Source organism: Chiloscyllium plagiosum, unplaced genomic scaffold (genome assembly GCF_037043375.1).
Source record: "Chiloscyllium plagiosum isolate Xiang-an unplaced genomic scaffold, Cpla_swu_hap1 HiC_scaffold_26, whole genome shotgun sequence".
Lineage (NCBI taxonomy): Eukaryota > Metazoa > Chordata > Chondrichthyes > Orectolobiformes > Hemiscylliidae > Chiloscyllium > Chiloscyllium plagiosum.
In genome coordinates this window covers 48,454,193-48,686,681 of record NW_028270164.1, presented here as the reverse complement: position 1 = coordinate 48,686,681, position 232,489 = coordinate 48,454,193, and the positions used below count along the sequence as shown (strand labels likewise).

Here is a 232,489-nt window from a genome sequence, read left to right as displayed (position 1 = left end):
CCCCCACCCCCTCTCCCCCCAACCCCATCTCCCCCCACACCCTCACCCCATCTCCCCACTTTGGCAAAATACCTCAAACTAAGGGGCAGCAGGTGAGGACAGCATTGTTGGCATCTGTTATCTGGATAGAGGTATCACTAAGTTCTCCTTGAAAAGTGTGTTGTGTTGAGCTGCGATCTCCAGATAGCTGCTGTTTTACAGTGCATTTTTGTGATTGTGAAGATAGTGTTTGCAGTGACAGTTTGCGTCCAATCAGGTGCTGTTGTGAACTGCAGATGTGCAGCATGGAAAGACAACTTGTATTACAAGTGCGTCTAAAACTGGCTTCTTCCAGCCTTTCTCACGATCACCTACAAAGTGTTTGAACTTTGCATTGTTTTATGGTTTATTCTATCACATCCAGCCTTTGTTTTGGTTTCTTTCTTATCATTTTTTTATATCAGTAGCTGTGCAGAGTTCTTTAAAACTGCTCTTTTTTCTTTTGTTCCTTTTGTTTATTTTGTTTAGTGAATACACATTCTTGAAGTCAACGATAGTAGCCTCACTTTCTGAATTGTTTGTAAAAGGAGCACTCCCTGATAATGCGCAGCATTGTTTGCGTTTTTCCACAAGTGCACAAAGGGTTTGTACTCAGGCCCCAATCGGGGAAGGTTGGCTGCAGAATGGCCGTGGCTTAAACCAGTGATACTGCTACCATGTGCAATTGTTGATTACAAAACAGAGTGGTTGATGAACAGCACTCTGCTTACAGTCTGGACATGAAGTTGTGAGCATGTTTTCAAGGCTGCACCAGAAGAGTTGAGTCTAATGGCCAGCGCTGTGCCATATAGATTAGATGCTATCATGTTTAAGTCTGGTCTGTGCCATTGTTGGACTGAAGCTAGCATTAGAAGGGCTGATTGCCCTTGGTGCTGTGGGCTTAAGAGCTAAAACTCTTCCAAAATTCCATTCACTCTTAACTGTTGCAAAGTGATTATCCATTGCCATTGGTAGCAAGATTGAGTTACCTGACATCTTTCACGGTCAAAAGCTTTCCTGAGTTTGCTGTCTAAACGGTGCAGGGGGCTTTTCATTATGAGAAAAGTTGACTTGTCCCTGTGGACGTGCAGATGTTCTAGGAGAGAGAAATCTAATGTGTCAGCCTTTTCTTTTGATACCATATTCATAAGCAAAGAGTTGGAAGCTTTTATGTGCAAGTCTTGCTCCTGAGCACAAGATCCATGCCTCAGTGAAGGAGTGCTGGACTGTCAGATGCCCCATTCTTTGAATGTGATATTAAACCAAGACTTCAAGCAGCTGAAAAGAAAAATGTTATGTCAAAGAGGAGTAGGTTGGAACATTTAACCACAATCAGGCATAGTTTCACTAACTGTTTAGGCTAAGAAGCCAGTATAATTGAAGCATTCTCACAGGTAGCAACTGGAAAGCAAAATGCACAACTTTTTAATGCTTTGAATTAAGTCTTAAAGCATGAACTAATGACTGGTTTATGCACATGGCTTTAAGACATGTTGAAATGTCATAACTTTGAAACAAATGAAGATAGATAATGTTTAAAAGCAAAGTGAAGTAATCTGACATTCTACAAATATATAATTAGTTTTTTTGAGATGGGATCCTGTTAAGCAATGATTGAGAGATTACTACGTTTTCAAGAGCTTTCTCAGTGAGATGAGTGTGAGTTCTCTTAAATTTGATGGGTTTGACTTACCTACAGTCTGGAAGGGATTTCAATAGTGCACCTTGTGCAGAGGGAGAGAATCACTCTGGATTTTAACTCTGCATATTCTGGCTGCAGAAGTTGCTGTCATTTTCAGATAAGTAATGATTGCAAACACTGGGACAGTTTTACTGCATTACTGTCCAAAATCCAGCTTTTTTTAATCTTGTCTGTAATGAAAATCTTTCATCAGTGTTATTTTCTGTCAGCTTTTGTTTTCTTACAACTTTCTGCACCTACATTCATTGTCCATGTACACCTATCACATTGTGAATGTTCTGACTCCTGTTAGAAGTGTTGCAGTGCGCCATTGACTATTTCCATTACAGATGTGAATATCATTTTTGAATAGGTGCCTTATATTTTTTAAAAAGGCCTGATTTTCCAGTATATATGCACATCCTAAGTCAGTTTGCTATCCATGCTGTGCTCCTGATCCCCTCATCACTTTAATGCAGCACTGGGCCTTGATCTATTGAATGAAAAGTCATTGAACTAAACCTTTTTGGATCAGGATTATTCCTTGTTTACAGCCTTCTGCCTTGGGTATACTATAGCTTTGTAGTTGGATGGTTAGAGCTGCAGGGTGTCACTCCGATTCACATGGGTAGCAAGGAGGTTTGTTGAAATCCTTTTGGATTATGGCTTTAACCGCCTCAACCGAAAAAGGGCGGTTGTGCATGAAATTTTAGGGCATCTCGCCAGTGTTGACCCAGTGATGTAGAGTCAAATAAAACAGGCCAATGTGCAAGGAGCTGTCATAGACTTTGTGATTGCATCTGTGATGTGCTCTGATTAGGAAGAACTTTCTCACTGTCTGCAAAAGTAGAGCTGCTGCAATGGTCTCTAATGGAGAACCAAGGTGGATTAAGGAGGTTTGGTATAATCGAGAATAGCTGAATAGTTCATTAATTTCACAAATTATAAAAAACAACCAATTTATTCTTGTTGTATTTCTGGACTTTGTGTAACGAATAGTCGATAGTGTTAATTAAGTGATTCAAAGCTGGGTGGGAGGGTGAACTGTGAGGAGGATGCAGAGGTACTTTGTTATGATTTAGACAAGTTGAGGGCTATCCACTTTAGCAAAAACAGGGAGGCAAATTGTTATCTGAATGGTGATAGATTGGCACAGGAAAGGTCCATCCCATATTCCCAATGCCTCCGCTGTATCTGCCCCCAGGAGGACCAGTTCCACCACAGAATACACCAGATGGCCTCCTCCTTTAGAGACCGCAATTTTCCTTCCCACATGGTTAAAGATGCCCTCCAACACATCTTGTCCACATCTCGCACCTCCGCCCTCAGACCCCACCACTCCAACCGTAACAAGGACAGAACGCCCCTGGTGCTCATCTTCCACCCTACCAACCTTTGCATAAACCAAATCATCCGACGCCATTTCTGCCACCTCCAAATGGACCCCACCACCCGGGATATATTTCCCTCCCCACCCCTTTCTGCCTTCCGCAAAGACTGTTCCCTCCGTAACTACCTGGTCAGGTCCACGCCCCCCCCTACAACCCACCCTCCCATCCTGGCACCTTCCCCTGCCACCGCAGGAATTGCAAAATATGCACCCACACCTCCTCCCTCACCTCTATCCAAGGCCCTAAAGGAGCCTTCCACATCCATCAAAGTTTTACCTGCACATCCACCAATATCATTTATTATATCCGTTGCTCCCGATGCAGTCTCCTCTACATTGGGGAGACTGGACGCCTACTAGCAGAGTGCTTTAGGGAACATCTCTGGGACACCTGCACCAATCAGCCCCGTGGCCCAACATTTCAACCCCACTCCACTCTGCTGAGGACATGCAGGTCTTGGGCCTCCTTCACCACTGCTCCCTCACCACCCGACGCCTGGAGGAAGAACGCCTCATCTTCCGCCTTGGAACACTTCAACCCCAGGGCATCAATATGGACTTCACCAGTTTCCTTATTTTCCCTTCCAACCCCCCCCCCCCCCCCCCCCCCCCCCCCCCCCAAGTTCCAAACTTCCAGCTCAGCACTGCCCTCATGACCTGTCCTACCTGCCTATCTTCTTTTCCACCTATCCACTCCACCCTCCTCTCTGACCTATCACCTTCATCCCCACCCCCACTCACCTATTGTACTCTGGTACTTTCTCCCCACCCTCACCCTCCTCTCATTTATCTCTCCACCCTTCAGGCACTCTGCCTGTATTCCTGATGAAAGGCTTTTGCCTGAAACGTCAATTTTCCTGCTGCTCGGATGCTGTCTGAACTGCTGTGCTTTTCCGCCACCTCTAATCCAGAAAGGAGAAGGCCCAATGAGACACTGATGTCCTTATATGCCAGTTGCCAAAAGTAAGCATGTAGGTACAGCAGGTGGTGAAGAGTGGTTTGTTGAGGGGGTTCGAGTACAGGAGCAGGGATGCCTTGCTGCAATTGTACAGAGTCTTGGTGAGACCACACCTGGAGTTGTGTGCAGTTTTGGTTTCCTTATCAGCAAAAAGTTTACCAGGCTTATTCCTGGGATGGCAGACCTGATGTATAAAGTTGGGCTGGAACAATTTGGACTATATTCATTGGTGTTTAGAAAAGTGAGGGGAACTGTCATAGAAACATGTAAAACTTTAACAGGGCTAGACAGGGTAATCGCAGAAATGATGTTCCTGATGACCAGAGGGGAACAATCGCCTAGTGGTACTGACACTGGTCTAAACTCCAGAAACCCATGTTGTAATCAGGGGACCCAGGTACAAATCCTTCCATGGAATTTGAATTCAATAAAAATTTGTAATTAACTGTTCCTTCAGGGAAGGAAATCTGCCATCCTCAGTCTGGCCTACATATGACTCCAAACCCATAGTGACATGGTTGACTTTTAACTGTGGGCAGTTAGGGAAAATTCTGGTCCAGTGAATGAGGCTCACAGTCTGAGAATTTAAGTTTAAAAGAAAAGAGCCAGATGTCACAGATTAACGATGTGGGGGTAGACCATTTAGGACTGCGATGAGATGTCTTAAACCTGAGAGTGGAGAGCCTGTGGAATTCTCTGCCTCAAAGTGATTGAGACCAAAACATTTAATGTTTTCAAGAAAGAGATAGATATAGTTCTTGGAGCTCAAGGGATCAAGTGTAGGGGGAGAAAGTGGGACCAGTGTGCTGAATGCAGTGATTATATTGAATGGCAGATGAGACCTGAAGGTCCCAACAGCCTCCTCCTATTTTATGCTTCTGTCCTTCCAGCTGTACAGTCAGGAGGTGCTGTTGAAAATGAGCTCCATTCTCTATCCTTTCTCCTGGGTGTCTCACTGGCTTTCTCTGACTAGGTGGCAGACATGGATTAAATTAGATTAGATTACTTAGATTACTTACAGTGTGGAAACAGGCCCTTCGGCCCAACAAGTCCACACCGACCTGCCGAAGCGCAACCCACCCATACCCCTACATTTACCCCTTTAACCTAACACTACGGGCAATTTAGCATGGCCAATTCACCTGACCCGCACATCTTTGGACTGTGGGAGGAAACCGGAGCACCCCGGAGGAAACCCACGCAGACACGGGGAGAATGTGCAAACTCCACACAGTCAGTCGCCTGAGGCGGGAATTGAACCCGGGTCTACAGGCGCTGTGAGGCAGCAGTGCTAACCACTGGGCCACCGTGCCGCCCATGGCTTAGATGATTGAACCTTTGTCTCTGAAGTCACCAGATTGAGAGTTCAAGCCCCAATCTAGATTTGTACACACTATTTAAGATGACTTTGCAGCACAGTAGTGAGTCATTGTTGCACTGTCAGAGGGACAGTATGTCAGATCATATGCTTTTTCAAATGCTCTATTCAAAGGAAAGTACATAAACTTTTCTCCACACATGAACCCATATTACTCCTTCAATTACCATCGTTAAAGAGCAGATAATCTGCTTGTTATCTTAGTTCTGTTGGAGAACATTGTGTGCAAGGTTTCTTGCATAACAACAATCTCCAGACCGTAAAATTATTTAGTTCCTTTTAAAATGTTTCAGGACAGCCCAAGGTCATGGAAGGCACTAGATAAAACACACATTTTACTTTTGTGATCTTTTGCAAATTAAATTTGTGGGGCAGACTGTGTAAGAATATATTTTAAAAATAGACAAAACTGTGGACGGAATTAATTTAAATCATATTCTCAAACCACTTGCCTTTTCCTGCCGTGTTCTCAGAGTTGCTGATAAGACAAACCTTTGAACCAAAGCATTCGTCAGATCAGGGGTGAGACTGACTCTATGGGCATCAGAAGACTGTTTCCAGCAAGGTCATTGTTTAGGCCAATAACAATAGAGCATACAGTCCAGTGTGAAAGAGTTTCAGGCTCTTCGTTACTGTTAATATACCGTATATGTTTGGAATGAATAGACTACTGTAAGACATGAGGTAAGGTTGCGTTTGGCAGGGCAATGTCTGTAAACTAAACGATTCTAAAAGAGATTACATGCTTTCCTGTGGAAAGTAAATTATGTGGAGAGCATAAGGAGGCTACAAAGGGATATATCATTGACAGGTTAAGTGAGTAGGTACAGATCAGCTGAAAGGAGTGTAATGTGAGGAAATGTGGATTTATCTATTTTGGCAGAAAGAAGAAGCATATTATCCAAATAGCAAGAGATTACATTCAGTTATTCAGGTTATATCTTGAATAATGACAGGAATCAATGCCTTTGAAGGGATGTGGTGGGAGATTACGGATAAAAAACTTCAATATTGTGAGTAGTTGCTGTTGTTGATAATTCCTTATTAAAGGTGAAAATTAATGCCAACAGTGAATTATATGTATGAACATCACATGAAAGCATGAGACCACATCTGGAGTGTTGTGTCCAGTTTTGGCCTCTTTATTTAAGGAAGGATTTGCTGTGCTGGAGACAGTACAGAGAAAGTTTCCCAGGCTCATGCCTGAAATGGGCAGGTTGGACAAGCTGGACTTGTAGCTGCTGGTCTTTAGAGGGCAAGAGGTGGCTTGATTGAAATTTACAAATCTTGAAGAGTTGTAACAGGTTGGATATGGAAAGGATGTTTCCACTTATGGGAGAAGCTAGAAATAGGGTTCACTGTTTCAAAAGAAGCTGTTGCCCATTTAAGACTGAGATAAGGAGAACCATTTTCTCAGTGGGTTATGAATCCACACACTTTGCTCAAAAGGTGATGGAGGCAGAGTCTTTGAATATTTTTGAGGCTTGAGTGAATAGATTCCTGATGAGCAAGGGGTGAAAGACTATTGGGGATGGATGGGAATGTGGAGTTATCAGACCGCCCATGATCCTATTGAATGTTGTGGAGGTGCCAGTGTTGTTCTGGGGTGGACAAAGTCAGAAGTCTTACGCCACCAGCTTGTAGTCTAATTTGTTTATTTGAAATCACAAGCTTTTGGAACGCTGCTCCATCAGGTGAAGTGACTTCACCTAATAAAGGAGTAGCACTCGGAAAGCTTGTGATTTCAATTAAACCTATTGGACAATATTCTAGTGTTGTGTAACTCCTGACTTTACTGAATGTTGAAATAGAAACACCAAGTAGCTTGCTCCTGCTCCTAATTCATATGTTTTATTTATATTCTTTTTTTGAACTAAGTTGCAATTTAGACACTTGGGTATAAGCTTTGAAGAGCTCCTAGTCCAGGACCCAGGAAAACTTGGTGCCAGATCCAAATGAGCATCATGACAAGGGAAATCATTGTCAGCATTTGTTCCTGCGAGTAAGGAGTGCTTGTCTCTGTCCTGCTGAGCATACAATCCAGACTGCTGCCCGTGTATTGACATGATGACTGTGCATTGGATGTTGTCCTGGTGATGTCAGTGATGCCTGCTGAATTGAAAACCTGTGAAACCCAGCACCTTCTAAGAATGGGAAAGAAGAGAGGTTAGGGAAGCATAACCTCAGATTTGGGAACGGTTGCTGCTGATGACTTTGGCTGTCAGGAGGGAGCTGATACCAGCAGTGAGTTATGTCTGTGGACAGCCGATTGATCTTGACCAAATGACTGTCTCTTGGCTGCGAGGTTGTACAAGTGGGTCACTGCTATGCAAGTGCTGTACTGTAATAGCAACACCCAGTTCAAAGCTCAACGGAGAGAGGAAATCAGAGAAATTTATTTATGCAGTTTGTCATGGAATTTTTATTATGGTATATTCATCAAAGTGCACCCCTCAATGTCACTCTTGCTTATTAAATGTACACATTTACTTTGTTTAACTGTTACTGGTAAGATGTGAACATTTATTATGGCTTAGATTTGCTTATCTTGTTACTATCACAGTGTCTCGTCTATTAAACTGGTAATGCTGGTTACACCCATACTGTTTGTGCAAGATTGAGAGTAAATATTTAACAGGCTTCCTGCTCATCAACTTGCAGTAGTTGGTACAACTGGCAAAGTTTTAGATTAGACTATAATTATGATTAAACAATGTACTGTCCATTAGTGGCTCTAGCCACAGCGCACACAGCATTTATCAATCTGTGAGTTTTTCAGATGTTTGTCAATGTATTTCCTCCCCGTGAAACATGTCAAAATTTGAAGTTTGTTGTGACCCCTCTCCATGTGAATTGATAGTGGAGATGAGGAGGGGGATGCTGCTATAAGAGTGAGAGAATAGCTGTTGTAACTTAGTCACAGCTCCATGACAAACATTGCCTCAGAGCTTGGGGCCCCTCCACTTTGTGAAGCCCTGTCCTAGGATCTGTGTCCACATAAGATTTGAGAGATGTGTTTGTTGAAAATAGGAAGAAGCCTTTTAAGGCCTTGAGCTTGTTCTGCAGTTAAATTTCCATCATGGCTGATGTATATTTTACTTCCATTGTTCCAATTTCCTTAATACAGCTGCCTCCCAAATATCAATGTCAGTTTTGGAACTTTTGTTTGACCCCTCAGCTTCAACAGCTGGGAGAGGGTTCCAGATATCCATATCCTTTGAATGTAGAAGAATTTCCTGACATTTGTCCCCGAGTTGCTGCTCTAAATTGGTGATGTCCATTACTCCAGATCCATCCCACTAGACGAAACAATGGATTTCTGTCGATCAAAACATTTGATCAACTTAAAAGCCTTAATTCGATCACCCCTTAATCTTCTGAATTTGAGGGAATAGATTTCGGTGTAGCCTGCTGTCAAAATTTAACCTGCGAAGGGAGTTAAAGGAAGTTTCTGCTTTATTCATACTCGGGGTGTGGGTGTTGCTTGCTAAGCCAGCAATTGTTGCCTGTCCTTAATTGCCCTGCAGGAGGCGCTGGTGGACTGCCTTTTTGAATCATTGCAGTCTGTGTGGTGTAGGTACACTCAATGCTGTCAGGGAGGATAAATCCCAGGCAGGACTTTTGACCCAACAATGGTGAAAGAATAACAATGTATTTCAGAGACATGATGATGGGTGGTTTGGAGAGTATTTGTGGGGTGGCATCCAAAATATCTGCTGTTGTGCTTCTATGTGGTGGAGATCATGGATTTGGAAGGGCACTTGGTGAGTTTCTGCAGTGTATATTGTTGATGAGACACACTACTGCCATAGTGGATTGGTGCTGATGGCAGTTGTAGGTGGAGTACCAATTAAGTGGGCTGCTTTGCCCTGAATGGTGTTGAATTTCTTGATTTGGACTCCACAACCAACTGATGAAGGAGCAGCGCTCCGAAAGCTAGTGCTTCCAATTAAACCTGGTGTTCTTTGATTCTTAACTTTGAATTCCTTGAGTCTTGTTGAGCTGCGCTCATCCAGATGAATGTCTTGAGTCTTGTAGATAGGCAGGCATTGGAGAAACAGGTGTTGAGTTACTTGCTGTAGAACACCTAACCTCTGACTTTCCTTTGTAACCACAGCATTTATATGGCTCATCCAGTTCAGTTTCTGGCCACTGACAACCCCAGCATGTGGATGGTGGGGTTATTGCAATGGTCACATCATTGAATTCTAAGGGATTAATTGTAAGGGATACTAAGGGATTAAGGGAGATGGTTATTACATGTGGCTGAATGTTACTTGTTTTTCCACATTTAGTCAGGGCATGCATAATGAAGAGCTGATAGAAAGAATTTGAATTTATAGATCAGCTGCTCAGGCCCTTCTATTCTAAAATGTTTTCACAGCTTCATCAGTAATAGCTACATCAAGTACTACAGGGACAGGAATATTCAAACTGCAATTAATACAGTGTAACAAACATGACAGCCACTTTATACACAGCAAGTTGCCACAAAACAGCAAATGGCCCCATAGCCTTCTGGTCTTGATGTATGATTTGAAAGAGGATCATTGGCTCAGACTCCAGAATGTGCTGATCTTTCAAGGTCTATGTTTTAACTGAACTGTTCAAATGTGAAGATTGGAATACAATAAGCATAGTGTTTTTTGTACCTGCAGGTGAGTTAGTAATCAGAGGATTCAGATTGCTATATGCAGAAAGGAAAATTCTCTCTGTGACGCATCCCATCATAATGTTTAACATGATATGTTGTTCAGCGTTATTTCATTGCCTTCGAACACACTGGATTGCTCCATCCTTCAGTCCCCTGGCCGCTGAGAGTAACTGGCCCAACAATCAATTCGACCACTTTACTACAGTGATTTCACCCAGTTTTCAGACCTCGGGCGTGCCCTGGGAAGGAAGGATAAGAGAAGGAAAGCTTCTTTATGCAGCGAGTTGTTGTGATCTGAATTGTAATATTTGAAATAGTGGCTGATTGTGTAGTGATTTTCAAGAGAGTTGCTGAAAATACAGAACAATGGGGGTAAGAGCAGGGGAGTGGAGCACCTGTGATGCCAAGACATAGTGTGCTGAGTGCTGAGAAATGGAATTTGATTGGTTGGGGGTTGTTTTTTGACTGATGTGAACATAATAGGCCAAAAGGGCCTTTTTCTGTGCTGTCAATCTCTCTATTTTGATGAGCAGGTACATTGGACCAAGTAACCTCCTCTGCATTGTATGAAGTGGGATCCCTTACATCCATCTTGACAGTTGGTTTAATGTTTCATTGGGAGTACATTGCCACACCTAATCTGATGCAGTGTTAGCCTGAATAAATGCTGAAATCCTGCTCTAGGGCAGGACACCATGAGTTTCTGGCTTGGAAATCAGCTACCGTTAAGGCTAGCAGTATGTGAAGGGATCTATGAGTGTGATCAGAGCACAGTCACTGATGGAATTTCCATTGTGAGTACTCTGGACTCCCTCTCACTAACAATGGGCTGTGAGGACCATGCGACCACTCACTGTGATATTTGATGCTGGCCTTATGTTTTATTCAAGGTTAAATCTTTGCAAAAAGATCTTTGGAAAATCCTTCTGTTGTGCTGATTTTTTTTTATAAATAAAAAGCTTGATTATCAATTAGTGCCCGGCTTTTTAAGTAGGACTTTTTAAAATTCCTTTCCATTTGCACTTGAGGTTCTGTGACTGGGTGTGATCAATACTGAAGTCAGAGGCAGCTGACTGGCCCTTGGCTGCGACTGAACTGAAATGTGTCCGCTTCTGTGGTGTGATTCTGCTGAGGAATCACTGTGTGTAAATGGGAAGGGAAATCTCACTGCAGTGTCACATGATCCTAAACAGAACAGGCAGGATCAGAGCTCCTGGTTGTGCAAGCATTTTGGAATTCGTCCGAATTGTTAGCTGTACTCTTGGTTTATGTCCAGTTTCATGTTTTGCTTACATCCCATCAATTGCTGCAATGTTAATTCATCCTGAGAACCTCTTTGAGACTTAGTGACACAAGGCACAGTCTAAATGTAAGTATTAATCTGCTTTGTACTTGCATACCACTGGTTAAAGATTCTCTGGTTTGAGGGACGCATCCTGGGTGATGGAGGTTTTGTTTTTAAGACTAATCTCCCTTGAATGGGAATTTCTAAACCTGACGTCGTGGAGTCTTTGTGCCTTTATAGAATTTTTAACTGTTGAGTGCCCTGGGTATGAGAGCTCCTTCAATGTCAGCAGTATTGGCCATTTGAACAGGCCAGAAAAATAGTGGAGGGAGGATGGCTGCCAGTTAATTAATGTGCACCACTGATTCCCTGTAGTGAGGCAGGATGGAGGCTGCAGATAACCTGGAGCAAGGGGTCTCTCAGGATGGCTTGGGGCATTAGATTGGAGAGGTGGATGTGGATTACAGGGTAGGCCTTGATGTGACATGTAAGGGGTTTAACCAGGAGGAGATAGAAATCTCCTGGGCAATTCAAACAAACAGAAGTGACAGGACATTGCACTGAGGTGATTTCTAACTCCTTGGCATGGTCGAGATCCCTCTAATCCCACCTTTTCAACTCCAGATGTTGGAAAAGAAATAAAATCAGATTTAAATGCATAGAGGATATTGTAAATTTTGTGCAAATGTCTTTATTCTCTTTGAACACTTTTTTAATTCATTTGCACTCGATTCACTTTCAGTGTGTGCTACTTGGCGGTAAACTGTCTTTGGTTTGTTCAATCTCAGACGCTGTATCAAATTGACAGAAGCCTTATGCTGCAGAAACCTAAAGGTTCTTTTCTTTTTCCCCTGTACTAGCTGTGGAGTTTGGCCTTGTGAACCTGTCGCCATGTCTGAGGCATCTGCTGTAAGGTTCAGGGTATTCACACTCAATTGCTGGTAAGTCTTGAGCCTTTCCTTCTGGTTATTACACCACCAGATCTACATTCAGATTGCACATGGTGTTTCAGTGCAATGTGAGCTCTACCTCATCTTTGTTTCAGCTCCGTTGTTCGGTTTATTCAGGCAGTTCCTGTCTTCCCACAACATTATATACGAGCAGGTGTTTTGGAAACCTTTAGATAATATGCAAAAGATGCAGAGTAAAGATGACCTTTTTTTTGTTTCTCAGCGTGTTATGGTCTGGACTGCACTGCAACAGATTTGATAAGATTCCAAATAAAGAATTGATTCAGTGCATGAAGGTGAAAACGTTGCAGTGCTATGGGGAAAGAGTAGGTGAGTGAGATTTGAGTAGATACTTGTTTTGAAGATCTCACACAGACGCTGAAAGCCCATTTGACCTCTCCTGTGTTCTTTAATTCTAATTGGGTAAACTTACTAATTGCCACAAGAGGACCTTTTTAGCCCCATATGTTAAATTTATTGCACCATTCTTTTGCATTATTTAGTGATTTGAGTTGGTTGGATCTGCAATTCTAATTTAGAATTAGATTTGTCACTCCTTCATTTGTTACTTACTGGGCTACAGTTCCACAGGATCCAGCAGCTTTCCAGTAACTGGCCATCTTGTGTATACCTGGATCATCATTCTTAGGGGGGTTTGTAATTATGATGGGTGACAAAGCCATACCAGAATCATTCCTGTGAGAAAGGTTTCTATGTATCCTTTCCAGAGTCGCAGTTAACAGCAGGCCGGTTAAAACTATTTTATTTTTCTTTGTTTTCCCTGCTGCATCTTCCTTGGGGTTAGCAGCTTTGAAGCCTGCACTGCTGCGTATTTGAGGTTCACATATTCCCAGTGGAATAGCAGAGTTGGAAAGTCTATACGGAAACCTATCATCTTCAATCACTTTATATTCTTTCCAAACTACCAACCTTATGTAAAAGCTTTTTAAGCCATGGCAAGACAATACAGTTACATAGAATCTACAGAAAACAGGTCACTTAGCTCAAGATTTCCTGCATCTCCTCATCTGATCCCGTTAGCATATCATTCTGTTCCCTTTTCCCACAGGTGTCCATTCAGCTTCCCTTTCAATGCATCTGCTACTTGCTGCAAGTACTCTTTCTGGCAGCGAGTTTCACATTCCAACCACTCTCTGAGGAATAGTAACACAGTGGTTATGTTACTGAGTTCCTAAGCCATTGGCCTCAGTTAATGATTTGTAGCGATGAATTCAAATCCCACCATTGTAGCTGGCTAATTAAGTGAAGTGATTGAAAGGATTAAAAGCTCGTATCAGGAATAGTAACTTTGACATCATCAGATTGTTGTAAAAGCCTGCCTTTAAGAGAACGGAATCGGTTGTCCATTCCTGGTGTGATTCCAGAAACACAGGATTGTGGTTGACTTTTAACTGCCCTTTGCAGCAGTAGTTAGTCGCTCATTTGTACCAAACCGCTGAAAGCAAGATTAAAACAGAACAGCCAGTATCAACCACTGAATTCAGAATGACTAAGCTGATAACCCAGCCCAGCTGATCTTGCAAAGCCTAGCACATGAGCATCTGAGCTTTTGTGCCAAATTTGCAATCCCACAGACGAGTCAAGCAAACAACCTTAATGATGTTATTCTCAAGTACCAACCTTACGGCCAACTCCATCACTATCTGTGAGTTATCAAACTGGCAGCACTGACTGACCAGAGGTGGGTGCAAGTGGTAGGCAATTAATAGGGAGTGATCTTTTGAGTCCTCACCATTGAGCACCTTATGAAAATGCATGGTATTAGGTCAGTGGTGAGCACAAAAGTTTTGTGCTAATTGCTTACTACTGCCTTTCCTTAATATTCCCCACATTGAACACCACTTGGGAGAAATGCTGAGGGTGTTAAGAGAATTTAATGGGCTCTATGTGGGGTTTTCACTGAGGAAAGTGGAACTATTGCTCAGTTTTCAGATGACACAAATGTCGGTGGGAAGACAAGTGGTGGGAATGATGCACAGAGTTGAGAGAGAGATACAGACAGTTTAAGTGAGGGGGCAGTTTCTGAGCGTAGTGAATCTTTGGAACCTTTACAGCAGAAGGCTGTCAAGACTGAGTCATTAAGTGTATGCAAGGCCAGGTAGAAAGATTTTTAATAATAAGGAACCAAGGGTTTTGCAGAAAAGTGGAGTTGAAGATTATCAAATCAGCTATGATCTAGTTGTACCACATCATTAGTGCTCATTGGGGTCTACCATAACCTATCCAAACTTTATTAGATCCTTGGTCCAACCATGGAGTAAAGAACTGCATTCCAGAAGTGAGGTGACAGCAACTTCCTTTAACAGCAAGGAACCAAAGTGGGGAAACAGAAGGAAGGAACAGGCAACAGTAACTCTTCACTGGTTGGAACCATAATTAGCATGAAAAAAGATAGCTGTGGTTGTTAGAGGCCAATCATCTCAGTCCCAGGACATCACTGTAAGTGTTCCCCAGCAAGATGGATACCCCTACAGTCTTCAGCTGCTCCATCAAAGACCTTCCTTCCAACACAAGGTCAAAAGTGGTGATGTTTCCTCATGATTGCACAATGATCAGTTCCATTCATAAATCATCCATTATCAAATTAGTCTGTGCCTGATGCACCAAACGTGGACAACACTCAAACTTTGGCAAGTTAAATGTACACAAGTGTCAAGACAAGAGAGGACCGAACCATCTCATCTTTGATATTCAATGTCAATTCTGTACTATTACAGAATACCTTACCATCACCATCCTAAGCCACTGTTGACCTGAAGCATAATTGGGTGGAAACATAAACACAATTGGCTACAAGAGCAGTTTAGATGCTGGGAATCCTGCATTGAATAACTCACCTCCTGGCTCCTCAAAGCCTTCAATTATCTAAATCAGGAGTGTGTCATAGAATCATACTGTACAGAAGTGGCCATTTGGCCCATCCAGTCTGTACCATCGAAGATATACTACAATCTTATACTAGTCCCACCTCCTAGCACTAGGCCCATAGCCTTGAATTTTATGACATTTAAAAAAAAACTTGGATGAGCACTTTGAGGTTGCGAGGTTTCCAGCCTCAACTACCCTCCCAAAGCAGTGCATTCCAGAACTCCACAACCCCCTCGGTGAAAAAGCTTGTCTTCAAATCCCCTCAAAGCCTTTCACTTTAAAATTACTCCCTCTTCTTATTGATCCTTCAACTCGGGACAGCAGTTTTTTTCTGTCCTGTCTGCCCATACCTCTCATAACCTTATTCAACTCCATCCCCCCCATAATCTTCAATTCTCCAAAGAAAACAACCCAGGCTTATCCAGCGTTGCTTCATAGCTGAAATGTTTCATTCCAGGCAGCATCCTTGTGAACCTCCTTTGCACCTGCACCATTGCAATCACATCCTTCTATAGTTTTGAACAGTACCAATATGACCTCCATGATCTTATAATCTATGCCATGACTGATAAAGGTAAATGTCCTAATGGCCTTTTTAACTAGTTTATTAACCTGTCCTGTCACCTTCAAGGATCTCTGGATAAGCACCCTCTGTTCCTCCTGAGCTTTTAGAGTCTTGCCATTCATTTGAATGTTCTTTATCTCGTTCCTCCTTCCAAAGTGCATGACCTTACATTTGAGGTTTAAATTCCATCTGCTATTGATCTGACTAATCTATTTCTCTTCTACTGTAATCTAGCACCTTCTTCCTCCTGTCAACCACCTGACCAATCTTTGTGTCAAACTTATTAATCCTTCCCACATTCTCCGCTGCATTATTTATGAATATCACAATCAGTTAGGGTCACTGCGCTGATTCCTGTGCTGCAGCACTGCACACCAGGCCTGAGTCATGCAAATCTCTACAGCAGACCTCTATCTCCTGTCACTCGACCAATTTTGGATCTAGTTACACTGGATCCCATGAGGTTTTACCTTCTTTATCAGTTTCACATGTGGGACTTTGTCAACGGCTTTCCTCAAATCCATATAAATTATATCAGCTACCCTATCCATACCTAAACACTTAGTCATGTCCTTGAAAAATTCCACCAGATTCATTAGGTATCACCTCCCTCTGATGAACCCATGCTAACTATCCCTGATCAAACCTTGCCTTTAAATGGAGATGAATATTCTCCTTCACTATTATCTCTCATAGTTCCTCTGCTAGTGTGGTAGAATACTGTCACTCACCTGGATGTGTGCGCCTCCAGTAACACTCAGGAAGCTTAATATTATCCAGGACAAAGCACCCACTTGCAAGACGTCCTGTCTACCACCTGAAGCCACCACTCCCTCCACCGCAGGTGTACAGTGACAGCAGTGTGTCCCATCCACAAGTGCACTGAAGTCATTCATCAAACCTTGCCCAGTGTCAGGTCCCAAATCCACATCTCAATTATCTGCCAGAACAAGGGCAGCAGACTATGGAAACATCACTCCCTGCAAGTTCCCCTTTAAGCCACACCTTATCCTAAATTATGCAACCATGTCACTCTTCCTTCACTGTCACTGGGTCAAGATCCTGGACTTCCTTCCTAACAGCACTGTGAGTGTAACTGCAGCACATAGGCAAAAGTGGTTCAGCACTGTTTCCTGAGCAAATATAAGGATGGTCAATAATTGCTCGTCTTGTCAGTGATGCCCACTATCTCATGAGTTAACAGAATAAATGTTGTTTTTCCTGAGTTTGCTAGCAATCAGGCTTATGGGTTTAACTTTTGGAAGATTTTTGGAATAAACTCTCATTTCATTGTCTTTTCTGAACTTAGGGCCAAGATTTAAACATTCTGCAGCATTTGACAAAGAGCAATATATAATATCCAAAGTAATCCTAAATAATTTCAGTGATTTCATGAAACTCTTACATTACCATGACAATTCAGAGTGATGCATTCACAATTGATGTAACTGAGGGGCTGTTTGGTAATCCTGATTTTATTGGGTAACTGTGCTAATGATCTTGTGATTTAGGCAGCATGGTGGCTCAATGGTTAGCACTGCTGTGTCTCAGCACCAGGGCGCAGGTTTGATTCCACCCTTGGGTGACTGCGTGGAGTTTGCATGTTCTCCCTGTGTCTGCGTGGCTTTCCTCCCCCAGTCCAAAGATGTGCAAGTTAGGTGGATTGGCCATGCTAAATTGCCCATAGTGTCCAGGGATGTGCAGGCTAGGTGTGTTAGCCATGGGAAATACGGGGTTACAGGGATAGGATAGGGAGATGGGTTTGTGTGAGATGTTCTTCAGAGGGTTGTTGTGGACTCGATGGGCAGAATGGCCTGCTTTCACCCTTTTGGGATTCTATAATTCAGTAAGACTTTTACACTGTCAATGAGCAACTGCTCAACAGAAGTGGCTATATGAGAACCAACTGTGTTCCGAGATGTATTTAATTACATTGAACATCAGGGTGTCACCTGATCCCTACACAACTGGAATTCTGCAGTGTCAGTTTGCTATTCCCTTTCACTGCCTCTTGGTCCAGGCAATAAGTGTTGACAGGCTATATAATTGCAAGGTGGCAAATTGGCAATCATGAGCAGGTACCTGGTTTGACTTCTTACTTTCTTCACTCACTAATGCCATTCTGCCCTGCTGAATGCAGTAGCTGCTGATTTATAAGAATAGAGATGCACTCACTAATCAGTTTGTATGTTTCTATTCTTTCTTTGTCGTCAGCAGTCACTCAGTAATGACTACGATTGTCCATCTAATGAATTCCCTGTCACTGGGTAGGTTCTGTGGGCCTTGGTGGCTGATGAGCCCAATCGTAGAACCGCATCCCTGACCATGCATTCAGGAGGTGGAAGTGGTCCTTAGTGTTGACATCACTGGCATTCCTTTCTCTGGTTCCACTCATAGAACAGAGCTGAATACACATACTGCAGGAAAATTTCGCTGCTTGGAAACATGGAACACGAAAAGCCCTTCGCAACTGCATGCTGCATTCTCTTGATTGATGTCATTAGTTTAGACAGAACCTTTAGCAATGCTCATACAGTCCACAGGTCTCGACACCATGGGGCTGCTTCCAGATACGGACTGACACCTCTATCAGGAGAAAGTGAGGATTGCAGATGCTGGAGATCAGAGCTGAAAATGTGTTGCTGGAAAAGCGCAGCAGGTCAGGCAGCATCCAAGGAGCAGGATAATCGACGTTTCGGGCATGACTCTCCTGCTCCTTGGATGCTGCCTGATCTGCGCTTTTCCAGCAAAACATTTTCAGCTCTGACAACTCTATCAGTCCTCTACTAGTTCTCTGTAATCAAGAAAGCTTAGTTTCAATCCGCAATATTGCTGATTCTGCATTCATTTTTCTGCCAATCCTGTGTGTCCAAATGTTGCAATGCCTCTTACACAATCAAACATTACTGGGTTTTCCTGGTTTCTGTGCCTATGTAATTGAAGGTTGGATTAGAGAATTGCAACAGCATACTTTTCTGTATTAGCAACATCCTTCTGATAATGGTGAGCACTCGACAAACATTGCAAACAAGCAGGGATAGACAAAAAGCAACACGGCAAGCGTAAGATAAAAGCAGTTGTCACATCTCACTGGGTCAGGGGCCTAGAGATCAAGCCCAACTACTCCTGGAGTCATCACAGAAGTTAAATTTTTAAAATGTAGGCAGCATTTCCTAATTTACCTATCTTTTAGACCCAGCTTGACAGGAAGTGGACCAGAGTCGAAGAGTGGCACTGGAAAAGCACAGCTGGTCAGGCAGCATCTGAGGAGCAGGAGAATCGACATTTCAGGCATAAGCTTTTCATCAGGAATGAGGCTTTAGGCCAAAGGGGCTGAGATTAATGGGAGGGGGTGGGCTGATGGGAAGGTATCTGGGAATGTGATAGCTAGGTGAAGGTGGGGGTGTGAAAGTGATAGGAGGATGGAACAGATAGGTGGGAAGGAAGATAGACAGGTAGGACTGTTCGAGAGGGTGGTGCCGAGTTGGAAGGTTAGCACTGGGACATGTTGCTCCCGATGTTGTCTCCTTTACGTTGGGGTGACAGGACGCCAACTTGCGGATCATTTCAGAGAACATCTCTGGGACACTGCACCAACCAACCCCACCGCCCTGTGACCAAACACTTCAACAACTCCCCCCCCCCACTCCAGCAAGGGCGTGCAGGTCCTGGGACACCTCCATCGCCAAACTGTAACCACCTGACACCTGGAGGAAGATCACCTCATCTTCCACTTTGGGGCCCTCCAACCACCTGGGATCAATGTAAATTTCACCAGTTTCCCCATTAACCCCCCCCTCACCCACCTGATCCCAGTCGCAACCTTCCAAGTCGGCACCACCCTCTCGAGCAGTCCAACATATCCATCTTCCTTCCTATCTATCCACTCCCTCCTCTCCGACCTATCACTTTCACCCCAACTTTACCCACCTATCATATTCTCAGCTCCCTTTCCCCCATCCCCAGCCCCCTCCCATTTATCACTCAGTCCCTTGACCCACAAGCCTCATTCCTGATGGAGGGCTTATGCCAGAAGCATTGATTCTCCTGCTGCTTAGATGCTGCCTGACTGACTGTGCTTTTCCAGCGCCACACTTTTCGATTCGATCTCCAGGATCTGCAGTCCTCACTTTCTCCTAGAAAGTGCACCAGGTTCTGTACTTAATCCAAATGCCTATATATTACATCTAATTAGATAAAGCCACAGGTAAATAATTCAAAATTAATGTCACTCAGAGCCTTTAGGGAAGGAAACTGTCAGCTTTATCTGGTCTGGCTTACATGACTGCAGACCAAAGCGATGTGGTTAACTGCCCTCAGGGTAACTCGGTAAGGGCTATAAATGCTGACTAGCCATTGATGCCCTCATTGTGTGAATGAATTTTTTTAAAAACCGCCAGTGTATAATTCTATCCCAAATTGGCCTTGAGGAAGTGGCATTGAGCTACTGCATTGAATTTGATTTGATTTATTGTAGTCACGTGTACCTAAGTACAGTGAAAAGCTTTGTTTTGCGAGCTGTACAAGTAGATTGTAGCAAACAAGCACATAGACATCATAGCGCGCTTAACCAGAGTGGGGCATACACGTTACACTGCACAGAGATGCACAAAGCAGGATCAATATTATTTGAAGTTAGAGAGTCCACTTATTAGCCTAGTAATGGCAGGGAAGAAGCTATTCTCGAATCTGTTGGTATGCATGTTCAAGTGCCTGATGGGAGAGGTTGGAAAAGAGCATTACCGGGGTGGGGTGGTCTTTGATGTTAGCAGCCTTTCTATGGCAACGAGAAGTGTAACTGGCTTCCATGATGGATGGGAGGTTGGCTTCCGTGATGGTCTGAGCTGTAATACTTATGCTCCTGGGCAGAGCAGTTGCTGTATCAGGCCATTATGCATTCGGATAGTACGTATCTGTCAAACTTGGTGAGGGTCTTTGTGGGCATGCTGAATTTCCTAAACCACCCAAGGAAGAGGCGCTGTTGTGCCTTCTTCGCTGTTGCATCCATTTGGGAAGACCAGGGCAGATTGTTGGTTATTGTCACTCCTAGAAACTTGACGCTTTCCACCCTCTCCACCTCCGCTGTGTTGATGTAGTTAGAGGCGTGACCTCCTCCTTTCTTCCTGATGTCAGTGATCAGTTTTTTTTGTTTTGCTGACATTGAGAGTGAGATTATTATCATTGCACCATGTCAGCAAACCCCTTATCTCCATTCTGTATTCTCACTCATCATTGTTTGATATCTGTCCTACCACGGTGGTGTCATCAGCAAACTTGTAGGTGGCATTCATTTAGAATTTAGCTATGTTGTCGTGGGTGTACAGGGGCTGAGAATGCATCCTTGGGAGATCCCCCCCCCCCCCCCCCCCCCCCCCCACTGTTGAGGGCTGTTGTGGAGAAGGTGCATTTGTCTGTCTTCACTGATAGTGGTCAAGATGCTGAGGATCCAGTTGCAAAGAGGGGAGCTGAGACAACCGTCAGTGTGGTGTAAGTACACCCATAGTATGCTGTAACAACTGTTGAAACCAAGGAGCTTGTTATGCTACCTCAGGGGCAGTTATAAGTCAGATACTGAAATGAAACAAAGAACTGTTGATGCTGAGGTTCTGAAATGAAAGCAGAAATTGCTGGGGAAACAGCAGTTCTAACAGTGTCTATGGGGAGAAAGCAGAGTTAAAATTTCGAGTCCCATGATCCTTCAGTTCTGACGACTGGATCCACATTTAGTGTATTGCTACAGCAAGTAATGGAGGTATGAACCCTTATGTGAGTTTGTTTTGCAAATATATGAAATCCCACACTCTCGCAATAACATGTGTATTTGTAGAACATTTTATGACAAAAAAAAAATCAGTGTGAAAGAAAAATTACTGGAGATGCTAGAAATCTGAAATAAAAATGGGGGAGTGCTGGAATCCTCACCCACTGTACAGAGGGATACAGAGTTAACATTTCAGATTGATGCTCCATCATCAGAAGGAGCAAGAGTTAAAAACTTGGAGTGGTTTAGGGAGGACATTATAGAATTTCAGGCCGAGGCAATTGATTTTCTGTACTGTGTAGTGTATCCCAAGCTATGTACCAACAAGATTGATCAGTAAAGTCCTAAAGGATGGCTGAAATCTGAGTTCAGCTGCCTCTATACAAAATACTATTCTTTACTTCACACCTGAGTTAGAAAATGATTTAATTCAACAAAAAATCTTTACTGAAGATTTTGTTTCCTCTTGGAATGACTTTCCACCAACAGGTGAATAAACCATTCCGAGATGTTATAATCTAAATAATCAGCCTCTGCCATCCAAATTCGGAAACATTTGGTGCACTGCTCTCCCGCATGCCTCCAGTCATTTTATTTCTTGCCACCTTACCTTACCACTGCTACCTTAAATGAGTAATAAAAAGAACGGGATGTTAGAGCTAATCATTTAATCGAAATGGTTTTGACATAAACAGTGATGTTAATGAGTCTTCACCTTTCTCTTTTTGGAGACTGGCAATCCCAAGTAAGTCTGCTCCATTCAGTTCCCCTCCCTCAGGAGGCCAGGCAATAACTGTAGTTTCTTCATTTCATCTTTCCATCTCCATGTTGTAAAACTGCAGGCAGTGCTACAGTGTATATATTTGGTGTAAAAGTGACTGATGACAATCTGCTTTCTGTCTTTTCCAGGGGGATCCGTTACCTTAGCAAATGCTGCAGGGAGCGTTATGAAATGATTGCTCTGTTACTGAGTCAGGAGAGGTATGATGTCGTCCTGCTGCAAGAGGTGGGTTTAGTCTTGCCTGTCAGGCCGCCCTCATTGTTTTACAGCAGTTCTGCAGTCAGCTTTGTCCTTCCAGTTTTATGTCAGGCTTTTGGAGTCTGTTATGGGCATGTGTCAATGTGAAAGACAAGGAGAGAAACCGTAAATTAACAGACTAAATGCCCCTCTCAGATTCATTGCTAGGGCACCATGGGGTGGGGAGCAGCGGGTGAGGTCATCATAACACAGTGACTGACTGGCTGAGGAGAAAAATGTTAAAGAGTGATCCGTTTTAATGGATGAGTATCAAACTTCCATGAAGTTGCACGAATAAACCTAAATTAATAAATGTGATCCGAGGTCACACTCTTGGAGTAGCACTAGTGTAGGATTTCTTATTGTATTGTAGCAATGTATGTTAACCCTGACGCTCAGCTGAGTTTCTGATGGCAAAGCATATTTATGTGCCTCTCATATTCCATGATGCAAAATCCAGAGACCACTTAACTCCTGGTTGCATTGAGTGAAATAGGCAGGTGTGTGCCCAGTTTTAGTTTTCGTTTATTCATGGAATGCAGAGCTTGCTAGCAAGGCTGTGATTTATTGTCCAGTCCTAATTGTCCTTGAGAAAGGGGTGGTGAATCACCAACTCTAATACAATAGAGAGGTTTACTGTACCCTTTCATAGGACAGTTACAAATCAACTTCATTGTTGTGGAACTGAAGTCACATGCAGGCCTTCTGCACATAACATCATTACTGAAGCAGATGGGTTTTCACAGAAATTCAGTTATGATCACCATTTCTAATACTTTCTCTTGATTCCAGAACGATTTAATTAATTGAATTTAAATTCCATTGGAAGCCTGCAGGATATTCCTGAATACTTTGTAACAGTCACTACACCAGTGGGAGCAGCTGGGAATGTGCTCTGAATTTGCTTCCAGTCGGTAACAGACATGAACCAAATGACTGAAGGTGGGGATTATAAAAATACAGGACAGGAAACTCTCAAAATGCTATATAAATACAGTTTGACCACGTGTCTCAGAAATGTCTCAAGTCACTTCAAACAGAATTGCTTAGTTTTGAGTTCAGAAACTTAAATCACTTGAACATTAGTTTGTGCATCACAACACCCCACAAATAATAATGAAATGAATAGCCAATTTTATGGGTGGGGTTGTGAGAGAGGTATTGGTTGGAGTACAATGAAAATTCACTCCTTGTCATCACTTAATCTCACGAGGTTGAATTTTAGTTGAGCAATCTACCCAATAATTGACACGTTCAGCCATGCAATACTATTTTTCATGTAAACTGCATTAATAGATAATGCGCTGAAATTGTAAAAAGCTAATCCTTCTGCCCTGTCGGTAAGATAGTTGTCAGCCATGGCACTGTGGTAGCACTTTCACCTCGAGGGCAGAAATTCTGTCGCAATCACTTGAGCACATAATCATATCTGACGCTGTGTTGCAGTATAAAGAGAGCACTACACAGTCAGAGCTTTCCTCTTTCGAGTGAGACTTTGTATGGTGGCCTCCTCGAATGGAAATAACAATTTCATTGGATTATTTTAAAGGCAAGCAGAGGAGTTCTCCTTCGTGCCCTACCCAAAATTTACCCATCAACGGATATCAGATTTTCTGATTGGTTATCATGTTATGGTGTTTGCTGTAAACAGAAGAGCTGCTGCATTTCCAACTTTTGCTGCAGGAATTAAACTTTGGAAGGTACAGTGAATGCAAAAGGCGCTATATAAATGCAAGTCTTCCAAGACTTAAATGGAGCTGACATCTCAAAAGCAAAAGAGTAGAAATAGAAGCTGGATGTTATTTTGTTTTGCAGGTGTGGAGTGAACAGGATTATCACTTCTTGAGAAGCAAATTGACAAGTACCCACCCTTATTCAGTGTATTTTAGAAGGTATGCAATTATGTCTGTTCCAAAGAGAATCGCCGATCAAGGCATCTTCTGCCTTTTGAAAGGCACTGCTAGACAGAACTGCAAACGAAATTATACACTGCACACAAGAACACGAGGGGGTGGATCAGTATGAATCTGAACAGGCCGTGATTTATTTTTTTAAAAGTCAAAGCATTCAGGGCTTTACTGTCATTCTCTCGGAATGGGTTATATTGTAGGAAGGGCAGTGGTGGATACTGGGACTGCTGTACATTTCCAGTCGGTTCTGCTTGATATCATGCCAACAAAGGATGGTGGAGATAAACAGAACTTCTCTGTCAACAGGAGAATTGGGCACAGAGCAGAAACGTAGCAATGTCTGACCGAGTGGATAAAGTTCACCAATAAGTTGCACTTACTCCAATTGGTGCCTCATATCAGAGGTCTCCATTTTGATGTACTCCATGGCTATCTTGTTTGTGAATGGTGGAACAGAGGCTGGGATTGCTGGTGTATGATACTGGTTTAGGAGTGTAATATTTTTAAAAGTGGTGAGAGCAGTGTTGGGTGTTTGGGAGCCTCAAAGTAGATAGTTCACCCAGAGAATTGAGGGGGCATGGATACTCGGTTGATCTTGGTGGCAGTGTCTCATTTAATTAAATGAGGCATAAAGGTGGGAATTCTCTGACAAGATGATGCATTGAGTCCGTGGGTAGGGTACATGGCAGTCTGTGGGATGGGATGGGGAGGTCTGTAGGCAACTGACAATAAGATTACATCCATGGACTCCTTCCAAGCCCTTAGGGATGTGCATGGGGCACTCCAGCTCCTCCTGAACCTTGGAGTTCAAAAAAAAAACACATTTGCAGAGTTAATTTGGTCTTTTCTGACCAGTTGGCACCTCTGACTGCAATCAGAGTGTCAGGCTGCAGACTGTGTGTGATGTCCTTGACATTAAGCACTGTGATGTACGTGGGGGGGGCATGCTGTATTTGGACTAAATGGTGATTCCTGTTTTTGTGCTTTTTGTTTGTCATGAGTGAGAACAACTGAATTTTGAAATGAACATTAAAGCTGATGAGAGTGGGTGTGTCTGATTATTGACCAGTATTTAGAATGTGTTTCATTGACTGTCTTTCAGTGGAGCTATAGGAAGTGGACTCTGTGTCTTCGCCAGATACATAATAACTGACTCCTTCCTCTACCGCTACTCCCTGAACGGTTACCCTTACAAGGTACAGTGGTTACGTTTTGGGCAAGAATCAAATCAATCTTGAACTCCTAATCAATGGGATCTTGCTTGTTGGTAGTGCTTCCATTTATCTGGTGCAGGTTGTGTTATGAAGTTTCCCAATGACTCGGCTGGTTAAGGGAGCAAGTCACAAACACGTACATTCAAGAGGATCTCTAATGTTTTCTTTGTTCATTGCTGAATTTGGCCTAGATAGGGATAGGATGCCTGTAACTAACTGAACTGGAGAGAGGATGAGGTCACGTTCCACATCTCTGTCCAGTGATGTTTATATTTTTGGGCAATATTTTGCAATGATTTGAGATCCCTCCAATTGCTCAAAAGGCCGACAGGTGTAAAACACTGTAGATGCTGGAAATCTAAACTAAAAGCAGAATGTTCTGGGTATGCTCAGTGGGGCTAGCAGCACCTGTGCAGAAATTTAATAAACCTTCCCAGACTCTACAACCAGCATTTGGTCAGCATGCTCCACTGAGATGGGTTTCCATTAGGGGCTAATGGAGAGAAAATTAACAGGGAAAGGAAAATGAAAGACTGTGTCTATTCTGTACAGAGCAAAGTATTTGTAACATATAATCTGCCCAAGAAATTGTTTGGTGGGACTGCAAGCAATGTTTGGCACTTCTGAGATGCAGCCAGTACTGTAGATACTCTGGGAGCAAGGTCTCAGCAGGCTTCTATCCAACTGCATTGCCACGGTGATAATGCACAGATTTTTTTACAGATCAGTGGTGCTCTGATGGAGAACTAACACACGGTCCTGTCTTTTAGTTGCACCATGGTGACTGGTTTGGCGGGAAATCTGTCGGCTTAGTTATTCTGAACATAAAAGACCTTGTCGTTCACGTCTATGTCACACACGTAAGTGGGAGTTGAGAATTCCGGCTGGCTGTGTGTTGGTGAGAATGACAATGTAAACAGCAGGTCGGCTGCCTAGCTGTCTCCATGCATGAAATCACAGCCTTCTAACAGTATCTGTCTGCCTGTCAGCGGTTGCCATATGGTGGTCAAGCCTGCTTCTCTCACAACTACTACTTCATTACTTCTGTCACTTTCTCCGTTTTGGATCATGCTTGTAACCTCCCTATTCCCCCTTTCCCAGGTCGCTCACTGTCTCATCCTCCTGTCTCTCTCATCGCAAGTCTTCAACCCAATCCCTCCTGCTCTCATTCTCTGTCTCTTGACTTTTGTACTGCGCTCTCTCTCTCTCACTCTCTTTCTCTTTCTTTCTCTCTCTTTCACACTCTTTCTCTCTGACTTGCTCTCTTTCTCTCCCTCGCTCTCTTTTTCTCCCTCTCGGTCTCTCGCTCTCTTGCTCACGTTCTCTTTCTCTCGCTCGCGCTCTCTCCCTCGCTCGCTCTTTCCCTCGCTCGCTCTTTCCCTCGCTCGCTCTTTCCCTCGCTCGCTCTTTCCCTCGCTCGCTCTTTCCCTCGCTCGCGCTCTCTTTCGCTCGCGCTCTCTTTCGCTCGCGCTCTCTTTCGCTCGCGCTCTCTTTCGCTCGCGCTCTCTTTCGCTCGCGCTCTCGCTCGCTCGCGCTCTCGCTCGCTCGCTCCCTCTCTTTCGCTCCCTCTCTTTCGCTCGCTCTCTCTCGCTCCCTCTCTCTCGCTCCCTCTCTCTCGCTCCCTCTCTCTCGCTCCCTCTCTCTCGCTCCCTCTCTCTCGCTCCCTCTCTCTCGCTCGCTCCCTCTCTTTCGCTCGCTCTCTCTCGCTCCCTCTCTCTCGCTCCCTCTCTCTCGCTCCCTCTCTCTCGCTCCCTCTCTCTCGCTCCCTCTCTCTCGCTCCCTCACTCTCGCTCCCCCTCTCTCGCTCCCTCTCTCTCGCTCCCTCTCTCTCGCTCCCTCTCTCTCGCTCCCTCTCTCTCGCTCCCTCTCTCTCGCGCCCTCTCTCTCGCGCCCTCTCTCTCGCGCCCTCTCTCTCGCGCCCTCTCTCTCGCGCCCTCTCTCTCGCTCCCTCTCTCTCGCTCCCTCTCTCTCGCTCCCTCTCTCTCGCTCCCTCTCTCTCGCTCCCTCTCTCTCGCTCCCTCTCTCTCGCTCCCTCTCTCTCGCTCCCTCTCGCTCGCTCCCTCTCGCTCGCTCCCTCTCGCTCGCTCTTTCGCTCTCGCTCTCATTCGCTCTCGCTCTCTTTCGCTCTCGCGCGCTCTTTCTCCCTCGCGCGCTCTTTCTCCCTCGCGCGCTCTTTCTCCCTCGCGCGCTCTTTCTCCCTCGCGCGCTCTTTCTCCCTCGCGCGCTCTTTCTCCCTCGCGCTCTTTCTCCCTCGCGCTCTTTCTCCCTCGCGCTCTTTCTCCCTCGCGCTCTTTCTCCCTCGCGCGCTTTCTCCCTCGCGCGCTTTCTCCCTCGCGCGCTTTCTCCCTCGCGCTCTTTCTCCCTCGCGCTCTTTCTCCCTCGCGCTCTTTCTCCCTCGCGCTCTTTGTCTCGCGCGCTCTTTGTCTCGCGCGCTCTTTGTCTCGCGCGCTCTTTGTCTCGCGCGCTCTTTGTCTCGCGCGCTCTTTGTCTCGCGCGCTCTTTGTCTCGCGCGCTCTTTGTCTCGCGCGCTCTTTGTCTCTCTCGCGCTCTTTGTCTCTCTGGCGCTCTTTGTCTCTCTGGCGCTCTTTGTCTCTCTGGCGCTCTTTGTCTCTCTGGCGCTCTTTGTCTCTCTGGCGCTCTTTGTCTCTCTCGCGCTCTTTGTCTCTCTGGCGCTCTTTGTCTCTCGCGCTCTTTGTCTCTCGCGCTCTTTGTCTCTCGCGCTCTTTGTCTCTCGCGCTCTTTGTCTCTCGCGCTCTTTGTCTCTCGCGCTCTTTGTCTCTCGCGCTCTTTGTCTCTCGCGCTCTTTGTCTCTCGCGCTCTTTGTCTCTCGCGCTCTTTGTCTCTCGCGCTCGCTCCCTTTCGCGCTCGCTCCCTTTCGCGCTCGCTCCCTTTCGCGCTCGCTCCCTTTCGCGCTCGCTCCCTTTCGCGCTCGCTCCCTTTCGCGCTCGCTCCCTTTCGCGCTCGCTCCCTTTCGCGCTCGCTCCCTTTCGCGCTCGCTCCCTTTCGCGCTCGCTCCCTTTCGCGCTCGCTCCCTTTCGCGCTCGCTCCCTTTCGCGCTCGCTCCCTTTCGCGCTCGCTCTCTCTTTCGCTCTCGCCCTCTCTTTCGCTCTCGCCCTCTCTTTCGCTCTCGCCCTCTCTTTCGCTCTCGCCCTCTCTTTCGCTCTCGCCCTCTCTTTCGCTCTCGCCCTCTCTTTCGCTCTCGCCCTCTCTTTCGCTCTCGCCCTCTCTTTCGCTCTCGCCCTCTCTTTCGCTCTCGCCCTCTCTTTCGCTCTCGCCCTCTCTTTCGCTCTCGCCCTCTCTTTCGCTCTCGCCCTCTCTTTCGCTCTCGCCCTCTTTCGCTCTCGCCCTCTTTCGCTCTCGCCCACGTTCGCGCTCGCTCACGTTCGCGCTCGCTCACGTTCGCGCTCGCTCACGTTCGCGCTCGCTCACGTTCGCGCTCGCTCTCGTTCGCGCTCGCTCTCGTTCGCGCTCGCTCTCGTTCGCGCTCGCTCTCGTTCGCGCTCGCTCTCGTTCGCGCTCGCTCTCGTTCGCGCTCGCTCTCGTTCGCGCTCGCTCGCGTTCGCGCTCGCTCGCGTTCGCGCTCGCTCGCGTTCGCGCTCGCTCGCGTTCGCGCTCGCTCGCGTTCGCGCTCGCTCGCGCTCGCGCTCGCTCGCGCTCGCGCTCTCACTCTCTCGCTCGCGCTCTCACTCTCTCGCTCGCGCTCTCACTCTCTCGCTCGCGCTCTCACTCTCTCGCTCGCGCTCTCACTCTCTCGCTCGCGCTCTCACTCTCTCGCTCGCGCTCTCACTCTCTCGCTCGCGCTCTCACTCTCTCGCACGCGCTCTCACTCGCTCGCTTACTCGCTCGCTTTCTCACTCTCTCGCTCGCTTTCTCACTCGCTCGCTTTCTCTCTCGCTCGCTCGCTTTCTCTCTCGCTCGCTTTCTCGCTCTCTCGCTCGCTTTCTCGCTCTCGCTCGCTTTCTCACTCTCTCTCGCTCTCTGTCTCCCGCCCCCCTCTCTGTCTCCCGCCCCCCTCTCTGTCTCCCGCCCCCCTCTCTGTCTCCCGCCCCCCTCTCTGTCTCCCGCCCCCCTCTCTGTCTCCCGCCCCCCTCTCTGTCTCCCGCCCCCCTCTCTGTCTCCCGCCCCCCTCTCTGTCTCCCGCCCCCCTCTCTGTCTCCCGCCCCCCTCTCTCTGTCTCCCGCCCCCCTCTCTCTGTCTCCCGCCCCCCTCTCTCTGTCTCCCGCCCCCCTCTCTCTGTCTCCCGCCCCCCTCTCTCTGTCTCCCGCCCCCCTCTCTCTGTCTCCCGCCCCCCTCTCTCTGTCTCCCGCCCCCCTCTCTCTGTCTCCCGCCCCCCTCTCTCTGTCTCCCGCCCCCCTCTCTCTGTCTCCCGCCCCCCCCTCTCTGTCTCCCGCCCCCCCCTCTCTGTCTCCCGCCCCCCCCTCTCTGTCTCCCGCCCCCCCCTCTCTGTCTCCCGCCCCCCCCTCTCTGTCTCCCGCCCCCCCTCTCTGTCTCCCGCCCCCCCCTCTCTGTCTCCCGCCCCCCCCTCTCTGTCTCCCGCCCCCCCCTCTCTGTCTCCCGCCCCCCCCTCTCTGTCTCCCGCCCCCCCCTCTCTGTCTCCCGCCCCCCCCTCTCTGTCTCCCGCCCCCCCCTCTCTGTCTCCCGCCCCCCCCTCTCTGTCTCCCGCCCCCCCCTCTCTGTCTCCCGCCCCCCCCTCTCTGTCTCCCGCCCCCCCCTCTCTGTCTCCCGCCCCCCCCTCTCTGTCTCCCGCCCCCCCCTCTCTGTCTCCCGCCCACCCCTCTCTGTCTCCCGCCCACCCCTCTCTGTCTCCCGCCCACCCCTCTCTGTCTCCCGCCCACCCCTCTCTGTCTCCCGCCCACCCCTCTCTGTCTCCCGCCCACCCCTCTCTGTCTCCCGCCCACCCCTCTCTGTCTCCCGCCCACCCCTCTCTGTCTCCCGCCCACCCCTCTCTGTCTCCCGCCCACCCCTCTCTGTCTCCCGCCCACCCCTCTCTGTCTCCCGCCCACCCCTCTCTGTCTCCCGCCCACCCCTCTCTGTCTCCCGCCCACCCCTCTCTGTCTCCCGCCCACCCCTCTCTGTCTCCCGCCCCCCCCTCTCTGTCTCCCGCCCCCCCCTCTCTGTCTCCCGCCCCCCCCTCTCTGTCTCCCGCCCACCCCTCTCTGTCTCCCGCCCACCCCTCTCTGTCTCCCGCCCCCCCCTCTCTGTCTCCCGCCCCCCCCTCTCTGTCTCCCGCCCCCCCCTCTCTGTCTCCCGCCCCCCCCTCTCTGTCTCCCGCCCCCCCCTCTCTGTCTCCCGCCCCCCCCTCTCTGTCTCCCGCCCCCCCCTCTCTGTCTCCCGCCCCCCCCTCTCTGTCTCCCGCCCCCCCCTCTCTGTCTCCCGCCCCCCCCTCTCTGTCTCCCGCCCCCCCCTCTCTGTCTCCCGCCCCCCCCTCTCTGTCTCCCGCCCCCCCCTCTCTGTCTCCCGCCCCCCCCTCTCTGTCTCCCGCCCCCCCCTCTCTGTCTCCCGCCCCCCCCTCTCTGTCTCCCGCCCCCCCCCTCTCTGTCTCCCGCCCCCCCCTCTCTGTCTCCCGCCCCCCCCCTCTGTCTCCCGCCCCCCCCTCTCTGTCTCCCGCCCCCCCCCTCTCTGTCTCCCGCCCCCCCCTCTCTGTCTCCCGCCCCCCCCTCTCTGTCTCCCGCCCCCCCCTCTCTGTCTCCCGCCCCCCCCTCTCTGTCTCCCGCCCCCCCCTCTCTGTCTCCCGCCCCCCCCTCTCTGTCTCCCGCCCCCCCCTCTCTGTCTCCCGCCCCCCCCTCTCTGTCTCCCGCCCCCCCCTCTCTGTCTCCCGCCCCCCCCTCTCTGTCTCCCGCCCCCCCCTCTCTGTCTCCCGCCCCCCCCTCTCTGTCTCCCGCCCCCCCCTCTCTGTCTCCCGCCCCCCCCTCTCTGTCTCCCGCCCCCCCCTCTCTGTCTCCCGCCCCCCCCTCTCTGTCTCCCGCCCCCCCCTCTCTGTCTCCCGCCCCCCCCTCTCTGTCTCCCGCCCCCCCCCTCTGTCTCCCGCCCCCCCCCTCTGTCTCCCGCCCCCCCCTCTCTGTCTCCCGCCCCCCCCTCTCTGTCTCCCGCCCCCCCCTCTCTGTCTCCCGCCCCCCCCTCTCTGTCTCCCGCCCCCCCCTCTCTGTCTCCCGCCCCCCCCTCTCTGTCTCCCGCCCCCCCCTCTTTTTCCCCCCCCCTCTCTGTCTTTTTTCCCCCCCCCCCTCTCTCTTTTCCCCCTCCCTCTCTCTCTCTCTCTCTCTCTCTTTCTTTCTCCCACCCCGGCATGCTCTCCTGCCAGCTCTCTTGCAGTTCCTCACCTCGATCAATCTGAAGTGCAATGTTTTGTTGGTTGATGTTTTGCTCTTGGCATTTCCGCTGCTCCTTCTCTCCTGTTGTACAGCTTCACGCCGAGTACTGCAGGGAAAAGGATGATTACCTCCCACACCGTTTGCTGCAAGCCTGGGAGCTCGGCCAGTTTATACGGTAAGAAGGCTGTAAGTCCCAAGCTGCTGCTCCTTGCTGCTGGAGAGCCCAGGACGTCCTGTTGGCACTCAGACCTTCTCTTTGTTCGGCAGGCATACGGGCAAAACGGCAGATGTCATAGTTCTGGGCGGGGATTTGAACATGCATCCATGCGACTTGGGGAACCGACTCATTCAGTGCTACACAGGGATGAAGGACTCATTCTTGGAGACTGAGAAATTTGAGGTAAGCTTGTGTCAGAAGCTCTGATCGTTTCATTCATGTTCTCAATGTTCCAAAAACGCACATCCCAGATGGCCTCCTTCTTCAAGGACCGCAATTTCCCCCCCGACGTGGTCGACGATGCCCTCCACTGCATCTCTTCCACTTCCCGATCCTCCGCCCTTGAACCCCGCCCCTCCAACCGCCACCAGGACAGAACCCCACTGATCCTCACCTACCACCCCACTAACCTCCATGTACAGCGCATCATCCGCCGTCATTTCCGCCACCTCCAAACGGACCCCACCACCAAGGATATATTTCCCTCCCCTCCCCTATCAGCATTCCGTAAAGACCACTCCCTCCGTGACTCCCTCGTCAGATCCACACCCCCCACCAACCCAACCTCCACTCCCGGCACCTTCCCCTGCAACCGCAGGAGGTGCAAGACTTGCACCCACACCTCCCCCCTCACCTCCCTCCAAGGCCCCAAAGGAAACTTCCATATCCGCCACAGATTCACCTGTACCTCCACACATATCATCTATTGCATCCTTTGCACCCGATGTGGCCTCCTCTATATTGGGGAGACAGGCCGCCTACTTGCGGAGCGTTTCAGAGAACACCTCTGGGACACCCGGACCAACCAACCCAACCACCCTGTAGCTCAACATTTCAATTCCCCCTCCCACTCCACCAAGGATATGCAGGTCTTTGGACTCCTCCATCGTCAGACCACAGCGAAACGACGGTTGGAGGAAGAACGTCTCATCTTCCGCCTAGGAACCCTCCAACCACAAGGGATGAACTCGGATTTCACCAGTTTCCTCATTTCCCCTCCCCCCCACCCTGTCTCAGTCAAATCCATCAAATTCAGCACCGCCTTCCTAACCTGCAATCTTCTTCCCGACCTCTCCGCCCCACCCCAGTCTGACCTATCACCCTCACCTTGACCTCTTTTCACCTATCACATTTCCGACGCCCCTCCCCCAAGTCCCTCCTCCCTATCTTTTATCTTAGCCTGCTGGACCAACTTTCCTCATTCCTGAAGAAGGGCTAATGCCCGAAACATCGATTCTCCTGTTCCCTAGATGCTGCCTGACCTGCTGTGCTTTTCCAGCAACACATTTCCATCTCAATGTCCCAAAGCCAGACCAGAGTTCCTTCAAGTGTAATCACTGTTCTAATAACAGAAATTCAATGTAGGATTTGTGCACAGAAAGCTCCCATAATGTGATGAGGATAAGGTCATCGGTTATTGTGTGTTGCCACGTGACAAATGTTGGAAGAATTCCCTTTAATTCTTTGAAGTAGTGGAATATTTTTGACTCCACCTGAGAGAGAGGGATAGGACTTTGGTTCAACAGCTCTTTCTGAAGACATCAAAACTAACAGTGCAACAGTCAAAGTTGCCATACTAAAGGTTAAAGAAGCTGGGACTGTCCTCCTTCATGAAGCAAAGGTTGAGGGGAAATGCAATTTGAGGTGATCAAAAAAAAAAGAGAGGAGTCAGGATAGAACATGGCGAGAGAATGTTTTTACTTTGGCGGAAGGAGCAAGAATCAGTGGACAATAATTTAGTGATTGATGAGAGAAGCAATTTGAAGAAAAATAAGAATATATTTTGGCTGCTTAGGATCTGAATTGTGTTGCCTGGGAGTGTGGTGGAAGCAAATTCAATCATAGCTTTTAACAGGAAATGTGGCAATTATTTGGAGTGAGGCAGTGTGCAGGGCAAAAGTGAGGGTGTGGGGCCAGCTACTACAGCACAAATGACAGGCTGAATGCTACATCCCTGTAACTGCTTTCTCTGCTGTGCAGATGTCCAAGATCTGTACAAGGCAGCATCTTCCAGAAGCAGACGCCAATACATCGTCATGTCAATTGGCCTTTCAGCCCTTTCCTCATGAATCTGTGTACCCTCTCGACTTTCTGTGACTCTCCCTGGAGTGTGAATCAAACTCTCATTATGTTGGCTGTGAGATCCGAGCACTGCCCACTGAGTGACAAATCACACATTCAGAAATCCTCGGTGTCATCAAATGCCCCTGACTCAGAGTGACACTGGCACCAAGGAAGCCAGAGAAATTCCTGGTTTGCATCAAGAGGCTGATGTGGAATTTAGTTGGTCATAATGGTTTAAATAGCCCTGAGTATTTAAAAGGGACACTATCACCTAAGGCTGTCTGTGTCAGCTGGGGGGACTGTCCTTTCCCTTCAGCTTGCTGCATTCTGGGAATGGTGGGAAGAAGTGCAGGGGATTCTGAATATAAAGGTCAGAACTCCATGATGTTATGGTGAAGGATAATTTATTTGCCCTGACAGGTGGCTGAACTGGTTTATTTTTATTTAAACTGCCAGATAAGTAGAAACGTAAGGCCATGCAGTCTCTTAAGCTAGCTCCATCATTCAGCAAGATCAGCCTCCGATGCTCCAGGGAAAACAACCCCAGCCTGTTCAGCCTCTCCCTGTAGCTCAAATCCTCCAACCCTGAACCCTTTCAAGTTTCACAACATATTTCCGATAGGAAGGAGACCAGAATTGCACGCAATATTCCAACAGTGGTCTAGCCAATGCCTGTACAGTTGTAACATGACCTCCCAACTCCTGTAGTCAATACGCTGACCAATAAAAGAAAGCATACCAAACGCCGCCTTCACAATCCTATCTACCTGCGACTCCGCTTTCAAGGAGCTATGAACCTGCACTCCAAGGTCGCTTTGTTCAGCAACACTCCCGAGGACCTTACCATGACGTGTATAAGTCCTGCAAAGATTTGCTTTCCCAAAATGTAGCACCTCGCATTTATCTGAATTAAACTCCATCTGCCACTTTTCAGCCCATTGGCCCATCTGGTCAAGATCCTGTTGAAGTTGAGGTAACCTTTGCTGCCCACCACCAAGGTCAGGCTCACTGGTCTATAGTTCCCTGGCTTGTCCTTACCACCCTTCTTAAACAGTGGCACCACATTAGCCAACCTCCAGTCTTCCGGCACCTCATCTGTGACTATCAATGATACAAATATCTCAGCAAGAGGCCCAGCAATCACTTCTCTAGCTTCCCACAGGTTCTAGGGTACACCTGATCAGGTCCTGGGGATTTATCTACCTTTATGTATTTCAAGACATCTAGCACCTCCTCCTCTGTAATATGGACATTTTGCAAGATGTCACCATCTATTTTCCCTACAGTCTATATCTTCCATATCCTTTTCCACAGTAAATACTGATGCAAAATACTCATTTAGTGTCTCCCCCATTTTCAGCGGCTCCACACAAAGGCCACCTTGCTGATCTTTGAGGGGCCCTATTCTCTACATAGTTACCCTTTTATCATTAATGTATTTGTAAAAACCCTTTGGATTCTCCTTAACTCTATTTGCCCAAGCTATCTCATGTCCCCATGTCAGCTCTCGCCTGGCCAATGGCAGGGATCTGTCAGCTGTGGTCCAGTTGGTTGTAACCTTGACTCCAGACGTTTTATGGATTCAAGTCCCGCTCGAGATCTGAGTGCACAATCTCAGCTGACACTGCAATGCAGGACTGGGGTCCAGTCTTCCCACTTCGATAAAGTGCATAGTCTTTTCCAGGTTTCTGGCTGATACTTATCCCAACATGAGAATCTCAGAAATCATTGCCATTTGAGGAGCTTTGCAGGATGCATGTTGGCTGCCTTTGGGATGTTCTACATTAGTGAAAGGTACTTTATACAATGGAAGGTTATGCTTTCTTTATTTATTTAGTTCCACTGTTGAGAGGAACTGCGTTTTTGAGAGAAAACGCCTTTGTGAGATGGGACGTTGTTTCCTCAGACACATAATATTAATCACGGTGGGAGTGGCCTTTGGTCTGCTTGGCAAGTTGGCAGCAGTCTCTTAGGTCGGAGTCAGCTGCCAGCAGCTGTGACAGGGACAGGGTGGTAAATGACTGTTCGACCAGTGGGAATCTGTGCCATTGGTGCAGGTTTCAACTAAATGTGAGGTGGCTTTCATCAGCAGTTTCAATAACCATGTGTTTGTTCTGGGAGCCTGTTATCTCTGCAGCAGCTACAGTGACCTGTGCTTATATAGTCTCTTTAACACCATAGAATATCCCATGATGCTTCACAGGAGCCTGTTTTTTTATAATACTGAATATGGAGATCAGGATGTGCACATAAGGAGCTATGGATTTTGTGAGTTCTCATAAATGAGGAGAGCAAGGCAAAGAATTGGAATTGTGCAGAGAGATAATTTGAGAACTTGGGACCTAGACAGTTGAAGACATGACCATCAATCATGAGCAATTAAAATCCGAGATGGTCAAGAAACCAGGATTTGAAGATTCCCCTTGGGAGGGTTGTGGAATTGGAGGAGATTACAGATAGGATGGGGCAAATTGGAAGGATTTGGAAAGAAAAATGAAAATGTTAAAGGACAGGCATTGGTGGACTTTCAGGTGGAAGTTAATGTGGTTGAGCACACTCAGCTGTGATAGGAGAACAGAGCTCGATGCAACACAAGACACAGACAGCAAGGTTTTGGATGACCTCAGGTTTAAAGAGATGGGAGGTCATCCAGGACATTGCTGGAAAAGTCGAGACTGGAAGTAATGGGTTACAACCAACTGGAACACACATTAATTTGCCTAGATTAGAGTGGTGCTGGAAAAAGGGCTTTTGCCCGAAACATCGATTTTCCTGCTCCTCGGATGCTGCCTGACCTGCTGTGCTTTTCCAGCACCACTCTAATCTAGACTCTGGTTTCCAGCATCTGCAGTCCTCACGTTTGCCTACAAATTAATTTGTGTCAGGTGATGCTGTGGATGTTACAGTAGTCCATAATCTGGCCAAACAAAATAGCAAAAGGTGACAAGAAGGAGGGGTCGGGCAGAGTAAAGGGAATAACAGAACCTTGAGGTTTGCATGTAGGTGGTAACTGAATATTGCCAATGTGTCTTTCATCCTGATGAGTAAATAAATGATGTGTTTTGTACTTGAGTGTTCCATCTTTTATTCTGTAGCTGCCTGGAGCCGTGTATCATTACTGGTTAGTTGGTGTGAACTTGCTTTGGATTTTAATATCTAATGAAGACCGAACCATTGTGTTGCAGTAGTTCAATCAGCTTTCAGAGATGTTCTGACCCATGAGGACAAGTTCATCAAATGAAGTCCAAAGCTAAATCCCTGCCAGCAACTCATTGGCAGCCACCCATCACAATGTTTATGCCAAATATTAATGCTGGTTAATGGGGACTAATGGTTTGTTGATGAAAGTTCCATTCATTCATCGCCAGCTGCGCGACAGTCCCTCACCACAGATCAGGGCATACTGTTAAATTAACACATTCTCTACCCACAGCATAATGTATTGGAATACATTTGATAGATACTATTACTGCACATGTATCGAACAAATACAGAAGGCAGAAACGTGCAGCAGATCGACAGCTTCTATAGAAAGAATACACAAGTTGAAGCTTTTGGGTGGAACCCTTGTGTCTAATCAATTGGATTTGATGGAGGTTCCCACCTGAAATGGTAACTTATCTGTTCTACTCCCAGTTGGAAAATCTGGCAGTATCTATGTATGGCTTCCCTGATACTGCAGTCAATGTCGATTGATTGAGACCTCGATAACGGGAACACTCCTGCTTGTTCCCACTTCTTTCCTGTGCATTTAACTAGTTCCAAAAGCACCATTTTCAAATAAGTGAATACTGGTTAACTGTCCATTTCTTGAAGCAGTGGTAACATTGCCATAGTACCAGAGGACCATCGGGCTTCTCTCTCACTCAGGTGGTGGTTTAACCTGAGGCTCAACACATCTTAACCTTCATGGTGACCTCAACTGGTGCAGGAATTGAACCTCAGCAGTCTGCTGAAGTTAACAACATATACAAACAGTTTAAGTGCTTCCAAGTTAACAACTGTTACCCGTCAACAAAGATACACAACCCCTTCCTTGCGGTCAGGTTCAATACCTCCAATAGGCCAATATACTTCAAGCAACTTATGTGATGTCTGCAGTTTATCCTCAATCTTTCCCTAAAATGCTTGATTGTCTCCAGAAAATGTATAATCCTTGTACACAAGGTACTTTCCAGTAGTTCAACTAACCTTCAAGTCTAAAGGGCCAGCACGGATGCTCAGTGGTTAGCACTGCTGCCTCACAGCCCCAGAGACTGGGTTCAATTCTAGCTTCGGGTGTCTGTCTGTATGGAGTTTGCACGTTCTCCCCGTGTCCGCATGGGTTTCCTCTGCGTGCTCCAGTTTCCCCCACAGTCCAAAGATGTGCAGGTCAGGTGGTTTGGCCATGCTAAATGATCCCGTGGTGTCCTGGATGTGCACACTAGGTGGATTAACCATGGGAACTGTGGGGTAAGGTTGGGGGCTAGGTTTGGGTGGCATGCTCATCAGAGGATCTGTGTGAACTCGTTGGGTCGAATGGCTTCTTTCCACATTGATTGTATGCAAGTGTGGATGTTAGTAATCTATTTGAATACAGGAGGCATTGCACTTGATCTCGATGGTTTCCATTTATACAGCGTCCTGGTGTTTATCCTTCTGGCAGGATTGCTGGCAGTGATTGAGTGGGTGTCTAAGCATATTTATTTGTTTCTCAATCCCACCCATGAGGTGCTGAGGCATTTTGAAGTTCCTTTGCTTTCACCAGAGATTTACTGTTGAGATGGAAATCTTTTATGAAAGGCCGAAGTAGCTTGTGCTATTTTTAAAAGTGACATCGAATACAGGGTGATTATGTTAAGGATTCTTGTTTTGAGCTGTGCTGTGCTGTGTTTCCACACAGGGCTGTGAAGGTGGATGTACACTGCTGTCCCAGAATTGCTTTGCCTCGGTTGGTGACACTCAGTCATTCCCGTCAGGAATTCGCATTGACTACATCCTCTACAAGGTGAGATTGGAAAGTGGAAGGATAAGTTTGGAGATGGGAGACAGAGGAACAATTCATTGATATATTTGGGAAATTCTAGGGATCGGGAGGTTTCCCTGTGAAGTGTGAACACCTGATGACTACAAATGGCACACCACCTGGGCGAAACATGCCGTACTCCGACCATGAAGCTGTGTGCGCTACATTGAATGTACAGAAAGATGAGAATGCTGTCAGTGAGTTGAGGCACGTGGAAGGTAAGTCATGTACCTGTGTTCAGTGAGCCCAACTTCCTTGCACTTACAAAGTGTGGTTTAGATTTTAATGACTTAGAATCAAGATTCAATAATGTGGGGCTCATTTCTTATAGAATAGAGGAGATATTATGTAAGCTGGCATGTAGGAGTTCAGTAGTGTTGACATAAAGATATTTTCACTTGTACAAGAATCGTTTTTTAAAAATTCATTCATGGGCTGTAGGTTTCGCTGACTGGACCAGAATTTGTGGCCCATCCCTGATTGTTGTTGAGGTGGTCGTGAGCTGCTTTCTTGAACCATTGCAACCGATTTTTCTAGGTAGACCCACAGTGCTCATAGGGAGGAAATTCCAGGATTTTGACCCAGCCACAACGAGGGAACAGTGATATGTTTCCAAGTAAGGATTGAGAGTGGCTTGGAGGGGAATTTGCATTTATCTGCTAGCCTTGTACTTTGAATTGGTAGTGGTTGTGTGTTCGGAAAGTGCTGTCGAAGGAGGCTTGATGAGTTTCTGAAGGTCACCTTGTAGATAGTGGCAGTTGTGTGCACTGAGCATTGGGAGGGCTCCGTTAGCTAAGTTGTTTGCGATGGGGAGTGATGCCAACTGCATTGGTAAATTCCCACTGTAGCCAAAGTTACCATGAAGGTCTGAACCCCTCAAGTGGTGACCCTAAGGTTAACCAGCCCTTTGATCCTCTGGCACTATGGCAACTTTACCTTTTACAGAGATGGAGGGAGTGGACATTTGTGGATGTAGTGCCAATCAAGTGGAATGTTTTGTCCTGGATGGTATTGAGTTCCTGAACTGCATCTGTCCAGGCAAGTGTTCCATCACAATCCTAACTTGTGCCATGTAGATGGTGGACAGGCGATAGAGGGTCAGGAAGTGAGTTATTTGCTGCACGATTCCCCAGCTCAGACTTGCTCTTGTAGCCACAGTACTTATTTGACTAGTCCAGTTCATTTTCTGGTGAGTATAACTTGTGCACCCCACTTCCCTGACCAACCAACACAAATCCTTCCCAATCCCCAGAATATTGATAGTGAGGATTCAGTAATGAGCATGTCATTGAGAATTCAAGAAGAAATGGTTAGTTTCTCTCTCAATGTGGCTGTACATTCCCTGATGTTGGTGTGGCATTAACGTTACTTCCCACTGAGAACTCAAGCATGGATATTTGAACATGTAGTATCTGAGGAATTGTGTTGAACACTGTCCAATAATCAGCAAACATCCCCACTTCTGATCTTCTGGTAGAGGGAAGGTCATTGATGAAGCAGCTGAAGATGGTTGGGCTGAGGACACTCCCCTGAGGAACCCCTGCAGAGATGTCCTGGAGCTGAGATGACTGATCTCCAACAACCACTTCCTTTCTGCTAAGTGTGTCTCCAATCTGTTGTGGTTCTGTTCGCCGAGCTGGGAATTTGTGTTGCAGACGTTTCATCCCCTGTCTAGGTGACATCCTCAATGCTTGGGAGCCTCCTGTGAAGCGCTTCTGTGATCTTTCCTCCAGCATTTACAGTGGTTTGTCTCTGCCGCTTCCAGTTGTCAGTTCCAGCTGTCCGCTGCAGTGGTCGGTATATTGGGTCCAGGTCGATGTGTTTGTTGATAGAATCTGTGGATGAGCACCCGAGCTACAAATCTTCTCCCAAACTTTGAATGTCTCCAATCTGACATGACTTTTCCTCGATTCCCATTGACTCTAGTTTTGTGAGGGCTTCTTGTCCAAGACTAGGGACCAGAAATATAAAATATTTCTGATAAATCCAAGAAGGAGGGTGGCTTTTATGGCACAGTCCTGTCCCCGGAACCAGGAGGCCCACGTTCAAGCCCCAGGTCCACCTGCTCCAGTGGAGTGTATAGGTTTCTGAACAGGTTAATTAGAAAATTTAATCCTAGAAAGAATGTAGAAGGAGCTTTTTTTACACAGTGACTATAATGCAAAACATGTTACTACAATGAGTAATTGAAGTGATTACCCTAAATACATCGAAAGGAAGGTGGATATGTTATTGAGGAAGACAGGAATAGAAAGATGTATTGATATTCCGAAGAGGCTCCAATGGAGCTTAACTGTGGCACAGACTAGTCAGCCAGCTGGTCAGTATGTGCTGTTAAATTCCGTGTGCTTCTTTGTGTTCTTGTTTAATGAACAGAATTGTGTATCGGTCTAATATGAAGTATAGAAAACTTAGCTACAAAAGTTAAAGTGCATTTAAGCACAAGCATTTTACTGTTTTTGTTAACTCTAGTATTTTTATTTGCTGTTTTGTCCACTAATGCTGTTGTGACTTAATGCAGTCTCACTGAATCACTAAATCCTATTGACCCTGAAAACTCCCAGCTGTAATATCTAGTCTGTACTGAGCCAGTGACAGAGCAGCAGGCTGAACCCTGAAGTTGCCTGCAATACCCTTGGTTATGCGAAGAGGGCAGTTGCTTCTATTGTGAACCTGTATGCAAGGGCAGGTTTGTCTCCATTACGTTAGGTTCAAAGTTAATAGATAACGGAAAATGGTACCAAAGGCTGTATAATCACATTCGAGCGCAAGAGTATCCTCCTCACAGGTGAGAAAAATATTTTTTGCAAGAAGAAAGGAGGGAATGAGAATGCCAATAGAAAATCAGAAACCAAAGCAGAAATTGCTGAAAAAGCATAGCAAGTCTGGCAGCATCTGTGGAGTGAGAAACAGAGCAGACATTTTGGGTTCAAAATGGCTCCTCTTCAGAATTCAAGACATCGGCAAAGAGTTAGTTTTCGTGAGGGAGGAGGAGCAAGTGAATCAGATGGCGACTGTGCCCTGAGCAAAATACAAATGTGTTAAAGTACTGGAGGAAAGATATGGGTAGTAGATGTTAATGATTGGTGTTAATAGCAGAAAATATTTCCGGTCTGCTGAGAGCAAACCCATGCAAACAAGACACTGGTCTTGAAATGGATAACTATGAAAAAGTTCTCCTAAGCCTGCTGCAGTGTCCTAGCAAAGCACAGTGCGACTGGAGGAACAGCACCTCATTTTTCACTTTATGGCCTTTAGGGCTCAATCTTTGAGTTTGCTTTCAGAGAGAACTGCCCCTTGTTCTATTGTTAACACATACTCCGGACCAATTAGTATAGCCATTACCACTCCCATTGCCTTGGTTTTGTGACATCCTTGTTATTTAATCTTCCCAATCTCTAACCTAACCCAATCCAGACCTTCCCTTTCATTCTAACTGGCCCTTCCCCAAACAGCATAAAAGCCATGGTGCGTTTGAAACCTTAAAACCTTTGGTCTTTTTCTCTTCATATGTGCTAGCTGATCTGATTTTTCTCTCACACTTAGTAAAATAAAACAAACGGTCAGGGAATTTGAAAGAATGAGAGGCAATTTGATTGAAACGTACATGATTCTGAGACATTTTGACTGGGTGGATGTGAAGATGGGGGTTTCCTCTTGTGGGATAGACTAGAAGTAGGAGGTCATTATTAAAATGGAATCTAAAACAGTAGAAGTAACTTTTTTTCCTCAGAGGTCTGAGTGTCTTTGGAACTCTCCTCCTGAAAAAGTGATAGTAGAATTATTTTAAAAAAAAACAAAACTGCAGATGCTATAAATCAGGAAACAAAAACAATTTGTTGGAAAAGCTCAGCAAGTCTGGCAGCATCTGTGAAGAGAAATCAGAGTTAACATTTCAGATCTAGTGACCCTTCCTCAGAGCTCAAATATGTTTTTGGCAGAAGTGGATAGATTATTGGTAAGCAATATAGGAAACCTTAAAAGGGGTAGGAAGGAATGTGGAGCTAGGATTACAATCAGATCAGCCACTGCTTTATTAATCAGGAGCTTTCTCCTCCTTGGTTGTATCTTCGTCATAATATATTCAGTCCTGGAGACAATGCAGGTGCAATTAATTCCTAGACTGAGCATAAGTAACCAATCTGTTCACAAGCGTGAGCACTTAGCCTGGGGATATTGTCAATTATGTGAGCTTCAGGGTTTACTGACAATCCAATGAAACAGGAGGAGGAAATCTGAGATCAAAAGCTGGGTCTTTCTTTTTAAAAAAAACACTTTTAAAAGGAGGAAATTGCCAACAAATAAAGCAAGAGGTTAAGAGAAACATTTTTTCCGAGAGAAAGTTGTTTAGATCACAAAGGCAGAAGCAGACTCTTGAACAGCCTTGAAAGAGGAAGTGGATAAATATTTAAAGGGTAAAGCGTAATTCTTTCAGAGTATTAGTACAGGCAGAATGGGGTGAGGCCTCCTTTCATTGTTGTGAGACTTTTGATCCAACTGTTCGAAGATTTCAATAATTCTATAATTTCTAGCTAGATTACTTCAGTTTGTATCTGAAATTGAATCAAAATAGTATCACAATTGCAGTTCCATTTTGGATTGAGATTATTGACGTGCGTGCAAGCCATACTATTGTTTTCGCAATGAAAGTTGGAGGAGATTTAGTTTATGATTCAAGGAAGTTGTGTAGACTGCAATTTTTAAAAATTAGTTCATGGGATGTGGGTGCCACTGGTTAGGACAGAATTTATTGTCCATCCCTAATTGCCCTGGAAAAGGTGATGGAGAATTGCTCTGTTGTACCGTTATATCTAAGGAACTTGGGTACACCTACAGTGATGTTTCTGGATTTTGACTCCACGATGGTGAAATAATGGTCGTGTACTTCTAAATCAGGATGTGTAACTTGAAGGGGAACTTGGATGTGGTGATGTTCCCAAGCTTCTGTTGCCCTTATCTACCTAGACGGGAGGTCACAGGTTTGGAACGTGCCCTTAACAAGTTGTTGCAGCACGTTATGCACATTGCTGCCTCTGTGCAATAGTTGTGAAGGCATTGATTGCTGAAGGTGGTACCAGTTGAATGATTGGTGTCGGTTTGCACTGATACTTCAAATGAAGAAGTGGTTTGTTTTTGTTGTACTGAAGGAAGTTCTATCAAGGCTGGTGCTGGGGCCTTCACTCACCCTGATACGTGTTGGTGACGTGGAGAGTGATGTCCTTGGCACAATTTCAAAAATTTGTAGACTGTACAAAATTTGAAATTGTTATGAACTGAGGAGTATTGAAACTTCAAAATGACATAGGTTAGCAGATCGCATGGACAAGTGACAGATGAAGAGAATGTGAAATGATTCATTTTGGTAGGAAGAGCGCAGAGAGACAATACCAAAATAAAACCTGCAAGTTTAAAGGAAGTTTGGCAATAGAAGGACCTGGATGCAATGGCACGGCTGCTGTAAGGGTCCATGGATGTTGACTGGCATGTCAACGTATTCACCCTTGATTTCAGAAGTCGCTGCTTCACACAAGCCTCAGATTTCCACGCTGAACAAAAGATTAGAGGGAATGTTGCCAGGGTACAGGTACATAATTCATTTATCCTACTAGCACAGGTTGGGAAACCATCTTAGGCTCCATTAATTGGGGCATGATGCATGGAAATAAAGAAGTTAGTTAAACCTGTGTAAAACACTGCTTCCATCCCATCTGGAATATTGTGTTCAGCTTTTGGTGTCACGCTTCAGGAGAGATGTGATTGTGTTGGGAGAGCACAGAAAAGATTCATGAGAATGGTCTCAGATGAGGAATGTCAGTCATGAAGCTAGATTGGAGACGTTGGGACGGATATCCTTGAAGAAAAATTTTAGAAGTTCTGATGGAGATATTAAAAGTCATGAGAGATTTGAATAGAGTCGATAGGGAAAAAATTGTTCCATTTTGTGCAAGGATCAAGAAAAGGGAGGTACAGATTTAAGGTAATTGGCAAAAGAAGCAATGGTGATATGTGAGGAAATGTTTTCACATGGAGTGATTGATATCAGGATTGTGCTGCCTCTATGAGGAGGAGGCGGCAGGTTCAACTAAGACAATTCAAGAGGGAATTTGGATTGTTATCTGGAAGGTAAGAATGTAGAGGCCTACAGGTAGATGTTAGGGGAGGGGGGTAGCACTAGGTAAATTGTTCCTTTGGAGAGCTAGCACATACACAGTGACTAAATGGTCTCCATCTGTGCTGTAACTATTCTGTGATCCATGGTTCTTGCTCTTTGGTTTTCTGTGGACCTTTGGCACCCTGTTGACCACAGACTAACCATCTGATCTTGTTGCAGAGGCTGACCCGCAACTTGTGGACATTCTAAACGAGGCTCGGGCAGAGCTAAAAATCGGTATTCACGGGGCGGAGAAGGTGCGCTACTCTTCTGGCAGGATGGCCATCCTAGGGTTCATCCTTCTGCTCCTCGAGGTCGTCATGGCGATCATACCACTTGTCACCACCACACCGGAGAACTCATTTCCCAAGGTGTCCTTCTACATTCTGGGCATGGTGGCCTTTGCAGTGGCTCTACTTGCTGGCATTCTCTATGTCTTTCATACCATTGAGGTGAAAATGCTGCAGGGGACAGAGTACCAAATGAGTAACGCCATCCAGGCTCTGCAGGAGCGACTAGGCCACTGACAGCATTGCATTAGCATGTTTCAGACCAGTTTGACGGGGATCTGGTGGGAGTAATCAGACCTCCCATTGCACAATCTATAGCAAAAGCAGTTCAATGATATTTTGTGATCTTAAACCTGCATGTTAACCATGAGACTTCATACTGTCAAATACATTCCAGATGGCTGTACAGATCCATAGGGGAATGGAGGCTAGCATTTGGGGCAACTTAATTGTTTCACCATGCGTCCCCCTCCATTTTTATTCGCCATTTCCAATTAACCTTCCCTCAAGTGTGAAGACTATGGTGTGAGTTTCCACTCTGCTTGAACTCAGGTTTTCATGAGTTCCAGTTTAGAGCAGGAAGAAACTCTGTGGCCATGGAAATCTGTCCACCCCCACCCTCAGCCCTGCTCGCCCAAGAACCCACTTCTCCATGAAATGGACCTGGGTCAGGAACTGAAGAAATTGCCTAGTAGTTTCCCTGGCAGCTGGAGTAGTTTACATTTTATTGAACTGTCATAAGAACACTCGACTCTTACACTAATGTAGTTTAAGGAAGACAGTCTGCTGTTCTTGCCCATTCTTGTCTGCATGTGACTGCAGTCTCTTAGCATTGTGGCTGAGTCTTAGCATTCCTCTAAAGTAACCTGGAGAAACGCTCAGTTGTACTGTCTGTTCTCGAAGTGAACAGCAGGAAGGTCCGCCTCCACCTTTTTCAGTGTAACCTTTCCAGCTATACCTTCATCCTGAGAATAACCGGAAAAAAGGTGTTTTCTCTGAATGCTGCATTTCAGCTCAAACAGTGCTGGCTCCATGAAACCTTTGAGCAAAGTTGGATTTCCAGATCTTAAGCTAATTGTCAGGAAGCTTAGGTGACAGCATTTTATACCAGGGTTGGGGATAAGAGAAGAACGTAATTCTATTTTTAAGAGTTTATTTTCTTGCCGGCAAGGATTTTATCCAGCAGCTTCCATTTCTTCTTGCTCAAGAGCAATTTTCCTGGTCCCTATTCCACCCTGGAGTTTACCCTCTCCTTTTTTTCAAAATGGGGACATAAGGACATATAGAAGACTACTGATCCTCCTGTCTCCAGTGAACTGTGCATAATTTGTCACTGTTTTGGAGTCTCACAACAGTTTTTAATCTCCAAAGTAAATATTCAAAAGGAATGAACTTGAAATAGCTGACCTGAAAAAATGATTGGTAATTGACTGAAAATCACTCCAATATAACTCTTAATTATTATACCTCTCATAATACAGTCTCATTAAAACTGGGCATTATTTAACTTTTAATTATATTTTAAATAATTTTTAAGATTTAGTTTTTCTTAATAAGCTTAAAACAATGTTTATACATCATTTTTAAATGCATTAGAATAAAGCTCCTTTTGTCTAGAGCTGTTCCAAGTTGGGTTAGAAGGAAATATCATCTGTCTTAAGTCTTGCTTTAGTCTTTCTAGTTCCGTGTTTAACTTGTCCATTCCCCAGTCTTACCTTTTTTTAATTAGATGAACTGTTTACATCCACTAGATTCATGCCACCCAGGATGTTAAAGAAAATCTAAATATTGTTCATTGGTATAACGTTTTCATCTGTCACTTCCATTTTTAAATTAGTCATGTTTCCTGAGTTTGCTCTAATGAGTCAGTTTATTCCTTTAAAAACAGGGTGACCAAAACTGCAAGCAGTTCCAAATGTGACTTGGCATGCCAAAATCGATAGCAGTTGCAACACAGCAACTGGCCATATAATACTGAACCACAGCATTGGCACTGATTATGGATTATTTAAGCAGAGCTGCATTGGCACTGGTCATAGATTATCTGGGAACAGCCAACTAGGTAGGCCTTTTGAGAGTCGGGCATGCACTGTGGACTGAATAATTAAGAGACAATGTAATTGAGATGCTTATGAATAATGAGCATTTTGACTCTAGGAAGAATACAATCAAGATAAGCTATTTAATGTACATGATATCATGTCCGTCCCTGATTGTGACTGATTCAGACATTCTAGTTCATGGTTTCAATTGGTTTTCTTTTGCAGTCATCTAAGTACACCTCTTACTGAGCCATTAAAATGCTTTGAGAGTTGAGGGAAAATTGCAGTTTCTCAGACCGGTTTGGGACAATTTTATACTGTACATTTGCATCACTATTTTCATTCACTACGAATGAGCAACATGAGATTTTCAAGCCTTTAACCTTCATGACTTAGAGCCAGGTCTTAGTGTAAGGTATTGTCTATCAATCATTATGTCTATCAATTATCTAATGGATACACTGCACTACCAGGACTGCTGATTTTGGTTTAGTGTTTTCTTGGAGATTTCATCACATGATTTTCTGTCTTTAGCTGACCTTTCTCCAGCTCTAACGATTCATTCTCACAGTGATGGTAATGTCATTGGACTAATCTGGAGGCCCAGGCTAATTATCTGGGGCTTTGGGTTCAAATAAGGCATGGTAGCTGGTGGAATTTAAATTCACTTCATAAATCTGAAATATAAAGCTCATCTCTGCCATGGCAACCATAGCAACCATTTTAGATCATTGTTAAAAAAGCCACCTGGTTCATTGATTTTCTTTGAGGAAGAAAATCTGCTATCCTTGCCAGTTCTGCTGTGCGTGTGATCCCAGGCCCACAGCAATGTGGTTGACCCTTGACTGCCTTCCAAAATGACCATAGCAAGCCGTTTAGTTCATGGACAAATAAGGTTGGGCCACAAATGCTGGACCTACCAGTGGCACTCATATCCTGGAAAAGAATAAAGAAAAAGGTGTCTAATCTGTACCCTATTGAAAGATTGATGGTCAGTGAACTAACCTTAATAGCCAATATTATTTTTTAATAATTTTTTTAAACATGAAAATAACTTAGATGCCTCTATAGTTTTGTCCCCATGTTGCTTGCAATAATCTCCAGGAATTTAATCTTTAATTCCTAGAGACTATTGGAATACCCTGGATAGTTGGCAACTGAATGCACTACACATCCCTGCCAGTTATATTAAATCATTAGACTCTTTTATTCTACAATTCCATAAACTTCAACTGTATCAAGATGCAATGTGCCCTTGAGTTCATCAACAAACGGGAATTCATTGGAATTGTTTCTTCTTGATAAGTAAAACTTATGAATGTTTGCTGAATTATAATTTGTTAGTGAAATGGAGCCTGTTTGATGGAAGTATTTATTTTGAATGAATTTTATATTGGATTATGTGATGGATTCTGCAGTGTTGGGTTGCTTGAAGCAATGCCTTGAAGAAATGTTATTTGCTCTAATGTGTATACATTTTGTATTCCATATGTAATATCATGGATGGTAAAAGAAACATATGTTGTATGTGTTAGCAGAGCTTCTGAATGGACCGTGCTCCACTTGAATCAGGACCTGAAGAAATGATTGCTCAATAACTAGGAGCTGATCAGTAAGTTTAAAATGCTGCACATTTCTGCCACATGACCTTTCTGGATAGAAATGGGAACTGCAGCTTACAGTCTTGGGTAAGATTTAGGGAAGCAGCCATAAAACAGAATCTACTGGGACCATGTGGTTGTGGGTGAAACAGCTCAGATCCGGACATTGCAAGCACAGATTACTAGCTGATGGAAGTATCATAAAATATTGTTCTTAATTCAAAGCTGCTGAAGTATTTGTAGCACTAACCACTCTGGAACAATCCATCCAATATATCCTCTTTCGCATATTGTCTCCCCAATGGATCTTGGACCATAAACAATTAAGGCTGCGGGCTGTAACATTATTGTAGCTGTGGTTGGTTCAACAGATACTTAACTAACTTTTTCATGCAGTGGGTGATGGGTGGCTGCAACAAGCTGCCAGAGGAGGTGGTGGAAGTGGGTACAATGGCAACATTTAAAAGGCATCTGGGTGGGTATATGCTTAGGAAGGGTTTAGAGGGGTATGCTGGCAATTGGGGCCAGGTCAGATGGGATGTTTGGTCAGCATGGATGAATTGACTGAAAGGTCTGTTTCTGTGCTGTATGACTCTGTGACTGGTCAGTTTCTGTCTTGTCCCCAACCCAACTCCTAGGTGATTGGCATGGCCCTCATTCATCGGCCATTTTTGAGCACAAGAGTTCTAAAATAGTGACAGGCGAACAGTATCCTTTAACACTCAACTCGACTATAAGACCATAAGACCATAAGACATAGGAGTGGAAGTAAGGCCATTCGGCCCATCGAGTCCACTCCGCCATTCAATCATGGCCGATGCGCATTTCAGCTCCACTTACCAGCGTTCTCCCCGTAGCCCTTAATTCCTCTAGACAACAAGAATCTATCAATCTCGGCCTTGAAGACATTTAGCGTCCCGGCTTCCACTGCACTCCGTGGCAATGAATTCCACAGGCCCACCACTCTCTGGCTGAAGAAATGTCTCCGCATTTCTGTTCTGAAATGACCCCCTCTAATTCTAAGGCTGTGTCCACGGGTCCTAGTCTCCTCGTTTAACTGAAACAATTTCCTAGCATCCACCTTTTCCAAGCCATGTATTATTTTGTACGTCTCTATTAAGTCTCCCCTTAATCTATTTTGAGTTGTGTATCTCCACATTGTCGGGAAGATGGATGTTGGTGCTGGGGAATGTAGCGCTGCCATTTTGGGTGCTAAGTGTTTTCCTCAAGCAGACCCAGGGCTGGCTTTGGACACTTGCTTTAGAGAAATGTTATTCCCTGCCCCAATAACGTTCCTAAATCACAGAATACTCCTTACTGCTGCATAGTCTATTCCTCAGACTGGTCATCTGTGCGAAATTGCCAGTTTCATGGGTAGCACAGTGCCTCAGTGGTTAACAATGCTGCCTCACAGCACCAGGAACCCAGTTTCGATTCCAGTCTCAGGCGACTGTCTGTGTGGAGTTTGCACATTCTTCCTGTGTCTGTGTGGGTTTCCTCCGGGTGCTCTAGTTTCCTCCCACAGTCCAAAGATGTGCTGGTTAGATGGATTGGCCTGGCTAAATTGCCCATAGTGGTCAGGGATGCGTAGGTTAGGTGCATTAGTCGGGTAAATGTAGAGTAATTGGGTGGGGGAATAGGTCTGGGTGGGTTACTCTTCGGAGGGTCGGTGTGGACTCGTTGGGCTGAATGGCCTGCTTGCACACTGTAGGGATTCTATGACTCCTGACATGTTAGATACCTTTTTCAAACAGTGTGGCCCCTTGCCCAGTAGAAACTGAATGACATGACCATGAAGCTACATCACTGAAGAGCCCTTTCAGCTAAAGTGGTCATCAAAATTGAAAGGCTGGGATAGCTGTGAGCAGGCCTGATTTGTAACCAACTCCTTCCACATTGACGGACAAAACTCCCAGCAGGAGGAGAAAGAACAATGACCTTGGGTTTAAATTGAATTATTGGCTGTTAATTGTAACATGTATGACTGAGCACAAAGCAGCTCTTTGTAAAAGAGATTCCCCCATTTCCCCCCTCCCCCTTCCCCAACTCCAAGCTCTACAATTAATTATAGGTCACAGTGTTACTGAACTGACCAGAAAGTCTAGAATTAATGCTACAAAACTATTAAATCATTAGTAACTCCGGAGGTTCTGAATGCTCTACAGCAACCTGAAATTGAGGAACCATTCCACGTGCATTATATGCTGAGGGCTAGTTTTTAGTAAATGCTTGTTAATCTCAGATAGAGTGAAAAAGAAACCATTCTTTCTGATTTGTTTGTAACAGCTGCAATCTTACTGATTTTTATTTGCTATAATAAATTGATGTGCAGCTTGCAAGAATATGAGATAAAGTTCTAAAATTCAACCTTGTGTTTCTCTTTCTTTTAACTCTCGTGGAGTTGGCTTGTTCAAGCTATTTAATGGCAAATTTGGAACGGAGTTCTGCAAGCTCAACTGGGTGCTTGCAACAAACGTCTCCAGTGAGTGAGTAATATGTCAACAACATAACCACACAGACAGCACCACAGCAAGTCAGTGATTATAAAGCACTGAATATGCAGGCAAATGACTTCTTGGGGATCTCATTAGCATGTGACTTCAGGGCAGATATTTTAGTAACCTTAGAGGTTCATAAGCTATAGGAGCAGAATTAGGCCATTCATCCCATCGAGTCTGCTCCGCTGTTCGATCATGACCGATATGCTCCTCCCCACTGTTTTTCTGCCTTCTCTCCATATCCCTTCAACCCATTACCAATTAAAGCTCTGTCTAACTCCTTACATTTACTCACTGCCCCAGCACCCACCGCACTTTGGGGTAGTGAATTCCACAGATTCACAACCCTTTGGGAGAAGTAGTTTCTCCTCAACGCATAGATAAGGTGAATTGCACAGGCCTTTTCCCTAGGGTGTTGGAGTACAAAACTAGATGGAAGAGTTTTAAGGTAAGAGGGGCAAGATTTAAAAGGGACCCACAGGGCAACCTTTTCTCAGACACAGGGTGGTTTGTACGTGGAATGAACTGCCAGAGGAAGTGGTAGATGCAGGTATAGTTAAGATATTTGGACAGTTACATGAATAGGAAAGGTTTACAGGGAGATGGGCCAAATGCAGGCAAGTAGGGCAAGTTTTGTTTTGGAAACCTGTTTGGCATGGATGAGTTCGGAACAAAGGGTATATTTCTGTGTTTGTATGACTCTATAACCTTGCCTCGTCCTTGCATATTGTTTTTCTTCATTTATCCCCTCTGCCTTTTACACTAAAATATATCAACTCCTTTGAAGCTTAGCATATTGTAAACTATTCATTCTATGAAACTTGATTCGCAACCACATGCAAGGCGTTTCCTCTAGTGGTCTGTGAACTAAGAATTTGTGTGTGTGTAGGTTTTTAGATTAGATTAGATTACTTAGTGTGAAAACAGGCCCTTCGGCCCAACAAGTCCACACCAACCCTCCGAAGAGCAACCCACCCAGACCCATTCCCCTACATTTACCCCTTCACCTAACACTATGGGCAATTCAGCATGGCCAATTCACCTTACCTGCACATCTTTGTGACTGTGGGAGGAAACCGGAGCACCCGGAGGAAACCCACACAGACACGGGGAGAACGTGCAAACTCCACACAGTCAGTCGCCTGAGGCTGGAATTGAACCCAGATCTCTGGCGCTATGCGGCAGCAGTGCTAACCACTGTGCCGGGGTTTTGTGTAACCCCGATTAATTTCAAATAATTAAATTTAAAATAACCAGCCGTGAAGCTTTTAAACACTGGAAAGATTTTTCTATTAGCAAGCACTGCTGTAAGTTACCTTGAACAATTTTATTACTTAAGTTACAAGGATTAGATGAAAAGGAAGGATAAGATACTTTTAACAGTTACATTCAGTTTGACATTTCTTTAGGATATCGTTGCAGACCAGCAGCTTGCACGTGAGATTTTGGTTGTCTGCAGTGAAGATTTGAATTTAAAGAGAGCATCTGAAGTTAAATTGTCTTTGTAGTTTTAGAGTGGCTCTGGTTAGCACTGCTGCCTCACACCATCAGGGACCCGGGTTTGATCCAATCTCTGACAACTGTCTGTGTGGAGTTTGCACGTTCTCCCCCTGTCTGTGTGGGTTTCCTCCGGGTGCTCTGGTTTCCCCCCCACAATCTAGAGATTGGCCATGCTAAATTGCCCGTAGTGTTCAGAAATGTGTAGGTTAGAACATAGAATAGTACAACACTTCAGCCCACGATGTTGTGCCGACCGTTGATCCTCATGCATGCACCCTCAAATTTCTGTGACCATATGCATGTCCAGCAGTCTCTTAAATGTCCCCAATGACCTTGCTTCCACAACTGCTGCTGGCAACGCATTCCAAACTTTCTCAACTCTGTGTAAAGAACCCACCTCTGACATCCCCTCTATACTTTCCTCCAACCAGCTTAAAACTATGACCCCTCGTGTTAGCCATTTCTGTCCAGGGAAATAGTCTCTGGCTATCGACTCTATCTATGCCTCTCATTATCTTGTACACCTCAATTAGGTCCCCTCTCCTCCTCCTTTTCTCCAATGAAAAAAGTCCGAGCTCAGTCAACCTCTCATCATACGATAAGCCCTCCAGTCCAGGCAGCATCCTGGTAAACCTCCTCTGAACCCCCTCCAAAGCAACCAAATCTTTCCTCTAATAGGGCGACCAGAACTGGACGCAGTATTCCAAGTGTGGTCTAACCAAAGTTTTATAGAGCTGCAACAAGATCTCATGGCTCTTTAACTCAATCCCCCTGTTAATGAAAGCCAAAACACCATATGCTTTCTTAACAACCCTGTCCACTTGGGTAGCAATTTTAAGGGATCTATGTACCTGCACACCAAGATCCCTCTGTTCCTCCACACTGCCAAGAATCCTATCCTTAATCCTGTACTAGCTTTCAAATTCGACCTTCCAAAATGCATCATCTCGCATTTATCCAGGTTGAACTCCATCTGCCACCTCTAAGCCCATATCTGAATCCTGTCAATGTCCCGCTGCAGCCTACAACAGCCCTCTATACTGTCAACGACACCTCCAACCTTTGTCTCATCTGCAAACTTGCTGACCCATCCTTCAATCCCCTCATCCAAGTCATTAATAAAAATTACAAACAGTAGAGACCCAAGGACAGAGCCCTGTGGAACACCACTCACCACTGACTTCCAGGCAGAATATTTTCCTTCTACTACCACATGCTGTCTTTTGTTGGCAGCCAATTCTGTATCCAGACAGCTAAGTTCCCCTGTATCCCATTCCTCCTGACCTTCTGAATGAGCTTACCATGGGGAACCTTATCAAATGCCTTGCTGAAGTCCATATACACCACATCCACAGCTCGACCCTCATCAACTTTTCTAGTCACATCCTCAAAGAACTCGATAAGTTTTGTGAGGCATGACTTGGCCCTCTCAAAGCCGTGTTGACTGTATTTAATCAAGCCACGCTCTTCCAGATGGTCATAAATCCTATCCCTCAGAATCCTTTCTAACACCTTGCAGACGACAGACGTGAGACTGACTGGTCTGTAATTGCCGGGGATTTCCCTATTTCCTTTCTTGAAGAGAGGAATTACATTTGCCTCTCTCCAGTCCTCAGGTACGACTCCGGTTAGGTGCATTAGTTAGAGGTAAGTATAGGGTCGGGGGAATGGTTCTGGATGGGTTATTCTTCAGAGGGTCGGTGTGGACTTGTTGGGCCGAATGACCTGTTTCCCACTGTAGGGATTCTGTGATTCTATAGTTTGACTCAGTGGATGCAGAAACTTCAGGGAGTGAGTGAAGGTTCCTTTACTGGTTTCATTGGCTTGAAAACTGCTTGGATTCCTTTTCAGCACAGGTCACTTTTCTGGGCACCCTCCATGCTGTGGTCTGAAAGCCTATTCTCTCACATTGATGCATAGAGTCATACAGCCCAACCAGTCTGTGCTGGCCATAATCCCAAACTAGACTAGTCCCACCTGCCTGTACTTGGCCTATATCCCTCCAAACACTACTACTACTTGTCCTCATTTGGATCTGTACCTGCATCCATCACTTCCCCTGGAAGTCCATTCCACACATGAGCCATTCATCTTTTCTGGACCCCTCATTGGTTTATAAACCTCTCTGGAAGGGATAGCGAAATAGATCAGAAGCTGTGACTGATGTTCTCTCAAAGTTGTGAGGCTGCACAGTTGCTGTGAGCGTCAGCACACGGATCATACTGTTTGCAGCATTGACTTCTAGTTTCGAAGGTTACTGTCGTACACTGACCTTGCAGGTCTATGCAGAAGTAACCATTGTAGGGCAGGTAGACAATGGTATTACACTCCAACGTGCGTATCTCTGCAATCAGTTCATTTGTCTTATTCCTCAGGCTTCTTGCATGAAAATATATTCCATTTAGCCTTGCTAACCTTTTTTTTTCCCTTATCTAGCTTATGCTTGCCCTGCCTTCCAGATTCACTTCTAATGTTTAACTTCTAATTCCATTTCAGCTTCTTTCCCTTCTTGTCAGGATTCCATCCTGCAATGAGAAGAAACCTGCCAGCTCTTAGTGAGGTGTTTGGTAGGTGATTCAGTGAGTAATCTCCCTGTTGGAGATGGTTTTAATTGTCACCTTACACATCCAACATGTCTTGGTTTCAAACTGATGATGAGAAATGTTGAGTGGGATATGCAGCCTATCTGCCAGCATTGGATCCAGATCCAGAATGAGTGTTTTTTGTCTAAACTGTTTCTGTTTAAGATGCCACCCCACCCATTGTGTATTTTATCAGGGTGTCTGCCATTTTGGTTCTGAGTTAATGATGGAAATAAATAATATTTAAAAGTACACAATAAGTCAACACATTATTCCTCAGCAACCTTGTCTACACACTGGCTGAATGAAATTATTCTTACAGAGCACTTAGATTTCACTGTTCTTTTCAAATTCCAGCCAAGACTTGTATCCAAAGGCAGATAATACATTAGTAAGACTACTTTTAATTTCCTCTGCTATTTCTGACACATTCTGGACGATATTTGTTTGGAATATCTTAGTGCAACCACTGGGGTGGTTGCCAGTGCTTTCTAATCTGATTTTGAAAGCTGCTGTGAAGTGTTTGTTAATAGATGACATAATTAAAAGAACACCGTGTTCCAGACTGGTTTCGCATTGGGCTAATTAGGCCAGCTAATAAATCGCAGAGGAGTATGCAAATGAACAACTAATTGGTTTCAAAATAAAACTCTTGCATCTTTACTGCTACTACAGTCTGGGGAATGGTAATTTTATTTGTTCTCCTGCGCAAAGTGTGAACAAATGCTAAATGAATTGAGTATGTAAGATGCTAAAACCAGCAAATGTGTAATTGATGAGAAAGTGGATGATGGTTATCCAACACTCACTCACTCGCACGCACGTACACTCACTCTCACACTCTCTCATTCTCCATTGTATGTTATACATGTGGTCACTATACATGCCAGTAATCCTGGCCGCTCTTGCCTGGCCTTATCGAAGGGCATCGTTAGTAGGAGCAGCAACCCAGTGACTGCAGGAAGTCATGGCAACACTGCATCTGCTGATTGTGCTGGAGGAGGTGATGTGTGATTGTCCTTTAGAGTGGCAGTGCCATTTCTAATCCTGGTAATGATTGTACTTGGAAAGGTCCAACCGGTTGCAGAAGCAAGGTTATTAAACAAAGTTGTGGGTGGTCTTAAACCTGTTTCAGAGCCACTGGGGTGAATCTGGAGCTGAAGCTCAGTCATGATTCCAGACATGTTTTTTATTTGTAGGGTCTGCATTCTCAGTTGGAAAACTGAGGACAGGACATTGTTGTTGCTCACAAAGGGAATTAGCTCCACAGGGAGAGGCAAGGTGGCTCAGTGGTTAGCACTGCTGCCTCACAGCACCAGGGTCCCAGGTTCGATTCCAGCCTCAGGTGACTGTGTGGGGTTTGCACATTCTCCCTGATGTCTGTGTGGATTTCCTCCCACAGTCCAAAGATGTGCAGGTTGGGTGACTTGGCCATGCTAAATTGCTCATTGTGTTACGTGCATTAGTCAGGGGTAAAGTAGGGGAATAGGTCTGGATGGGTTGTTCTTCGGAGGGTTAGTGTGGACTTGTTGGGCCAAAGGGCCTGTTTCCACACTGTAGGGAATCTAATCTAATCAATAGCTTTATTGTTGGACTAATAAACCAGAGACCTAGAAAATGTTCTGGGGGCCTGGGTTTGAATCCCACCACAATGCATGATGGATTTTGAATTCAAATGAAAAAAAATCTGGAATTAAAAGTTTAATGATGTTGATTGTCACAGAAACCGTATTGTTCTCTCGACCTTCATGAGGAGCTATGCCGTAAAATTATGATTTGATCCAATAGTCAATGTAGGCTCTTACAGCTCTCCTCAGGCTGCTTGGAATTGGCAATGGAATGTGGGACTGAATTTGCTTCCCAGTTGCCATACTTAATTTAATCTAGGTAAAGAGATATGAATCTTACCTATTCATGAACATATGGGTAAATCAAAACTCACGCACCTCTACGTATAGGTGTATAAATGTGGACTGATGTGGCTGTTATTTTATTTATGAAAAGGATCTGGTCAGGTTGGACCGAAGGGTGTCTCTCTCCCTGCCATGCAGCTCTGTCACAGTGTTTTCAAAGTTGATGTCATGCCAGTACAGTTGGTAGAAGACTTACATTTTGTAGCATCTTTGATGACCTCTGAATGCCCCAATGCACTCTACACCCAATGATGTCCTTTACACCAGTAGTCACTGCTGTCGGTATGGTTACACAGCAAGCCACATGGAGGCCAGTAGGTTGTTTCAAAAAACATTTAAACTTCCAATAATGAACCAAATGACTAAAAAATGCTATTGACTGAAAACAATTGACTTTTTCTAGGTAACTTAAATAAAACAACAGACTGTGATATTCTCCATTCATACTTATTACGCATTGCATTCTCCATAGAATTATTGTTCATCGTTGCCCTTAGCTTTGTTGTCCCCGTTTTGTTGAGTAGTAACTGTGAATGGCTATCTTCAGACCCTATCCTCAGTTTTCGGAGTTCCTTCAGCATCAATGAAGATTGTTGCAATCCCTCTTCCCCTCCGTCACAAAAATGTCTCTTTTAATTCCCCCCACCCTGAGGGCTGCAGGAGGCATTTTGAAAACGAAAAGACTGTGTCTCCCCTCCTGCAAGATCACATGACAGGTCACTATCACACCGTAAAACATTCCTCAAAGTAGAGACTGCAATGTTCCTTTTTATTTACCAGTTATGATGCACACCTCTCCATAATCAATCATTCAACAGTCTCAGTGCAGTTGATACAGAATCCAACCATTTTTTTTAAAACAATAGCACATGATTAAATGGAATATACATCATGAACACAAGCTGGCAATTGATTTGTGTGAAAGTGAATTACTCTGAGATTTCAGTGCATGTAAGGATAAGGGGCTCTCTTATGCTAGTGGCAAGGTACATGGTATGCCGTTATATTAGCACCTTCCCAGGGGTTGGGCTGTGCCCTTGTGCTTGCACCAGGTCCAATACAACACAGACTCATCCTCCTTTGAGAAGTTCATGTCAGTCATAGAAAGCATCGCAAACCTGTGGAGAAAGTTCCCCGATGGAACTTAAAGCATTTTGAGTATCTGTGATCGGAAAACAAAATCTATTTAAAATGTATTTAAAACAAAATTAAAAACATTGTTACAACAACCAAAAACTAATTTACAGGATCTATCTTGTTGACCCATCAAAATAAATGGAGAGGGTGAAGGGATGAGGGGTCCAAGGATCCAAGACCTAGCCCCGAGACACTCAGTTGCTCACTATTCGAATATACTAGAAACAGTGATCTTAGTCAAAAGGTTGGATCTAACATAAAATTACAAAAAGGATGTTCTCAGAAATATTGCATCACTTTCTTTAATAAATATGGAAGTGGAGGTAGTTTCCACAAATACTCAAAGGTGAAGCCCTTGAAAAGTGCTATGTAGGAGAGCACCTCCTGCTGGAATATTCTGAGTACTGCGTCGTCTTTATACCCAGGTGATGGAGGCAACTGGGGTGAGGTCTTTGGCCGCAGCCCCAGGCACCACAACTGCGCGTTGTTCTTGTTCCCGGAGTCTCTGCTGCTCCAGGAAGGCGACCAGTTTGTCTCTCATTTTGACTACCTCAATCATCTCCTTAAAGATTCTCTCCTCCTCCAGATGGTCCTTACTTGTCTTCAGCGACTCTGGGAGAAGTGCAGGCAATATGTGAGCAAGATGTCAAACGATAACACTTTGTGAAGTAAAATTTTGCATTATCCAGCACCTCAGAAATTGGAGCGCTCCACCAACTAGAATCTCAGAGTTTCTCCCATTCTCTCCTCCTCCACTGCTCACCCCCATCCGCCCGCCCCCCCAACCAGTTCCTGATACAAAATCACACCTCACCATGGTGTGGTGTGGGCGGCACGGTGGCACAGTGGTTAGCACTGCTGCCTCGCAGCGCCAGAGACCCGGGTTCAATTCCCGCCTCAGGCGACTGACTGTGTAGAGTTTGCACGTTCTCCCCGTGTCTGCGTGAGTTTCCTCCGGGTGCTCCGGTTTCCTCCCACAATCCAAAGATGTGCAGGGTCAGGTGAATTGGCCATGCTAAATTGCCTGTAGTGTTAGGTAAGGGGCAAATGTAGGTGTATGGGTGGGTTGCGCTTCGGCGGGTCGGTGTGGATTTGTTGGGCCGAAGGGCCTGTTTCCACACTGTAATGTAATCTAATCTAAATTCTCTCCTCCTCCTGGGACAGGACGTGGGTTTGTCTTTCTTATTCCTGCAGACAGGGTACATCGCTGAATCTTCACTGTCTCGCCTCCTGGCTACACCTCCCCAGAGCAAAGAGCTTGTTCCAGGGAAAATGCCCTCGCATTCTCAACAGGTGGCTTTAGAAGGCCATTGGGCGGAAGAGCGGGAGCGATGACCAGGTGGTGACACAAAGGTAAATCACCGATTTAAAACTTACCTCATGGAATGGCAGAACGCACGCCAATCAGGGGCAGACACGGGACTGCTGAGCAAGTGAAGTAATACATTTGGGCGGTTGTGTTACCTGAAACAGTCCCACCCATCCTCCTCCTCCAACCAAAAAATAGGTCTATACACTGGATTGGTAAGGTAACTAGTTATTTATACTTACTTTATTTTTCAGTAGTCTCGGGAATTTAGAATAGTGGGAATGGCAGTTAGGGCAGTTGAATGTTCCTCCAGCAGAACGTAGGAGGTAAGGGTCACCACTAGTGTCCCTGCTGACTTCATCTGCGGGAAGTGCACCCAACTCCAGCCCCTCGCAAAACCGCAATAGGGAACTGCAGCTGGAGCTGGATGAACTTTGTATCATTCGGGAGGCGGAGAGGGTTATTAAGAGGAGTTACAGGAAGGTAGTGACACCTCAGGTACAAGAAAAAGGCAGATGGGTTACAGTCAGAGGACAGAAAGGGAACCACCAGACAGTGCAGGGATCCCCTGTGGCCGTTCCCTTCAATAACAAGTATACCGTTTTGGATATTTTTGGGGGTATGACTTATCAGGGGTAAGCCTGGGGTACAGGTCTCTGGCGCAGACTCTGTCTCTGTTGCTCAGAAGGGAAGGGGGGAGTGGAGCAAAGCATTAGTGATTGGGGACTCCACAGTTAGGGGAACAGATAGGAGATTCTGTGGGAATGAGACAGACACACGGTTGGTGTGTTGCCTCCCAGGAGCCAGGGTTCGTGATGTCTCAAATTGTATTTTCGGGATCCTTGAGGGGGAGGTGGAGCAGCCCCAAGTCGTGGTCCACATAAGTACTAATGACATAGGTAGGAAGAGAGATGGGGATCTAAGGCAGAAATTCAGGGAGCTAGGATGGAAGCTTAGTTAGAATAAACAGAGTTGTTGCCTCTGGTTTGTTACCCATGCCACATGCTAGCGAGGTGAGGAATAGGGAGAGAGAGGAGCTGAACACGTTGAATCTCTTGTCAAGAGGAAGAAGAAGGCTTATGTTAAGATGAGATGTGAAGGCTGTTAGAGCATTTGAGAGTTATAAGTTCGCCAGGAAAGACCTAAAGAGAGAGCTAAGAAGAGCCAGGAGCGGACATGAGAAGTTGTTGGTAGATAGGATCAAGGAAATCCCTAAGGCTTTCTATAGATATATCAGGAATAAAAGAATACCTAGAGCAAGATAACGGCCAATCAAGGATAGTAGTGGGAAGTTGTGCTTGGAGTCAGAGAAGATAGAGGAAGTGTGAAATGAATATTTTTCATCAGTATTCACACAGGAAAAAGACAATGTTGTCAAGAAGAAGACTGAAGTACAGGCTACGAGACCAAATGGGATTGAGGTTCACAAGGAGGAGGTGTTAGCAATTCCGGAAAGTGTGAAAATAGATAAGTCCCCTGGGCCGGATGGAATTTATCCTAGGATTCTCTGGGAAGCTAGGGAGGAGATTGCTGAGCCTTTGACTTTGATCTTTATGTTGTCATTGTCTACAGGAGTAGTGCCAGAAGACTGGAGGATAGCAAATGCTGTTCCCTTGTTTAAGAAGAGGAGTAGAGACAATCCTGGTAATTATAGACCAGTGAGCCTTACTCCGGTTGTGGGTAAAATGTTGGAAAAGATTTAGGATTTCTACTCATCGAGAAAGGAATAAGTTGTTTAAGATAATCAGTACTGTTTTGTGAAGGGTAGATCGTGCCTCACAAACCTTATTCAGTTCTTTGAGAAGGTGATCAAACAGGTGGATGAGGTTAAAGTATATGATGATGTGGAAATGGATTTCAATAAGGCATTTGATAAGGTTCCCCACAATAGGGTATTGCACAAAATGGGGAGGCATGGGATAGAGGGTGATTTAGCAGTTTGGAAATTGGCTAGTTGAAAGAAGGCAGAGGGTGGTGGTTGATGGGAAATGTTAATCTGCAGTTCAGTTACTAGTGGTGTACCACAAGAATCTGTTTTGGGGCCACTGCTGTTTGTCATTTTTATAAATGACCTCGATGAGGGCGTAGAAGGATGGGTTAGTAAATTTGCAGATGACACTAAAGTTGGTGGAGTTGTGCATAGTGCTGAAGGATGTTGCAGGTTACAGAGGGACATAGATAAGCTGCAGAGCTGGGCTGAGAGGTGGCAAATGGAGTTTAATGCGAAGGCATAACAAGAATACAGAGTACTGGGCTAATGGCAAGATTCTTGGCAGTGTAGATGAGCAAATAGATCTAGGTGTCTGTGTACACAGATCCCTGAAAGTTTCCACCTAGGTTGATAAGGTTGTTAAAAAGGCAAACAATATGTTAGCTTTTATTGGTAGAGGGATTGAATTTCGGAGCCTTGAGGTCATGTTGCAGCTGTACAAAACTCTGGTGCGGCCACATTTGGGGCATTGCATATAGTTCTCATCACTGCATTATAGGGAGGATGTGGAAGATTTGGAAAGGGTCCAGAGGAGAATTAGTATGATGTTGGCTGGTATGGAGGGAAGGTCTTATGAGGAAAGGCTGAGGGACTTGAGGCTATTTTTGTTAGAAGAAGGTTGAGAGGTGACTTAATTGAGACATATAAGATAATCAGAGGGTTAGATAGGGTGGACAGTGACATCCTTTTTCCTTGGATGGTGATGGCTAGCCCAAGGGGACATAGCTTTAAATTGAGGGGTGATAGATATAGGACAGATGTCAGAGGTAGTGTCTTTACTCAGATAGTAGTAGGGACGTGGAATGCTCTGCCTGCAACAGTAGTAGACTCACCAACTTTATGAGCATTTAAATGGTCGGTGCATAAATATATGGATGAAAATGGAATAGTGTAGGTTAGATGGGATTCAAATTGGTTTCACAGGTCGGTGCAACATCGAGGGCCAATGAGCCTGTACTGCGCTGAAATGTTCTATGTTCTAGACGAGTTGACTCATACACTCAGAGAAAGGCTGGTGCACGGATGATAATCTGGACAGAACTTAAGGTGTTGCAACTACAAGCCTTGAACAAATCCAGATATATTTTTCAGGTATTATTTCACAGGATGTAGGTATGGCTGGCAAGATCAGCAAAGTGTTAGCCTTCGTGCTTCCAATAAATTGGCAGTGATCCTCCGTATCAATGACCCAAGTGGATGTTGAGTGAAGGCAGATTCAGGCACTCAGGCTCCAAGCTGGCAAAGTGGGTTAACAGGAAAAGGGGAAGGTCAGGAAATTGGGGAACTGCTTTTGCGAGGTGTTCTCAACACCGCCACCTGGTGGTAACTGATCTCTGTAACGGGGGAACATTCCCTGTGCTCCAGTGCTATTGCACCACTCACAACACAGTAAAAAATACACCGAGCACACATCAGAGAAAGGAGAAGGAATGTGGGGAAATAAGGAGAGATGTTTATGGAGTGTCACCTACCATCCATATTCATGTACCTCCTGAGATCCTGTTCCAGCCGACTCTTCTGATCCTCCAGTTCCAGCTCACGTCCCCTAAGTAATTCAACACAAAATAGTTCGGTTTTCTTCAGATCAAATGCAGCCTCACTTACAGTTGTACACCAAGTTTAAGGAACGTATCTCATCAAACGCTGTCTGTTTCTCTCTTGTTAAACCTCTCTGTATTAAAATTACTCTGGTCATTGTTACTTAGAATGCTCCTTTCATTTTCCTCCTCAAATAAAAAGCAACCAGCAGGGGGCTGTGTTTCACTGTGACACTGTCACGGGGCGAGGAGGGGGGCTGTGTTTCACTGTGACACTGTCACGGGGAGGGGAGGGAGGCTGTGTTTCACTGTGACACTGTCACAGGGCGAGGAGGGGGGCTGTGTTTCACTGTGACACCGTCACGGGGCGTGGAGGGGGGCTGTGTTTCACTGTGACACTGTCACGGGGCGAGGAGGGGGGCTGTGTTTCACTGTGACACTGTCACGGGGCGAGGAGGGGGGCTGTGTTTCACTGTGACACTGTCACGGGGCGAGGAGGGGGGCTGTGTTTCACTGTGACACCGACACGTGGTGGGGAGGGGGGCTGTGTTTCACTGTGACACTGTCACGGGGCGAGGAGGGGGGCTGTGTTTCACTGTGACACCGTCACGGGGCGTGGAGGGGGGCTGTGTTTCACTGTGACACTGTCACGGGGCGAGGAGGGGGGCTGTGTTTCACTGTGACACTGTCACGGGGCGAGGAGGGGGGCTGTGTTTCACTGTGACACTGTCACGGGGCGAGGAGGGGGGCTGTGTTTCACTGTGACACCGACACGTGGTGGGGAGGGGGGCTGTGTTTCACTGTGACACTGTCACGGGGCGAGGAGGGGGGCTGTGTTTCACTGTGACACCGACACGTGGTGGGGAGGGGGGCTGTGTTTCACTGTGACACCGTCACGTGGCGGGGAGGGGGGCTGTGTTTCTGTGACACCGACACGTGGTGGGGAGGGGGGCTGTGTTTCACTGTGACACCGTCACGGGGCGAGGAGGGGGGCTGTGTTTCACTGTGACACTGTCACGGGGCGAGGAGGGGGGCTGTGTTTCACTGTGACACCGTCACGTGGTGGGGAGGGGGGCTGTGTTTCACTGTGACACTGTCACGGGGCGAGGAGGGGGGCTGTGTTTCACTGTGACACCGTCACAGGGCGAGGAGGGGGGCTGTGTTTCACTGTGACACCGACACGTGGTGGGGAGGGGGGCTGTGTTTCACTGTGACACTGTCACGGGGCGGGGAGGGGGGCTGTGTTTCACTGTGACACTGTCACGGGGCGAGGAGGGGGGCTGTGTTTCACTGTGACACTGTCACAGGGCGGGGAGGGGGGCTGTGTTTCACCGTGACACTGTCACAGGGCGAGGAGGGGGGCTGTGTTTCTGTGACACCGACACAGGGCGGGGAGGGGGGCTGTGTTTCACTGTGACACTGTCACGGGGCGAGGAGGGGGGCTGTGTTTCACTGTGACACCGTCACAGGGCGGGGAGGGGGGCTGTGTTTCACTGTGACACCGACACGGGGAGGGGAGGGGGACTGTGTTTCACTGTGACACCGTCACAGGGCGGGGAGGGGGGCTGTGTTTCTGTGACACCGACACAGGGCGGGGAGGGGGGCTGTGTTTCACTGTGACACTGTCACGGGGCGAGGAGGGGGCCTGTGTTTCTGTGACACCAACACGTGGTGGGGAGGGGGGCTGTGTTTCTGTGACACCAACACGTGGTGGGGAGGGGGGCTGTGTTTTACTGTGACACAGTCACAGGGCGGGAAGGGGGGCTGTGTTTCACTGTGACACCGTCACGGGGCGAGGAGGGGGGCTGTGTTTCTGTGACACCGTCACGGGGCGAGGAGGGGGGCTGTGTTTTACTGTGACACAGTCACAGGGCGGGAAGGGGGGCTGTGTTTCACTGTGCCACCGTCACGGGGCGAGGAGGGGGGCGGTGTTTCACTGTGACACTGTCACGGGGCGAGGAGGGGGGCTGTGTTTCACTGTGACACTGTCACGGGGCGAGGAGGGGGGCTGTGTTTCTGTGACACTGTCACGTGGCGAGGAGGGGGGCTGTGTTTCACTGTGACACCGTCACGGGGCGAGGAGGGGGGCGGTGTTTCACTGTGACACTGTCACGGGGCGAGGAGGGGGGCTGTGTTTCACTGTGACACTGTCACGGGGCGAGGAGGGGGGCTGTGTTTCACTGTGACACTGTCACGGGGCGAGGAGGGGGGCTGTGTTTCTGTGACACTGTCACAGGGCGGGAAGGGGGGCTGTGTTTCACTGTGCCACCGTCACGGGGCGAGGAGAGGGGCTGTGTTTCACTGTGACACCGTCACGGGGCGAGGAGGGGGGCTGTGTTTCTGTGACACCGTCACGGGGCGAGGAGGGGGGCTGTGTTTCACTGTGACACCGTCACGGGGCGAGGAGAGGGGCTGTGTTTCACTGTGACACCGTCACGGGGCGAGGAGAGGGGCTGTGTTTCACTGTGACACCGTCACGGGGCGAGGAGGGGGGCTGTGTTTCTGTGACACCGTCACGGGGCGAGGATGGGGGCTGTGTTTCACTGTGACACCGTCTCGTGGAGTGGAGGGGGGCTGTGTTTCACTGTGACACTATCACGGGGCGAGGAGGGGGGCTGTGTTTCACTGTGACACCGTCACGGGGCGAGGAGGGGGGCTGTGTTTCACTGTGACACTATCATGGGGCGAGGAGGGGGGCTGTGTTTCACTGTGACACCGTCACGGGGCGAGGAGGGAGGCTGTGTTTCACTGTGACACCGTCATGGGGCGAGGAGGGGGGCTGTGTTTCACTGTGACACCGTCATGGGGCGAGGAGGGGGGCTGTGTTTCACTGTGACACCGTCACGGGGCGAGGAGGGGGGCTGTGTTTCACTGTGATACTATCATGGGGCGAGGAGGGGGGCTGTGTTTCACTGTGACACCGTCACGGGGCGAGGAGGGGGGCTGTGTTTCACTGTGACACCGTCTCGTGGAGTGGAGGGGGGCTGTGTTTCACTGTGACACTATCACGGGGCGAGGAGGGGGGCTGTGTTTCACTGTGACACTATCATGGGGCGAGGAGGGGGGCTGTGTTTCACTGTGACACCGTCATGGGGCGAGGAGAGGGGCTGTGTTTCACTGTGACACCGTCATGTGGCGAGGAGGGGGGCTGTGTTTCACTGTGACACCGTCACGGGGCGAGGAGGGGGGCTGTGTTTCTGTGACACCGTCACGGGGTGAGGAGGGGGGCTGTGTTTCACTGTGACACTGTCATGGGGCGGGGAGGGGGGCTGTGTTTCACTGTGACACCGTCACGGGGCGAGGAGGGGGGCTGTGTTTCTGTGACACTGTCACGGGGCGAGGAGGGGGGCTGTGTTTCACTGTGACACCGTCATGGGGCGAGGAGGGGGCTGTGTTTCACTGTGACACCGTCATGGGGCGAGGAGGGGGGCTGTGTTTCACTGTGACACCGTCACGGGGCGAGGAGGGGGGCTGTGTTTCACTGTGACACCGTCACGGGGCGAGGAGGGGGGCTGTGTTTCACTGTGACACTGTCACGGGGAGGGGAGGGAGGCTGTGTTTCACTGTGACACCGTCATGGGGCGAGGAGGGGGGCTGTGTTTCACTGTGACACTATCACGGGGCGAGGAGGGGGGCTGTGTTTCACCGTGACACAGACACGGGGAGGGGAAGGGGGCTGTGTTTCACTGTGACACCGTCACGGGGCGAGGAGGGGGGCTGTGTTTCACTGTGACACTATCATGGGGCGAGGAGGGGGGCTGTGTTTCACTGTGACACCGTCATGGGGCGAGGAGGGGGGCTGTGTTTCACTGTAACACCGTCATGTGGCGAGGAGGGGGGCTGTGTTTCACTGTGATACCGACACGGGGAGGGGAGGGGGGCTGTGTTTCACTGTGACACTATCACGGGGAGGGGAGGGGGGCTGTGTTTCACTGTGACACCGTCACGGGGCGAGTAGGGGGGCTGTGTTTCACTGTGACACCGTCACGTGGCGAGGAGGGGGGCTGTGTTTCACTGTGACACCGTCATGGGGCGAGGAGGGGGGCTGTGTTTCACTGTGATACCGACACGGGGAGGGGAGGGGGGCTGTGTTTCACTGTGACACTATCATGGGGCGAGTAGGGGGGCTGTGTTTCACTGTGACACCGTCACGTGGCGAGGAGGGGGGCTGTGTTTCACTGTGACACTGTCACGGGGCGAGGAGGGGGGCTGTGTTTCTGTGACACCGTCACGGGGCGAGGAGGGGGGCTGTGTTTCTGTGACACCGTCACGGGGCGAGGAGGGGGGCTGTGTTTCACTGTGACACCGTCACGGGGCGAGGAGGGGGGCTGTGTTTCACTGTGACACTATCACGGGGCGAGTAGGGGGGCTGTGTTTCACTGTGACACCGTCACGTGGCGAGGAGGGGGGCTGTGTTTCACTGTGACACCGTCACGGGGCGAGGAGGGGGGCTGTGTTTCACTGTGACACTATCACGGGGCGAGGAGGGGGGCTGTGTTTCACTGTGACACCGTCACGGGGCGAGGAGGGGGGCTGTGTTTTACTGTGACACTATCATGGGGCGAGGAGGGGGGCTGTGTTTTACTGTGACACCGTCACAGGGCGGGAAGGGGGGCTGTGTTTCACCGTGACACAGACACGGGGAGGGGAAGGGGGCTGTGTTTCACTGTGACACCGTCACGGGGCGAGGAGGGGGGCTGTGTTTTACTGTGACACCGTCACAGGGCGGGAAGGGGGGCTGTGTTTCACCGTGACACAGACACGGGGCGAGGAGGGGTCTGTGTTTCTGTGACATCGTCACGGGGCGAGGAGGGGGGCTGTGTTTCACTGTGACACTATCATGGGGCGAGGAGGGGGGCTGTGTTTCACTGTGACACCGTCATGGGGCGAGGAGGGGGGCTGTGTTTCTGTGACACCGTCACGGGGCGAGGAGGGGGGCTGTGTTTCTGTGACACCGTCACGGGGCGAGGAGGGGGGCTGTGTTTCTGTGACACCGTCACGGGGCGAGGAGGGGGGCTGTGTTTCACTGTGACACCGTCACAGGGCGAGGAGAGGGGCTGTGTTTCTGTGACACCGTCACGGGGCGAGGAGGGGGGCTGTGTTTCACTGTGACACCGTCACGGGGCGAGGAGGGGGGCTGTGTTTCTGTGACACCGTCACGGGGCGAGGAGGGGGGCTGTGTTTCACTGTGACACCGTCACAGGGCGAGGAGAGGGGCTGTGTTTCACTGTGACACCGTCACGGGGCGAGGAGGGGGGCTGTGTTTCTGTGACACCGTCACGGGGCGAGGAGGGGGGCTCTGTTTCACTGTGACACCGTCACGTGGCGGGGAGGGGGGCTGTGTTTCACCGTGACACCGTCACGGGGCGGGAGGGGGGCTGTGTTTCACTGTGACACCGTCTCATGGAGTGGAGGGGGGCTGTGTTTCACTGTGACACCGTCACGGGGCAAGGAGGGGGGCTGTGTTTCACCGTGACACCGTCACGTGGCGGGGAGGGGGGCTGTGTTTCACCGTGACACCGTCACGGGGCGGGAGGGGGGCTGTGTTTCACTGTGACACCGTCACGGGGCGAGGAGGGGGGCTGTGTTTCACTGTGACACCGTCACGGGGCGGGGAGGGGGGCTGTGTTTCACTGTGACACCGTCTCGTGGAGTGGAGGGGGGCTGTGTTTCACTGTGACACTATCATGGGGCGAGGAGGGGGGCTGTGTTTCACTGTGACACTGTCATGGGGCGAGGAGGGGGGCTGTGTTTCACTGTGACACCGTCACGGCGGGAGGAGGGGGGCTGTGTTTCACTGTGACACCGTCACGGCGGGAGGAGGGGGGCTGTGTTTCACTGTGACACCGTCACGGCGCGAGGAGGGGGGCTGTGTTTCACTGTGACACCGTCATGGGGCAAGGAGGGGTCTGTGTTTCACTGTGACACCGTCACGGCGGGAGGAGGGCTGTGTTTCACTGTGACACCGTCACGTGGTGGGGAGGGGGGCTGTGTTTCACTGTGACACCATCACGTGGCGGGGAGGGGGGCTGTGTTTCACCGTGACACAGACACGGGGAGGGGAAGGGGGCTGTGTTTCACTGTGACACCGTCACGGCGGGAGGAGGGGGGCTGTGTTTCACTGTGACACCGTCACGGGGCGAGGAGGGGGGCTGTGTTTCACTGTGACACCATCACGTGGCGGGGAGGGGGGCTGTGTTTCACCGTGACACAGACACGGGGAAGGGAGTGGGCTGTGTTTCACTGTGACACCGTCACGTGGTGGGGAGGGGGGCTGTGTTTCACTGTGACACCATCACGTGGCGGGGAGGGGGGCTGTGTTTCACTGTGACACCGACACGTGGTGGGGAGGGGGGCTGTGTTTCACTGTGACACTGTCACGGGGCGAGGAGGGGGGCTGTTTTTCACTGTGACACCGTCACGTGGCGGGGAGGGGGGCTGTGTTTCACTGTGACACCATCACGGGGCGGGGAGGGGGGCTGTGTTTCACTGTGACACCATCACGGGGCGGGGAGGGGGGCTGTGTTTCACTGTGACACCGACACGGGGAGGGGCGGGGGGCTGTGTTTCACTGTGACACCGTCACGGCGGGAGGAGGGCTGTGTTTCACTGTGACACCATCACGGGGCGGGGAGGGGGGCTGTGTTTCACTGTGACACCGACACGTGGTGGGGAGGTGGGCTGTGTTTCACTGTGACACCGTCACGTGGCGGGGAGGGGGGCTGTGTTTCACTGTGACACCATCACGGGGCGGGGAGGGGGGCTGTGTTTCACTGTGACACCGACACGGGGAGGGGCGGGGGGCTGTGTTTCACTGTGACACCGACACGGGGAGGGGCGGGGGGCTGTGTTTCACTGTGACACCGTCCCGGGGCGGGAGGGGGGCTGTGTTTCACTGTGACACCGTCCCAGGGCGGGAGGGGGGCTGTGTTTCACTGTGACACCATCACGGGGCGGGGAGGGGGGCTGTGTTTCACTGTGACACCGACACGTGGTGGGGAGGGGGGCTGTGTTTCACTGTGACACCATCACGGGAGGGGCGGGGGGCTGTGTTTCACTGTGACACTGTCATTTTCAGTCTTTCAAACATCGATCAATATTGGAGCCTGTGGACCATTCGGCCCCTCACGTCCTCCTTGCCTATCAACAAGATCTGCCTCAGGCCTTAACTCCCCTCTCAATCTGATAGCCATCAATTCCCCCATATCTCTAAAATCTATCTTTAACTACATGAAGTGATCTAGCTTCCACAAGTCTCAGTTGGAGACAATTCAAGACTTTCGCTTTCATCAAAAGAAATGTGTTCATATCCCAGTTTTTAAACAGTGTTCCATTATTCTGTAGTTATGTCCCTGCGTTCGAGATTCCCTCACTAATAACAACATTTTCTGAACATTTAATCCCAGCTCAGAATCCTGTATGTTTCAGTAATATCACCTCTCAGTCTTCTAAATCCTAGTCAGTAAAGGCTAATCTGTTTAGCTGTTCTTGATAAGCTAACCCTTCATCCCAGGAATCAGTCTGTCAATCTCTTTTGAACTGACTCCAATATCAGTAAACCTTGTTTAAATATGGGGACCAAAACTGTGCACAGTTCTGTTAAGTTGCCATTTGCCTTTTTCCCCTGCACACTAACATATTGTGTTTCGTGCACAAGAACATCCAGAAACCTGTGCTGCTCGTTTTTGGAGTCTCTCCATTTAAATGTTGCTTGATTCTTCCTCCCAGTGATAGAGATGTACAGCATGGAAACAGACCCTTCGGTCCAACCCGTCCATGCCAACCAGATATCCCAACCCAATCTAGTCCCACCTGCCAGCACCCGGCCCATATCCCTCCAAACCCTTCCTATTCATATACCCATCCAAATGCCTCTTAAATGTTGCAATTGTACCAGCCTCCAATACTTCCTCTGGCAGCTCATTCCATACATATACCACCCTCTGCGTGAAAGAGTTGCCCCTTAGGTCTCTTTTATATCTTTCCCCTCTCACCCTAAACCTATGCCCTCTAGTTCTGGACTCCCCGATCCCAGGGAAAAGACTTTGTCTATTTATCCTATCCATGCCCCTCATAATTTTGTAAACCTCTATAAGGTCACCCCTCAGCCTCCGACGCTCCAGGGAAAACAGCCCCAGTCTGTTTACCCTCTCCCCTATTGCTCAAATCCTCCAACCCTGGCAACATCCTTGTAAATCTTTTCTGAACCCTTTCAAGTTTCACAACATCTTTCCGATAGGAAGCAGTCCAGAATTGCACGCAATATTCTAACAGTGGCCTAACCAATGTCCTGTACAGCCGCAACAGGACCTCCCAACTCCTGTACTCAATACTCTGACCAATAAAGGAAAGCATACCAAACGCCTTCTTCACTATCCTATCTACCTGCGACTCCACTTTCAAGGAGCTATGAACCTGCACTCCAAGATCTCTTTGTTCAGCAACACTCCCTAGGACCTTACCATTAAGTGTATAAGTCCTGCTAAGATTTGCTTTCCCAAAATCCAGCACCTCGCATTTATCTGAATTAAACTCCATCTGCCACTTCTCAGCCCATTGGCCCATCTGGTCCAGATCCTGTTGTAATCTGAGGTAACCCTCTTCGCTGTCCACTACACCTCCAATTTTGGTGTCATCTGCAAACTTACTAACCGTACCTCTTACGCTCATTTACGGTAAATTAAAAAAGTAGAGGACCCAGTACCGATCCTTGTAGCACTCCACTGGTCACAGGCCTCCAGTCTGAAAAACAACCCTCCACCACCACCCTCTGTCTTCTACCTTTCAGCCAGTTCTGTATCCAAATGGCTAGTTCTCCCTTTATTCCATGAGATCTAACCTTGCTAATCAGTCTCCCATGGGGAACCTTGTCGGACGCCTTACTGATATAGATCACATCTACTGCTCTGCCCTCATCAATCTTCTTTGTTACTTTAGATTAGATTAGATTACGTTACAGTGTGGAAACAGGCCCTTCAGCCCAACAAGTCCACACCGACCCGCCGAAGCGCAACCCACCCATACCCCTACATTTACCCTTTACCTAACACTACGGGCAATTTAGCATGGCCAATTCACCTGACCTGCACATCTTTGGACTGTGGGAGGAAACCGGAGCACCCGGAGGAAACCCACACAGACACGGCGAGAACGTGCAAACTCCACACAGTCAGTCGCCTGAGGCGGGAATTGAACCCGGGTCTCCGGCGCTGTGAGGCAGCAGTGCTAACCACCGTGCCGCCCACAAATGGATTCCAAGCTTTTAGATTAGATTCCCTACAGTACGGAAACAGGCCCTTCAGCCCAACAAGCCCACACCGACCCTCTGAAGTGTAACCTACCCACACCCATTCCCCTACTCTGTATTTACCCCTGACTAATGCACCTACTGCTATGGACAAATTAGCATGGCTAATCCACCCTAACCTGCACATCTTTGGATTGTGGGAGGAAACCCACACAGACAGTTACCCGAGGTAGGAACTGAACCTGGGTCCCTGGCGCTGTGAGGCAGCAGTGCTAACCACTGTGCCACCCCAACTATGCCTACTTCTTCAAAAAACTCAAATCAAGTTTGTGAGGCATGTTTTCCCACACGCAAAGCCATGTTGACTATCCCTAATCAGTCCTTGCCTTTCCAAATACATGTACATCCTGACCCTCAGGGTTCCCTACAACAACTTGTCCACCACTGAGGTCAGGCTCACCAGTCTATAATTCCCTGGCTTGTCTTTATCACCCTTCTTCAACAGTGGCACCACGTTAGCTAACCTCCAGTCTTCCGGCATCTCACCTGTGACTATCGATGATATAACTATCTCAGCAAGAGGCCCAGCAATCACTTCCCTAGCTTCCAACAGAGTTCTCGGGTACACCTGATCAGGTCCTGGGGATTTATCCACCTTTAACCATTTCAAGACATCCAGCACTTCCTCCTCTGTAATCCGGACATTTTGCAAGATGTCACCATCTATTTCCCTACAGTCTATATCTTCCATATCCTTTTCCACAGTAAATACTGATGCAAAATATTCATTTAATATCTCCCCCATTTTCTGTTGCTCCACACAAAGGCCGCCTTGCTGATCTTTGAGGGGCCCTATTCTCTCCCTAGTTACCCTTTTGTCCTGAATATATTTGTAAGAACCCTTTGGATTCTCCTTAATTCTATTTGCCAATGCTATCTCATGTCCCCATGTCAGCCCTCCTGATTTCCCTCTTAGGTATACTCCTACTTCCTTTATACTCTTCTAAGGATTCACTCGATCTATCCTGACATATGCTTCCTTCTTTTTCTTAACCAAACCCTCAATTTCTTTAGTCATCCAGCATTCCCTATACTTACCAGCCTTCCCTTTCACCCTGACAGGAATATACTTTCTCTGAATTCTTGTTATCTCATTTCTGAAGGCTTCCCATTTTCCAGCTGTCCCTTTACCTGCGAACATCTGCCTCCAATCAGCTTTCGAAAGTTCTTGCCTAATACCGTCAAAATTGGCCTTTCTCCAATTTAGAACTTCAACTTTTAGATCTGGTCTATCCTTTTCCATCACAATTTTAAAACGCATAGAATTATAGAACATAGAACAATACAGCACAGAACAGGCCCACGATGTTGTGCCGAACATTTGTCCTAGCTTAAGCACCCATCCATGTACCTATCCAATTGCCGCTTAAAGTTCGCCAATGATTCTGACTCTGCCACTCCCACAGGCAGCGCATTCCATGCCCCCACCACTCTCTGGGTAAAGAACCTACCCCCGACACCCCCTCTATACCTTGCACCCTTCACCTTAAATTTATGTCCCCTTGTAACACTCTGTTGTACCCGGGGAAAAAGTTTCTGACTGTCTACTCTATCTAATCCTCTGATCATCTTATAAACCTCTATCAAGTCACCCCTCATCCTTTGCCGTTCCAATGAGAAAAGGCCTAGCACTCTCAACCTATCCTCGTACGACCTATTCTCCATTCCAGGCCACATCCTGGTAAATCTTCTCTGCACCCTCTCCAAAGCTTCCACATCTTTCCTAAAGTGAGGCGACCAGAACTGCACACAGTACTCCAAATGTTGCCTAACCAAGGTTTCAGCTGCAACATCACTTCACGACTCTTGAATTCAATCCCTCTGCTAATGAACACTAATACACCATAGGCCTTCTTACAAGCTCTATCCACCTGAGTGGCAATTTTCAAAGATCTATGAACATAGACCCCAAGATCCCTCTGCTCCTCCACCTCACTAAGAACCCTACCGTTAACCCTGTATTCCGCATTCTTATTTGTCCTTCCAAAATGGACAACCTCACACTTGGCAGGGTTGAACTCCATCTGCCACTCCTCAGCCCAGCTCTGCATCATATCTAAGTCCCTTTGCAGCCGACAACAGCCCTCCTCACTATCCACAACTCCACAAATCTTCGTATCATCTGCAAATTTACTGACCCACCACTTCGACTCCCTCTTCCAAGTCATTAATAAAAATTACAAACAGCAGAGGACCCAGAACTGATCCCTGCGGAACTCCACTTGTAACTGGGCTCCAGGCTGAATATTTACCATCTACCACCACTCTCTGACTTCGACCGGTTAGCCAGTTTTCTATCCAACTGGCCAAATTTCCCTCTATCCTATGCCTCCTGACTTTCCGCATAAGCCTACCATGGGGAACCTTATCAAATGCCTTACTAAAATCCATGTACACTACATCCACTGCTCTACCCTCATCCACATGCTTGGTCACCTCCTCAAAGAATTCAATAAGACTTGTAAGGTAAGACCTACCCCTCACAAATCTGTGCTGGCTGTCCCTAATCAAGCAGTGTCTTTCCAGATACTCATAAATCCTATCCCTCAGTACCCTTTCCATTACTTTGCCTACCACCGAAGTAAGACTAACTGGCCTGTAATTCCCGGGGTTATCCCTATTCCCTTTTTTGAACAGGGGCACAACATTCGCCACTCTCCAGTCCCCTGGTACCACCCCCGTTGATAGTGAAGACGAAAAGGTCATTGCCAACGGTTCTGCAATTTCCTCTCTTGCTTCCCACATAATCCTAGGATATATCCCGTCAGGCCCGGGGGACTTGTCTACCCTGAAATTGTTCAAAATGTCTAAGACATCTTCCTTCCTAACAAGTATCTCTTCTAGCGTACCAGTCTGTTTCACACTCTCCTCTTCAACAATCCGGTCCCTCTCTCTCTCTTTAGTGGCTGGCCCCAAAGTGCTCCCCCACTGACACCTCAGTCACCTGCCTTGCCTTATTTCCCAAGAGTAGGTCAAATTTTGCACCTTAGGTACATCCACATACTGAATCAGAAAATTGTCTTGTACGCACTTAAGAAATTCCTCTCCATCTAAACCTTTAACATTATGGCAGTCCGAGTCGATGTTCGGAAAGTTAACATCCCCTACCATAACTACCCTATTATTCTTACAGATAGCTGAGATCTCCTTACAAGTTTGTTTCTCAATTTCCCTCTGACTATTAGGAGGTCTATAATACAATCCCAATAAGGTGATCATCCCTTTCTTATTTCTCAGTTCCACCCAAATAACTTCCCTGGATGTATTTCCGGGAATATCCTCCCTCAGCACAGCTGTAATGCTATCCCTTATCAAAAATGCCACCCCCCCTTCTCTCTTGCCTCCCTTTCTATCCTTCCGGTAACATGTGTATCCTGGAACATTAAGCTGCTAGTCCTGCCCAACCCTCAGCCATGTTTCTGTAATTGCTATGATATCCCAGTCCCATGTTCCTAACCATGCCCTGAGTTCATCTGCCTTCCCTGTTAGGCCCCTTGCATTGAAATAAATACAGTTTAATTTATTAGTCCTACCTTGTCCCTGCCTGCCCTGACTGTTTGACTCACTTCTGTTCTCAACTGTACCCATCTCAGATCGATCTCTCCTCACTATCTCCCTGGGTCCAACCCCCCCCCCCCCCCCCACCTTACTAGTTTAAATCCTCCCAAGCAGTTCTAGCAAATTTCCCTGCCAGTATATTAGTCCCCATCCAATTTAGGTGCAATCTGTCCTTCTTGTACAGGTCACTTCTACCCCAAAAGAGATTCCAATGATCCAAAAATGTGAATCCTTCTCCCATCCACCAGCTCCTCAGCCATGCATTCATCTGCTCTATCCTTCTGTACCTGCCCTCACCAGCTCATTTTCCTACATTAAACTCCAATTGCTAAGGTTTTGCCCACTCAATCAGCCTACCTGTATCCCCTTGCAGATTGCTAAGACAAGATGCTCACCCGGATATTTCTGTACAATCAGCAAGTGTGAATACATTACAGTCTGCCCCTCCTCCAAATGATTAATTGAGAAAGTAAATAATCACGACCCTAGGACTGATCCTTGTGACACTCCAACAATCGTATCTTTCCAAAATCAGAGAAAACGTACTCATCCTGACTCCCTGTCTTTGTGTTTAACTACATCTGTGTTGATCACTTGGCATGCCTTAGTTTTTTATTTGGATTTTCTCCTCGACTGCAGGTTCTTCCTTCTTATCAAGCCCTTTTTTGGCTGGAATAAGTTTTTGCTGAGCATCATGAAATACAGGTAGTTATATAATGCAATGGTTGGGTTCTAGTGCAACCGTGCGTTATAGAAAAATCACGCTTTAGAAACACCACTTAGTGTTGGCGCTGTAATCGCATTAGAGATAACACAAGTTTTAAAAGTTTGTGCTTTTGTTTATCTCCTGACTTTCCCTTTAATCTATTTCCACTTTGCACAACTCTTCCTTCATCCCTCTGTCATTGTGTTTATTTAAGTTGAGGACAGTGGTTTGAGACCTGAGTTGGTCTCCCTCAATTCCACTATGTTGTTATTGTTCCCCACGACAGGATTCTGAACTATGTGATCTTACACTGCCTTATTACACATGATTAGTCTTAAAGTAGCCTGTTCCCAGAGAGTTGCTGCAACACACTGCTCTTACAAACACTCACTCATGTGCTTTAGATATTGACCTTCCATGTCAACATTGCCCATGCAATTTATTCAGTCAATATGCAGATTAATATCATGTATGGCGATTATAGTGTCCTCCTTCAATATTTCCATTATTTACCGACCTTTAACGACAGTGAGGCAGCTCTTCAGGGTGCTCGAGATAGCTCTCACCCATGTTTTCTTTCCTTTGCCATTTCTTACTTCCACCCAAACTGATTCCAAATCATATTCTATAGCATCTCTATCACCAAGTACCACCATGACACCATCCATTATTAATAAAGCCACTCCACCTCCTTTTTGCCTGTTCTTCCAGCATGTCAAGTCCCCATTCTTGGTCACCCTGCAACACCACACTACTGAGGATTGATCAGGTTTAAAGGTCATCATGGAAAGCAGAGCGGCAAATATAAAGTGTCCTTACTGTATCATTAACTCAGACTCTTCACTCAGGAGTTGGTTCTTGTCTTGCACCAGTGCGATCCAGGATTGCATCAGATCTTGCTGTTCACCTGTAGGAGAAACAATGTTTAGAAACTGAACAAACCTGTCACTTTATTGGTAGATCTCAGCTTTAGCAAGTGGACAGAAATGCATCTGACTGCCTCTGAACCCATATCTGTTTCTGTCCCTTTATCTATTAACTTACCTTGATGCTCCCTGGCTGAACTATTCCTCCTAGCATCTCTTCCTCACAATTCCCTCAAACCTCCTCTTAACACATCTCAAGATAGTAAATGTACAGTGTGTGTGGAAATGATTGAACCTCACTTTGTACTGAACTGTTGACCTTGGGTTGGGTACACATGATAATCCATGAGCACTTTATTCAGGTTCACCCTGCGACCTGTGTGTGTGTGTGTGACCCTGCCTCCACTCCTTTACCATCTCGAGCAGCAGGACAGAACAATCACCTCATACACAAAGAGAGAGCCACTGAACTGCAGGTCTCCACTCCCTTCTACTTTATCCTGGAGTCACCAGAAATTAAAGATTAAACTCCCAGACTCTGGAGCTAAGAGCACAGAAGACAGATCATGGTGCTATTTTTAAAATTTTGGTTTCTCTTTCATTTTTGCCAAACCCTTCTGTCCATTGATTGTCAGAAAAATATTGGTGATGCATAAAAATGGTTGGTTGACCAGAAGGGGTGGAAGCTGAGAGCTTATATCTCCCTAAGTATTCATGCTGCTATCACAGCAACATACGTACAGAAAGGTGAAGGTCACAGTTTCTGACCAATTCTTTCCCAGCTCCACCTTGTCTTGAAAATGCGGCTGAGTGTACACTTGCAGGAGATGTCTATTGGCATTGTGGCCATGACATAGAACATAGAACACAGAACATAGAACAATACTGCACAAAACACGCCCTTCGGCCCACGATGTTGTGCCGAACATTTGTCCTAGCTTAAGCACCCATCCATGTACCTATCCAATTGCCACTTAACGTTCGCCAATGATTCTGACTCTGCCACTCCCACAGGCAGCGCATTCCATTCCCCCACCAGTCTCTGGGTAAAGAACCTACCCCTGACATCTCCCCTATACCTTCCACCCTTCATCTTAAATTTATGTCCCCTTGTAACACTCTGTTGTACCCGGGGAAAAGGTTTCTTGACTGTCTACTCTATCTAATCCTCTGATCATCTTATAAACCTCTATCAAGTCACCCCTCATCCTTCGCCGTTCCAATGAGAAAAGGCCTAGCACACTCAACCTATCTTCGTACGACCTATTCTCCATTCCAGGCAACATCCTGGTAAATCTTCTCTGCACCCTCTCCAAAGCTTCCACATCTTTCCTAAAGTGAGGCGACCAGAACTGCACACAGTACTCCAAATGTTGCCTAACCAAAGTCCTGTATAGCTGTAACATCACTTCACGACTCTTGAATTCAATCCCTCTGCTAATGAACGCTAATACACCATAGACCTTCTTACAAGCTCTATCCACCTGAGTGGCAACTTTCAAAGATCTATGAACATAGACCCCAAGATCCCTCTGTTCCTCCACCTCACTAAGAACCCTACCGTTAACCCTGTATTCCGCATTCTTATTTGTCCTTCCAAAATGGACAACCTCACACTTGACAGGGTTGAACTCCATCTGCCACTCCTCAGCCCAGCTCTGCATCATATCTAAGTCCCTTTGCAGCCGACAACAGCCCTCCTCACTATCCACAACTCCACAAATCTTCGTATCATCTGCAAATTTACTGACCCACCCTTCGACTCCCTCTTCCAAGTCATTAATAAAAATTACAAACAGCAGAGGACCCAGAACTGATCCCTGCAGAACTCCACTTGTAACTGGGCTTCAGGCTGAATATTTACCATCTACCACCACTCTCTGACTTCGACCCAAATTTCCCTCTATCCTATGCCTCCTGACTTTCCGCATAAGCCTACCATGGGGAACCTTATCAAATGCCTTACTAAAATCCATGAATACTACATCCACTGCTCTACCCTCATCCACATGCTTGGTCACCTCCTCAAAGAAAGGTGACCTTTCAGTGGTGACCTTTTAACAAATAGAAATTTGCTGTTTGTGGAATGCTGGGGCCCTCTGCTGGAAGGAAAGCATCCCTGCAACAGACCCAATGTCTTCAATTCCCACTGTCCATGCCATTTAAAGGAATAATAACACCAAAGAACCCTTGAGCCCAGTTTCTCAGTTTCAACTTCAGGTTGTGGGTGTGATTGGCGTTTATTGTGCAGCTCTGATTGCCTTTGAGAAGACAGTGGTGTTTAAGTGTGGCCGTACAGCGAACAAACAGGCTGCAAGTGTGCAGCATATTGTTTAAGATAGTCACACGACTGGCCATGCAACAATCTTAAAGGGGACGTATCATGTAACAAATAGATAATGCGCAGCAAAGTGATGTCTGAGGGAACAGCAGTGGTGAGCCACCTTCTTGAGCCACCGTTGTCAAAAGGTTTTCACCCATTGTGCCGTTAGGGAGGGGATGGCAGGATTTTGATGCAGCAGCAATGGTAACATTGTCCAAAGTCAGGACACCATTTGACTTGAAGGTGGGCTGTCCTTCGAGATGGTGGACATTGCAGATTTGGCATTTCCCGCACTAATGGGGTCCCTACTCTACCTATAAGAGTTTAGAAGGATGATAGGGGATCTGATTGAAGCAAATTAAATTCTGACAGAACTGAACAGGCTTGATAAAGGACAGATGTTTCCCCTGGTTGGAGAGTCTACAACTGAGGATACAGTCTCAGGATATGGAGTAGACGATTTAGGATTGAGAAGAGGAAACATTTCTTCACTCAAAGGGTGATGAACCTGTGGAATTCTCAACACCAGAAGGCTGTGGAAGCCTGGTCACTGGATATATTCAACAAAGAGATCAAGACATTTCTAGATTTTAAAGGCATCAAGACCATTGGAAAAAAATTGGGAAAGTAAAATTGAGGCAGGGAATCAGCCATGAACGTATTGAATGGGAGAGCATGCTCAAAGGGCCGAATGGCCTCCTCCTCGTCTCTATGTTACTAATGGGAGGGAAGGCATGGAGGAGGGAAAATTCAGAGTGAGAATCAGAATAAGCCATTCTTAACACAACAATCGTTTTCAGAGAGTGTGTGGTCTGGGAGGATGAAACATCACATGTCGAAATAAGTTACTTACAAGTGAAGGAAAATGTATTTTCCACTGATTGAGTCATCCTAGGATAAGATCCTGAAGTCAGCACCAATTAAATTACACAAATACATCCCAACCAGCATGAACAAAGAGCAGCATTGGATATTTCACATCACGTGCTTAATAGCTGCTATTTCTGAGGTAAAACACACAAAGCAAAATACAGGTCACATGACTATTACTCATCGGTTATTTAAAAATATTGGAGATTCTTAAAAATAGCTGTTGACCAGTTGGAGTGACAATGATAATTGTTTTTCTCCAAACAGTCACCCTCTTTTCATCATAAATAATAATTTGAAAGCACAACTATTTGCAACTGTAAGTTATCCATGGTCAACAGCAATATATACCATTCACTAACAAACTCTATTAATTTGAGTCAGTCCCACTTCTATCATCCTCTGCAAATGATATGCAATGTCCTCTATGAATTGGGCAGGTCTTGTAGTGGTACACATTGTCATTGAGAGTTCATCAGGAACTTTGTCAGTCCTGGGATGAGGTTCTGTATGTGGACAGCAGTGTTTCCCTGCCAAGTGTTACTACTGAGGTAAAAACAATGACTGCAGATGCTGGAAACCAGATTCTGGATTAGTGGTGCTGGAAGAGCACAGCAGTTCAGGCAGCATCCGAGGAGCTTTGAAATCGACGTTTCGGGCAAAAGCCCTTCATCAGGAATAAAGGCAGAGAGCCTGGAGCGTGGAGAGATAAGCTAGAGGAGGGTGGGGAGAAAGTAGCATAGCGTACAATGGGTGAGTGGGGCGGGGGGGGGGGGGGGAATGAAGGTGATAGGTCAGGGAGGAGAGGGTGGAGTGGATAGGTGGAAAAGGAGATAGACAGGTAGGACAAGTCCGGACAAGTCATGGGGAAAGTGCTGAGCTGCAAGTTTAGAACTAGGGTGAGGTGGGGGAAGGGGAAATGAGGAAACTGGTGAAGTCCACATTGATGCTCTGGGGTTGAAGTGTTCCGAGGCAGAAGATGAGGCGTTCTTCCTCCAGGCGTCTGGTGGTGAGGGCCCCATGGCCTAACATTTCAACTCCCCCTCCCACTCTGCCGAGGACATGGAGGTCCTGGGCCTCCTTCACCGCCGCTCCCTCAAGTTCTAAACTTGCAGCTCAGCACTTTCCCCATGACTTGTCTGGACTTGTCCTACCTGCCTAGCTCCTTTTCCACCTATCCACTCCACCCTCTCCTCCCTGACCTATCACCTTCATCCCCTCCCCCACTCACCCATCGTACTCTCTGCTACTTTCTCCCCACCCCCACCCTCCTCTAGCTTATCTCTCCACGCTCCAGGCTCAATGCCTTTATTCCTGATGAAGGGCTTTTGCCCGAAACGTCGATTTCAAAGCTCCTTGGATGCTGCCTGAACTGCTGTGCTCTTCCAGCACCACTAATCCAGAAAGTGTTACTACTGATCCATCGTCCTCATTGAGAAACAGTGGACTAATGGTTCTGATGGTTGTACTGCATTCTGTGCAGTTGGTGACACATCTTCTTCCAGCCATCTACAGTGAAGGAGCAGCTGTCCTAGTTGTATGTATATACCTATAGTTACAATAGTATAGACAATAATATCATTCATGTTCACTGAGTGGGAGCAAGGTTATAACTGTTCTACACAGGCACCAAGTTGTCATGTGGACTGCCCCTTGTTCAGGGCATTAAATGTTTGTGCTCTGACTGACTCTCCAATGCTAAAGTCTGGTCATGAGCTAGTGGCTTTATCAAAGTGAAATTTAGCTTATTTTGGTTTGCTGATGTAGTCCTTAACCTCATTGCTGATGTTTGGCCAGTGCAGCACTCAGGTAAGGTGCACTTCCTTAGAGACAAAAGGACTGCAGATGCTGGAATCCAAGGTAGACAGGCAGGAGGCTGGAAGAACACAGCAAGCCCGGCTGCATCAGGAGGTGGAGAAGTCAATGTTTCAGATGTAACCCTTGACAGTTATGTGGATACACGTCAGCATCTTTTTGTCTTAACTCCTTAGAGATGATGAGTCCAAGATGCCATCTTGAGCTGTCACTTCATCTAGAGTCATACAGGTGTACAGCATGGAAACAGACCCTTCGGTCCAACCCGTCCATGCCGACCAGATATCCCAACCCAATCTAGTCCCACCTGCCAGCACCCGGCCCATATCCCTCCAAACCCTTCATATTCATATACCCATCCAGATGCCTTTTAAATGTTGCAATTGTACGAGCTTCCATCACTTCCTCTGGCAGTTCATTCCATACATGTACCACCCTCTGCGTGACAAAGTTGCCCCTTAGGTCTCTTTTATATCTTTCCCCTCTCACCCTAAACCTATGCCCTTTAGTCTCCCCCACCCCAGAGAAAAGACTGTGTCTATTTATCCTTTCCATGCCCTTCATAATTTTGTAAACCTCTATAAGGTCACCCCACAGCCTCTGATGCTCCAGGGAAGACAGCCCCAGCCTATTCAGCCTCTCCCTTAGCTCAAATCCTCCAACCCTGGCAACATCCTTGTAAATCTTTTCTGAACCCTTTCAAGTTTCCAATAGGAAGGAGACCAGAATTGCACACAATATTCTAACAGTGGCCTAACCAATGTCCTGTACAGCCGCAACATGACCTCCCAACTCCTGTAGTCAATACGCTGACCGATAAAGGAAAGCACACCAAACACCTTCTTCACTATCCTGTCTACCTGCGATTCCACTTTCAAGGAGCTATGAACCTGCACTCCAAGGTCTCTTTGTTCAGCAACACTCCCTAGGACCTTACCATTAAATATATAAGTCCTGCTAAGATTTGCTTTCCCAAAATGCAGCACCTCAAATTTATCTGAATTAAACTCTATTTGCCACTTCTCAGCCCATTGGCCCATCTGGTCCAGATCCTGTTGTAATCTGAGGTAACCCTCTTCGCTGTCCACTACACCTCCAATTTTGGTGTCATCTGCAAATTTACTAACTGTACCTCTTATGCTCACATCCAAATCATTTATGTAAATGAAAAAAAGTAGTGGACCCAGCACTGATCCTTGTGGCACTCCACTGGTCACAGGCCTCCAGTCTGAAAACCAACCCTCCACCACCACCCCCTGTCTTCTACCTTTGAGCTCTGTCTGTCCAATACTCCCCTATATACCAGGTCTGTCCTAAAGACTTCCAGCCCATCCTTTCATTACTATATTCCAGCAACATTTGCAGAGTTGCATCAAATTGCTTGATTCGAGCAAGTCTTTCAGATGCCGTGTCTCTGCTGGGTGAAAATTTCCAAATCAAGTCGGGTTGTTGCTTTTCATTGATTCTGAAAGATTTCACACTCCACCCTAGCATTCTCAACTTTTCTCACAGCGGGTGCTGCTCCCCACAGCTTCTCAGCAATGCACATCTGTTTCTCTTGTTAATTTGTCGTGTACAGATAATATCTCTGCAAAACAAACAATGTCACTTTGCAGATTCTTTGACTGAATAGATGTAGCCCTGAGGAACATGCTTTGAAATGGCTTGAGGTTGGACTCTACTGTCACTTCGAGGAGAAAGTGAGGTCTGCAGATGCTGTAGATCAGAGCTGAAAATGTGTTGCTGGAAAAGCGCAGCAGGTCAGGCAGCATCCAAGGAGCAGGAGAATCGACGTTTCGGGCATAAGCCCTTCTTCAGGAATAAGCCCTTTCCTGAAGAAGGGCTTATGCCCGAAACGTCGATTCTCCTGCTCCTTGGATGCTGCCTGACCTGCTGCGCTTTTCCAGCAACACATTTTCAGCTCTACTGTCACTTCATCTGTCTCAAATCGGTATGATTGATATGCTTACAAACAGTGGCAATAATTGGTCCACAGCGTTGGTACATTTACATTAAATGCAATCAGTTGTCCTTGCTGTATACGTGTTGCTCCAAGTTCTGTCTCACTGGAATCACACTGCAGGGTAACATCACCATTGACATCACAGTACCCTCAGCCCTGCTGTCGTTGTTACTTGTTATTTGTTTCTAGTAAAGTCTTCTTCTGTTCCTCGATACACCGAGCTTTCTGGAGGTTCGCACCCTGGTCATGAATAATGCAAACACTTTGCTACATTGTTCTCAAAATCAATGAAAGGTTCGACTGTGTTCACATCTGTCGGTTGCTGCATCTGTGCTACAGCTCTCATTTTGCCAGGACCTGGGCAAAGCCATTTTGCGGTCAGTACATACCCTATGTTCTCAACTTCAAGCACCTTCAATTGTATTATCTCCTTGTTCAGCTTCAGGTTTCATTTGGTGAGTTCTCTGTCGCAGTTGCACCCGATAGTTGTTGTGGTCTGTGATGGCTTCTTCCATTGTGTCTCCACCTTCATAGACAAGCAGATCGTTATCATGGTCTGCATTCATCCCATTGTTTTGGGCTCCCAGCTTCATTCGTTCCCTTGGAATAAGTATCACTCCATCATATAACCTGAACCTTACCTTTGTATGCACCTGCAAAGCTCATAAATGTTGCACAATTAGCACCGATGTCCACTTAATCGTTGAATCTCTACAGTGTGGGAGCAGGCCATTCGGCCAATCAAGTCAACACCAACCCTCCATGGAGCATCCCACCCTGTAACCCTGCATTTCCCATGGCTAACCAACCCAGCCTGCGCATTCCTGGAGGAACCCACACAGACACAAGGAGAATGTGAAATTCCACACAGACAGTCGTCTGAGGGTGGAATCGAACCAGGGTCCCTGGCGCTGTGAGGCAGCAGCGCTAACCATTGAGCCACCATGCCACCCTATACTTCACATTTACTTGATAATCATTCTAACAGTCACACCCCATTGGTTGCCTTTAGACCTGAGGATGCCTACCTGTTGTGTAGTGCAGGGTGATTCATTTGAACCGTTGGCTGACATCTCTCCAGCAGCCATTTTCATTAGCTTGTTTTGCCTCTTTGTAGCTAAAACACTTACATGTGAAGTTATCACCTTCTTGCAGGTTAGAGCACTGTTTCCTCTACAATGGACATGCTTTCATTTCTTTTGTGTGCTGTCCTCTGCAATATTGTCCTCTTGCCTTCAACTGTCTGCTGGCCCGGTGTGAACATTATTTCCTTTTCTTTTCAATATGTTGTTCTCATTGGGCCTAGAATGTCTTGCGATATAATGCAAAGCCTTACCTACACTTCCATTAATACTGTCATTGTTGTGGTTCTGTTTGCCGAGCTGGGAATTTGTGTTGCAGACGTTTCGTCCCCTGTCTAGGTGACATCCTCAGTGCTTGGGAGCCTCCTGTGAAGTGCTTCTGTGATCTTTCCTCCGGCATTTGTAGTGGTTTGTATCTACCGCTTCCGGTTGGTCAGTTCCAGCTGTCCGCTGCAGTGGCCGGTATATTGGGTCCAGGTCGATGTATTTGTTGATAGAATCTGTGAATGAGTGCCATGCCTCTAGGAATTCCCTGGCTGTTCTCTGTTTGGCTTGTCCTATAATAGTAGTGTAGTCCCAGTTGGACTCATGTTGCTTGTCATCTGCGTGTGTGGCTACTAAGGATAGCTGGTGGTGTCGTTTCATGGCTAGTTGGTGTTCATGGATACGGATCATTAGCTGTCTTCCTGTTTGTCCAATGTAGTGTTTTGTACAGTCCTTGCATGGGATTTTGTACACTACGTTGGTTTTGCTCATGCTGAGTATCGGGTCCTTCGTCCTGGTGAGTTGTTGAGTGGCCACTGCAGCGGACAGCTGGAACTGACAACCGGAAGCGGCAGATTCAAACCACTACAAATGCCGGAGGAAACATCACAGAAGCGCTTCACAGGAGGCTCCCAAGCACTGAGGATGTCACCTAGACAGGGGACGAAACGTCTGCAACACAAATTTCCAGCTCGGCGAACAGAACCACAACAACGAGCACCCGAGCTACAAATCTTCTCACAAACTTTGAACTGTCAGTGTTTTAACCCATGTTGACAGCTGACTTGAGAATGAAGTGCCTCCTGTCTCAGTAGACGTGCTCTCACAGCTGGATCCAGGATAATCCTATCTCTGATGAGATCATCTTTCCATTATCCAAACTCTCGGGATTCTGTTCAATGTGTCAGTGCCGTCACTATCTGATCAACAGTTTCCCTTCTCCTTGAGTTGTGATGTTGAATACAAGTACTTTCATCAGTAGCATTAATATAGTGTTAAAGTATATCTTCAAAATCTTGCCTGTCTAGGTTCTCTGCTCTTCAGTGAAATCTTCAAGTTGAAGAATGCTTTCCCCTCCACTGTCAAAAGGGTTGCTCTTCTTAATTGCACAGTCTTATTAGTTAACTTTGTAGCTATTTTAGAGTTCTGCCACAGACAGTGGTAAACATGCTATTTCAATCTCATGACTCCTTTTAGTTCCACAGCAGCTGGGAATGGAAAATTCATGACCAATCTGACTCACCCAGCACTTAAGAAGTTGCAGGCTGTGGTTTTAATTCTTTCTTGTGTTTTTGTTCACAGCAGCTGGCTGTCTTCCAGCTCTGAAAACCCGGTCAACCACAGCCACACACTTCCGGCTTTATACTTCTAGTGATGTGCTTGATCGCTACCACAAGCTAAAGTGAAAGCAAGTTCTAGCTGACAAAGAAAAAATTAATATGAAGAGCCAGGTAGTACATTATGTACAGATGCACTTCACAAACAGGAAGTGCTCTAAATAAACACATAGCTTTTGCAAAATGATGTTTCACTTTTGTCTTTGAGACAGGCACCTTTATGTTTTTTGTTATTTATGATCAAATCGACTAAGTGCTTTGAATGTGTAAGTTTTGACAGACTTAATCCTCTCTTTAAGACAGGACAGAGTTTCCACAGAAAGGCATGCCTGGAAAAGGGCCAGATTTCATTGGGATGTTAAATCATGAATGACTTTCAGAACACCAGGGGAAATCCTTATCACATTCCTCACCCAAACACAATCTTATAAGGAGAAGCTGTGTGACTGAATTGTGGCTTTTACCTTTATTATTACGCATTTCCTGCTCAAGGTGAATTCCCCTCTGCTCCAAGTCATGGAACGTCTGTTCAATCTCTTCCAACCGTCTCTGAATCATCTGTGGTACAAAGAGAAAACACTGGGATAACACAGGCTTGGCACCATGAAAACACAGGCTTGACACCATGCAAACACAGGCCCACAGCATGAAAACACTGGCCAACACCAGGTAAACACAAGCTCCCACCATGAAAACACAGGCTTGACACCATGAAAACACAGGGCCCCACACCAGGAAAATACAGGCTCCAATCATGAAAACACAGACCCACACCAGGAAAACACAGGCTTGGCACCAGAAAACACAGGCTTGGCACCAGAAAACACAGACTCACACCAGGAAAACACAGGTTTGACACCATGAATATACAGGCCTACACTTGGAAAACACAGGCTTGACACCATGAAAACACAGGCCTGACACCATGAAAACACAGGCTTGACACCATGAAAATACAGGCCTGACACCATGAAAACACAAGCTTGACAACATGAAAACACAGCCCCACATCATGAAAACACAGGTCCACACCAGGAAAACACAGGACTGACATCAAGAAAACACAGGCCCCAACACCAGTAAAACGCAGGCTCCAATCATGAAAACACAGGCCCACACCAGGAAAACACAGGTTTAACACCATGAAAACACACGTGTGACACCATGAAATCACAGGCTTAATACCATGAAAACACACGCTTGACACCATGAAAACATTGACCCACACCAGGAAAACACAGGCTTGACACCATGAAGTACAGGCTCCAATCATGAAAACATAGGCTTGACACCATGAAAACACAGGTTTGACACCATGAAAACACAGGCCCACATCAGGAAAACACAGGCTTGACACCATGAAAACACAGGTTTGACACCATGAAAACATTGGCCCACACCAGGAAAACACAGGCCCATACCAGGAAAACACAGGCCCCCACCAGGAAAACACAGGCTTCACACTAGGAAACACAGGCTTGACACCATGAATATACAGGCCTTCACTTGGAAAGCACAGGCTTGACACCATGAAACCACATGCACACCACACCAGGAAGTACAGGCTTCAATCATGAAAACACAGGCCCACACCAGGAAAACACAGTCTTGACACCAGAAAACATAGGCTTGGCACCATGAAAACACAGGCTTAACACCATGAAAACACAGGTGTGACACCATGAAAACATTGGCCCACACCAGGAAAACACAGGCTTGACACCATGAAAACACAGGCTTTTCACCAGAAAACACAGGCTTGGTACCATGAAAACACAGGCTTGGCACCATGAAAACACAGGCTTGACACCATGAAAACACAGGCTTGACACCATGAAAACACAGGCCCATACCAGGAAAACACAGGCCCATACCAGGAAAACACAGTCCCCCACCAGGAAAACACAGGCTTCACACTAGGAAACACAGGCTTGACACCATGAATATACAGGCCTACACTTGGAAAGCACAGGCTTGACACCATGAAACCACAGGCACCCCACACCAGGAAGTACAGGCTTCAATCATGAAAACACAGGCCCACACCAGGAAAACACAGTCTTGACACCAGAAAACATAGGCTTGGCACCATGAAAACACAGGCTTAACACCATGAAAACACAGGTGTGACACCATGAAAACATTGGCCCACACCAGGAAAACACAGGCTTGACACCATGAAAACACAGGCTTTTCACCAGAAAACACAGGCTTGGTACCATGAAAACACAGGCTTGGCACCATGAAAACACAGGCTTGACACCATGAAAACACAGGCTTGACACCATGAAAACATTGGCCCACACCAGGAAAACACAGGCTTGACACCATGAAAACACAGGTCCACACCAGGAAAACACAGGCCTGACATCAAGAAAACGCAGGCTTGACACCATGAAAAGACAGTCCCCCACCAGGAAAAGATAGGATCGGCACCATGAAAACATAGGCTCTAAAATGGGGAGACACATGCTGGAGACAAGGAGAAGTGAGGCCAAACTCAGCATGTGGTCTTGGGAGTGTCACATCTCAGGTCTGTCCTTATTCTGTCTCCGTGTAGGGAGGGAAGCAGGCAGAGAAGTGACAGCACAGTAGGTGTTGTCCCTATGTGTAGTCCAAACAGTAGGTGTGAGGAGAGTCTGAAAGGGGGGTAGAGATGAGGATGAGGGTTTGAGTCCATGAAGGGAACCATGGAGCACAGGATCTCAAAGGAATCACTCATCCTGCATGTGGCATGACTCAGCAATGACCTTTGATCAACAGGAAGTCGAACGTAAATAGTAAGGGATTTTGAGCATTAACTTAAACCTGCTCCAGAATCAGTTAAAATAACGTTTTCAAGCTAATGGTGCCAGTAACTGAGACATAATTGATTTAATGGACACAGAATCAAACACAGTGTGATCCAACTGCTGCATGGTCCGACTCCATCATTTTCAACATCAAACCTAATCCTATGTGGGCCCAGGAGGGGACCCTCACCTCTGTTGGTATCAGTGAAATGATTCGATGATGAAGGGGGGCAGCAGTGGGGCAGTCTGGGATAGCCTGGCAATCGAGGACGTAGCTAATATCCAACATTACCTGAGCTTTCGCAAACCTCGCCATTTCTTCCTGTCTCGCACGCCGTTCAAACGTTTTTAGTTTCCACGTTTGCCTCTTTGCTGCAACCTCCTCTGGAGTCAGCTTCTGGGAGAAAGGGAACAATGTCTCTTACAGTTAACCTCAGTTTATACCCCTTTAAGTATTATTTGTGTACAGAAGGTCATCTAACTGATGTGTACCAGATAAAGCCTCACATCAATTACTGTCCACTGCAGGTCAGTCAGCTGGTTAGACATTCCCTGAAAGCACTCTTAGAGTCATAGAGATGTACAGTACTACAGTCAAACTCCCCCATACCGACCAGATATCCCATATAAATCTAGTACCATTTGCCAGCATTTGGCTCATATCCCTCCAAACTCTTCCTATTCATATACCCGTCCAGATGCCTTTTAAATGTTGCAATTGTACCAGCCTCCACCACTTCCTCTGGCAGCTCATTCCATACACGTACCACCCTCTGTGTGAAAAATTTACTCCTTAGGTCCTTTTTAAATCTTTTCCTCTCACCTTAAGCCTATGGCTTCTAGTTTTGGATTCCCTAACCTTGGGAAAAAGACCTTGACAATTCACCCTATCCATGACCCTCATGATTTGATTAAATCTCTATAAGGTCACCCCTCAGCCTTCAATGCTCCAGGGAAAACAGCCCCAGCCTTACCAGCCTCTCCCTATAGTTCAATCTCTCCAACCCTGGCAACATCCTTGTAAATCTTTTCTGAACCCTTTCAAGTTTCAAAACAGCCTTCCTATAGCAGAGAAACCAAAATTGCACACAGTATTCCAAAAGTGGCCTAACCAATATCCTGTACAGCCACAACATGACCATCCATCTCTATACTCAATACACTGACAAATAAAGGAAAGCATACCAAATGCCTTCTTCACTATCCTATCTACCTACGACTCCACTTTCAAGGAACTATGAACCTGCACTCCAAGGTCTCTTTGTTCAGCAACACTCTCCAGGACCTTACCATTAAGTGTATAAGTCCTGCTAAGATTTGCTTTCCCAAAATGCGGCACCTCACATTTATCTGAATTAAACTCCATCTGCCACTCCTCAGCCCTTTGGCCCATCTGGTCAAGATCCCGTTGTAATCTGAGGTAATCTTCCTCACTGTCGACTACACCTCCAATTTTGGTGTCATCTGCAACATTACTAACCACACCTCCTATACTCACAGAGCAAAAGTGAGGACTGCAGATGCTGGAGATTAGAATTGAAAGTGTTGTGCTGGAAAGCACAGCAGGTCTGGCAGCATCTGAGGAGCAGGAAAGTCGATGTTTCAGGCAAAAGCCTTTCTTCAGGACTATATTCACATTTGTATACCAAGTGTAGTCTTGTGGAATCCATGTCTCTCCATTGTCTGACCTGGTGGTCACCTCATATGGCCACATTTGGACAATATCAGCAGGATATATGACCACATTATGTCCAGGTCACCCTGTATACCTCCCACAGGAATTCAATAAGAGCAATTATGAAAATGAAACTCGGCTTGTGTTTCTCCTTCTTAATGCCGAACATGAATTTCCTTCTGTTCAGCTTAACCACTAAGTCAGGAAAATGTGATGTCAGTAAGAGCCAAATGAGACAGAAAAACAACAGGTCGGTAAAGGGACCACAGGTCCTAGCAGACCATAAGACAGCCGTCTCATTAGAGAGAGAGAGAGAGAGAGAGACGACTGGTGGTGGTTTAATCTGGGGGTTGAGAAGGAGAGTTCGTCATGTTAAGCTCAGTGACAGAATTTAACCCATGCTGTTGGCATCACACTGCACTGCAAACCAGCCATCCAACCAACTGAGCTAACCGACCCCTAACAGACAGCAATATAAGATAAAATAAATATCAATTAAAGTAATAATGTAATGAAGTTAAAGTTGATAGTCAGAATGGAAAAGAGCAGTGAGAATCAGCACAGTATAATCTCGCTGAATTGTTGGCAACGTAATGCCAATTGTTATTCAATTTTGAATAGTTGAATGCTGTGACCTTGTGTCCCTTAGCTGATGGAAACTGTGGTTTTATGTAGAATCCTTACAATGAACAGCAGAAGGCACCTGCACCCTGTCAGTCTGGGTAGGATTAAAATGCAGGGTTGGCCGGGAGAGGAGGAGATGGGGGAGTGAACCTTTCTGCATTAGTGTGATTGTCAGCAGTCTGTTTTCCACCATTCCCATTGTATATCTACTGACCTAAATTTTAACTATAACAGCCAGGATTTATTACTAGATTTCAAAGATAGGACTCCAATAACAAAACATTGTAATAAACTACATCATTTGACAGAAAGATCTTCACTGGGCTCAGGGTGTGGAATGCACTGCTTGGAAATCTGGTGGAGGCAGGTTCAATGGAGGCATTCAGAGGGTATTCAGTGATTATCTGTATGGAACAAGAGTACAGGGATATAGAGAAAAGGCAGGAGATTGGCACTAGGAGAGGAGCAGGCACAATGGGCTGAATGGCCACCTTCTACACCATAAGAATTCTGGTGCTTCACAGGATTGAAGGCTCACTATTTTAACCTAAACTTGCACAGTGGACTAACTCTCCACTGAGGTCACCGCGGTAATGTTTAACAGTACACAAACACAGTATTACTCTGGATTCCTGAAATTCCCTCTTGTGCAGTTTGGTTAGAATTGCCTCCAACATTAGGCCCGAATATGCAGCTTTGATGGAAATTTGAGAAAGAGAAGTCATCATCTCTCAGATGAACATTCACTTGTGTTAACTCAATCCAAAACCTAAGGTCAACCCACATCCCTGGTGCTGTGAGGCAGCAGTGCTAACCACTGAGCCACCGAGCCATCACCAGATGGAAATGCAGTTAGGTATAATTACAACACTTAAAAGGCATTTGGATGGGTACATTAATAGGTAGGGGCATGGACCAAGTGCTAACAAATGGGACTAGATTAATTTAGGATATTTAGTAGGCATGGACGAGTTGGACTGAAGGGTCTATTTCTGCGCTGACCATCTCTATGATTCTATAACTCTAAGTGTGGAACTAGGCTTTTCAGACAATAGGTTTATTGACAGAATGCAGCGTTATATATACCTGTTTCCTACCTCCCCAAGATTCCTCTTCACTATTTTAATCAATCTTTATAGATGTGTTATAAGACAGCTCCATTGTAACACAACCTGAAAAATAACTTAAGCCAGGACTTTCTGGCCCAGAGACAGGGATACCAATCTCTTGTAACTAGTGTTAAGAGAATCTCTACAGCTTGGGAACAGGCCAATCAGCCCATTAAGTTCACACCAACTCTTTGAACAGCATCCCACCCTGACCTTGCATTTCCTCTGGCTAACCCACCTAGCCCGCACATCCCTGGACACTATGGACAATTTAGCACAGCCAATCCACCTAACCTGCACATCCTAGGACTGCGGAAGGAAACTGGAACACCTGGAGGAAGCCCACACAGACATGTGGAGAACATACAAACTCCATACAGACAGTTGCCAGATGGTAGAATCGAACCGGAGTGCTAACCACTCAGTCACCATGCTGCCCCTTTCTAGGTTTGTTTATTAATCAAACTGTTCAGATATATTACATTGCAGAGATGTTATTACATATCTCTATGCAGGTGGCACTTGAACTGGGGTCTCCTGGCTCAGACACTACCCACTGTGTCACAACAGCACTAAAAAGCACTCTCGGTACGTTATGAAGTAATGCTAATCACCAATGCATCTTAACCATAGAATTAACATGCAACTAGCAACTTGTACTCACAGTTTTGATTGGCTCAGTATTAGATTTCATCTCATCTTCGCTAAGGGACTCATCTTCATCATCATCCGATTGTTCATCGCCACTCAAATTGCACGATTTTACTGGATAACATAAACACAGAAGCATACCATCAGATACCTGACTCCGTGTGAGATGAAGCACATTACAGTTGATCCTCAATGTGAGCCAAGTTGGATCAAGATTTGAGGCATTTCGACTCACCCTCTGAGTACATTCAAGAAATGATCAACGAAGGGATATTGGCGCTAAAGCAGAAGTTGCTGGAGAAACACATCAGGTTTGGTAGAGAGAAAGCAGAGTCAATATTCCAGGTCCAGTGACCCTTCATCAGAACTGGCTATAATTGGGAAAAGTGGGTCTATAGACTGAAGATAGGGTTAGTGGGTGATAGGTGAAAGAATAAATGATAGGTGGAGACACAGCCCAGAGAGAGAGGTGGAGAACAGCAGTCGGCCAGACAAAGGAATGAATAGTGGTAACCAGGGAGAGACAAAAGCTGCTAATGTGGACCATCAGGGGGTTAGAACGGATTGGCTATGCTGAAAGCAACTGATATGTGATGACAGGGCCTGGAATGTGGGGGTGGGGAAAGGACATGGGAGAAGGTGCTCAAACCCGAACATTATTGAACTTGATATTGAGTCCTGAAGGTTGGAGGACTCCCAAGTGGAAAATTCTTTCAGCTTCTGCTAAGCTTCACTGGAGCACTGCAGCAAGCCTGAGACAGAGATGTTGGCCAGGGAACATGGTCTGCTAAAATGACCCTGAGCTTCCAGCTTCCTGCCACTTCAACGCATCACCCTATTCCCTGGCCAACATCTCTGTCTCGGGTTTGCTGCAGTGCTTCAGGGTTGCTCAGTGTAAGCTGGAGGAACAGCATCTCATTTTCCACATGGGGACCCTTCAGGACCCAATATCAAGTTCAATTACTTCAGGGTCTGAGCACCTTTTCCCATATCCTTTCCCCATCCCAAACCCTCAGGCCCTGTCATCACATGGGCTGCTTTCAGCACAGCCAATCCGTTCTCACCCTCTGATGGTCCACATTAGCAGCTTTCCTTTCTCCCTGTCTCACCATTCTGCATCCCTTTGTCATCCCAACTGCTGCTTTCTCTCTCTCTCTCTCTCTGGGCACCATCGCCACCTGTCGCTTATTCCTCCCCCTCCCATGCCCCCATCTTCAGTATACATAACAACCTTTTCCCACCTATAATCAGCTCTGAAGAAAAGTTGCTGGAACCTGAAACATTGACTGCTTTCTCCCCATAGATGCTACCAGAGCTGCTGAGTTTCTCCAGCAATTTGTTTTTGGTTCATATTTCCAACATATTGGCATTGTGTGGGTAGGGGTGAAATTCAAAGACTACCCATTATCTTGTTGAAAAGTGGAACAGGCCAATAGGCCAACTCTAGTTCTTATACACTTTCCAAATAGGGGCATTACACGAATTAGACAAATATTACTACGCCACAGTGATCATATCACTGAAGATCAATGAACATCATTACTCCATGACCAACTTCATTTGAGCTTCTATTTGTTGTTAGCTTCCTCTGCTTATGGTGACACAACAGACTGATACATTGAGACACAATGAGACAAGAGACCCACAGACTAGTGGTAGATGTATTATCGAGGTGAATACTCAGATTTGACCCTGTGCCCACTGTATTATGTAGCAATGTGATATACAATGACTTAGGATCCATGTATGGGCCTGGAAATAGTTAAAGAGTCATTGTGTTTGTGATTTGATCTCTATTTGAACCTGAGGTTTTTCCTGGTTTCTCCTTATTTTATAAAGAATAACACATGAATTACGGAAAGGAGCTCTTTGGCCCCCTCGGGCTAGCTCTGTCATTTTATAAAGATTTGGTTGTGGTCTCAACTCCATTTTCCTGGTTCCCCCCTCCCTACGCATAAAGCCTTGTCCTCTTTGTGCATGCAAAGATCCGACCTGCCAGAATTGACCATAATGTCCAAGGGGGGGATGTGTGGCTAGAGATTTCGAAATGCTTTGGTCACACATCAGCCTCGAGAGCTTGGCAGACTCAAAACTTTGTTGACATAAAACAGTCCAAAGTTGGCCACAGCTCATAACCACAAATGAGCAATTTTACTCAGAAAAACTGAAATGAGCAAGCATTTCAGCTTTTTGCTTGAGGGAAGTTTGTGTCTTTAACGATGTGTACAGCCATTGTTAGGAACTGCGTCTGCCCCTGGTGTTGCATCTCTCCCAGGAGGGCCAACATTCAACTGGGATGATGAATTAGTGTTGAGTTCCTACAGTGCATTTTTATTCACCTGTGGGATGTGGGCATCACTGGTTGGGCTAACATTTATTGACCGACTCCAGTTGCCCAAGAGAAGGTGACGCTGAGCTGTCTTTCGGTGCATGTGGCACGCCCACAGTGCCGTTTGGGAAGAGAGTTTCAGGACTTTGACCCAGTGACAGTGAAGCAATAGCACGTCCAGGGATGGTGTGTGGTTTGAAGGGTTACATGTAGGCATCAGTGTTTTCAGCGAGTGGAAAGGGGCTGCCCACTCTTAACAAGGTTCGGCAGAGTTCAACGTGCACCTTAATACCTACTCTGTTGAATGCAGCAAGGTTTCTCCAGAGCAGGGAAGGCAGTGGAAATATTTGTTACACCATGTCAAAAAGCTGTTTTCTCAGACTCCACGTAACACCTTGCCTCTTAGTGTACCCGTGCTGTCACTGGCCATGCCTGCAGAATGTGACAATAGCTGAGATTGGGTGCCAGTTGCTCTTCAGCCACCGGAGTGACCCACTGAAAGCAGGCTAACTGTTGCCAGGATTCACTATGCCTGGACACATGAGTCAGACACTGGGGAAGTGAAATCCCCCTCAGTTGTGATAGAGGGCCAAGTGGACAAATACCACACTTAAAACTATCTGGGTCTAACCAACGGTGTCCTGCATCCTGGTGACATTTGCAATCCTTTTGAAGCCACATATTCACTCTGTCTGTTTTACATTGGCAAGAGAGACTGGGATGGAGTTAGCCATCATTGAACTGAGGCATCAAGAACTCCCTCATGTAGCAATGGTTGGCTGAACCTCCGAGCTTCAGCCAGGAAGAAGTCAGTAAAAGTCGATAGCCCCAGCCACTTTCCGAGACACTGGCGATGTAGTCATTCTGCTCTGTGTTTACAGTAACAGCAGCAGACACAAGGTGTCTTTATTCAAGTCTCACACTCAAACTTTGTCAAGGCTCCAGTCCTAAATTTTCTCCCAGTAACCCCTGGATAGATATGGCCTAAGTGCCCTTCCCCCTCTTCTAACAGCTCTGTGTGACCTCTGTTTATTCACCAAATCATGCTGTAGTGTGTGTCAACTAACCCTCCCATCTCTGGGAGCAACTATATGCAGATGCTGTGACATCAGCAAACACTCCTTCAGCACTTGCCACACCACTTCCTGCTGAACTTTGCAACTTGAACTAGCTGCAGAGAGCACCAAAACACTTATAGGTTTGAAGCTACAACCAGAAGTAATTTGTCAGCCATTATGAATAGTTGAAAGCCCCTTTAAATAGCCCTGTTTGCAGAACTGCTGAACACAATCTCGTGTGGCTTTAAGAAAGGGTATTAGCTGGAGCATTTCAATCCAAAACTATACACTGACTGGTGCAAAACTCCAGCTCACTGTTTACTTCTAGCAACCATTCAAGGCACGTGCTCCTGATACAGTGTTCAGAGCAACTCAGGTCAGACTCGACTCAAACTTTAACTCTGTTTCTCTCACCACAGATGCTGCTAGACCTGATGAGTTTCTCCAACCACAGCTTTTATTCCTCCAATTCAGACACTTGAGTACTGTCAATTTTAATCACCCTGACATTGGTGGCTGTGCTATCTGTTGTCCATACACTGGAATTCCCTCCCTATACCACTCCACCGCACTGGCCTCCTTTAGGACAAACCCATCTTTTTACCAGATTTCTGGTCATCTGACCTAATATCATCTATCAGTGTCAGGTTTCACAATTCTGTGAAAAACCTTGAGCCATTTCTTTATGTTCAAGGCCTTATGTAGAAATCGTTGTTGGAGGCTTTCTAATTCCTTCCTTTTTATTCATTCCATGAGACACGACCATGGCCAATGTTTATTGCCCATCCCTAATTGCCCCAGAGGGCTGTAAAGGGTTAACCATATTGCTAAGGGTCTGGAGTGACATTCGTCAGACTAGCTAAGGATGGAAGATTTCCTTCCCTGTAGGGGATTAGTGAGCCAGATGGGTTTTTACAATAATTAACAGTGGTTACACAATCGCCATTTAATTCAGATTTTATTGAATTCAAATTTCGCAATTGACAATGGTGGGATTTGAACCAACATCCTCAGAACATTAGCCTGGGTAACTAGCCGAGTGACATTACCACTACACCACTGCCTTCCTAACTTTGCTGGAGTATCTCTGGTTTAGGCTGGGTATAAATATGCTCCTGTTCTTGCTTTGGATCAACGTGCAATCACCTTTCAGGGGAGCATTGTGTGTTTGGATCTAAGATCAGCTCAAGACCAAGATCCATTGGGATATCTATGGGATCAATGAGTCAGTAGGTAAGAACTCAAGGTGTGCACATGAACATAAGCAGAAAATCCTCTGTACCTCTGCAGTTTGCTCTCTTTCAACAGAACATCAGAGAAAATGGGTGAAGAAAATCAAGAAGATTACTCAGATAATCACAGTCAAGCAAATAGGACTGGACCTTGCGAAAAAGAACTTTACACAGCAGAGAATCATCACTGCAAGGAAATCACAGGCTCCACTTTGTGAGAAGCTCTTTGGTTCCAGTTCTATAATCCGTGCTATCGCTCTCTGTGTAGCAACTCTCTGGTACGCCCTAGTTGCACAATGCTGAGTGTTAAGCTGAATAATGCATGGACTGAAGACATTTGGGAAAAGGGGAGAGAATGCACGAGTGACACATATCATCTGCACGTTTCACCAAACGATATCAATCTGATATCAATGAACAATCTACCAATAGGAGGAGGTGAGGACTGCTGATGCTGGAGATCAGAATTGAAGAGTGTGGTGCTGGAAAAGGACAGCAGGGCAGGCAGCATCCCAGGAGCAGGAGAATCGACTTTTTCGGCATAAGCCCTTTATGCCTGAAACGTCAACTCTCCTGCTCCTGGGATGCTGCCTGACCTGCTGGGCTTTTCCAGCACCACACAATCTACCAAAAGATAATAAAGTGAAGAATATCTCATGGATAGCTTTCTGATGGAGATGTCCGTGTCCTTGTCTTCACTGAGCAATAAAATGTTGAGCTTGATTACTTGGCTACCACCCTCAATATCAGAATGAAGCTGAGGGAAATCAGCTCCAGATGCCATTCTCCACACACCCCATCCTCTCAAATCTCCCTCAAAGACAGCCTTAAATGTGTAGGTATGGCATGAGCTTGACATCATCTGTGACATTGTCTTGGTACATCAATCTGTGTGAGGGACGCATGATAAAGTGACAAACATGCAACACACAACTGGTGTCGGAAACACTTAGTCACATGACAGACGACATAGTTAACATGCAAACATGTTTCTCTGCTATTTAAACTATCTGGATTGTACTCAGATAATTCAAGCAGAGACATAAAATTGAATATTCTAAATGCAGGGTATTCATGCAACCTTTAAATTTGTTAAAATTTCATGCTATTGAATTGTTTTGTTTGTGTGGAGATAGTAATTTGTAGTTTTGTATCAGTCAGGGAGTCACTTTAGGTGCAGGGACCACCTAACTGCTGGATTCAGACTGGCCTTAAAGTGGTCAGTTTAAACAATCCAGCCAACCTCACTAAAGAATATCGCGATGCATATTTTACAGAAGGCTTTAATTAGTTCAGAAAATGCTCTGCAGAAGAGAATGTTATCCCTTTCAGAAGCAGGAAATTGATATGGAACAGCACAGATTAATAATTTGAAATTTCACTCGATTCAAAGAAAAAAACTACAGAACAAGAGTTAGAAAAGCTCCTTTAATTCCACCATCAACAGGGGGTCCTCATAGACTGACTTGCTCCTGTCTGAGAAAGAGGACACATTTGTGAATTTACCACGTTAAAAATGATTGAAGGTGAAACAATTAAACCTGTATTGGTCGATAACTGTTTAATGTAACCATTTTCTTTAATTGACTGGATATTTCACAGTGGAATTTGGAGCAGATACTTTGGAACTTGATTAAGGGCTGATCGATGAGGAACACCTAGTTTGGAATGGTTATGTCTTGGGTCCACTGGCTACAACTTTGTGTTCTAAGTGTTTTTGTTAAATGTACCTTTAATTATTGTATGTTTAATAAATATGACATTCAGAGTATTATTCTGGAGGATATGTTATAAATAAGGACACTGCTCAACATCAGGCACATCTTTTTGAGGAGTGCAGCTCTGAGGGGGGCACTTTTGGAGGATGCGGGGTTCTGGGGTCAGCCCTGGGGGGTGCGGGTTTCTTGGGGGAAGCTCTGGGAGGTACCATTGACAGTGTGCTCTGTGGGGTGCATTCTCTGAGTGCCAGTTTTCTGCACAACATCGAGCTGAGAGACTGAAGATTGGCAATAGAGACATATTGCAGCAACACACAGCTCTCACTTGATCGAAATTGCATAACCAGATACCTGAATGATGAGTCTGATTACGCAATATGGTTGCTTCCTGATCGCCATCTTGTACGAATAGCCTGCATTTTAAGAAGTGGTCTGTGAATTTATTCTTATCTACAGGCACAGGAAATTTTGTTTAAGCAGGACAGCATTACCTTTGAATGCTTAATAAACAGACATTTAATCCTACTGTTACTCATGCTGATTGGTGCTGGGAAAAACTCTCCGTTTGCTGTGTGGATCAGTGTAATAAATGTAGCTTCAAGATATCCTCTGGTAAGGAATTCATATGAAGTCACAAACCAGTTCAACAAGAACATGGTCTTCATCAAATCACTTAACGTAACACTGCACAGATTCCCAGAGCAGACTTTCCCTGTTGTCCCTTATCCCCAGGAAATGGAACACAAACAGGCCATAACAATCCTTACCTCCCTTCTGAGCAGATGATACCTGGATCGTTGGTATCTCTGCCTTTGCCACAGGCAAAGTAGAATTTGCATGTTTTTCTTCATTTTTCTTCTCTCTTCTCGATAAACGAGAAAATGGTTTGGGTAAAGAGAAAAATTTCAATTTTGATTTATTTGGTGTTTCAGAAGCTGAGTCTTTCCCAGTTCGTTTTCCATTGGGTTCTAACTCCCTTCTGCGTTTAGTCTTTGAGTTTTCAAGATTGGTCTTGCTGTGCGTGAGTTGAGCTGAATTCGGACCGGGTATCTCCTTCAGGGCAGGCTGGGATGTGTCCCAGCACACCTGACTTTTTATCTCCTGCTCTTTGAGACTTCTGTTGTTTTCTTTGCTCAACACTAACGAGGGATGATCCAGTATTTCCCATTCCTTGTCTGAGTCCCCAGGCTCAAAGTCAGCGTAAGCTTCTCCTTTGCCCGGATAAAGCCTTGTACCCTCGGAATGCATGGTGTCATCAATATGAGTTCTGGGCTGTGTCCTCTCCTCCTGGCTTTCTGAGTCAGTGTCTGAGCTTACACTCAGTCTGGCTAGCTTACGCCTGAGGGATGCTGAAAGGCCCAGTTTCTTCATTGGACTGTTGCAAATGCTTTCCTCCTCATCCGTGGATGATTTATTCATATCAAAATGCATTGAAGCAAGTTCCTTGGAAAGATAGCTTAATTTTAACTTCCCTTCAACATCCTCTAGCTTCTTGCTCTTATTCTGATCCTCTGGCATGTCACCTATCCTTCCATTTGGGAAGGCTCCTTTACTCTCAGCAGCATCCCTTGTCCTGTTGACTTCTCCCAGATCCAAGGTTTTGGCAGGATCCAAAGGCAGACTCTCAGTGGCATTTGACTTAGAGACCTCTAGACGTGGCATGGATGTTTTATCAGGGGTTGAACTCCTTTGAGAGACACCAAGTTTCTCAGTGTTGCTATCAGATTGAATGCCTTTACTATTAAGTACTGCCAGGCATTTAAGTGAGAAAGGTGTGTTTTTTATACCACTGAGATAAGGTGCAAATTGGTTCGTTGTTGAGAATGGTGATTCGTCATTATAACCTGCCATGTCTGCTTCACTGGTTGCTTTTTTGTAATCCATTGAGTTCCTTTCAGATCCTGCAGTAAAGTTGGAGTCAGTGTTAGATCCACCTCTCATGGGCATCCCACTGCTGGACCACAGCTGCTTCACCACAGGATGAGATACAATAGCCTGTGGATTTTCACAAGAATGGAAAGATGACAAAAAAAAATGCTTCATTAGCAATGGGACTTTTCCAGAGCGAGTGAAATTGCTTTCATTCAGGACAGCTTGTGGCTTATCAGAGAGTTAGACTGACAATGCGGAGGTTATCTGAGCAATGGGTTAAAACAGTGCTTAAGGGCAGTTTGACAGAAAAATCTATTGCAATACCATTGACAGCATTGCTAAACAATAAAATGGTAAATATGTTCTAGGCTAGTGATTAATTCTAATATAGCTAAATATGAAAAATGTGGAAGATAAATAGTAAGTTGATTCATAATCAGATGTACTCCGCCAGTAAAGTTCTTCAAATGCCTTCCATCCAATTTTCCAAACAGACTTAGAGAACCTCACTACAGTGACTCGCCTTTATTGAGATGGGATTCACAGGTATTCCTGACATTAGGAACATTGAGCTGTTTGAGTTAGCAGGTCGAGATGAGGGAGCCAAATCCATTGTGCAGGATTCCACTACAGAATGTAAAAAGTTGAAAAGAGGACAAAAAAAGGGAATGACAAAGCATTGCCACATTTGAGTGTTAAAGTCTGACAGTGCAATAGAGAGCAAGGATTGAGGGAAGGAATGAGTTTCGTAGTTTGGATCTCGAAATGACTGAAGAAAAAGGTCAAGGTGGAAACGAGAAGGAGCAATTCCGGAATGAAATTCTCCACTTGGAAGAACAAGAGAAGTAAAACAAAGTGAGGCACAAAAGGTTTGCAACAGACAGAGGACTGAGAAGCTGGAGTGGGAGCAGAGCGGATTATCGATGAGCAAGCAGGATCTTGCATTTTCTTCAGGAGTGCAACAGGCATGATACTGCACGATACAACAATCAGCAGACAAGACTCCGAATGAGGATCTGACAACAGCTGAGATACGCTGAAAAAGGTGCAGTAGTCTTCTCGCAATTAGAATATGTAGTATTTCAGATGCGTGAACTTCCTCTCAACCACATAAATTTCTTTAATTTACTATACATTTCAGATATTGTAATAGATGCAGCAATGTAACCTAGTAAGTGACACTTAATGGTTGTGGTCTCTTTAAAAACATTCACAATTTTGCTGTTTTGGTACTCGGACTACATTCTCAGAAAGCGGTACTATCTAATTGGGAAATGGCTCAAAGTCATCTTTGACACAGAAGGAAGTGGCTAAGTTCAATTCCTAGAACGACTTTCTCCAAGATGGTCACGCTAGCAACCTCAGAAAGACATTCAAACTCCACAACGTGATAGAGTATCTTTCTTTGTTTCAATCTGGAGTGAGAAAGTGCAGTTCCCCACTACTTGTTGCATTGGGGTATAATCACAATTTGTGCATTGAATTCAATCATAGGACTAACAATTTAACACAATTATAATACTGTTCAATTGCACCCAAAAGTCATGAACCACCTATAAGTTATAGGGGTGGGCTCTTGTGCAGTAGTGTTCCTACTTCCGAATGGGAAGCCCAGTTTCAAGTCCCACCTATCATAACATTTCTGAGCAGGTTGATTAAAAATACCTACATATCATAGGAGATTCATAAGTCTGTCTACAACAGGAGAAAAACAATGCAGACTAATTTAAGCAAATTAGAAAGGTTTAAATACACAAAAGGGTAATCTTATTTAACTGAGATGTTAATTACATAGTGTTTGTAATTATATGACTTATGCGCTCAAAGCATTTTAACAAGATGTGAAATAGAAAGTAAACACAGCTCCTATTGCCTAATGTTAGTGGAACACAAGACACACTTTGAGTAGAAGCTTGATATTAATGCAAGTAACTGATGGCCAATGTAAGCAGCTGCTAATTTTTAAGTGGCGGGCATGATAATGCCTTTTCAATTGTTAGTATTCTGTAAAACACAGTTAGCATCATTTCAATCATATCACAGCACATGTTTCATTCACAAGGATCATACTTTGTTGTCTAAAGTACTTTACTGGACCCAGTTAAATACTCTTAGCAGTACACTGAATTGCAAAGCATCCTGACACAAGAATAGCAAGAGCTGAATGATAAGATGGTACCTGATCCGTATCCCATGCAGGGCTCTTGCCAGGTGATGTAAGATGCCTCATGATAGGCACTCTGCTATGTTCTGCACATTATGACAAAGGTAGATGAATACGTTAGGGGGAAACTTAGTTTGTACCTTCATATTCATTTGAAACTGTAATGTCATAGAATAATAACCAGTGCAGCAGTTAGAGCTCTGGTGTGCTGTTGCTATAGAGAGGTAGATGTGATTTTGCAATATTCAATTCTCTGTGTTACTGATCTCAGCTGTACTGATGTGCAGATGCCCATTGACTGTGTGAATGTGACACTAGACTGCTCCTAGACAAATTCTAGCAGCTGCCTTCCGATGGCAAGAAACGAATTAACTACCCACTCCTTGGTTGAGGGTGGTTCAGTCATTGGGTTGTCCAAGAAACGGGAAAGGAAGATAAAGTATCTCATTAAAACAAAAGAGGAATTCTATTCTCAGCTAAGACCAAAGTTATAGCTGCACTTGGATTCAATAAACAGATCAGTATTCAAAGTAAAGGTTTCAGAACAAACCTTGTGTCCTTTAACTGAAACTCAGAATTAGATATCACCATGAACTGACATCAGTCTGAAAGGTCACTAGAACATGAGAAAACTAATCAGTCCCTTTCAGCATTGAAGGAAACTGTGGTTGTTCTGCATCCAGCAACTGCCTTCTGTAACACTTTGCTGAATAAAAATACATCAGTCCCAGTTCTGATTTTTTTAACGGATTCTCCAGGATAAGTAGTTGGGATTTCCAGTGCCCTCTGGAAACCATAGAAACCAGAAATTCCGTTCCACAAACAGTAAATTTGTTTTATCCCATTTCAAACTGTTTTTCCAAAATGGCCACATTTTCTATTGTGTCATTAATTCACACTCACCACTAATGATCTCAATACTTTCATTCCGGCAATACTCAAGTTATGTACGAAAGAACGATGGAGTGACACAATATTATTCATGATGTGCAAGAGCTGGTGTTGGACTTGGGTGGACAAAGTCAGAAATCCCATGACACCGGGTTTATTTGAAATCACAAGCTTTCAAAATGCTGCTCCTTCAGTTGTTTACTTTGGATATACCTCAACCCCCCCTGACTGAGGTATACAGAATTATGTGGTAGCTCTGTTGAGGGGTTAATAACTAGGGACAGAAGGTTTACAGGGGATTTAATGAAGGTTTCTTTCATGGTGATAGGTTTCTGAAACGTTAACCAGCAATATGAGTACATATGAGGAAGAAAGAAGCAATGAAAATCTATAGAAGAGCCAACTACATAAGCTGAGTGCAGAAGATTTATATTAATCTAGGACTATAAGTGACATCCTTATGCTTATTAATATCAAATGAAAGAAGCAATACAGCTCAGGCAAAATGGCAATTTCCCTTGTTCTCAGCCTTGCTGTATATCCTGATGATTCCAATTTTCTTCACTATACAGTGACAAATAAACAGAGTGCCCAAATCACAAGTCACATTGCAGGAGGCCATTGTGGGTGAAATGATTGCCATTTTTGAGGCTAGCACAGAGTTCAAATCCCAGCAGAAATCTAACAAAAACTACTTAAGAAATAATACTGCAATCCTTTGTAGATTTGACACCACCTTTGTTTTTAATTATAATGTCAGCATTGTGATAGTTAATTATTTCTGTCTAATGATATTACTTGCAAATAAATTCCATTATTAGTTTTAGCCTGCAATATGTTCTTCTAGTGGCAAAATATTCATGGTCTCTGGAATAAATAGACAGGAAAATGCAGTGGTCATTTTATGCGATTTTTAGTGTGATTTACCAGAGTTATGAGGTGATTCTGTGACTGTAGTATTAAGACACATATTGCAGTGCAGCTCTATGTTCAGGGGAGTAAACTGCTATTTTTAATGTAAACACAAAATCAATAAATTTGGGTGAAAGCCTGAACTGTGACAAGAGGCAGATGAGTGATGGAAAACTGGTGATGGCAAATGACGAATACTCCATCTAATTTTCTTTTCTCGGCCAAATGTTGCCAACTTTACTTCCAAAACTGATATATGGCAGTTTTGAAAGCAAAACAAAAGGCTTAGAAAATGTGTGCTGTGGCATAAGTGGGGCAGTCTCCAATCTTCCAATTGTCCAGGCCACACGCGGGATGGTGCTGAGAAAGAGGGTTTGATATGAGGGATGAAGCTGTGACTGGAGCTTAATCATTGGCTTCACACAGTTTGTTCTCATGCAGATTCCTCACGTTTAAAAGTTCTTTATTCGGTGTGGGAGAGTATTCAATAAGGTTTTGACATCAAATTTTCAATTCAGCTTTGATAAACGATTGACCTTATCAATTTGGCTTAGGAACAGTTCATCATTTCCTCCATAATCAGTACCAATAACATGCTGTGTCTTACAAGCGAGAACAAACCTCATTATGAACTCTCACCAAACTGATTTACTCTGAAAGTGTAGACCTGTTCTGTGCATAAACCCAACTGATACACTAACAGAAGTGGCTGACTGAAGTATTAATGTTCTCTTGTCTCAAACAATACGTTTGATTGAGCTGCAATCTTCAATAATACCTTGAAGCAGGCAGTCCCTACCTGGCCAAACAATAGGTCATGATGGTTTCCCCAATTACCAGGACAGCTTGATATTGTAGAGTCTACTGAGTATCAATCAGACCCCTAGCTTCTAAAGACCATCACGCCTTGGCCATCAACTCACAAAGCTCACATGCCGCTCCAAGGTCAGTTATCAGACTGGATCATCAGATCCCTCGTGCGTTAGTTTGATCTGAATGTGATCCAGTTCTTCTTGTGTTGCAGAACTCACCTTTTTCCATCAATATCGCGTCTTTATTGTCTTGGCTAGAGCTCTCCACTCCTTGCCCTTCGTCTTCATTCTTGACTTGAAGACCTTCAAGTATATCTTCTTCGTTGTCTATAAAAAATAAGAAAATACACAAAGAATTACTACTGAAGATTGTATACAGTGCACTGAAACAGACATCTTAAGTGCTGTATGTTCTGGTAGCTTGGGAGAAACTTCACCCAGTCGATCAGGAGAATGGCTTTCTGAAAGATCAGGAGGCTGGCCTAGCGCAATGCATTCTCCTCAGTATCTGAAGGCACCAATTTTAAGTCCTAGCAGATTTCATCATTCTTCTTTTAGTTAATGTTGACAAAGCCTACAAGGATAAAGCAGAGCCATTCAGCCATTTAAATTATCCGTCCACAGAAACCTAATATCCATCTTATAATGTATCTAACTGACAGTTCAGGGACTCCATCATTTGGCTTTTTTTTAAACATTTAAATTTTAAATATATACCACCAAACAAGCTCAAATCCAAAACCCCCGACTGTGATGGGTGACACACACAGGACAGGGAGAATCCCCAAACTACTTGATCGCGGTATTGAACATCAGGGAGGACAGGCTCTGATGAGATCCAAACGCTGCCCTAGCTTCCAACCCTCCCTCTTCAAATGACCTGCCCCCACCCCTCAAAAGCCCCACTCTTCCCCCTCCGCCATGTTACTTACCTGGGACTTGGATTCTCTTTGACCTTAGAATTCAAGGTGGAGGTGAGGGGGTTTAGGCAGCATACATGGCATCCTCACTAAGTTTCCAGCCTCTGATTAGCCAGCCGCTCTCGTTAAGTGAGTCCTCCAGCCCCTGGGGGTCTTGATTCCAAGGGTGGCCCCACTGCTGCCTAATCAGGGCGTCATTCAGTGGGCTTTCCCATAAAGTGACAGCTAAGATTTATCTTGAAGGATAATCAGCCAGCAGGCGAGATTTCCCCTTCCCCCAACTTCCTCTCAAATACCACCACAAGATAGCCCCATTAATTCTGCTTCACACTGTCTGACCTGGTGAGATTCTCAGCATTTCTCATTCTGATTTTAAGTTCCCAGCATCTACAGCATTTTGTTTATGCTTCCTAGTTTGGTTTGTGAAATACCTGGTCACCATAACAGATGAATTACAGACTTCTTTGGATGATTGAGCTCCATGGGTATCACTGTCACAAAGCGATACTCAGGATATAAGGATTGCTGGTAAGATTGGCAGTCTATACCCATCCTTTTACCCTTAAAGAAGGCACCTCCCTGCACTGTAGAAACAAGTTGAGCTGGTGGGGGGTAGAAAATATCAGGATCCTGATTTCGTGACAAGCGAGGGGGTGATGCATTTCTGAGTGGTGACACAGAAGGAGTGCGGGCCTGGTGGGGTTCCCATGCATCTGCTGCCCTTTGAGATGGTCGAGGTACTGGGTTTTGAAGGTACGACAGAATAATCTCTGCATTTATTGCTGGTGACCTTTCTGAACATATCCTGCCCCTGGCTTGTCACGCATCCTGTAATATTCTAAGTCTGTCAGTGGGATATGGATTGACATGAAGATATTTGCCAACTCCTCACAATTCTTTGTGGAGTAACTGCCCTGTGGTGCTTTCCCAATTGGATCCATAAGAACATAGCTTCTGGAAAATAAATTGTGGAAATGCCAATTGAAATCAGGCCACTGGTGATGGGATCAGCAGGTGGGTCACTGAGGCAGGAAGTCAAATGGCCTTGGCTGATTGACTATCATTGTGGCCTCCCCTCCCCCACCCACTCAATCCTTCAGGGTATCTGTTTCCTTGTGATGTTGTTGGACTAACATTTTCTCATCAGTGCTGTCTCTTCATCATCAATGCCTCTCTCCCATTCATTTTCATTGTCCATCTGATCTTCTGGAACAACCCTGGAATTGATATCTCCATCTTTGCCAATTGCTGGGTTGGGATCTGTGAACACGAGCAGCCCATGCAGTGTGTTAGCTTTCAGTGCATTCATGGCCTTATACATTGAGCACAGTCGATTTATGCCAACAACAAAAATTCACATTCATATAGCATCTTTTCAACTAAATGTACTAAGATGGTGGAAGGGGAGGAGATGAAGAAGCAAAATCAAGTCAAGAGCCTGGAATCGAGGTTTCTGAGCCGACAGTAGCAGCAGGGGAGTGGCAGAATCAAGGTTGCACAAACAGGTCAAAATTGGAGAAGCACAAAGATTGGGAAGGACTTGAAGAGGTCAACAGGGCTTGGGAAAGGAGTAGCAGCCAGAGGAGGTCACAGAAATGTGCTGGAGCAAGTTATGGAAATACAAATGAGTGTAGGATCTAGAGGTTGGTTACAGGGGATGGTGGGAAGTGCAGAGGCTGGAGGAGGTTACAGAGATAGGGAGAGTTGTAGAGGCTGGAGGAGGTTACAGGGATAGCAAGATTTGTAGAAGCTAGAAGATTTTTCAAACATGGGGAGAGTTGTAGAGGCTGGAGGAGGTTACAGAGATAGTGAGAGTTGTAGAGGCTGGAGGAGGTTACAGAGATAGTGAGAGTTGTAGAGGTTGGAGGAGGTTACAGAGATAGTGAGAGTTGTAGAGGTTGGAGGAGGTTACAGAGATAGTGAGAGTTGTAGAGGCTGGAGGAGGTCACAGAGATAGCGAGAGTTGTAGAGGCGGGAGAAGGTTACAGAGATAGTGAGAGTTGCAGAGGCTTGAGGAGGTAACAGAGATTTGTAGAGGCTAGAAAATTTTTCAAACATGGGGAGGTTGCAGATGCTGGAGGAGGTTACAGAAATAGCGAGAGTTGTAGAGGCGGGAGGAAGTTACAGAGATAGCGAGAGTTGTATAGGCTGAAGGAGGTTACAGAGATAGCGAGAGTTGTAGAGGCTGGAGGAGGTTACAGAGATAGCGAGAGTTGTAGAGGCTGAAGGAGGTTACAGAAATAGCGAGAGTTGTAGAGGCTGGAGGAGGTTACAGAGATAGCGAGAGTTGTAGAGGCTGGAGGAGGTTACAGAAATAGCGAGAGTTGTAGAGGCTGGAGGAAGTTACAGCGATAGCGAGAATTGTAAAGGCTGGAGGAGGTTACAGAGATAGCAAGGGTTGTATAGGCTGAAGGAGGTTACAGAGAGAGGGTTGTATAAGCTGGAGGAGGTTACAGAGATAGCAAGGGTTGTATAGGCTGAAGGAGGTTACAGAGAGAGGGTTGTATAAGCTGGAGGAGGTTACAGAGATAGTGAGGGTTGTAGAGGCTGAAGGATTTTTCAAACATGGGGAGAGTTGCAGAGGCTGGAGGAGGTTACAAAGATAGGGAAGGGTGTAGGTTAATTGAAGTTAGAGACAGGAACTGTTGTAGAGCTGCAGAAGGCCACAGAGATAGTGGGTTGTGTGGCCATAGGTGATTACAAAGATGATGGAGGTGGGGGTTAGAGAGTTGGTGGAGGTTACGGAGATAGGGAGAGATGAACGTTTGGAGAAGGTTAAGAGACAGGGAATGTTGTAGATTTGAAGGAGGTATTACCGAGATAGAGGTGGAGGTTTTGAAAGGCGGCCAGAATAAGGATTAGAATTTTCAACCTGAGGCAGTGCCAGAATTAATGTACGGATGAAAATTTCAAACTGGAGACGGTGTGAGCTAATATCAGTGAGTAAACACGGGGGGGTGATGGTTAAGCTGTCATCATTTACAGTGGAAGGTGGTGCCTCATAAAGTCAGTTCATTGGTTCAGACATTTAGCACTGAATTTGTTTACTCTGATATGTTACAAATTTAGATTTTACTTCCACTTTTCACCTAAAGTTCCCTTCAATAGGATCCAAGAGGAGTCTGGGAGGCATTTGCTAATTTTTCTTTCCTGAATGTATTTGCATTTTGTTTCCATCCTTTGGCTAACTCAAGGTGGTCACTCTTCACATGTAATTTCAGAAAGTCAATAATGTTGGTAAATGTGAGGCAATGCACACTTCATCCTGACCTCAGCCCCTATTAACTCATGGTCATTTCCCAGAGAGGGGCATTGGGTACTGAGCAGGCCATGTTGCCCTGATCCTGATTAACTAGCACTAGGGGAGATCAAAGAGGCTAACTCCAGTACCTACTCAGCTGAGGTCAGCCCTCTGTGTAATTCCGATTTGGGAACATCTATTCTCTGTGCCTTTGGATATCATCCATTGAACTAGTCAGCCAATCAGAAGGTGACAAATAATTGCAGTGAGGTCTGAAAAATGGCGAATGGAAAGTCTTCAATAGACTACTGTTCATCAGAATAAATCACATGCTAATACTACCTGGCATTTATTAAGGAGGAACAGTCAATTACCTGCACGCATTTTCACAGGACTCTCTTGCATCATTTCTACGTCCAAAGCTTCCTGTCAAATCAAAAAAAAAGAGATAAGAAAACGTATGGATAAGAAAAACCTGTCTGGTTCTCCAGATCCCATGCATCCAGTGCCTTAATTCTCCCATTCAAGTACCGCTGTCCAGTAGCTAATATGCCAATTGAAGTTTGTTCTTTCCAGTATTCCCATGCTCCAGTGAAGCTGTTTTCTCAATACGCTGACTCTGTCACTGGATCCATCTTCCCTAGTCCCTGCAAACTCTCAAGCCCACTGTTGAGTTCCATTTTGTAGATGCTTTTATTTCTATTTCCAGAGATGAATCATTCCAAAGAAGGAAGTGCTCACTGCAGTACATGAACACACAATGTAAGGCATCACTTAACTCTCAAAGATTTTGCTGCTGCTTATAACTAATTCCTGCCAGGAGATCTATCATCATGGTATCCCATGCTTTGTCTATCTTGTACCATCCTCACGTGCCCATTGTAGCTCAGCTGTGCTCATTGTGACAAGCATCATCCAATTAAGACCATAAGATGTAGGAGCAGAACTAGGGCCATTCAGCCCATTGAGTCTGCTCCGCCATTCAATTAGATCATATCTGATATGATAATCCTCAACTTCACCTTCTGCCTTTTCCTCATAACCCATTATTTACTTACTGATTAAAAAATTATTTATCTCAGCCTTGAAAATATTTAACGTCCCAACTTCAACAGGTTTCACAGATTCACTTCTCTCTTGAGAGTCATAGGGTCACACATCATGAAACAGAGCCTTCGGTCCAACTCGTCCACACCAACCATATTCCCAAACTAAACTAATCCCACCTGCCGAGACTTGGCCCATATCCATCGAAACCTTTCCTATTCATGTACTTATCCAAATGTCTTTTAAATGTAGTAATTGTACCTGCATCCATCACCTCTTCTGGACAAATTAACCACTTTCTGTGTAAAAAAGGGTGCCCCTTACATCCTTCTTAAATCGTTTTCCTCTCACCTTAAAAATATGCCCCCTAATTTTTAGCGCTCCAACCCTACTGAAAAGACCTTTGCTATTCACTTTATCTATGTCCCTCAAGATTTTATAAACCTCAATAAGGTCACCTCTCATCCTCCTATACTCCAGCGAAAAAAATCCCAGCCTATCCTGCTTCTACTTATAAGTCAAACCCTCTATTCCCAGCTACACCCTCGCAAATCTTTTCTGAACCCTCTCCAATTTAATATCTTTTCTACCGCACACAGTATTCCAGAAGAGGCCTCACCAATGTCCTGTACAACCTCAACACAACGTCTCAACTCCTATACACAACTCTAAATGCTTTCTTCACCATCCTGTCTATATGTAATGTCAACTTCAAAAGAATTATGTACTTGAACCCCTCGTTCTTTCTAGAACACTACACAGGGTTCTACCATTAATTGTATAAGTCCTGCCTTGTTTAATTTACCAAAATGCAATATCTCACATTTATCCAAATTAAACTCCATCTGTCACTCCTCAGCCCATTGACCCAATTGATCAAGATCTCTGTAAATTTAGACAGCCTTCTTCACTGTCCACTGTAGCATCAAGTTTGGTGTCATTTGCAAACATACTAACTGTGCCTCCTATATTCTCATCCAAATCATTTATATAAATGACGAAAAGTAATGGACCCAGCACCAATCCTTGTGGCACACCGCTGGTCACAGGCCTCCAGTCCAAAAATACAACCCTCCACCAGCACCCTCTGTCTCCGACCAACAAGCCAATTTTGTATCCAATTGGCAAGTTCTCCCTGAATTCCACATGATCTAACTTTACTAATTAGTCTACCATACAGAACCTTTACCAAATTCCATGTAAACAACATCTACCACTCTGCCCTCAAACATTTTGATTACTTCCTCAAAAAACTCAAATCAAGTTTGCGAGACACGATTTCCCTCACACAAAACTATCCCTAATCGTTCCTGGCCTCTCCAAATACCTGAACAGTAAATCCTATCATGGAGGAAAGAAACTCCGCCTCATTTCTGATGTAAATGGGAAACACCTTATTCTGAGATTATGCCATCTGCTCCTGGACTCTCCCACAAGGGGAAACTACTGTTTCTGCCTATCGAGTTCCCCTAAGAATTTTGCATGTTTCAATAAGGTAGCCTCTCGGTCTTCTACATTCCAGTGAGACTTAATTTGACCTAATGGTCTATAAATTGAATTTTTAGTATATCTTAGCATCCACATTTCAAAAGTTTCCATTTTCAACCAGAGATTTTTATTCATTGCCCATTTATCTGAAGCATATGAGAAAAGTAGATCATACATAGCATCTTATGAGAATTATTCCTTGGTAAAAGCTTTCAGACGAGAATTTAAAATGAGGTACAATCTGCCTGGTCAAGGTAGTGATTCCATTACAGATTTTACGAAAGAAGCATGGAGTGTTCCCAGAGCCCTGGCTAACATTTATTCCCAAATGTATTCGCCTGGTCATCAGTCTCACTTTTGCTTGTGGGATCTTGCTGTGTGCAGGTTGAAAGTTGAACTAGCCTACCTAACAGAGAGTGTGCTTCAGAAACAATTCCTTTGAATCAGGATAAAGGTATTCAAAAACATACCAATATTGATCCTTTATATTAACTAACATATTTGCTTTAATTTTACATTAAACTCATCTAAAATTGAGTCTACTGGTCTGACTTGGTACCATCTGAGTAAAAGGTGCAAGTAATAGGTCTTACCACATTCCAGCATGATAGTAGTCACTGACAGACAGTTACTTTCCCCAGACGCTAGTTCAGGGTAGTTCCCAATCTATCGTGTGACTATTTAAGATTATACCATGGCTTCTTTTTATTTACTGACAGGACGTGGGCATCACATTTATTGCCCATCCTTAGTTGCCCTTGAGAATGTGTTGGTCAGCTGCCTTGTTGCAGTCTACCTGCTGTAAGTAGTCTCACAATGCCTTGAGTGAAGGAGTTTCAGGATTTTGACCCAGCGACAAATCAGGATGGTGAGTGGCTCGGAGGGGAACTTGCTGGTGGTGGTACCTGCTGCTCTTGTCCTTCTAGATGGAAGTGGTCATAGATTGGAAGGTTCTGTATGAGGACCTTTGGTGAATTTCTGCAGTTTAGCTTGTAAACAGTACACACTGCTGCTACTGAGCATCGGTGGGGAAGGGAATGGATGCTTGTGGATGTGGTGCCAATCAAGTGGGCTGCTTTATTCTACAGTGACAAGCTTCTTGTGTGTTGTATACTGGGTTCTCACTCTAAAACATCATTAATTTTTTTTTAATTGAAATGCCCTGATGTGGCAATTAGAGGAACTGGCAAGGTGAGGTTTCAGCAGTGCCAGGATAAATCTGCTTGAAACATTGACCTGAACATTCCCTGTATTTGTAACGACTGACCTATTGTGCATTCCTAACATAGTTACATCTCAAAACCTCTAGCCATTTACAGCTCTTCGCTTTTACATTGAGTAGACGGACCTACTACTTTTACCTGGTGGACAGGGCCTGAGTGCCTGTGTAATTAAATTCTCACAAAAATAATAAATGTTATGGCACAAATATTACGTAAGGAAAGCAGCCAGACAGAGGATGGTTTGTAATTTAAAACAGACTGTGATAACTCATTCTGAAATTATAATTCATAATTTAAAACATTACCTCTTTTACAAGACTTGGAGTTGTTTTATCCAAATGACTCTGATTGGTGCCAAACAAACTGGTGTAATGAAGTGTGCAGTAAAATTTACCTAAGGGAAAAGAGTAAGTGATTAATCCTTTCTTCAGAAAGCTAATTGTCCTTTGCAAAGCTCAGTTAGACAAAATCAGCCTCCATATCTTCGTCCTGCGAGGATTCGGGGAATGGGTGCATTCTAATGTGAGAATCAGAGCTGTATAAACTAGACAGGACCCAGCTCTAATTACTCACTAGAACTGAGCTAGGTACACAAGGCATGCAAGATGTAACACCACCACCCCCTCCTGAGTATCACTCAGGAAACCCCACATGTTGTTGAAGGTTGGTCAGACAAAGCCGAGATTTTGACCCCCACTCACCTGGCCAAATAGTCTGAATCAGGGAGAGAGAGGTTTCAATCTGCAGGTAGGGGAAACAAGGATCAGGACAGTTTTCAATATCCAAACCCAATCCCGGAGGAAGCTGTCTCTCATTGAACTTTAGACCAGAGCTCCTTCTCAATTATCAGGGAGGCCACTTATCTGTCTCAATGGGAATAGTGGATAGGCTCTTGCAGTTGGAGGGTCAATCAAAGGCATCCCAGGTTCAGATGTGCACCCAGCTGGAGAGAATGGTAAGGAAGTGGCCATGGACTGGAACATTCTCATCGTTCCTTCATTGTCGCTGGTGCAAATCTAACAAGTTCCTCTCTGACAGCATTGTGGGTGCTGCCACATCAAATGGACCGCAGCAGCTGCAGAATGCAGCTCACCAGCCCCTTCCTGAGGGCGTTTAGAGAGATTAGCAATAATTCTGGCCTAGCCAGTGGTGCTCACATAAAGTGAACAAATATTTTAAAAAAGCAAAAACAATTTGGCCGCTCAGCCACTATAAAAAAGTCCAAAAGCAGCTTGGGTGAGATGCTGGAAATAGGTGGGCTATACAGGAAAGCCCACCAGCCCTATGCTGTACCCTTAACCACGAGCAAGTTGCGTAGAGATGCCTGCAGCATTGGCACACTGACCTGTCTTGATGTGCCTGTCTGCATTCACACTGGGAAACTGGAGGCAGACTGAAAAGTCCCAATTTCTTGAACTCAACTTTAACAAATGTCTCAACGAGTTTAGTTGGCTGTCCATTGCTTGCTTGCAGTCCTGCTAGCCCCAAACTCAAAAAATGACCAACACCACAAACAGGGTGTTGCGAACTTGAGCCCCATTTACTGACGTGGGGCTTGAAGATCCTGCCCTCAGTGTTGGCTTTGCGCTTAAACCAAGGGCACATGGACTAACACCAGTCAGTTACTGGTTTCCCTGCTATCCGAAAGCAGAGCGTTGCTATGAAACCTTATATAAGCCAAAACGGTGTAAAGTGAAGAAGCAATTACCTGCTTTTCACCTTTTCTCGTAAAAGTGACAATCCTCTTTTGATTTCTTTCCGTTAGTGAAAACAGGTATTAATGTAGGTCTTTCGTAAAAGCGAAGTAGTATAAAGCGAACTTTCGAAAAGCGGGGGATATCTGCACTGGTTTGTGTTGAATTGTGGGTCTATCTACAGGACATGGACTGCAGCGATTCGAGAAGGAAACTCACCACCACTTTCTCAAGGGCAGCTAAGGACGGGCAATAAATGCTGACCCAGCCAGTGACACATACGTCTCATGAGTGAATCCTTTTAAAAGTTACTTACGGGATTTCTTAACATTGATAATTCCTATTGCACTTTGCTGATCAGTGTTTGTGATTGGCTCTCATAACTATCAGTAATCACCTTGATATTCTCCAAAATCATTGAAAATGATAAAATGACACAGCACAGGCATGGCCATTTGGCCCAGTGTCCATGTGCTAACTCTTTCAAATAATTATCCTATTTGCCCTGCAAGAAAAGTGCAGGTTGGTGGGAGAAGACAAAAAGGGAGGGAAGAGCTTTACCCCCAGTTAGGAATGTACCCCCAGTTGGGAAATCTCCAACTAGTATTGCTTCTTATTTGAACTAAATGCCACCTTCAACAGGGCAGCCCCCAGAAAGAGGCTCAGTCGGCTGGGGAATTTTATGGATGTTTGGTTGTCTGTAAATTGCTGATAGTCCAGGAGTGTGCGAGAAATCAGAGTCAGGCTGATGACGTTCTGTAGGCCTCACTATCCACATTGGCCCTCATTCTCTCCAAGTGAGGTCAACTTCGTTTCCACTGCAGTGCACAATTTAGACCGTGTTTACCTCATAGAGGTGAAAAAAAAATTGGTAACGTTGGTATTGTATTTGAGAAAGTGACAATAATCCTGTCGAGGATGAGAGCAGGAAACTTTTCTTTCCATCAAAATTACGCTGCTCGCGACCTCAGAGAGTGCTGAAGATTGACATTGGGCAAGTGAAAATAATCCCCAGAAATGTCAAATCTACAGTTTAGAATCACCCATCATGCTCAATCTCCAAAATAGAATATACTTGTAAATTGATACAAGGCTGGGCTGGCTGTAGCAAGGATTAGATGGTAGTCTGCCATCATGGGAGTCATTGTTTAAAAGTAGCCTCGTGTGGCATGGTCAAAGCTTCCTCCAGTGGTAAGTATTGCAGTTGGATTGAAATTGGGTGATTAGAATTCAGATTCGAGTAGGCATGGTCCTACAGCACAAAACTGACATGGTCCTACAGCTGACTGACAATCGGGCATGGAGTGACAAATGATCTCCTAGTGCAGCGGAGCCAGTTACCTCAGATTGGAGCTGGTGAGGGTGAGGCCAAGTCTCACATTCACGGTGTCCCACTTGCCTTGGACATTGGGTAGCTGTATTGGGATGTGCTGTGGTTCTTTCACCTCAACAATCACAGTGTAAGACCAGTATTGAAAACGGCCTCAATGGGTACTTGCCATCTCTGCTGTTGAAAGCGTAGTTCCCGAGCCGCAGGGTGGTGCCACACTGGTGGCATGTGAAGCAGCCGCGGTGGAAGAACTGACCCTCGGCGCTGAAGCGTTCCACCACGTAAACACGCTTCTTACAAAAGTAGCAAACCTCACTGCTGCTGGGGCCTGGTGCCTGTCTGAAGGAGCCCTGAGACACAGAAGTATAATGCAAACTTCATATCAATGAACAAGATCAACAAAGGGCTACTTTGCATCTTATATGTATGTATATAATACACCCTGGGATCTGTGCTTTGCATCTAATACATATATATACAATACACCCTGTGATCAATATATTATGTATCTTCCCATATTAATACCATACAATGCCAATAGATCACACACATGCCATTTGTCACCTTAGATCCAGGTAATGTCACCAACCAGTTTGAACTAGATTTTGGCTCCAGTTTCTGCCAGGGTGTGTATTTAGGACACTGTTCACTTTAACTGGGTCGGTAACTAGAGAGCACTATTTAAGACAAATAGCAAATGGACTATAGCGGCAATGAAGAGATTTTTTTTTGAAGGCACTAGTTGTACCAATGCATGGGAATTGGATGTACACCTGAAAAGGAAACAATTGTAGACCTTATGGGGGGAAAGTGCCTGCAAATGATTGCATCTGTTGTTCGGGGAGGCATGACATGTTGAATGGCGTCCTATTCTGTAAGACTCCATGAGGTATGCACACGGTGTGGAACAATACATTGAGAATACAGGGCAATAGGTTTGACATATCCTGAGGCTCAGCGATTGGATCTAGACGAGGCTACAGGCATTGGATGTTGAGGCACTGACCTGTCTGCTAGCTGATTCCATATTGGAGTTCTCCTGGAACTGTTCTGGTTGTGAGCTGCTGCTCTCATTCTCTTGTGGTGAATGTGCCGACGATGGTGAAGCCAAAGTCTCATTTGGATCTTCTTTCAGTAATTGTTCTGATTCAGCATCTGACTAAACACAGATTGAGATTTTTTTCAATGTGAAGTTTTAGTCATTGAATCTACCAAGACATCGGGTTGGATTTTACACATCAGGTGATGACCCAGCCCCACCACCTGTTAAATATTCGAGCTCAGGAAACCACAACCAGAATTTGTTTTCTTTATTGCTGTGCACAATACGGGCATCAATGGCTGGGTCAGCTTTATTGCCTCTCTCTAATTGCCCTTGAAAAAATGGTAGTGAGCCACCTTGTTGAACCGCTCCAGTTCACGGTCATTAAACTATACACAGCCTGAGGCCTGAGATCAAAGCTAGCAGCTCCATGCCCCAATATCCTCAAGCTGCCAGCCAATCAGCTGGAAGTCACTTCTCCAGTCCCAACAGCACCACCAGAATCTGTGGCCATAGTTGGAACTGCAGGAAAGGCTGGAGTGGGGCTAGTAAAGGTCAGACAGGAAGACCCCAGAGAGGGTTGCAAGGAGGTTGTGATGGGAAGCCATGGAGTTGCATTTGGCAGAGGCATCCCTATCTGTGAGCCCTCCATGGCAGCAGAAGATGGCATCACCACTGAGGAATGAGTAACCACGAATGCATGAGTGACCATTAATTGTACATCATACTTTCATGGCCTCTGGCAGTTGCTAGGCCTCAAAAGCCCCCAAACATTAACTGTTTCTTTTTTACCACGGAACTTCGTTTGTTGGCCACGCTTTTCCGGAGGGTACTCAGGAACAAGAGGGCTGACTTGGCTGATGACAGGGTCATTATCTTCCTTTTATTGACATCATGAAGCTCTGAGAGAGAAAAGGAGTGGAAATTTTACACATAACCAGAGACCTGGTTGTGTAATTTAGGAATATTCTGAGATCAATAGATACTTCAACGCAAACCCACCAGGAGAAATGTCCTTGAAGAATTCATTGAACTGGGTCAAGTACATGAACATACTGAGCTTGTCAGGGCTGGTAGCTACTTCCATTTCTCTCCCGGTCATTATTGGTGAGATTCCAAATTCCTTTTCTGCGATATTGAATGCCAGTTGGTTATTTTCAGCAACAGATTCTTCTTTAAGACTCTCGAAGTCACTGGAAAAGGAAGAAAAGAGCTCAGTGCAAGGCCTGGACTATTTGCCCTCCTGCATTTGAACTAATTCTGAGATGGAGTTGACAGCAAAGGAATATCAGCTGTGTGGAGCACAGGTCCGTATGTTGTTGTGTCTCCCAGGTACGTAGACGAGGAATGACAACATTCCCATTGCCTCTCACAACTGGAGGGCAGTCTAAATGCCTTACAACTTTAGAAATATGCTTGCCATGGTAGTGATCTCACATGTAAGCCAACCTGGGAACAGCAAGATCCCACAAATGGCCCTCAGGTTAATGAGAAGGTGTGATTTGACAATGGCAGTTGAGGAATGAATTCTGGTCAAGAACACTGGGTTATGTGATTTACTGACCTTTGGGTTTGTTGGAACTTCGATGCATCACATCACCGAGGGCAGACTATTTTGACAAAGTCAAAAATATAACATTCATTATTATCTTGCTGCTACTCACATAAGGTCTGGGCGAAAATGGTGAATCAGAGCACACAGTGCCAGGCCTGTCTTCCAGGATGTGGTTAGGTCAACGACCTTTACATTCCTGTAGCTTCTTGTGTGCTGTTGACACCAGCTCAGGAGCTCTTCGTAACCCACACAGGAATCTACAAGAAGCACTCATGGTCACATTTAGTATTCAGTCTGAGAACAGCATGGACAGTCAACAATCCCTCTGGTGCTAACTGATACCTAGTCAATGTCTCTCTAAACCTCTACACCTTACGAAGAATTACATATAACATTTTTTCACATCTTTTCATTGCCTTAGTAGATAAAGGGATTGTAACTGCATATCACATAGATGTACACAAGTGCACAAAGGTGCACATGGACGTTCGTGTGCATATTTTACACACATGCATATACACACTGCAGGTGAAATTCACCTTGGTTGGCAATAATGAATTGCAACTGGTTATATACTTGAAGTCAACAGACAGAAAAGCAGGCAGAGAGTAATGGGCTCTTGACTCACAAGCACCATCTTCACCCATCTGATGGAGCCAAATGTCATACCCCACCTCCCATGCACTTCTTACGAGTTCAAAAGTGACAGGCCCACTGCAGTGGTTCCCACTGGTGAACTCAGCACAGACACTGGGACTGTTGAGTGCAGCTCTATTCCTCACTGGTACATATAGTATGAAGCAAGGTCCGTGGTGCAACTGAATGTAGGACCTAGGAACAGGATTAGGTCACTCTGCTCCAGCACTCAGTAAGATCATGGCTGATCGGATTGTGGTCTCAACTCCACTTTTCTGCCTGCCCCAGCAACACCCCCTTCCCCACAACCCTTGTCGATCAAACAACAGTTGAAAACTCAAGGGCGCAGTTTCCAGTATTTTCTGGGGAAGAAGATTTCACGTACTAACTGAAATAACTGCAATGAGGCCGGTATCCTGTCACCAAGTCACTCCTTATTTACTTGTGCACAGTACATTGGCTGTTGCCAGCCAGTTCAGAGTCAGTCCCCTTAACTGGGGAGATTCTGAATCTCCTGGTTATATTTGTCAACTAGGGTTCCCTAACTGGTGAACAACCCCAATCAAGGATCTCATAGTCAACAAGATCCACCTGGTTCCAATCACTACAATAACCTCTTTCAGAGGAACGAAAAATCACCTCACCTCTGATTTAAAAGGGAAGACCACTTATTCTTAGTCTGTGTCCCTTAGTTCTAGCCTCCCTTAGAAAAAAAATCCTCCTTGTATCCACTTTGTCTAATCCCCCCTTGTGTGCTGTGATAAAATCCACTGTCATTCGTTTACACTTGCCGATCTAACCTTTTCAAATTTCCCTTGTAACCTTCCATCTCAGAAATGAGAAACTCCTTGACAAAAACAATATGATTCAAGAGGGTAGTAGATAATGAGCCTGCTCTGTTAACAGGTCACTGTGTTAACACAGGGAAAATCACCCAGGTTTCCTCCTCCTCCATATTACCCCATGACTATCACTGGAAAAGGAGCACTGTGCCAGGCTTTGCCTGAGTGACTTTTATGACAGAATAACATATCGACACAGACTGTCAAAGGCCAGGTATAATACGATGTCAGGAAGTATATAATTTTTAAACAAAAGTGAGGGAATTGGACCATTTTGGTAAGTTCCATCTGAGATGGTTTCACTTTGTGTCTTACCACTGCGTAGCATTTTCCCCTTTGTCTGGCTGGTGTCCTTCTCTGTAGCTGTGCTCCTTCCCACATCATACAGATGCTGCACCTTCAGCGGATAAATTAATTGATAAGTTATTCTGTATCTCGGGTGTAACATAACTGAACAGTCACAGACCCAAAATATGTCCCTTTCCACAGGTACTGCCTGACCTGGGATGCCTTAATGGTATAATCCCTCAACTTGCCATCAGACGTGAATGTCAGTTATCAATTCACAAGCCTGCAGCCCGTCCTTGCAAGTAATACAAAATATTTTCAATGGATGCACCACAATAAGGACATCCAGGGCAGGTCAAAGATCACCGAATCTGGCTATTGTATCATGCCTAGTTGGGGAGAAGCTGAATTGTGGAGCAACTGCAAGGAACACCACAGTAAGCTGCTTGCCAGCTCCCTATGGGCACAGACGTCAGTGCCACACTCACAGCACTTTGCTGCTTTTAAAGTGCATTTTGTTTTTCCTCATTGTGTGTGGGTCTCCCTGGATTACACAGCATCACTGACCTGTGAGGGCAGCCGAGTTATCTGTGGATAGCAGTAAGTCTTGAAGGCCTAAATGTTAATGTCCCTCTCTTGACTTCTATTTGACCCAGTCCCAAGGACAGAAGAAATTACGATGCAGATCCAATCAGAGGAGACAAAGAACACATTATAGGAGCTTCTGCCATTTTTTAAACTTACAGTCATGAGAATAGAAGTAATAAGAGCAGGTAGTATGACTCTCAAAAGGGACATTCCCTGGGGAAACACCAGTAAAAAACATAGTAATCCCTGGAAATGAAGAGAGCGTACTGGACTGCTATTTTGAAGTCAACATGGATCAGTATGTGTCATTCACCAGGCTGACTCGTTTAGCTTTCAGTAGATCATGACTGAACTCCTAGATCAGCCCCACTTCTCAGTGTAAACACCACATCTCCTGAACCCCTTCAAGTACAAAAGCCTATAATTCTCGACCGGGAATGGATTCCTCAACTGAGCATCCACAGCCCTCTTCCAAAAGAGAATTCCAAAGATTCAGAAACCTCCAAGTGAGAGGACTGTCCTCAGTTGCAAATAGACGGTGCTCCTCCTCCCACATCTCACAAGCCGCAGACACCCACTATGTCCCATAACTGACCCCACGTGATTGATGAGCATTGTCAGAACACGGTGCAAGGCACATACCTGGGCAGGTTTGAAGTAGCTGAGGTTGAGGTTGGGATAGCGGGTGTGTGGATCGATACTGTACTGACTAATGTTCTTGTTTGTGTTCTCAGGCGTGGTCTGTGACAGCAGCTGGTAGATACTCTCTCTGGAGAAGAACATTCAATAAAGATTGCACTTCATGGGGGAGACATTTGCTGGATTTATAAAGCTCAATCATAGAGGATACAAGATGAGAATTCTTTTATTCTTTCACAGAATGTGCGCTTTGCTGGCAAGTCCAGCCCATCCCCAATAGTCTTTGAACTGATTGGCTTGCTCAGCCTTTACAGAGGGCAGTTCAGAGTCAACCACATTGCTGTGGGTCTGGAGTCATATGTACCATACGGGTAAAGATGGCAGATTTCCTTCCTTAAAGAATGTTGGTAAACCAGAAGGCTTTTAACAACAATTAACTTTAGTTTTGCGAGATTACTGAGACTAGCTTTACAATTCCTGATATATTAAGAAAATGTATAAGACTTGGCGGGATTTGGATCTTGTTCCCAGAGAATGAACCTGGTCCTCTTACAAACACACCATTGCTCGATCATCTCGGAAATGCAACTTGAAACCTTGTGAGATTAAATGGACCAAGGTCTTGCAACAAAACACAGCCAACAGTATTTGACTGTGACAGGCTCAATTCCCATTTTTCATGAGGTCTCCTTTTCCAGGCTCAAAGGATAGCTATAACTCTGCCTCATTTCCTCAGTGACTGATACAGTCTGTGTACTATCCATTTCTGAGATCCGAGATCTCATCGCCTTGTCTAATCAGTATTATCCCTGATCAATACCCATAAAACTCTCTGCCCTCAGGAGGTGGAAGGATAGATTACCCACTAGTATCAATGCAACTGATGCAATATGATCTCACCACCAGTTAGAGTTGACGATCTCCCTATCACTTGGTGATTTGTGGATGCTCACTGGGGTTCGAATTCAGTTGCTGGGCTCCTCATGTTACAACAATGACCTTCAGGCTTTGACACACCTCAGGGTTGTATAAAGTGCTATATCAATGCAACTTCTCTTGTCCATTCATAAAGAGCTGAGAAGCTTTGGTGTTGCTTCTCTATGTCTGGGCCAGTAGTTATTGATACACAATGATTTCCCAATACCATTTCTTCCACAACTACAGATTCACTGTCTGGTTTCATAAACGGTGCTCTGAGCACCTCCCCCAGGGAACCACTCTTTATGATGATAAGGGAGTTAGACAAAGGAACATAATATCCCCTAAAGCAGTCAAAAGGTGATGACTGGGACATACATGATCAAACACTTACATATACACAGTGGGGAGCACAGTACCTTTCTTATAACTCATTCATGGGATGTGGCATTGCTGATTGGGCCAGCATTTATTGCCCGTCCCTAGTTACCCTTGAGAAGGTGACAGTGAGCTGCCTTCTTGAACCTGCAGTCAATAGGTAGACAAGGGCAGAGATGGGTAAGAACACCATTACTTGTAACATCCTTCAGTGTTGCTGAGTCATTGCCCAGGAACCTCTGCCCCAACCTCACTGTTGGTGCCTCTACACCCTAAGACTGCAGTAGTTCATATTATTGTGTTTGGTAGGCTATGCAACTGTACTGAGATACACAAGATAACCCAAGCCTGACTCACCCAACATTCACAAACACCAATGGAGAGTTTAGGAGCACAATTTCTTTTAATATTTGTTAACAGAATGTGGACATCGCTAGTTGGGCCAGCATTTATTGTCCAGTGCTAATTGGGAAAGGTAATGGTGAGCTAACTTCTTGAATTGCTGCAGCCCTTGGCATTTGGAGCACTCACAATGCCGTTAGGGAGGGAGTTCCAGGAGTTTGGCCCAGCATTGCTGAAGAAACTTGTAGGTGGTGATACCTCTGCAGCCATTGGTTTCACAGCTGGCAGGTTTGGAAACACTGGTGAGTTGTTGCGGTGTGTTTTGTAGATGATACACCCTGCTGCACTGTGTGTCAATGGTGAAGGGAGAAAATGTTGAAGATGGTGAATTGAACTACTAATCAAGTGAGCTGCCGTGTCCTGGAGCTTCTTGAGTGTTGTCGGGACTGCACTCATCCAGGCAAGTGGGGAGTATTTCATCGCACTCCTGATTTGATTGGTATCACATCCACAAGCATCCATCCCCTCCATCACTGACATTCGATAACAGCAGTGTGTGCCTTAAATGCACTGTAGAAATTCACCAAAGGTCCTCAGATAGCACTTTCCAAACCCACAACCACTTCCATCTCGAAGGACAAGGGCAGCAGATACATGGGAACACCACCACCTGCAAATTCCCCTCCAAGCCAATCACCATCCTGACTTGGAAATATATCGCTGTTCCTCGCTGGGTCAAACGCCTGGAGTTCCCTCCCTCATGGCATTGTGGGCCAACCTACAGCACATGGACTGCAGCAGTTCACGAAGGTAGCTCACCACCCTCTTCTCCAGGACAGCTGGGAATGGGCAATAAATGCTGGGCAGACAGTGACACCTATGTCCCATGAGTGAATAAAAGAAACTTATGCCTTATAGGTGGTTGACAGGGTTTGAGGAGTCAGGAGGCGAGTTACTCATTGTGGGATTCCCAGCTTCTCACCTGCTCTTGCAGCCGTATTGATATGGCTAATCCAGTTCAGTTCTTAGTCAATAATAATCTCCCAGGATATTGATAGTGGTGGATTGGTAATGCCATTGTATGTTATGGGGCAATGGCTAGATTGTCTGTTGTTGGAGACTCTCCCTCACTTCCCCTTCGCCCACCCCACATGCAGACACAAGATCATCTGAATCTTGGGTTGAGCCTAGTTTACATGCCCATCCAGCTGCATTTCTTCATTCACAGTGGGCAAGAAATCCAAACGTTAATGAAAACAACCATCATCAGCTCAATGAAAAATTAAACAGCATGGAAAGCATACAAGTGACAAAACTGTTTCACTCCTACCTCTCAGCCAGGAGCTCCAGAGGGGTGGTCCCCATACTCCACTTCCGCACTAACCATGCAGCGTCAAACGCTGCAAGGAATCCACGTGCAATGCCAGTCCCTAGTGGCCAGAAGGGCTGAAAATAAAAGGAATTGCAGGAACATGTGGTAATTCATTTATTTACATTCTGCAACTTGTGTGTTCATCTTGTCAAGATAAATGACAGACTACAGAAAGGCTAGGAACATGGCAGCACAATGGCTCAGTGGTCAGCACTGCTGTCTCACAGCGCTAGGGACCTGGGTTTGATTCCAGCCTCACGCGACTGTCTGTGTGGAGTTTGCACATTCTTCCCCGTGTCTGTGTGGGTTTCCTCCGGGTGCTCCAGTTTCCTCCCACAGTCCAAAGATGTGCAGGTTAGATGGATTGGCCATGCTAAATTGTCCATAGTGGCTACAGATGTGTAGCTTTGGTGGATTAGCCATGGGAAATGCAGGAGGATAGAGTGTAGGTCTGGGTGGGATGCTCTTTGGAGGGTCAGTCTGGACTCAGTGGGTCAAATGGCCTGCTTCCGCACTGTAGGGATTCTGTGAAGGCTTAGAAAGTGCTATTGTCTCAGGTCCCTTTGGCTTAGATTTGAACTGAAGACATTGCTGAAAACTGGGCTGGTGTCGTTGAAGTAACAAGGAATCAACGATTCTGCTTCCTCTACCCCTTTCCCAAGTTAAGTGAGACACACTCAGAAAGGGAAGTGGAGAAAGGTTTCAACTTGCAGACTGAGTCCACAAATGCTGCGAAGACCCCACCTATAAGTTGACCTCAGCCAGGACGGTATGGTGGGGGCAAGTTAGCAAGAGGCGTGTTTACGTCTGTAGAATAAACCTGCCTGGAAAGCTGATTGTGGACCTACAGAAAGGTGGTTTCCAAACGGCCTGCTAGAGTAAGAATGCAGGTGTGTGTTGGTGCCTGTTTGTAGAACCATTAACGTGATCAATACCGTATGACACTGGCTGACCTTGAGGTTTAGAAAGGGTACAGAGGAAGAACACCAGGCTGATTGCTTAGGTCTGAAGATGGGACAAAAGAGTTGATATTATTTCAAAGCAGCGTAGACTTAAGTTGAATTTCAACAAAGTTTTTTTTAAGATAATGAAGAGAATCGATTACGTTTTGAGTTGACATTGTTGTTTATTTTAAATCGACTAGGGAGGAGAAAGTGGTGCAAATTTCAACTGCACAAAGTCAGATCCACATTACAGATGAGTAAGTGCCCCTGTCCTAGAGAGCAGTGAAGCACAGGAAAGGCTGCTGACTCATATGGTCACCAGCTCCTCAGTTAGTTTTTGTTCCCGAAGAAAAGATTCAGAGAAGAATTTCCCCAAAATGTTGCTTGCTTTGATTTGGATTTTTGATTTTTCTGAAAGATAGGGTGGTGGGGGTTGAGATACAGATATTACGAAGCACACAATATCAAGGGTTAGATTTCCACTGGGGGGAATAGTCCTTCGTATTTGCCCTCATGGGGGTAGCAGAGGGCAACTGGTCCATATGAAAGCACAACCCAGCAAAGACTAAATTCCTTCTGAAGAACAAAGAAGATTAGTCAGAGCTGTTTTAAACCCAGGCCCTGTTTTGAACATGGGAGATTGTAATGGCATGCAGTCAGACCAGTGGTGACATGTCGGATCAGTCTGTCTGCGTGGATTGATCCCACAGGACAGACCAACTCCAGTAGACATATAAAGCTCAGTGGGTAGTCCCAATGTAAGACCTTATTGTAACCAGCATGCACTCACCTCCACCAGGCAGTCTCCCACCAGGGCGACTAGTAACCGGTGCCCGTGCTGTTCCTTCACCAGGGCGGCATTCTCTGACCGGTACATGCAGGTGAAGTCAAACATGGCCACGTCTGGCTCCCCGCGGTGATTCTGGGCAAATTCCAGGTGCGGAAGCTGGTACTTGGTGGCGAAGTTGGCAGCTTCCTGGGCGTAGGAGAGGAGAGATTTCGAACAGACGTTCTGTGGCGACAGCAGGGAATCTGCGTCTTGCTTGTCCTGTCAAAGTGAGGTTGGTTAGTCAGGGGCTGTTATTCCATTGAGAACTGCCAAATCACCAGTAGAAGTACAGCAAAGGGCTGTGGCTGGTGGCTTGGTGGGTAGGGGCTCTCCACTAACTGAGTACTGAGCCAGGCAGATCAGCCTCAGCTGAACCTATGCAGGTGATACCATTGTCCTCAGTCTGTTTGCTTTAGCTGGTAAAAGATAAATGAGCCAGTCTGGCTCGCCCTCTACTGACAATGTGTATCGATGCTGAGCAAAGAGAAGCTGGTACAGGGATGCCATTGGTGAAATACTCATTGTGTGGTCCATCAGACCATAAGAGCAGCAATTAGGCCATTCAGCCCTTTGTGTCTGCTCCGCCATTCGATCATGGCTGATAGGTTTCTCAACCCCATTTTTCCACTTTCTCCCTGTAAGCTATAACCCCCTTCGCAATGCCCTTGGCAATAGTGGGGCACAGTGATACCTCTACCAAAATCTTTGGTGCCATGACTAAGAGCTGGCATCAAGATAGAACTGGGGAAGCATCTGTCCATGTATGGCCTTCATCAGTGGCATCCTGGCACACACTAGACATCACTGAGGAGGGGAGCAGATACCAACAATCTATTGCTGGGATACTACTGGCCTTGTGAACATCCCCTTTTAAATTATGTGAGTAAATCCCGGGATTTGCTCAAAGCCAATTGAATCGGTCGGTGTTGATTAATTCCAGTTGGTGACTGACCAATATCTTTACTCATGTATGTCATTAAGATGCGATGCTGAGCAAGATTTCAACCAAGTTTGGTCAGGCGCTCTCAGAGCAGCTTACTGACAATTTCCAGGGCTCCCAATATAAAGGACAGTGCTAGAGACCTCTGACGTCTTTGGGCAATTTGGAACACAGTGACTTCGCAGAAGGTTCCAAGGGGTTGGAAGGGATGCTCGAGGCTGCTTCGAGAGAGGACAGATTAAATAGGCACAAAAAGAAAATTCTGAGGAACGTTCTAGATTAATTGCTCCATGATCTTTTTCAGCTTCCATTTTATCCTTCTAAAGTTGACCTTTTGCTCATTGCTGTTTTGCATCACTGCTATTGAAATGGACAATATTGAGAGAATGAAGCCCCCAAAATATGTCACCACTCCCATCAAGATAATCTACTCAACCATCATGAAAGGAACGATCAGTACAGGCCAGAAGAAGCTAGAAGCTCCTGTATCACTGGACAGGTCATCATTAGGTGAGGATAAAACTGAATATGGGTGATAATGGACCCCGTGGTCAAATAACTCAGTCAGAAAGTGTAGTTAGTGCTGGAAAAGCACAACTGGTCAGGCAGCACCTGAGGAGCAGGAGAGTCGACATTTTGAGCATCAGGAATGATCTTGAAACGTCAACTCTCCTGCTCCTCGGATGCTGCCTGACCGGCTGTGCTTTTCCAGCACCACACGTTTTGACTTTGATCTCCAGCACCTGCAGTCAAATAACTCAGCATGTTTCAGCGCCAAGGTGTGCCTGCGTACTTGAGGTAGGTGTACAGGCCTACAGTGCCTACACCAGGAAAAGGCAGCACCACCACAAGACAATTGTTCTCAGGCAATAACACAAATGGGCAAGAGTGGTCTGCACACTTTGTTGAGAAACAACTGGAGCACGTCGAAAAGAGCGGCCAATTTACCATCACTCAGTCGACACTGCTGGCTGAAAGAATCATCAACCCCTACAGTACCATCTTCCAGTGACAGATTCCCAACTTTTATGACAGATGGAGACCCTCAACGCACACACATGAAAATAAATAGGCTTCACCTGCTCAATGACACCACACTTCAGCAGGCTCTGTTTCCTTGCAGTCATCACAAAATAGTGAGTGTCATCCTTGTAGTAAACGATGTTCTCCAAGTCAATCCCTGAAGGTGAACGGAGATAATTTCAAAACCACTCATGGTGTACACTGGGTAGGTGTGGGGAAGGGGAGGGTTAATTTGAATTGCTCACATATTTCAAACAGAAACCAGTTTAGTTTGAAGAGCTTAGCTGCAGTTTTTAGTCGTGTACACAGATGGGAAATTCTCACTCTCAGCTCTCACATGGACAAGGTGTCCAAGCATTGTCAATGAGAATGCCTCATCTACTCAGCCCAGCACTTGCCAGAGGGAAACACAGTTTTCTACTAGCTCCATCACTCATAGCTTTGAGATACTCACTTGACCCGTACCCCCTCTATTGCACCTTTAGATTACAGAAGATCTGGAGTGGGCAGAGGGTAAAATTCCAATTTGTTTTTGTCATAATCCCCAAGCTCACATTTGTAATGTATCTGAGGTCCATGAATAACCACACGTTCCACCCTGCCTTCGGCACCCAGCCTCCAGGTCTCACAGAGTGTTGTGACCGCCGAAAATATCAGCAGCAGGACGCATGGGATGGGTTTACCAATGTACCAGATGCCAAGTGAAAGGCAGGGCTTAATGTGTTGGGGTACAGGCTGGCGATGATCGTGAGGTTTATGAGGATGAGGTAGGGTGATGAATGTTCAGAGGGCAAGAAGGTAGGGAGGGGCTGGGTGGGTAATGGGGGAGTGAGGAAAATGGTGCTGTGTTGTGTGGGGGGGACAAGAGGTAATGTCATGTTGGGGAGTGTGAGGGGGTGAGTGGGACATTTGTAGAAGGCAAGGGTGGGGTGGGTATTGCACTGGGAGGGGGAGTGAGTGCTGAGTGTCGCAGTTTAGGAAGCAAGGGCAAGTGTCACATGGTACAGAAGACTCATTGTGTGGGCAACTGTTGGGTATCCTATTTGTGGGGGCTGGGGAAGAAGGAGCGGGTGCCACATTTGGGACGGTTGAGGTATGGGATGGGTATGGTCATAGCTGATGTTAGTTCAAACTCCTTTGATAGAGTCATACAACACAGAAACAGACCCTTCGGCCCAACTTATCCATACTTTCCCAAACTAAACCAGTCCCATTTACTTGCATTTGGCCTCTGAACCTTTCCTATTCATGTACCTGTCCAAATGTCTTTTAAATGTTGTGACCGTACCCATATCTACCATTTCCTCTGGCAGCTCGTTCCATATATGGACCACCCTCGGTGTGAAAAAGTTGCCCTTCAGGTCCTTTTTAAATATTTCCCCTCTCATCACAAAATTATGCCCTCTAGTTTTGGACTCCCCTACCCTAGGATAGATACCTTTGCTATTCACCTCATGATTTTATAAACTTCTATAAGGTCATTGCTCAACCTTCTACGCTCCAGTGAAAAGAGTCCCAGGCTACCCAGCCTCCCCTAATCACTCAAACCATCCCGCCGCGGTAACTATTCTCTGCTCAGAAGGTGAAGTTGAAAATCCAGCAACTGCCAGCTTCCTTTTCTGTCAGGGAAGGTCACCCAGACATCATCAAATGATAACACTAGACTGGGTGATTCAGCAATGATCGTTACATGTTGAGGAGTTAGATTCCATAAGGGTTATCATGGCAGATTGCAAGCTGAGGCGATGGAGATATGCACGAAGGGCACCTTTGACAGAGATGTACTTGAGTGATGACTGTGTTAGCGGGCAATGGGAATCCCTGAAAGAAGCCAAGCGATTGAACTGAGAATCACTACAGGCAAGTAGGAACAGGAGGCTATTCAGCCCTCAAACCTAGTCCACTATTCAATTATAGCTGGATTGACCTCTGCCTAACTGTTCTGATTCATTTGCCTAACAAAAATCTATCAAACCCCACTTTCAAAATACTCAGCCTCAACAGCTTTTCAAGGAGTGGAAAGTTTCTGATTTTCACTGCCATTCATGTGAAGAGGTATTTCCTGCCATTACCCCATGAAAAGCCCAACTCTAATTTTAAAACTAAGTGCCTTGTACTGGAAACTGTCCTCAAAAAGTAACTTCTCTCTAACCGCTCCTTAAATTAGTTTAAACACTGCAAATTGCTCATCTCTCAAGTTTCTATATATAAGGGAACAGAAGCCTTGTTCACCCAACCTGGGGTTGAAATCTAACCATTCTAGTTGTGGGATGAATCTTAAGGCACAGAACTGGAACCTCAACATGGTCAGTGCAGCTGCTGCTGTGAGACAGACATAGGTTTAACTCCCCTGAGCCATCAGTGGGCGAGTGGAGTGTGAGTGAACTCCCTTGTGGGGTGTAGGTTCCTGACCTGTGTCCTTGCGAAGCTGTTGGAAGAATTTCTGGTTGTAGAGGTAAGCGACTCCACTGATTTCCTCAACCTTGGCCTCTGCTGTGGTGTTGTAGTTGATGAAATTAGCCGTGATCCCAATCGCCAACTTCCCTCGCATCTCCTTCTTCTTGAACCCTACAAGTTTCACAAACAGAACTCACTGAGACAACTTGAATTGTTGTTTCAAATGTGTAACTTCGATGGCACAATGCTGACTACCTCTTAGTGGGTCATGGCACACTTCCACTGTGCCTGCAAAATCTAGTGCCAACCGAGTGGGCACCCATTCTCATCGTGGGCTCAAGTCTCAGTCCAGACTAACCTGCCATTCCAGCCTGCTGGATCTCAGAGATCCCATGGCACTGTTTCAAGGTGGTCATGAATGTTTTCTCATTTTCTCTACAGCACTGGAAGAGAATATCTATTCGTCACCACATGGGAGCTTGTTTTCCACTATGTTATTGCTGCATCTCCTTTAGCACAACATTTCAAAACCACTCATCGGCTGTAAATTGCCTCAGGGTACCCTAAGTTCATGAACGGAGCTATATCAATGCGCAATCTTACTTTTAAACTCTCAGCCGATACAGAGTTGATTGACTTCAGCAGCAGAAGTATCAGAGTCAGGATTCCACCTTCTCATCCAGGGACAGAGCACATATTACAATTTGTAAGCAGGTAAGACTGAAAACGCATGGAAACAGAAACAGAGATAGTAATGTGCCCAGGGAGTACTGTTAGGTCTCAGTGCCTGATAGTAATTGGGGTGCTGTGATCAGCTGATTGGGTGAACTTGAAGGCCCAATGTCTCACAGCCAGTGTCACCTTCAGTTCCTTGTCTCTGCTTCTTCCCTCATTGGGATTAAGGCTCAACAGGAGCTGGCAACCTTCCAGAATACCTTTTCTGTCTGTCTCTCTGCCTGAAGAGTCACAACAAACGTAACTATTTTAGCTTGGAGTGTGTGACACTGCTGCACTCAAAATACAAATCCTCTTCCATACAAGCAGAATGCATTGACCACCCCCCCCCCCCCCTCCCCCCCCCCCCCCCGCCCCCTTTGCAAGCTTACAGTGCTCAACTAACAACTGAACAAGTTGCACCATACTTTGCAAGGTTTATCAAGCACTACTTCCCCACTCATGGTGAAAGTGTGGTTTGTGTGTCACTTCCTATCCAACAGTCTCACTAAAGCTATCACACATCAATGCTTCAGCAGATTCACACAGGACACATGCAGATCCACTTAGCCCCTTATGTTGTTTGAGCATCTCTAAGTTCAGTAAAACTGCTTTTCTTGTGGTATTGCACACAGCCAGCTGGATGACCAGGTGCCTGTGTAACATGTTCAATATTCTGCTAAACAGCAGCCATTGTTGTGTTGAGAATTTTTGAAAAAATCCATCAGCACTATTCTGCTGTGAACAGTTATAACAACAGGACTAAGGTTTCAGCTCATTACTGTGTTTTATTAATTCATTCTTATGATATGAGTATTGCTAAGCCATTTATTACCCTAAAGGACATTAAGGGTTTTGACAAGAGTTACCAAGTAGGCTGGCATGTTTTAAAATCCAGAAGTTTTTATTGAATTCAAATTTCACCATCACCCATCTGTGGCAGATTTGAACTAATCTGCCCAGCCTGTAGTTCTTAGATTACCAGTCTATTGACAGTACCACTACACCATCATCTCCACCTGTGGTCTAAGCACAAAGGCTGGCACTGTCATTCGAGACCTAAAGTGACCATCCCTCCATTTATACTATCGCCAGGACCAGGGACCAAGCCCGGGCTCAGGATTATAAGCTATAGCCAATAGCAGGAATATCAGATTCTCTGTGGTAGTGATTGAAGGGCTAGAACCTTAAGGGACCTTTCTTTTCAGGCAGAGAACCGTTCAGAAGGAGAACTCAGTGTTTCCTTTCAGCACAGATGAGACAGACAATAGGAAATCGCCTCATGCATCTTTTTCCTCAGTCAGATTGCTCATCGCAGTTGGAAATGGGAAACTCTTGTTGGCAACTCAAAATAAGGCTGTGAAGTGTAGAAGGATAAACAGAACTTATCCCAAGGTAGATCATTACAACAAACTATGTTTTATGTTCTAACAAACAAAAATGCAACTTTCAATTTGACCTTTCCTTCTCAATTTTAAGTGTAAATTACAGATATTCAGCCTCTTGGGTGAAATTAATGCTTTTTTTTTTGCAATAGTGATTACACCTCAAAGTATTTCACTGGTTATCAAGTGGGATATTCTGAGGTAATGAGAAGTGCCATATAAATTGAAGTTCATTTTTCATTCCAAATGCGTTTGTTCAGGGAACTCAGCAATTACGGACAAACTGCCCCTTGTTCCACATTTATTTCTTGACCCATTCTTTATTATTTTCAAGGTCTTGGACACAAATTTCAAGAAATGTATGCAAGATTTAAGGCGAGTCAGCAATTCAAGTTGTGTTTTTTGAGTGACCGATCCTATTGCGTGGTCTTACCTTCAGGGACGTATTTGCCTCCACCAGCTGAAACAAAGACATCAAACTCATACTTGGACAGTGAATGGCCAGTTGGCAGAAGATCAGCTCGCCATCCAATCCCTGTAAAACAGAGACAAAGAAATACACAGGGATTGATTTATAAAATGAATACCAAGGGCTGTGTCTTATAATGTACCCAGTGCAGACAGACAGTGCAGATGGTATGCAATAAAATAGCTAAACTGCATAGATTACTTCCTACGTGTGTCTAATTCACCAACGCTTTCCCTCTACCATGTACTAGATATTCTACCATGTATGAATTATTATTACATGTTTGTCTCACAATTGTCTTTCCTCCCCCCATTCATGGGTTAATTTACCAATGCTGAAAATGTGTTGCTGGAAAAGCGCAGCAGGTCAGGCAGCATCCAAGGAACAGGAGAATCGACATTTCGGGCATAAACCCTTCTTCAGGCTTATGCCCGAAATGTCGATTCTCCTGTTCCTTGGATGCTGCCTGACCTGCTGCGCTTTTCCAGCAACATATTTTCAGCTTTGATCTCCAGCATCTGCAGCCCTCACTTTCTCTCATTAATTTACCAATGGGATATTGAGTTCTTGCCCTGTGCCATCCATTCGCAATGAATGGGCTCTGTGATCAGCGGGTATGGTCATGGGTTAATGATGCCCACCACATAGTCTCACGTCACTGGAGGTGTGCAGCAAGCTCCCTGCCTATCACACCACGTCTGTACCTTTCTCCTTCTGATCTTTCGGAGGCTTTATGAATCCTTTGTATTCCACGTTGACATGGACTTCCACACCCAGGATGAGAGCCACCTTCAGCAGAATTAGCTGCAATTGCCGGATGCCTGTCACAGAGGGATTGGAAAGTTGGTTACCCATTGGAGTCAATCACTGGAAAGTTTTCAGTGATGAGGAAGATAAGTGACTGGCAGTAACTCTCTACAGAATTAATGCAGTATTTCCAGATTAGTACAATGGAGGGTACGTAGGTTTGTCCAATCTTACAGTAGGATAAAAGGCCAACATAACATTGAAGACTGAAGGGCGTCTACTGTGCTTTACTGTTCTATGTTCTATATACAGGGAGCCCAATATACGACAGATAAAGTCCCTGTGCACAACATGTCAAATTCAGGAACATAGTCCTGTTACTTTTATACTAATGTTCTGAAGCCACATAAATATTTGATACATCCTGAGGTAATTTTAGGGAAACATTTTGCATTTTTTAGACCCTAAGTTCCTAATTTTTACCCCACTCACATCATCTGTCTCTATGAACTTACTGATATGGTCAAGGGAACCGGAGCAGAATTTTCCATAGAACTTCTTGGCTCCAAGAGCTCGCAGGTCATGGATGGTGAACGGCCAGAGGTGGAGAACATTGTTCCGTGAAAAGCTCTCCCTCTTCTCCACAATGACGACTTTGGCGCCGAGAAAGGCAAGCTCGATGGCAGTGCGCAGCCCACAGGGACCGGCTCCTAGGACCAGAGACTGCAAGAACAACAATCGCAAGGTCAGAAACCTACCAGAAGACCAACAAAACCTCCAAGGGAGAATAAAAAAGTCTGTTTCTAACGCAATGCAAATCTACAATCACTAGTTTCACACTCTAACAGAAAGTGAGAGATGTCCAAGGTGTTTCTACACCTGATGACTCCCATTACAGGATCAATAAGTGAAAGTGAATGACTAAGGGCAGCACCAAGAGCTGTAATGTGAGGCACCACTGAAACACAACAAGGGAAAACAAACCTGCAGGATTTAGGAAAGGGATCCTTCATTTCATAAGGGCTTGGGTAGACACTACCAGCAGAACTCCAAATGGTGTGGGTCTCCTGCTCATGGTCCATATTGCTGGCACAAGGCATAATCCATGAGAGAAAAGTGGGATGTCATCCAGTAAAGATTTCTGCACTCATCATAGGGGGTGTGAAGGGAAGGTGGCATTGGTGTAGAAGATCTACCATGACCATGTTGAATGGTAGAGCTGGCTCACAGAGCCCTAAGGCCTACTGCTGTTCCTACTTCTATCTTACTTTGTACAGTCATCACTGTCACATTTGATTTTAGACCTGGTCTGACCCAACTCAAGACAAGTCCATTCCAGTCTGATTAAACCTGACCCACAACACTTGCTAGAGGAGCAAAACAGTTGTCATTATTTCCATCTGAAATGTCTAAACAGCCATTGTATGGCACCAATGACCAATGAAGTGTGTGTCTGGATGCAAGACCCGATCCTTGTGTATAATCAAGGAGCCAATAGACAATAGACAATTGACAATAGGTGCAGGAGTAGGCCTTTCTTCCCTTCGAGCCTGCACCACCATTCAATATGATCATGGCTGATCATCCTTAATCAGTATCCTGTTCCTGCCTTATCTCCATAACCCTTGATTCCACTATCCTTGAGAGCTCTATCCAACTCTTTCTTAAATGAATCCAGAGACTGGACCTCCATTGCCCTCTGGGGAAGAGCATTCCACAGAGCCACCACTCTCTGGGTGAAGAAGTTTCTCCTCATCTCTGTCCTAAATGGTCTACCCCGTATTTTTAAGCTGTGCCCTCTGGTTCGGCACTCACCCATCAGCGGAAACATATTTCCTGCCCCCAGAGTGTCCAAACCTTTAATAAGGGCTGGTAACGTGAGGGCAAGCCCCCTAACACTCAGGTCAATGAGAACATGGATTAAGGGTTCAATCATGCACATTACTTACTCTATTTCTGAGGCCATGCTTTCAAGTGACTGAGCTATCCACTCAGTTGTATCAAAACAGCAGCTCAAGGAGATGGAGGCCACAAATTGTCAAACTACTAATAGCATCAGTATTAATAAATCATGGCTATAAATAATCTGAGAACATTCAAAGTTAGGGAAAGCACTCCTTATAAATTCTCTCATCTGAACGCAATCTTTCATGCACACTTGAAAGTTTTGAGCTTCTGCAGACTGAAGCTCGTTTTGGTTTCTATAATTGCTGCAATTAAATAGTAATATGGGCGGTACAGTGGCACAGTGGTTAGCACTGCTGCCTCACAGCACTGGAGACCTGGGTTCAATTTCTGCCTCAGGTGACTGTCTGTGTGGAGTTTGCATGTTCTCCCCGTGTCTGTGTGGGTTTCCTCCGGGTGCTCTGGTTTCCTCCCACAGTCCAAAAATGTGCAGGTGAGGTGAATTAGCCATGCTAAATTGCCCGTAGTGATAGGTGAAGGGGTAAATGTAGAGAAATGGGTCTGGGTGGGTTGCTCCTCGGAGGGTCGGTGTGGACTTATTGGGCCTGTTTCCACACTGTAAGTAATCTAATCTAAGAGAAACTGATGATGAAATGATTAAATTGCTCAAAAAAAAAGAGAAATGTTTAGCAAATCAAAGGGGGAGCCCAGCTTCTTTCTGCAGTGTTCCCTCGAAAATCGTTAACATTGCAGATGAGTGTAAAAGGTTTGAGATGCAGTTGCTGCGTTAGCCTCACTGGAAATGAAACTTTGCTGCATTACTGAAAAAGACACTTTCTGTTTTTTTTGTTGTTCTGTATGCATCAGGACACGTTCCTGAGTGTGCAAAGAATTCCACTGACAACCAATTCTGGATTGCCAGTTGGCTCGCTGTGTTGTGCACTTGTGTGTCCTGGGAACACTACCCCCACTCCCCCCCCAACCCCCAGCCCCCGTACATTGATACAGAAGGCTGTGTTCTTCACAGACAGAAAGAACATGTACACACACACTTTCATTTAAAGCAGGCAACAGCCATTCTCTGGTTTATTCCTCAGAGTAACACTTTGACCAATCTGCCAGTTTAAATTTAGCAAAGCTTGGCAGTTGACTATCAGTCATCATCTAACTGGTGCACTCTCCATGTCAATGCCTCTCCAATCAAGAGTCCAGATGACAACCAATTAGCATTCTCCTCTCATACAGTATAAATGTTTGTTTTCCCATTCAGTTGGTGTTCTTGCAAAGTATCCTGATGAATGCACCACAAAATGTTTCTTTTCTCAGCAATATTCAAGTTCTGCATTACCAAATTAGAATTTGCAACATCCTAGGTTGAAAATATAATTGTCACAAATAAAAAAACAGGAAGTGGTGAGGGTAGGTGGAACTCAGACATAAGGGTTATGAGGGGGAAGAAGCAGGCAACAGATAGCAGAGAGTAAATCCATGTGAGGAAGACTGTTTAATAGTAAGGCAGAGAAAGGGAGGGCAAGCAGAAGAACTGGCAGAGATACTTCTCCTGCATCCACTGAAGGCGTAACACCTGCCCATTTACTGCCCCCCTCCTCAGTATCCAAGGGTCCAAGGGCTCAGGCTTGGAGGGCCGAAGGACCTGTTCCTGGGCTGTAAATTTTCTTTGTATACCTTCCAGATGAAGCAGCACTTTACCTCCTCTTAACTCAATCTAGTCTACTGTACTCGCTGCTCACGATGTGACCTTCTCTACACTGGGGAAATGAAGGGTAGACTGAGTGACCACGTTGCAGAACATCTATGTACCGCCTGTAAAAACGACTCTGAGCTTCCAGTTGCCTGCCACTTTAACACCCGACCATGTTCCCTGGCCGATATCTCTGTCTCAGGCTTGCTGCAGTGCTCCAGTGAAGCTCAGTGCAAGCTGGAAGAATAACATTTCATTTTCTGCTTGAGGACCCTGCAGCCCTCCAGACTTAATATCGAGTTCAATAATTTTAGGGCCTGAACTCCCCCATGTCCTCGCCCCCCTATCCCACACACCAGGCCTTGTTATCACAGTCTGCCATTACCCACTACCTATTGTTAGCCACTAACAGTCTCCATTTACAGCTATTCACCCTCCTAGCCAGATCGTTATCGGTTCCTTTGTCTGTCCAACTGTTCTTCTCTCTCTTTGGACTCTATCCATACCTATCGTTTACTCCTTATCCCTTCCCCCCACCTTATCTTCTGCATGTAAGCCAACATTTTCTGAGTTACCATCAGTTCTGAGGAAGGGTCAAAAGACCTGAAACGTTGATTTTGATTACTCTTCACAGATGCTGCCAGACATCTGAGCTTTTCTAGCAACTTCTGTTTTTATTTGTTTATGGCAAAGGGTGGCACAGTGGCTCAGTGGTTAGCACTACTGCCTCACAGCAGCAGGGTCCCAGGTTCGATTCTAGCCTCGGGTAACTGTCTGTGTGGAGTTTGCACATTCTCCCCGTCTCTGCGTGGGTTTCCTCCGGGTGCTCCAGTTTTCTCCCACAGTCCAAAGATGTGCAGGTTAGGTGAATTGGCCATGGTAAATTGCCCATAGTGTTAGTGTTAGGAGGGAAATGGTTCCGGGTGGGTTACTCTTTGGAGGGCTGGTTGGGCTGAAGGGTGTTTCCACACTGTAAGGAATCTAATCTAATCTAATTAAACCACTGTATTAGGGTGGTTGCTGGGAAAAAATTCACGATCAATTTCTAAAAGAACAAACATAAAATGTAAGAGATCAATGTAAAAGGTGTAACTAATTATAAAACAAGAAGTTATGGTCCTGTTCCAATAACCTATTTCAATTTGTAATTGCAAACCTGTAATTCGACAATGACAGAGGAACTGAATCCTCAGGACTGCATTTTGGGAGCACAAGAGGAAATTAAAACAAAATCGCAGTGCTGATAAATTGAAAAGGTGATTAAATTTAAAGGCTGCATCTGTGCTACGGCACAATGACTGCCAAGCATGCATTTTGCATTCGTCATGCAGGATGATACTTGCCTTTGTATTAGCACAAGCTTGGCCTTGTTCATAATTTGGATGCGATGCTCGTTTATCGAGCTTAACCCACAGAGCCTTGGCCTTCCAGTAATTGAGGCTGCCTTTTAACTTCTGGTAGAAACTGCGATAGTCGGCAGGATCCAGGTGCAGGACGTGGCAGAGCTCGTGGAATAGGCTCAACGTCTCTTTACACGTCTTTCCTTGCAGGAACTTGTCAAAGAGACTGTGGACCTCATTGTCCATCGTGGTAAGAGCTGTCACTCCTGGCTATCTGACAGGATCCTTGTTCCAGTCAGCACATCTGAAAGCTGGAAAACAGTAGAGTGGGCATTATTCACATTCTCGGCTAATTTCCTGATCCACTTACTCATAACTTAGTCCTTGACTGACTTTTTCCACTGATAAAGTGCATATAAACATTTGCTTCTATGTGCACTTCCCTCCTTGTGCTGCTGACTACTGCAGGGATATGATTCCAGGATACACCTGGTGCTTGCCTGCATACTCATTGTATAGTAGTACAATGTAGTTCTTGTATAAATGTCACCAACGTATTCAAATATCGGGGTATCACAAACCAACTGCAACTCAGTCCTCAAAACTGCATAATGTCCAGTAGGAAACAGAAACCTCCATAAATGTAGGTCTGTCAAGGCCTGGGTGTACTCTAAAGGTCCCCCTACCTGACTTGAGGTCATTCATACCCAGAGATTTCCCACTCTGCCCTCTGTGAAAAGGAACTGCCTTCACCACACACCAACCCACTTTTTGCAAAACGACTGCTCCTACCCCAGTGCGCTCTCTGGGTCCCATGGTCAAACAATGAAAAACTTGCATTTTTATAGCACTTTTCATTACTACTCAATGTTTCAAAGCGTTTTTAGCCAATGGAGTGCTTTTCTTTTCAAGAGAGTTGCAATGTAAGAAAGGCATCAGTCAATTGGCACACAGCACACACACACACACAAACAGGAACTCGGAGGCTGAAGTCCCTTTCAGCTTCCCCGTTTAGAAAATAGCCTCTATTCTTCCTACCAAAGTGCGGGACCTCACACTTTCCTACACTGTATATCATCTGACATTTCTTTGCCCACTCTCATAGCCTGTCCCAAGTCCTTCTGCAACCTCCCTGCTTCCTCAACACTACCTGTACCCTCACCCTAACTTGGAAAGATTTAACTTAAAAACAGGAGATGAAGAGGTTTGTAAATGTTAATGTGTGTGCACGTATTTCAAATTTAATGTTAATTTAGTTTATCAAGTACTTATTCTCCCTCAATGTTTACTATGAACATAGGAAGACATGACCTGGTGTAAAATTCTGAGCTGAAATATACAATACTGATAACATCAAGATTTCAAAACATCCCATTTGTTCTTTTACTTTTCTCTCCATTTGTTGACCATTCTTGCGACTGAATGAATGTGAGAGGCACAGTGACTCAGTGGTTAGCAGTGCTGCCTCACAGCGCCAGGGATCTGGGTTCAAGCCCACCCTTGGGTGACAGTCTTCCCTGTGTCTCTGTGGGTTTCCACCCAAAGATGGGCAGATTGGCCTTGGGAAAGTATCCAGGGGTGTGCAGGCTGGGTGAGTTAGTCATGAGAAATGCAGGGATAAGATAGATCTGAGTCAGATATATTTTGGCGGGGGGGTCAGTGTGGAATCAATGGGCTGAATGGCCCATTCCACACTGTGGGGATTCAATGATTGTAACGTAAAGCATGACACAAGATGAATAGTTTATACAGGAAGCCAGGAGAAAAGTAAGACTCTGTACCTAGAAAGGCATGGATTCAACTAGTCTGTAGTAATATATATGAAAAACTGAAAGTGCTGGGGAAACTCATTTGATTTGAAATGTTAGCTGTTTCTCTCTCCACAGATACTGCCAGAAATCCTGATTTTCTCTGTGTATTTCCAATTTCCAACATTGGCAGTAGTTTGTAGTAGCAGGTATATGGTGTGAAAAATGCCTGCAGCCATTTACTGCCAGTGAAACATAATAGGTAAGGTTTACCAACATAACCAGCAACAAAGGGCAGTGGGACAAGGGCCTTCCCATTTTGCCCGACACTTTCAGGTTTTCAGCTTTGTATTGTAGCTGCGACGTTATCACACAAAGCTCTGCAGTAACCCTCAGGTGAAACTTTACTTTCCTGAACTCCCAGTATTCTTGAACGCGGAGCAACAATGGGTTTAAAAATCTCAACCCCTCTGATGTTCTGGGATCCTATGCTCCGCAGCATTTGCACCCTTGTACTTGTACAAACAGGCACAGCAACTGAAGGAAGAATCTTTGATGCTAAAACGGTGCAGTGTTAGCTAAATGACCGGGATCTGCAGCTCACCTCACCTGGTCAATGCTGAAGGGAGTTCTGAACTGATTGAGAATCGGTTGCAGAAGCGGCCTCTCCTCATGAAAGTGCATCAGACCCTGACAAAGAGACACGTTATTACAGTCAGTTTCACATCGGAAAATGCAACGCTCGTTTCTTAAACTAACGAAAAGTGACTGCGTGCTTTTACACACCCAGAATAAATAAACTTTGAACAATGTATTGAAAAGCATGAATGAGGGTAGTGCAGACAACCTTTGGCACTTAGCTGACGAATTTTCACCTCACAGCAAGATACTGGAAATCTGAAATCAAATCAAAGAATGCTGGAGAAACTCAGCCGGTCCGGTCGCATCTGTGGAGGGAGAAGCAGAGTGGATTTTTTAAACTTGCCTGGTATTTTGACTCGTGTGTGCTTCGTCTGAACCCGCATTTTATACCCCTTTGTGTTAACTATGGCTAACGCAGTAACACGCCCAGACCTGTAAATGGTCCCTCGTTTATTCTGCTCTCGTCCCCGGTATTAGCATGCATGAGGAGATGTTCTGATGATGACCTGATGGTCTGTTTGTATTGTTACTCAGGAATAAACCATTAAGAATTTAAATGACAGGTTGAGCAGGGAAGGGGCTGTTGACAATCCTGACGCACACAGTGTGTAAATAGGTGCGAAGACCTCAACAAAGGAGAGGTAACTCCTGTTAAACATAGCCATCACTGTTAGGAAGGCTTTAGGGAATTATACAAAAAACACAGATGGCTTGAAGTGGAAAAGTCCTTGAATGAATACTTGTGATCTGGATGACTGTGGGAACTGTTTAAATGTGAGGCAGCTGCATACAAAGGTGGCGTCAGGATGAGGGCAGCATTGGGTACGTTTTTCCCTCTTCTGTCAGAGATTGTACATGGTGTCCCTGCACATACCACTCAACCTCAAGGTCCAGATGAAGTGGGAGATGGTTCAGGTGACTGCAACAGCATAGGGTCGGGCAATGGGCCAAACCTTCACCACGTAGGATGACAGAGAGAATGCCTCACACCTGATGACCGGGCTTTTACCCGCGATGGAGAGCGAGCAGTGCTCCCACAGGCCCAGTTTCTGCCTCACCTTGGCGATACGCACGTCCCAGGTTTTTGTATATGCCCTGGTCCCTCTGAACCATATTGCCAGCATCTTCAGGTCATCTGACCTGACAATGAAGGGGATAAGGGTTCAGTTGGTCCCATTCCCAAAGACCATGACCTCCCTCTTGCCTTGGTTTACCTTGGCTCCCCAGGCCAGTTTGAACTGGTTGCAGACACTCATGAGTCTGCACACTGACAGCAGAAAGCAGCAACATCATCCATGTACAGGGAGGCTTTAACCTACAGGCTTCTGCTCCCTGGAATAGTCATCCATCTCAGGCTCACATCCTTCCTGACAGACTCAGCAAAAGGCTCTATACAACACAGAAACAAGGCAGGAGAGAGTGTGTAGCCCTGCCGACTCCAGATCTGAGCGGGAAGCTTTCTGATTCCCACCCAATGATTGAAACTGCACTAACAATGTTGGTGTACAGCAGACGGATCCAAATGCAGATTCCCACCCCCAAGGCCTATTTTAGAGACCACGTCCCACATTTACATATGCGATATCCTGTCAAAGGCTTTCTCCTGGTCCAGGCTAATGAGGCAGGTATCCACCCCACTGTTCTGAATATATTCCTGAGGAGAGCAAGGATCTCAGAAATCATCCTGCCCTGTACAGCACAGGTTTGGTCAGGGTGACTCACCGATCCCAGAGCAGATCTGAGCCCGTGTCACCAATTCCTGATTTCCTCTCTAACCCCATTCCGCTTGTAGATGAGGGTGATAATACCTTTCCTCAGGCATTCGCACATGGTACCTGCCAGAAGCACATACAGCTCCAGAAGATCCTGAAGAAGGGCTTATGCCCGAAACGTCGATTCTCCTGTTCCCTGGATGCTGCCTGACCTGCTGCGCTTTTCCAGCAACACATTTCCAGCTCCAGAAGATCCTGGCCAATCAAGTTCCACGGAGTGGAATACTGTACAACGTGGCTGGTAAGCCGCCACTTCCAGGAGTTTTATTCTTGTATTAGCCAATGTCATCCTAAACCTTATGATCACTGTCTCCGAAATGTTCCTCTATTCCCACTTGATCTATTTGGCCTGTGACATTCCCAAGGACCAGGTCTAGCTCTACCTCTTTTCTTGTTGGAGCGGACTCGTAAACTGTAAGAATTTCTCCAGAACATAACCTAAGAACACTTGCCCCTTTCTGTCATTAACACAACCATTATTCCAGTCTATGTGGGTAATTAAGGTTCAACAGCTCGATAATGCTTACACCACTCTCCAATTTCCTTACAAATGTTTCTTTTGTCATTGCAAAGCTGGTGCTAGTAAGCCTCCCATTTAAGCTAGCAAAAAAGCTACCCTTTGCCATTGTAGCTTTCAAACATTTGCAAGAGGTGCCAAAACATTGTATCACACATCCCACTGCAAATGCATGATTATCACAAGCGGTGGCAACTTTAAACCTCCCAGCAGCAGGCAAGATCTAAACACAGCTTTCCAGCCAGACCAAGATGCATCACTGAATGCAACAGCATTACGACAGCTTATCACACCTCGCACTGAAAAAGCTTGAAACGCAGAGCCTGGCACAGCGAGGAGAAGAAATTCTGGCACATCTTTCTGCTGGGTGGGTGACACTGAGAAAACCACAAATGAATGCCATAGTATCCACTTCGTTTATTTTAGTGAACTGACAGGATTGTGGGGTCAACCGCGTGAGGCAGCTTCAAAAGAAACACAAGATCTGTATCTAGACCAAAGAATGTGCTCCACACGCACAAGTCTAGATGATGAGAAATGTGACCAACGGCCAAAGATGAGCTTAATCTCAACCTCAATACTAGCCCGACATCTTTCCCATGTCAGCAGGGATCACCTAGCAGTGATGAGGAGCAATGACCTGGTTTAATTTTTCCTTCCTGGATCACTGATGCTGAAGTGAACAGTATAGTCTACCCTCTGCAGCTATGCTCTATTGGGGTTTACATGCTGTAGCAGGACCCCCGGTTTAATTTCACACACAACCTCGTGTTTGCCATCTCTGTCTCATGTTATGATGGAGTGGGTGGAGCCATGACCTGGAAACGCCTCCCAGATATCCCTTAATCAGACAAAGAAATCAAAATCCCATTCTGGTTTTCCCACTGCATTCTACTGAACACCTGGCAGTGGAGTGGGAAAAGCTGCAAAGAAATTGACTTACAATGCTGTCTGTACCCTCCCCCACCGAAACCTCACTCTCAGATTCTGTCACTCTCTTTCTGTCAGTTCAATACAGTGCAAATTGCACATGGTAGACATAACCATGAACATGTAATTCATCTACTACACATGACTGCCCCAGGGTCATAAGCTGCACCAATCCTCTATACTTCCACCACATACCTGTGCAACCTAAGCTCAAATTGTTTTTCTCTGATAGGAGAAGAGAAGGCCATTTAGCCCCTCAAAACTAGCCTGCCATTCTAGACCATCTAGGTTGATCATCTATCTTAAAGCCATGTTCTTGTATTGTCCCGGTCTCCTTTGATGTCATTAACTAACTAGGAAATTAGCAATTTCTGCCTTAGACTTGGTTATTAACTGAATCTCTAGTCTTCTAAAACAGAGTACTCTAACAATTCACCACCCTGTGAGAGAAAGAGTTTCTCCTCATCTCAATCCGAAACAACTCGCCTTTAGTGCTGAGCATGTGTCCCTGGTTTTAGATCCTACAGCCCCGGGGAAACATTCCTTCCACACCTACCCTGATTTGTCTTTTTCAAATTTTGTAAGTTTCTAATTATTCTAAACTCTGGACAAAAACAAGCCCATCCTCATCGCGCAGGCCAATCAACCAAGGAATGAGTCTGACAAATCTGTCCTGCACTCCTGTGACGGCAAACATATCCTCCTGAGACAGGAGGACCAGAATTGCAGGTAATACTTGGTGCAATCTCTCTACGCAATTGCAGCAGGATGACTTTACTCTTTTACTGAAAACCTCATGATAAAGGCTAACGTACTGTAAGCCTTCCAAATTGCATGCTTGGTAGACCACAGCAGTCTCATATTGTTTGATAAACACTTGTATCTTTATTTTTTTTTCCGTAAAATATACTTTATATGTAAAATCGGTCACAATACAGTTCAAAATGTTTCCACTTGAAAGAGCAGGTCAGAGCCTGGGAATACTGTGATGAGTAACTCACCTCCTGACTCCCCAAAGCCTGTCCACCATCTGATTGACACCCATCCACCAATTTCAACATGAACACCCTTCACCACCGGCACACGCAGGCAGCAGTGTGTACCACCCAGTAGAAGTAACACAAAACCCAGCAAGTCTCCTCAACACAGCCTTGTCCAAACCATTGACCTCTACCACCTAGAGACACAAAGGCAGATACTAAGAAACACCACCATCTGCTCCAAGTTATAGACAATGCTTACTTGGAGCTATATTAACTTCATTATCATTAGTTAAAAATCCTGGAGCTCCCTCCCTAAGAGCATTGTGACTGTACAACACCCCATGGATTGCAGCAGCTTAAGAAGGCAGCTCACCATCCTATTTACCAGAACGGTAAAGAACATACAATTAATGCTGGGCCAGCCAATCACACCCAAAACCTTGGGGGTAAATAAAAAGAAATTTTGCAATTAAACTCAACTTATCCATATACAACATGTTCCACACTTAAAGTGCCTCAATATAATTGCTATATTCTTAATATTTGCAAAACACATGCCATGTCAAACACACAGCCCAAGGGCAAAACACTTCCAAGTGAAATGTATGCAACATGGAATGAATATAAATATTTCTCTTTACACCATGTTCCACTCTGCCTCAAAACTATTTCATTATTCCAAAGAGCAGACCAAAGAGCATCTTTCACTGAATTCATGGTCCTCCGGGAACAATTGGTGTTTGTCTCAGTGGGTGTCCCAGGAACAGTTCTTAAAGCACAGAGTCCTGCATTACAGAACTGGATGTACCTTGACAAAAACCACAGCATCCAGGCTCCTTTACAAATGCACATTCCACAAGGAGGTGGACAATGATCTGTTCACCATCATGACCACCTTGAAGGCAATGTGCAGAGACTGCAGACATGAAGGAAGGATCTGACAGGAAAGGTCTATCCCATCAGTATTCAAGCTACAGCTTGGCCCTTGTTTGCAAATTTTGGCTGTGAGGCATCTCCAAATGACATTGGCAAACTGCTGAGGGAGCCCTCTGACAGGGTCCCTCATGGTAATGCTGACCATTGATGGACAAAGGCAGATATTTGGAAACACCATTACCTTTCAGTTCTCCTCCAAATCCAGTGCTGTGTGGGGGCTATGTTACCATTTCTTCACTATCACTGGCTAAAACTCCCTCCCAAATAGCATTGTGAGGGTACATCAGTTGTAGTCTCAGATCTTTCTTTGCATAATGTTCCCCCCAAGGGACTAGAGGTACAACATGGTCCAACTGCTTGGAGCTTTTGACAACAAAGTGACCAGACCCACCTTTTGCAAACCAGGACCAGATATGAACTCAATGGCGGTTGTGTACTGAGTATCTTTGCACTGTGAGGTTCAACTACACATGAAGGTAGACATCAGGATGAAGCTGATTTTGAGCACAATGCTTCCCCTTTGTCTTGAGGTTAGTACATCTAGCATTCTGACTGATTGTAACTGTGTTGCTAATGTTTGCATTGTGCAGTTGGACCCAATTGCACTTTCCCTTCCCATTACGGACAGCACGTCCACCATGTCGCTGTGCAGCTTTCTGTCAAAGGACTTTTCCTGTCAACAGCATCCCACCCCATCTGCCCCCACTCCCCAAGCCCCCATTTTCCTCCCCAATTGCAGCCCCAGTAGCATGAGGTTCTCTGAACCCTTCCTGACTTGTACTGCTTGGTCTGATTGGGGTGAATCCTCAACTCCAGAGCATACCCGACCTGCTTGGCAATGACCTTGGATAGACTTCTATAGACTACATCCAACAGCTAACTGCCTGGACTTGTGGTGTAGAATGAATCCATTGACGATGATATTTTTCCTACACACTTCTGGGGCTAGTGAAAAATGCCCCTCAATTTCCTGCCCCATATTCTCTTCCTGTTAATGTCTGAGTGCAACACAGAGTCATACAGCACGGAAAAAGACTCCTCAGTTTAATTTGTCCATGCCGACCAAGTTTGTCAAATGAAACGAGTCCAATTTGCTTGTCTTTGGCCCACAGTGTTTCATATAGTCATAGAGAGGAACAGCACGGAAACAGACCCTTCAATTCAACTCGTCCATGCTGACCAGATATCATGTAATCATGTACCTGTCCAAATGTGTTTTAAATGTTGTAATTGTATTCCCCTCTACCACTTCCTCTGGCACTTTATTCCACATATATCCGCACCGTGTGTGAAAACGTCACCCCACAGGTCTCTTTTAAATGTTTTCCTGCAAGTCACAACTATAGACTGTGGAAAAAATGAGCTGCTGTCACACTGGCTCATTGTCAGTATCTCACTGATTTCATTCAGAATATTGATATGGTTTCGAGTGACATTACTTTCCTGTTTGTAATCATGTTACTGGAGGACAAATTGTAATCCTACACAGACCCAGGAAGCACAAATCTCAGCAGGTCTGCAGTGGCTGGAGTGCATTAAGAATCTCCTTCAGAACTGGAGTGTAGCCCTGCACTGCTGATGAGAATGGTTTAAAGAGGACACACCTTGTTTGGACCTGAACCAGGTGCTGTTTCCTCGTGCTGGTGAAAGGTCAACATCCTGAAATAAATACTCTTGTTGCTCCTCCACAGATGTTACCTGCTGAGTATTTCCAGCATTTTCCATTTTATTTCAGACTTGCAGCTTCTTTGGGACTTTGTTTTTGTTTTATTTAGATGTTTGTTCTTGCATTCAGATACATTTCCGAGATATGAACAGGAAGTCAACACAACTGCTTTTGGGAACAATGAACAGAGTACTGAAAGCAGCACAGGGAGACAGTGGTGGAGTGCTAATATTACTGAACTAATAACCCGGAGGTTATGGCTAATGCTTTCGAGATGCAGGCTAATGTCTCACCATGACGGTGGCTGAGTGGTTAGCACTGCCGCCTTGTAGTGCTAGGAACCTGGGTTTGATTCTACCCTCGGGCAACTATCTGTGTAGGGTCATAGAGATATATAGCATGGAAACCGACCCTTTGGTTCAACTCGTCTATGCCGACCAGATATCCCAACCTAATCTAGTCCTGCTTGCCAGCACCTGGCCCATATCCCTCCAAACCCTTCCTATTCATATACCCATCCAGATGCCTCTTAAATGTTGCAATTGTACTAGCCTCCACCACTCCCTGTGGCAGCTCATTCCATGTACTCTGTGTGAGAAAGTTGTTCCTTAGGTTTCTTTTACATCTTTCTCCTCTCCCCCTAACTTATGTCCTCCAGTTCCCCAACCCCAGGGAAAAGACTTGGTCTATTTATTCCATCCATGCCCCTCATGATTTTATAAACCTCTATAAGGTCACCCCTCAGCCTCCAACGCTCCAGGGAAAACAGCCCCAGCCTGTTCAGCCTCTCCCTGTAGCTCAGATCCTCCAACCCTGGCAACATCCTTGTAAATCTTTTCTGAAACCTTTCAAGTTTCACAACATCTTTCCAATAGAAAGGAGACTAGAACTGCACACAATATTCCAACAGTGGCCTAACCAATGTCCTGTACAGCTGCAACATGACCTCCCAACTCCTGTACTCAATACTCTGACCAATAAAGGAAAGCATACCAAATGCCTTCTTCACTATCCTATCTACCTGAAGTTTGCACATTCTCCCCCTGTCTGTGTGGGTTCCCTTCCGGTGCTCAGGTTTCCTTCCACAGTGCAGAGATGTGCAGGTTAGATGGGTTATCCATGGGAAATGCCTTTCTCCCTCTCTAGTAGACACTAAAGACCCCATGCCACTATTTTGAAGAACATAGCAGTCTCCCTGGTGTCCCGGCCAATACTTATCCCTCATTCGAAAGCACAAAAACAGATTACCTGGTCATTACCACTATTAGTGGGAACTTATAGCAGCTGCACTTCCTGAAGAAAGGTTATACTCGAAACGTCGACTTCTCAACCTCCTGATGCTGCCTAGCTTGCTGTCTTCTTCCAGCCTTCTGTCTGCCACTTCCTTACACCCCACATTTAAAAATAAATGTACTTCATCAGTTACAAAGTGCTTTGAGATATCTGATGGTCACTGTATAAATGCAATCTTGTTTTCTATGTGTTCAATTCTCTTCTGAAAATTAGTTGAGATCTACTTCTACCACCCCTCCAGGCAACTGATACCAACTCACAGTCCACTGTGAGTAAAATAAAAGATCGCCTCCTGCCACCTCTTTTTGACAGTCATCCTAAATCTATGTTCTCTGGCTACTGACCTTTCTGCCATTTGAAACAATTTCTTTTTATGAATTCAAAACCACCCATGATTTTGAACATGTCTGTCAAATCTTCTCCTAACGTTATTGGCTCTAAGAAGAAAGATTCTGGCCTCTCCACTGAACTCAGATTTCCACCATCTGCAGTATTTTGCTCTCTTTAGCTTATACTCCCTGGGCACTATTTGTTAGTGCGGTCCAAAGCATTTTAGCTCACGCCTAACCATTCAGTTGGACTTCCACCATCCATCCCTGCCATCTGTTCAGCTCTGAAGTGGAGACTCTGTGGTTGAAGAATTTCCTGGTTGATAGTCACTGCTCCACTTCCAGCAACAGGTCATAAGTTGGTGGAAGGGGGTGACAGATTCACGATGGAGACAAAGAGAAATTACATCTCTCAAAGGCTCATGGATCTATAAACTTCACTACTACAGAGTACAGTGGATGCTGGGACATTGAGTAAATTTGAGGAGATAGACAGATATTTAATTAGTAATGGATTGAAGGATGATGGAGCAGAAAATGTGGATAAGTTGAGATCAGCCATGATCACATCAAATGGTGGAGCAGTCGTGAGGAGCTGAATTGCCTCCTCCTGCTCCTGGTTTTTCTCTTCTTAAGTGACGCTTTCAGTCCCCTTCTGTACCACATTGGACCTTAGGATGTCGCAAATCATTTCACAGCCAACAAAGGACTTCTGAAGGTGACTGTTGTCATTGAGGGCACAGGGCAGCCATTTTGTGCACAGCAAGATCGCACAATGTGATGTTGGTTGATGGATTGATGTTGCCAAGTATGTCAGAGAGGCCAGAAGAATTACTAGCCTTTGACATGCTCTCAGTTTTGCAGCAGTACTGATCCAGGCAAGTGCTTTCTATCACACTCCTGACCTGTGCCTTGTCAATGGTGGACAGGCTTTGGTGATCAAAAGTGAGCTACTCACCACAGTAACCTATTCTTGTAGCCACATTATTTAGATGGTTCAGTCCATTTTGTGGTCAATTGTTGACCAGCGGTTGGAGTCATACTTGGCACAAAGAAAGATGGTTGTGGTTGTTGGAGGTCAGTCATCTCAGCTTCAGGACAATTCTGCAGGAGTACCTCAGAGTAGTGTCCTAGGCCCAACCATCTTTAGCTGCTTCATCAATAGCCTCCCCTCCATCAGAAGGTCAGAGGATATTTGCCATGATTGAACATTGTTCAGCATCATTCAGAACTCCTCAAATACTGAAGCAGTCCATCTTCAAATTCAACAAGATCCGAACAATATCCAGGCTTGGGATGACAAATGCCAAGTAACATTCACACCATACAAATGATCATCTCCAACAAGAGTCAATTTAACCATCATCCTTTGACATTCAATGTTGTTACCATCACTGAATCCCCTACTGTCAACATCTTTGGGGCTACCATTGGCCAGAAACTCAACTGGACTCACCACACAAACACAGTGACTATAAAAGCAGGTCAGAGGCTTGGAATACTGTGGCGAGTAACTCACCTCCTGACTCCCCAAAGCCTGTCCACCATCTACAAGGCACAAGTCAGGAGTGTGATGGAATACTCCCCACTTGCCTGGAATGGTGCAGCTCCAACAACACTCAAGAAGCTTGACACCATCCAGGACAAAGCAGCCTGTTTGATTGGCACCACATCCACAAACATCCAATTCCTCCCCCACCGGCACGCAGTAGCAGCAGAGTGGACAATTTACAACACACATGGCAGAAATTCACCACAGATTCCTCAGACAGCAACTTCCAAACCCAGGACCACTTCTATCTAGAAGGACAAAGGTAGCAGATACATGGGAACACCACCACCTGCAAATTCCCATCTGAGCCACTCACCATCCTGACTTGGAAATATTTCACTCTTCTTCAATGTCGCTGGGTCAAAATCCTGAAATCCCTCCCTAAGGACAACCCAGTGCACATGTATGCAACAGTTCAAGAATGCAGCTCAGCATCACCTTCTCAAGGGCAACTAGGAACAGGCAACAGTTGCTGGCCAGCCAGTGACACCACGTCCATGAATGAGTAACAAAGAGAAAGTGTTACCCCGTGAATGTTGATATTGGAGGATTCAGCAATGTTAAGCATAATCATAGAGTTGTACAGCACAGAACAGACCCTTCAGTCCAACTCGTCCATGGTGGCACAGTGATTAGCACTGTTGCCTCACAGCGCCAGAGACCTGGGTTCAATTCCTGTCTCAGGCAATTGTCTGTGTGGAGTTTGCACATTCTCCCTGTGACTGTGTGGGTTTCTTCCGGGTGTTCTGGTTTCCTCCCACAGTCCAAAAATGTGCAGGTTAGGTGAATTGGCCATGCTAAATTGCCCATAGTGTGAGGTGAAGGGGTAAATGTAAGGGAATGGGTTTGGGTGGGTACTCTATGGAGGGTCGGTGTGGACTTGTTGGGCCAAAGGGCCTGTTTCTACACTGTAAATAATCTAAATTAATCTTGTCCCACCTGCCAGCATTTTTTTTTAGATTAGATTAGATTACTTACAGTGTGGAAACAGGCCCTTCGGCCCAACAAGTCCACACTGACCCCCCAAAGCGCAACCCACCCATACCCCTACATTTACCCCTTTAACCTAACACTACGGACAATTTAGCATGGCCAATTCACCTGACCTGCACATCTTTGTGACTGTGGGAAGAAACCGGAGCACCCGGAGGGGACCCACGCAGACACGGGGAGAATGTGCAAACTCCGCACAGTCAGTCGCCTGAGTCAGGAATTGAACCCGGGTCTCTGGCGCTGTGAGGTAGCAGTGCTAACCACTGTGCCACCGTGCCGCCCACATTTGATCCATATCCCTCTAAATCCTTCCTATTCACGTATCCATCCAGATGCCTTTTATGAGGGAGGATGGTTAGATTCTCTCTTGTTGGAGATAGTAATTACCTGGCACTCCTGTAACATGAATATAACTTGCCACTTATCAGCCCAGGCTTATTTGGCAGGTTTTCCTGACGAGGGCATAGACTGCTTCAGGGTTCAGTATTGCTGAAAAAAGACATTTTATTGGTGTTTCTACCTTGAACTCAGCAGGATTATTCACAAGAATATCAATTCAAGGGACCAACCAATGTTCTCAATGACAATGTCTCTGTCAGTCAAAATCCACTTACCAACACTCTCCTCTCTTGTGGTATAACTGTTAGCTTTCCCCTTTAATTGCCATTCCGATTAGTAGTCTTGGCGAGTGGAAGATAACGCGCTTTGACAAAATGTGTCCTTCTTCCAGCCATGTTTCACAAGTCATGGGAATGATGCTTGACTCCAGGACAACTCTTCCAGCAGTCAAGCTCAGTCCTGTGGTAAGGTCACCCAGCTGTGACCCCAAGCTGTTCTGTGTTTAGTTTTACCTCCTGCTAAAGGTCAGCTGTATCTAAAACTGTTACAGCTAGTGACAGAGTCCATTCACTATTTTCAGAGCTCTCACCGTTGAGAATGAATGCTAGGAGTGACCTTTCTGTTTGAAAAGAGCTCTGGATCCAAAGCACCTTAATCAGTTAAGATCAGGGTCAGCCATGATCTAACTAAATGATGGAACTGCTCTAATGGTTGAATGGCCTACACACGTTGCAGTTGTCCAAGAAATGCCAATTCCCAAAGGAAACAATAAGCTGCACTGTTTATTGAGCTATCTCGTAAGGTAATGTGACCATAGTCTCAGCAGACTGTAGGGCTGCTCTCTCACTACAAAGTGATGACTGGTGGTGATTTTGACCCGAGGGTCACCGTGCTTAAGGTTAGGAGTGAGGTTGAGAAGCCAGGACCTTTGTAGTAACTTCAGCCAGTGTGGGAATTGAATTGGTGTCACCCTGCATTGCAACCCAGCCATCCAGTCAACCAGGCTTACCAACCCCAAACATAATAGGTTATGTTTATCAGCCCAGACGAGTGAGGACTCAGAACATTTGACAGTGAAGAGCCTCACTGTCTTACCTGACATCCACAGATACCAAAGATCAATTCTGTACTCCCAGCAATGGGTATTTAACAGGTCATCATGGGAAGGCATCGCAAAATTCTTACCATGTTCTTGTGAGTAGTGTGCACCATTCCTTACTGGGAATGTAGCAGGGAACAAGCAGAGGTGTGCTTCCAACCAGGAATATTCTGAAATCTCCACCTCAGCCTTCCCTCTGCCACAGTACTTGACTGGCTATGATGCCTCAATAGTGGAATAGCTGGCATTCACTCTTTACACCCACAGGCTCTGGTGAACTGTGCTCCAGCATGAGTTAATAAGCTGGTTTCACCATTTACAAACACTGCAGAGTGGTGAGTCTAATGTTTCCCAATGTTGGTGGTATTGACTAAGATTTTACAAGGCAAGATAAGAGAGTGTGATTTTGACACACTGTAAGCCACGAAAGGGAGTGCTCAGTGCTGTGTATTTTAGATATTCAACTAGTCCCCAAACAATGCAGACAAGGCACTAGTCTCTAAGTATGAAGGAAATGTACAAGAGTTTTACACAATGCTTCAAATTCTTTACCCTCCCCTATTCTAGTAGCTTCCAATTTCTGTGTATTCATAGAGTCATCGAATCCTAGAGCACCGAAACAGACCCTTCTGTCCAACCAATCCATGCCAAACTTCATCCCAAATTAAACTAGTCCCACCTGACTGTCCCTGGCCCATATCCCTCCAAACCTTTCCTATTCATGTATCCATCCCAATATCTTTTAAATGTTATAATTGTACCTGTGTCTACCACTTCCTCAAGAAGGTCATTACACACTCGAACCACCCTCTGTGTAAAAAATTTATTTCATGACTTTTTTAAATCTCTGTCCCTTCACTTTAGAAACATTTCCCAGTCTTTAAATTCCCCATCTTAGGGAAAAGACAACTACCATCAACTCTATCTATACCTCTCATTATTTTGTAAACTTCAATCAGGTCACCTCTCAACCTCCTACGCTCCAGTGAAAATGATCCCAGCCTATCCAGCCTTACTTTATAATTCAAACCTTCCATACTCAGCAACATTCTGGTAAATCCCTTCTGAAACCTCTCCAGCTTGATAATATCCTTCCTCTCCTTTTTTTCAATCAACACCCAGATTCAGAAAATCAAATGCAGGGTACATAGATCAGGTATTAAACTCTCAAGCACTGAAAAACTGAACACAACACTATATCTAATGGGGATGGAGTGAGCATGCTCAGTGTGGTCTAAAACTGCACTTACGTCTTGGATAGTCATAGTCATAGAGATGTACTGAATGGAATCAGACTGCACTTGTTCATGCCGACCAGATATCCCAACCCAATCTAGTCCCACCTGCCAGCGCCTGCCCCATTCCTATTCATATCCCCAATCAGATGCCTTTTAAATTATTTCCATAACATTCAACTTCTCTTCAATCCCTCTCTCCATCCATTCCACTTCCTTCCAGTTTCCTCCCCCCACCTTCCCTTTTGTTTCTGTCCATTCTCCAGCACATATCAATGCCAGATGGTGTCAGCCACACACTATTAATTCCAGAAAAAACTACTGCTCTTACTTTGCGAGTGAATACTTGCAATGCCAGAGTGTTATTCCCCATAGCTGTTGTATCTGGTCCTCGGTGTCCCAACCAGGGATATGGTATTTTTTCATTTCAAAATATACTTTATTCAGAAAAAAAATCTTTATGTATTTATATATATATCACATAGTCACAAACCAGTTCAGCTCTGTACAGTAGCATATCAGGAAACTAACAAACACTGGAGTTTGACTCTATACAAACAAAAAAAGGCATCTCTTACTTGAACCAGACCATATTTACATGTGTTTGAGGCACCAGGAGAGTCTGATAACTGAATGGATCTCCACTTAACATCAGCACAAAGACCTTAGACAGTGGTCTTTCCCCACTGCACCTTGGTGGGAGCTGCCCCAGACTTTAGTCCGTCCCTCAGCGCTGACCTGAACCTTGGAATTTGCCAGTCTGCAACACCAGGGATGTGGTGGAAAATCAATGGATTGCAGTAGAAAGCAACAAATGCTTCTCTAACCAGAGACATTGATGCAAACTACAGCAGCCAACACTTCCTCTTGCTGACCTTAACCACAAAGCACAAACTGAGAATTGAACCAGCGACCTCCTGATCAGCACGTATCAGGAAAGAGAGGGACAGAGGGAGATGGGACAGGGGGTGGATGATGTATAATGACATATTCATATGCCATTTCACATATCCATGATTCAGAATTATGTCACATGGACAGAAGTGAGTCAGTGAGATTTCTTTTTGACCTGTAGTTCTGGTAAAGAGAAAGCAGTTGCAGATCACACCTGCAGTCCCAGAGGAAGAACACTATATGAACAGTGGAGTTGGGCTGAGTTGCCAAAATAATTTGAACAAGCATGTAGTGTCTGTTTAAAGCCTCTCCCAAGTGCATATTGAGGTTCAAAACGTGGCTTTCTCTGGTTTAACACATGCGTACATGTTTGCATGTGCATTTATCTTTCAAAAATGTGCAGCCAGTCCAGTTCTGCAGACATGTGTGCAAAAGAATAAGCATTATTTCTGAATATTGACAATCCATAAGACCATAAGAAACAGGAGCAGAATTAGGCCATTTGGCTCATCGAGTCTGCTCTGCCATTCGATCATGGCTGATATGTTTCTCCACCCCACTCTCCTACATTTTCCCCTTACTAATTAAGAACCTAACTATCTCTGTCTTAAACACACTCAATGACTTGACCTCCACAATCTTCTGCAGCAATGAGTTCCACAGATTCGCCACTCTCTAGCTGAAGAAATTCCTCCTCATCTCAGTTCTAAAGGATCATGCCTTCACTCTGAGGCTGTGCCCTTGATTCCTAGTCTCTCTTCCTATTGAAAACATCTTCTCCACCTCCAATCTATCTCGGCATCTCAATATTTTGCAAGTTTCAATGAGATCCTCCTTCATCCTTCCAAACTCTGAGCGCAGACACAGAGTCCTCAACTGCTGCTCATATGACAAGCCCTTCATCCCTGGGATCATTCCTATAAACCTCTACTAGACACCCTTCAAGGCCCACATGTCCTTTCTTAGATAATGGGCCCAAAACTTCTCACAATATTCCAAACGCTGCCTGAACAGAGCCTTATATAGCCTCAGCAACAAGATCTCTTTTTTTTAATTCAATACCTCTTGAAGTGAATGTTCACATTGCATTTGCCCTTTTACCTGCCGACTGAACTTTAAGAGAATCCTGAACTAGAAATCCTAAGTCCCTTTGTGTTTCAGATTTCCAAAGTCTTTCCGCACTTATGAAATAGTCTACATCTCAATTCTTCAACTTGATATTACCTGAAGCAATTTCAGTGAAGGCGTGTTTATTAGTCAGACTATTCCTACAACCCAGGTGCTGTTTGGTTTACCGGCTCTCAGTTCTGCTAAAGTTGCTGAGAGGGGAAGTAGAGTTCCGGTTCATGTCAACGTTTGTAAAAATTCATTGAAGGGATGTGGATATTACTGTTGAGGCTGGCATTTGTTGCCAACCCCTAATTGCCCAGAGAGCAGTTAAGAGTCAACCACATGTCAGGAGTCACATGTAGGTCAGATCAGGTAAAGATGGAAGATTTCCTTCCGTAAAGGATATTAATAAATCATAGAAGTCCAACAGTGTGGAAGCAGGCCATTTGGCCAATTAAGTCCACACTACCCCTCCAAACAGCATCCCATCCAGACCCTATCCCTGCATTTCCCAGGGCCAATCCACCTAATCTGCACATCTTTGGACTGTGGGAGGAAACCGGAGCACCCGGAGGAAACCCACGCAGACACAGGGAGAATGTGCAAACTCCACACAGATAGTCGTCCTGAGGCTGGAATTGAACCCAGGTCCTTGGTGCTGTGAGGTAGCTGCTAACCACTGAGCCACCATACCACCCAAATCTGATTTCTTTTTACAACAATCAACAGTTGACAGTGTTGCTATCAGACCAGTTTATTAATTCCAGATCTATTTTATCCAGTTTAAAATTACAGCAACTGCCGTGGCGGGATTCAAGCCCATGTCCTGAGAACATTAGCATGAGCCTCTGGATTCCTAGCCCAGTGACAATACCAGTTGACCATTACAACCAAGTGGGAAACATTGTTTCATCACAGACACTGCTTGAATTGCTGAATACTCCAGCATTTAATCTCTCTATTTCCAGCATCGGCAGGATTTTGGGTTCGGATTATCCAACAGGCTATTTGCCTACAAGTTAGAGAATGCCATGAGTTCAAATGCCACTCTGAGGACTTGAGCACAAGAATGTATACAAGCACTGAAGCAGGTCTGAAGGAGATCAGCACTGATGGAGCAGATCTCTTCCAAATGAGACATTAAACGGCAAATGTGATAAAGAGCAATAAAATCCTCCTGGGGCATCCTGGACAATATTTATCCTTCAACCAAGATCACTAAAATAAATACAGATTATCTGGTCATTGTCACATTGTTGCATTGCTACAGGCTGACGACTGGTCACCACAGTACAGGAAGGATGTGATTGTACTCCAGAGGGTTTAAAGGAAAGTTACAAGGCCATTGGCTGGGGTTTGTTTTCCCAACATGGGAAGGATCAATTACCAGTCACAGAGCCCAATAATCAGGCAGCATGGACCTAAAATAATTCTTTGCTGAAAGATTGGAGAGGAGATGAAAAATATTCTCCCCTCAAGAGTCTCTGAGGATGTGCAAATGACTGTGAAGTTGGTAAAAGGGGAACCCTCATATTTAAATAAAAAATACATGAGGTGCTCTGTGAATTAGCCATGTTAAATTGCCCATAGTGTTAGGTGCATTAGTTAGGTTGGTGAAGGACGCTCTCTGGGCGGTCTGAAACCTGTCGATCTTCCAGCTGAAGGAGTTGACCCCGACTGAGTGCTGCAGACTGGCACTTTCTAAGGTCCAGGACTACGTGTTGAGGGACATTTTAAAGCTTGGGGCAGCTGCCGCCAAGGCGCGATGGGGAAAGACCACCGTGTAACATCTGCCTAAAGTTAGGTGCATTAGTCAGAGAGAATTGGGTCTGGGTGGGTTACTCTTCGGAGGGTCGGTGTGGATTTATTGGGCCGAAGGGTCTGTTTCCACGCTGTAGGGAATCTAATCTAATCTAATTAGGAGTAGGACTAGGTTGGATAAATTCTAACCAGAACGATGGCCTGAATGACATCCTCCTGTTATTTCTCTCTCTCTCTCTCTGCATTTCTTGCTCCTGTCTGAGACACCTCGCTGTTTGCCACGTTCCTTGTAAACGGCAACATCCTTTGAGAAGGTAACAGCCTTCCTCCCCCAGCTCATCCCATTCAGACACAGCACCAGGGAGCTCAGAGCCCAGTGAGATACCGCCGAGAAAGCAAGCGAGGCACAGCGAAGTGGATTACTGGATCAGGCAAGCAGCACGATACAAAAGTTTTACAAAAAAAAAATGTACAAAACATTCAGCACATTACCGGGTAACCTGGCCAGGGTGAAGGGTAGGAGGCAGACTTGTCACGCTGGAAGACCAACTCCACGAGCACACAAGATTGACGTCTTCTCCCCCCCCACACACACACACACACACAGACACACGCAGATGCAGTTCAATGTCCCTCACTTGGCCAAGACTTTGACAAGCTTTTGGAGGAGAGCTTCACGTCACCGGCTGCTGGTTCTGCACATCCAGGGCGGGGCTGGGATCTATCACAATCAGGAAGTAGGCAAGAAAATCCTGAGCATTGACAGTCCCACAGGGGCTGCACACGCACAGGGGACCAAGGGCCAGCAGCAGAAGTTTAACTCCCCGCCCTCAACAGGACGATCGCCACAATTTCAGCTGAAGGAGCGAGTGCTGTGGGGACAATATGGTTGTGGAAGCGCCGGACACTACATCAGCCTGCTCACTCGCTGGTTCTCAGCTCCCCCTCGAAGAGACTCCAGAAAGCTGAACGGCCAGCAACTGAGAAAATCAAGCCACCAGGGCGTTTCGCAGAATGGGTAGGGCGCGGAAAGAGACCGTTCAGCCCGTCTCTCAATGAAATTGATGGCAGTACCATCCTCTTGCCTTAATACCTTCCACATTGCTCAAGTAGAAACATCCTGCCTCGAGTGCCTCAATTCAACCATTTATTTATCCAACATCATTCCATCTTTCCCCAAACCTGAATAAAACAGTTTGGAATCATCCTTCTCTCCAGCTTTGACAAAGGGTCAGTTAGACTCGAAACGTCAGCTCTTTTCTCTCCTTACAGATGCTACCAGACCTGCTGAGATTTTCCAGCATTTTCTCTTTTGGCTTCTCTCCATCACTTCAGTGCATGAGTCACACCAATGCTTAGCACTGGGCACATCGACTGCGACAACCATGTGGTCAACCCCAGCTCGACCCAGACTTTATATTGGGATTGGAAATTCACACACATGTTTCTGCCTCTCTCCAGTGTGCCTCAGGATCTCAAACTGGTGACAGCATCAGGGGATTAGCTGAGAAGAGGCCACGGGACATTGCAGGGGAGGGAGCAGAGGGGAAATACATACAGTACAGAGGTCCATGCTATGGATAAAGAAGGATGGGAGATCAGACGCCAATTTAAGACTGAAATGAGAAGAAATTTCTTCTCTCAAAGCTTTGTGAGTCTTTGGAACTCCTTGCCATAGAGAGCAGTGGGGGGAGAGTCATTATGTGCACTTAAAGCTGAGATAGATAGGTTCCTGATCAGTCTGGGAATCAAGGGTTACAGGGTACAAAGTATAATGAAGTGCTTCGAGAGGTTAATAATGGCACACATCGACACCAGCCTCCCAGATTGCCATGACCCATTACATTTCACCTACTGTCGTAATAGAATAAAGTGAGTACTGCAGATGTTGGAGATCAGAGTCAAGAGTGTGGTGCTGAAAAAGCACAGCAGACCAGGCAGCATCCGAGGAGCGGGAGAATCGACATTTTAGACAAGAGTCCTTCATCAGGAATGAGGCTTGTGAGCCGAGGGGATGAAGAAATAAATGGGAGGGAGGTGGGGCTGGGGGGAAGGTAGATGAGAATGTGCGGGGTAGATTGAGGTGGGGGTAATGGTAATACATCGGAGAGGAGGGTGGATTGGATAGGTGGGAAGGAAGATGGACAGGTCATGAGGGCGGTGCCGTGTTGCAAGGTTGAGGAGGGGAAATGAGGAAACATTGATGCCATGGGGTTGGAGGTTCCCGATGTGGAAGATGAGGCATTCTTCTTCCAGGCGTTGGGTGATTAGGGTGTGGCGATGGAGGAGGCCCAGGACCTGCATGTCCTAGTGGAGTGGGGGGAGGGGGGAGTTGAAGTGCTCGGTGGTGGGGTTGGTTGGAGTGGGTGTCCGGAGATGTTTTTTTTTCTGTGAACAGTAGTTCATGAAAGTCCCAGAGATGTTCTCTGAAAAGCTCTGCAAGTAAGCATTCTGTCTCCCCAATGTAGAGGAGACCACATCGGGAGCAACGGATACAGTAAATGACATGTGTGGAAGTGCAGGTAAAACTCTGAGGGACGTGGAAGGCTCCTTTGGAGCCTTGGATGGAGGTGAGGGGGAAGGTGTGGCCGCTGGTTTTGCAATTCTTGTGTGGCAGGGGAAGATGCTGGGAGGGGAGTGTGGGTTGGTGGGGGTGCGCAGACCTGATAAGAGTCACGGCGGAAAGTGGATAGGGGTGGGGAAGGAAATATATCTCTGATGGTGGGCAGACTCCATCTCTCTGGCAATGTATTCATCCCTGAAATATCTGGATAACAAGGATACTTGTGTCAGACTTCTATTTATTGACTTTAGCTCTGCCTTCAACACCATAGTTCCTACAAACTCATCTCCAAACTCGAAGACCCAGGACTATGCCCCCCCACCCCACCCCTGCAACTCTCTAACCTGCAGACCGCAATCAGTACGAATAGGCAACAATGCCCACAATAATCCCGTAAGGCTCTGTATTCAGCCCCTCACTATATTCCTTATACACTCATGACAGTGTGGCCAAATTCTGCCCCAACTCCACACACAGGTTTGCTGATGACATCACAGTAGTGGGTCAGATCTTAAACAACGACGAGACAGAATACAGGAAAGAGATTGAGTGCTCGGTGGTGAGGTGTAAATACAACAATCTCTCCTTCAATGTTAGCAAAACGAAGGAGCTGGTCATCGACTTCAGGAAGCGGATTGGAGGACGTGACCCTGTCTGTATCAATAGTGCTGAGGTGGTTGACAGCTTCAGGTTCCTAGGGGTAAATATCACTATCAATCTATCCTTGCCCATCCACATTGTCGCTATGGTCAAGAAAGCACACCAACATCTCTACTTTCTCAGAAGGCTAAGGAAATTCAGCATTTCCATAATGACTCTTAGCAATTTTTATAGATGTGCCTTGGAAAGCATCCTATCTGGATGCGTCAGAGCTTAGTACAGCAAATGCTGTGCCTAGGACTGCAAGAAATTACAGTGTTGTGAACACAGCCCAGTCTGTGATGCAAACCAGCCTTCCATCCATTGACTCTGCTACACTTCCTGCTCCCTCGGGAAAGAAGTCGACATCATCAAAGACCCCTCCCACTCCGGTTATACACGCTTCCACCCTTTTCTATCAGACGGAAGATATAAAAGTTTGAAAACATGTACTAAGAGATTTAAGAACAGCTTCTTCCCTGCTGTTATCAAACGTTTGAACAGACCTCTCATATGTTAAAGTTGATCTTGCTCTGCATCTTCTCTGTAGCTGTAACATTATGTTCTGCACTCTGTTCTATTATCCTGATGTGATAAAGTAAGGTATGATTTGCTTTGATTGCAAGCAAAACAATACGGTTCACTATGTCTCAGTACATGTGTCAATAATATATCAAATCAAAATCAAGGAAGGAAAGTAGACATGAGCAGTGTCGAATCAGCCATGATCCTATTGAAATGCAGAGGTGCTTGCCATTTAGGGAAATGATGCTCTTGTCAATTCATGGGAAACCTCAAATATCACTTCATATTTCTGCTTTAGATTGAAAATCCCAACAGTTATGAAATAAAAGGTCCCAAAGAGTCAGAGACGGGGTGTTCTGTAACTGGTGCCTCACAACATAAAGGACGTATTGGTAAACCTGCTGAATGGGTAAGTAGTGAGTGCATTCGTTTGCAATATAAGTAATGGTGAGGTGTGCATTTGAGTGGGAACTTTATTGGGGGCCACCTACAGCTTGAATAATGAGTTTAATTTGAATAGAGGGGCAATCTGTGCACAGCTACATCAGACACTGAAAGTAGTGACAGAAGTCAGTAAAAATAAATAATGAGGATAGATGAAACTATCTTCAAAGTGGAACAGTCACCCAGCATGGGTGGAATGCATCCGTGAATGATCTTAAACATTGATTGCCAATTGGCATTTCGAATGTAGTGGGCACCACTACTGAAATTAACCCCTTCTCCACCCAGCTTTGCAATTGTAACCAATGATACGAGAGAGTTTTCTGAGGCTCTGGGCCACAGTCTTTCAACCCTCCTTGCATATAGGTTGGTACCAGAGGCTTGGAGCATGGCAAACGTTACACCCATATTGAAAAGAAGAGGAGAGGGATAAACCCAGCAACTACAGGTCAGGCAGCTATTAGTAATGGGCAAACATTTCATGTCAGTGGTCCAGCACAGGATTAATTGTCATTTTAAAAAAGGCATGGACAAAGAAATAAATGCAAATATGGATTTATTAAAGATAATTTGTTTCTGATATATTCATGATCTGGAGTCGGGGAAATAAAACACAATTTCAAAGTTGGCAGATGGCACCAAATTCAGAAATATAACAAGCTGTGAGAAAGAAGACACAGACTGGCTGGTTTGCTGGGTATCTTTGTACATGAATTCCTCCTGTTTGGTGGAGGGGAAGTATTGGAAAACTGGCTATTATTCCATTGAACTGTAATGTGAATATTGTTTCCCCAGCCAATAATTCTTGGAGTGGGATGTTTTTGGCTTCAAGGGAAGGGCAGCACTTACTGAGCCATCAATTGGTGAGATAGAAACACCATAAGGTGTAGGAGCAGAAGTCGGCCATTCAGCCCATCTAGGCTGTTACACCATTCAATGACATCATGGCTAATCCGATCACTTTTCATTCGTTCATGGGATGAGGGCATCACTGGCTTGGCCAGCATTAATTGCCCAGAAAGCAGTTATGAATCAACCACATTGCTGTGGGTCTGGAGCCACGTGGAGGCCAGACCAGTAAAGATGGCAGTTTCATTCCCTAAAGAACCATTAGTGAATCCAGATGTTTTTTTCCTGACAAAGGATTCATAATCATCATTGGATTCTCCATTCCCGATTTTTATCAAATTCCACCATCTGCCATGGCAGGATTTGAATCCCACAGTATTACCTGAGACAGGATTCAGAGTCCACTGATAATACCATTACCTCCCACTTCTATTCCATGTTGCTGCCTTATCTCCATATGTCTCGATACCTTTACTGATTAAAAACTGTCTACCTCAGCCTTGACCATACTTATCATACCCAGCCCCTACAGCCCTCTGCAGCAGAGAATTCCACAGCTTCACTATTCTTTGAGAAAAGAAATTCCTCCTCATTTCTGTCTTAAAGATATATGGCAGGGAAAATCTGCTGCAGAGAAATATGCAGCAGCACAGTTTGGTAGGAAAAGAAGTAATAAAATGAACTACGTGATGCAGTTTAAAAGGGGTTGCAAGGATAGAGAGACAAAACAATGGTGTAACAAATCTTTGAAGTCGTTAGTACAGGGTGACAAAGGAATTAGTAATGTATACGGGAATGTGAACTTAGTAAAGGCATAGAGTGCAAAGTACAACAATTATCTTAAATCCGTATAAGGTCTTGAAGCACATGGGGAATTGCTCCACTTCTGAGTCACATGCTCTGAATTTGAGTCCCACACCCCACAGGATATGATGGCTAAGAAATGTAAATTCATTAAGCAGCCAAACAGGTTGAGTATCAACTTTTAAATCCTTTGAATACAAACCAACAACAGACAAGTAAGAGCAGGAGAGATTTCTGAGCCAAATATATGATCTGTTGAAGTCTCTCCCATCAGTAACCATACCACTAGACTACGATCTGCATGGAAAGGTGCATGTTATCAGATAAAAAAAACTGAAAGAACTGCAGATGCTGGAAATCTGAAATAGAAACTGAGAAACTGCTGGAAAATCGCAGCAGGTCTGGCAGCATCTGTGGGGAGAAATCAGAGTTAACATTTCAGGTCAAGTGACTCTTCTTCAGAAATGCAGATGTTGGTGGACAGCAGCTGGAATGGAGGTCAGTCCTCCATTACAGTAAGCTTCAGATTCTGCCTCTCCACTGTGCCCAGGTGAGCGCAGGTATTTCCATAGTCTGGTAAGCCACAGAGTCTAGCATGCCCATGTGGGAGTCATACTCTGATCTGTCCAAGTAAGCCTCACACTCTGCCCCTCCAACATGCCCATGCTCTGTGCCCAGGTGAGACGGACACTCCTCCGTGCCCAGATGAGTCTCACACTTCTCCATGCCCAGGTGAGTCTGACACTCCTCCGTGCCCAGATGAGTCTCACAGTCCTCTGCGCCCAGGTGAGTCTGACATTGCTCCATTTCCAGGTGAGTCTGACATTGCTTCGTGCCTAGTGAGTCTGACACTGCTGCGTACCCAGGTGAGTCACACACTCCTCCGTGCCCAGGTGAGTCTCACACTCCTCCATACCCAGGTGAGTCTGACACTGCTCCATGCCCAGGTGAAAGTGAGGACTGCAGATGCTGGAGATCAGAGTTGAAGAGTGTGGTGCTGGAAAAGCACAGCCGGTCAGGCAGCATCCGAGGAACAGGAGAATCAATGATATAGAACATAAACCCTTCATCAAGAAGGAACACTTGTAGAGGGAGGAGAACTTCTTCATGGTAGGCATCCTTGGAAGAGGCTTTGCAGTAAGATTATAATCAACTAGCAGAAAGTGAGGACTGCAGATGCTGGAGATCAGAGTTGAAAAGTGTGGTGCTGGAAAAGCACAGCAGGTCAGGCAGCATCCGAGGAGCAGAAGAGTTGACCTTTCAGCCTCCATGCCCAGGTGAGTCTGACACGGCTCTGTGCCCAGGTGAGTCTCACACTCCTCTATGCCCAGGTGAGTCTGACACGGCTCTGTGCCCAGGTGAGTCTCACACTCCTCTATGCCCAGGTGAGTCTGACACGGCTCTGTGCCCAGGTGAGTCTCACACTCCTCTATGCCCAGGTGAGTCTGACACGGCTCTGTGCCCAGGTGAGTCTGACACTCCTCCATGCCCAGTTGAACATCACTGTCTGCCATGTCCACGTACGTCTCACAGTCTAGCCCTCTTCCATACTCCATGCTCCATTGTGCCCAGGTTAGACTCACATCCTGTCCCTGTCTCATGTCCAAGAGAATCTCATACACCACCATGGGCCTCATGCTCCACTATTCCATTGTCACTTCAGCGACAGTCTGCATTGAAACCTGTTTTGAACCAATTCCTGCCTCACACCACCACAATTGCCCCTCTGCCATTTAATTGAGTTTCTAAGTTATTAACTCAAAGTCTGACCTGAGAGTAAAACTACTCAACTTTCCATTTTCACTCTGTGGCCACAGATTACAGTACATTGCTCCAAGAATCTCAAATAAACTTTCCACAAATATTTCCCACTCTGTTTGGAAGATATGGATAATAAAAATAATCAGCCAACCATATTACATGAAATACCAAAGAGAGAAATTCACAAGGAATATGTAAACTTTTGTTCAATCTACAAAGAATGAACTCTGAGTCCAGATATGTTCCACCAGACAGTATTGACAGCGTGTACTTTTGGGGGAGATGTACGAGAACAAGAAGAGTTCCTTGTGCTTCACAAATAGATAAGGACAAAATGATGCAATCTTTAACTGAAATACAGATCCAATCATCATTGGGTGACGCAACTTGCATTTTAACAACTGGAACCTAATAGAAGCTGCTTTCATGAGAAAATGTTTCACTTGGCTGGTGATCTATCAAAGCTGAGGATTAAATTAAACAGTTGGCAGATCCCACAGCCCACATATGAATCTATAACTGAGTCACTGTTCAGTCCATCCAAATAAACACGGGATGCTGAGTAAACTCGCACAGTGGAGAATGAGCTGACGTCTCTGCTTGATGATTTGGAGCGGACTTGACTGCAGTCCTTATGGGAAAATGATAAAGAAGGATCATTTCTGCCCGGTATTTGATTCATACATACAGCCTACATCAAAATCACAGGTCACTTGGTGCAATGGACCACACAAGTGTTGTCCCCCTTCACCATAGCTTATTCAATGAATCCCTACAGTGTAGAAGCAGGCCATTCAGCCCATTGAGTCCACACTGACCCTCAGAAGAGGATACAACCCAGACCCACCATAACCCTGTAACCCTGCATTTCCCATGGTTACCTCACCTAGCCTGCCCATCCCTGGACACTAGGGGCAATTGAGCATGGACAATCCACCTAACCTGCACATCTTTGCTCTGTGGGAGAAAACCCACGCAGACACAGGGAGAATGTGCAAACTCCACACAGTCACTCATGGGTGGAATCAAACCCAGACCCCTGGAGCTGTGAGGCAGCAGAGCTAGCCACTGTCCCACTGTAATCCTTCTATTTCCTTCTCCTACATGTATGCATCCAGCTTCCCCTTAACAATAACAACAACAACTTGTATTGAAAATGGCGCAGTGCAGCTCAGGCATTTGCCTAGGCCATGAAACATCTGCACATACAGTTCAGCGTAAGCAACCATTATCTCCAATACCTGAGCTACAATTTAAATTGTTAGGGTTGGAAGTATTCGGCTTTGAATCACACCTAAATGCGTTTTCAGTGCGAAATCTGACCTCTGAGGCTCAAATGAAATTTAAAATCTGTGGTGAGTAACTCACCTCCTGACTCTCCAAAGCCGGTTCATCACCTACAACACTCAAGTAAGGTGTATGGTGGAATATTCCCCACTTGCCTCCAAAAATACTCAAGAAGGTTGACACCATCCAGGATAAAGCAGCCCACTTGATTGGCACCACATCCACAAATGTCCATTCCCTCCACCACTGTTGCTCAGTAACAGCACTGTGTACCATCTGATGAGTATATTTTATTCTGACATATCTTTGGGAATCTGAATATCCCTGGGCGTGAAGACATTTTTTTCTAAGATCTAGCTAGTAAAGTTGATTGATTTCCAAATGGGGTTTAACATAATACCCAGTTGAGGATTGATGCTAACAATGAATTTAACTGAATAAGTTTATTTTGCCTAGGATTAAAGATACCAGAACCATAAAGCACACTACAAAGTTGACAAGAAAATAATTAAACATATTTCAATGATTTGGTTCAGTGGCAATGTGTTTGCCTCCGGGCTAGATAATTAGCTTGGGTTAAAGTACCATTCCAGAGATAGGACCCAAACATCTGTGCCAACACCTCAATGTAGTAGCAAATGGAGGTCATAGAGTCATAGAGATTACAGCATGGAAACAGACCCTTCGGTCCAACCCGTCCATGCCGACCAGATATCCCAACCCAATCTAGTCCCACCTGCCAGCACCCGGCCCATATCCCACTAAACCCTTCCTATTCATATACCCACCCAAATGCCTCTTAAATGTTGCAATTGTACCAGCCTCCACCACATCCTCTGGCAGCTCATTCCATACACGTACCACCCTCTGTGTGAAAAAGTTGCCCCTTAGGTCTCTTTTATATCTTCCCTCTCTCACCTTAAACCTATGCCCTCTAGTTCTGGACTCCCCGACCCCAGGGAAAAGACTTTGCCTATTTACCCTATCGATGCCCCTCATAATTTTGTAAACCTCTATAAGGTCACCCCTCAGCCTCCAACATTCCAAGGAAAACAGCTCCAGCCTGTTCACCCTCTCCCTATAGCTCAGACCCTCCAACCCTGGCAGGTTCTCCCAGGATGAGGCTATCCCATTGCACTCCGGGTGTGCTGACGCCTGTGATGTCCCCAAATGCGGGATACCCGATTGCAACATTTGTATAGGTAGATTAGCTAATTTGGCTGGACAGTTAGCTTGCAATACAGAGTAATATCAACAGTGGGGGTTTAGTTTCTGCCCTTGCTGAGGTTACCATGAAGGACTCTCCTGTTGCTTGAGATGTTAGATTAGATTAGATTACTTATAAAGATTATGATCATTATCTATGATGTGGTGACTCTTAGATTAAAACACCATCTCTCTATTAGCAGGACTATGGTGACTTCACCTTTATAGTACACAAGGATCAGTGCTGTTTTTCATCATTTATATAAATGATTTGGATGTGAACATAGGAACTATGGTTATTAAATTTGCAGATGACACCAACATTAGAGGTGTAGTGGACAGCGAAGAAGGTTACTTCAGAGTACAACGGGATCTTGGTCAGATGGGCAAATGGGCCGAGTAGTGGCAGATGAATTTTAATTTAGATAAATGTGAGGTGTTGCATTTTGAAAAGGCAAATCAGGGCAGGACTTATACACTTAATGGTAAGGTCTTGAGGAGTGTTGCTGAACAAGGAGATGTTAAAGTGCAGGTTCATAGCTCCTTGAAGTGGAGTCGCAGGTAGATAGGATAGTGAAGAAGATGTTTGGTATGCTTTCCTTCATTGGTCAGAACATTGAGTACAGGAGTTGGGAGGTCATGTTGTGGCTGTACAGGACATTGGTTAGGCCACTTTTGGAAAATTGCATTCAATTCTGGTCTCCTTCTTATTGGAAGGATGTTGTGAAACTTGAAAGAGTTCAGAAAAGATTTACAAGGATGTTGCCAGGGTTGGAGGATCTGAGCTGTAGGGAGAGGCTGAATAGGCTGGGGCCATTTTCCCCGGAGTGTCAGAGACTGAGGGATGACCTTAGAGAGTTTATAAAATCATTAGGGACATGGATAGTGTAAATAGCCAGGGTAAGGGAGTACAAAACTCGAGGGCATAGGTTTAAGTCAAGAGTGTGGTGCTGGAAAAGCACAGCAGATCAGGCAGCATCTGAGGAGCAGGAAAATCAACATTTCGGAAAGATAGGTTTAAGGAGAGAGAGGAAAAAAGAGACCTAAGGGGCAACCTTTTCACGCAAAGGTGGAGCATGTATGGAATGAACTGCCAGAGGAAGTTGTGGAGGATGGTACAATTACAACATTTAAAAGGCATGTGGATGGGTACATGAATAGGATCAAGTGGGACTAGATTAATGTAGGATACCTGGTCGACATGGACTAGTTGCACCAAAGGGTCTGTTTCCATGTTGTACAAATCTATTACTCTATGACTCTATACTGAATGCCTCACTGTCAGTGGCCATATTATTCAGATGAGACACTAAACCAGGCACTGACTGCCCTCGCAGGTAAGTGTAAAAGATTGCAAGAAAGTAGGTATGTTCTCCCAGCCAGCATTTATCCCTTAATCAACCATCACTAAAACAAACTATCTGCTCATTAACTTACTGATATTTGTAGGACCTAGATGCGTGTAAGCCTATATAAGGAACAGTGACTACACATCAAAACTATTACATTGCTTATAAAGCACTTTGGGACTTTTTGGGTTGAGAAAGATTCTGTAGAGGAAGTTCTATTTCTTTCTGGACAATATTAGCCTTGCCTTCCTGATAAACCTTAAAATTATAATAATCGTTTTACCAAATCACAGGATATGTTTATAATTAGTGATTTCTTCCATATCATGTAGCCTTATGAAATAGGAGCAGGAGTGGGTCTTCTGGCGCATCAAGCCTGTAAAGGACAGAGTCAAAACATAACAAGGGCTGATCCAGGATTTGAACCCAGGCCTCTCTCACACACTCCCTACATTCACCCAAGGCAGGGATTATACCTCTAGATCAATGAGCCAGCACCTTGTTCAAAATGGTTAGCTCTGGCTGAACAAAAACAGCTGAATTCCTCTTTAGAACATAAAACTTCGAACAGTACAGCACAATACAGGCCTGTTGGCCCTTGATGATGTGCCGACCTTTTATCCGAGTCTAAGATCAAACTAACCCACATACCCTTCATTTTACCATCATCCATGTTCCTATCCAAGAGTCGTTTAAGCGTCTCTAAATGTATTTGACTCTACTCCCACTGCTGGCAGTGCATTTCACACACCCACCACTCTCTGTGTAAAGAGCCTACCTCTGACATCTCCCCTAAATGTTCTTCCAGTCACCTTACAGTTATGCCCCCTCATGATAGATATTTCCACACTGGGAAAAAGTCTTTGGCTATCTACTCTATTTATGCCTCTCATTTGAAAATGTGTTGCTGGAAAAGCGCAGCAGGTCAGGCAGCATCCAAGGAACAGGAGAATCGACGTTTCGGGCATAAGCCCTTCTTCAGGGCTTATGCCCGAAACGTCGATTCTCCTGCTCCTTTGATGCTGCCTGACCTGCTGCGCTTTTCCAGCAACACATTTTCAGCTCTGATCTCCAGCATCTGCAGTCCTCACTTTCTCCTTATGCCTTTCATCCTCATGTACACCTCTATCAAGTCACCTCTCATCCTTCTTTGCTCCAATGAAAAGATAATCGTCAAATGAGCAGCAATCTCTTCCCTTGCTTCCTGTAGTAAAGTTGGGTATGTCCCGTCTGGCCCAGGGGACTTATCCATCAGGTTTTTCAAAATTTCCAACATGTCCTCCTTCCTAACGTCAATCTGTTTGAGCTTGTCAGTCTGTTTCACACTGTCCTCACAAATGACAAGGTCATTCTCACTAGTGAATACTGAGGCAAACTATTCATTAAAGACCTCCCCTACCTCCTCCAGGAACAAATTGCCTCCACTATCCCTGATCGGCCCTAACCTCACTCTGGTCATCCTCTTGTTCCTCACATAAGTGTAGAATGCCTTGGGGTTTTCCCTAATCCTACCTGCTAATGCCCCCTTCCAGCTCTCTTAAGTCCATTCTTCAGTACCTTCCTGGCTACCTTGTAACCTTCTAGAGCCCTGTCCGACCTTTGCCTCCTCAACCTTAAGTGAGCTTCCTTCTTCCTCTTGACAAGATGTTCCACATTCCTTGTCACCCAAGATTCCTTTACCCCACCATCCCTTCCTTGCCTCAGTGGGACAAACCTATCCAGCACTCGCAGCAAGTGCTCCCTAAACAACCTCCACATTTCTGTCGTGCATTTCCCTGAGAATATCTGCTTCCAATTTATGCTCCACAGTTTCTGCCTAATAGCATTGTAATTTCCCCTCCTCCAATTAAATACTTTCCCATACTGTTGCTGCTATCCCTCTCCATGACTATAGCAAAGGTTAGGGAGTTATGATCACTATCACTGAAATGCTCTCCCACCGGGAGATTTGACAGCTGACCTGGTTCATTGCCAAGCACCAAATCCAATATGGCCTCTCCTCTACATATTGAGTTAGGAATCCTTCCTGGACATATCTGACAAAATCTGCTCCATCCAAACTATTTGCACTGAGGACGTTCCAATCAACAGTAGGGAAGTTGAAGTCACCTATGACAATAATCCTGTTACGTCTGCACCTTTTCACAATCTGCCTCCCAACCTACTCCTCTGTGTCCCTGCTGCTGGGGGTGGGTCTATAGAAAACTCCCAATAATGTGACTGCTCCTTTCCTGTATCTGATTTTCACCCATATTGACTCTGTAGACAAACCCTCCTCGACGACCTCCCTTTCTGTAGCTGTGATACTAACCCTGATTAGCAATGTCACTCCCCCACCTCATGTTCCTTTTGAAACATCTAAACCCCGGAACATCGAACAACCATTCCTGCCCCTTAGATTTCCAGGTCTCTGTAATGCCCCACAACGTTGTAGCTCCAAATACTGATCCATGCTCAAAGTTCATCAGCCTTATTCATGACACCTCTTGTGCTAAAAGAGACACATTTCAGCCTATCGCACTGACTGCAAATTTGCCCTATCAACCGTCTATCCTTTAAGGTCTTAATCTTGAGCCTTTGTTACAAAACATAAACAGAAGCTGTGGGCTGTAAGTATCTTGTGTTTGCATCTGAGGAGTGTTAGATATGTATTCTGTTAGCTTAACTCAGTTGGGTGCTGCAAACAGGAATTAATTTTAACCTCAAAATGTGGAAGAGCAAAGAGAAAGAATCCAAAAGATTTCCAATTGTACTCCTGGCTGGAACTGACCTGCAGCATTTTCTGTTTTTATGACTTAAAAATAGTCATTGATTTCTTTGTTAATTGCGGGACATTGTCATGCTCCAATTAGTTGCATATTACCTAAAGAACAGTAGTGACTACATCTCAATAAGTTGCCTAAATAAACCTTGAAATGCCCTAAGGTCATGAGAAATTCAGCAGAAATGAAAGCCTTTAATTTCATTAAGGTACCCATGTGTGTATACATGTGACTGTGTGCAAGTATGTGTAACTATGTGCATGTTTACTAGCTCTATCCTTTATGTCAAAGGGAATGGCATATAAAATAAGGATGTCTTGCTAAAATTATGATAAGGAGGTGCCGGTGTTGGACTGGGGTGGACAAAGTTAAAAATCACACAACACCAGGTTATAGTCCAACAGGTTTATTTGGAAGCACTAGCTTTCGGGGCACTGCTCCTTCTTCAGGTAATTAATTACCTGATGAAGGAGTAGCACTCTGAACGCTAGTGCTTCCAAATGAACCTGTTGGACTATAACCTAGTGTTGTGTGATTTTTAACTTTGCTAAAATTATACAAGGCACTAGTTAGACCACAGCTGGAATACTGTGGATACTTTGATCACCTTATCTAAGGAAAGGTGTACCAGCATTGCTGGTAATTCAGAAAATGTTCATTAGGGTGATCCTGGGTACGGAGGGATTGTGTTATGAGGAGCGATTGAGTCATTGGGCCTGTACTCTTTGGAGTTTAGAAGAATAAGGCCTTATTATTGAGACATAAGGATTCTCAGGGGACTTGACAGGACAGATTTGAAAAGGTTATTTTCCCTTCTGGGCATAAAGGATCATCTCAGAATTTAAACAGAAAGGAGGAAGAATTTCTTCTCTCAGAGAGAAGTGAATCTGTGGACTTCTTTTAGAAGGCCGGGTCATTAAGTATATTAAAGGCTGAGATAGACAGATTGGTAATCAGTAAGGGAATTGAGGGTAATGGGGATAAGACATTAAAGTGGAGTTGAGGATTATTCGATCAGCCATAATCTCATTGAATGGCAGAGCAGACGCGATGGGCTCCTGATCGTGCCTCAGGGATTAGCGCAGGATCCACTGCTTTTTTGTCACCTATCAAATGATTTGGATGTGAATATAGGAGGTATGGTTAGTAAATTTGGTAATGACACAAGTAATTAGTAATTTGAAAATGACATATGGTATTGACAGGTTCCTGTAGCCTGTTCCAGGCGGAAAACTGGGATTTGGATTTTATCCACTGTTTACATGATTCCCAAGATTGTGCTCTCTTTCTAGATGGAGTCTGCAATGCAGCAGATGTTGTCATCACTGCAGTGTGAGCACCAGTGATGTTGGCTGCAGTTCAAACTTGCTCGAGGAGATCAATAACCCCTTTCAAAGGCTGTCCTCAAATTCTGCAGCAGTGATCGGCAATGTCAGAATGACCCTTTCCTGAAACTCAACATTGCTTTAAGATATACTTTGATATTAGCACAACACTGAGAACGTTTACACCTATATTGGTGTCATTACCAAATGTACTAACCATACCTACTATATTCACATCCAAATCATTTAGACAGATGACAAAAAAGCAGTGGATCCAGCAGCAACCCCTGTGGCACTCCACTGGTCACAGGCTTCCAGTCCGAAAAACAACCCTCCACCACCATCCTCTGTCTCTGACCTTTGAGCCAATGTTGTCTCCAATTGGCTAGCCCTTCATGGATTCCATGTGATCTAATCTTACTAACCACTCTACAGTTCTGCCTTTATCAACCCTCATTGTCACCTCTTCAAAAAACTTAATCAAGTTAGTGAAACATGATTTCCCACGCTCAAACTCATGCTGGCTATCCCAAATCAGTCCTTGTCTTTCCAAACGCATGTAAATCCTGTGCCTCAGAATCCCCTCAGGCTCACCGGTGTATAGTTCCCTAGCTTTTCCTTTATGCATTTTAAGACCTCAGTCACGTCCTCTTCTTGAATTCTTTTCAAGGCATCACTATCTATTTTCCCCAAGTTCCTAACTTCCATGTCATTCTTCACAGTAAATACTGACGCAAACTATCCATCCAGTATCTCACCCATCTCCTACGTTCCACACATAGATGGCTACATTGTTCTTTAAGGCACCTTACTCTTTGTTATTATTCTTTGCCCTTAATACATTAATGGAATCTCTTTTGATTCTCCTTAACTATTTGCCAAAACTATCTCATATCCTCTTTTTGCCCTCCTGGTTTACCTTAAAAGTATAGTCCTACTCTAGATCAGAGTGGTGCTGGAAAAGCACAGCAGTTCAGGCAGCATCCGAGGAGCAGGAAAATCGACGTTTCGGGCAAAAGCTCTTCATCAGGAATACAGGCAGAGAGCCTGAAGCGTGGAGAGATAAGCTAGAGGAGGGTGGGGGTGGGGAGAAAGTAGCATAGAGTACAATAGGTGAGTGGGGGAGGGGATGAAGGTGATAGGTCAGGGAGGAGGGTGGAGTGGATAGGTGGAAAAGGAGATAGGCAGGTAGGACAAGTCATGGGGACAGTGCTGAGCTGGAAGTTTGGAACTAGGGTGAGGTGGGGAAGGGGAAATGAGGAAACTGTTGAAGTCCAGATTGATGCCCTGGGGTTGAAGTGTTCCGAGGCGGAGAATGAGGTGTTCTTCCTCCAGGCGTCGGGTGGTGAGGGAGCAGCGGTGAAGGAAGCCCAGGACCTCCATGTCCTTGGCAGAGTGAGAGGGGGAGTTGAAATGTTGGGCCGCAGGGCGGTGTGGTTGATTGGTGCGAGTGTCCCAGAGATGTTCCCTAAAGCACTCTGCTAGGAGGCGTCCAGTTTCTCCAATGTAAAGGAGACCACATCGGGAGCAACGGAAAGAATAAATGATATTGGTGGATGTGCAAGTAAACCTTTGATGGATGTGGAAGGCTCCTTTAGAGCCTTGGATGGAGGTGAGGGAGGAGGTGTGGGCGCAGGTTTTGCAATTCCTGCGGTGGCAGGGTAAGGTGCCAGGGTGGAAGGGTGGGTCATGGGGGGGCGTGGACCTGACCAGGTAGTCACGGAGGGAACGGTCTTTGCGGAAGGCGGAAAGGGGTGGGGAGGGAAATATATTCCTGGTTGTGGGGTCTTTTTGGAGGTGGCGGAAATGTCGGCAGATGATTTGGTTTATGCGAAGGTTGGTAGGGTGGAAGGTGAGCACCAAGGGCATTCTGTCCTTGTTACGGTTGGACTGGTGGGGTCTGAGGGTGGAGGTGCGGGATGTGGACGAGATGCGTTGGAGGGCATCTTTAACCACGTGGAAAGGGAAATTGCGGTCTCTAAAGAAGGAGGCCATCTGGTGTGTTCTGTGGTGGAACTGGTCCTCCTGGGAGCAGATACGGCGGAGGCGGAGGAATTAGGAATACGGGATGGCATTTTTGCAGGAGGTAGGGTGGGAAGAGGTGTAATCCAGGTAGCTGTGGTTGTCGGTGGGTTTGTAAAAAATGTCGGTGTCAAATTGGTCGTCATTCATGGAGATGGAGAGGTCCAGGAAGGGGAGGGAGGTGTCAGAGATGGTCCAGGTAAATTTAAGGTCAGGGTGGAATGAGTTGGTGAAGTTGATGAATTGCTCAACCTCCTCGCGGGAGCACGAGGTGGCGCCAATGGAGTCATCAATGTAGCGGAGGAAGAGGTGGGGAGTGGTGCCGGTGTAATTACGGAAGATGGACTGTTCTACGTAGCCAACAAAGAGACAGGCATAGCTGGGGCCCATACGGGTGCCCATGACTACCCCTTTGGTCTGGAGGAAGTGGGAGGATTCGAAGGAGAAATTGTTAAGGATGAAGACCAGTTTGGCCAAATGAATGAGAGTGTCGGTGGAAGGGTACTGTTGGGGACGTTGGGAGAGGAAGAAACAGAGGGCTTGGAGGCCCTGGTCATGGCGGATAGAAGTGTAGAGGGATTGGATATCCATGGTGAAGATGAGGCATTGGGGGCCGGGTATATTCCTAATTCCCTTATATTCCTCCAGGGATTCACTCAATTCCAGCTGTCTGTCCTGATATATGCTTCCTTCTTTTTCTTGACCAGATGTTCACCCCATGTCCCACAAGTGAATAAAAAAATTCTCAATTATGTAATGCAGCCAAGGCAATCTGCAGCAGATAGAGCAGCAAATACTAGCCCTGTACTGTACAGTCATAAGATCCCTACAGTGTGGAAACAGGCCCTTCAGCCCAACAATTCCGCACTGACCCTCCAAAGAGTAACCCACTCAAACCCATTCCCCTACCCTATATTTACCCCTGAGTAATGCACCTAACCTACCCATCCCTGAACACTGTGGGCAATTTAGTACGGCCAATTCACTTAACGTGCACATCTTTGGTCTGTAGGAGGAAACCGGAGCACCCGGAGGAAATCCATGCAGACACGGGGAGAATGTGCAAACTCCAGACAGACAGTCGCCCGAGGCTGGAGTCAAACCCGGGTCCCTGGCGGTGTGAGGCAGCAGTGCTAACCGCTGTACTGCCTAGTCCCAGGCAAAAACAGGGTGGTAACTCAATAAGTGACAAGTTATCAATTAGCAAGCTTTTCATTGCTGGTAGATAAAAAACAACAACAATAAAAGGGAGTGGCTGTTTTATGGGAAGCTGCTGAGAGACTTTAACATAGATGAGTTGGATTTTCTCAAATGCCGCAGAGTAAGCATCAACCATCTGGGATCAATAACTCACCCTGTCCCTGCCTTTATACTGTATTTGGTCAAAAGCTGATATATGTCTCACTCTCGTCCATTCTGAGAGGTCCATTTCTCTCTTCATAGACAGTGGCTGACCTGCCCTATTTTTTCAGAACGTCTGTATTTTCACCTTAGGTTTTCCAGCATCACAGGACCTTGCTTTACAACTTCATAATCCAAGTGTCTGTTTAGGGCAATGTTATAAACTGGATTTATCAATCAGAGAAATTCAAAAGCTTCATCATTGCTTTTATTATTCGGCCATTAGCCCTGCTGCGTGAAGACCTTTATAAATCATAAAGCAGTTATAAAAAATAAACAAGTGATTCAGGCCACCAGCGCCAGGTCATACCCATAAAGCAGCATGTGATGCTGAGTCATGGACTGGAAGGTCCCAGACTCTGTGTTAACACATCTAATAAACATATTGTAGCAAGTCATTATGCTGCATGGTTGTTTTTGTTTGTCTGTATTTTCTATTTCACGTCAATGTATTCCTGAGTGCAGTAATAGTTACGCAGCCATCCAATATAAGATAATCAGTTGAGTTCATTTGTGCTTTCTATGTGATGCATACATTCAAAGGCATGAAGTTGTTCTTTGCAAACAAAAGGAATCTGTTCAAGCCTTGCACTTTATTGGATTACCCCGGAACCTGGGGAACTGCTTAGAATTAGAATCCCTACACTGTGGAAACAGGCCCTTCAGCCCAACAAGTTCACACTGACCCTCCAAAGAGTAACCCACCCAGACCAATTCCGTTACCCTATATTTACTCCAACTAATAACCTAACCTCTGGGAAATTTAACACAGCTAATTCACTTAACCTGCACATTTTTGGATCATGGCATGAAACCGGAACATCCAGAGGAGACCCACACAGACATGGGGAGAATGTGCAAACTCCATACAGACAGTCATCCAAGGCTGGAATCAAACCCAAGTCCCTGGCACTGTGAGGCAACAGTGCTAACCATTGAGCCACTGTGCTGCTCTAGTCCCCTGTTGCTTTCTCTGGCAATGCCTTGACCAATCAAAGTTGCCTTGCCAACCAATGATCATTCCCCTTCCTCCTGTAATATAGATTGTTGTTGTTTGAAATTTCTTGTGCTTATGCTGGATGTGTACAAGATGGAATCCTGAGACAATGAGTCTTTTTTTAGCAAAATCCCAGTGTTTATTTATAGGAATTCACTGTTGATCCGATATTGGATATTTGATAAACAGAATGATAATTTAGCTTAAGTGGAGGAGCTTTGAGGAATGATGGTGAGGTAGAGCTGACCTTTGTCACTGTACATGTCATAGAGTCATACAGCTGTACAGCACGGAAACAACCCATCCATGCTGACCAGATATCCCAACCTAATCTAGTCCCATTTCCCAACACTTGGCACATAAATCTCCAAACCCTTCCTATTCATATACGCATCCAACGCCTTTTAAATGTTGTAATTGTACCAGCCTCCACCACTTCCTCTGGCAGCTCATTCCATATATGCAACACCCTCTGTGTGAAAAAGTTGCACCTTAGGTCCCTTTTAAATTTTTCCTCTCTCACTTTAAACCTCTGCCCTCTAATTCTAGACTCCCCCACCGGAAAGAAAAGACATTGTGAATTTACTCTATCCATGCTCCTCATGAATTTATAAACCTCTATAAGGTCTCCCCTCAACCTCCAAAGCTCCAGGGAAAACAGCCCCAGCCTATTCAGCCTCTCCCTACAGCTCGAACCCTCCAACCCTGGTTATATCCTTTTAAATCTTTTCTGAACCACAACATCCTTCTGGTAGGAGGGAGAACAGAATTGCACACAATATTCCAACAGTGGCCTAACCAATGTCCTGTACAACCACAAAATGACCTCCCAACTCCTATACTTAATGCTCTGACCAAAAAAGGAAAGCATACCAAACCCCTTCTTCACTATCCTATCTATCTGCGGCTCTACTTTCAAGGAACTGTGAACCTGCACTCCAGGGTCTCTTTGTTCAGCAACACTCCCTAGGACCTTACCACTAAGTGTATAAGTCCTGTCCTGATTTGCCTTTCTAAAATGCTGCACCTTGTATTTATCTAAATTAAACTCCATCTGCCATGCCTCGGCCCATTGGCCCATTTGATCAAGATCCCGTTGTACTCTGAGGTAACCTTCTTTGCTGTTCACTGTACTGTCAATTTTGGGGTCATCTGCAAACTTACAAACTTTACCTCCCGTGTTCACATCCAAATCATTTATATAAATGATGAAAAGTAGTGGACCCAGCACCGATCCTTGTGGCACTCCACTGGTCACAGGCCTCAGTCTGAAAAGCAACTCTCCACCACTGTCTGTCTTCTACCTTCGTGTCAGTTGTGTTCCAAATAGCTGGTTCTCCCTGTATTCCATGAGATCCAGCCTTGCCAAACACTCTCCCATGGGGAACCTTTTCAAATGCCTTTCTGAAGTCCATACAGATCATGCCTACCGCCCTACCCTCATTAATCCTCTTCATTACTTGTTCAAAGAACTCAATCAGTTTCATGAAATGTGATTTCTCACACACAAAGCCATGTTAACTATCCCTAATCAGTCCTTGCCTTTCCAAATGCATGTAAATTCTGTCACTCAGGGTTCCCTCCAACAACTTGCCCACCACCGATATCAGGCTCAATGGTCTATAGTTCCCTGGCTTGTCTTTACCACCTTTCGTAAACAGTGGCATCACATTAGCCAACCTCCAGTCTTCCAGCACCTCATCTGTGACTATTGATGATACAAAATATCTCAGCAAGAGGCCTAGCAATCACTTGCCTAGCTTACCACAGAGTTCTAGGGTATATCTGATCAGATCCTGGGGATTTTTTCAGTTGTATGTATTTTAAGACATTCAGCACCTCCTCCTCTGTAATATGGACATTTTTCAAGATGTCACCATCTATTTCCCTACATTCTATATCTTCCATATCCTTCTCCACAGTAAATACTCATTTACTCATTTAGTCTCTCCCCCATCTTCGGTGGTTCCATACATAGGCTGTCTTGCTGATCTTTGAGGGACCCTATTCTCTCCCTAGTTACCCGTTTGTCTTTAATGTATTTATAAAATCCCTTTGGATTCTCCTTAATCCTATTTACCAAAGCTCTCCCATGTCCCCTTTTTGCCCTTCTGATTTCCCTCTTAAGTATACTCCTACTGCCCTTATACTCTTCTAAGGATTCACTTGATCTATCCTGTCTATACCTGACATATTAGATTAGATTACTTACAGTGTGGAAACAGGCCCTTCGGCCCAACAAGTTCACACCGCCCCGCCGAAGCGCAACCCACCCATACCCCTACATGTACCCCTTATCTAACACTACGGGCAATTTAGCATGGCCAATTCACCTGACCTGCACATCTTTGGACTGTGGGAGGAAACCGGAGCACCCGGAGGAAACCCACGCAGACACGGGGAGAACGTGCAAACTCCACATAGTCAGTCGCCTGAGGCGGGAATTGAACCCGGGTCTCTGGCTTTGTGAGGCAGCAGTGCTAACCACCGTGCCACTGTGCCACCCCTATGCTTCCTTCTTTTTCTGAACCAAACCCTCAATTTCTCTAGTCATCCAGCATTCCCTACACCTACCAGCCTTGCGTTTCACTCTAACAGAAATATGCTGTCTCTGGACTCTCATTGTCTTATTTTTGAAGGCTTCCGATTTTCCAGCCATTCCTTTACCTGCAAACATCTACGTGAAAATCAACTTTTGAAAGTTATTGCCTAATACTGTCAAAATTGACTTTCCTCCAATTTAGAACTTCAATGTTTAGATCCGGTCTCTCCTTCTGCATCACTATTATTATGGTCGTATTTAAAATTATGGTCACTGCCCCAAAGTGCTCCCCCACTGACACCTCAATCACCTGCCATGCCTTATTTCCCAAGAGTAGGTCAAACTGTATCTCTGCATGATGGTGTTATAAGGTAGAATGTAAATAAGAAATAGGAGGACCATAAGAATTGATCCTTGTGTGTCACCAGTGTTAACAGAGCAGGGACAAAAACATGATCTTTGTGAGACAGCTAAGACTGGAAACAGATGACAGTTGTCTTGTTTATGTACACAGTAGTAGAGAGGGGAAAGTGAGGACTGCACCTCCTGGAGATTAAAGTTGAGAGAGTGGTGCTGGAAAAACACAGCAGGTCAGGCAGCATCTGAGGAGCAGGAGAGTCAACATTTCAGGCAAAAGCCCTTCATCAGCAATCCCTGATGAAGGGCTTTTGCCCGAAACGTTGACTCTCCTGCTCCTTGGATGCTGCCGGACCTGCTGTGTTTTTCCAGCACCACACTCTTGATAATAGAGAGACATCAGAGGAGCGGGATGGTGCAGTAAACGCTTTAATAGTTTTAGTTTTCCCTTGTCGCAGTCACAGAAGATATCATCTATGAGACAGATCCATGTGAATCTTATTCTATCTGCTAAACATGATAGGTGTCATATGATATGCGAATCATAGAATTCCTACAGAAAGAAGCTATTTGACCCATCAAGTTCTCACTGACTCTCTGAAGAGCATCCCATCCAGATGCTATCCCTGTGACCCCCATTTCCCATGGCTAGACTACCTAGCTTGCACATCCCTGGAAACTATGGGGCCATTTGCCATGGCCAATCCATCCAACCTGCACAGCTTTGGACTGGGAGGAAACCCGTGCAGACACTGGGAGAATGTGAAAACCTCCTCACAAACAGTCTGGAATCAAACCCAGGTCCCTGGTGCCATGAGGCAGCAATGCTAATCATTGAGCCACCTGGCACTGAGGTAGCAGTGTTAACCACTGAACTGCCCAATATTCCTACAGGTCTACCTGGCAATTTGTGGGAGCACAAATTCAGGCTTCATTGATACCATGTGAAAGTAATCACCTCCTAAAGGGCTAAACTCTATCTGTAGGCAGAAAGTTAACTTTGACCAGTGATAAAATAGCTGTAAGAGGTTCAGAGAGAGCAGGTTCTCTGGTGCAATGTTGGATGTCCAGGTGACTATGTACATGGCACCGGGCAATCTATTTCCTGGCCACAGTTCATGGTGCCCTGTATGCCAGGGAGCATCAGGTGATGAGTGAACTCAGTCTGTGTGGGAATACAGGCAGCAGAATTATGGATGAAGTCAAATTTACAGAGGGCACAAAACAGGAGGAGGGCCAGGAGAGCATGGGAATTGAGTCCCAAGGTAACCAGTATTTGATTGCAACAGAAAATTAAAAAGACTTAATGTGGACATATTAACATTTGTCATAATTTTACAAATCATATTCACAATTGGCAGGGGTAGTTTCTCCACTGTTTCTGGGATCTCTAACTATGAACAGCAAATTAAGCACATCGCCTCTGTCTGTACTAATAGTCTTTTACCATTCTCCGGTTGCTGCATAATACTCACATGTAGGGAGTATTCCTCCTCATTAGCCCAGGTGCAGTCAGATTTACTGGTTGTCCTGTTGAGACCAGTGAACTCAGCAGAGCTTGGGGATCAGAGCTGCATCTTCTGCTTTGCCAAGCTGGTTGACACAACAAGTGGTGTACTTAGCGAGTAAGGCTCAGGGGAACTTTCTTTAGATAATCCCCATGAACCACTGGCAACATGTGTAGTACTAAATATAGTCATAAGGTGAATTGGATTGCTTTAAAAGCCAATCTCTGCAACAATGTAAAATGATTTTTGTTTTCTGGTATATTGTGTGATAACATCAGGTCAAAGTCATAGCTGGGTGGAGTCACAGAATACTTTGACCCTGTAATCTCCTTTTACAAATAATTTGCAAATTGATTATGCCCTGTAAAATAACTGCACAGAGGCCAGTATCCTGTCACCCAAGTCACACCTTTATTGACAGGTCTACATTGCATGGACCAGCCAGCTCAGATCCAATCCCTAGAATGAGGAGACTCTGAATATCCTGTTGATATCTGTCAGCCAGGGCTCCCTGGTCAGCTCTGGTTAACAACCCCAATCAGGGACCTCATAGTTAATGAGATCTACCTGGTCCTCATTCCAATCACAGTGGAACTAACAATCAAAGGATGTAATTAAAGGGGTACCAGCCCAGACTGAAAATTTACAGCAGGTACTGGATTAAATGACAATATGAAATTTGTGTTTAAATTTATTGATTCTGCAAAAAGATTTGAGAGTAAGCTTAGTATACATTGAGGACAAGCCTCAAAAATTATGTGTCCAAGTGTGATCTCTGTTTGATTTGGTAGTTTAAGTAACAACCTCCCACTCCCAGCCCATCCCAAGCCCAGGCTCAGGAGTGAAAGAACACAAATTGGAGATGTAGTGGACAGCAAAGAAGGTTAACTCAGATTACAACAGGATCTTGATCAGATGGGCCAATGGGCTGAGGAGTGGCAAATGGAGTTTAATTTAGATAAACATGAGGCGCTGTATTTTGGAAAGGCACATCAGGGCATGATTTATGCACTTAATAGTAAGGACCTAGGGAGTGGACCATACCATTAAGTGAAAAGATTTAACAGCCCTTTAGGTTTGTCTAATATATCGCGTCAGTTGTATGACACTGTGATGTTTTATTTATAAACTCTGCGTCATATGTACCTGCCCCACTAGCTCTGAAAGCTTGTACTTTCAAATAAACCTGTTGGACTATAACCTGGTGTCATGTGATTTTTAACTTTGTCCACCCCAGTCCAACACTGGCACCTCCACAAACTGTATCTAGTTATGGGGATCAGTACTAGGGCGTTTCCCATTTACAATCTACATAATTGACATGGATGCAGGAGCTAAATGTATGGCAACTAAATTTGCCAATGACACCGCACTGGGTAGGAAAGGTAGGTTATCAAGAAAAGGCAATGTATCTGCACAGGAATAGAGACAGTGAGTTGGCAAAGACATTGGCAGGTGGAGTATCACAAGGATAAATGTGATCCTGTCCACTTTGGCAGGAAGAATAGAAAAGCAGACTATTATTTAAATCGGGATAGATTGCAGAAAGTGAAGGCACAAAGGGATGTCCTGGTACGTGAATCATAAAAAGTTAGTTTGCAGGGGCAGTAGGTTATTAGGAAGGCAAACGAAAGTTGATACTTATTGCAAGAAAAAAATCAATATTAAAGTGGGAATGTTTTCTTGCACCTGTACAGAGCACTGAAATACCATGCAGGTGCAGATAAGAAAACAGGATTGAGACGACATCCAAAATCTTATTGAATGGCAGAGCAGGCTCGAGGGGCTGAATGGCCTAATTCTGCCCCTAAATCCTAGCTTGTATCCAACATCACTAAAGATAGATGATCACTATTGTATTGTTGGTTTTGAAGTCTTGCTCTAACTTCTGCCATGTTTGTTTAGAATTGGGAAGAGGTCATGGAACATTAGAGTCATAGAGATGTACAGCATTGAAACAGACCCTTCGGTCCAACCTGTCCATGCCGACCAGATATCCCAACCCAATCTAGTCCCGATTTGGAGATGCCGGTGTTGGACTGGGGTGTACAAAGTTAAAAATCACACAACACCAGGTTATAGTCCAACAGGTTTAATTGGAAGCACACTAGCTTTCGGAGCGATGCTCCTTCATCAGGTGATAGTGGAGGCATGGTAGATTGGGGAAACCGAGCAAAGGCTACGACAATGGATGAATGGGCACCGCACAACAATCAACAGACAGGAGTGTTCCCTCCCAGTTGGGGAACACTTCAGTGGTCCAGGACATTCAGCCTCGGACCTTCGGGTGACCATCCTCCAAGGTAGACTATGGGACAGGTAGCAGAAAATAGTGGCCGAGCAGAGGCTGATAGCTAAGTTCGGTACCCATAGGGAGAGCCTCAGCCGGGACCTTGGGTTCATGTCACATTACAGGTGATCACCATTGCACTACACACACACACACAGATATTCCTACACATACACACTGTCACATACACGGACACAGGTACACACAAACGCGCACACAGATACCAACACACACCCTTATAGACACACATACACTCCCACATTCATACATGCACCCCCTCACAGACTTAAGACACTCTGCACTCACTACACACACACACACACTTTCTCACACTCACAACCCCCACCCCAGACAGACACACTCACACAGACAAACAAAGACGCACATACACACATATATTTGTGGGGTGAATTTGTACTTGCAGAGTTACATTGTACTTTGCTCAAAAACTGCATGCATTCATGTAGAACTCTGAGCTCAAAAACTGCATGAATTTATGTAAAACTCCGTTATCTCACTTTTTAGATTAGAATCAATCTAAACATCATGGCATAAACAGAGAACACAGGGGGCCAACACCTTCAACATATTGTCTAGCTATCACCATTGTTAACAGCTAACCCGAGAATGCAACTTTAAAAAAAAGGTTTTGTGATTTACACATGAAAGAAGTGAAACTATCACTGTATTTTAACAGATGAAAGGCTTAACAGACAATCAATCTTTCAATGTATAATTTCAGTTACATCACACTGTAAATTTTTGCTATAAATTCTGTGTTACGATCGAGCCCTCCACTATCACTTTGATGAAGGAGCATCGCTCCGAAAGCTAGTGTGCTTCCAATTAAACCTGTTGGACTATAACCTGGTGTTGTGTGATTTTTAACAATCTAGTCCCACCTGCCAGCACCCGGCCCATATCCCTCCAAACCCTTCCTATTCATATACCAATCCAAATGACTCTGAAATGTTGCAATTGTACCAGCCTCCACCACATCCTCTGGCAGCTCATTCCATACACGTACCACCCTCTGCGTGAAAAAGTTGCCCCTTAGGTCTCTTTTATATCTTTCCCCTCGCACCCTAAACCTATGCCCTCTAGTTCTGGATTCCCTGACCATAGGGAAAAGTCTTTGTCTATTTACCCTATCAATGCCTCTCATAATCTTGTAAACCTCTATAAGGTCATCCCTCAGCCCCAGCCTGTTCACCCTCTCCGTATAGCTCAGATCCTACTACCCTGGCAACATCCTTGTAAATCTTTTCTGAACCCTTTCAAGTTTCACAATATCTTTCCGATTGGAAGGAGACCAGAATTGCACACAATATTCCAACAGTGGCCTAACCAATATCCTGTACAGCCACAACATGACCTCCCAACTCCTGTACTCAATACTCTGACCAATAAAGGAAAGCATACCAAACGCCTTCTTCACTATCCTATCTACCTACGACTCCACTTTCAAGGAGCTATGAATCTGCACTCCAAGGTCTCTTTGTTCAGCAACATTCCCTAGGACCTTACCATTAAGTGTATAAGTCCTGCTAAGATTTGCTTTCCCAAAATGCAGCACCTCGCATTTATCTGAATTAAACTCCATCTGCCACTTTTCAGCCCATTGGCCCATCTGGTCCAAATCCTGTTGTAATCTGAGGTTACCCTCTTCGCTGTCCACTACACCTCCAATTTTGGTGTCATCTGCAAACTTACTAACTGTACCTCTTATGCTCACATCCAAATCATTTATGTAAATAACAAAAAGTAGAGGGCCCAGCACTGATCCTTGTGGCACTCCACTAGGCACAGTCCTCCAGTCTGAAAAACAGCCATCCACCACCACCCTCTGTCTTTTACCTTTGAGCCAGTTCTGTATCCAAATGGCTAGTTCTCCCTGTATTCCATGAGATCTAACCTTGCTAATCAGTCTCCAATGGGGAACCTTGTCGAACGCCTTACTGAAGTCCATATGGATCACATCTACTGCTCTGCCCTCAACAATCTTCTTTGTTACTTCTTCAAATAACTCAATCAAGTTTGTGATACATGATTTCCCACGCACAAAGCCATGTTGACTATCCCGAAACAGTTCTTGCCTTTCCAAATACATGTACATCCTGTCCCTCAGGATTCCCTCCAACAACTTGCCCACCACCAAGGTCAGGCTCACTCGTCTATAGTTCCCTGGCTTGTCTTTACCGCCCTTCTTAAACAGTGGCACCACGTTTGCCAACCTCCAGTCTTCCGGCACCTCACTTGTGACTATCGACTATTTAAACATTGTTTAAAAAGAGGAAATTCTAAAGTAATTTCCATGTCTAATGGAAGGGGGATCAGCAGATGTCAATCACCACTAGCTTGAGTAATGAGTAGGACTTAATTAAGGACAGGATAAGGCAGTGGTTTTCAACCAATGTTTTGTTAAGGAATTCTCTTTGATATTGTGAAATTCTGTAACTCAGTCTCTCCTCCCCTGAAGCAATCTTGAAAACAAACTGAAACAGGTATCATCTTATTGCAAGATTGAACTATAATTACCACACATTTGAAATATATGGATTGTACAATGTTGGTGGATTACAATTATTTCAATTTAGCACTTTTGTGCAAAATTTAATAAAACATTACTTCGTACTGTTTTCAAACAGCACTTCAGTCCAACTTATCCATGCTGACCAGATATCCGACATAAATCTAGTCCCACTTGCCAGCATTGGCCATTATCCCTCAAAGTCTTTCCTATTCACATACCCATCTAGATCCCTTTTGAATGCCGTAATTGTATCAGTCTCCACCACTTCCTCTGGCAGCTCATTTTATATATGCACCACCCTCTGCATGAAAATGTTGCCTCTTAGGTCCCTTTTATATCTTTTCCCTCTCAGTTTAAACCTATTCCCTCTGGTTTTGAACTAGCCTAACCCAAGTGTATATATTCCACATCCACCAGAATTTTACCTGCACTTCCACACATGTCATTTACTGTATCTGTTGCTCCCAATGTGGTATCCCTTATGTTGGGGAGACAGGACGCCTACTTACAGAGAGCTTCAGAGAACATGTCCAGGACACCCGCACCAACAAACCCCACTGCCCCATGGCCAAACACTTCAGTTTCCCTTCCCACTCCACCAAGGACATGCAGGTCCTGGGCCTCCTCTGTCGCCACTCACTAACCACCCAACATCTGGAGGAAGAATGCCTCATCTTTGGCCTCGGGATGCTCCAACCCACGGCATCAATGTGGATTTCACCAGTTTCCTCATTTCCCCTCCCTAAACCTTATCCCACTTCCAAACTTCCAACTCGGCACTGCCCTCATGACGTGTACTACCTGTCCATCTTCCTTCCCATCTATCCACTTCACCCTCCTCTTTGATCTATCACCATTATCCCCACCTCCATCTACCCATCGCACTCTCAGCTACCTTCCCCCCAGCCCCACCCCTCCTCCCATTTATCTCAGCAGCTCCTCAGCTCATAGCCTCATTCCAGACGAAGGGCGTTTACCTGAAATGTCGATTCTCCTGCTCCTCGGATGCTGCCTGACCTGCTATGCTTTTCCAGCACCACACATGTGATACCAACTGCTTTACCCAATGTACTGGCTAATAAAGGCAACTGTATGAAACACCTTCTTCACCACTTTGTCAACCTACGACTCTGCTTTCAAGGAACTATGAACCTGTACCCCAAAGTCTGTTTGTTCAGCCACACTCCCCAGGACTCTACCATTAGGTGTATAAGTATTGCCCTGATTTGACTTTCCAAAATGCAATACCTCACATTTATCTAAACTCCATCTGCCACTCCTTCGATCAAGGCCCTGTTGTACTCTGAGATAACCTTTTCTCACTGTCCACTATATTACTAATTTTGCAAACTTACTAACCATACCTCCTATATTCACATCCAAATCATTTATATAAATGATAAAAAGCAGTGGACACAGCACTGAACCCTGTGGCATATAGATGGTCACAGGCCTCCATTCCGAAAAGCAATCCTCCACCATCACCGTCTGTGTCCGACTTTGAGTCAACTTTGTATCCAAATGGCCAGCTCTCCTTGGATTTCTTGTGATCTAACCTTACTAATCAGTCTACCATACAGACCTTTTACAAATGTCTTGCTTGCTGAAGTCCATATAGGCAACGTCCACCGCTCTGCCTTCACCTTGCCTTCCAAATCTTTTTGCCAGGTCTCTTTCCTCATTTTTTGATATTCCAGAAAACCAACCTGTTTGAACAATCATTTGGACTTTGTAACAGGCCATTCTTTGGTTCACTAATTCTTCTCTGATTGTGTTCCTGGGAAGCATGTTTAGACTTAAGGGATTATTTAAATGCAAGTAATTATTGCAATCTGGACCACTAACTCATGTCACAGACATAATATTCGTGCCTTATGACCTCAATATCTTTTGGCAGCTGTTAACAGCCAAATACCTTCGGCATAAGGCATATATTAGAGCAAACACTTTTTTTAAAAACAGCAAACAATTGCCAAGAGCATCTTGTGTGTTGCAATAAATATCTGTTCATCACTACTGTCACCCATGGTGCCTTAATTTCATCCGCATCAACTTGGTGACAAGCCAAGTGTGGCACCTTCCTAGTGCCTTTTCCTATTTTTATTTATTCATTGACAGGATATGGGCGTCACTGGCTATTGCCCATCCCCCGAAGGCAGTTAATAGCTAACCTTATTGCTGTGGGTGCCAGTTTCCTTCCCTGAAGGACATTAGTGAACCAAATAGATTTTTCCTGACAATGGTTTTTTGGTCATCGTTGGACTCTTAATTTCACATTTTCATCTGCTGTGATGAAATTCAAACCTGTGTCCACAAAACATCACCTGAGTCTCTGGATTAACATTCCAACAATGATACCATGAGGACTTTGTCTCCTCATTATTTCAGCCATTTCTCCATTACCTTAGAACATCAAAAAACTGAGTGTGCTTTTAACAAACCATGCTGGCTTCTCCTAACTCATCTGTTTCTGCAACTAACTTAATTTTGGCCTATGTTATGATTCCTAAAAGCTTTCTCATCACTGAAATCATAGTTACAGACCTGTTGTTATCTGCTTACCCTTTAAAGAAAAAGAGCTTAAAATAATCTGTTGAGAAAAAAAATCGAGTTTCCTTTTAATCTGGCCATAAGGGTGCAGAAGTAACTATAGGCAGTTTCTTAAAAACAGCACCCGAGCTACAAATCTTCTCACAAACTTTGAGTTTCTTAAAAGCTTTAATGATGAGATAAAGGCAAATATATAACTTTTTCAGAAGCAGTATTAAAATTCTGATATCCCCATTTTAAAAGGATTGTAAACATGAAATACATAAAAAGCAAAGGTGTAATCTTAGCAGCTGTGAGGTAAATTGGAAATCCGTTTCAATTATGTGTGAAAATGTGAATAAAATTTAAACCAGTTGTATGTTAACTTAATATTTGGAAAAGCTGCTGTATTCTGTGGGGGTTTAAAACCCCCGGACCTTCCGAGGAGGGGACTCTTGCCAGGGGAAGGGAATTCCTGTTGCACAGCAACAATTTACAGCTGGAAAGAAATTTTCATAATTCAATGCTGTCTTCAGTTTAACACGAGAAATAAAATGTAAACCCGTCGTTTTAATTTAAATTATAAAGAGAAATGATGATCGCTGAATACCCTCGCGAGAGGCGGAAGCCGGTCCGGTTATAAAAGCGGTCAGTTCCGGGCGAGCGGCCTCTTTTACCGGAGTCACCGTCAGGATGAGGTGAGGCCAGGCTAGGCCGCAGGCTGCTCGGACAATCCACCGCCATCCTCCCCGTTAGAGCGCACCACCGGCCCCGGGCTGCCATCGGAGGGGCCCACACTGACCTTACCGACCAGTTACTGCGGAATTTAGGAACGATGGCGTCTCTGCCGCGGAATCCCGTGCCGTTTTGTCTCCAGGCCCCGGCAGCTCCTGTGACTGAGGGCCCAGGGGGGCTCCCCATAGCCCAGAGCCTCCAGTTCACAACACAGTGTCCATATCCCTGAGGTCTAGCCCTGTCATAACTCCTGTACACCCGATTCATCTTCCATTTGTTTTGTCTCCTCACTCTGTGGGGATATTCTCCCTGGAGGCTGAGGGGTGGCGATGTAAGTGTGGAGCTGGACAGAGCTCAGCAGGTCACAGAGTCACTGGTCAGGCAGCATCAGGGGAGTCAACGTTTGAGGTCGGCACCTTTTAATCAGCACTGGATGAAAGGTTCTGGTCTGAAACGCTGACTTCCCCCTTTTCAGCTGCTTGACCTGCTGTGCTTTTTCAGTTCCATGCTTTATTAACTCTGACTTTACAGCATCTGCACTTCTCCCACTCTCCAAGGCTGAGACGTGGAGGTGCAGGTGTTGGGCTTGGGGTGGACAGTGTTTAAAAATCACTGCACACCAGGTTATGGACCAGAACCTGGTTTGTGTGATTTTTAACTTTGTCCAAGGCTGAGGGCTGACTGTAGAGGTTTATAAAATCATGGAGGGGCATGGGCTGGGCGCATACTTTCCTGAAGAAGGGCTCATGCCTGAAATGTCGATTCTCCTGCATCTTGAATGCTGCCTGACCTGCTGCGCTTTTCCAGCAACACATTATCAGCACATACTCAAGATGACTTCCCTGGGTTGGGGAAGTCGAGCAACCGAGGGTATAGGTTTAAGCTGAGAGGTGAAAGATTTAAGTGACTCAAGGGGCAACCTCTTCATGCAGAGGGTGGTGCATGTATGGACTGAGCTTTCAGGGGAAGTGGTGGAGGCTTGTACCATAACATTTAAAAGGCACCAGGATGGGTACATGAATAGGAAAGATCTGGGGTATGGGCTAAATGCTGGCAAATGGGCTATATTAATTTAGGCTGTCTGGTCTGCATGGCAGTCTCTTTGCTGTGCATCTCTGACCTGGTCTCCCCATCATCTGAAATTCTGAGACCAAAACGTTTAGGTCAACCTAAATGCCAACCCCAATGCAGTTTTCAATTTTCCCCTAATTGAGGGAAAGGCATATTAACAGTGAAGATTCACTAGGTTGATTCCATGGTATAGAGGGTTTGACTTAAGAGGTTGACTAGGTTGGACCTGTATTTACTGGATGTAAAGGCAATCTTACTGAAAGAAGATTCTTGTTATGCAGGGTGGTGGGTACTTGACAGTGCAGATCTGGGTAGTTTGTTTCTCCTTTTAGAAGAGTCTGGAACCAGAGGATGTAATCTGAGTAAGGATTGCTCACTAGGATGAAGGTTAGGAATTCACTTTTTATGAAGTTGGTAAGTCTGTGAAATCCCTCTGCAGTGAGTTGTGGAGCCTCGGTGGTTAAGTATTTTGAAGTCTGACGTACTGTAATGAGAGAGGGATTCCAGGATGATGGGGAAATTAAATTAAAGGTAATCGGATTAGCAGATCTCATGAAGTAACATGGCACACTCAGGCTGATTAGCTTGCTTCTTGTCTTGTGAATGGTGGAGATCTGAAAAAAAATGAAGTGCTGGTATGGTACTGATTCTCTTCATAGGCCATTCATGTTTTGAATGCGTAATGGTACTTCCTTAGCCTAAAGCTGAAAATGTGTTGCTGGAAAAGCGCAGCAGGTCAGGCAGCATCCAAGGAACAGGAGAATCGACGTTTTGGGCATAAGTCCTTCAGGAATGAGGAAAGTCTGTCCAGCAGGCTAAGATAAAAGGTAGGGAGGAGGGACTTGGGGGAGGGGCATTGGAATTGCGATAGGTGGAGGGAGGTCAAGGTGGGGGTGATAGGCCTCTGATCTCCAGCATCTGCAGTCCTCACTTTTTCCTTAGCCTAAAGCCCACCTTCAATCATTTCTATTGAGTTCAGTTATGCAAGGGTATGGTTTAAGAATTAGATGAATTGCTGTTTCAGAACTTAAGTTGTGATGTTTTCTTTGTGATGAAGCAGCAAAGTCTCACGTGATACCCTGTACGAAGCTGTCCGAGAGGTCCTTCAGGGATCCCAACAGAAACCTCGCAAGTAAGTCTCCTGCTTTGTCACGTACAAGGATTTGAATACAGAAGCAAATAAATTGTTTCAATTGTACAGAATGCTGTTTAAATTGCACCTGCACCCATTCGTGCAATTCTCTTCTACTTGCCAATGGAAGGGTATACCTCTGAGTGTAGCAGGGGTTAACCAGACTTCAGATGTGGGTTCCTTTTGAGAGATAGAGGAGGTCAGGCCTCTAACCTCTCCCATTTAGGAGAAAGGGAGGTGATTTCCTGGAAGTTTATAAAATTGAAAGATGTAGGCGTAGAAAGGATGGTTCCCCTTGCTATGGGATCTGGAGCCAGGGGGCAGTCTCAGAATATAGGGCATACAATATGGGGCTGTGATGAGGAATTTCCTCAATCATGGCAAATCTTTGTGGAGCTGTGTATCCTGGAACACAATTTCAATTTATTTTTTAAACTCCTAATAGACAGTTTTAATATTTATTGCTTTTACCATGTTTGAAATTGCATGTGATATAGTTTAGTTCCTTTAGTAGTGATGTGCAGTCTGTAGAAGGGTTTTGTCCAGGCATAGTCCTGGCAGTCATGTAGTGTTTGTATGACCATGTCTACCGTGTGCCATAAGTACTGTGTAAACCCCAGTGGAGCATAGCTGCAAAGGCTAGAGCAGGATTGTACTGTTTAGTTAGCATCATTCTTCCAGGAAGGAGAAATCAACCCAATTCCTTGCTTCTCAGGTGATCCTTGCCTGGGTGGGCAGATACTAGATGAGTGTTGAGGGTGGCTTTGGGCTTGGCTTTAACCATTGGTCAAACTCTCTACCAGCACTTGTCTATTCTTTTACACAAAAACTTGTCACACGCTGGTCCGGCTGCGGATCTTGCTTGTTTTGAAGCTGCTTGTGGCTAACCCCATATGTCACCACCCAAGGCGAGAGAGTTGAGGCCCTGTCTGCTTCCTAAAGTGGATGTTGTAGTCTTTTGGCATTAACGTAGCATAGATGTAGATGCATGACTTTGGAGTCTAGGTCCAGAGGGCCAGTGTCTCAGTAAAAAAATAAGCCATTCAGGACTCAGATGAAGACAAACCACTTTACTCAGGGCAGTGAATCTTGGAATTCTTTAAGCTAGAAGGCTGTGAAAGCTTTGCCATTAAGTGCAAGACATCAAAGGACATGTAGGATCAGGGTATTGAGATGTATAGTGCCACAATGGCCAATTTTCCTACATCTGACTGTTGGGCAGCTGAAAAGTTTTGTATAGTGAGTTGATCTTTCTTTGTCTGCATAGCTGATGGGAATATCTTCTGTTTAGGTTCCTGGAGACTGTGGAGCTACAGATCAGCCTGAAGAACTATGACCCTCAAAAGGACAAGCGTTTCTCTGGCACTGTCAGGTTCGGCTTCTTATTGCTAACCCAGTTCTCAGTGCACAAGTTGGTGAATAGTGATTGGCTTTGTCCATTTGCAAACAAGTAAATGTTCTTTCTGTTCACCTTGTGCTACTGAAAAACATGGGTAGTTCCACTCCACAAGGGGTTTGGAACGGACCCGTACCCTGGGTCTTAAAACATGAGGGGAGGCTAGGGGAGGCAGTATTGCCAATCCTGCCGACCATTTGTAAGGAGTAAGTTGCTGGTGGATAAGACACATGAGAAGCCAGCTAGGGTAAGACATTCACAAAAGCTTCCTTTGAATGATCTGGGTTTTAACCACATCCTGAAGTTTGACTCTGATGTCCTGCTGGTTTAGGTTAAAGAGTGCCCCTCGGCCGAAGTTCTCCATCTGTGTGCTTGGTGACCAGCAGCACTGTGATGAAGCGAAGGCTGCTGACCTCCCTCACATGGACATTGAAGCTCTGAAGAAGCTGAACAAAAATAAGAAAATGGTCAAGAAGCTGGGTGAGTTGGAGGCTAATTGTAATTGGAACCTGAGCATTCTGGAGTTCAGTTTGGAAATGTTTAACATCTGCATTTCTGTTGCATTTATTTGGTGGGAGCCAGGAGAGAACTGCTGCAGTTTAGATTCTGAGCACTACATTTGAATCATTGGATAAGATTTTAATTGTGTTGATTTTCATGCACAGTTACATATTGTATGTTAATTAAAGGTATTGAATGTTTAGGAGTGCAATTCAGTAGCTTGTGATCTTGGTTTATAGGGTTGTATGATCAGTAAGAAAATCAGTCTGAACAAGAGACCCAGTTATCCACTTGTGGCATTCTAGGCTTGCTAGGATATTGTAATCAGTATGTGCCTGATGGTTTACATCCCAGGGTACTGAAGAAGGTGGCTCTAGAATTCGTGGATGCATTGGTGATTATTTTCCAGAGTTCGATAGATTCAGGATCAGTTCCTGCGGATTGGAGGGTGGCTAATGTTGTGCCACTTTGTAAGAAAGGAGCGAGAGAGAAAGCAGGAAATTATAGACCAGTTAGTCTGACTTCAGTGGTGGGAACGATGCTGGAGTCAATTATAAAGGATGAAATTAGGACATATCTGGATAGCAGTAGCAGGATAGGTCAGAGTCAGCATGGATTTATGAAGGGGAAATTATGCTTGACTAATCTTGAATTTTTTTGACGATGTAACTGAAGCTGGATGAGGGAGATCCAGTGGATGTAGTGTATCTGGACTTTCAAGCCTTTGATAAAGTCCCACATAGGAGGTTAGTGAGCAAAATTAGGGAACATGGTATTGGGGGCAAAGTACTAATTTGGATTAAAAGTGGGTTAGCTGATAGGAAACAAAGAGTAGTGATAAACAGCTCCATTTTGGAATGGCAGGCAGTGACCAGTGGGGTACCACAGGGATCAGTGCTGGGACCGCAGCTTTTTACAATATATATTAATGATATAGAAGATGGTATTAGTAATAACATTAGCAAATTTGCTGATGATACAAAGCTGGGTGGCAGGGTGAAATGTGAAGAGGATGTTAGGAGATTACAGGGTGACCTGGACAGGTTAGGTGAGTGGTCAGATACATGGCAGATGCAGTTTAATGTGGATAAATGTATGGTTATCCACTTTCCTGGCAAGAACAGGAAGGCAGATTACTACCTAAATGGAGTCAAGTTAGATAAAGGGGCAGTACAAAGAGATCTAGGTGTTCTTGTACACCAGCCAATGAAGGCAAGCATGCAGGTACAGCAGGTAGTGAAGAAAGCTAATAGCATGCTGGCCTTCATAACAAGAGGGATTGAGTATAGAAGCAAAGAGGTTCTTCTGCAGCTGTACGGGGCCCTGGTGAGACCGCACCTGGAATATTGTGTGCAGTTCTGGTCTCCAAATTTGATGAAAGACATTCTGGCTATTGAGGGAGTGCAGCGTAGGTTCACGAGGTCAATTCCTGGAATGGTGGGAATATCTTATGTTGAAAGATTGGAGTGACTGAGCTTGTATACCCTTGAGTTTAGAAGACAGAGGGGATCTGATTGAGACATATAAGATTATTAAAGGATTGGACACTCTGGAGGCAGGAAACATGTTTCTGCTGATTGGTGAGTCCCGAACCAGAGGACACAGCATAAAAATAAGGGGTAGGCCATTTAGGACAGGTGAGGAGAAACTTCTTCACCCAGAGAGCCCAGAGAGTGGTGGCTGTGTGGAATGGTCTGCCCCAGAAGGCAGTGGTGGCCCAGTCTCTGGATTTCTTTAAGAAAGAGTTGGATAGAGCTCTCAAGGATAGTGGAATCCAGGGTTATGGAGATAAGGCAGGAACAGGATACTGATTGAGGATGATCAGCCATGATCATAATGAATGGTGGTGCAGGCTCGAAGGGCAGAATGGCCTACTCCTGCACCTATTGTCTATGTGCCCGAAGTAATTTTAAGAATGACACTTAGGACTGGTTCGAATATCATGGTATTCACCTGAACGTGGAATTACGAAAGGTTAGAGGCCTTAAATAGGACTTTCAGATCAGAAGCATTTGCAGTTCAGTGGCTGTGTATCTGTTTACAAAACAGCGCATTCATCTCAATTTCTTGAATGCAAATTCGTTAACTTATTTGAAATTGACTATTCAGCATAGACCAGGAACTGTTCAGCTTGCAGATGGCTAAATGGGATTTATTTTCAAGTTACATTCATGCCCATTTCCAGTAGAATTTACTCCTATTCAGCTCCGTTAAGCCTCCATTAAAGGTTGTACAGATTTGCTCATTCTCGTCTACCTCTGATAAATGAAACGAGACAAATTGTCTGTGTTGGGACTTGGTTCGGTTTATTCATTTGTTTCTGAAAATATTTCTGTTGCTTTGCTGAATGACAAGTCTGTTCACACCACGTGTGGTTCGAGTCAGATGTGCAGTAAGGAAACAGACCCTTTGGTCCATCTCGTCCATGCTGACCAGATATGCTAACGTAATCTAGTCCTACTACCCCTTCCTTTCCATGTACCCATCCAGATGCCTTTTAAATGCTGTAATTGTACCAGCCTCCACCACTTCCTCTGGCAGCTCATTCTATAAACTCGCCACCCTCTAGAAAGGGTTGTCCCTTTTTAAATCTTCCTCTCTTTGCCTAAACCTATGTCCAATTAGTCTAGTTCTGGACTGCCCCACCCCTGGGACAAGACCTTGTCTATTTACCCTATCCAAGCTTCAAACTCTGCAGTCCTGGCAATATCCTTGTAAATCTTTTCTACACTGTTAAGTTTCACAACATTCTTCCCATGGGCGAGTAACCAGAATTATATACGGTATTAAAGTGGTCTCACCACTGTCCTATACAGCAGTTAAATGCTGCATTCACCCCCTGTCTACCTGTGACTCTACTTTCAAGAAACTATGCACCTGCAACCTTGGTTCTGAATCCTGCCTTAGTTTGCCTTAGCAAAATACGACCCCTCCCATTTATCCAAATTAAACTATCTGCCATTGCTTTACCTGTTGTTGCATCTGATCAAGATCCTGTTGTGCTGATATGATCTTTATCTGGACATATATTTTGGTGTCATGCAAACCACCTAACCATTCCTCCTATAGTCACATTCAACTTTCAGCATTGATGATCAAACGAGCCTTTAAATTGGAAAGAGTTTAGCTAGGGTGCTGAAAATATTTGCAAATGGGCCAGGTGGAGGAATTATTGTCATGATGGGCTGTAGAAGTTGGATTGCAAAAGCAGTTCAGGCTAAGAGATTTGTTTTCATTTACATTGAGAAATGTGCTTCCAATGGAAATGGGGTTAAAGCAGAGCAGTGAGCCAGAAGACAAGAAGAGAAATCCTTTGGTTAGAATTTGAGATGGGACAAATTGTTATGGAGTCAGTTTTGTTTGTTCTTGGGATGTGCCAATAGGCAGGGTCAGTATGTGTTAGTGACCTTGCTGCCTTGAGCCAGATGGATATAGATTCAGAGGTGACCTTTGAAAATTGGATAAATGCTTAAGGTGGTGAAATTGGGCCAGTCCAATGCTGTGCTATTCTGATTGAGTATTTTTCCTTTTCAGCAAAAAAGTACGATGCCTTCCTTGCCTCAGAGTCCCTTATTAAACAGATTCCTCGTATTCTGGGTCCTGGTCTGAACAAGGCAGGCAAATTCCCTTCCCTCCTCACTCACAACGAAAACATGCTCACTAAAGTGGATGAAGTCAAATCAACTATCAAGTTCCAGATGAAAAAGGTATTTGATCTGTTGGAATTAAATTGCACAACTATATGGAACCAGCTCTAGGAGCTCAGCCTGACCAGGGTGTGGTATAACTTTCTAGAGGGGATTCAGCTGACAGCAATGAGTGATTTATATATTGCATGCCATTGAAAATCTGAACTGCTGTTAATGTGTTGGCATTCCCAGTAACAATATTGGTGATATTTCCGTGGATCTGAATCAGCTGATGCTGGGGTACTGTTTACATTGTTGGAATTTGTGATTTTCAGATGAGATTTAGTTTGCCTCTGACTAGAAACATAGTACATGATCATGTAACTGTAGGCTAAATTGAGCCAGTGCCTTCAACAGAGACAGGAAGGATATCCCTGAACTATTGCAGAGTTTGGCAATGTTACCACGTTGCTTTGCCAATGACAGGGTGTTGAAGAAAATGGTTTGAGTTGCCTGAGGGTTATGCAGACTGCAGTAGATATGAATGATCTACTGATGTAGACTGCGGGGGACATAATAGTTAGATTGTTCCTGTTGAAGTGCTGTTCATCTGGACTTTGATACAAAAACTCCTTCAGAGTTGGTATGGTTGTTTAGGAGTTGAGCCATCTGAAATGTAGTTTAATCCGTCTTTCTTCCCCTCAGGTGCTGTGTTTGGCAGTTGCAGTGGGCCACATTAAAATGACTGAAGAGGAGCTTGTCTACAACATTCATCTAGCAATCAACTTCCTGGTTTCACTGCTGAAAAAGAATTGGCAGAATGTGCGTGCCCTCTACATTAAGAGCAGCATGGGCAAACCTCAGCGCCTTTACTGAGTGGCTTTTGCTGTAATATATTTTTGAATAAAATGTTGTACAGCATTTGGTGTGTTGCTGATCAGTTAAGAAGCTACTGCATAGCAGTTTAAGGTCCTGGGGTGGTCATGAAGCTGTTAAGGTTCTATTTGAAGGACCAGACTGCACTCGCACTGCATAAGGTGATGTGATCTGTCTGAATCCAGCTGGACACCAGGTAGTCATGAAAAGTGACTGAAACATTAGGGTTTATTGTTCAGTATATGTACAAGCCCTGACCAGCTGTAATGGGTACTAGACAAGAGCTGACATCACAAAGATCAAGTCTGACACTTCAGTCTCTCAAGTGGAACGCCTGATCTGCTTAGTGCTAATCCTGAACTCAAATTCAGGTCTTGAATTAAAAGTAAGTTAACATGAATCCCTCTGATATTGAGGGAATTACCAGGGTCAGGAATTTGTCAACATATGGGTTGCCCGAGATGTATTATGGTCATTGTGGTGCTGAAAAAGCACAGCCAGAGTCAGAATTTGAGGAACAGGAGAGTTGATGTTTCAAGCTTTTCATCAGCATGCTCAATGTTGTCTCTCCTGCTCCTCAGGTGCTGCCTGAGCAGCTGTGCTTTTCCAGCATCTGAGTCCTCACTTCCTCCTGAGTAGTATAATGCCATTAATTTCTTTGAAGGCAGCAGATGACCTTCAGTGGCTGGGCATTGAGAGGTCCCTGTAATGGTTTATATGTGGGTTGCAACAGATATACTGCACAGGAGGATAGTCAAGCTATCTATGCTGAGTGGCAAACAGTTGTTCAATTTGACCTCACCTTACAGCTGTTGATTTTGAACCCTCCAGGTTAAGGGGATTAGAAGGGCATATATTTTAAAATATGCTCAGGGTTTCTTCCTCCTCTTCAGGCAAAGCTCCATACACACGCCATCCCCTCTGAAAAAGTACTCCATTCTATATTAGTTATTATTTAATTATCATGGACTCTTGAGTGCTAATGGAAAGGGCATTTTCTATCCACTTGTCAGCCCCTTTGTGTATAATCAATGAAAGCTGGCCACCAATGACCAAGGAATAGAATAGACCACTTGGCCATTTTAAGTCTGCTACCATTCAATAACATCAAGTCTATATTGTGTAACCCTGATAATCTTTCTCTCTCTTGGTAATCAATCTTTACCTCTGCCTTAACTAATAAGATTATAGAATCTCTATGGTATGGAAACAGGCAGTTTGGCCCATTGACTCAACACTGACCTTCCAAACAGCATCCCATCCAGACCCAACCTCCAACTCTACCCTTGTGTTTTCCCATGGCTAATCCACTGAGCCTGTATAGCTCTGGATAGAATGGGACATTTTCTGTAGCCTGCATCCATATCTTTGGATTGTGGGAGGAAACCAATGCAGCATAAGGAGAAGGTACAAACTTCACACAATCGCCAGAGGGTGGAATTCAAGTCTGATCCCTGGTGCTGAGGCAGCAGTGCTAACCACTGAACCAGTCTTATTGCTGAAGATTCTGCATCCGTAGTATTTTAAGGAAGGGAATTCCAAAGACTATAGAACCCAAAGTAAAAGCTTTATCTCCATTAGGGGGTGACCCTCCCCCCTAATTTTTTAAATGACCCAGTTTTAGATTATCCCAGCAGAGGAAGCATTCAACTTTCCCTTGGGTCTCAAGGTCATGGATGTTTCAGTTTAGTCACTTTTGACTCTACGCTAGAGTTAAAACAGCCTGGCCTGCCTGCCATCCTTGAGGTAATCTGATGATTGCAGGTATTAGGTGCAGTCTTACTAATGCATAACTGACAGGTGGAGAACCAGACAGCATAGGAGCAGGTCCTTTGCATCACCAAGCCTGCATTGTCACATGGTGGCTCAGTGGTTAGCACTGCTGGCCTCTCAGCACCAGATACCTGGGTTCAATCTCAGCCTCTGGCGACTGTTGGGTTTGCATATTCTCCCCATGTCTGTGTGGGTTTCCTCCCACAGTCCAAGAATGTGCAGGTTAGGTGAATTGGCCATGCTAAATTGCCCATAGTATTCAGGGATGTGTAGGTTAGGTGCATTAGCCAGGGGTAAACATAGGATAATTGGGGAATGGGTCTGGGTGTGTTGCCCTTCAGAGGGTCAGTGTGGACTTATTGGGCCGAAGGGCCTGTTTCCACACTGAGGATTGTCTGATTTGACTCTACAGCTCTTAAACCTAAAAACCTGTTGCTATTACATGGTCTGTGCCCCTCTATTTTCCACCTATTCGTGGATCTGTCAAGTTGATTCTTAAACATTGATATTATATCTGCTCTGTTAGCATGTTCCAGGCTTTTCAAAGAATTACAGAATCCCTACAGCGTGGAAACCAGGCTTCTTTGGCCCAACAAGTCCACACTGACCCTTTGAAGAGTAATCTACCCAGACCCATTCCCCTACCCTATTACTCTACTATCTTCAAGGACATTACCAGACAGATGCAGTCCCCTGATTGCGAATGGGTTCTGATCTGAAGTCCATACACAAATTGGAGTACAGTGCAGGACAATGGAAACCAGCCATTTATAAATAAAGGTAATTTTTATATGCTGGGTTTTTAACATTTTAACACTGGGATTGTATTTGCGTGTAAGCCGTTTGTAAATTGGGGGCCTCAAAGACCTCTCAACAATCTATTTATGGTTTGGAGATGCCAGTGCTGGACGAAGTTAAAAATAAACCAGTTATAATCCAGGTTTATTTGGAAGCACTAGCTTTCGAGGTGCTGCCTATTCATCAGGTGGTTGTGGAATATGATCATATGATGCAAACTTACAGCAAAAGGGTTACAGAGTCATGGATCATTAGTGTCACATATTACAACTCAATGAAACTGTAACCCTTTTGCTATAAATTGTGTTTTATGGTCATGTTCCACGCCCACCTGAAGAAGAGGTAGCATCTTGAAAGCTAGTGTTTCCAAATAAACCTGTTGGACGATAATCTATCCAGTTCTGATGGAATATCTTACACTGAAACATTAATTCTGTTTCACTCTCCATAGATGCTACTGGACCTGTTGACTTTTCGCAGCGTTTTCTGTTCTACAGTTAAATAGAAGATTATTGTGTGTAGATGAGACTGTTTTTGCACCACTTGTGAGCTCAGTTTTTGTTCAATTTGATTGTAATTCCATCCAGTATTATTTTTCCACTATCGATCCTGATTATAAACTAACTCTTGAGTCCTGAAGAAGGGTCACTGGACCCAAAATGTTGACTCTGTTTTCACTCTTTACAGATGCTGCCTGACCTGCTGAAGTTCTCCTTCAATTTGTTCTGTTAAATATTTATTGTTGGCTATTAAATGATCTCTTAGCTTCCAGTAGTTTATTGACTACTGTGGCTTGGTGGCTCAGTGGTTAACACTGCTGCCTCACAGCGCCAGGGACCCAGGTTCGATTCCAGCTTTGGGCGACTGTGTGGAGTTTGCACATTCTCTGTGTTTGTGTGGGTTTCCTCCAGGTGCTCCGGTTTCCTCCCACGGTCCAATGGTGCAGGTCAGGTGAATTGCCATTCTAAATTGCCTGTGGTGTAAGGTGCATTAGTTAGAGGGGGATGGATCTGGGTGGGTTACTCTTTGGAGGGTCAGTGTGGACATGTTGGGCCGAAGGGCCTGTATCCACACTGAGTAATCCAATCATAATCTGGTGGTGTGATTTTAAACTTCATCCTATTTATTGAATTGAATGACTTTCATTGTAACACACTTTTTACAGTGAGAAAGACAGTAAAATACAGTAAAAAGCTTTTCCAATGTTGCAACAATCTAATGCCATTTTGAATAATTTAAGAGTAAGGAAACAAAGCAGAAAGATATAACTTAAAGGTAAACAACCAGGAGGCTGGAAGAACACAGCAAGCCAGGCAGCATCGGGGGGGGGGGGGGGGTGGAGAAGTCGATGTTTCGGGTGTAACCTGGTCCTGACGAAGGGTTACACCCGAAACATTGACTTCTCCACCTCCTGATGCTGCCTGGCTTGCTGTGTTCTTCCAGCCTCCTGGTTGACCACCCAACATACATAATCTAGTTTTGGTGGTGTGCATATTTCCTCTCCTTACGTCCATTGGTGAACTAGTGGAGTAATGATCTGGTGGAAGGAACTGGAGATTTACAGTGAATTGAGGGTAAATGAGCACTCAGTGATATGTTACAAGTGGTATTTAGTGCATGTCATGGTTCTTTCCTTATTGAGCTGATCTCATCTGGAGAGGTGGTCTGGTACTAGTGCAGTGTCAGTTTGGAGGTTGGCTAAGCATTGACTTCTGCTGGAGAGAGTAGCCTTGATGAGGGCTACTGACCCATAAGAGTGTCAAACACCTTTTTGTTATCTGTCTCTTTCAAGGAACATTCAACGTTCGTAGCTCATTGAAATTGTTGTCTGTTGAGATTTGCAGGCTTGAAAATGTTGGCCCGTTTGTATTTCATTTATCTTTGATGTTCAGCAGCTGGCTGCCTGGAGGCCAAAGGGAATGATAGCAGCAGTGACGCTCGGGTATCCTACCTGTATTGTGGACACACAGCCAAAGGAAATGATAGCAGGCAGTGACGATCGGGTATCCTACCTGTATTGTGGACACACACCGGGTTAAATGAACCCTGCAGCGACGGGACCAGTGACAGTTTCGAGTCCAATGACATCAGCTTTCCAAAGCAAACTGTTTGAACTGAAACATTAGCTCCAGTTTTACCACAATCGCTACCAGATTTGCTGCGATCCTTGTTTTTATTTCAGATTTCCAGCATTTGCAGTAATTTGTTTTACTTAGAGTGTGGTCTTCTGACACGATGTATTAAAAATTCTGATTCCAGTGTGGCTCAGACTGTCAAATGGTGCTTTAGGGACATTCCCTCACGTTAGCCACAGTATTTGGGAGTCAAATGTATTTCCACAAAAAATGTGCTTGTTTTGCATGCTTCAAACAGGGAAAAAAAACATTTAAACTAGGTCAATCCCATCTCTAATACTCTTCCTTTCCTTAAATATGTTTACAACAATCAGTGACCGTCTGTAGCACAGCTCCATGTTTTAATCCCTCCAATTGGCTTTCCAATAACCTTCATCAGTGGCATCCCAGGAAGGACTGAAAAGCATCCTTTCTCATCCTTTTCATACCTATCCTTAAATGGTTAACCATACCATTTGTTTAAAACCATTTTAGCAAGCTGGGACTGTTCTTAGTTCATTCAAGTGTTGTCTGCCAAGTCATAGTCAATGTTGCCTGAATGGCTGTTTTTCTGGATGAGTTGGAAAGGTGGAAATCGTTATATTCAATCCTTGCCACAAAATCTCTCCTTTTTAGCTGCTGACATCAACCAGAACTTTCGCAACAACACAAGTTTTCTTGAATTGAGAGGAACTTCTAACCCCGTATACACCCCTTCCATGCACATGCAAAATATTTCCCGTCTGTTTGCTAGCTTCGGTCCATCTTCTGAAGCCCTAATCTGTGTCTTTGGTAAAGCTCCAAACTTGTTTGATCCAGTGCCCCCTACTGGTTGATCTCTCCCAGTACAGTATCTGAACCCCCAAGTTACATTCACCCATCACCATTAGCCCACGTTGGCTCCCAATCCAGCAAAACTTTGAATTTTAATTTTTAAAGTTAAAATATTTAAAACTCTCCTCCAATTTGGGGTGTCATGGTGGCTCAGTAGTTAACACTGCTGCCTCACAGGGATCTGGGTTTGATTCCAGCCTTGGGCCACTCTGCACATTCTCCCTGTGGGTTTCCTCTGGGTGCTCCGGTTTCCTCCCATAGTCCAAAGATGTGCAGGTCAGGTGGACTGGCCATGCTAAATTGTCCCATGGTGTCCAGGGTTGTGCTAGCTTGGTGGATTAGCCATGGAAAATGCAGGGTTACAGGGATAGGGTAGAGGAGTGGTTCTGGGTGTGGTTCTCTTTGGAGAGTCAGTGTATACTTGATCGGTCAAATGGTCTGTTTCCAGATAGTAGGTATTGTATGAACTTGCCTGGTCACAAGAATCTCCCTCCACCCAACAATATCTGCTCTTCCAATCTTGTCCTCCACATCACCAATTTAGTGGCTCCAGAACTCCGACTTACCTCCCTAAGACACTCAATCTTTCTAAAGATGCTTTAAAAAAAGTACCTGTTTGGCTCAGCTTTTAAAATTAGCATTAGATTCGAAATAGGTTTTATTGTCATGTATACTCAGATAGAGGAGTACAGTGAAAAGTTTACAATGTCACCATTCCTGGTGCTGTCTTAGGTATAAAGTAGAAAAAAACGGGGAAAATAAACTTAAACATGCAACATTAAAATTCTTAGAATAACCTAGAAAAATAAAGAAATAAAGTTCAAATGTGTTTGTCCTAATGTGCTCTTGTGGTTCGGGTTTAATATTAGAGGTACTATATAAATCCAGTTTGTGGGAAACCAACCAACACATGAAAGCTGGGTCGCTCTGTGATGAGGTTTCTGTATAATTGACTGGGGATAGTGAGAATCTGATAGAGATGCTTGGTAATGCCATAATGGTGAGCTGTGGTATTGGCAGGTTCACTTGTGTGTGCGTTAGTTCCTAAAGTGTGCTGTTGCAGAACCTGAATCTAGACTCCTCCCTTGGTTTAACTAGAAAGCTGAGAAATCCAGGGAGTTTGAAAGCCAAGTGGATCTGTATTTCTGCAGTTTGCTTCAGAAGGTCTCTTTGCACTTCAGACCCAGCTGAACAGGAGCCAGCTCCAGGTTTTGGCTGAGAGCTGTAATGACATTAAGTGCCTGTTGATGGCGCCATGAGCCCTCAGTCACAAAAGATACAGTTTAATTAAAAAGAATTAGGGCAAAGGTTAGATTAAATTCAACATTGAACTGAAGGGTAACTTTATCAGAGCTATGGGGTTTGTATTACAGTTAATAATAGTACAGAGGTGACAATCCTGCCCTCTCCTGCTTGGCACCTCATCCGCATGCCTCTTCTCATGTGGCGCTACACAATACTGACACCAGGGAGTGACAGAAATGGACATTTCCAGGTAAAACTAGGTTGAAATTTACACACAGGCATTGGTCTACACTACTGACCAGAACAAGTCTTCACTTAACTCTTGGAAGAGCAACCAGTTTTATGTCTTAAGTAAATTGAGTATAGGAGGTGGGAGGTCATGTTGCCACTGTACAGGGCATTGGTGAGATCGCTTTTAAATATTGCAAGCATTTCTGGTCACCTAGCAATAGAAGGGATTTTGTTAAACTGGAAAGGATGCAGAAAAGATTTACAAGGATATTACACTGGAGGGTTTGAGCTATAGGGAGAGGCTGAATAGGCCAGGGCTATTCTCCCCAAAGCATCGGAGGGTAAGGGGGTGACCTTATAGAGGTTTATAAAATCATTAGGGGCATGGATAGAGTGAATAGCTAAGATCTTTCTTCCCAGGGTAAGACAGTTCAAAACTGGAGGGAATAGGTTTAAGGTGAGTGGGGAAAGATTTAAAAGGGACCTGAGGGGCAACATTTTCAGATAGAGCATGGTATGTGTATGGAATGAACGGCCAGAGGAGGTGGTAGAGGCTGGTACAAAACAAAATTTAAAAGGCTTTTGGATGGGAATATAAATTGGAAGGGCTTAGAGGCATATGGATCAAATGCTGGCAAATAGCACTGGATCAGATTGGGATGACTAGTCAGTGCAGACAAGTCGGCTCAACAAGTCCATACTGACCCTCCGAAGAGTAACCCACCCAGATCCATTCCCCATGTTCACCCCTGACTATGTGCAATTTAGCATGACCAATTCACTTAACCTGCACATCTTTGGATTGTGGGAGGAAAACAGAGCATCTGGCAGGGACCCACACAGACACGGGTAGAATGTGCAAACTCCACGCAGTCAGTTACCCAAGGCGGGAATCGAACCTGAGTCCCTGGTTCTGTGAGGCAGCAATGCTAACCACTGTGCTGCGTGTTAGCTGCCAAGGTAAGGCTCTTTAGAGGTTCCTCAGCTGAACCAATACACAACTCAAGTTGAAATAATGTACCATGTATGTGCAGCACTTAGATAGCAAAATAAAATCTATTGCTAAAATAAAAAGTAGGATGTTTAACACCTTTGTAAGATGCTTAAATATTGCTCGTGCAGTTCTTTTAGTTGTTGTGGTTCTGTTTGCCGAGCTGGGAATTTCTGGTGCAGACGTTTCGTCCCCTGTCTAGGTGACATCCTCAGTGCTTGGGAGCCTCCTGTGAAGCGCTTCTCTGATATTTCCTCCGGCATTTATAGTGGTTTGAATCTGCCGCTTCCAGTTGTCAGTTCCAGCTGTCCGTTGCAGTGGTCGGTATATTGGGTCCAGGTCGATGTGCTTATTGATTGAATCTGTGGATGAGTGCCATGCCTCTAGGAATTCCCTGGCTGTTCTCTGTTTGGCTTGGCCTATAATAGTAGTGTCGTCCCAGTCGAACTCATGTTGCTTGTCCTCTGCGTGTGTGGATACTAAGGATAGGTGGTCGTGTCGTTTCGTGGCTAGTTGGTGTTCATGGATGCGGACCGTTAGCTGTGTAGGTGTTCAAAGTTTGTGCGAAGATTTGTCGCTCGGGTGCTCGTTGTTGTGGTTCTGTTCGCCGAGCTGGGAATTTCTGGTGCAGACGTTTTGTCCCCTGTCCAGGTGTCATCCTCACTACTTGGGAGCCTCCTGTGAAGCGCTTCTGTGATCTTTCCTCCGGCATTTGTAGTGGTTTGAATCTGCCGCTTTTGGTTGTCAGTTCCAGCTGTCCGCTGCAGTGGTCGGTATATAGGGTACAGCTAACGATCTGCATCTTAGATTAGATCTAAGCTCTTCAGTCCTGCCTCATCCAGTTATGAATGTTGGTGGACAATTTGATAACTCACTGGAGGAGGAGGCAGCTCTACAAATGTACCCATCCTCAAAGATAGAAGAACCCAGCACATCAGTGTAAAAGACAAGGCTGAAGCTTTTGCAGCAATCTTCAGCCAGAAATGCCGAGTGGATAATCTACCTCGGCCTCCTCCAGTGGTCCCTAGCATTACAGATATCAATCCTCAGCCAATTCGATTCACTCCACATGATATCAAGAAATGGCTGGAAGCACTGGATATTGCAAAGACAATGGGCCCTGACAACATTCCAGCAATAGTACTGAAGACTTGCCCCCAGACATGCTACATCACCAAGCCAAGCTCTTCCTGACAATGTGGAAAATTGCCTAGGTATGTCCTGTACACAAGAAGCAGGACAAAGCCAACCTGGCCAATTACCACCCCATCAGTCTGCTCTCGATCAATAGTAAAGTGATGGAAGGTGTCATCCATAGTATTATCAAGCAGCACCTGCTCAGTGATGCCCAGTTTGGGTTCTGCCAGGGCTACTCATCTCCTGATCTCATCACAGCCTTGGTTCAAACATGGACAAAAGACTGAATTCCAGGGGGGAAGTGGGCGGCACGGTGGCCCAGTGGTTAGCACTGCTGCCTCACAGCGCCTGTAGACCCGGGTTCAATTCCCGACTCAGGCGACTGACTGTGTGGAGTTTGCACATTCTCCCCGTGTCTGCGTGGGTTTCCTCCGGGTGCTCCGGTTTCCTCCCACAGTCCAAAGATGTGCGGGTCAGGTAAATTGACCATGCTAAATTGCCCGTAGTGTTAGGTTAAAGGGGTAAAGGTAGGGGTATGGGTGGGTTGCGCTTCGGCGGGTCGGTGTGGACTTGTTGGGCCGAAGGGCCTGTTTCCACACTGTAAGTAATCTAATCTAATCTAAGTGAGAGGGACAGCCCTTGACATCAAGGCTGCATTCCACTGAGTGTGACATCAAGAAGCCCTAGCAAAACCCTAGGGTTCAACGGGGATCAGGTGGAAAACTCTCTAGCAGTTGGAGTCATCCTGGCACACAGGAAGATTGGTGTGGTTGTTGGGAGTCAGTCATCTCAGCTCCAGGACATTCCTGCAGAAGTTCCTCAGGGTAGTATCCTAGGCCCAAACATCTTCAGTTGCAACATCAATGACCTTTCCTCCATCATAAGGTCAGAAGTGGGGATGTTGCAGATACTGAAGCAGTCCATGTTCAATTATCCATGTTCTGGATAATATCTAGCTCGGGCTGACAAGTGGCAAGTAACATGTGTGCCACAAAAAGACATGTTCCCCTTCCAGCCTCAACTCCTGACTTGGAAAAGCACAGCAGGTCAGGCAACATCCGAGGAGCAGGAGAGTCGACGTTTCGGGCATAAGATCTTCATCAGGAATACCCTAATGAAGGACTTATGCTCAAAACGTTGATTCTTCTGCTTCTCGGATGCTGCCTGAGCTGCTGTGCTTTTCCAGCACCACACTTTTTGACTCTGATCTCCAGCATCTGCAGTGCTCACTTTCTCCTTGGAAAATATATCGCAATTCCCTGCACTGTTGCTGGGTCAAAATCCCCGAACTCCATTGTGTATCTGCCTAAAGCAAATGAATACATCATCTTCTCAATGGCAATAAGTGCTGTCCGATCCAGTGATGCCCACATCCATCATTCTTTCTTTGAAAAGTCCTTGCTTTCCATTGTGACCACTGGGGAGTTCAGCTGTTCCCCCTCTGTCTTGGCTCTCCTCCCCAGCTTCAATTCCCACCCTCTGTTCTGACCTTAGCCTTGAGCTTTGCACTCTGTCCACTCTGAACCCACGCTGACCTGAGAGTTACTGAAATCCTGCACTCACTCTCGTGCCAGATGTTTACGAGAGCTAGTCTTCATGCTACCTGCATTAGCCAAATTATTGCCACTAGATGGAGCATGCCCCAAACTAAAAGAACTCAAAGTTTGTGCGAAGATTTGTAGCTCGGGTGCTCGTTGTTGTGGTTCTGTTCGCCGAGCTGGGAATTTCTGGTGCAGATGTTTCGTCCCCTGTCTATGTGAATCCTCAGTGCTTGGGAGCCTCCTATGAAGCGCTTCTGTGATCTTTCCTCCGGCATTTGTAGTGGTTTGAATCTGCCGCTTCCGGTTATCAGTTCCAGCTGTCTGCTGCAGTGGTCAGTATAACGATCCGCATCCATGAACACCAACTAGCCACGAAATGACACGACCAGCTATCCTTAGTATCCACACATGCAGAGGACAAGCAACATGAGTGCGACTGGGACAACACTACCATTATAGGCCAAGCCAAACAGAGAACAGCCAGGGAATTCCTAGGGGCTTGGCATTCATCCACAGATTCAATCAATAAACACATCGACCTGGACCCAATATACCGGCCACTGCAGCGGACAGCTGGAACTGACAACCGGAAGCGGCAGGGACAGGCCACTACAAATGCCGGAGGAAACACCACAGAAGCGCTTCACAGGAGGCTCCCAAGCACCGAGGATGTCACCTAGACAGGGGACGAAACGTCTGCACCAGAAATTCCCAGCTCGGCGAATAGAACCACAGCAACGAGCACCCGAGCTACAAATCTTCGCACAAACTTTGATTTGGATGGGTACATGAATAGGAAGGGTTTGGAGGGATATAGGCCGAGTGCTGGCAGGTGGGACTAGTTTGGGTTGGGATATCTGGTCAGCATGGACGAGTTGGACTGAAGGGTCTGTTTCCATGCTATACATCTCTATGACTCTTAGTGTACCAAATGTGTTCTTCACCACCCAGTCTACTTGCGACGTCACTTTGAAGAACTATGTACCTCCATCCCAGGTGCCTCTGTTTGACAACACTCCTCAAGGCCCTCCCATAAACTATATAGATCCTGCCCCAGTTTGCCTTATCAAAATGCAGTCCCTCACATTTATCTAAATTAAGCACCATCTGCCACTACTATCTAATTGATCACTACCATCCTGTTTTTTGCCAATACTATTACATGTTGAAGCTTCCTAGGATAAAGTGAGGGGTCTCCTCCTGTGCTATCTGCTAGCTCTGGGTTGGCCTTGCATCATTGAATTACATCAATAGTCACCAGTTGACAATTCCTTCTTCAGAGGTACCCACTGCTTCTTCGCTGACACCAACCTAACTCTAAAACATTGGCCTCCATTTGACACCAAATTATTGGTAATACCTCCCTCAGAGGTCTGGACCCCATTTGTATATTGGATCATCTCCATTCAGTGGCAATCTGGCTGTCCAGGTAATATTGGCCAAGGTGCCTCTGTGGAGGCTTTGAAGTTAATGCCAAGCATCATTACACCAGTCTGAAGTGGGAGCAGTGGTTTTCTGATGTGAATGGAGGTCTTTGAGGACTGAACATGTACCATTCAGCCAGAATGGGGGGAAGAGAACTGCAGGTAATGGTAAGAAATAAATGTCACAATAAAACTTGGCAGTGATGATTTCTCTGTCTCCTGGTCAACATGTCATTGTATGTTTAAGAGACATGCTCATGATATCATTGAAACATGGAAGTTTGGAGCAGGAAGAGGCTATTCAACCCTTTGAGCCCACTCCACCATTCATCGCAATCATGGCTGATTATCCAACTCAATTGCCTAATCGTGCTTTCTCCCCATAACCTTTGATCCCATTCGCCCCAAGTGCTTTATCTAGCTGCCTCTTGAATACATTCAAAGTTTTGGCATCAACTACTTTCTGTGGTAGTGAATTCCACCAGCTCACCACTCTTTGGGTGAAGATATGTCTCCTCTTCCTGTCCTAAATGGTCCATCCCAAATCCTCAGACTGTGAGCCCTAGTTCTGGACACATCCACCATCGGGAGCATCATCCCTGTATCTACCCTGTCTAGTCCTGTTAGAATCTTATAAGTCTCTATGAGATTTGTTACAGAAAATACTGGTTTGCAACAGCTGAACCTACAGATATTTCATAGCTCCCCATAGACACTCAAACCATTTCACCCATAAATACAGAATACAGATGCTGGGGGCAGAAGTGACTGCTCATTCTATCTGTAATGTTACTGAAAGGAAGGTGATTCTTTTGCTTCAGGAGGTGGAACATACGTCAGGAGCGAGGAGCAACAGCAGGCGATTCAGTCCCATGAGCCTGCTCTGCTATTTAATACAATCGTGGCTGATCTGATCTCAGCCTTGCAAGCTTGCTGTGTCACATACTCTATGATCATGGCTGACCATCCAGCTCAGTAAACTATTCCTGTTTTGTACCATACCCTTTGATCCCTTTGGCTGTAAGAACTAGCTGCTTCTTGAAAACTTTAAATGCTTGGCCTGAACTGCTTTCTGAGGCAGAGAATTCCATAGGCTGAGCACTGTGCGGACAATGAAGTTTCTCCTTATCTCAGTCTTAAATGGCCTACCCCATATCTTTAACCTGTGACCCCTGGTTCTGAACTCCCATTCTTCCTCTGTCCACCCTGGCTAGTCCTGTTAGAATTTTACAGTTTTCTATGAGGTCCCCCATTCTTCCAAATTACAATACAGTCCTAACTGATGTAGCCTCTCTTCAAGCATGTCTCTTGTCGCCCTAGGGATCAATCTGGTAAACCTTTGTCGCACTCCCTCCAAAACTAGAGCATCCTTCCTCAGAAAAGGAGACCAAACCTACAAACAATACTCCAGGTATGGTCTGACCAAGGCCTCTGTACAATTGTAACAAGACATCCCTGCTCCTGTCCTCAAATCCTCTGACTATGAAGGCAATACACCATTTGCCTTCTTCATAGCCTGCTATACCTGCATCCCTGGACAGTGAGCAAAATGATGTTGTTAGCACTAATTTGATCCACACTGGTCATCCAGATTCCCCCCCCCCCCCCCCCACCCCCCCAGCAATCTGGATTGCTGGGCAATGTACACTTTTAAAGGCGTGTTGTACCTTGAAGCTATGGACAGTGGTGGTAGAGGTTCCAAATGCTTTCCTTCATTCAGCTAACCAGAAACAGCTCCTACTCTTACTGTCTGTCAATGGCATTGGATAGGCTGGTTAGTCTTTTAATGAGCATACCTTTCTCAGCCAAAAAATCCTAGTTCCAGGGCTGTTGGCTCAGATTGATGGATGTTACTCACTTTCCCATGAACCCTGCATAATGAATGATAGGGTGTGATTATTATAGTGAATATCAGGCTTTGTATATATTTTGAGAATTACTGACCCTGTATATGTTACAGTGAATGACAAATTATGTATATAGTGCAATGAATAACAGACTCTGTGCATATTATAGTGAAGGATACACTCTGTGTATATTGTAATGATTGATGGAACCTGTATGTTTTAGAGTGAATGACAGAACCAGGATATATTATAGTGGATAAAGAATACTGTACGTATTAGACTGAATAATAGGCTCTGTGTAGTGTAGCTGATTCCATGGGAATCCTGATATGGAGGTGCCAGTGTTGGACTGGGGTAGACAAAGTCAGAAGTCGCATGACGCCAAGTTATAGTCCAACAGGTTTATTTAAAACCACAAGATTTTGGTGCGCTACTCCTTTGTCACGTATGAAAAATCTGCAGATTTACGATGCACCTGTTAATTGCACAGCTGAGATGTGTGGTGTAGGGAAGAAATCTCAGCTTCAAACTAAAGAGCACGTTGAAAGTTGAGAGGGTTGGCTTGTCACTTGACTGAAGACACTTTGTTCTACAAGGCTCCGTCAGTATTTGTACATGGAGCCCAGGGGATTACAACAGCTTCAGCGAAAGCTTTCAGCCTCTGTAGTGGTGTTGTTAACCTTGGCAGAATTCCTTGGAAAGCTACCAGCATGGAAATAGACAGAAATTCATCCTTTCCTATAACTAGTGTGACAACAGCATTAATTATACCGTGGGAGAACTTTAGACAGGTGTTAGGACTGGAAATCAACATAATATTGAAAAATCTTCTACCCAGCCGGCAGCTTTCTATGAATTCGAATCGGTCCAATTAGTAAAGGCTGGGATTGGTTGGATGAAGTCTTATGGGAAGCAGAGTTTTTTGTGGCGTAATGTGTAACATTATTGGGAATGGCTGCATCTGAACACAGTCTGCCACATTTGGGAAGAATAGGGATACACAGCAATTGCCAAAAAAGACTGTGAATGCTTCAAATGAAATATATTCTTTGCTTGCTCTGTACTAAGGTACAAAGTTAAAAATCACACAACACCAGGTTATAGTCGAATAGGTTTAATTGGAAGCACACTAGCTTTCGGAGCGTCGCTCCTTCATCAGGTGGTAGTGGAGGGCTCAATCCTAACACAGAATTTATAGCAAAAATTTACAGTGTGATGTAACTGAAATTATACATTGAGAAATTGATTGTTAAGTCTTTCATCTATTTGAATAGCGTATAGTTTCACTTCTTTCATGTGTAAATCACAAAACCTTTTTTTAAAAATTGCATTCTCAGGTTAACTGTTAACAATGGGTGATAGCTAGACAATATGTTGAAGGTGTTAGCCCCCTGTGTTCTCTGTCTGACAGAGGGCAGATTTACCAGGATGTTGCCTGGGCTGCAGAGTTTCAGTTAGGGAGGGAGATTGGACAGATTGGGGTGTTTTCCTTAAATAGCCTGAGAGGGGAAATGATTCAGGTGTATAAAATTATGAGGAACATAGATAGAGTAGGCAGTGAGAAACTCGTGGTGGAGGGGTCAATGACTAGAGGCATAGATTTAAGGGAAGGGGCGGAAGGTTTAGACAGGAGGTAAAGACAAACTTTTTTTCACACAGAGTGTGGTGGGAATGCGGAAAGCACTCTGCCTGTAAGGGTGGTAGAGGCAGAAACATTTAAACATTTAGATGCGCCCTTGCAATGTCACAAAGTGTGGTGCTGGAAAAACACAGCCTGTCAGGCAGCATCCAAGGAGCAGGAGAGTTGACGTTTTGAGAATAAGCTCTTCATCAGGAATGGGAAGGCAATTCCAAGGCAATCTAGGCTATAGGCCAAGAGCTGGAAAATGTGATTAGAATGGCTAGGTGGTTGTTTTTGACCAGCATGGATATGGTGGGCCAAATGGCCTTTTTCTGTGCTGTAGATTTCTCTTACTCTATGACATTAATAAAATCTAAATCTAGACAGGTGCCAGCATGTTAAACAGTCTCTTCAAGGGTGATGCCTAGGTCAGTTAGTATTGGAACGGACTCAAGTGGATAAATGTCAAAACTGGTCACTTGTCATCATAAAATATTATCAAAATGATTTAAATGCTTTTTGATTCGTATTTTCATTTGTCATAAACTTATAAAGTCTCCATTCCTGCACACTGATGCCGTTCTTGGATTCTTTGTGACTCAGACTCTGAATCCGCAAGATACTGCTTCTCACAACAAGGCACCTTCCCACCTTGTGGCCACTCACAGCTAGAAGGACAATGCCAGCAGGTGCATGGGAATACTACCATCGACTCAAGGCTCCCTCCAAACATACAATGTGGTGAAGGTTAGTGGGAAGCCTGAGTGGCTTACCCCTTATTCTCAGACCTTGACCCCAGTTCCAGACTTCCCCAACGTCGGGAACATTCCTCCTGTATCTGGCCTGTACAGTCCCATCAGGATTTTATATGTTGCTATGCCATATCCCCCTCATTCTTCTAAATTCCAGTGAGTACAAGCCCTGTCGATCCAGCCTTTCTTCATATGTCAGTCCTGCCATCCCGGGAATCAGTCTGGTGAACCTTCTCTGGGCTCCCTCAGGAGCAAGAATATCCGTCCTCAGACTAGGAGACCAAAACTGCACACAATACTCAAAGGTATGACCTCACCAAAGCCCTGTACAACTGCGTGAAAGCGGGTACTGCAGATGCTGGACATTAGATTCAAGAGTGTGTTGCTGGAAAAGCACAGCAAGTCAGGCAGCATCCAAGGAGCAAGAAAATCAATGCTTCAGGCAAAAGGCCTTCATCAGGAATGATGAAAGACTTTTGCCCGAAGTGTCAATTTTCCAGCTCCTTGGATGCTGCCAGACCTGCTGTGCTTTTCCAGCACCACACTCTTGACCCTGTACTGCATAACTGCAGCAAGACGTCCTTACTCTGATACACAAATCCCCTCACTATGAAGGCCAGCATGCCATTAGCTTTCCTCACCACCTGCTGCACCTGCGTGCCAACCTTCAGTGACTGTTCCACCAAGACACACAGGTCTCATTGCACCTCACCTTTTCTTAAACTGGCACCATTCAGATAATAATCTGTCTTTCTGTTTTCAAAACCAAAGAGGATAACCTCTCATTTATCCACATTATATTGTATTTGCCAATCTTGAATGGTACAGTTGCCACACCATGTAGTGATACATCCAGACAGAATGCTCTTGATGGCACAGCTATAAAAGTTGGCAAGGGTATTCGCCATCATGCCAAATTTTCTCAGCTGCCTGAAGAAGAAGAGACGTTGTTGGACCTTTGTAACCAGTGCGTCCAGAATTGGGGATAAAAATGGATCTTTTTCAGGATGGCAGCCGGTGAGTAATGGGGTTCTGCAGGGACCACAACTGCTCATTTTATACATTAATGATCTGGACGGAGAAACTGAGGACATTATTGCTAAGTTTGCAGATGACACAAAGATAGATGGAGGGACGGGTAATGTCGAAAAGGCGGGGAAGCTGCAGAAGGACTTGGGGACGCTAGGTGAGTGGGCAAAGAAGTAGCAGATGAAATACAATGTAGGAGAGTGTGAGATTATGCATTTTGTTGGAAGAATAGAGATGTAGACTATTTTCTAAATGGAGAAAGACCTCAGAAATCTGAAGCCCAAAGGTTCTTCAAAGTCCTATTTTGGGATTCTCTTAAGGTTAACATGTAGGTTCAGTTGGCAGGTAGGAAGGCAAATGCAACCTTAGCATTCATTTTGAGAGGGCTACAATACAAGAACAGGAATATAACTGCTGAGGCTGTAGTAAGCTCTGGTCAGATTGCATTTGGAATATTCTGAGCATTTTTGGGCTGTGTATTGAAGGAAGGATGTGCTGGCAGTGGAGGGGTTCCAGAGGAGGTTTGCAGGAATGTTGCCGGGGATGAAGGGCTTGTCGTATGAGGAGCAGTTGAGGACTCTGAGTCTGTACATATGATGGAATTTAGAAGGATGAGTGAGGATCTGATTGAAACTTACAGAATACTGAGAGGATTGGATACCGTAAACATTGAGAAGATGTTTCCAGCACGAGGAAAGACCAGGACCCATGGGCACAGCCTCAGAGTGATGGTACAACCCTTTAGAACTGAGATGAGAGGAAGTCTTTTCAGCCAGAGGGTGGTTAATCTGTGGGACTCATTGTCACAGAAGGCTGTAGAGACCAAGTCATTGAGTGTCTTTAAGACAAAGGTAGATCGCTTCTTGATCAGTAAAGAGGATCAAGGATTATGGGGAGAAGGCAGGCGAATGGGGTTTGAGAAATGTATCAGCCATTGTCGAATGGTGGAGCAGACTCAATGAGCTATTTCATACCTAGATGATATGACAGTCTCAGGCAGGATTCTCCATGTAGTTGGGCTGTATGTGAATAATGGACACTTGGCCAGAACGTCAACAACTCTCTTCAGCATAGTCACCCTTCCCTAGACTCAACAATGAATAGAAAACAAGCAGAGATAGCAGCTGGAACCATTCTGATCTGCATTGCATTGCATACACTATAAGTGCATTTAGCAGGAGTCTCGATGAGAGAGAATGGGATGGTATTGACTGAAAGCTGCTTTCATTAATCTATACCTGCGGCCCTGGAACATTGACATGAGGAACACTGCAACGTCTGCGAAGAATCAGAGATCCACCTCAGTCCAAGTTCACTTTGTAAAGGCTACTGCACAGCTCAGAGCAATCATGAGATGTGATAGAAATGCTGCATGAGCTAATCCCTCTAGGCTTCTAACTGCTGAAATAATATACTCTTCATATCCAGGGATTGTTAATGGCCTTTCAGGAAACGATACAAAATCGATGATAAAGGTAACAACAGCTTTCTCCCCCTCATCTTCATGTGTAGGTACTGAAATCAGATTTATGGCAACAACTTACTCAATCTGGCAATTAATCAGTTCGTGTTGTCAGTGAGCTTGTTAGTTGCAACCGAATTCATTATTGATTCTGTGGTTCAAAGTCTCATATACCTTTCATCATATGCGACTTTAGGAGACAGGGACTTATGTGTTACAATTTGAACTTTTGAAATAAAAATTCAATCATTCTTAGAATGTTAGTGTTGATAGCTGGGTGAGTATTTGTTGCTCATCATTAATCCTGTGAGAAGGAGACAGTAAGCCACCTTCTTATACTGCTGAAGTCCCTCTGTGGTGGTTACATCAGAATTCAGCCACTTGGTCCTTTGAGTCTGCTCTGCCATTCGATCATGGGTGATATGTTTCTCAAGCCCATTCCCCTGCCTTCTCCCTGCATGCTTTGATCTGTTACTGCTTAAGAATCTATTGTGATCCCTTTCCCCCAATGACTGATGCAGGACGGGCTCTCTCTGAACTCTCTGTAGAATATTTTTATGCATTTGTGGGATGTGGATGTCACTGGCTGGGCCAGCATTTATTGCTCATCCCTAGTTGTCCTTGAGAAGGTGGTGATGAGCTTCCTTCTTGAACCACTGCAATCCACATACTGTAGTAGACCCATAATGCCTTTAGGAAGGGCATTCCAGGAGTTTGACCCAGCAACAGTGAAGGAATGGTGATATATTTCCAAATCAGGGTGGTGAGTGGGTTGGAGGGGAACATGTGGTCGTGTTCTTAGGTATATGCTGCCTTTGTCCCTCTAGATGGAAGTGGTTGATGGTTTGGAAGATGCTGTCTGAGGAATTTTGGTGGATTTCTGTCGTGCATCTTGTAGATAATACACACTGCTGCTATTGAGCATCAGTGGTGGAGGGAGTGGGAGTTTGTAGATGTGGTGTCAATCAATCAGGTTGCTTTCCCCAGGAAGCTTCTTGAATGTTGTTGGAGCTGCACCCATCCAGGCAAGTGGGGAATATTCCATCTTTACCTGAAACACTACTTGGTAGTGTCTCCCACTGTCCTCCTCCTCCTCCTCAAAACAAAGGAGAAGTTCTGTTCTTATGTTGGTCAGGTGACAAGTGCTTTCTTTTGTGTTTCATTTCTTTTTCCGGCAGTCTATTTTTGAATTTAGATAGTGGGTATGGAGGTTAGGGCAGTTGAATGTTCCTCTCGCAGTATGTGGGAGGTAAGGGTCATCTCTTGTGTCCCTGCTGACTGCATCTGTGGGAAGTGCACCCAACTCCAGCTCTTTGAGAACCGTGTCAGGGAACTGGAGCTGGAGCTGGATGAACTTTGGATCATTCAGGAGACGGAAGAAGTTATTGAGAGGAGATACAGGGAGGTAGTTACTCCACAGTCACATGAAGAAGGTAGATGGGTTACCGTCAGGGGTAGGAAAGGGAACCGGCAGGCAGTGCAGGGATCTCCTGTGGTGATTCCCCTCAACAAGTAAATGATTTTGGATACTGTTGGGTGGACGACTTACCGGAGTAAGCAGTGGGGCACAGGTCTCTGGCACAGAGTCTGTCCCTGTTGCTCAGAAGGGAAGGGGGAAGGGGAAAGAGGAGCAGAGCTTTAGTCATTGGAGACTCCATAGTTAGGGGGACAGATAAGGAGGTTCTGTGGGAACAAGGGAGACTCACGATTGGCGTGTTGCCTCCCGGGTGCCAGGGTTCGCGATGTCTATGATCATGTTTTCGGGATCCTTGAGGGAGAGGGGGAGCAGCCCCAAGACGTGGTCACATGGGCACCAACAACATAGGTAGGAAGAAAGGTGGGGATCTAAGGCAGAAATTCAGGGAGCTAGGATGGAACTTAGAGCTAGAACAGACAGAGTTATCATCTCTGGCGCCACGTGTTAGCAAAGCAAGGAATAGGGAGAGAGTGGAGCTGAACACGTAGTTTCATGGATGGTGCAGGAGGGAGGGTTTTGGATTCTTGGATAATTGGGTCTCTTTCTGGTGTAGGTGGGACCTCTACAAACAGGATGGTCTTCACCTGAACCAGAAGGGTACCAATATCCTGGGGGGAAATTTGCTAATGCTCTTCAGGTGGATTTAAACTAAAGCAGCTGGGGGATGGGAACCTGAATTATAATTCCAGTGTACAGGGGGTTGAGGATAGTGAAGTCAGGGATAGGTTTACAAGGTCGCGTGAGGGCACTGGCAATCAGGGTGTTGGTTTGAAATGTGTGTACTTCAATGCCAGGAGCATCAAGAATAGGGTGGATGAACTTGCAGCATGGTTGGTAGCTGGGATTTCGATGTTGTGGCCATTTCAGAGACATGGCTAGAGGAGGGACAGGAATGGTTGTTGCAGATTCCGGGGTTTACATGTTTCAGCAAGAACAGAGAAGATGTTAAAAGAGGGTGGTGCGTGGCATTATTAATCAAGGGTAGTTTGAGGACTCATGCAATGAGGTAGTTTGAGCTGAGGTTAGAAACAGGAAAGGAGTGGTCACCCTGTTGGGAGTTTTCTGTACGCCTCCAAACTATTTCAGGGATGTAGAGGAAAGGATAGTAAAGATGATTCTCAATAGGAGCAAGAGTAACAGGTAGTTGTTATGGTGGACTTTAACTTCCCCAATATTGACTGGGAATACCATAGTTCAAGTAGTTTAGATGGGTCAGTTTTTGTTCAACGTGTGCAGGAGGGTTTTCTGACACAGTACTGAGACAGGCCAACAAAGAGCGATGCCATATTGGATTTGATAATGGGAATTAACCCGGCCAGGTGTTAGATTTGGAGGTAGGTGAGCACTTTGGTGATAGTGACCCCAATTCGATTATGTTTACAGTAGCAATGGGCTGGTTTAGGTATACACCCCAAGGAAAGAGGTATAACTGGGGTAAGGCAATCATGATTTGATTAGGCAAGATTTAAGATGCATAGGATGGGGAAGGAAACTACAGGGGATGAACGCTCTTGAAATGTGGAGCTTACTCAAGGAACAGCTACTGGGGGTTCTTGATAAGTATATACCGGTCAGGCAGGGAGGTAGTTGTCGAGAGAAGGAGCTATGGTTTACTAAAGAAGTTGAAGCTCTTGTCAAGAGGAAGAAGTCTCATGTGAGGATGAGGCATGAAGGCTCAGTTAGGGGGCTTGAGAGTTATAAGTTAGCCAGAAAAGATCTAAAGAGAGGGCTAAGAAGAGCCAGGAGGAGGCATAAGTATTAGTTGGCAGATGAGATCAAGGAAAACCCAAAAGCCTTCTATAGGAATATCAGGAATAAAAGAATGACTAAAGTAAGATAAGGGCAAACCAAAGATAATAGTGGGACATTGTGTGTGGAATCTGAGGACACAGGGGAAGTGCTTCATGAATTATTTTCATCAGTATTCACATTGGAAAAGGGAAATGTTAGTAAGAATGCAGAGATACAAGCTACAAGATTAGATGAGATTGAGGTTGACAAAGAGAAGGCTTTAGTAATTTTGGAAGATCTGAAAATAGGTAAGACCCCTGGGCCGGATGGGGTTTACCCTCGGATTCTCTGGGAAGCCAGGGTGGAAATTGCAGAGCCTTTGGCTTCGATCTTTAAGTCCTCATTTTTGACAAGAGTAGTGCCAGAAGACTGGAGGATAGCAAATGTTGTTCCTTTGTTTAATAAGGGGAGTCAGGACAATCCTGGTATTTATAGGCCAGTGAGCCTTACTTTGGTTGTGGGTAAGGTGTTGGAAATGGTTATAAGAAATAGGATTTATAATCATCTAGAAAGGAATAATTTGATTAGGAATAGTCAACATGGTTTTGTGAAGGGTAGGTTGTGCCTCACTAACCTTATTGAGTTCTTTGAGAAGTGACAAAACAAGTGGATGAAGGTAAGGCAGTTGATGTAGTGTATATGGAGTTCAGTAAGGCATTTGATAAGGTTCCACACTGTAGGCTATTGCATAAAATAAGGAGTTTTGGGATTGAAGGTGATTTAGTGGTTTGGATCAGAAATTCACTAACTAGGGCGGCATGGTGGCTCAGTGGTTAGCACTGCTGCCTCAAAGCGCTAGGGACCTGGGTTCGATTCCAGCCTCGGGTGACTGAGTGGAGTTTGCACATTCTGCGTGGGTGCTCCGGATTCCTCCCACAGTCCAAAGCTGTGCAGGTTAGGTGCATTAGTTGAGGTAAATGTAGAGTAATAGGGTAGGGGAATGGGTTACTCTTCAAAAGGTCAGTGTGGACTCGTTGGGCCAAATGGTCTGTTTCCATACTGTAGGGATTCTGTGAAAGAAGACAAAGTGTGGTAGTTGATGGAAAACGTTCATCCTGGAGCTCAGTTACCAGTGGTGTGCCGCAAGGATCTGTTTTAGTGCCACTGCTGTTTGTCATTTTTATAAATGATCTGGAGGTGGACATTGAAGGATGGGTTAGTAAATTTGCAGATGACATTAAGATAGGCAGAGTTGTGAATAGTACCGAAGGCTGTTGTGGGTTGCAGAGGGACATAGATAAGATACAGAGCTGGGCTGAGAAATGGCAAATGGAGTTTAATATGGAAAAGTGTGAGGTAGTTCACTTCGGAAGAAGTAACAGGAATGCAGAGTACTGGGCTAATGGTAAAATTCTTGGCAGTGTAGATGAACAGAGAGATCTCGGTGCCCAGATGCATTAATCCCTGAAAGTTGTCACACAGGATGATAGGGTTGTTAAGGTATATGGTGTGTTGGCGTTTATTGGTAGGGGGATTGAGTTTCGGAGCCATGAGATCATGCTTCAGCTGTACAAGTCACTGGTAAGGCAGCACCTGGAGAACTGCATACAGTTCTGGTTACTGCATTATAGGAAGGATGTGGAAGCTTTGGAAAGGGTTCAGAGGAGGTTTACTAGGATTAGAGTGTAGGTTTGCTCGCTGAGCTGTGGGTTTGATATCCAGACCTGGCTAGGTAACATCATCAATGGCGACCTCCAAGTGAAGCGAAGCTGTTGTCTCCTGCTTTCTATTTGTATCTTTCTCCTGGATGGGGTTCCTGGGGTTTGTGATGATGTCATTTCCTGTTTGTTTTCTGAGGGGTTGATAGATGGTATCTAGATCTATGTGTTTGTTTATGGCGTTGTGGTTGGAGTGCCAGGCCTCTCGGAATTCTCTGGCAGGTCTTTGCTTAGCCTGTCCCAGGATAGATGTGTTGTCCCAGTCGAAATGGTGTTTTTTTTCATCCGTGTGTAGGGCTTCGAGGGCCAGAGAATTCCTAGAGGCCTGGCACTCCAACCACAACACCATAAACAAACACACAGATCTAGATACCATCTATCAACCCCTCAGAAAACGAACAGGAAATGACATCACCACAAACCCCAGGAACCCCATCCAGGAGAAAGATATAAATAGAAAGCAGGAGACAACAGCTTCGCTTCACTTAGAGGTCGCCATTGATGATGTTACCTAGCCAGGTAATGGAACATCTGGATATCAAACCTACAGCTCAGTGACCAAACCTACACCCTAAACCTCAACCTGAGCTACAAAACTTCACAAACCTTGCATTTACTAGGATGTTGCCTGGAATGGAGGGAAGGTCTAAAGAGGAAAGGCTGAGGGAACTGAGGCTGTTTTCATTGAAGAGAAGAAGGTTGAGAAGTGACTTAATCGAGACGTACAAGATAATCAGAGGGTTAGATAGGCTGGACAGTGACAGCCTTTTTCCTCGGATGCTGAAGGCTAACATGAGGGAGCATAGCTTTAAATTGAGGGGTGGTAGATTTAGGACAGATATCAGGGGTAGCTTCTTTACTCAGAGAGTAGTAGGGGTGTGGAACGGCCTGCCTGCAACAGGAGGAGACTCGCTGATGTTAAGGGCATTTAAATGGGGCATTGGACATACATATGGATAATAACGGAACGGTGTAGGTTAGATGGGCATCAGTTTAATTTTGCAGGTCGGTGCAACATCGAGAGCCAAAGGGCCTGTACCATGCTGTAACGTTCTATGTTCAATGTTCACACTCCTGACTTGTGCCATGTGGATGGTGAACAGGGTTTGGGGAGTCAGGAGGTGAGTTATCCAACACAGTATTCCTAGCCTCTGACCTGCTTTTGCAGCCATTGTATTTATATGGTGAATCCAGTTGAGTTTCTGGTCAATGTAAGCCCCAAGATATTGTTAGGGGCGTATTCAGTCATGGTAATACCATTAAATGTCAAGGGGCGGTGGTTAGATTGTGTCTTATTGGAGATGGTCATTATTTGGCATTTGTATGGTGTGAATGTCACTTGCCACTTGAGAGCCCAAAGCTGGATATTGTCCAGATCTTGTTGTATTTGAACATCAGTTAGTTCAGTATTTGAGAAGTTGGTAAAGCTGCAGAACATTATGCAATCATTGACAAACACCCCCACTTCTGACTTTATGATGGAGGGAAGGTCATTGATGAAGCAGTTGAAGATGTTTGGGCCTCGGACACTATCTTGAAGAACTTCTGTAGAGGTGTTCTGGAGCTGAGATGTCTGACCTCCAACAACCACAACCATCTTTCTATGTGCCAGGTATGACTCCAATCACTAGAGAGTGCTACCCATTGATTCCAGTTTTGCTAGGACACCTTGATTCCACATTGGGTTGATTACTGCTTTGATGTCAAGGGCTGTCCCTCTCCCCTCCCCTCTGGAATCCAGCTCTTTTGTCCATGTTTGAACCAAGGCTGTGATGAGGCCAGGAACTGAGTGGCCCTGGCAGAACCCAAACTGGGCATCACTAAGCAACCTGCTGAGTAGGTACTGCTTGTTAGCGCTGTTAATGACGTCTTCCATCACTTTACTGATGATTGAGAGTAGACCGATGGGGCGGTAATTGGATTAATACTTCATTTGTTTATAGGACGTACATGGGTAATTTCCCACATTGTCGGTTAGATGCCAGAGTTGTAACTGTACTGAAACTGTACTGTATTTGGCTCAGGGAGCAGCAAATTCTGGAGCACAAGTCTTCAGTACTATTGCCAGAAGTTGTCAAGGCCCATAGCCTTTGCAATATCCAGTGTCTCTAACTGTTTGTTGATATCACATAGAGTGAATCGAATTGGCTGAAGACTGACATCTGTGATGGTGAGGACCACTGGAGGAGGCTGAGATGGATCATCCAATTACACTTCTGCTTTAGTCTTATCTATCGCACCTATGTGCTTGGCTCTTCCATCATTGATGATGGAGATATTGTGAATATCCCCAGTGGGTTGTTTAATTGTCCAACACCATTCATGATTGGATATGGCAGGACTGCAGAGCTTAGATCTGATCCACTGTTTGTGGGATTACTTAGCTCTGTCCATCTCTTACTGTATATGTGTTTGGCATGCAAGTTATCCTGTTTAAAGTAGCAAGCTATCTGAAAATAGATTAACAAGTCCTGGAACACATGTTATCCACCTGAAGTTTCTGAAAGAGCCCCATGAGTTCCACTGGAAAATCTTGATATGTATTCTGTTCACAACCCCTGGATTTCACCTATACTGACCTGGATGAAGAGATATAGCTCACTTAACATGGTTCTTTCTTTAAATGAGAGTATAAGGCAGTTAGTTGACCTTGTTGGAAAATGTTACGAGCCACTTGGAAAAATGGATTAATTCTCAAGCTCCGCTACTCCTGAGGCTGCTATGACGTTAATGATCTTAGTATCTAATAATTATCCAATGACCTAATTTAATACAAAGTCCTCGATTTGAGCTTTTGTTGGTTTCAGTATTTGATTTGCCTGGCTGTTGGAATCAAGTTAACTGGAACCACTGACTAGGTTGTTGTACTGAACAAAGACTATTGTTAATTACAAATAAATGGTGGAGTGGTGGCCCAGTGGCTAGCACTGCTGCTTCAGAGTATCAGGGACCAACTGTGTGGAGTTTGCACGCTTTCCCTGTGTTTGTGTGAGTTTCCTCTGGGTGCTCCGGTTCCCTCCCATATTCCAAATATGTGTGGATTAGCCATGGTAGATTGCCCAGAGTGCCCAGGGATGTGCAGGATAGGCAGATTGGCCATGGGAAATGCAGGGTAATGGGGATAGGGTGGGTCTGGGTGTGCAGTTTTGGTCTACTTATTTAAGGAAGGTTGTGAATGTATTAAACATAATTCAAAGGAGGTTTATTAGATTAATGCTTAGTATAAGTAGGTTGTCTTGTCAGGAAAAGGTTGGGCAGATTTGGCTTGTGTTCACTGGAGTTTACTAGAGTGAGGGATGACTTGAGTGAAGTTTGTAAGACCCTGAATGCTCTTGACAAGGTGGATATGGAATTAATGTTTCCTCTTGTGAGTGAGTCCAGACAAAGAGACACTATTTTAAAATTAAGGATCACCCATTTGAGAAAAATTCTTTTTTTCACTCAGAGGGTTTTGATCTTAGAGCTCTCTGCCTGTCGAGGTAGTGGTTATTGAATATTTTTAAGACAGGAATTTTTGTTAGACTGGGGCATCAAAGGTTCTCAGGAGGCAATGGCAACATGGAACTTGAAACACGACAGATCTGCCATGATACTGTTGAATGGTGGAACAGGTTTGAAGGGCCAAATGGCCTACATTTTCTCCTACTTCATATTTTCTTATATCTGAATGCAGTGCAGACTTGATCTGAGTCAAAAAAGGAACTTGTAGGAGATGCACCTGGGGCTTGTGTGCTCCTGACAGTCTCTGTTGTAATGTAGGTCACATTCAGATTTGGAGAGGTGATGGCCTAGTTATTAATCCAATGGCCTTGGTAATGCCCTGGGGACCTGGGCTTAAATCCTGCCATAACACATGATGGAATCAATAAAAACAACTGAAATTAAAAGACTAATGATGACCATGTAAACCATTGTTCATTGTCAGAAAAACCCATGTGGCTCACTAATGTCCTTCAGGAAAGGACACTGCCATCCTTACCTAGCCTGGCCTACATGTGACTCCAGACCCAAGGCAATTGGTTAAGTCTTAACTGCCTTCTGGGCATTTATGAATGAGCAATAAATGCTGGCCTAGCCAGTGGTGCTGACATCCTGTGACAAAAAGAAAAGCTCAAACTACCACAGTAATGCAATAACCTTCATATTTGAGTATATCTTTACAAAACACATTTTTGTCAAAACTTTTCATCTTACATTCATCAGGACAATTTGTAGGAATAACAATTAAAAGGGAAAACCAATATTTATGACACATGAGAGGAGAGTGCTAATTAGCTAACAGGTGAAGCCCGATTGGCTGAGGTGTTGGTGTGGGGAATGCACCAATTAATGATGATTGACAGGAAACAGCCAGGTTTAGATTACATTTTAATCCCGTCAGGTTGACGCTTATTGGTCAAGTCATTGTTCTGCGAAATGGACCAACAAATGGCTGACACTTATTTGTAAACTTCATGATTTTCATCACAGAATCATAGAATCCCTACAGGCTATTTGGTCCAGCAAGTCCACATCTATCCTTTGAAGGGTAACCCACCCTGACCCATTCCCCTACCTTATTACTCTACATTTCCCCTGACTAATACATCTAACCTACACATCCCTGAATGCTATCAGCAATTTAGCCAATTCACCTAGCCTGCAAATCTTTGGTCTGTGTGAGGAAACCGGAGCACCCAGAGGAAACCCACACAGATACGGGAGAATGTGCAAACTCCACACAGACAGCCACCCGAGGCTGGAATCGAACTTGGGTCGCTGGCGCGGTGAGTCAGCAGTGCTAACCACTGAGCCACTGTGCCATCCCAAGACCTTCTAATTAGATTGGAAAAGTGGTCATGTTCATCCATACAAGATCACTTTGGGCTTGAAGGAACCCACAAGCACCACAAGCTAGCAATAGTGGGCCCCTGCCACTGTATAGTGCACAGCAGTGACCAATACTGCCTCTAAATAGCGCATCTAAGAGAAATTGGAATTCAAGAAAAAGCAAAGAACAAACATGCTGGTATTCCAGAAAGCGCCAAGTGAAACAGATACTGCTAATTGTTGAAGATACCAAGCCCAAAAACCTTGTGGCAACATGCAATTTTTGAGTTTTTTGAAAATTGAGGACTGAAGTGAGAAAAGAACTGTTGTAAAACCGTGGAATACTGCATGGTTTGAAAGAAGGTAATTTGATATTCATTGTGAACACTCTTTGCACAGCTGTGGGTTACAGCAGTGGTTGCAAAGAAACTGGAGCAGCAGGATTGTCTACAAATGGGCTTTGGTTGACGTGTAGCAGATGTTTTGTAGATGAGTGACCAGTTACCAATGACAAAGGTCTCCTGCTTCCCAACGTCATGTATGGGTCTCAGGCAGCTGAACCACTTGGTGCTGTGAGCAAGATACGGAGAAATTATTGAGACCACGTCCAGCCCAGAAGATCTCTGTTCTCTGCAATAAAACCCACTTTAAGCCTGAAGAAAATCAATCTATCTTTTCTTTAGCAGTTACTGTCAGCTGTGACTTCCAATTGATAAATCAGGGTCAATTTAACAGTGCACCAGGCACCCTCTGCCTCTTGAAAACCAGTGGAAGTATCTGGAGAATGATGATTGAGAAACAGTGTTCCGAAAAACATAAGAATCATCTCAGCAACCCTTGCAAACAGGAACCACTAAATTACTATCCCAGTTTGTCCTTCCATACATAACCCATAATTTTTCCTTGTCCATGACTATATTTGTGTTTTTGTGTGTTTGCGCATGTATTGGGGAGTTTATAAAGGGATTAGCATCTTAATGAGTTGTTTTACATATATTCTAATATAGTTCGTAACTGTTTACTGTAGTGAGAGTCTAATTACTTGTGGTAAATACTAATCCTTGTTAAGTACAGAAACTGGTCTGTACTTTCTGCCAACTTTGGGTTCCTTCAAGCCCAAAGTGATCTTTATGGATGAGCATAACCACCTTTCCAGTCTAACTAGAATTTCCTAAACATTAGGAATTTTATGTATTTTTAAAATTTGTGACAACTCCAGGGTCTGATTTCCTGTGAACTACTACAGAGACATGCAATCCAACACAGAAGAATAATTCAGAGAATGAAACAGAAAGAGTTCATACTTTCCAGAAATCACAAGAACCAAGGAAAGCTGCTGCTCTGAGGCAGAGGTACAGGTTGCCTTGTGATACATCAGTCTGTAGAAGTGATCCCTAGTCAGAGTTAAGCCATTGAGCTGACCAGACCTTGAGAAGTGC

The 232,489-nt window shown here is 45.2% G+C and overlaps 3 protein-coding genes across 13 annotated transcripts; 2 read left to right on the top strand and 1 right to left on the bottom strand.

Moving 5' to 3' along the window:
* The first annotated feature begins 6,005 nt into the window (after positions 1-6,005).
* Positions 6,006-56,194, top strand: LOC122562944 (sphingomyelin phosphodiesterase 2-like). 7 transcript variants are annotated; one of them, XR_015750957.1, is made up of 13 exons: positions 6,006-6,109; positions 12,225-12,305; positions 22,439-22,535; positions 24,363-24,439; positions 25,560-25,653; positions 26,442-26,531; positions 32,072-32,154; positions 32,247-32,379; positions 39,143-39,247; positions 39,327-39,483; positions 45,597-49,360; positions 51,751-51,831; positions 55,844-56,194. XR_015750957.1 is itself a non-coding variant. In XM_087973683.1 (11 exons), exons 1-11 carry the CDS (start codon positions 6,105-6,107, stop codon positions 45,941-45,943), a joined length of 1,269 nt encoding a protein of 422 aa, XP_087829809.1. In that variant the 5' UTR covers positions 6,006-6,104; the 3' UTR covers positions 45,944-51,716. The 7 variants fall into 7 exon arrangements, 4 of the variants coding, with proteins under 4 accessions (XP_087829809.1, XP_087829810.1, XP_087829812.1 ...); XR_015750958.1 differs by having other exon boundaries at positions 51,751-51,835; XR_015750959.1 differs by lacking the exon at positions 51,751-51,831 and having other exon boundaries at positions 55,844-56,193.
* A 2,400-nt stretch (positions 56,195-58,594) lies between these two features.
* On the bottom strand, positions 58,595-186,029 carry LOC122563302 (protein-methionine sulfoxide oxidase mical3a). Of its 5 annotated transcripts, none has more exons than XM_087973682.1 (29): positions 185,792-186,029; positions 144,037-144,122; positions 141,688-141,995; positions 137,253-137,460; positions 136,695-136,811; positions 135,955-136,056; positions 133,438-133,593; positions 131,082-131,182; positions 129,024-129,281; positions 127,248-127,363; positions 124,283-124,409; positions 123,080-123,161; positions 121,396-121,543; positions 120,734-120,924; positions 120,524-120,633; positions 119,696-119,848; positions 118,859-119,039; positions 115,971-116,059; positions 112,282-112,333; positions 109,801-109,926; positions 107,966-108,073; positions 105,147-105,217; positions 101,863-103,090; positions 94,772-94,872; positions 90,992-91,096; positions 88,372-88,465; positions 78,207-78,294; positions 63,751-63,824; positions 58,595-59,591 (listed from the first exon to the last, which is right to left on the bottom strand). In XM_087973682.1, the coding sequence occupies exons 3-29, from the start codon at positions 141,928-141,930 to the stop codon at positions 59,395-59,397; spliced, it is 4,626 nt and encodes a 1,541-aa protein (XP_087829808.1). In that variant the 5' UTR covers positions 141,931-141,995; positions 144,037-144,122; positions 185,792-186,029; the 3' UTR covers positions 58,595-59,394. The 5 variants fall into 5 exon arrangements, with proteins under 5 accessions (XP_087829808.1, XP_043572944.2, XP_043572943.2 ...); XM_043717009.2 differs by having other exon boundaries at positions 144,042-144,122; XM_043717008.2 differs by lacking the exon at positions 185,792-186,029 and adding an exon at positions 161,976-162,113.
* Positions 186,030-193,853: 7,824 nt separating this feature from the next.
* rpl10a (ribosomal protein L10a) lies at positions 193,854-202,561 on the top strand. Its single transcript, XM_043717005.2, has 6 exons — positions 193,854-193,874; positions 196,043-196,114; positions 197,406-197,486; positions 197,842-197,990; positions 201,546-201,718; positions 202,346-202,561. Exons 1-6 carry the CDS (start codon positions 193,870-193,872, stop codon positions 202,514-202,516), a joined length of 651 nt encoding a protein of 216 aa, XP_043572940.1. The 5' UTR covers positions 193,854-193,869; the 3' UTR covers positions 202,517-202,561.
* Positions 202,562-232,489: the final 29,928 nt, after the last annotated feature.

Excerpts from the sequence above, each read along its gene's own strand:
- LOC122563302 (XM_087973682.1), bottom strand. The coding sequence starts at position 141,930 with ATGGACAATGAGGTCCACAGTCTCTTTGACAAGTTCCTGCAAGGAAAG. Across the intron at positions 133,594-135,954 it reads AGGCAAATACGTCCCTGAAG|GGTTCAAGAAGAAGGAGATG; the intron begins GTAAGACCACGC and ends TGAAACTTGTAG. Across the intron at positions 127,364-129,023 it reads TGGGAGACTGCCTGGTGGAG|CCCTTCTGGCCACTAGGGAC; the intron begins GTGAGTGCATGC and ends TTTTATTTTCAG.
- rpl10a (XM_043717005.2), top strand. Across the intron at positions 196,115-197,405 it reads TCCCAACAGAAACCTCGCAA|GTTCCTGGAGACTGTGGAGC; the intron begins GTAAGTCTCCTG and ends TCTTCTGTTTAG. Across the intron at positions 201,719-202,345 it reads TCAAGTTCCAGATGAAAAAG|GTGCTGTGTTTGGCAGTTGC; the intron begins GTATTTGATCTG and ends TCTTCCCCTCAG.
- LOC122562944 (XM_087973683.1), top strand. Across the intron at positions 25,654-26,441 it reads TGAACGGTTACCCTTACAAG|TTGCACCATGGTGACTGGTT; the intron begins GTACAGTGGTTA and ends CCTGTCTTTTAG. Across the intron at positions 32,380-39,142 it reads TGGAGACTGAGAAATTTGAG|GGCTGTGAAGGTGGATGTAC; the intron begins GTAAGCTTGTGT and ends GTTTCCACACAG.